This window comes from Asterias amurensis, chromosome 1 (genome assembly GCF_032118995.1).
Source record: "Asterias amurensis chromosome 1, ASM3211899v1".
In the NCBI taxonomy this organism is placed as follows: domain Eukaryota; kingdom Metazoa; phylum Echinodermata; class Asteroidea; order Forcipulatida; family Asteriidae; genus Asterias; species Asterias amurensis.
Genome location: NC_092648.1, coordinates 12,152,214 through 12,429,540, shown reverse-complemented (window position 1 = coordinate 12,429,540; position 277,327 = coordinate 12,152,214). Strand labels below are relative to the sequence as shown.

The 277,327-nt window shown below is 39.0% G+C and overlaps 16 protein-coding genes across 23 annotated transcripts; 10 read left to right on the top strand and 6 right to left on the bottom strand.

Moving 5' to 3' along the window:
* The first annotated feature begins 96,423 nt into the window (after nucleotides 1–96,423).
* LOC139940918 (short-chain dehydrogenase/reductase family 9C member 7-like) lies at nucleotides 96,424–99,530 on the top strand. The gene is made up of 4 exons (XM_071937317.1): nucleotides 96,424–96,745; nucleotides 97,261–97,519; nucleotides 98,437–98,603; nucleotides 99,251–99,530. The coding sequence occupies exons 1-4, from the start codon at nucleotides 96,424–96,426 to the stop codon at nucleotides 99,508–99,510; spliced, it is 1,008 nt and encodes a 335-aa protein (XP_071793418.1). The 3' UTR covers nucleotides 99,511–99,530.
* A 2,050-nt stretch (nucleotides 99,531–101,580) lies between these two features.
* Nucleotides 101,581–102,551, top strand: LOC139943957 (uncharacterized). The gene has a single exon (XM_071940872.1). It carries the CDS (start codon nucleotides 101,581–101,583, stop codon nucleotides 102,391–102,393), a length of 813 nt encoding a protein of 270 aa, XP_071796973.1. The 3' UTR covers nucleotides 102,394–102,551.
* Nucleotides 102,552–107,842: 5,291 nt separating this feature from the next.
* On the top strand, nucleotides 107,843–117,499 carry LOC139945891 (uncharacterized). Of its 2 annotated transcripts, none has more exons than XM_071943405.1 (3): nucleotides 107,843–108,278; nucleotides 112,957–113,076; nucleotides 115,168–117,492. In XM_071943405.1, the coding sequence occupies exons 1-3, from the start codon at nucleotides 108,151–108,153 to the stop codon at nucleotides 115,424–115,426; spliced, it is 507 nt and encodes a 168-aa protein (XP_071799506.1). In that variant the 5' UTR covers nucleotides 107,843–108,150; the 3' UTR covers nucleotides 115,427–117,492. The 2 variants fall into 2 exon arrangements, with proteins under 2 accessions (XP_071799506.1, XP_071799500.1); XM_071943399.1 differs by lacking the exon at nucleotides 107,843–108,278 and adding an exon at nucleotides 111,338–111,642 and having other exon boundaries at nucleotides 115,168–117,499.
* Nucleotides 117,500–117,525: 26 nt separating this feature from the next.
* On the bottom strand, nucleotides 117,526–142,263 carry LOC139945853 (N-alpha-acetyltransferase 80-like). Of its 2 annotated transcripts, XM_071943348.1 has the most exons (6): nucleotides 142,031–142,263; nucleotides 139,670–139,780; nucleotides 120,489–120,595; nucleotides 119,208–119,356; nucleotides 118,411–118,589; nucleotides 117,526–117,856 (listed from the first exon to the last, which is right to left on the bottom strand). In XM_071943348.1, the coding sequence occupies exons 2-6, from the start codon at nucleotides 139,676–139,678 to the stop codon at nucleotides 117,527–117,529; spliced, it is 774 nt and encodes a 257-aa protein (XP_071799449.1). In that variant the 5' UTR covers nucleotides 139,679–139,780; nucleotides 142,031–142,263; the 3' UTR covers nucleotide 117,526. The 2 variants fall into 2 exon arrangements, with proteins under 2 accessions (XP_071799449.1, XP_071799458.1); XM_071943357.1 differs by lacking the exons at nucleotides 139,670–139,780; nucleotides 142,031–142,263 and adding an exon at nucleotides 120,691–120,851.
* Nucleotides 121,123–125,209, top strand: LOC139945834 (damage-control phosphatase ARMT1-like). The gene is made up of 5 exons (XM_071943310.1): nucleotides 121,123–121,215; nucleotides 121,951–122,056; nucleotides 122,914–123,155; nucleotides 123,794–123,935; nucleotides 124,434–125,209. The coding sequence occupies exons 1-5, from the start codon at nucleotides 121,151–121,153 to the stop codon at nucleotides 125,205–125,207; spliced, it is 1,329 nt and encodes a 442-aa protein (XP_071799411.1). The 5' UTR covers nucleotides 121,123–121,150; the 3' UTR covers nucleotides 125,208–125,209.
* LOC139945839 (putative glutathione-specific gamma-glutamylcyclotransferase 2) lies at nucleotides 125,328–129,248 on the bottom strand. The gene is made up of 3 exons (XM_071943323.1): nucleotides 129,032–129,248; nucleotides 128,352–128,387; nucleotides 125,328–127,481 (listed from the first exon to the last, which is right to left on the bottom strand). The coding sequence occupies exons 1-3, from the start codon at nucleotides 129,164–129,166 to the stop codon at nucleotides 127,083–127,085; spliced, it is 570 nt and encodes a 189-aa protein (XP_071799424.1). The 5' UTR covers nucleotides 129,167–129,248; the 3' UTR covers nucleotides 125,328–127,082.
* Nucleotides 133,622–135,781, top strand: LOC139939610 (uncharacterized). Its single transcript, XM_071935646.1, has 2 exons — nucleotides 133,622–133,861; nucleotides 134,378–135,781. Exons 1-2 carry the CDS (start codon nucleotides 133,627–133,629, stop codon nucleotides 134,479–134,481), a joined length of 339 nt encoding a protein of 112 aa, XP_071791747.1. The 5' UTR covers nucleotides 133,622–133,626; the 3' UTR covers nucleotides 134,482–135,781.
* On the top strand, nucleotides 137,407–141,089 carry LOC139945906 (uncharacterized). Of its 2 annotated transcripts, none has more exons than XM_071943426.1 (4): nucleotides 137,407–137,598; nucleotides 138,383–138,566; nucleotides 138,771–138,893; nucleotides 140,435–141,089. In XM_071943426.1, exons 2-4 carry the CDS (start codon nucleotides 138,528–138,530, stop codon nucleotides 140,624–140,626), a joined length of 354 nt encoding a protein of 117 aa, XP_071799527.1. In that variant the 5' UTR covers nucleotides 137,407–137,598; nucleotides 138,383–138,527; the 3' UTR covers nucleotides 140,627–141,089. The 2 variants fall into 2 exon arrangements, with proteins under 2 accessions (XP_071799527.1, XP_071799519.1); XM_071943418.1 differs by having other exon boundaries at nucleotides 140,432–141,089.
* On the top strand, nucleotides 141,268–143,481 carry LOC139945868 (uncharacterized). The gene is made up of 2 exons (XM_071943369.1): nucleotides 141,268–141,698; nucleotides 142,434–143,481. Exons 1-2 carry the CDS (start codon nucleotides 141,600–141,602, stop codon nucleotides 142,917–142,919), a joined length of 585 nt encoding a protein of 194 aa, XP_071799470.1. The 5' UTR covers nucleotides 141,268–141,599; the 3' UTR covers nucleotides 142,920–143,481.
* Nucleotides 143,482–143,930: 449 nt separating this feature from the next.
* On the bottom strand, nucleotides 143,931–151,685 carry LOC139945845 (N-acetylgalactosaminyltransferase 7-like). Its single transcript, XM_071943336.1, has 11 exons — nucleotides 151,009–151,685; nucleotides 150,128–150,408; nucleotides 149,523–149,689; nucleotides 148,772–148,985; nucleotides 148,187–148,363; nucleotides 147,664–147,781; nucleotides 146,916–147,038; nucleotides 146,302–146,526; nucleotides 145,705–145,812; nucleotides 145,251–145,376; nucleotides 143,931–144,389 (listed from the first exon to the last, which is right to left on the bottom strand). The coding sequence occupies exons 1-11, from the start codon at nucleotides 151,210–151,212 to the stop codon at nucleotides 144,243–144,245; spliced, it is 1,890 nt and encodes a 629-aa protein (XP_071799437.1). The 5' UTR covers nucleotides 151,213–151,685; the 3' UTR covers nucleotides 143,931–144,242.
* A 502-nt stretch (nucleotides 151,686–152,187) lies between these two features.
* LOC139939522 (probable N-acetylgalactosaminyltransferase 7) lies at nucleotides 152,188–165,254 on the bottom strand. The gene is made up of 10 exons (XM_071935519.1): nucleotides 164,887–165,254; nucleotides 161,022–161,332; nucleotides 160,421–160,587; nucleotides 159,331–159,544; nucleotides 158,081–158,257; nucleotides 157,316–157,433; nucleotides 156,582–156,701; nucleotides 155,316–155,534; nucleotides 154,346–154,591; nucleotides 152,188–153,710 (listed from the first exon to the last, which is right to left on the bottom strand). The coding sequence occupies exons 1-10, from the start codon at nucleotides 165,010–165,012 to the stop codon at nucleotides 153,576–153,578; spliced, it is 1,833 nt and encodes a 610-aa protein (XP_071791620.1). The 5' UTR covers nucleotides 165,013–165,254; the 3' UTR covers nucleotides 152,188–153,575.
* Nucleotides 165,255–168,768: 3,514 nt separating this feature from the next.
* LOC139945876 (embryonic protein UVS.2-like) lies at nucleotides 168,769–180,760 on the bottom strand. 2 transcript variants are annotated; one of them, XM_071943381.1, is made up of 5 exons: nucleotides 180,485–180,760; nucleotides 175,071–175,313; nucleotides 174,533–174,627; nucleotides 170,632–170,747; nucleotides 168,769–169,934 (listed from the first exon to the last, which is right to left on the bottom strand). In XM_071943381.1, the coding sequence occupies exons 2-5, from the start codon at nucleotides 175,306–175,308 to the stop codon at nucleotides 169,802–169,804; spliced, it is 582 nt and encodes a 193-aa protein (XP_071799482.1). In that variant the 5' UTR covers nucleotides 175,309–175,313; nucleotides 180,485–180,760; the 3' UTR covers nucleotides 168,769–169,801. The 2 variants fall into 2 exon arrangements, with proteins under 2 accessions (XP_071799482.1, XP_071799490.1); XM_071943389.1 differs by having other exon boundaries at nucleotides 180,643–180,751.
* Nucleotides 176,552–186,788, top strand: LOC139943738 (protein SpAN-like). The gene is made up of 12 exons (XM_071940515.1): nucleotides 176,552–176,629; nucleotides 177,562–177,784; nucleotides 178,349–178,469; nucleotides 178,791–178,860; nucleotides 179,126–179,326; nucleotides 179,965–180,091; nucleotides 181,224–181,459; nucleotides 182,587–182,705; nucleotides 183,155–183,279; nucleotides 184,510–184,607; nucleotides 185,540–185,649; nucleotides 186,653–186,788. The coding sequence occupies exons 1-12, from the start codon at nucleotides 176,552–176,554 to the stop codon at nucleotides 186,786–186,788; spliced, it is 1,644 nt and encodes a 547-aa protein (XP_071796616.1).
* A 1,438-nt stretch (nucleotides 186,789–188,226) lies between these two features.
* Nucleotides 188,227–242,580, top strand: LOC139945802 (uncharacterized). Of its 4 annotated transcripts, none has more exons than XM_071943244.1 (11): nucleotides 188,227–188,394; nucleotides 195,717–195,762; nucleotides 199,298–199,607; nucleotides 208,590–208,664; nucleotides 210,521–210,595; nucleotides 221,396–221,536; nucleotides 222,657–222,870; nucleotides 223,497–223,700; nucleotides 225,528–225,575; nucleotides 227,532–227,933; nucleotides 234,079–242,580. In XM_071943244.1, the coding sequence occupies exons 2-11, from the start codon at nucleotides 195,749–195,751 to the stop codon at nucleotides 234,714–234,716; spliced, it is 2,121 nt and encodes a 706-aa protein (XP_071799345.1). In that variant the 5' UTR covers nucleotides 188,227–188,394; nucleotides 195,717–195,748; the 3' UTR covers nucleotides 234,717–242,580. The 4 variants fall into 4 exon arrangements, with proteins under 4 accessions (XP_071799345.1, XP_071799373.1, XP_071799363.1 ...); XM_071943252.1 differs by lacking the exon at nucleotides 188,227–188,394 and adding an exon at nucleotides 191,183–191,235; XM_071943272.1 differs by lacking the exon at nucleotides 195,717–195,762.
* A 423-nt stretch (nucleotides 242,581–243,003) lies between these two features.
* On the bottom strand, nucleotides 243,004–251,075 carry LOC139945819 (kelch domain-containing protein 3-like). Its single transcript, XM_071943286.1, has 9 exons — nucleotides 250,979–251,075; nucleotides 249,842–250,078; nucleotides 249,310–249,483; nucleotides 248,788–248,903; nucleotides 248,476–248,550; nucleotides 247,805–248,018; nucleotides 246,748–246,943; nucleotides 246,166–246,245; nucleotides 243,004–245,521 (listed from the first exon to the last, which is right to left on the bottom strand). Exons 2-9 carry the CDS (start codon nucleotides 249,993–249,995, stop codon nucleotides 245,376–245,378), a joined length of 1,155 nt encoding a protein of 384 aa, XP_071799387.1. The 5' UTR covers nucleotides 249,996–250,078; nucleotides 250,979–251,075; the 3' UTR covers nucleotides 243,004–245,375.
* A 192-nt stretch (nucleotides 251,076–251,267) lies between these two features.
* LOC139945775 (uncharacterized) lies at nucleotides 251,268–276,457 on the top strand. Its single transcript, XM_071943196.1, has 20 exons — nucleotides 251,268–251,454; nucleotides 252,660–252,877; nucleotides 253,592–253,706; nucleotides 255,767–256,026; nucleotides 257,985–258,075; nucleotides 258,305–258,468; nucleotides 259,047–259,309; nucleotides 262,325–262,397; nucleotides 262,992–263,137; nucleotides 264,376–264,516; nucleotides 264,959–265,133; nucleotides 266,574–266,690; nucleotides 267,020–267,112; nucleotides 267,988–268,177; nucleotides 268,833–268,955; nucleotides 269,582–269,891; nucleotides 270,468–271,278; nucleotides 273,872–273,940; nucleotides 274,741–275,064; nucleotides 276,065–276,457. The coding sequence occupies exons 2-20, from the start codon at nucleotides 252,692–252,694 to the stop codon at nucleotides 276,248–276,250; spliced, it is 3,837 nt and encodes a 1,278-aa protein (XP_071799297.1). The 5' UTR covers nucleotides 251,268–251,454; nucleotides 252,660–252,691; the 3' UTR covers nucleotides 276,251–276,457.
* Nucleotides 276,458–277,327: the final 870 nt, after the last annotated feature.

The following is a 277,327-nucleotide window of genomic DNA, read 5'->3' as shown; positions in this document are numbered from 1 at the left end:
TGCTCCGAAACGAACTCAACAAGCCTCCCTACGGGATTTTTGTGCACAGAGAAAATCAATAGAACAACGGGTCAATTTTACCCAAAATCATTGCTCAATTTGAACAAGTTTAGCACCATTGGATGGACAATTTCAAGGGCTTTCCTCTCGTACAGAAATTAGCGCTATGGGGATTTTCAAAGCGACGCTAGACGCCAGGGAGTAGACGCGACACACCCCATAAACTTGAGACATTTACTGCATGATATACACGGCATGTGGTGATTATTGGAGAAAACAAATACTATGCGTTGAAAAAAAGCCCGGACTTATAAAAACTTTCAGCTATGCTTTTGAATAATTCTGGAACTAAAAACGATAGAGAGACGCAGTTTGTTTCTGCGTCATCCTGACATGTCCCTAAATTCAAATTTCAAAGTCTTAGAGCGGCTTCCAGACTTCTTGATACCGAAAATTAAAAGTAGGCGGCCGTGCTCCGAAACGAATTCAACAAGCCTCCCTACGGGATTTTTGTGCACAGAGAAAATCAAAAGTACAACGGGTCAATTTTACCCAAAATCATTGCTCAATTTGAACAAGTTTAGCACCATTGGATGGACAATTTCAAGGGCTTTCCTCTCGTACAAAAATTAGCGCTATGGGGATTTTCAAAGCGACGCTAGAGGCCAGGGAGTAGACACGACACACCCCATAAACTTGGGACATTTAATGCATGATATACACGGCATGTGGTGATTATTGGAGAAAACAAATACTATGCGTTGAAAAAAAGCCTGGACTTATAAAAACTTTCAGCTATGCTTTTGAATAATTCTGGAACTAAAAACGATAGAGAGACGCAGTTTGTATCTGCGTCATCCTGACATGTCCCTTAATTCAAATTTCAAAGTTTTAGAGCGGCTTCCAGACTGCTTGATACCGAAAATTAAAAGTAGGCGGCTATGCTCCGAAACGATCTCAACAAGCCTCCCTACGGGATTTTTGTGCACAGAGAAAATCAATAGAACAACGGGTCAATTTTACCCAAAATCATTGCTCAATTTGAACAAGTTTAGCACCATTGGATGGACAATTTCAAGGGCTTTCCTCTCGTACAAAAATTAGCGCTATGGGGATTTTCAAAGCGACGCTAGACGCCAGGGAGTAGACACGACACACCCCATAAACTTGGGACATTTAATGCATGATATACACGGCATGTGGTGATTATTGGAGAAAACAAATACTATGCGTTGAAAAAAAGCCCGGACTTATAAAAACTTTCAGCTATGCTTTTGAATAATTCTGGAACTAAAAACGATAGAGAGACGCAGTTTGTATCTGCGTCATCCTGACATGTCCCTAAATTCAAATTTCAAAGTCTTAGAGCGGCTTCCAGACTTCTTGATACCGAAAATTAAAAGTAGGCGGCCGTGCTCCGAAACGAATTCAACAAGCCTCCCTACGGGATTTTTGTGCACAGAGAAAATCAAAAGTACAACGGGTCACTTTGACCCCAAATCATTGCTCAATCTAAACAAGTTTAGCACCATTGGATGAACAATTTCAAGGGCTTTCCTCTCGTACTAAAATTAGCGCTATGGGGATTTTCAAAGCGACGCTAGACGCCAGGGAGTAGACGCGACACACCCCATAAACTTGGGACATTTAATGCATGATATACACGGCATAGGTGATTATTGGAGAAAACAAATACTATGCGTTGAAAAAAAGCCCGGACTTATAAAAACTTTCAGCTATGCTTTTGAATAATTCTGGAACTAAAAACGATAGAGAGACGCAGTTTGTATCTGCGTCATCCTGACATGTCCCTAAATTCAAATTTCAAAGTCTTAGAGCGGCTTCCAGACTGCTTGATACCGAAAATTAAAAGTAGGCGGCTATGCTCCGAAACGATCTCAACAAGCCTCCCTACGGGATTTTTGTGCACAGAGAAAATCAATAGAACAACGGGTCAATTTTACCCAAAATCATTGCTCAATTTGAACAAGTTTAGCACCATTGGATGGACAATTTCAAGGGCTTTCCTCTCGTACAAAAATTAGCGCTATGGGGATTTTCAAAGCGACGCTAGACGCCAGGGAGTAGACACGACACACCCCATAAACTTGGGACATTTAATGCATGATATACACGGCATGTGGTGATTATTGGAGAAAACAAATACTATGCGTTGAAAAAAAGCCCGGACTTATAAAAACTTTCAGCTATGCTTTTGAATAATTCTGGAACTAAAAACGATAGAGAGACGCAGTTTGTATCTGCGTCATCCTGACATGTCCCTAAATTCAAATTTCAAAGTCTTAGAGCGGCTTCCAGACTTCTTGATACCGAAAATTAAAAGTAGGCGGCCGTGCTCCGAAACGAATTCAACAAGCCTCCCTACAGGATTTTTGTGCACAGAGAAAATCAAAAGTACAACGGGTCACTTTGACCCCAAATCATTGCTCAATCTAAACAAGTTTAGCACCATTGGATGAACAATTTCAAGGGCTTTCCTCTCGTACTAAAATTAGCGCTATGGGGATTTTCAAAGCGACGCTAGACGCCAGGGAGTAGACGCGACACACCCCATAAACTTGGGACATTTAATGCATGATATACACGGCATAGGTGATTATTGGAGAAAACAAATACTATGCGTTGAAAAAAAGCCCGGACTTATAAAAACTTTCAGCTATGCTTTTGAATAATTCTGGAACTAAAAACGATAGAGAGACGCAGTTTGTATCTGCGTCATCCTGACATGTCCCTAAATTCAAATTTCAAAGTCTTAGAGCGGCTTCCAGACTGCTTGATACCGAAAATTAAAAGTAGGCGGCTATGCTCCGAAACGATCTCAACAAGCCTCCCTACGGGATTTTTGTGCACAGAGAAAATCAATAGAACAACGGGTCAATTTTACCCAAAATCATTGCTCAATTTGAACAAGTTTAGCACCATTGGATGGACAATTTCAAGGGCTTTCCTCTTGTACAAAAATTAGCGCTATGGGGATTTTCAAAGCGACGCTAGAGGCCAGGGAGTAGACACGACACACCCCATAAACTTGGGACATTTAATGCATGATATACACGGCATGTGGTGATTATTGGAGAAAACAAATACTATGCGTTGAAAAAAAGCCCGGACTTATAAAAACTTTCAGCTATGCTTTTGAATAATTCTGGAACTAAAAACGATAGAGAGACGCAGTTTGTATCTGCGTCGTCCTGACATGTCCCTTAATTCAAATTTCAAAGTTTTAGAGCGGCTTCCAGACTGCTTGATACCGAAAATTAAAAGTAGGCGGCTATGCTCCGAAACGATCTCAACAAGCCTCCATACGGGATTTTTGTGCACAGAGAAAATCAATAGAACAACGGGTCAATTTTACCCAAAATCATTGCTCAATTTGAACAAGTTTAGCACCATTGGATGGACAATTTCAAGGGCTTTCCTCTTGTACAAAAATTAGCGCTATGGGGATTTTCAAAGCGACGCTAGAGGCCAGGGAGTAGACACGACACACCCCATAAACTTGGGACATTTAATGCATGATATACACGGCATGTGGTGATTATTGGAGAAAACAAATACTAGGCGTTGAAAAAAAGCCCGGACTTATAAAAACTTTCAGCTATGCTTTTGAATAATTCTGGAACTAAAAAGGATAGAGAGACGCAGTTTGTATCTGTGTCATCCTGACATGTCCCTTAATTCAAATTTCAAAGTTTTAGAGCGGCTTCCAGACTGCTTGATACCGAAAATTAAAAGTAGGCGGCTATGCTCCGAAACGATCTCAACAAGCCTCCATACGGGATTTTTGTGCACAGAGAAAATCAATAGAACAACGGGTCAATTTTACCCAAAATCATTGCTCAATTTGAACAAGTTTAGCACCATTGGATGGACAATTTCAAGGGCTTTCCTCTCGTACAAAAATTAGCGCTATGGGGATTTTCAAAGCGACGCTAGACGCCAGGGAGTAGACACGACACACCCCATAAACTTGGGACATTTAATGCATGATATACACGGCATGTGGTGATTATTGGAGAAAACAAATACTAGGCGTTGAAAAAAAGCCCGGACTTATAAAAACTTTCAGCTATGCTTTTGAATAATTCTGGAACTAAAAAGGATAGAGAGACGCAGTTTGTATCTGTGTCATCCTGACATGTCCCTTAATTCAAATTTCAAAGTTTTAGAGCGGCTTCCAGACTTCTTGATACCGAAAATTAAAAGTAGGCGGCTATGCTCCGAAACGAATTCAACAAGCCTCCCTACGGGATTTTTGTGCACAGAGAAAATCAAAAGTACAACGGGTCACTTTGACCCCAAATCATTGCTCAATCTAGACAAGTTTAGCACCATTGGATGGACACTTTCAAGGGCTTTCCTCTCGTACAAAAATTAGCGCTATGGGGATTTTCAAAGCGACGCTAGAGGTCAGGGAGTACAACGGGTCACTTTGACCCCAAATCATTGCTCAATTTGAACAAGTTTAGCACCATTGGATGGACAATTTCAAGGGCTTTCCTCTCGTACAAAAATTAGCGCTATGGGGATTTTCAAAGCGACGCTAGACGCCAGGGAGTAGACGCGACACACCCCATAAACTTGAGACATTTACTGCATGATATACACGGCATGTGGTGATTATTGGAGAAAACAAATACTATGCGTTGAAAAAAAGCCCGGACTTATAAAAACTTTCAGCTATGCTTTTGAATAATTCTGGAACTAAAAACGATAGAGAGACGCAGTTTGTTTCTGCGTCATCCTGACATGTCCCTAAATTCAAATTTCAAAGTCTTAGAGCGGCTTCCAGACTGCTTGATACCGAAAATTAAAAGTAGGCGGCTATGCTCCGAAACGATCTCAACAAGCCTCCCTACGGGATTTTTGTGCACAGAGAAAATCAATAGAACAACGGGTCAATTTTACCCAAAATCATTGCTCAATTTGAACAAGTTTAGCACCATTGGATGGACAATTTCAAGGGCTTTCCTCTTGTACAAAAATTAGCGCTATGGGGATTTTCAAAGCGACGCTAGAGGCCAGGGAGTAGACACGACACACCCCATAAACTTGGGACATTTAATGCATGATATACACGGCATGTGGTGATTATTGGAGAAAACAAATACTATGCGTTGAAAAAAAGCCCGGACTTATAAAAACTTTCAGCTATGCTTTTGAATAATTCTGGAACTAAAAACGATAGAGAGACGCAGTTTGTATCTGCGTCGTCCTGACATGTCCCTTAATTCAAATTTCAAAGTTTTAGAGCGGCTTCCAGACTGCTTGATACCGAAAATTAAAAGTAGGCGGCTATGCTCCGAAACGATCTCAACAAGCCTCCATACGGGATTTTTGTGCACAGAGAAAATCAATAGAACAACGGGTCAATTTTACCCAAAATCATTGCTCAATTTGAACAAGTTTAGCACCATTGGATGGACAATTTCAAGGGCTTTCCTCTTGTACAAAAATTAGCGCTATGGGGATTTTCAAAGCGACGCTAGAGGCCAGGGAGTAGACACGACACACCCCATAAACTTGGGACATTTAATGCATGATATACACGGCATGTGGTGATTATTGGAGAAAACAAATACTAGGCGTTGAAAAAAAGCCCGGACTTATAAAAACTTTCAGCTATGCTTTTGAATAATTCTGGAACTAAAAAGGATAGAGAGACGCAGTTTGTATCTGTGTCATCCTGACATGTCCCTTAATTCAAATTTCAAAGTTTTAGAGCGGCTTCCAGACTGCTTGATACCGAAAATTAAAAGTAGGCGGCTATGCTCCGAAACGATCTCAACAAGCCTCCATACGGGATTTTTGTGCACAGAGAAAATCAATAGAACAACGGGTCAATTTTACCCAAAATCATTGCTCAATTTGAACAAGTTTAGCACCATTGGATGGACAATTTCAAGGGCTTTCCTCTCGTACAAAAATTAGCGCTATGGGGATTTTCAAAGCGACGCTAGACGCCAGGGAGTAGACACGACACACCCCATAAACTTGGGACATTTAATGCATGATATACACGGCATGTGGTGATTATTGGAGAAAACAAATACTAGGCGTTGAAAAAAAGCCCGGACTTATAAAAACTTTCAGCTATGCTTTTGAATAATTCTGGAACTAAAAAGGATAGAGAGACGCAGTTTGTATCTGTGTCATCCTGACATGTCCCTTAATTCAAATTTCAAAGTTTTAGAGCGGCTTCCAGACTTCTTGATACCGAAAATTAAAAGTAGGCGGCTATGCTCCGAAACGAATTCAACAAGCCTCCCTACGGGATTTTTGTGCACAGAGAAAATCAAAAGTACAACGGGTCACTTTGACCCCAAATCATTGCTCAATCTAGACAAGTTTAGCACCATTGGATGGACACTTTCAAGGGCTTTCCTCTCGTACAAAAATTAGCGCTATGGGGATTTTCAAAGCGACGCTAGAGGTCAGGGAGTACAACGGGTCACTTTGACCCCAAATCATTGCTCAATTTGAACAAGTTTAGCACCATTGGATGGACAATTTCAAGGGCTTTCCTCTCGTACAAAAATTAGCGCTATGGGGATTTTCAAAGCGACGCTAGACGCCAGGGAGTAGACGCGACACACCCCATAAACTTGAGACATTTACTGCATGATATACACGGCATGTGGTGATTATTGGAGAAAACAAATACTATGCGTTGAAAAAAAGCCCGGACTTATAAAAACTTTCAGCTATGCTTTTGAATAATTCTGGAACTAAAAACGATAGAGAGACGCAGTTTGTTTCTGCGTCATCCTGACATGTCCCTAAATTCAAATTTCAAAGTCTTAGAGCGGCTTCCAGACTTCTTGATACCGAAAATTAAAAGTAGGCGGCTATGCTCCGAAACGAATTCAACAAGCCTCCCTACGGGATTTTTGTGCACAGAGAAAATCAAAAGTACAACGGGTCACTTTGACCCCAAATCATTGCTCAATCTAAACAAGTTTAGCACCATTGGATGAACAATTTCAAGGGCGTTCCTCTCGTACAAAAATTAGCGCTATGGGGATTTTCAAAGCGACGCTAGACGCCAGGGAGTAGACGCGACACACCCCATAAACTTGGGACATTTAATGCATGATATACACGGCATAGGTGATTATTGGAGAAAACAAATACTATGCGTTGAAAAAAAGCCCGGACTTATAAAAACTTTCAGATATGCTTTTGAATAATTCTGGAACTAAAAACGATAGAGAGACGCAGTTTGTATCTGCGTCATCCTGACATGTCCCTTAATTCAAATTTCAAAGTTTTAGAGCGGCTTCCAGACTGCTTGATACCGAAAATTAAAAGTAGGCGGCTATGCTCCGAAACGATCTCAACAAGCCTCCCTACGGGATTTTTGTGCACAGAGAAAATCAATAGAACAACGGGTCAATTTTACCCAAAATCATTGCTCAATTTGAACAAGTTTAGCACCATTGGATGGACAATTTCAAGGGCTTTCCTCTCGTACAAAAATTAGCACTATGGGGATTTTCAAAGCGACGCTAGAGGCCAGGGAGTAGACACGACACACCCCATAAACTTGGGACATTTAATGCATGATATACACGGCATGTGGTGATTATTGGAGAAAACAAATACTATGCGTTGAAAAAAAGCCCGGACTTATAAAAACTTTCAGCTATGCTTTTGAATAATTCTGGAACTAAAAACGATAGAGAGACGCAGTTTGTATCTGCGTCATCCTGACATGTCCCTTAATTCAAATTTCAAAGTTTTAGAGCGTCTTCCAGACTTCTTGATACCGAAAATTAAAAGTAGGCGGCTATGCTCCGAAACGAACTCAACAAGCCTCCCTACGGGATTTTTGTGCACAGAGAAAATCAATAGAACAACGGGTCAATTTTACCCCAAATCATTGCTCAATTTGAACAAGTTTAGCACCATTGGATGGACAATTTCAAGGGCTTTCCTCTCGTACAAAAATTAGCGCTATGGGGATTTTCAAAGCGACGCTAGAGGCCAGGGAGTAGACACGACACACCCCATAAACTTGGGACATTTAATGCATGATATACACGGCATGTGGTGATTATTGGAGAAAACAAATACTATGCGTTGAAAAAAAGCCCGGACTTATAAAAACTTTCAGCTATGCTTTTGAATAATTCTGGAACTAAAAACGATAGAGAGACGCAGTTTGTTTCTGCGTCATCCTGACATGTCCCTAAATTCAAATTTCAAAGTCTTAGAGCGGCTTCCAGACTTCTTGATACCGAAAATTAAAAGTAGGCGGCTATGCTCCGAAACGAATTCAACAAGCCTCCCTACGGGATTTTTGTGCACAGAGAAAATCAATAGAACAACGGGTCAATTTTACCCAAAATCATTGCTCAATTTGAACAAGTTTAGCACCATTGGATGGACAATTTCAAGGGCTTTCCTCTCGTACAAAAATTAGCGCTATGGGGATTTTCAAAGCGACGCTAGACGCCAGGGAGTAGACGCGACACACCCCATAAACTTGAGACATTTACTACATGATATACACGGCATGTGGTGATTATTGGAGAAAACAAATACTATGCGAAGAAAAAAAGCCCGGACTTATAAAAACTTTCAGCTATGCTTTTGAATAATTCTGGAACTAAAAACGATAGAGAGACGCAGTTTGTTTCTGCGTCATCCTGACATGTCCCTAAATTCAAATTTCAAAGTCTTAGAGCGGCTTCCAGACTTCTTGATACCGAAAATTAAAAGTAGGCGGCTATGCTCCGAAACGAATTCAACAAGCCTCCCTACGGGATTTTTGTGCACAGAGAAAATCAATAGAACAACGGGTCAATTTTACCCAAAATCATTGCTCAATTTGAACAAGTTTAGCACCATTGGATGGACAATTTCAAGGGCTTTCCTCTCGTACAAAAATTAGCGCTATGGGGATTTTCAAAGCGACGCTAGACGCCAGGGAGTAGACGCGACACACCCCATAAACTTGAGACATTTACTACATGATATACACGGCATGTGGTGATTATTGGAGAAAACAAATACTATGCGAAGAAAAAAAGCCCGGACTTATAAAAACTTTCAGCTATGCTTTTGAATAATTCTGGAACTAAAAACGATAGAGAGACGCAGTTTGTATCTGCGTCATCCTGACATGTCCCTTAATTCAAATTTCAAAGTTTTAGAGCGGCTTCCAGACTTCTTGATACCGAAAATTAAAAGTAGGCGGGAATGCTCCGAAACGAACTCAACAAGCCTCCCTACGGGATTTTTGTGCACAGAGAAAATCAATAGAACAACGGGTCAATTTTACCCAAAATCATTGCTCAATTTGAACAAGTTTAGCACCATTGGATGGACAATTTCAAGGGCTTTCCTCTCGTACAAAAATTAGCGCTATGGGGATTTTCAAAGCGACGCTAGAGGCCGGGGAGTAGACACGACACACCCCATAAACTTGGGACATTTACTGCATGATATACACGGCATGTGGTGATTATTGGAGAAAACAAATACTATGCGTTGAAAAAAAGCCCGGACTTATAAGAACTTTCAGCTATGCTTTTGAATAATTCTGGAACTAAAAAGGATAGAGAGACGCAGTTTGTATCTGTGTCATCCTGACATGTCCCTTAATTCAAATTTCAAAGTTTTAGAGCGGCTTCCAGACTTCTTGATACCGAAAATTAAAAGTAGGCGGCTATGCTCCGAAACGAATTCAACAAGCCTCCCTACGGGATTTTTGTGCACAGAGAAAATCAAAAGTACAACGGGTCACTTTGACCCCAAATCATTGCTCAATCTAGACAAGTTTAGCACCATTGGATGGACACTTTCAAGGGCTTTCCTCTCGTACAAAAATTAGCGCTATGGGGATTTTCAAAGCGACGCTAGAGGTCAGGGAGTACAACGGGTCACTTTGACCCCAAATCATTGCTCAATTTGAACAAGTTTAGCACCATTGGATGGACAATTTCAAGGGCTTTCCTCTCGTACAAAAATTAGCGCTATGGGGATTTTCAAAGCGACGCTAGACGCCAGGGAGTAGACGCGACACACCCCATAAACTTGAGACATTTACTGCATGATATACACGGCATGTGGTGATTATTGGAGAAAACAACTACTATGCGTTGAAAAAAAGCCCGGACTTATAAAAACTTTCAGCTATGCTTTTGAATAATTCTGGAACTAAAAACGATAGAGAGACGCAGTTTGTTTCTGCGTCATCCTGACATGTCCCTAAATTCAAATTTCAAAGTCTTAGAGCGGCTTCCAGACTTCTTGATACCGAAAATTAAAAGTAGGCGGCTATGCTCCGAAACGAGTTCAACAAGCCTCCCTACGGGATTTTTGTGCACAGAGAAAATCAATAGAACAACGGGTCAATTTTACCCAAAATCATTGCTCAATTTGAACAAGTTTAGCACCATTGGATGGACAATTTCAAGGGCTTTCCTCTCGTACAAAAATTAGCGCTATGGGGATTTTCAAAGCGACGCTAGACGCCAGGGAGTAGACGCGACACACCCCATAAACTTGAGACATTTAATGCATGATATACACGGCATGTGGTGATTATTGGAGAAAACAAATACTATGCGAAGAAAAAAAGCCCGGACTTATAAAAACTTTCAGCTATGCTTTTGAATAATTCTGGAACTAAAAACGATAGAGAGACGCAGTTTGTATCTGCGTCATCCTGACATGTCCCTTAATTCAAATTTCAAAGTTTTAGAGCGGCTTCCAGACTTCTTGATACCGAAAATTAAAAGTAGGCGGCTATGCTCCGAAACGAACTCAACAAGCCTCCCTACGGGATTTTTGTGCACAGAGAAAATCAATAGAACAACGGGTCAATTTTACCCAAAATGATTGCTCAATTTGAACAAGTTTAGCACCATTGGATGGACAATTTCAAGGGCTTTCCTCTCGTACAAAAATTAGCGCTATGGGGATTTTCAAAGCGACGCTAGAGGCCAGGGAGTAGACACGACACACCCCATAAACTTGGGACATTTAATGCATGATATACACGGCATGTGGTGATTATTGGAGAAAACAAATACTATGCGTTGAAAAAAAGCCCGGACTTATAAAAACTTTCAGCTATGCTTTTGAATAATTCTGGAACTAAAAACGATAGAGAAACGCAGTTTGTATCTGCGTCATCCTGACATGTCCCTTAATTCAAATTTCAAAGTTTTAGAGCGTCTTCCAGACTTCTTGATACCGAAAATTAAAAGTAGGCGGCTATGCTCCGAAACGAACTCAACAAGCCTCCCTACGGGATTTTTGTGCACAGAGAAAATCAATAGAACAACGGGTCAATTTTACCCCAAATCATTGCTCAATCTAAACAAGTTTAGCACCATTGGATGGACAATTTCAAGGGCTTTCCTCTCGTACAAAAATTAGCGCTATGGGGATTTTCAAAGCGACGCTAGACGCCAGGGAGTAGACGCGACACACCCCATAAACTTGAGACATTTACTACATGATATACACGGCATGTGGTGATTATTGGAGAAAACAAATACTATGCGAAGAAAAAAAGCCCGGACTTATAAAAACTTTCAGCTATGCTTTTGAATAATTCTGGAACTAAAAACGATAGAGAGACGCAGTTTGTATCTGCGTCATCCTGACATGTCCCTTAATTCAAATTTCAAAGTTTTAGAGCGGCTTCCAGACTTCTTGATACCGAAAATTAAAAGTAGGCGGCTATGCTCCGAAACGAACTCAACAAGCCTCCCTACGGGATTTTTGTGCACAGAGAAAATCAATAGAACAACGGGTCAATTTTACCCAAAATGATTGCTCAATTTGAACAAGTTTAGCACCATTGGATGGACAATTTCAAGGGCTTTCCTCTCGTACAAAAATTAGCGCTATGGGGATTTTCAAAGCGACGCTAGAGGCCAGGGAGTAGACACGACACACCCCATAAACTTGGGACATTTAATGCATGATATACACGGCATGTGGTGATTATTGGAGAAAACAAATACTATGCGTTGAAAAAAAGCCCGGACTTATAAAAACTTTCAGCTATGCTTTTGAATAATTCTGGAACTAAAAACGATAGAGAAACGCAGTTTGTATCTGCGTCATCCTGACATGTCCCTTAATTCAAATTTCAAAGTTTTAGAGCGTCTTCCAGACTTCTTGATACCGAAAATTAAAAGTAGGCGGCTATGCTCCGAAACGAACTCAACAAGCCTCCCTACGGGATTTTTGTGCACAGAGAAAATCAATAGAACAACGGGTCAATTTTACCCCAAATCATTGCTCAATCTAAACAAGTTTAGCACCATTGGATGGACAATTTCAAGGGCTTTCCTCTCGTACAAAAATTAGCGCTATGGGGATTTTCAAAGCGACGCTAGACGCCAGGGAGTAGACGCGACACACCCCATAAACTTGAGACATTTACTACATGATATACACGGCATGTGGTGATTATTGGAGAAAACAAATACTATGCGAAGAAAAAAAGCCCGGACTTATAAAAACTTTCAGCTATGCTTTTGAATAATTCTGGAACTAAAAACGATAGAGAGACGCAGTTTGTATCTGCGTCATCCTGACATGTCCCTTAATTCAAATTTCAAAGTTTTAGAGCGGCTTCCAGACTTCTTGATACCGAAAATTAAAAGTAGGCGACTATGCTCCGAAACGAACTCAACAAGCCTCCCTACGGGATTTTTGTGCACAGAGAAAATCAATAGAACAACGGGTCAATTTTACCCAAAATCATTGCTCAATTTGAACAAGTTTAGCACCATTGGATGGACAATTTCAAGGGCTTTCCTCTCGTACAAAAATTAGCGCTATGGGGATTTTCAAAGCGACGCTAGAGGCCAGGGAGTAGACACGACACACCCCATAAACTTGGGACATTTACTGCATGATATACACGGCATGTGGTGATTATTGGAGAAAACAAATACTATGCGTTGAAAAAAAGCCCGGACTTATAAAAACTTTCAGCTATGCTTTTGAATAATTCTGGAACTAAAAACGATAGAGAGACGCAGTTTGTATCTGCGTCATCCTGACATGTCCCTTAATTCAAATTTCAAAGTTTTAGAGCGTCTTCCAGACTTCTTGATACCGAAAATTAAAAGTAGGCGGCTATGCTCCGAAACGAACTCAACAAGCCTCCCTACGGGATTTTTGTGCACAGAGAAAATCAATAGAACAACGGGTCAATTTTACCCAAAATCATTGCTCAATTTGAACAAGTTTAGCACCATTGGATGGACAATTTCAAGGGCTTTCCTCTCGTACAAAAATTAGCGCTATGGGGATTTTCAAAGCGACGCTAGAGGCCGGGGAGTAGACACGACACACCCCATAAACTTGGGACATTTACTGCATGATATACACGGCATGTGGTGATTATTGGAGAAAACAAATACTATGCGTTGAAAAAAAGCCCGGACTTATAAAAACTTTCAGCTATGCTTTTGAATAATTCTGGAACTAAAAACGATAGAGAGACGCAGTTTGTATCTGCGTCATCCTGACATGTCCCTTAATTCAAATTTCAAAGTTTTAGAGCGTCTTCCAGACTTCTTGATACCGAAAATTAAAAGTAGGCGGCTATGCTCCGAAACGAACTCAACAAGCCTCCCTACGGGATTTTTGTGCACAGAGAAAATCAATAGAACAACGGGTCAATTTTACCCAAAATCATTGCTCAATTTGAACAAGTTTAGCACCATTGGATGGACAATTTCAAGGGCTTTCCTCTCGTACAAAAATTAGCGCTATGGGTATTTTCAAAGCGACGCTAGACGCCAGGGAGTAGACGCGACACACCCCATAAACTTGAGACATTTACTGCATGATATACACGGCATGTGGTGATTATTGGAGAAAACAACTACTATGCGTTGAAAAAAAGCCCGGACTTATAAAAACTTTCAGCTATGCTTTTGAATAATTCTGGAACTAAAAACGATAGAGAGACGCAGTTTGTTTCTGCGTCATCCTGACATGTCCCTAAATTCAAATTTCAAAGTCTTAGAGCGGCTTCCAGACTTCTTGATACCGAAAATTAAAAGTAGGCGGCTATGCTCCGAAACGAGTTCAACAAGCCTCCCTACGGGATTTTTGTGCACAGAGAAAATCAATAGAACAACGGGTCAATTTTACCCAAAATCATTGCTCAATTTGAACAAGTTTAGCACCATTGGATGGACAATTTCAAGGGCTTTCCTCTCGTACAAAAATTAGCGCTATGGGGATTTTCAAAGCGACGCTAGACGCCAGGGAGTAGACGCGACACACCCCATAAACTTGAGACATTTACTGCATGATATACACGGCATGTGGTGATTATTGGAGAAAACAAATACTATGCGAAGAAAAAAAGCCCGGACTTATAAAAACTTTCAGCTATGCTTTTGAATAATTCTGGAACTAAAAACGATAGAGAGACGCAGTTTGTATCTGCGTCATCCTGACATGTCCCTTAATTCAAATTTCAAAGTTTTAGAGCGGCTTCCAGACTTCTTGATACCGAAAATTAAAAGTAGGCGGCTATGCTCCGAAACGAACTCAACAAGCCTCCCTACGGGATTTTTGTGCACAGAGAAAATCAATAGAACAACGGGTCAATTTTACCCAAAATGATTGCTCAATTTGAACAAGTTTAGCACCATTGGATGGACAATTTCAAGGGCTTTCCTCTCGTACAAAAATTAGCGCTATGGGGATTTTCAAAGCGACGCTAGAGGCCAGGGAGTAGACACGACACACCCCATAAACTTGGGACATTTACTGCATGATATACACGGCATGTGGTGATTATTGGAGAAAACAAATACTATGCGTTGAAAAAAAGCCCGGACTTATAAAAACTTTCAGCTATGCTTTTGAATAATTCTGGAACTAAAAACGATAGAGAGACGCAGTTTGTATCTGCGTCATCCTGACATGTCCCTTAATTCAAATTTCAAAGTTTTAGAGCGTCTTCCAGACTTCTTGATACCGAAAATTAAAAGTAGGCGGCTATGCTCCGAAACGAACTCAACAAGCCTCCCTACGGGATTTTTGTGCACAGAGAAAATCAATAGAACAACGGGTCAATTTTACCCCAAATCATTGCTCAATCTAAACAAGTTTAGCACCATTGGATGGACAATTTCAAGGGCTTTCCTCTCAAACAAAAATTAGCGCTATGGGGATTTTCAAAGCGACGCTAGACGCCAGGGAGTAGACGCGACACACCCCATAAACTTGGGACATTTAATGCATGATATACACGGCATAGGTGATTATTGGAGAAAACAAATACTATGCGTTGAAAAAAAGCCCGGACTTATAAAAACTTTCAGATATGCTTTTGAATAATTCTGGACCTAAAAACGATAGAGAGACGCAGTTTGTATCTGCGTCATCCTGACATGTCCCTAAATTCAAATTTCAAAGTTTTAGAGCGGCTTCCAGACTGCTTGATACCGAAAATTAAAAGTAGGCGGCTATGCTCCGAAACGATCTCAACAAGCCTCCCTACGGGATTTTTGTGCACAGAGAAAATCAAAAGTACAACGGGTCACTTTGACCCCAAATCATTGCTCAATCTAAACAAGTTTAGCACCATTGCATGAACAATTTCAAGGGCTTTCCTCTCGTACAAAAATTAGCGCTATGGGGATTTTCAAAGCGACGCTAGACGCCAGGGAGTAGACACGACACACCCCATAAACTTGGGACATTTACTGCATGATATACACGGCATGTGGTGATTATTGGAGAAAATAAATACTATGCGTTGAAAAAAAGCCCGGACTTATAAAAACTTTCAGCTATGCTTTTGAATAATTCTGGAACTAAAAACGATAGAGAGACGCAGTTTGTATCTGCGTCATCCTGACATGTCCCTTAATTCAAATTTCAAAGTTTTAGAGCGGCTTCCAGACTTCTTGATACCGAAAATTAAAAGTAGGCGGCTATGCTCCGAAACGAATTCAACAAGCCTCCCTACGGGATTTTTGTGCACAGAGAAAGACAATAGAACAACGGGTCAATTTTACCCAAAATCATTGCTCAATTTGAACAAGTTTAGCACCATTGGATGGACAATTTCAAGGGCTTTCCTCTCGTACAAAAATTAGCGCTATGGGGATTTTCAAAGCGACGCTAGACGCCAGGGAGTAGACGCGACACACCCCATAAACTTGAGACATTTACTGCATGATATACACGGCATGTGGTGATTATTGGAGAAAACAAATACTATGCGTTGAAAAAAAGCCCGGACTTATAAAAACTTTCAGCTATGCTTTTGAATAATTCTGGAACTAAAAACGATAGAGAGACGCAGTTTGTTTCTGCGTTATCCTGACATGTCCCTAAATTCAAATTTCAAAGTCTTAGAGCGGCTTCCAGACTTCTTGATACCGAAAATTAAAAGTAGGCGGCTGTGCTCCGAAACGAATTCAACAAGCCTCCCTACGGGATTTTTGTTCACAGAGAAAATCAAAAGTACAACGGGTCACTTTGACCCCAAATCATTGCTCAATCTAAACAAGTTTAGCACCATTGGATGCACAATTTCAAGGGCTTTCCTCTCGTACAAAAATTAGCGCTAAGGGGATTTTCAAAGCGACGCTAGACGCCAGGGAGTAGACGCGACACACCCCATAAACTTGGGACATTTAATGCACGATATACACGGCATAGGTGATTATTGGAGAAAACAAATACTATGCGTTGAAAAAAAGCCCGGACTTATAAAAACTTTCAGATATGCTTTTGAATAATTCTGGAACTAAAAACGATAGAGAGACGCAGTTTGTATCTGCGTCATCCTGACATGTCCCTTAATTCAAATTTCAAAGTTTTAGAGCGGCTTCCAGACTGCTTGATACCGAAAATTAAAAGTAGGCGGCTATGCTCCGAAACGATCTCAACAAGCCTCCCTACGGGATTTTTGTGCACAGAGAAAATCAATAGAACAACGGGTCAATTTTACCCAAAATCATTGCTCAATTTGAACAAGTTTAGCACCATTGGATGGACAATTTCAAGGGCTTTCCTATCGTACAAAAATTAGCGCTATGGGGATTTTCAAAGCGACGCTAGACGCCAGGGAGTAGACACGACACACCCCATAAACTTGGAACATTTACTGCATGATATACACGGCATGTGGTGATTATTGGAGAAAACAAATACTATGCGTTGAAAAAAAGCCCGGACTTATAAAAACTTTCAGCTATGCTTTTGAATAATTCTGGAACTAAAAACGATAGAGAGACGCAGTTTGTATCTGCGTCATCCTGACATGTCCCTTAATTCAAATTTCAAAGTTTTAGAGCGTCTTCCAGACTTCTTGATACCGAAAATTAAAAGTAGGCGGCTATGCTCCGAAACGAACTCAACAAGCCTCCCTACGGGATTTTTGTGCACAGAGAAAATCAATAGAACAACGGGTCACTTTGACCCCAAATCATTGCTCAATCTAAACAAGTTTAGCACCATTGGATGAACAATTTCAAGGGCTTTCCTCTCGTACAAAAATTAGCGCTATGGGGATTTTCAAAGCGACGCTAGAGGCCAGGGAGTAGACACGACACACCCCATAAACTTGGGACATTTAATGCATGATATACACGGCATGTGGTGATTATTGGAGAAAACAAATACTATGCGTTGAAAAAAAGCCCGGACTTATAAAAACTTTCAGCTATGCTTTTGAATAATTCTGGAACTAAAAACGATAGAGAGACGCAGTTTGTATCTGCGTCATCCTGACATGTCCCTTAATTCAAATTTCAAAGTTTTAGAGCGTCTTCCAGACTTCTTGATACCGAAAATTAAAAGTAGGCGGCTATGCTCCGAAACGAACTCAACAAGCCTCCCTACGGGATTTTTGTGCACAGAGAAAATCAATAGAACGACGGGTCAATTTTACCCCAAATCATTGCTCAATCTAAACAAGTTTAGCACCATTGGATGGACAATTTCAAGGGCTTTCCTCTCGTACAGAAATTAGCGCTATGGGGATTTTCAAAGCGACGGTAGACGCCAGGGAGTAGACGCGACACACCCCATAAACTTGAGACATTTACTGCATGATATACACGGCATGTGGTGATTATTGGAGAAAACAAATACTATGCGTTGAAAAAAAGCCCGGACTTATAAAAACTTTCAGCTATGCTTTTGAATAATTCTGGAACTAAAAACGATAGAGAGACGCAGTTTGTTTCTGCGTCATCCTGACATGTCCCTAAATTCAAATTTCAAAGTCTTAGAGCGGCTTCCAGACTTCTTGATACCGAAAATTAAAAGTAGGCGGCTATGCTCCGAAACGAATTCAACAAGCCTCCCTACGGGATTTTTGTGCACAGAGAAAATCAAAAGTACAACGGGTCACTTTGACCCCAAATCATTGCTCAATCTAAACAAGTTTAGCGCCATTGGATGAACAATTTCAAGGGCTTTCCTCTCGTACAAAAATTAGCGCTATGGGGATTTTCAAAGCGACGCTAGACGCCAGGGAGTAGACGCGACACACCCCATAAACTTGGGACATTTAATGCATGATATACACGGCATAGGTGATTATTGGAGAAAACAAATACTATGCGTTGAAAAAAAGCCCGGACTTATAAAAACTTTCAGCTATGCTTTTGAATAATTCTGGAACTAAAAACGATAGAGAGACGCAGTTTGTATCTGTGTCATCCTGACATGTCCCTTAATTCAAATTTCAAAGTTTTAGAGCGTCTTCCAGACTTCTTGATACCGAAAATTAAAAGTAGGCGGCTATGCTCCGAAACGAACTCAACAAGCCTCCCTACGGGATTTTTGTGCACAGAGAAAATCAAAAGTACAACGGGTCACTTTGACCCCAAATCATTGCTCAATCTAAACAAGTTTAGCACCATTGCATGAACAATTTCAAGGGCTTTCCTCTCGTACAAAAATTAGCGCTATGGGGATTATCAAAGCGACGCTAGACGCCAGGGAGTAGACACGACACACCCCATAAACTTGGGACATTTAATGCATGATATACACGGCATGTGGTGATTATTGGAGAAAACAAATACTATGCGTTGAAAAAAAGCCCGGACTTATAAAAACTTTCAGCTATGCTTTTGAATAATTCTGGAACTAAAAACGATAGAGAGACGCAGTTTGTATCTGCGTCATCCTGACATGTCCCTTAATTCAAATTTCAAAGTTTTAGAGCGTCTTCCAGACTTCTTGATACCGAAAATTAAAAGTAGGCGGCTATGCTCCGAAACGAACTCAACAAGCCTCCCTACGGGATTTTTGTGCACAGAGAAAATCAATAGAACAACGGGTCAATTTTACCCAAAATCATTGCTCAATTTGAACAAGTTTAGCACCATTGGATGGACAATTTCAAGGGCTTTCCTCTCGTACAAAAATTAGCGCTATGGGGATTTTCAAAGCGACGCTAGAGGCCAGGGAGTAGACACGACACACCCCATAAACTTGGGACATTTACTGCATGATATACACGGCATGTGGTGATTATTGGAGAAAACAAATACTATGCGTTGAAAAAAAGCCCGGACTTATAAAAACTTTCAGCTATGCTTTTGAATAATTCTGGAACTAAAAACGATAGAGAGACGCAGTTTGTATCTGCGTCATCCTGACATGTCCCTTAATTCAAATTTCAAAGTTTTAGAGCGTCTTCCAGACTTCTTGATACCGAAAATTAAAAGTAGGCGGCTATGCTCCGAAACGAACTCAACAAGCCTCCCTACGGGATTTTTGTGCACAGAGAAAATCAATAGAACAACGGGTCAATTTTACCCCAAATCATTGCTCAATCTAAACAAGTTTAGCACCATTGGATGGACAATTTCAAGGGCTTTCCTCTCGTACAGAAATTAGCGCTATGGGGATTTTCAAAGCGACGCTAGACGCCAGGGAGTAGACGCGACACACCCCATAAACTTGAGACATTTACTGCATGATATACACGGCATGTGGTGATTATTGGAGAAAACAAATACTATGCGTTGAAAAAAAGCCCGGACTTATAAAAACTTTCAGCTATGCTTTTGAATAATTCTGGAACTAAAAACGATAGAGAGACGCAGTTTGTTTCTGCGTCATCCTGACATGTCCCTAAATTCAAATTTCAAAGTCTTAGAGCGGCTTCCAGACTTCTTGATACCGAAAATTAAAAGTAGGCGGCTATGCTCCGAAACGAATTCAACAAGTCTCCCTACGGGATTTTTGTGCACAGAGAAAATCAAAAGTACAACGGGTCACTTTGACCCCAAATCATTGCTCAATCTAAACAAGTTTAGCGCCATTGGATGAACAATTTCAAGGGCTTTCCTCTCGTACAAAAATTAGCGCTATGGGGATTTTCAAAGCGACGCTAGACGCCAGGGAGTAGACGCGACACACCCCATAAACTTGGGACATTTAATGCATGATATACACGGCATAGGTGATTATTGGAGAAAACAAATACTATGCGTTGAAAAAAAGCCCGGACTTATAAAAACTTTCAGATATGCTTTTGAATAATTCTGGAACTAAAAACGATAGAGAGACGCAGTTTGTATCTGCGTCATCCTGACATGTCCCTAAATTCAAATTTCAAAGTTTTAGAGCGGCTTCCAGACTTCTTGATACCGAAAATTAAAAGTAGGCGGCTATGCTCCGAAACGAACTCAACAAGCCTCCCTACGGGATTTTTGTGCACAGAGAAAATCAATAGAACAACGGGTCACTTTGACCCAAAATCATTGCTCAATTTGAACAAGTTTAGCACCATTGGATGGACAATTTCAAGGGCTTTCCTCTCGTACAAAAATTAGCGCTATGAGGATTTTCAAAGCGACGCTAGAGGCCAGGGAGTAGACACGACACACCCCATAAACTTGGGACATTTAATGCATGATATACACGGCATGTGGTGATTATTGGAGAAAACAAATACTATGCGTTGAAAAAAAGCCCGGACTTATAAAAACTTTCAGCTATGCTTTTGAATAATTCTGGAACTAAAAACGATAGAGAGACGCAGTTTGTATCTGCGTCATCCTGACATGTCCCTTAATTCAAATTTCAAAGTTTTAGAGCGTCTTCCAGACTTCTTGATATCGAAAATTAAAAGTAGGCGGCTATGCTCCGAAACGAACTCAACAAGCCTCCCTACGGGATTTTTGTGCACAGAGAAAATCAATAGAACAACGGGTCAATTTTACCCCAAATCATTGCTCAATCTAAACAAGTTTAGCACCATTGGATGGACAATTTCAAGGGCTTTCCTCTCGTACAAAAATTAGCGCTATGGGGATTTTCAAAGCGACGCTAGACGCCAGGGAGTAGACGCGACACACCCCATAAACTTGAGACATTTACTGCATGATATACACGGCATGTGGTGATTATTGGAGAAAACAAATACTATGCGTTGAAAAAAAGCCCGGACTTATAAAAACTTTCAGCTATGCTTTTGAATAATTCTGGAACTAAAAACGATAGAGAGACGCAGTTTGTTTCTGCGTCATCCTGACATGTCCCTAAATTCAAATTTCAAAGTCTTAGAGCGGCTTCCAGACTTCTTGATACCGAAAATTAAAAGTAGGCGGCTATGCTCCGAAACGAATTCAACAAGCCTCCCTACGGGATTTTTGTGCACAGAGAAAATCAATAGAACAACGGGTCAATTTTACCCAAAATCATTGCTCAATTTGAACAAGTTTAGCACCATTGGATGGACAATTTCAATGGCTTTCCTCTCGTACAAAAATTAGCGCTATGGGGATTTTCAAAGCGACGCTAGACGCCAGGGAGTAGACGCGACACACCCCATAAACTTGAGACATTTACTGCATGATATACACGGCATGTGGTGATTATTGGAGAAAACAAATACTATGCGTTGAAAAAAAGCCCGGACTTATAAAAACTTTCAGCTATGCTTTTGAATAATTCTGGAACTAAAAACGATAGAGAGACGCAGTTTGTTTCTGCGTCATCCTGACATGTCCCTAAATTCAAATTTCAAAGTCTTAGAGCGGCTTCCAGACTTCTTGATACCGAAAATTAAAAGTAGGCGGCTGTGCTCCGAAACGAATTCAACAAGCCTCCCTACGGGATTTTTGTGCACAGAGAAAATCAAAAGTACAACGGGTCACTTTGACCCCAAATCATTGCTCAATCTAAACAAGTTTAGCACCATTGGATGGACAATTTCAAGGGCTTTCCTCTCGTACAAAAATTAGCGCTATGGGGATTTTCAAAGCGACGCTAGACGCCAGGGAGTAGACGCGACACACCCCATAAACTTGGGACATTTAATGCACGATATACACGGCATAGGTGATTATTGGAGAAAACAAATACTATGCGTTGAAAAAAAGCCCGGACTTATAAAAACTTTCAGATATGCTTTTGAATAATTCTGGAACTAAAAACGATAGAGAGACGCAGTTTGTATCTGTGTCATCCTGATATGTCCCTAAATTCAAATTTCAAAGTTTTAGAGCGTCTTCCAGACTTCTTGATACCGAAAATTAAAAGTAGGCGGCTATGCTCCGAAACGAACTCAACAAGCCTCCCTACGGGATTTTTGTGCACAGAGAAAATCAATAGAACAACGGGTCAATTTTACCCAAAATCATTGCTCAATTTGAACAAGTTTAGCACCATTGGATGGACAATTTCAAGGGCTTTCCTCTCGTACAAAAATTAGCGCTATGGGGATTTTCAAAGCGACGCTAGAGGCCAGGGAGTAGACACGACACACCCCATAAACTTGGAACATTTACTGCATGATATACACGGCATGTGGTGATTATTGGAGAAAACAAATACTATGCGTTGAAAAAAAGCCCGGACTTATAAAAACTTTCAGCTATGCTTTTGAATAATTCTGGAACTAAAAACGATAGAGAGACGCAGTTTGTATCTGCGTCATCCTGACATGTCCCTAAATTCAAATTTCAAAGTTTTAGAGCGGCTTCCAGACTGCTTGATACCGAAAATTAAAAGTAGGCGGCTATGCTCCGAAACGATCTCAACAAGCCTCCCTACGGGATTTTTGTGCACAGAGAAAATCAATAGAACAACGGGTCAATTTTACCCAAAATCATTGCTCAATTTGAACAAGTTTAGCACCATTGGATGGACAATTTCAAGGGCTTTCCTCTCGTACAAAAATTAGCGCTATGGGGATTTTCAAAGCGACGCTAGACGCCAGGGAGTAGACACGACACACCCCATAAACTTGGAACATTTACTGCATGATATACACGGCATGTGGTGATTATTGGAGAAAACAAATACTATGCGTTGAAAAAAAGCCCGGACTTATAAAAACTTTCAGCTATGCTTTTGAATAATTCTGGAACTAAAAACGATAGAGAGACGCAGTTTGTATCTGCGTCATCCTGACATGTCCCTTAATTCAAATTTCAAAGTTTTAGAGCGTCTTCCAGACTTCTTGATACCGAAAATTAAAAGTAGGCGGCTATGCTCCGAAACGAACTCAACAAGCCTCCCTACGGGATTTTTGTGCACAGAGAAAATCAATAGAACAACGGGTCAATTTTACCCAAAATCATTGCTCAATTTGAACAAGTTTAGCACCATTGGATGGACAATTTCAAGGGCTTTCCTCTCGTACAAAAATTAGCGCTATGGGGATTTTCAAAGCGACGCTAGACGCCAGGGAGTAGACGCGACACACCCCATAAACTTGAGACATTTACTGCATGATATACACGGCATGTGGTGATTATTGGAGAAAACAAATACTATGCGTTGAAAAAAAGCCCGGACTTATAAAAACTTTCAGCTATGCTTTTGAATAATTCTGGAACTAAAAACGATAGAGAGACGCAGTTTGTTTCTGCGTCATCCTGACATGTCCCTAAATTCAAATTTCAAAGTCTTAGAGCGGCTTCCAGACTTCTTGATACCGAAAATTAAAAGTAGGCGGCTATGCTCCGAAACGAATTCAACAAGCCTCCCTACGGAATTTTTGTGCACAGAGAAAATCAATAGAACAACGGGTCAATTTTACCCAAAATCATTGCTCAATTTGAACAAGTTTAGCACCATTGGATGGACAATTTCAAGGGCTTTCCTCTCGTACAAAAATTAGCGCTATGGGGATTTTCAAAGCGACGCTAGACGCCAGGGAGTAGACGCGACACACCCCATAAACTTGAGACATTTACTGCATGATATACACGGCATGTGGTGATTATTGGAGAAAACAAATACTATGCGAAGAAAAAAAGCCCGGACTTATAAAAACTTTCAGCTATGATTTTGAATAATTCTGGAACTAAAAACGATAGAGAGACGCAGTTTGTATCTGCGTCATCCTGACATGTCCCTTAATTCAAATTTCAAAGTTTTAGAGCGGCTTCCAGACTTCTTGATACCGAAAATTAAAAGTAGGCGGCTATGCTCCGAAACGAACTCAACAAGCCTCCCTACGGAATTTTTGTGCACAGAGAAAATCAATAGAACAACGGGTCAATTTTACCCAAAATCATTGCTCAATTTGAACAAGTTTAGCACCATTGGATGGACAATTTCAAGGGCTTTCCTCTCGTACAAAAATTAGCGCTATGGGGATTTTCAAAGCGACGCTAGAGGCCAGGGAGTAGACACGACACACCCCATAAACTTGGGACATTTAATGCATGATATACACGGCATGTGGTGATTATTGGAGAAAACAAATACTATGCGTTGAAAAAAAGCCCGGACTTATAAAAACTTTCAGCTATGCTTTTGAATAATTCTGGAACTAAAAAGGATAGAGAGACGCAGTTTGTATCTGTGTCATCCTGACATGTCCCTTAATTCAAATTTCAAAGTTTTAGAGCGTCTTCCAGACTTCTTGATACCGAAAATTAAAAGTAGGCGGCTATGCTCCGAAACGAACTCAACAAGCCTCCCTACGGGATTTTTGTGCACAGAGAAAATCAATAGAACAACGGGTCAATTTTACCCAAAATCATTGCTCAATTTGAACAAGTTTAGCACCATTGGATGGACAATTTCAAGGGCTTTCCTCTCGTACAAAAATTAGCGCTATGGGGATTTTCAAAGCGACGCTAGACGCCAGGGAGTAGACACGACACACCCCATAAACTTGGGACATTTAATGCATGATATACACGGCATGTGGTGATTATTGGAGAAAACAAATACTATGCGTTGAAAAAAAGCCCGGACTTATAAAAACTTTCAGCTATGCTTTTGAATAATTCTGGAACTAAAAAGGATAGAGAGACGCAGTTTGTATCTGTGTCATCCTGACATGTCCCTTAATTCAAATTTCAAAGTTTTAGAGCGGCTTCCAGACTTCTTGATACCGAAAATTAAAAGTAGGCGGCTATGCTCCGAAACGAACTCAACAAGCCTCCCTACGGGATTTTTGTGCACAGAGAAAATCAAAAGTACAACGGGTCACTTTGACCCCAAATCATTGCTCAATCTAAACAAGTTTAACACCATTGGATGAACAATTTCAAGGGCTTTCCTCTCGTACAAAAATTAGCGCTATGGGGATTTTCAAAGCGACGCTAGACGCCAGGGAGTAGACGCGACACACCCCATAAACTTGGGACATTTAATGCATGATATACACGGCATAGGTGATTATTGGAGAAAACAAATACTATGCGTTGAAAAAAAGCCCGGACTTATAAAAACTTTCAGATATGCTTTTGAATAATTCTGGAACTAAAAACGATAGAGAGACGCAGTTTGTATCTGCGTCATCCTGACATGTCCCTAAATTCAAATTTCAAAGTTTTAGAGCGGCTTCCAGACTGCTTGATACCGAAAATTAAAAGTAGGCGGCTATGCTCCGAAACGATCTCAACAAGCCTCCCTACGGGATTTTTGTGCACAGAGAAAATCAATAGAACAACGGGTCAATTTTACCCAAAATCATTGCTCAATTTTAACAAGTTTAGCACCATTGGATGGACAATTTCAAGGGCTTTCCTCTCGTACAAAAATTAGCGCTATGGGGATTTTCAAAGCGACGCTAGAGGCCAGGGAGTAGACACGACACACCCCATAAACTTGGAACATTTACTGCATGATATACACGGCATGTGGTGATTATTGGAGAAAACAAATACTATGCGTTGAAAAAAAGCCCGGACTTATAAAAACTTTCAGCTATGCTTTTGAATAATTCTGGAACTAAAAAGGATAGAGAGACGCAGTTTGTATCTGTGTCATCCTGACATGTCCCTTATTCAAATTTCAAAGTTTTAGAGCGTCTTCCAGACTTCTTGATACCGAAAATTAAAAGTAGGCGGCTATGCTCCGAAACGAACTCAACAAGCCTCCCTACGGGATTTTTGTGCACAGAGAAAATCAATAGAACAACGGGTCAATTTTACCCAAAATCATTGCTCAATTTGAACAAGTTTAGCACCATTGGATGGACAATTTCAAGGGCTTTCCTCTCGTACAAAAATTAGCGCTATGGGGATTTTCAAAGCGACGCTAGAGGCCAGGGAGTAGACACGACACACCCCATAAACTTGGGACATTTAATGCATGATATACACGGCATGTGGTGATTATTGGAGAAAACAAATACTATGCGTTGAAAAAAAGCCCGGACTTATAAAAACTTTCAGCTATGCTTTTGAATAATTCTGGAACTAAAAACGATAGAGAGACGCAGTTTGTTTCTGCGTCATCCTGACATGTCCCTAAATTCAAATTTCAAAGTCTTAGAGCGGCTTCCAGACTTCTTGATACCGAAAATTAAAAGTAGGCGGCTATGCTCCGAAACGAATTCAACAAGCCTCCCTACGGGATTTTTGTGCACAGAGAAAATCAATAGAACAACGGGTCAATTTTACCCAAAATCATTGCTCAATTTGAACAAGTTTAGCACCATTGGATGGACAATTTCAATGGCTTTCCTCTCGTACAAAAATTAGCGCTATGGGGATTTTCAAAGCGACGCTAGACGTCAGGGAGTAGACGCGACACACCCCATAAACTTGAGACATTTACTGCATGATATACACGGCATGTGGTGATTATTGGAGAAAACAAATACTATGCGTTGAAAAAAAGCCCGGACTTATAAAAACTTTCAGCTATGCTTTTGAATAATTCTGGAACTAAAAACGATAGAGAGACGCAGTTTGTTTCTGCGTCATCCTGACATGTCCCTAAATTCAAATTTCAAAGTCTTAGAGCGGCTTCCAGACTTCTTGATACCGAAAATTAAAAGTAGGCGGCTGTGCTCCGAAACGAATTCAACAAGTCTCCCTACGGGATTTTTGTGCACAGAGAAAATCAAAAGTACAACGGGTCACTTTGACCCCAAATCATTGCTCAATCTAAACAAGTTTAGCACCATTGGATGAACAATTTCAAGGGCTTTCCTCTCGTACAAAAATTAGCGCTATGGGGATTTTCAAAGCGACGCTAGACGCCAGGGAGTAGACGCGACACACCCCATAAACTTGGGACATTTAATGCATGATATACACGGCATAGGTGATTATTGGAGAAAACAAATACTATGCGTTGAAAAAAAGCCCGGACTTATAAAAACTTTCAGATATGCTTTTGAATAATTCTGGAACTAAAAACGATAGAGAGACGCAGTTTGTATCTGCGTCATCCTGACATGTCCCTAAATTCAAATTTCAAAGTTTTAGAGCGGCTTCCAGAATTCTTGATACCGAAAATTAAAAGTAGGCGGCTATGCTCCGAAACGAACTCAACAAGCCTCCCTACGGGATTTTTGTGCACAGAGAAAATCAATAGAACAACGGGTCAATTTTACCCAAAATCATTGCTCAATTTGAACAAGTTTAGCACCATTGGATGGACAATTTCAAGGGCTTTCCTCTCGTACAAAAATTAGCGCTATGGGGATTTTCAAAGCGACGCTAGACGCCAGGGAGTAGACGCGACACACCCCATAAACTTGAGACATTTAATGCATGATATACACGGCATGTGGTGATTATTGGAGAAAACAAATACTATGCGTTGAAAAAAAGCCCGGACTTATAAAAACTTTCAGCTATGCTTTTGAATAATTCTGGAACTAAAAACGATAGAGAGACGCAGTTTGTATCTGCGTCATCCTGACATGTCCCTTAATTCAAATTTCAAAGTTTTAGAGCGTCTTCCAGACTTCTTGATATCGAAAATTAAAAGTAGGCGGCTATGCTCCGAAACGAACTCAACAAGCCTCCCTACGGGATTTTTGTGCACAGAGAAAATCAATAGAACAACGGGTCAATTTTACCCCAAATCATTGCTCAATCTAAACAAGTTTAGCACCATTGGATGGACAATTTCAAGGGCTTTCCTCTCGTACAGAAATTAGCGCTATGGGGATTTTCAAAGCGACGCTAGACGCCAGGGAGTAGACGCGACACACCCCATAAACTTGGGACATTTAATGCATGATATACACGGCATAGGTGATTATTGGAGAAAACAAATACTATGCGTTGAAAAAAAGCCCGGACTTATAAAAACTTTCAGATATGCTTTTGAATAATTCTGGAACTAAAAACGATAGAGAGACGCAGTTTGTTTCTGCGTCATCCTGACATGTCCCTAAATTCAAATTTCAAAGTTTTAGAGCGGCTTCCAGACTGCTTGATACCGGAAATTAAAAGTAGGCGGCTATGCTCCGAAACGAATTCAACAAGCCTCCCTACGGGATTTTTGTGCACAGAGAAAATCAATAGAACAACGGGTCAATTTTACCCAAAATCATTGCTCAATTTGAACAAGTTTAGCACCATTGGATGGACAATTTCAAGGGCTTTCCTCTCGTACAAAAATTAGCGCTATGGGGATTTTCAAAGCGACGCTAGACGCCAGGGAGTAGACGCGACACACCCCATAAACTTGAGACATTTACTGCATGATATACACGGCATGTGGTGATTATTGGAGAAAACAAATACTATGCGAAGAAAAAAAGCCCGGACTTATAAAAACTTTCAGCTATGATTTTGAATAATTCTGGAACTAAAAACGATAGAGAGACGCAGTTTGTATCTGCGTCATCCTGACATGTCCCTTAAATCAAATTTCAAAGTTTTAGAGCGGCTTCCAGACTGCTTGATACCGAAAATTAAAAGTAGGCGGCTATGCTCCGAAACGAACTCAACAAGCCTCCCTACGGAATTTTTGTGCACAGAGAAAATCAATAGAACAACGGGTCAATTTTACCCAAAATCATTGCTCAATTTGAACAAGTTTAGCACCAGTGGATGGACAATTTCAAGGGCTTTCCTCTCGTACAAAAATTAGCGCTATGGGGATTTTCAAAGCGACGCTAGACGCCAGGGAGGAGACGCGACACACCCCATAAACTTGGGACATTTAATGCATGATATACACGGCATGTGGTGATTATTGGAGAAAACAAATACTATGCGTTGAAAAAAAGCCCGGACTTATAAAAACTTTCAGCTATGCTTTTGAATAATTCTGGAACTAAAAAGGATAGAGAGACGCAGTTTGTATCTGTGTCATCCTGACATGTCCCTTAATTCAAATTTCAAAGTTTTAGAGCGTCTTCCAGACTTCTTGATACCGAAAATTAAAAGTAGGCGGCTATGCTCCGAAACGAACTCAACAAGCCTCCCTACGGGATTTTTGTGCACAGAGAAAATCAATAGAACAACGGGTCAATTTTACCCAAAATCATTGCTCAATTTGAACAAGTTTAGCACCATTGGATGGACAATTTCAAGGGCTTTCCTCTCGTACAAAAATTAGCGCTATGGGGATTTTCAAAGCGACGCTAGACGCCAGGGAGTAGACGCGACACACCCCATAAACTTGAGACATTTACTGCATGATATACACGGCATGTGGTGATTATTGGAGAAAACAAATACTATGCGAAGAAAAAAAGCCCGGACTTATAAAAACTTTCAGCTATGATTTTGAATAATTCTGGAACTAAAAACGATAGAGAGACGCAGTTTGTATCTGCGTCATCCTGACATGTCCCTTAAATCAAATTTCAAAGTTTTAGAGCGGCTTCCAGACTGCTTGATACCGAAAATTAAAAGTAGGCGGCTATGCTCCGAAACGAACTCAACAAGCCTCCCTACGGAATTTTTGTGCACAGAGAAAATCAATAGAACAACGGGTCAATTTTACCCAAAATCATTGCTCAATTTGAACAAGTTTAGCACCAGTGGATGGACAATTTCAAGGGCTTTCCTCTCGTACAAAAATTAGCGCTATGGGGATTTTCAAAGCGACGCTAGACGCCAGGGAGGAGACACGACACACCCCATAAACTTGGGACATTTAATGCATGATATACACGGCATGTGGTGATTATTGGAGAAAACAAATACTATGCGTTGAAAAAAAGCCCGGACTTATAAAAACTTTCAGCTATGCTTTTGAATAATTCTGGAACTAAAAAGGATAGAGAGACGCAGTTTGTATCTGTGTCATCCTGACATGTCCCTTAATTCAAATTTCAAAGTTTTAGAGCGTCTTCCAGACTTCTTGATACCGAAAATTAAAAGTAGGCGGCTATGCTCCGAAACGAACTCAACAAGCCTCCCTACGGGATTTTTGTGCACAGAGAAAATCAATAGAACAACGGGTCAATTTTACCCAAAATCATTGCTCAATTTGAACAAGTTTAGCACCATTGGATGGACAATTTCAAGGGCTTTCCTCTCGTACAAAAATTAGCGCTATGGGGATTTTCAAAGCGACGCTAGAGGCCAGGGAGTAGACACGACACACCCCATAAACTTGGGACATTTAATGCATGATATACACGGCATGTGGTGATTATTGGAGAAAACAAATACTATGCGTTGAAAAAAAGCCCGGACTTATAAAAACTTTCAGCTATGCTTTTGAATAATTCTGGAACTAAAAACGATAGAGAGACGCAGTTTGTATCTGCGTCATCCTGACATGTCCCTTAATTCAAATTTCAAAGTTTTAGAGCGGCTTCCAGACTGCTTGATACCGAAAATTAAAAGTAGGCGGCTATGCTCCGAAACGAACTCAACAAGCCTCCCTACGGGATTTTTGTGCACAGAGAAAATCAATAGAACAACGGGTCAATTTTACCCCAAATCATTGCTCAATCTAAACAAGTTTAGCACCATTGGATGGACAATTTCAAGGGCTTTCCTCTCGTACAAAAATTAGCGCTATGGGGATTTTCAAAGCGACGCTAGACGCCAGGGAGTAGACACGACACACCCCATAAACTTGGAACATTTACTGCATGATATACACGGCATGTGGTGATTATTGGAGAAAACAAATACTATGCGTTGAAAAAAAGCCCGGACTTATAAAAACTTTCAGCTATGCTTTTGAATAATTCTGGAACTAAAAACGATAGAGAGACGCAGTTTGTATCTGCGTCATCCTGACATGTCCCTTAATTCAAATTTCAAAGTTTTAGAGCGTCTTCCAGACTTCTTGATACCGAAAATTAAAAGTAGGCGGCTGTGCTCCGAAACGAATTCAACAAGCCTCCCTACGGGATTTTTGTGCACAGAGAAAATCAAAAGTACAACGGGTCACTTTGACCCCAAATCATTGCTCAATCTAAACAAGTTTAGCACCATTGGATGGACAATTTCAAGGGCTTTCCTCTCGTACAAAAATTAGCGCTATGGGGATTTTCAAAGCGACGCTAGACGCCAGGGAGTAGACACGACACACCCCATAAACTTGGAACATTTACTGCATGATATACACGGCATGTGGTGATTATTGGAGAAAACAAATACTATGCGTTGAAAAAAAGCCCGGACTTATAAAAACTTTCAGCTATGCTTTTGAATAATTCTGGAACTAAAAACGATAGAGAGACGCAGTTTGTATCTGCGTCATCCTGACATGTCCCTTAATTCAAATTTCAAAGTTTTAGAGCGTCTTCCAGACTTCTTGATACCGAAAATTAAAAGTAGGCGGCTGTGCTCCGAAACGAATTCAACAAGCCTCCCTACGGGATTTTTGTGCACAGAGAAAATCAAAAGTACAACGGGTCACTTTGACCCCAAATCATTGCTCAATCTAAACAAGTTTAGCACCATTGGATGGACAATTTCAAGGGCTTTCCTCTCGTACAAAAATTAGCGCTATGGGGATTTTCAAAGCGACGCTAGACGCCAGGGAGTAGACGCGACACACCCCATAAACTTGGGACATTTAATGCATGATATACACGGCATAGGTGATTATTGGAGAAAACAAATACTATGCGTTGAAAAAAAGCCCGGACTTATAAAAACTTTCAGATATGCTTTTGAATAATTCTGGAACTAAAAACGATAGAGAGACGCAGTTTGTATCTGCGTCATCCTGACATGTCCCTAAATTCAAATTTCAAAGTTTTAGAGCGGCTTCCAGACTGCTTGATACCGAAAATTAAAAGTAGGCGGCTATGCTCCGAAACGATCTCAACAAGCCTCCCTACGGGATTTTTGTGCACAGAGAAAATCAATAGAACAACGGGTCAATTTTACCCAAAATCATTGCTCAATTTGAACAAGTTTAGCACCATTGGATGGACAATTTCAAGGGCTTTCCTCTCGTACAAAAATTAGCGCTATGGGGATTTTCAAAGCGACGCTAGACGCCAGGGAGTAGACACGACACACCCCATAAACTTGGAACATTTACTGCATGATATACACGGCATGTGGTGATTATTGGAGAAAACAAATACTATGCGTTGAAAAAAAGCCCGGACTTATAAAAACTTTCAGCTATGCTTTTGAATAATTCTGGAACTAAAAACGATAGAGAGACGCAGTTTGTATCTGCGTCATCCTGACATGTCCCTTAATTCAAATTTCAAAGTTTTAGAGCGTCTTCCAGACTTCTTGATACCGAAAATTAAAAGTAGGCGGCTATGCTCCGAAACGAACTCAACAAGCCTCCCTACGGGATTTTTGTGCACAGAGAAAATCAATAGAACAACGGGTCAATTTTACCCAAAATCATTGCTCAATTTGAACAAGTTTAGCACCATTGGATGGACAATTTCAAGGGCTTTCCTCTCGTACAGAAATTAGCGCTATGGGGATTTTCAAAGCGACGCTAGACGCCAGGGAGTAGACGCGACACACCCCATAAACTTGAGACATTTACTGCATGATATACACGGCATGTGGTGATTATTGGAGAAAACAAATACTATGCGTTGAAAAAAAGCCCGGACTTATAAAAACTTTCAGCTATGCTTTTGAATAATTCTGGAACTAAAAACGATAGAGAGACGCAGTTTGTTTCTGCGTCATCCTGACATGTCCCTAAATTCAAATTTCAAAGTCTTAGAGCGGCTTCCAGACTTCTTGATACCGAAAATTAAAAGTAGGCGGCTATGCTCCGAAACGAATTCAACAAGCCTCCCTACGGGATTTTTGTGCACAGAGAAAATCAATAGAACAACGGGTCAATTTTACCCAAAATCATTGCTCAATTTGAACAAGTTTAGCACCATTGGATGGACAATTTCAAGGGCTTTCCTCTCGTACTAAAATTAGCGCTATGGGGATTTTCAAAGCGACGCTAGACGCCAGGGAGTAGACGCGACACACCCCATAAACTTGAGACATTTACTGCATGATATACACGGCATGTGGTGATTATTGGAGAAAACAAATACTATGCGAAGAAAAAAAGCCCGGACTTATAAAAACTTTCAGCTATGATTTTGAATAATTCTGGAACTAAAAACGATAGAGAGACGCAGTTTGTATCTGCGTCATCCTGACATGTCCCTTAATTCAAATTTCAAAGTTTTAGAGCGGCTTCCAGACTTCTTGATACCGAAAATTAAAAGTAGGCGGCTATGCTCCGAAACGAACTCAACAAGCCTCCCTACGGAATTTTTGTGCACAGAGAAAATCAATAGAACAACGGGTCAATTTTACCCAAAATCATTGCTCAATTTGAACAAGTTTAGCACCATTGGATGGACAATTTCAAGGGCTTTCCTCTCGTACAAAAATTAGCGCTATGGGGATTTTCAAAGCGACGCTAGACGCCAGGGAGTAGACACGACACACCCCATAAACTTGGGACATTTAATGCATGATATACACGGCATGTGGTGATTATTGGAGAAAACAAATACTATGCGTTGAAAAAAAGCCCGGACTTATAAAAACTTTCAGCTATGCTTTTGAATAATTCTGGAACTAAAAAGGATAGAGAGACGCAGTTTGTATCTGTGTCATCCTGACATGTCCCTTAATTCAAATTTCAAAGTTTTAGAGCGTCTTCCAGACTTCTTGATACCGAAAATTAAAAGTGGGCGGCTATGCTCCGAAACGAACTCAACAAGCCTCCCTACGGGATTTTTGTGCACAGAGAAAATCAAAAGTACAACGGGTCACTTTGACCCCAAATCATTGCTCAATCTAAACAAGTTTAGCACCATTGGATGAACAATTTCAAGGGCTTTCCTCTCGTACAAAAATTAGCGCTATGGGGATTTTCAAAGCGACGCTAGACGCCAGGGAGTAGACGCGACACACCCCATAAACTTGGGACATTTAATGCATGCTATACACGGCATAGGTGATTATTGGAGAAAACAAATACTATGCGTTGAAAAAAAGCCCGGACTTATAAAAACTTTCAGATATGCTTTTGAATAATTCTGGAACTAAAAACGATAGAGAGACGCAGTTTGTATCTGCGTCATCCTGACATGTCCCTAAATTCAAATTTCAAAGTTTTAGAGCGGCTTCCAGACTGCTTGATACCGAAAATTAAAAGTAGGCGGCTATGCTCCGAAACGATCTCAACAAGCCTCCCTACGGGATTTTTGTGCACAGAGAAAATCAATAGAACAACGGGTCAATTTTACCCAAAATCATTGCTCAATTTGAACAAGTTTAGCACCATTGGATGGACAATTTCAAGGGCTTTCCTCTCGTACAAAAATTAGCGCTATGGGGATTTTCAAAGCGACGCTAGACGCCAGGGAGTAGACGCGACACACCCCATAAACTTGAGACATTTACTGCATGATATACACGGCATGTGGTGATTATTGGAGAAAACAAATACTATGCGTTGAAAAAAAGCCCGGACTTATAAAAACTTTCAGCTATGCTTTTGAATAATTCTGGAACTAAAAACGATAGAGAGACGCAGTTTGTTTCTGCGTCATCCTGACATGTCCCTGAATTCAAATTTCAAAGTCTTAGAGCGGCTTCCAGACTTCTTGATACCGAAAATTAAAAGTAGGCGGCTATGCTCCGAAACGAATTCAACAAGCCTCCCTACGGGATTTTTGTGCACAGAGAAAATCAATAGAACAACGGGTCAATTTTACCCAAAATCATTGCTCAATTTGAACAAGTTTAGCACCATTGGATGGACAATTTCAAGGGCTTTCCTCTCGTACAAAAATTAGCGCTATGGGGATTTTCAAAGCGACGCTAGACGCCAGGGAGTAGACGCGACACACCCCATAAACTTGAGACATTTACTGCATGATATACACGGCATGTGGTGATTATTGGAGAAAACAAATACTATGCGAAGAAAAAAAGCCCGGACTTATAAAAACTTTCAGCTATGCTTTTGAATAATTCTGGAACTAAAAACGATAGAGAGACGCAGTTTGTATCTGCGTCATCCTGACATGTCCCTTAATTCAAATTTCAAAGTTTTAGAGCGGCTTCCAGACTTCTTGATACCGAAAATTAAAAGTAGGCGGCTATGCTCCGAAACGAACTCAACAAGCCTCCCTACGGGATTTTTGTGCACAGAGAAAATCAATAGAACAACGGGTCAATTTTACCCAAAATCATTGCTCAATTTGAACAAGTTTAGCACCATTGGATGGACAATTTCAAGGGCTTTCCTCTCGTACAAAAATTAGCGCTATGGGGATTTTCAAAGCGACGCTAGAGGCCAGGGAGTAGACACGACACACCCCATAAACTTGGGACATTTAATGCATGATATACACGGCATGTGGTGATTATTGGAGAAAACAAATACTATGCGTTGAAAAAAAGCCCGGACTTATAAAAACTTTCAGCTATGCTTTTGAATAATTCTGGAACTAAAAAGGATAGAGAGACGCAGTTTGTATCTGTGTCATCCTGACATGTCCCTTAATTCAAATTTCAAAGTTTTAGAGCGTCTTCCAGACTTCTTGATACCGAAAATTAAAAGTAGGCGGCTATGCTCCGAAACGAACTCAACAAGCCTCCCTACGGGATTTTTGTGCACAGAGAAAATCAATAGAACAACGGGTCAATTTTACCCAAAATCATTGCTCAATTTGAACAAGTTTAGCACCATTGGATGGACAATTTCAAGGGCTTTCCTCTCGTACAAAAATTAGCGCTATGGGGATTTTCAAAGCGACGCTAGAGGCCAGGGAGTAGACACGACACACCCCATAAACTTGGGACATTTACTGCATGATATACACGGCATGTGGTGATTATTGGAGAAAACAAATACTATGCGTTGAAAAAAAGCCCGGACTTATAAAAACTTTCAGCTATGCTTTTGAATAATTCTGGAACTAAAAACGATAGAGAGACGCAGTTTGTTTCTGCGTCATCCTGACATGTCCCTAAATTCAAATTTCAAAGTCTTAGAGCGGCTTCCAGACTTCTTGATACCGAAAATTAAAAGTAGGCGGCTATGCTCCGAAACGAATTCAACAAGCCTCCCTACGGGATTTTTGTGCACAGAGAAAATCAATAGAACAACGGGTCAATTTTACCCAAAATCATTGCTCAATTTGAACAAGTTTAGCACCATTGGATGGACAATTTCAAGGGCTTTCCTCTCGTACAAAAATTAGCGCTATGGGGATTTTCAAAGCGACGCTAGACGCCAGGGAGTAGACGCGACACACCCCATAAACTTGAGACATTTACTGCATGATATACACGGCATGTGGTGATTATTGGAGAAAACAAATACTATGCGTTGAAAAAAAGCCCGGACTTATAAAAACTTTCAGCTATGCTTTTGAATAATTCTGGAACTAAAAACGATAGAGAGACGCAGTTTGTTTCTGCGTCATCCTGACATGTCCCTACATCCAAATTTCAAAGTCTTAGAGCGGCTTCCAGACTTCTTGATACCGAAAATTAAAAGTAGGCGGCTGTGCTCCGAAACGAATTCAACAAGCCTCCCTACGGGATTTTTGTGCACAGAGAAAATCAAAAGTACAACGGGTCACTTTGACCCCAAATCATTGCTCAATCTAAACAAGTTTAGCACCATTGGATGAACATTTTCAAGGGCTTTCCTCTCGTACAAAAATTAGCGCTATGGGGATTTTCAAAGCGACGCTAGAGGCCAGGGAGTAGACGCGACACACCCCATAAACTTGGGACATTTAATGCATGATATACACGGCATAGGTGATTATTGGAGAAAACAAATACTATGCGTTGAAAAAAAGCCCGGACTTATAAAAACTTTCAGATATGCTTTTGAATAATTCTGGAACTAAAAACGATAGAGAGACGCAGTTTGTTTCTGCGTCATCCTGACATGTCCCTAAATTCAAATTTCAAAGTTTTAGAGCGGCTTCCAGACTGCTTGATACCGAAAATTAAAAGTAGGCGGCTATGCTCCGAAACGATCTCAACAAGCCTCCCTACGGGATTTTTGTGCACAGAGAAAATCAAAAGTACAACGGGTCACTTTGACCCCAAATCATTGCTCAATCTAAACAAGTTTAGCACCATTGGATGAACAATTTCAAGGGCTTTCCTCTCGTACAAAAATTAGCGCTATGGGGATTTTCAAAGCGACGCTAGACGCCAGGGAGTAGACACGACACACCCCATAAACTTGGGACATTTAATGCATGATATACACGGCATGTGGTGATTATTGGAGAAAACAAATACTATGCGTTGAAAAAAAGCCCGGACTTATAAAAACTTTCAGCTATGCTTTTGAATAATTCTGGAACTAAAAACGATAGAGAGACGCAGTTTGTATCTGTGTCATCCTGACATGTCCCTTAATTCAAATTTCAAAGTTTTAGAGCGTCTTCCAGACTTCTTGATACCGAAAATTAAAAGTAGGCGGCTATGCTCCGAAACGAACTCAACAAGCCTCCCTACGGGATTTTTGTGCACAGAGAAAATCAATAGAACAACGGGTCAATTTTACCCAAAATCATTGCTCAATTTGAACAAGTTTAGCACCATTGGATGGACAATTTCAAGGGCTTTCCTCTCGTACAAAAATTAGCGCTATGGGGATTTTCAAAGCGACGCTAGAGGCCAGGGAGTAGACACGACACACCCCATAAACTTGGGACATTTAATGCATGATATACACGGCATGTGGTGATTATTGGAGAAAACAAATACTATGCGTTGAAAAAAAGCCCGGACTTATAAAAACTTTCAGCTATGCTTTTGAATAATTATGGAACTAAAAAGGATAGAGAGACGCAGTTTGTATCTGTGTCATCCTGACATGTCCCTTAATTCAAATTTCAAAGTTTTAGAGCGTCTTCCAGACTTCTTGATACCGAAAATTAAAAGTAGGCGGCTATGCTCCGAAACGAACTCAACAAGCCTCCCTACGGGATTTTTGTGCACAGAGAAAATCAATAGAACAACGGGTCAATTTTACCCAAAATCATTGCTCAATTTGAACAAGTTTAGCACCATTGGATGGACAATTTCAAGGGCTTTCCTCTCGTACAAAAATTAGCGCTATGGGGATTTTCAAAGCGACGCTAGACGCCAGGGAGTAGACACGACACACCCCATAAACTTGGGACATTTAATGCATGATATACACGGCATGTGGTGATTATTGGAGAAAACAAATACTATGCGTTGAAAAAAAGCCCGGACTTATAAAAACTTTCAGCTATGCTTTTGAATAATTCTGGAACTAAAAACGATAGAGAGACGCAGTTTGTTTCTGCGTCATCCTGACATGTCCCTAAATTCAAATTTCAAAGTCTTAGAGCGGCTTCCAGACTTCTTGATACCGAAAATTAAAAGTAGGCGGCTATGCTCCGAAACGAATTCAACAAGCCTCCCTACGGGATTTTTGTGCACAGAGAAAATCAATAGAACAACGGGTCAATTTTACCCAAAATCATTGCTCAATTTGAACAAGTTTAGCACCATTGGATGGACAATTTCAAGGGCTTTCCTCTCGTACAAAAATTAGCGCTATGGGGATTTTCAAAGCGACGCTAGACGCCAGGGAGTAGACGCGACACACCCCATAAACTTGAGACATTTACTGCATGATATACACGGCATGTGGTGATTATTGGAGAAAACAAATACTATGCGTTGAAAAAAAGCCCGGACTTATAAAAACTTTCAGCTATGCTTTTGAATAATTCTGGAACTAAAAACGATAGAGAGACGCAGTTTGTTTCTGCGTCATCCTGACATGTCCCTAAATTCAAATTTCAAAGTCTTAGAGCGGCTTCCAGACTTCTTGATACCGAAAATTAAAAGTAGGCGGCTGTGCTCCGAAACGAATTCAACAAGCCTCCCTACGGGATTTTTGTGCACAGAGAAAATCAAAAGTACAACGGGTCACTTTGACACCAAATCATTGCTCAATCTAAACAAGTTTAGCACCATTGGATGAACAATTTCAAGGGCTTTCCTCTCGTACAAAAATTAGCGCTATGGGGATTTTCAAAGCGACGCTAGACGCCAGGGAGTAGACGCGACACACCCCATAAACTTGGGACATTTAATGCATGATATACACGGCATAGGTGATTGATGGAGAAAACAAATACTATGCGTTGAAAAAAAGCCCGGACTTATAAAAACTTTCAGATATGCTTTTGAATAATTCTGGAACTAAAAACGATAGAGAGACGCAGTTTGTATCTGCGTCATCCTGACATGTCCCTAAATTCAAATTTCAAAGTTTTAGAGCGGCTTCCAGACTGCTTGATACCGAAAATTAAAAGTAGGCGGCTATGCTCCGAAACGATCTCAACAAGCCTCCCTACGGGATTTTTGTGCACAGAGAAAATCAATAGAACAACGGGTCAATTTTACCCAAAATCATTGCTCAATTTGAACAAGTTTAGCACCATTGGATGGACAATTTCAAGGGCTTTCCTCTCGTACAAAAATTAGCGCTATGGGGATTTTCAAAGCGACGCTAGAGGCCAGGGAGTAGACACGACACACCCCATAAACTTGGGACATTTAATGCATGATATACACGGCATGTGGTGATTATTGGAGAAAACAAATACTATGCGTTGAAAAAAAGCCCGGACTTATAAAAACTTTCAGCTATGCTTTTGAATAATTCTGGAACTAAAAAGGATAGAGAGACGCAGTTTGTATCTGTGTCATCCTGACATGTCCCTTAATTCAAATTTCAAAGTTTTAGAGCGTCTTCCAGACTTCTTGATACCGAAAATTAAAAGTAGGCGGCTATGCTCCGAAACGAACTCAACAAGCCTCCCTACGGGATTTTTGTGCACAGAGAAAATCAATAGAACAACGGGTCAATTTTACCCCAAATCATTGCTCAATCTAAACAAGTTTAGCACCATTGGATGGACAATTTCAAGGGCTTTCCTCTCGTACAAAAATTAGCGCTATGGGGATTTTCAAAGCGACGCTAGACGCCAGGGAGTAGACACGACACACCCCATAAACTTGGGACATTTAATGCATGATATACACGGCATGTGGTGATTATTGGAGAAAACAAATACTATGCGTTGAAAAAAAGCCCGGACTTATAAAAACTTTCAGCTATGCTTTTGAATAATTCTGGAACTAAAAACGATAGAGAGACGCAGTTTGTATCTGCGTCATCCTGACATGTCCCTTAATTCAAATTTCAAAGTTTTAGAGCGTCTTCCAGACTTCTTGATACCGAAAATTAAAAGTAGGCGGCTATGCTCCGAAACGAACTCAACAAGTCTCCCTACGGGATTTTTGTGCACAGAGAAAATCAATAGAACAACGGGTCAATTTTACCCCAAATCATTGCTCAATCTAAACAAGTTTAGCACCATTGGATGGACAATTTCAAGGGCTTTCCTCTCGTACAGAAATTAGCGCTATGGGGATTTTCAAAGCGACGCTAGACGCCAGGGAGTAGACGCGACACACCCCATAAACTTGAGACATTTACTGCATGATATACACGGCATGTGGTGATTATTGGAGAAAACAAATACTATGCGTTGAAAAAAAGCCCGGACTTATAAAAACTTTCAGCTATGCTTTTGAATAATTCTGGAACTAAAAACGATAGAGAGACGCAGTTTGTTTCTGCGTCATCCTGACATGTCCCTTAATTCAAATTTCAAAGTTTTAGAGCGTCTTCCAGACTTCTTGATACCGAAAGTTAAAAGTAGGCGGCTATGCTTCGAAACGAACTCAACAAGCCTCCCTACGGGATTTTTGTGCACAGAGAAAATCAAAAGTACAACGGGTCACTTTGACCCCAAATCATTGCTCAATCTAAACAAGTTTAGCACCATTGGATGAACATTTTCAAGGGCTTCCCTTAATTCAAATTTCAAAGTTTTAGAGCGGCTTCCAGACTTCTTGATACCGAAAATTAAAAGTAGGCGGCTATGCTCCGAAACGAACTCAACAAGCCTCCCTACGGGATTTTTGTGCACAGAGAAAATCAATAGAACAACGGGTCAATTTTACCCAAAATCATTGCTCAATTTGAACAAGTTTAGCACCATTGGATGGACAATTTCAAGGGCTTTCCTCTCGTACAAAAATTAGCGCTATGGGGATTTTCAAAGCGACGCTAGAGGCCAGGGAGTAGACACGACACACCCCATAAACTTGGGACATTTAATGCATGATATACACGGCATGTGGTGATTATTGGAGAAAACAAATACTATGCGTTGAAAAAAAGCCCGGACTTATAAAAACTTTCAGCTATGCTTTTGAATAATTCTGGAACTAAAAAGGATAGAGAGACGCAGTTTGTATCTGTGTCATCCTGACATGTCCCTTAATTCAAATTTCAAAGTTTTAGAGCGTCTTCCAGACTTCTTGATACCGAAAATTAAAAGTAGGCGGCTATGCTCCGAAACGAACTCAACAAGCCTCCCTACGGGATTTTTGTGCACAGAGAAAATCAATAGAACAACGGGTCAATTTTACCCAAAATCATTGCTCAATTTGAACAAGTTTAGCACCATTGGATGGACAATTTCAAGGGCTTTCCTCTCGTACAAAAATTAGCGCTATGGGGATTTTCAAAGCGACGCTAGACGCCAGGGAGTAGACGCGACACACCCCATAAACTTGAGACATTTACTGCATGATATACACGGCATGTGGTGATTATTGGAGAAAACAAATACTATGCGAAGAAAAAAAGCCCGGACTTATAAAAACTTTCAGCTATGCTTTTGAATAATTCTGGAACTAAAAACGATAGAGAGACGCAGTTTGTATCTGCGTCATCCTGACATGTCCCTTAATTCAAATTTCAAAGTTTTAGAGCGGCTTCCAGACTTCTTGATACCGAAAATTAAAAGTAGGCGGCTATGCTCCGAAACGAACTCAACAAGCCTCCCTACGGGATTTTTGTGCACAGAGAAAATCAATAGAACAACGGGTCAATTTTACCCAAAATCATTGCTCAATTTGAACAAGTTTAGCACCATTGGATGGACAATTTCAAGGGCTTTCCTCTCGTACAAAAATTAGCGCTATGGGGATTTTCAAAGCGACGCTAGAGGCCAGGGAGTAGACACGACACACCCCATAAACTTGGGACATTTAATGCATGATATACACGGCATGTGGTGATTATTGGAGAAAACAAATACTATGCGTTGAAAAAAAGCCCGGACTTATAAAAACTTTCAGCTATGCTTTTGAATAATTCTGGAACTAAAAAGGATAGAGAGACGCAGTTTGTATCTGTGTCATCCTGACATGTCCCTTAATTCAAATTTCAAAGTTTTAGAGCGTCTTCCAGACTTCTTGATACCGAAAATTAAAAGTAGGCGGCTATGCTCCGAAACGAACTCAACAAGCCTCCCTACGGGATTTTTGTGCACAGAGAAAATCAATAGAACAACGGGTCAATTTTACCCCAAATCATTGCTCAATCTAAACAAGTTTAGCACCATTGGATGGACAATTTCAAGGGCTTTCCTCTCGTACAAAAATTAGCGCTATGGGGATTTTCAAAGCGACGCTAGACGCCAGGGAGTAGACACGACACACCCCATAAACTTGGGACATTTAATGCATGATATACACGGCATGTGGTGATTATTGGAGAAAACAAATACTATGCGTTGAAAAAAAGCCCGGACTTATAAAAACTTTCAGCTATGCTTTTGAATAATTCTGGAACTAAAAACGATAGAGAGACGCAGTTTGTATCTGCGTCATCCTGACATGTCCCTTAATTCAAATTTCAAAGTTTTAGAGCGTCTTCCAGACTTCTTGATACCGAAAATTAAAAGTAGGCGGCTATGCTCCGAAACGAACTCAACAAGCCTCCCTACGGGATTTTTGTGCACAGAGAAAATCAATAGAACAACGGGTCAATTTTACCCCAAATCATTGCTCAATCTAAACAAGTTTAGCACCATTGGATGGACAATTTCAAGGGCTTTCCTGTCGTACAGAAATTAGCGCTATGGGGATTTTCAAAGCGACGCTAGACGCCAGGGAGTAGACGCGACACACCCCATAAACTTGAGACATTTACTGCATGATATACACGGCAGGTGGTGATTATTGGAGAAAACAAATACTATGCGTTGAAAAAAAGCCCGGACTTATAAAAACTTTCAGCTATGCTTTTGAATAATTCTGGAACTAAAAACGATAGAGAGACGCAGTTTGTATCTGCGTCATCCTGACATGTCCCTTAATTCAAATTTCAAAGTTTTAGAGCGGCTTCCAGACTTCTTGATACCGAAAATTAAAAGTAGGCGGCTATGCTCCGAAACGAACTCAACAAGCCTCCCTACGGGATTTTTGTGCACAGAGAAAATCAATAGAACAACGGGTCAATTTTACCCCAAATCATTGCTCAATCTAAACAAGTTTAGCACCATTGGATGGACAATTTCAAGGGCTTTCCTCTCGTACAAAAATTAGCGCTATGGGGATTTTCAAAGCGACGCTAGACGCCAGGGAGTAGACACGACACACCCCATAAACTTGGGACATTTAATGCATGATATACACGGCATGTGGTGATTATTGGAGAAAACAAATACTATGCGTTGAAAAAAAAGCCCGGACTTATAAAAACTTTCAGCTATGCTTTTGAATAATTCTGGAACTAAAATCGATAGAGAGACGCAGTTTGTATCTGCGTCATCCTGACATGTCCCTTAATTCAAATTTCAAAGTTTTAGAGCGTCTTCCAGACTTCTTGATACCGAAAATTAAAAGTAGGCGGCTATGCTCCGAAACGAACTCAACAAGCCTCCCTACGGGATTTTTGTGCACAGAGAAAATCAATAGAACAACGGGTCAATTTTACCCCAAATCATTGCTCAATCTAAACAAGTTTAGCACCATTGGATGGACAATTTCAAGGGCTTTCCTCTCGTACAGAAATTAGCGCTATGGGGATTTTCAAAGCGACGCTAGACGCCAGGGAGTAGACGCGACACACCCCATAAACTTGAGACATTTACTGCATGATATACACGGCATGTGGTGATTATTGGAGAAAACAAATACTATGCGTTGAAAAAAAGCCCGGACTTATAAAAACTTTCAGCTATGCTTTTGAATAATTCTGGAACTAAAAACGATAGAGAGACGCAATTTGTTTCTGCGTCATCCTGACATGTCCCTTAATTCAAATTTCAAAGTTTTAGAGCGTCTTCCAGACTTCTTGATACCGAAAGTTAAAAGTAGGCGGCTATGCTCCGAAACGAACTCAACAAGCCTCCCTACGGGATTTTTGTGCACAGAGAAAATCAAAAGTACAACGGGTCACTTTGACCCCAAATCATTGCTCAATCTAAACAAGTTTAGCACCATTGGATGAACATTTTCAAGGGCTTCCCTTAATTCAAATTTCAAAGTTTTAGAGCGGCTTCCAGACTTCTTGATACCGAAAATTAAAAGTAGGCGGCTATGCTCCGAAACGAACTCAACAAGCCTCCCTACGGGATTTTTGTGCACAGAGAAAATCAATAGAACAACGGGTCAATTTTACCCAAAATCATTGCTCAATTTGAACAAGTTTAGCACCATTGGATGGACAATTTCAAGGGCTTTCCTCTCGTACAAAAATTAGCGCTATGGGGATTTTCAAAGCGACGCTAGAGGCCAGGGAGTAGACACGACACACCCCATAAACTTGGGACATTTAATGCATGATATACACGGCATGTGGTGATTATTGGAGAAAACAAATACTATGCGTTGAAAAAAAGCCCGGACTTATAAAAACTTTCAGCTATGCTTTTGAATAATTCTGGAACTAAAAAGGATAGAGAGACGCAGTTTGTATCTGTGTCATCCTGACATGTCCCTTAATTCAAATTTCAAAGTTTTAGAGCGTCTTCCAGACTTCTTGATACCGAAAATTAAAAGTAGGCGGCTATGCTCCGAAACGAACTCAACAAGCCTCCCTACGGGATTTTTGTGCACAGAGAAAATCAATAGAACAACGGGTCAATTTTACCCAAAATCATTGCTCAATTTGAACAAGTTTAGCACCATTGGATGGACAATTTCAAGGGCTTTCCTCTCGTACAAAAATTAGCGCTATGGGGATTTTCAAAGCGACGCTAGAGGCCAGGGAGTAGACACGACACACCCCATAAACTTGGGACATTTAATGCATGATATACACGGCATGTGGTGATTATTGGAGAAAACAAATACTATGCGTTGAAAAAAAGCCCGGACTTATAAAAACTTTCAGCTATGCTTTTGAATAATTCTGGAACTAAAAACGATAGAGAGACGCAGTTTGTATCTGCGTCATCCTGACATGTCCCTTAATTCAAATTTCAAAGTTTTAGAGCGTCTTCCAGACTTCTTGATACCGAAAATTAAAAGTAGGCGGCTATGCTCCGAAACGAACTCAACAAGCCTCCCTACGGGATTTTTGTGCACAGAGAAAATCAATAGAACAACGGGTCAATTTTACCCAAAATCATTGCTCAATTTGAACAAGTTTAGCACCATTGGATGGACAATTTCAAGGGCTTTCCTCTCGTACAAAAATTAGCGCTATGAGGATTTTCAAAGCGACGCTAGAGGCCAGGGAGTAGACGCGACACACCCCATAAACTTGGGACATTTAATGCATGATATACACGGCATAGGTGATTATTGGAGAAAACAAATACTATGCGTTGAAAAAAAGCCCGGACTTATAAAAACTTTCAGATATGCTTTTGAATAATTCTGGAACTAAAAACGATAGAGAGACGCAGTTTGTTTCTGCGTCATCCTGACAGGTCCCTAAATTCAAATTTCAAAGTTTTAGAGCGGCTTCCAGACTGCTTGATACCGAAAATTAAAAGTAGGCGGCTATGCTCCGAAACGATCTCAACAAGCCTCCCTACGGGATTTTTGTGCACAGAGAAAATCAAAAGTACAACGGGTCACTTTGACCCCAAATCATTGCTCAATCTAAACAAGTTTAGCACCATTGGATGAACAATTTCATGGGCTTTCCTCTCGTACAAAAATTAGCGCTATGGGGATTTTCAGAGCGACGCTAGACGCCAGGGAGTAGACACGACACACCCCATAAACTTGGGACATTTAATGCATGATATACACGGCATGTGGTGATTATTGGAGAAAACAAATACTATGCGTTGAAAAAAAGCCCGGACTTATAAAAACTTTCAGCTATGCTTTTGAATAATTCTGGAACTAAAAAGGATAGAGAGACGCAGTTTGTATCTGTGTCATCCTGACATGTCCCTTAATTCAAATTTCAAAGTTTTAGAGCGTCTTCCAGACTTCTTGATACCGAAAATTAAAAGTAGGCGGCTATGCTCCGAAACGAACTCAACAAGCCTCCCTACGGGATTTTTGTGCACAGAGAAAATCAATAGAACAACGGGTCAATTTTACCCAAAATCATTGCTCAATTTGAACAAGTTTAGCACCATTGGATGGACAATTTCAAGGGCTTTCCTCTCGTAAAAAAATTAGCGCTATGGGGATTTTCAAAGCGACGCTAGAGGCCAGGGAGTAGACACGACACACCCCATAAACTTGGGACATTTAATTCATGATATACACGGCATGTGGTGATTATTGGAGAAAACAAATACTATGCGTTGAAAAAAAGCCCGGACTTATAAAAACTTTCAGCTATGCTTTTGAATAATTCTGGAACTAAAAACGATAGAGAGACGCAGTTTGTATCTGCGTCATCCTGATATGTCCCTTAATTCAAATTTCAAAGTTTTAGAGCGTCTTCCAGACTTCTTGATACCGAAAATTAAAAGTAGGCGGCTATGCTCCGAAACGAACTCAACAAGCCTCCCTACGGGATTTTTGTGCACAGAGAAAATCAAAAGTACAACGGGTCACTTTGACCCCAAATCATTGCTCAATCTAAACAAGTTTAGCACCATTGGATGAACAATTTCAAGGGCTTTCCTCTCGTACAAAAATTAGCGCTATGGGGTTTTTCAAAGCGACGCTAGACGCCAGGGAGTAGACACGACACACCCCATAAACTTGGGACATTTAATGCATGATATACACGGCATGTGGTGATTATTGGAGAAAACAAATACTATGCGTTGAAAAAAAGCCCGGACTTATAAAAACTTTCAGCTATGCTTTTGAATAATTCTGGAACTAAAAACGATAGAGAGACGCAGTTTGTATCTGTGTCATCCTGACATGTCCGTTAATTCAAATTTCAAAGTTTTAGAGCGTCTTCCAGACTTCTTGATACCGAAAATTAAAAGTAGGCGGCTATGCTCCGAAACGATCTCAACAAGCCTCCCTACGGGATTTTTGTGCACAGAGAAAATCAAAAGTACAACGGGTCACTTTGACCCCAAATCATTGCTCAATCTAAACAAGTTTAGCACCATTGGATGGACAATTTCAAGGGCTTTCCTCTCGTACAAAAATTAGCGCTATGGGGATTTTCAAAGCGACGCTAGACGCCAGGGAGTAGACACGACACACCCCATAAACTTGGGACATTTAATGCATGATATACACGGCATGTGGTGATTATTGGAGAAAACAAATACTATGCGTTGAAAAAAAGCCCGGACTTATAAAAACTTTCAGCTATGCTTTTGAATAATTCTGGAACTAAAAAGGATAGAGAGACGCAGTTTGTATCTGTGTCATCCTGACATGTCCCTTAATTCAAATTTCAAAGTTTTAGAGCGTCTTCCAGACTTCTTGATACCGAAAATTAAAAGTAGGCGGCTATGCTCCGAAACGAACTCAACAAGCCTCCCTACGGGATTTTTGTGCACAGAGAAAATCAATAGAACAACGGGTCAATTTTACCCAAAATCATTGCTCAATTTGAACAAGTTTAGCACCATTGGATGGACAATTTCAAGGGCTTTCCTCTCGTACAAAAATTAGCGCTATGGGGATTTTCAAAGCGACGCTAGACGCCAGGGAGTAGACGCGACACACCCCATAAACTTGGGACATTTAATGCATGATATACACGGCATAGGTGATTATTGGAGAAAACAAATACTATGCGTTGAAAAAAAGCCCGGACTTATAAAAACTTTCAGATATGCTTTTGAATAATTCTGGAACTAAAAACGATAGAGAGACGCAGTTTGTATCTGCGTCATCCTGACATGTCCCTAAATTCAAATTTCAAAGTTTTAGAGCGGCTTCCAGACTGCTTGATACCGAAAATTAAAAGTAGGCGGCTATGCTCCGAAACGAACTCAACAAGCCTCCCTACGGGATTTTTGTGCACAGAGAAAATCAATAGAACAACGGGTCAATTTTACCCAAAATCATTGCTCAATTTGAACAAGTTTAGCACCATTGGATGGACAATTTCAAGGGCTTTCCTCTCGTACAAAAATTAGCGCTATGGGGATTTTCAAAGCGACGCTAGACGCCAGGGAGTAGACGCGACACACCCCATAAACTTGGGACATTTAATGCATGATATACACGGCATAGGTGATTATTGGAGAAAACAAATACTATGCGTTGAAAAAAAGCCCGGACTTATAAAAACTTTCAGATATGCTTTTGAATAATTCTGGAACTAAAAACGATAGAGAGACGCAGTTTGTATCTGCGTCATCCTGACATGTCCCTAAATTCAAATTTCAAAGTTTTAGAGCGGCTTCCAGACTGCTTGATACCGAAAATTAAAAGTAGGCGGCTATGCTCCGAAACGAACTCAACAAGCCTCCCTACGGGATTTTTGTGCACAGAGAAAATCAATAGAACAACGGGTCAATTTTACCCAAAATCATTGCTCAATTTGAACAAGTTTAGCACCATTGGATGGACAATTTCAAGGGCTTTCCTCTCGTACAAAAATTAGCGCTATGGGGATTTTCAAAGCGACGCTAGAGGCCTGGGAGTAGACACGACACACCCCATAAACTTGGGACATTTAATGCATGATATACACGGCATGTGGTGATTATTGGAGAAAACAAATACTATGCGTTGAAAAAAAGCCCGGACTTATAAAAACTTTCAGCTATGCTTTTGAATAATTCTGGAACTAAAAACGATAGAGAGACGCAGTTTGTTTCTGCGTCATCCTGACATGTCCCTAAATTCAAATTTCAAAGTCTTAGAGCGGCTTCCAGACTTCTTGATACCGAAAATTAAAAGTAGGCGGCTGTGCTCCGAAACGAATTCAACAAGCCTCCCTACGGGATTTTTGTGCACAGAGAAAATCAAAAGTACAACGGGTCACTTTGACCCCAAATCATTGCTCAATCTAAACAAGTTTAGCACCATTAGATGGACAATTTCAAGGGCTTTCCTCTCGTACAAAAATTAGCGCTATGGGGATTTTCAAAGCGACGCTAGAGGCCAGGGAGTAGACACGACACACCCCATAAACTTGGGACATTTAATGCATGATATACACGGCATGTGGTGATTATTGGAGAAAACAAATACTATGCGTTGAAAAAAAGCCCGGACTTATAAAAACTTTCAGCTATGCTTTTGAATAATTCTGGAACTAAAAACGATAGAGAGACGCAGTTTGTATCTGCGTCATCCTGACATGTCCCTTAATTCAAATTTCAAAGTTTTAGAGCGTCTTCCAGACTTCTTGATACCGAAAATTAAAAGTAGGCGGCTGTGCTCCGAAACGATCTCAACAAGCCTCCCTACGGGATTTTTGTGCACAGAGAAAATCAAAAGTACAACGGGTCACTTTGACCCCAAATCATTGCTCAATCTAAACAAGTTTAGCACCATTGCATGAACAATTTCAAGGGCTTTCCTCTCGTACAAAAATTAGCGCTATGGGGATTTTCAAAGCGACGCTAGACGCCAGGGAGTAGACGCGACACACCCCATAAACTTGGGACATTTAATGCATGATATACACGGCATGTGGTGATTATTGGAGAAAACAAATACTATGCGTTGAAAAAAAGCCCGGACTTATAAAAACTTTCAGCTATGCTTTTGAATAATTCTGGAACTAAAAACGATAGAGAGACGCAGTTTGTATCTGCGTCATCCTGATATGTCCCTTAATTCAAATTTCAAAGTTTTAGAGCGTCTTCCAGACTTCTTGATACCGAAAATTAAAAGTAGGCGGCTATGCTCCGAAACGAACTCAACAAGCCTCCCTACGGGATTTTTGTGCACAGAGAAAATCAATAGAACAACGGGTCAATTTTACCCAAAATCATTGCTCAATTTGAACAAGTTTAGCACCATTGGATGGACAATTTCAAGGGCTTTCCTCTCGTACAAAAATTAGCGCTATGAGGATTTTCAAAGCGACGCTAGAGGCCAGGGAGTAGACGCGACACACCCCATAAACTTGGGACATTTAATGCATGATATACACGGCATAGGTGATTATTGGAGAAAACAAATACTATGCGTTGAAAAAAAGCCCGGACTTATAAAAACTTTCAGATATGCTTTTGAATAATTCTGGAACTAAAAACGATAGAGAGACGCAGTTTGTTTCTGCGTCATCCTGACAGGTCCCTAAATTCAAATTTCAAAGTTTTAGAGCGGCTTCCAGACTGCTTGATACCGAAAATTAAAAGTAGGCGGCTATGCTCCGAAACGATCTCAACAAGCCTCCCTACGGGATTTTTGTGCACAGAGAAAATCAAAAGTACAACGGGTCACTTTGACCCCAAATCATTGCTCAATCTAAACAAGTTTAGCACCATTGGATGAACAATTTCATGGGCTTTCCTCTCGTACAAAAATTAGCGCTATGGGGATTTTCAGAGCGACGCTAGACGCCAGGGAGTAGACACGACACACCCCATAAACTTGGGACATTTAATGCATGATATACACGGCATGTGGTGATTATTGGAGAAAACAAATACTATGCGTTGAAAAAAAGCCCGGACTTATAAAAACTTTCAGCTATGCTTTTGAATAATTCTGGAACTAAAAAGGATAGAGAGACGCAGTTTGTATCTGTGTCATCCTGACATGTCCCTTAATTCAAATTTCAAAGTTTTAGAGCGTCTTCCAGACTTCTTGATACCGAAAATTAAAAGTAGGCGGCTATGCTCCGAAACGAACTCAACAAGCCTCCCTACGGGATTTTTGTGCACAGAGAAAATCAATAGAACAACGGGTCAATTTTACCCAAAATCATTGCTCAATTTGAACAAGTTTAGCACCATTGGATGGACAATTTCAAGGGCTTTCCTCTCGTAAAAAAATTAGCGCTATGGGGATTTTCAAAGCGACGCTAGAGGCCAGGGAGTAGACACGACACACCCCATAAACTTGGGACATTTAATTCATGATATACACGGCATGTGGTGATTATTGGAGAAAACAAATACTATGCGTTGAAAAAAAGCCCGGACTTATAAAAACTTTCAGCTATGCTTTTGAATAATTCTGGAACTAAAAACGATAGAGAGACGCAGTTTGTATCTGCGTCATCCTGATATGTCCCTTAATTCAAATTTCAAAGTTTTAGAGCGTCTTCCAGACTTCTTGATACCGAAAATTAAAAGTAGGCGGCTATGCTCCGAAACGAACTCAACAAGCCTCCCTACGGGATTTTTGTGCACAGAGAAAATCAAAAGTACAACGGGTCACTTTGACCCCAAATCATTGCTCAATCTAAACAAGTTTAGCACCATTGGATGAACAATTTCAAGGGCTTTCCTCTCGTACAAAAATTAGCGCTATGGGGATTTTCAAAGCGACGCTAGACGCCAGGGAGTAGACACGACACACCCCATAAACTTGGGACATTTAATGCATGATATACACGGCATGTGGTGATTATTGGAGAAAACAAATACTATGCGTTGAAAAAAAGCCCGGACTTATAAAAACTTTCAGCTATGCTTTTGAATAATTCTGGAACTAAAAACGATAGAGAGACGCAGTTTGTATCTGCGTCATCCTGACATGTCCGTTAATTCAAATTTCAAAGTTTTAGAGCGTCTTCCAGACTTCTTGATACCGAAAATTAAAAGTAGGCGGCTATGCTCCGAAACGATCTCAACAAGCCTCCCTACGGGATTTTTGTGCACAGAGAAAATCAAAAGTACAACGGGTCACTTTGACCCCAAATCATTGCTCAATCTAAACAAGTTTAGCACCATTGGATGGACAATTTCAAGGGCTTTCCTCTCGTACAAAAATTAGCGCTATGGGGATTTTCAAAGCGACGCTAGACGCCAGGGAGTAGACACGACACACCCCATAAACTTGGGACATTTAATGCATGATATACACGGCATGTGGTGATTATTGGAGAAAACAAATACTATGCGTTGAAAAAAAGCCCGGACTTATAAAAACTTTCAGCTATGCTTTTGAATAATTCTGGAACTAAAAAGGATAGAGAGACGCAGTTTGTATCTGTGTCATCCTGACATGTCCCTTAATTCAAATTTCAAAGTTTTAGAGCGTCTTCCAGACTTCTTGATACCGAAAATTAAAAGTAGGCGGCTATGCTCCGAAACGAACTCAACAAGCCTCCCTACGGGATTTTTGTGCACAGAGAAAATCAATAGAACAACGGGTCAATTTTACCCAAAATCATTGCTCAATTTGAACAAGTTTAGCACCATTGGATGGACAATTTCAAGGGCTTTCCTCTCGTACAAAAATTAGCGCTATGGGGATTTTCAAAGCGACGCTAGACGCCAGGGAGTAGACGCGACACACCCCATAAACTTGGGACATTTAATGCATGATATACACGGCATAGGTGATTATTGGAGAAAACAAATACTATGCGTTGAAAAAAAGCCCGGACTTATAAAAACTTTCAGATATGCTTTTGAATAATTCTGGAACTAAAAACGATAGAGAGACGCAGTTTGTATCTGCGTCATCCTGACATGTCCCTAAATTCAAATTTCAAAGTTTTAGAGCGGCTTCCAGACTGCTTGATACCGAAAATTAAAAGTAGGCGGCTATGCTCCGAAACGAACTCAACAAGCCTCCCTACGGGATTTTTGTGCACAGAGAAAATCAATAGAACAACGGGTCAATTTTACCCAAAATCATTGCTCAATTTGAACAAGTTTAGCACCATTGGATGGACAATTTCAAGGGCTTTCCTCTCGTACAAAAATTAGCGCTATGGGGATTTTCAAAGCGACGCTAGAGGCCTGGGAGTAGACACGACACACCCCATAAACTTGGGACATTTAATGCATGATATACACGGCATGTGGTGATTATTGGAGAAAACAAATACTATGCGTTGAAAAAAAGCCCGGACTTATAAAAACTTTCAGCTATGCTTTTGAATAATTCTGGAACTAAAAACGATAGAGAGACGCAGTTTGTTTCTGCGTCATCCTGACATGTCCCTAAATTCAAATTTCAAAGTCTTAGAGCGGCTTCCAGACTTCTTGATACCGAAAATTAAAAGTAGGCGGCTGTGCTCCGAAACGAATTCAACAAGCCTCCCTACGGGATTTTTGTGCACAGAGAAAATCAAAAGTACAACGGGTCACTTTGACCCCAAATCATTGCTCAATCTAAACAAGTTTAGCACCATTAGATGGACAATTTCAAGGGCTTTCCTCTCGTACAAAAATTAGCGCTATGGGGATTTTCAAAGCGACGCTAGAGGCCAGGGAGTAGACACGACACACCCCATAAACTTGGGACATTTAATGCATGATATACACGGCATGTGGTGATTATTGGAGAAAACAAATACTATGCGTTGAAAAAAAGCCCGGACTTATAAAAACTTTCAGCTATGCTTTTGAATAATTCTGGAACTAAAAACGATAGAGAGACGCAGTTTGTATCTGCGTCATCCTGACATGTCCCTTAATTCAAATTTCAAAGTTTTAGAGCGTCTTCCAGACTTCTTGATACCGAAAATTAAAAGTAGGCGGCTATGCTCCGAAACGATCTCAACAAGCCTCCCTACGGGATTTTTGTGCACAGAGAAAATCAAAAGTACAACGGGTCACTTTGACCCCAAATCATTGCTCAATCTAAACAAGTTTAGCACCATTGCATGAACAATTTCAAGGGCTTTCCTCTCGTACAAAAATTAGCGCTATGGGGATTTTCAAAGCGACGCTAGACGCCAGGGAGTAGACGCGACACACCCCATAAACTTGGGACATTTAATGCATGATATACACGGCATGTGGTGATTATTGGAGAAAACAAATACTATGCGAAGAAAAAAAGCCCGGACTTATAAAAACTTTCAGCTATGCTTTTGAATAATTTTGGAACTAAAAACGATAGAGAGACGCAGTTTGTATCTGCGTCATCCTGACATGTCCCTTAATTCAAATTTCAAAGTTTTAGAGCGGCTTCCAGACTTCTTGATACCGAAAATTAAAAGTAGGCGGCTATGCTCCGAAACGAACTCAACAAGCCTCCCTACGGGATTTTTGTGCACAGAGAAAATCAATAGAACAACGGGTCAATTTTACCCAAAATCATTGCTCAATTTGAACAAGTTTAGCACCATTGGATGGACAATTTCAAGGGCTTTCCTCTCGTACAAAAATTAGCGCTATGGGGATTTTCAAAGCGACGCTAGACGCCAGGGAGTAGACGCGACACACCCCATAAACTTGAGACATTTACTGCATGATATACACGGCATGTGGTGATTATTGGAGAAAACAAATACTATGCGTTGAAAAAAAGCCCGGACTTATAAAAACTTTCAGCTATGCTTTTGAATAATTCTGGAACTAAAAACGATAGAGAGACGCAGTTTGTATCTGCGTCATCCTGACATGTCCCTTAATTCAAATTTCAAAGTTTTAGAGCGTCTTCCAGACTTCTTGATACCGAAAATTAAAAGTAGGCGGCTATGCTCCGAAACGATCTCAACAAGCCTCCCTACGGGATTTTTGTGCACAGAGAAAATCAAAAGTACAACGGGTCACTTTGACCCCAAATCATTGCTCAATCTAAACAAGTTTAGCACCATTGCATGAACAATTTCAAGGGCTTTCCTCTCGTACAAAAATTAGCGCTATGGGGATTTTCAAAGCGACGCTAGACGCCAGGGAGTAGACGCGACACACCCCATAAACTTGGGACATTTAATGCATGATATACACGGCATGTGGTGATTATTGGAGAAAACAAATACTATGCGAAGAAAAAAAGCCCGGACTTATAAAAACTTTCAGCTATGCTTTTGAATAATTTTGGAACTAAAAACGATAGAGAGACGCAGTTTGTATCTGCGTCATCCTGACATGTCCCTTAATTCAAATTTCAAAGTTTTAGAGCGGCTTCCAGACTTCTTGATACCGAAAATTAAAAGTAGGCGGCTATGCTCCGAAACGAACTCAACAAGCCTCCCTACGGGATTTTTGTGCACAGAGAAAATCAATAGAACAACGGGTCAATTTTACCCAAAATCATTGCTCAATTTGAACAAGTTTAGCACCATTGGATGGACAATTTCAAGGGCTTTCCTCTCGTACAAAAATTAGCGCTATGGGGATTTTCAAAGCGACGCTAGACGCCAGGGAGTAGACGCGACACACCCCATAAACTTGAGACATTTACTGCATGATATACACGGCATGTGGTGATTATTGGAGAAAACAAATACTATGCGTTGAAAAAAAGCCCGGACTTATAAAAACTTTCAGCTATGCTTTTGAATAATTCTGGAACTAAAAACGATAGAGAGACGCAGTTTGTTTCTGCGTCATCCTGACATGTCCCTAAATTCAAATTTCAAAGTTTTAGAGCGTCTTCCAGACTTCTTGATACCGAAAATTAAAAGTAGGCGGCTATGCTCCGAAACGAACTCAACAAGCCTCCCTACGGGATTTTTGTGCACAGAGAAAATCAAAAGTACAACGGGTCACTTTGACCCCAAATCATTGCTTAATCTAAACAAGTTTAGCACCATTGGATGGACAATTTCAAGGGCTTTCCTCTCGTACAAAAATTAGCGCTATGGGGATTTTCAAAGCGACGCTAGACGCCAGGGAGTAGACACGACACACCCCATAAACTTGGGACATTTAATGCATGATATACACGGCATGTGGTGATTATTGGAGAAAACAAATACTATGCGTTGAAAAAAAGCCCGGACTTATAAAAACTTTCAGCTATGCTTTTGAATAATTCTGGAACTAAAAACGATAGAGAGACGCAGTTTGTATCTGCGTCATCCTGACATGTCCGTTAATTCAAATTTCAAAGTTTTAGAGCGTCTTCCAGACTTCTTGATACCGAAAATTAAAAGTAGGCGGCTAAGCTCCGAAACGAACTCAACAAGCCTCCCTACGGGATTTTTGTGCACAGAGAAAATCAATAGAACAACGGGTCAATTTTACCCAAAATCATTGCTCAATTTGAACAAGTTTAGCACCATTGGATGGACAATTTCAAGGGCTTTCCTCTCGTACAAAAATTAGCGCTATGGGGATTTTCAAAGCGACGCTAGAGGCCAGGGAGTAGACACGACACACCCCATAAACTTGGGACATTTAATGCATGATATACACGGCATGTGGTGATTATTGGAGAAAACAAATACTATGCGTTGAAAAAAAGCCCGGACTTATAAAAACTTTCAGCTATGCTTTTGAATAATTCTGGAACTAAAAAGGATAGAGAGACGCAGTTTGTATCTGTGTCATCCTGACATGTCCCTTAATTCAAATTTCAAAGTTTTAGAGCGTCTTCCAGACTTCTTGATACCGAAAATTAAAAGTAGGCGGCTATGCTCCGAAACGAACTCAACAAGCCTCCCTACGGGATTTTTGTGCACAGAGAAAATCAATAGAACAACGGGTAAATTTTACCCAAAATCATTGCTCAATTTGAACAAGTTTAGCACCATTGGATGGACAATTTCAAGGGCTTTCCTCTCGTACAAAAATTAGCGCTATGGGGATTTTCAAAGCGACGCTAGAGGCCAGGGAGTAGACACGACACACCCCATAAACTTGGGACATTTAATGCATGATATACACGGCATGTGGTGATTATTGGAGAAAACAAATACTATGCGTTGAAAAAAAGCCCGGACTTATAAAAACTTTCAGCTATGCTTTTGAATAATTCTGGAACTAAAAACGATAGAGAGACGCAGTTTGTATCTGCGTCATCCTGATATGTCCCTTAATTCAAATTTTAAAGTTTTAGAGCGTCTTCCAGACTTCTTGATACCGAAAGTTAAAAGTAGGCGGCTATGCTCCGAAACGAACTGAACAAGCCTCCCTACGGGATTTTTGTGCACAGAGAAAATCAAAAGTACAACGGGTCACTTTGACCCCAAATCATTGCTCAATCTAAACAAGTTTAGCACCATTGGATGGACAATTTCAAGGGCTTTCCTCTCGTAAAACAATTAGCGCTATGGGGATTTTCAAAGCGACGCTAGAGGCCAGGGAGTAGACACGACACACCCCATAAACTTGGGACATTTAATGCATGATATACACGGCATGTGGTGATTATTGGAGAAAACAAATACTATGCGTTGAAAAAAAGCCCGGACTTATAAAAACTTTCAGCTATGCTTTTGAATAATTCTGGAACTAAAAACGATAGAGAGACGCAGTTTGTATCTGCGTCATCCTGACATGTCCCTTAATTCAAATTTCAAAGTTTTAGAGCGTCTTCCAGACTTCTTGATACCGAAAATTAAAAGTAGGCGGCTATGCTCCGAAACGAACTCAACAAGCCTCCCTACGGGATTTTTGTGCACAGAGAAAATCAATAGAACAACGGGTCAATTTTACCCAAAATCATTGCTCAATTTGAACAAGTTTAGCACCATTGGATGGACAATTTCAAGGGCTTTCCTCTCGTACAAAAATTAGCGCTATGGGGATTTTCAAAGCGACGCTAGACGCCAGGGAGTAGACGCGACACACCCCATAAACTTGGGACATTTAATGCATGATATACACGGCATAGGTGATTATTGGAGAAAACAAATACTATGCGTTGAAAAAAAGCCCGGACTTATAAAAACTTTCAGATATGCTTTTGAATAATTCTGGAACTAAAAACGATAGAGAGACGCAGTTTGTATCTGTGTCATCCTGACATGTCCCTTAATTCAAATTTCAAAGTTTTAGAGCGTCTTCCAGACTTCTTGATACCGAAAATTAAAAGTAGGCGGCTATGCTCCGAAACGAACTCAACAAGCCTCCCTACGGGATTTTTGTGCACAGAGAAAATCAATAGAACAACGGGTCAATTTTACCCAAAATCATTGCTCAATTTGAACAAGTTTAGCACCATTGGATGGACAATTTCAAGGGCTTTCCTCTCGTACAACAATTAGCGCTATGGGGATTTTCAAAGCGACGCTACACGCCAGGGAGTAGACGCGACACACCCCATAAACTTGAGACATTTACTGCATGATATACACGGCATGTGGTGATTATTGGAGAAAACAAATGCTATGCGTTGAAAAAAAGCCCGGACTTATAAAAACTTTCAGATATGCTTTTGAATAATTCTGGAACTAAAAACGATAGAGAGACGCAGTTTGTTTCTGCGTCATCCTGACATGTCCCTAAATTCAAATTTCAAAGTTTTAGAGCGGCTTCCAGACTGCTTGATACCGAAAATTAAAAGTAGGCGGCTATGCTCCGAAACGATCTCAACAAGCCTCCCTACGGGATTTTTGTGCACAGAGAAAATCAAAAGTACAACGGGTCACTTTGACCCCAAATCATTGCTCAATCTAAACAAGTTTAGCACCATTGGATGAACAATTTCATGGGCTTTCCTCTCGTACAAAAATTAGCGCTATGGGGATTTTCAAAGCGACGCTAGAGGCCAGGGAGTAGACACGACACACCCCATAAACTTGGGACATTTAATGCATGATATACACGGCATGTGGTGATTATTGGAGAAAACAAATACTATGCGTTGAAAAAAAGCCCGGACTTATAAAAACTTTCAGCTATGCTTTTGAATAATTCTGGAACTAAAAAGGATAGAGAGACGCAGTTTGTATCTGTGTCATCCTGACATGTCCCTTAATTCAAATTTCAAAGTTTTAGAGCGTCTTCCAGACTTCTTGATACCGAAAATTAAAAGTAGGCGGCTATGCTCCGAAACGAACTCAACAAGCCTCCCTACGGGATTTTTGTGCACAGAGAAAATCAATAGAACAACGGGTAAATTTTACCCAAAATCATTGCTCAATTTGAACAAGTTTAGCACCATTGGATGGACAATTTCAAGGGCTTTCCTCTCGTAAAAAAATTAGCGCTATGGGGATTTTCAAAGCGACGCTAGAGGCCAGGGAGTAGACACGACACACCCCATAAACTTGGGACATTTAATGCATGATATACACGGCATGTGGTGATTATTGGAGAAAACAAATACTATGCGTTGAAAAAAAGCCCGGACTTATAAAAACTTTCAGCTATGCTTTTGAATAATTCTGGAACTAAAAACGATAGAGAGACGCAGTTTGTATCTGCGTCATCCTGATATGTCCCTTAATTCAAATTTTAAAGTTTTAGAGCGTCTTCCAGACTTCTTGATACCGAAAGTTAAAAGTAGGCGGCTATGCTCCGAAACGAACTGAACAAGCCTCCCTACGGGATTTTTGTGCACAGAGAAAATCAAAAGTACAACGGGTCACTTTGACCCCAAATCATTGCTCAATCTAAACAAGTTTAGCACCATTGGATGAACAATTTCAAGGGCTTTCCTCTCGTACAAAAATTAGCGCTATGGGGATTTTCAAAGCGACGCTAGACGCCAGGGAGTAGACGCGACACACCCCATAAACTTGGGACATTTAATGCATGATATACACGGCATGTGGTGATTATTGGAAAAAACAAATACTATGCGTTGAAAAAAAGCCCGGACTTATAAAAACTTTCAGCTATGCTTTTGAATAATTCTGGAACTAAAAACGATAGAGAGACGCAGTTTGTATCTGCGTCATCCTGACATGTCCGTTAATTCAAATTTCAAAGTTTTAGAGCGTCTTCCAGACTTCTTGATACCGAAAATTAAAAGTAGGCGGCTATGCTCCGAAACGATCTCAACAAGCCTCCCTACGGGATTTTTGTGCACAGAGAAAATCAAAAGTACAACGGGTCACTTTGACCCCAAATCATTGCTCAATCTAAACAAGTTTAGCACCATTGGATGAACAATTTCAAGGGCTTTCCTCTCGTACAAAAATTAGCGCTATGGGGATTTTCAAAGCGACGCTAGACGCCAGGGAGTAGACACGACACACCCCATAAACTTGGGACATTTAATGCATGATATACACGGCATGTGGTGATTATTGGAGAAAACAAATACTATGCGTTGAAAAAAAGCCCGGACTTATAAAAACTTTCAGCTATGCTTTTGAATAATTCTGGAACTAAAAACGATAGAGAGACGCAGTTTGTATCTGCGTCATCCTGACATGTCCCTTAATTCAAATTTCAAATTTTTAGAGCGTCTTCCAGACTTCTTGATACCGAAAATTAAAAGTAGGCGGCTATGCTCCGAAACGAACTCAACAAGCCTCCCTACGGGATTTTTGTGCACAGAGAAAATCAATAGAACAACGGGTCAATTTTACCCAAAATCATTGCTCAATTTGAACAAGTTTAGCACCATTGGATGGACAATTTCAAGGGCTTTCCTCTCGTACAAAAATTAGCGCTATGGGGATTTTCAAAGCGACGCTAGACGCCAGGGAGTAGACGCGACACACCCCATAAACTTGAGACGTTTACTGCATGATATACACGGCATGTGGTGATTATTGGAGAAAACAAATACTATGCGTTGAAAAAAGCCCGGACTTATAAAAACTTTCAGCTATGCTTTTGAATAATTCTGGAACTAAAAAAGATAGAGAGACGCAGTTTGTTTCTGCGTCATCCTGACATGTCCCTAAATTCAAATTTCAAAGTCTTAGAGCGGCTTCCAGACTTCTTGATACCGAAAATTAAAAGTAGGCGGCTGTGCTCCGAAACGAATTCAACAAGCCTCCCTACGGGATATTTGTGCACAGAGAAAATCAAAAGTACAACGGGTCACTTTGACCCCAAATCATTGCTCAATCTAAACAAGTTTAGCACCATTGGATGAACAATTTCAAGGGCTTTCCTCTCGTACAAAAATTAGCGCTATGGGGATTTTCAAAGCGACGCTAGAGGCCAGGGAGTAGACGCGACACACCCCATAAACTTGGGACATTTAATGCATGATATACACGGCATAGGTGATTATTGGAGAAAACAAATACTATGCGTTGAAAAAAAGCCCGGACTTATAAAAACTTTCAGCTATGCTTTTGAATAATTCTGGAACTAAAAACGATAGAGAGACGCAGTTTGTTTCTGCGTCATCCTGACATGTCCCTAAATTCAAATTTCAAAGTCTTAGAGCGGCTTCCAGACTTCTTGATACCGAAAATTAAAAGTAGGCGGCTGTGCTCCGAAACGAATTCAACAAGCCTCCCTACGGGATATTTGTGCACAGAGAAAATCAAAAGTACAACGGGTCACTTTGACCCCAAATCATTGCTCAATCTAAACAAGTTTAGCACCATTGGATGGACAATTTCAAGGGCTTTCCTCTCGTACAAAAATTAGCGCTATGGGGATTTTCAAAGCGACGCTAGACGCCAGGGAGTAGACACGACACACCCCATAAACTTGGGACATTTAATGCATGATATACACGGCATGTGGTGATTATTGGAGAAAACAAATACTATGCGTTGAAAAAAAGCCCGGACTTATAAAAACTTTCAGCTATGCTTTTGAATAATTCTGGAACTAAAAACGATAGAGAGACGCAGTTTGTTTCTGCGTCATCCTGACATGTCCCTAAATTCAAATTTCAAAGTTTTAGAGCGGCTTCCAGACTGCTTGATACCGAAAATTAAAATTAGGCGGCTATGCTCCGAAACGATCTCAACAAGCCTCCCTACGGGATTTTTGTGCACAGAGAAAATCAAAAGTACAACGGGTCACTTTGACCCCAAATCATTGCTCAATTTGAACAAGTTTAGCACCATTGGATGGACAATTTCAAGGGCTTTCCTCTCGTACAAAAATTAGCGCTATGGGGATTTTCGAAGCGACGCTAGAGGCCAGGGAGTAGACACGACACACCCCATAAACTTGGGACATTTAATGCATGATATACACGGCATGTGGTGATTATTGGAGAAAACAAATACTATGCGTTGAAAAAAAGCCCGGACTTATAAAAACTTTCAGCTATGCTTTTGAATAATTCTGGAACTAAAAACGATAGAGAGACGCAGTTTGTATCTGCGTCATCCTGATATGTCCCTTAATTCAAATTTCAAAGTTTTAGAGCGTCTTCCAGACTTCTTGATACCGAAAATTAAAAGTAGGCGGCTATGCTCCGAAACGAACTCAACAAGCCTCCCTACGGGATTTTTGTGCACAGAGAAAATCAAAAGTACAACGGGTCACTTTGACCCCAAATCATTGCTCAATCTAAACAAGTTTAGCACCATTGGATGGACAATTTCAAGGGCTTTCCTCTCGTACAAACATTAGCGCTATGGGGATTTTCAAAGCGACGCTAGACGCCAGGGAGTAGACACGACACACCCCATAAACTTGGGACATTTAATGCATGATATACACGGCATGTGGTGATTATTGGAGAAAACAAATACTATGCGTTGAAAAAAAGCCCGGACTTATAAAAACTTTCAGCTATGCTTTTGAATAATTCTGGAACTAAAAACGATAGAGAGACGCAGTTTGTATCTGCGTCATCCTGACATGTCCGTTAATTCAAATTTCAAAGTTTTAGAGCGTCTTCCAGACTTCTTGATACCGAAAATTAAAAGTAGGCGGCTATGCTCCGAAACGAACTCAACAAGCCTCCCTACGGGATTTTTGTGCACAGAGAAAATCAATAGAACAACGGGTCAATTTTACCCAAAATCATTGCTCAATTTGAACAAGTTTAGCACCATTGGATGGACAATTTCAAGGGCTTTCCTCTCGTACAAAAATTAGCGCTATGGGGATTTTCAAAGCGACGCTAGAGGCCAGGGAGTAGACACGACACACCCCATAAACTTGGGACATTTAATGCATGATATACACGGCATGTGGTGATTATTGGAGAAAACAAATACTATGCGTTGAAAAAAAGCCCGGACTTATAAAAACTTTCAGCTATGCTTTTGAATAATTCTGGAACTAAAAACGATAGAGAGACGCAGTTTGTATCTGCGTCATCCTGACATGTCCCTTAATTCAAATTTCAAAGTTTTAGAGCGTCTTCCAGACTTCTTGATACCGAAAATTAAAAGTAGGCGGCTATGCTCCGAAACGAACTCAACAAGCCTCCCTACGGGATTTTTGTGCACAGAGAAAATCAATAGAACAACGGGTCAATTTTACCCAAAATCATTGCTCAATTTAAACAAGTTTAGCACCATTGGATGGACAATTTCAAGGGCTTTCCTCTCGTACAAAAATTAGCGCTATGGGGATTTTCAAAGCGACGCTAGACGCCAGGGAGTAGACGCGACACACCCCATAAACTTGAGACATTTACTGCATGATATACACGGCATGTGGTGATTATTGGAGAAAACAAATACTATGCGTTGAAAAAAAGCCCGGACTTATAAAAACTTTCAGCTATGCTTTTGAATAATTCTGGAACTAAAAACGATAGAGAGACGCAGTTTGTTTCTGCGTCATCCTGACATGTCCCTAAATTCAAATTTCAAAGTCTTAGAGCGGCTTCCAGACTTCTTGATACCGAAAATTAAAAGTAGGCGGCTGTGCTCCGAAACGAATTCAACAAGCCTCCCTACGGGATATTTGTGAACAGAGAAAATCAAAAGTACAACGGGTCACTTTGACCCCAAATCATTGCTCAATCTAAACAAGTTTAGCACCATTGGATGGACACTTTCAAGGGCTTTCCTCTCGTACAAAAATTAGCGCTATGGGGATTTTCAAAGCGACGCTAGAGGCCAGGGAGCAGACGCGACACACCCCATAAACTTGGGACATATAATGCATGATATACACGGCATAGGTGATTATTGGAGAAAACAAATACTATGCGTTGAAAAAAAGCCCGGACTTATAAAAACTTTCAGATATGCTTTTGAATAATTCTGGAACTAAAAACGATAGAGACACGCAGTTTGTATCTGCGTCATCCTGACATGTCCCTAAATTCAAATTTCAAAGTTTTAGAGCGGCTTCCAGACTGCTTGATACCGAAAATTAAAAGTAGGCGGCTATGCTCCGAAACGAACTCAACAAGCCTCCCTACGGGATTTTTGTGCACAGAGAAAATCAAAAGTACAACGGGTCACTTTGACCCCAAATCATTGCTCAATCTAAACAAGTTTAGCACCATTGGATGGACAATTTCAAGGGCTTTCCTCTCGTACAAAAATTAGCGCTATGGGGATTTTCAAAGCGACGCTAGACGCCAGGGAGTAGACACGACACACCCCATAAACTTGGGACATTTAATGCATGATATACACGGCATGTGGTGATTATTGGAGAAAACAAATACTATGCGTTGAAAAAAAGCCCGGACTTATAAAAACTTTCAGCTATGCTTTTGAATAATTCTGGAACTAAAAACGATAGAGAGACGCAGTTTGTATCTGCGTCATCCTAACATGTCCCTAAATTCAAATTTCAAAGTTTTAGAGCGTTTTTCAGACTTCTTGATACCGAAAATTAAAAGTAGGCGGCTATGCTCCGAAACGAACTCAACAAGCCTCCCTACGGGATTTTTGTGCACAGAGAAAATCAAAAGTACAACGGGTCACTTGACCCCAAATCATTGCTCAATCTAAACAAGTTTAGCACCATTGGATGAACAATTTCAAGGGCTTTCCTCTCGTACAAAAATTAGCGCTATGGGGATTTTCAAAGCGACGCTAGACGCCAGGGAGTAGACGCTACACACCCCATAAACTTGAGATATTTACTGCATGATATACACGGCATGTGGTGATTATTGGAGAAAACAAATACTATGCGTTGAAAAAAGCATTGCTCAATTTGAACAAGTTTAGCACCATTGGATGGACAATTTCAAGGGCTTTCCTCTCGTACAAAAATTAGCGCTATGGGGATTTTCAAAGCGACGCTAGACGCCAGGGAGTAGACGCGACACACCCCATAAACTTGAGACATTTACTGCATGATATACACGGCATGTGGTGATTATTGGAGAAAACAAATACTATGCGTTGAAAAAAAGCCCGGACTTATAAAAACTTTCAGCTATGCTTTTGAATAATTCTGGAACTAAAAACGATAGAGAGACGCAGTTTGTTTCTGCGTCATCCTGACATGTCCCTAAATTCAAATTTCAAAGTCTTAGAGCGGCTTCCAGACTTCTTGATACCGAAAATTAAAAGTAGGCGGCTGTGCTCCGAAACGAATTCAACAAGCCTCCCTACGGGATATTTGTGAACAGAGAAAATCAAAAGTACAACGGGTCACTTTGACCCCAAATCATTGCTCAATCTAAACAAGTTTAGCACCATTGGATGAACAATTTCAAGGGCTTTCCTCTCGTACAAAAATTAGCGCTATGGGGATTTTCAAAGCGACGCTAGACGCCAGGGAGTAGACACGACACACCCCATAAACTTGGGACATTTAATGCATGATATACACGGCATGTGGTGATTATTGGAGAAAACAAATACTATGCGTTGAAAAAAAGCCCGGACTTATAAAAACTTTCAGCTATGCTTTTGAATAATTCTGGAACTAAAAACGATAGAGAGACGCAGTTTGTATCTGCGTCATCCTGATATGTCCCTTAATTCAAATTTCAAAGTTTTAGAGCGTCTTCCAGACTTCTTGATACCGAAAATTAAAAGTAGGCGGCTATGCTCCGAAACGAACTCAACAAGCCTCCCTACGGGATTTTTGTGCACAGAGAAAATCAAAAGTACAACGGGTCACTTTGACCCCAAATCATTGCTCAATCTAAACAAGTTTAGCACCATTGGATGGACAATTTCAAGGGCTTTCCTCTCGTACAAACATTAGCGCTATGGGGATTTTCAAAGCGACGCTAGACGCCAGGGAGTAGACACGACACACCCCATAAACTTGGGACATTTAATGCATGATATACACGGCATGTGGTGATTATTGGAGAAAACAAATACTATGCGTTGAAAAAAAGCCCGGACTTATAAAAACTTTCAGCTATGCTTTTGAATAATTCTGGAACTAAAAACGATAGAGAGACGCAGTTTGTATCTGCGTCATCCTGACATGTCCGTTAATTCAAATTTCAAAGTTTTAGAGCGTCTTCCAGACTTCTTGATACCGAAAATTAAAAGTAGGCGGCTATGCTCCGAAACGAACTCAACAAGCCTCCCTACGGGATTTTTGTGCACAGAGAAAATCAATAGAACAACGGGTCAATTTTACCCAAAATCATTGCTCAATTTGAACAAGTTTAGCACCATTGGATGGACAATTTCAAGGGCTTTCCTCTCATACAAAAATTAGCGCTATGGGGATTTTCAAAGCGACGCTAGAGGCCAGGGAGTAGACACGACACACCCCATAAACTTGGGACATTTAATGCATGATATACACGGCATGTGGTGATTATTGGAGAAAACAAATACTATGCGTTGAAAAAAAGCCCGGACTTATAAAAACTTTCAGCTATGCTTTTGAATAATTCTGGAACTAAAAACGATTGAGAGACGCAGTTTGTATCTGCGTCATCCTGACATGTCCCTTAATTCAAATTTCAAAGTTTTAGAGCGTCTTCCAGACTTCTTGATACCGAAAATTAAAAGTAGGCGGCTATGCTCCGAAACGAACTCAACAAGCCTCCCTACGGGATTTTTGTGCACAGAGAAAATCAATAGAACAACGGGTCAATTTTACCCAAAATCATTGCTCAATTTAAACAAGTTTAGCACCATTGGATGGACAATTTCAAGGGCTTTCCTCTCGTACAAAAATTAGCGCTATGGGGATTTTCAAAGCGACGCTAGACGCCAGGGAGTAGACGCGACACACCCCATAAACTTGAGACATTTACTGCATGATATACACGGCATGTGGTGATTATTGGAGAAAACAAATACTATGCGTTGAAAAAAAGCCCGGACTTATAAAAACTTTCAGCTATGCTTTTGAATAATTCTGGAACTAAAAACGATAGAGAGACGCAGTTTGTTTCTGCGTCATCCTGACATGTCCCTAAATTCAAATTTCAAAGTCTTAGAGCGGCTTCCAGACTTCTTGATACCGAAAATTAAAAGTAGGCGGCTGTGCTCCGAAACGAATTCAACAAGCCTCCCTACGGGATATTTGTGAACAGAGAAAATCAAAAGTACAACGGGTCACTTTGACCCCAAATCATTGCTCAATCTAAACAAGTTTAGCACCATTGGATGGACACTTTCAAGGGCTTTCCTCTCGTACAAAAATTAGCGCTATGGGGATTTTCAAAGCGACGCTAGAGGCCAGGGAGTAGACGCGACACACCCCATAAACTTGGGACATATAATGCATGATATACACGGCATAGGTGATTATTGGAGAAAACAAATACTATGCGTTGAAAAAAAGCCCGGACTTATAAAAACTTTCAGATATGCTTTTGAATAATTCTGGAACTAAAAACGATAGAGAGACGCAGTTTGTATCTGCGTCATCCTGACATGTCCCTAAATTCAAATTTCAAAGTTTTAGAGCGGCTTCCAGACTGCTTGATACCGAAAATTAAAAGTAGGCGGCTATGCTCCGAAACGAACTCAACAAGCCTCCCTACGGGATTTTTGTGCACAGAGAAAATCAAAAGTACAACGGGTCACTTGACCCCAAATCATTGCTCAATCTAAACAAGTTTAGCACCATTGGATGAACAATTTCAAGGGCTTTCCTCTCGTACAAAAATTAGCGCTATGGGGATTTTCAAAGCGACGCTAGACGCCAGGGAGTAGACGCTACACACCCCATAAACTTGAGATATTTACTGCATGATATACACGGCATGTGGTGATTATTGGAGAAAACAAATACTATGCGTTGAAAAAAAGCATTGCTCAATTTGAACAAGTTTAGCACCATTGGATGGACAATTTCAAGGGCTTTCCTCTCGTACAAAAATTAGCGCTATGGGGATTTTCAAAGCGACGCTAGACGCCAGGGAGTAGACGCGACACACCCCATAAACTTGAGACATTTACTGCATGATATACACGGCATGTGGTGATTATTGGAGAAAACAAATACTATGCGTTGAAAAAAAGCCCGGACTTATAAAAACTTTCAGCTATGCTTTTGAATAATTCTGGAACTAAAAACGATAGAGAGACGCAGTTTGTTTCTGCGTCATCCTGACATGTCCCTAAATTCAAATTTCAAAGTCTTAGAGCGGCTTCCAGACTTCTTGATACCGAAAATTAAAAGTAGGCGGCTGTGCTCCGAAACGAATTCAACAAGCCTCCCTACGGGATATTTGTGAACAGAGAAAATCAAAAGTACAACGGGTCACTTTGACCCCAAATCATTGCTCAATCTAAACAAGTTTAGCACCATTGGATGAACAATTTCAAGGGCTTTCCTCTCGTACAAAAATTAGCGCTATGGGGATTTTCAAAGCGACGCTAGACGCCAGGGAGTAGACGCTACACACCCCATAAACTTGAGATATTTACTGCATGATATACACGGCATGTGGTGATTATTGGAGAAAACAATTACTATGCGTTGAAAAAAAGCCCGGACTTATAAAAACTTTCAGCTATGCTTTTGAATAATTCTGGAACTAAAAACGATAGAGAGACGCAGTTTGTATCTGCGTCATCCTGACATGTCCCTTAATTCAAATTTCAAAGTTTTAGAGCGTTTTTCAGACTTCTTGATACCGAAAATTAAAAGTAGGCGGCTATGCTCCGAAACGAACTCAACAAGCCTCCCTACGGGATTTTTGTGCACAGAGAAAATCAAAAGTACAACGGGTCAATTTTACCCAAAATCATTGCTCAATTTGAACAAGTTTAGCACCATTGGATGGACAATTTCAAGGGCTTTCCTCTCGTACAAAAATTAGCGCTATGGGGATTTTCAAAGCGACGCTAGACGCCAGGGAGTAGACGCGACACACCCCATAAACTTGGGACATTTAATGCATGATATACACGGCATAGGTGATTATTGGAGAAAACAAATACTATGCGTTGAAAAAAAGCCCGGACTTATAAAAACTTTCAGATATGCTTTTGAATAATTCTGGAACTAAAAACGATAGAGAGACGCAGTTTGTATCTGCGTCATCCTGACATGTCCCTAAATTCAAATTTCAAAGTTTTAGAGCGGCTTCCAGACTGCTTGATACCGAAAATTAAAAGTAGGCGGCTGTGCTTCGAAACGAATTCAACAAGCCTCCCTACGGGATTTTTGTGCACAGAGAAAATCAAAAGTACAACGGGTCACTTTGACCCCAAATCATTGCTCAATCTAGACAAGTTTAGCACCATTGGATGGACAATTTCAAGGGCTTTCCTCTCGTACAAAAATTAGCGCTATGGGGATTTTCAAAGCGACGCTAGACGCCAGGGAGTAGACACGACACACCCCATAAACTTGGGACATTTAATGCATGATATACACGGCATGTGGTGATTATTGGAGAAAACAAATACTATGCGTTGAAAAAAAGCCCGGACTTATAAAAACTTTCAGCTATGCTTTTGAATAATTCTGGAACTAAAAAGGATAGAGAGACGCAGTTTGTATCTGTGTCATCCTGACATGTCCCTTAATTCAAATTTCAAAGTTTTAGAGCGGCTTCAAGACTTCTTGATACCGAAAATTAAAAGTAGGCGGCTGTGCTTCGAAACGAATTCAACAAGCCTCCCTACGGGATTTTTGTGCACAGAGAAAATCAAAAGTACAACGGGTCACTTTGACCCCAAATCATTGCTCAATCTAGACAAGTTTAGCACCATTGGATGGACAATTTCAAGGGCTTTCCTCTCGTACAAAAATTAGCGCTATGGGGATTTTCAAAGCGACGCTAGAGGCCAGGGAGTAGACGCGACACACCCCATAAACTTGAGACATTTACTGCATGATATACACGGCATGTGGTAATTATTGGAGAAAACAAATACTATGCGTTGAAAAAAAGCCCGGACTTATAAAAACTTTCAGCTATGCTTTTGAATAATTCTGGAACTAAAAACGATAGAGAGACGCAGTTTGTTTCTGCGTCATCCTGACATGTCCCTAAATTCAAATTTCAAAGTTTTAGAGCAGCTTCCAGACTTCTTGATACCGAAAATTAAAAGTAGGCGGCTATGCTCCGAAACGATCTCAACAAGCCCCCCTACGGGATTTTTGTGCACAGAGAAAATCAAAAGTACAACGGGTCACTTTGACCCCAAATCATTGCTCAATCTAAACAAGTTTAGCACCATTGGATGAACAATTTCAAGGGCTTTCCTCTCGTACAAAAATTAGCGCTATGGGGATTTTCCAAAGCGACGCTAGACGCCAGGGAGTAGACACGACACACCCCATAAACTTGGGACATTTAATGCATGATATACACGGCATGTGGTGATTATTGGAGAAAACAAATACTATGCGTTGAAAAAAAGCCCGGACTTATAAAAACTTTCAGCTATGCTTTTGAATAATTCTGGAACTAAAAAGGATAGAGAGACGCAGTTTGTATCTGTGTCATCCTGACATGTCCCTTAATTCAAATTTCAAAGTTTTAGAGCGGCTTCAAGACTTCTTGATACCGAAAATTAAAAGTAGGCGGCTGTGCTTCGAAACGAATTCAACAAGCCTCCCTACGGGATTTTTGTGCCCAGAGAAAATCAAAAGTACAACGGGTCACTTTGACCCCAAATCATTGCTCAATCTAGACAAGTTTAGCACCATTGGATGGACAATTTCAAGGGCTTTCCTCTCGTACAAAAATTAGCGCTATGGGGATTTTCAAAGCGACGCTAGAGGCCAGGGAGTAGACGCGACACACCCCATAAACTTGAGACATTTACTGCATGATATACACGGCATGTGGTAATTATTGGAGAAAACAAATACTATGCGTTGAAAAAAAGCCCGGACTTATAAAAACTTTCAGCTATGCTTTTGAATAATTCTGGAACTAAAAACGATAGAGAGACGCAGTTTGTTTCTGCGTCATCCTGACATGTCCCTAAATTCAAATTTCAAAGTTTTAGAGCAGCTTCCAGACTTCTTGATACCGAAAATTAAAAGTAGGCGGCTATGCTCCGAAACGATCTCAACAAGCCCCCCTACGGGATTTTTGTGCACAGAGAAAATCAAAAGTACAACGGGTCACTTTGACCCCAAATCATTGCTCAATCTAAACAAGTTTAGCACCATTGGATGAACAATTTCAAGGGCTTTCCTCTCGTACAAAAATTAGCGCTATGGGGATTTTCAAAGCGACGCTAGACGCCAGGGAGTAGACACGACACACCCCATAAACTTGGGACATTTAATGCATGATATACACGGCATGTGGTGATTATTGGAGAAAACAAATACTATGCGTTGAAAAAAAGCCCGGACTTATAAAAACTTTCAGCTATGCTTTTGAATAATTCTGGAACTAAAAAGGATAGAGAGACGCAGTTTGTATCTGTGTCATCCTGACATGTCCCTTAATTCAAATTTCAAAGTTTTAGAGCGGCTTCAAGACTTCTTGATACCGAAAATTAAAAGTAGGCGGCTGTGCTTCGAAACGAATTCAACAAGCCTCCCTACGGGATTTTTGTGCACAGAGAAAATCAAAAGTACAACGGGTCACTTTGACCCAAAATCATTGCTCAATTTAAACAAGTTTAGCACCATTGGATGGAAAATTTCAAGGGCTTTCCTCTCGTACAAAAATTAGCGCTATGGGGATTTTCAAAGCGACGCTAGAGGCCAGGGAGTAGACGCTACACACCCCATAAACTTGAGACATTTACTGCATGATATACACGGCATGTGGTGATTATTGGAGAAAACAAATACTATGCGTTGAAAAAAAGCCCGGACTTATAAAAACTTTCAGCTATGCTTTTGAATAATTCTGGAACTAAAAAGGATAGAGAGACGCAGTTTGTATCTGTGTCATCCTGACATGTCCCTTAATTCAAATTTCAAAGTTTTAGAGCGGCTTCCAGACTTCTTGATACCGAAAATTAAAAGTAGGCGGCTGTGCTCCGAAACGAATTCAACAAGCCTCCCTACGGGATTTTTGTGCACAGAGAAAATCAAAAGTACAACGGGTCACTTTGACCCCAAATCATTGCTCAATCTAAACAAGTTTGGCACCATTGGATGGACACTTTCAAGGGCTTTCCTCTCGTACAAAAATTAGCGCTATGGGGATTTTCAAAGCGACGCTAGAGGCCAGGGAGTAGACGCGACACACCCCATAAACTTGGGACATTTAATGCATGATATACACGGCGTAGGTGATTATTGGAGAAAACAAATACTATGCGTTGAAAAAAAGCCCGGACTTATAAAAACTTTCAGCTATGCTTTTGAATAATTCTGGCACTAAAAAGGATAGAGAGACGCAGTTTGTATCTGTGTCATCCTGACATGTCCCTTAATTCAAATTTCAAAGTTTTAGAGCGGCTTCCAGACTTCTTGATACCGAAAATTAAAAGTAGGCGGCTATGCTCCGAAACGAACTCAACAAGCCTCCCTACGGGATTTTTGTGCACAGAGAAAATCAATAGAACAACGGGTCAAGTTTACCCAAAATCATTGCTCAATTTAAACAAGTTTAGCACCATTGGATGGAAAATTTCAAGGGCTTTCCTCTCGTACAAAAATTAGCGCTATGGGGATTTTCAAAGCGACGCTAGAGGCCAGGGAGTAGACACGACACACCCCATAAACTTGGGACCTTTAATGCATGATATACACGGCATGTGGTGATTATTGGAGAAAACAAATACTATGCGTTGAAAAAAAGCCCGGACTTATAAAAACTTTCAGCTATGCTTTTGAATAATTCTGGAACTAAAAAGGATAGAGAGACGCAGTTTGTATCTGTGTCATCCTGACATGTCCCTTAATTCAAATTTCAAAGTTTTAGAGCGGCTTCCAGACTTCTTGATACCGAAAATTAAAAGTAGGCGGCTGTGCTCCGAAACGAATTCAACAAGCCTCCCTACGGGATTTTTGTGCCCAGAGAAAATCAAAAGTACAACGGGTCACTTTGACCCCAAATCATTGCTCAATCTAGACAAGTTTAGCACCATTGGATGGACACTTTCAAGGGCTTTCCTCTCGTACAAAAATTACCGCTATGGGGATTTTCAAAGCGACGCTAGAGGCCAGGGAGTAGACGCGACACACCCCATAAACTTGGGACATTTAATGCATGATATACACGGCATGTGGTGATTATTGGAGAAAACAAATACTATGCGTTGAAAAAAAGCCCGGACTTATAAAAACTTTCAGCTATGCTTTTGAATAATTCTGGAACTAAAAACGATAGAGAGACGCAGTTTGTATCTGCGTCATCCTGACATGTCCCTTAATTCAAATTTCAAAGTTTTAGAGCGTTTTTCAGACTTCTTGATACCGAAAATTAAAAGTAGGCGGCTATGCTCCGAAACGAACTCAACAAGCCTCCCTACGGGATTTTTGTGCACAGAGAAAATCAATAGAACAACGGGTCAATTTTACCCAAAATCATTGCTCAATTTGAACAAGTTTAGCACCATTGGATGGAAAATTTCAAGGGCTTTCCTCTCGTACAAAAATTAGCGCTATGGGGATTTTCAAAGCGACGCTAGAGGCCAGGGAGTAGACGCGACACACCCCATAAACTTGAGACATTTACTGCATGATATACACGGCATGTGGTAATTATTGGAGAAAACAAATACTATGCGTTGAAAAAAAGCCCGGACTTATAAAAACTTTCAGCTATGCTTTTGAATAATTCTGGAACTAAAAACGATAGAGAGACGCAGTTTGTTTCTGCGTCATCCTGACATGTCCCTAAATTCAAATTTCAAAGTTTTAGAGCGGCTTCCAGACTTCTTGATACCGAAAATTAAAAGTAGGCGGCTATGCTCCGAAACGATCTCAACAAGCCTCCCTACGGGATTTTTGTGCACAGAGAAAATCAAAAGTACAACGGGTCACTTTGACCCCAAATCATTGCTCAATCTAAACAAGTTTAGCACCATTGGATGAACAATTTCAAGGGCTTTCCTCTCGTACAAAAATTAGCGCTATGGGGATTTTCAAAGCGACGCTAGACGCCAGGGAGTAGACACGACACACCCCATAAACTTGGGACATTTAATGCATGATATACACGGCATGTGGTGATTATTGGAGAAAACAAATACTATGCGTTGAAAAAAAGCCCGGACTTATAAAAACTTTCAGCTATGCTTTTGAATAATTCTGGAACTAAAAACGATAGAGAGACGCAGTTTGTACCTGCGTCATCCTGGCATTTCTCTAAATTCAAATTTCAAAGTTTTAGAGCGGCTTCCAGACTTCTTGATACCGAAAATTAAAACTAGGCGGCTATGCTCCGAAACGAACTCAACAAGCCTCCCCACGGGATTTTTGTGAGAAAATCAAAAGAGAAAATCAAAAGTACAACGGGTCAATTTGACCCCAAATCAATGCCCAATCTAAACAAGTTTAGCACCATTGGATGGACAATTTCAAGGGCTTTCCTCTCGTACAAAAATTAGTGCTATGGAGATTCTCAAAGCGACGCTAGAGGCCAGGGAGTAGTACCACCCCAAAGTTGTATGCATGGGCTATACAGAAAAAGCAGACGAATTGTTTTGTTGAATGGTTTTAAAATAAATCTGAGCCGAACTCTTCAATAACTTTGAAATTAAACATGCTAGAGACACGGAGTCATTGTACCCGACTCTACCTGGCATATCCCTGTATCCGAATTGTAAAAGTTTCAGGGCGGCTTGGACAATTTCTTGGTAGCGGAAAACAACAAGTAAGGGGGAATCAGAACTGTGTTCAACAGTCTCCCAAAAGGGATTTCTGTGCACAGAGCTGTCTAATAAAAGTTCACAGATTTGTTAAGGTCATTTCGACTCCAGACTAATGCCCAATCTCTACAAGGTTACCGCGTCATCGGTTAGCCATACGTACACCCGATTTATTCCGGGACGAATTTTGGCATTTTCCTTTGTACATATGCTAAGTTACTGGTTGAAATGGAGTGATAACAATGCTGTACATTCTCTGTGATCAAACACAAGGGCTTGGCCACAAAACCTCGGTATTTCTCATGCTTCAAAGGAACTGTGCCATCTATATAGCCAAAGGAATGTGAAACGTTAAGTGTTTAACTCTAACTGGTACAATAGGTTGCATAATGGCTATAGAACTAGTTCTGGCCAAAGGAATAAGCTCAGGACATACCGTATCTTCAAACCCAGTTTGAGTTTGAGTTATATTTACGTTGTGTTAATTATAATATCGCCATTATTTGGCCCAATTCAGATGCTCTTCACACAAGCTACTTATTGAACTATAAGAACTATAAGGAGGTTTATTGGGTTAGAGTCAAGCCAAAGAATTGGCAAAAAGTTTCCGTATGGCGCCACCACTTATTAGTTTGATATGAAATGATATAGTATCTAATTTACCTCACTGAGATCCTTTTTTGTAAAAATGAGTGAAAAGGTGGTTGCGCCATATGGAAAGTTATCCAAAAAATTTGCCGTCATTGTCACCTTGATGTTGAAAAAGAAATCCATTTTGTGCCTTAAATTGCCCATTAAACTACGACCTTATGAATATTATGTTGGTTTATGTTATTGATAAAACAAAGACTTTTAAATTCTTTGTAGGGAAGGTAGATGTAAGTTTTTTTATGGACACTCCTGATGAAGCTATAATTCATTGCGTTGCAAAGTATGTCTTTTTATTTACCGTTTAAAAAAATCAAACTGTGTGAACAAGGCTTTACCAATGTATGTTTTTTGTTATTAGTTAAAGGAACACGTTGCCTTGGATCAGTCGAGTTGGTCTTATAACATATGACTAGAAATATATTTTAAAAGTAGAACATAATGATCCACACAAGTATCACTCTAAGTAACCACTCATTGCGTGGTTTTCCTTTTATAACTTGTCGACAAACACGGCCGGCCATTTTTGGGAGTCAAAATGTTTTGCTTCCATAAATGGCCGACCGTGTTAGTTCGTCAAGTAATAGAAAAACCATGCAATTTTGTGACAAATGTGTGTGGATCATTGTATTCTACTTTTAAAACATCTTTCTAAACCATTGTCTAACCATTTCTAAATTATTGTTATTTTTTATTACAATGTTACCCTCCCCGTTTCGGAATGAAATAAAATACATTTAAAACAGTTAACTTAGAGTATAGACAGGCGGGGGTACGGCTTACAACAGCTTACCACTTGCTGAGTTAGACACGTCCTGCCGTGTTCAGACGCTATCACTCGGCGCTCAAAATGGCGGCAAACTTCAATATTTCAGCTCTCCTTCAGACGCATTTCCTGATGGTATATCCATGCGTGTTCTGCATCAGTCCATAGACAAGTTTTGGTGATCATTGCTACCTTCTTGTGACGGATGCTAAGACCTTTGATGAAGCTGAACAGTATACCGTTACAGTTTGTCCCGCCTTGCGGGGTTGCTCAGAAACGATTTCAACAACCTCCACTATGAGAGTTTTTTGCACAGAGCTGTCGGAGAGAAAAACAAAATGTACAACGGGTAATTTCGATCCCAGTTTCATGCTCAATCTTCAAAATTTTACCACCACAGGATTGCCATGTTCATGGGCTTTCCTCTCGTACAAAACTTAATGCTCTGACGATTTTTAAGGCGGGCCAGATACGACGGCGCGAGCAGGCACCCATTAGAAATTGACGTACACTGTGCGTGTATACAACGTATACAAAGACACGGCGCAGTCAGGATTCCAACCAACAATAAGGGGGTCATTCAAAAAATAGGCCCGGACAATTAAAAACTTTCAGCAACACTCTGGAATAACTCTGGAACAAAAAATGCTAGGGAGATGCAGTTTGTACCTTAGTCATCCTGGCATGTTCCTGCGTCCATTTTTTAAAGGTTAAGGGCGACTTGCACACTTCTTGATAGAAAAAAGCTCAAGTAGGCGGGGTTGCTCAGAAACGATTTCAACAACCTCCACTATGGGAGTTTTGTGCAAAGAGCTGTCGGAGAGAAAAACAACATGTACAACGGGTAATTTCGATCCCAGTATCATGCTCAATCTTCAAAATTTTACCACCACAGGATTGCCATGATTGACACTGTGCGTGTCTACAATGTTTACAAACACACGGCGCAGTCTGGAATCCAACCAAAAATAATAGTCATTCAAAAATAGGCCCGGACAATTAAAAACTTTCAGCAACGCTCTGTAATAACTCTGGAACAAAAATGTTAGGGAGATGCAGTTTGTACCTTAGTCATCCTAGCATGTCCCTGCATCAATTTTTTAAAGGCTTATGGCAACTTGCACACTTCTTGTACTTCTTCAGTGTAAACAATGTGTTTTGAATATTTAGCAATTTGCATAATGTGCTATGGGAGATTTTTTGGTGGGTGGCACCCTTAACTTTTCGGTGTGTTTTATTAATTTTTACATGCAAATGTGCAGTTATACACTTTGAACAACAGTCAAGATAGTGTATACAATTTTTACCCGGCGGAAGTGCATTTTTACGTCAAAAACAAAACGGCCGCCGTTTTTCCCGTGAAACCGTACACAAATCTCTCATTGACATAACTACAAAGAACAAGCCGACTGCCAAAATTTTGCTAATAAAGTTAGGTTGGTACTTTTTTACACTTAAAGTATTTCAAAATTCAATATGGCCGCCATTTTGCATAAAAATAGGGGAGGAAAATGTGGGCAAATTTTCAGGCAAATTAACTTGGTGAGAAACTAAACTAGGAATTTTGGTTAAAAATCACGATCCAGCTGTTTACAATGATATTCATTCAAAAATTGGCCCGAAAAATAAATATTTCAGCCATGCTCTGAAATAATTATAAGTGAACCCGCCTTCGTATTAGAGAGAACAAGTCTGACCTAGTTAATTGATGTAAACACTGTTTAAAACAATTACCAGATACATACCAGTTATACCAGTATGCGTGATAAATAATAACAACAATAAATACATATAAAAATAAATATTATAGAGAAAATTAATTTTGTTTTTGACCCATACACCGATGTGTGTTAGCACTGTAAACTCAGGATACTTTCCCGAGTCCCGTGAACAAAAATATTCCGTGAACAAAATATCATGTTCCTCGGGTGGGATTCGAACCCGGGACCCCATAAGTTCAAGAGCAGGTGTATTGTCAACTAGGCTACCGACGTTGCCCGATAACTAGAGGAAGTTTGAGTCCTAATGTTTTGGCAGCGGGTAAGACAAAATGAACAATAAAGAAATTGAAGAATGCAAATTTAATCTGGTGGAAAAATATAAAAGGTTACGCTCCGGAAGTGTCAGGCATTCAGGCGCCGGTTCAGTTAATGGCACACACTGGCCCCTCCCCTTTGCCATATAGAACCCTTCAGGATTTGCATCCGACCCAGAGCACATCCCCCCTGCCTCGAACCCTAGCCACCACGCGGGCCCTGTCCCTTTAGGGGAGAAAACAAGGCAGATCCCAATCACACTGTCCCATCAGGGGCAGCAAAAAGCCTTGAATCTATATTAGAGACAGACGGTATTCGAACCCGGACCGGGTGATCCGAATTGCTGAAACAGTCCCAGCACCTTACGCACTGCGCTACAGTGTTGGTGCTTAAAAACTGGTGTTTTCATGGTCATAATCAATAGACCGATTGCGCTCCGTGCCTCACGTGACATAGTGGGTGAAATGTAAACAAACACGGCGTACTGCATATAAACGTGCTATAAGAAGACACGATTACTGTTGCAATTTCTGGCTCAATAAAGACTCAATTCGAAGAATATTCTGGATTTTGTCATTATTTGAGACCTTACGGATGGCTGAACAATGCCAGTAACAGGTAAAACAAACAGTCGCCCAACTAGGAAATTCCACGAGAATGTGAACACGATGTCATGTGTTTATGCACGGAAAGTGTGGTTTCATTGCCCTCGTTGTAATGATTTTGCTGCTAATATTGTAAATACAAATCTCCTGAAGAAGCTGCAAATTCATTTATTTTCACCCTCAAGTTATTTTAAATTGGAAGGGGTAGCTAGAGTCGGACGCCTTAAAAGTTGCGGTCTCGGCCATTGGTCCAGCCCGACTTCACGCCGTGTACGGCACAAAATCCACGGCGCGTGAGCTCGCTCTAACCTCAGTAATTTACGTAATCTATCAATACTCTCAAAAGAACCCGTTTTGTAGAAGAATACTTGAAATATCAAACAGCAAAAGTGATTTAAATCAACAGCACAACATTCAACTTAATAATAGGGCTTCGTTTTTAGTCGAAAATACAGCCGATTATGGCCCATCGGCGCGCGTTTCCCCATATTTTTCCTGTGCAGCTTTGTTTTTCTATAACAAAGTGAAAATAATATGATAAAAAAAATCACAAAAACAAAACGCCTGGCAGAAATGTAAAAACAGTTTGACTACATATATTTAAAGGGTCTATACTTTTTGTAGACCAAAAAAACACAACGTCCACATATTTACATTAAACTGACACAGTAAAGAGAATGATAGTAGAAAGTTCCCTGAAGTTATTACCTCCTGAAGTGTTGTAGTTTTTGACAAATGAGTAATACAATGTCATGAAAATAATTTTCAGTGATCATGAGACGAAAATTATTTTAGCATGTAAAAACGTAATTCCATGACATTGTTTTACTCACTCAAAAACTACAGCACCTCAGCAACTATTACATTATCTTCAAACGGTGAAAGTTTAATGTAAATCTGTGGACACTGTGTTTTGTGTACAAAAAGTACCCAAACCCTTAAAAACCAGAAAACTTTAGCAAGACATTAAAATGGTTTTAGGTGTTTAAAAGCTTGGTGAGGTATGGCAAGGGGCTATTTTGATATCTGTTGGTTTTACAGCTAAACAAAGCAAACTTGGCTGTTTGGCGCAATTGCATGGACGAGTTGTTTTCAGACGCAGTGAACCACCTAGAGAATTTCACAGAATCTCACATAATTGTGTGCTATGTGTAATCATTGATGAAGACATCTTAACTCGCACAACAAGTTTAAAATGCGACAATTGCCATGCCCTCACGTACAAAAACATAATGCCGTATTGCACTTGACCCCTTCAGCATCTGTGCGCCCCTACCCAGCATCTGCGCCCGTCCCAGCATCTATGAGTGAGACCAGGAAGCTTGAACCCAGCAAACTGTGTCCCTGGTGTGCCAAAGTAAGGGCTTGCTCTGTGTCCAAATGAACAGAGGAAACTTACCAAAGACAAAAAAATTGATCCAGTTGAATATTGAAATAAGGACTTCACTTCATTCGGCCATCACAATCCTGTCCACTTGGGTTGCCTTTCTGACCGTAATGTTGTCTTTGTTTCCTCGTGTACAGGTTTTACGAAGAATACCATCAAAAGTCAACCCACGGGCTGGTCCAGGGAAGTTGCACACAAACTAGTGTCGGCACTGACGGCTTTGTCTTAAATAACTGGGAAGCTGACCGTAATACATACAGTGACTTCGAGAGCATTCACCCACCTGAAGTACGGTTTAAGATGACCAAGTATTGTAGTAAATTATTTTCGCCATTCTTTGTATGACGAACCAAGAATGTTCTTTTGTTAAGGTTGGCATACTGCACAGCCATTTGGTGTTTGAGATGTATGTATACCCAACCCCCCCCCCCCCCGACACCCTCCTCATGTGTCTCCATTGTGTTCTGGAATTTCATGAAAGAACTCCTTCGAGGATTTTTTTAGAGGTTTGGTATTTTGTGTACAAATGGGAAATAGTGTGTATTAGAATCATAGGGTCACCATCTGTCACATACCAGCAGTGTTCAGCGTTTGGTTTCTTGCCAAAGTGGTGGCAATTCAATGGCATACGCCAGCACAAAATTGTCATGAGTGGTGGACTACCAGTGAAAGCAATCGCAAGCCCCCCTTTCTTCTTATTGTGTTTTCATTATGTTCTGTGTCTGTCGATAATTAATTATTTCCATGAGTTTACAGGTTGTGAATAGATCTGTAAAAGAGTAGATAGTATGTTAACTTATGAGGTCATTATGGGCACACCTCCTGCCAAATTTCGGCCAGTGCAAAGTGGCGGCATTTCGTGTCAAACGCCACCACCAAATCATGAAACAGTTATGGTCGACTCATTGTAAAAGCAATAGCAATTACCCCCACCCCTTCAATGCAGAGCCAAACGTTGATCGAAACATGTGTTACCCCCCCCCCCATATTTTGTCTTCGCTGTGTTTGGTGGAACTTAGAAATTAATTCTTTCGGGGATTTTAGAAGGGGGTTGGGTAAATTTGTACATGAGAAAAATAGTGTGTTAAAGATTTTGAACATTGTGGACACACCCCAAGGCACACCCCACCACTTAGGCATGTCGGGCAAAACTCAACTTGGTTTCGGTTGCTTGCCACAGTGGAAGCAATTCGTGAAACGCCGACAATTTTTTTTAACATTTTTTTAAGTGTTGAATCATCACAGGCGCGGTTCTAATGGGGGAGGGGGGCTATAGGCCCGCCCCAAAAAGTTTAAGGTTAAGGGGAATACGGGTAAAAAAAAAAAAATATCAAATTCCAGCTGTTTTAAATATCTAGCAAAATTCAATAAGGCCGCCATTTTAAGTCCTAAATACGTTTTTCCTTGAAGGTTGTGTTTAAGTCGGTTTCAATGCGCAAATGTATAGTACACACGGAATGGGATACTTTCGTAGCTGAACTGTTGATGTAAAGTTTCACGCATAAATATTACCTATAGCAATTAGGTAAATGTTATGGAAAACACTCGAATATTGTCATTACCTGGATGCATGTCCCAACATTTGATGTATTCACTTTTGAATGTTTTTTTTAATGAAGACGGGAATAAAACCCAGACAGGGGAAATGAAATTCAATCTATCGCTATTGCGGGTTGCTCAGAAACGATTTCAACAACCTCCACTCTGATACCGAAAATTAAAAGTAGGCTGCTGTGCTCCGAAACGAACTCAACAAGCCTCCCTACGGGATTTTTGTGCACAGAGAAAATCAAAAGTACAACGGGTCAAATTGACCCACAGTCATTCCTCAATCTAAACAAGTTTACCACCATTGGATGGACAATTTCAAGGGCTTTCCTCTCGTACAAAAATTAGTGCTATGGGGATTCTCAAAACGACGCTAGAAGCCAGTGAGTAGACCCAACACACCCCATAACATTGGGACATTTAATGCATGATATACACGGCATGTGGTGATTATTGGAGAAAACAAATATAGGCGTTAAAAAAAGCCCGGACTTATAAAAACTTTCAGCTATGCTTTTGAATCATTCAGGAACTAAAAACGCTTGAGAGACGCAGTTTGTACCTGCGTCATCGTGACATGTCCCTTAATTCAAATTTCAAAGTTTTAGAGCGGCTTCCAGACTTCTTGATACCGAAAATTAAAAGTAGGCGGCTATGCTCCGAAACGAACTCAACAAGCCTCCCTACGGGATTTTTGTGCACAGAGAACATCAAAAGTACAACGGGTCAATTTGACCCACAATCATTGCTCAATCTAAACAAGTTTATCACCATTGGATGGACGATTTCAAGGGCTTTCCTCTCGTACAAAAATTAGTGCTATGGGGATTTTCAAAGCGACGCTAGAGGCCAGGGAGTAGACCCGACACACCCCATAAATTAGGGACATTTAATGCATGATAAACACGGCATGTGGTGATTATTGGAGAAAACAAATGTATGCGTTGAAAAAAAAGCCCGGACTTATAAAAACTTTCAGCTATGCTTTTGAATCATTCTGGAACGTAAAACGATAGAGAGACGCAGTTTGTACCTGCGTCATCCTGGCATGTCCCTAATTTCAAACTTCAAAGTTTTAGAGCGGCTTCCAGACTTCTTGATACCGAAAATTACAAGTAGACGGCTATGCTCCGAAACGAACTCAACAAGCCTCCCTACGGGATTTTTGTGCACAGAGAAAATCAAAAGTACAACGGGTCAATTTGACCCCAAATCATTGCTCAATCTAAACAAGTTTAGCACCACATTATTCTGTTCAACCAAAACATATTTAATTTTTATCCTGACCAAATTTACCTTAAAATTTTCCCCCAAAATTAAAATATTAAAATGTAAAATGTACAAACCTTTAACTTTCAGCCAGATTTGGGCTGAATCGGTCTTATAATCTTCTAGTTATGTCAATGGGATTTTTGTTATATGGTTCCAGGGAAAAAAACGGCGGCCATTTTCCAGTTTGACCCAAATATGTTTTAAAGCTTTTTTGGCACTGTGGAGCTTAGACTATAAATAAATAAATAAATAAATTTATTTTGTTTTTTACCCATACACCGATGTGTGTTAGCACTGTATACTCAGTACTTTCCCGAGTCCTGTTAAAAAAAAATCACACGCATGTTACTCGGGTGGGATTCGAACCCAGGACCCTTGCAATTCTAGAGCAGTGTCTTACCAACTAGACTACCGAGGTTGCCCGGGAGCTTAAGGCAGTTCGAATCCTATGTTTTGGCAGCGGGTACCGCGATATATAAGAGAAGTTTGAACACAAACAAATAAACAAATCAAGCCATTTATTAACAACAATGTAAATTTAATCTGGTGGAAAATCATAAAAGGTTACGCTCCGGAAGTGTCAGGCATTCAGGCGCCGGTTCAGTTAATGGCACACACTGGCCCCTCCCCATTGCCATATAGAACCCTTCAGGACTTGCATCCGACCCAGAGCACATCCCCCCTGCCTCGAATCCTAGCCACCGCGCGGGCCCTGTCCCTTTAGAGGAGAAAACAAGGCAGATCCCAATCACACTGTCCCATCAGGGGCAGCAAAAAGCCTTGAATCTATATTAGAGACAGACGGTATTCGAACCCGGACCGGATGATCTGAGTTACTGAGACAGTCCCAGCACCTTTAACCCACTGCGCTAATGTGTTGGTGCTTAAAAACTGGTGTTTTCATGGTCATAATCAATAGACCGATTGCGCCCCGTGCCTCACGTGACCAATAGTGGGTAAAATGTAAACAAACACGGCGTACTGCATATAAACGTGCGTTAAGAAGACATGGTTACTGTTATAAGGTGATTAAGCTGCGGTTGCTTTGTGTTTCTGTTTACTATTTACTCTCAATTTTTTGTTACATAAACCCTCAATTCTCGAAATCACTTGAGAGTATTCCTGAGTTTGTTAGATGAGACCTTACCCGTGGCTGAACAATGCCAGTAATGGGTAAAACCAACAGTCCACCAACTAGGAAATTCCACGAGAATGTTTACAGGATGTCATGTGTTTGCGCACGGAAAGTGTGGTTTTACAATGCCCTCAATGTGATGATTTTGTTGCCATATTAAAAAATAAAACTCCTGAAGAAGCTGCAAATTCGATTTAATTTCACCCTCAAATTATTTGATTAGAAGGGGTATAGCTGTTAGCTAGAGTGCTGTCTCCCTTGGCCCAGCCCGACTTCACTCCGTGCACACAGCGTAAAATCCACGGCGCGTGAGCTCGCTCAAACCTCATTTACGTAGTCTAACACTACTCTCAAAATAAACCTTTTTTTGAAGTACAATACTTAAAATATCAAACAGCAAAATGGGATTTAAATCAATATAACCACTTTCAACTTTAGAAAAAGGGCTTCGTTTTTAGTACAAGTTTTCTCATGTCTTTTTCTTTGTAGCTGTGATTTTCAATACCCACTATATAGGTCACTTGAACACATGTGAACATTGATAGCGCAATCGGTCTATTCCACATATTGAGGTGAAGCGCCCAAGTAAATGGGGAGAAAACGTTAAAAGGCACTGGACGCTATTGGTAATTACTCAAAATATTTGTTAGCACAAAAACTTACTTGGTAACGAATAATGGGGAGCTGTTGATAGTTTAACAAAATGAACAAAAAACAACGAAAAACAAACAAACAAACAAACACCCCAACAAACATTAAAAAAACACACAAATACGATTGCTTATTTATTTGTAAAGTTTTTTTTAAAGGTATATTGCTTTTTATGTAGGAGATCCATGGAGGTGGGGAATTGAAGAACAAAATCCGTCAAATTCTGTAGTTTTGAATGAAATAACGCCGCATCAATTTGTTGGGTCACATTTATGAGAAAACATAGAAACACATAACTGTTGACCTATTTACGTTTTGCCAGGAATCGAATGTGTTCGTTATTAAGTAAGGCTTGGTTTTGTATAGAAGGTTATGAAGGTTAATTATTGTATGGCGTCATGCGCGCTTAATTTGAACGATACAATAATAGGTGCTGCTTTTCATATCACAATAGCGTTCAATAAATTCCGTAATGATATCAAGGCTGTGATTTTACGTTTCAATATTTCAGACGAAAATATCTCTCTGGGGGTTGGTAATGGTATACACTTCAGATTATTGCCAATTATAGGTCTTTGGTTTAATGGGGCGTACTTTTTAAACCTGAAATATTTTTTTATATTTTTTATTAAATGCGCAAGTATTTTAAAAATGGTTTTCAAGAGATTAGGGGAACCCACCCCGCTCCTAAAAGGGAGCCTTCATTTGCATAAACGTGACGTCATGTCGGTAACCCGAGCCGCCGGGCCCCCTGGCTGTGTGCATATAGAGACGTGTGAACTGTTGGCCTGATACCTAGGCGCGTGTAGTTGGGGACCAGACTCTTTTTGCCGACGATATGTTTGAATTCCCGACGTGACATCGATGGTAGGGGGGCGGTAACAATCCACAAAAGGGGGGGCATGACTTATTCGCTATTTACGCAAGTCAGATATGTCGGGTATAAACAAAACACATTTATTGATGTTCAATACATATATCAAAATATAATTCGGGAGCAGTTTGACACTGTCAGCTTGGGTGAACTTTTTAAGGAAAATAATAGCCCTACACATGACTTATTCCAAACCAAGCATTCACCGCCTCAAGGTGATAAAATAATGATGGGGTCTGTTAACAACCCATCAAATTCCACTTTCATTCAACCTTATCAAGGCATTTTTGAGGGGGAGTAGTAGTTCCACCAAATATTTTCATTTATATGAGTCAATTGGATTGATATAAAACTGATGAAAAAGAATAACAATACCTACCAACTTTTTATAAACCACTAAAAAACACTATTCACTCTATTATAAAGCCACTCCTTAAACTTACAGAGTTTGCAGAGCCTTGTGTGGTTTTTGTAATTTCTGTTGCGTCTCTAAAACAGTTAGCAGATTTTCGGAAGGTGCATACTGGGCCCACTTTGCAGAGTGTCAGAAATTCTAATGGCATTTTCCGCTACACTCTTCGTAGACCCATCCCCTAAGTTTGTATGCTTCAACTCGGACAAATCAACTACTCAAAATAAAATGTATATTTCTATATAATAATGAAGGAATGGTTTCCAACACAATGTGTTGAGTTTTTTTATTGATGAGAAACTAGACTCCAGATACTTCATTAGCAGCCTACAGAAAAGTTTTCAAAACCTATTTATATGACTCTTAATCTTGTTGTATATTTGTCTTGTTTTTGCTATTTTTCTTTCTGAGTAAAGCACTGCAATATATTTTTTTTAAGAGCACTTTATTATAAATGCTTTTGTATCAGAAACACAGTTTAGAGTAAACTTTAATGAACAAAATAAATGGGGAAAATCACATCCGGATAGTTTTACATGAACAGGTGCGGTTAGACATGTTGATCATGGATCAAGATGGTGTATCAAATTTTGACCCGGAGAAAGTGCATTTTTTGTCAAAAAACTAAATGGCCGCTGTTTTTACCTGGATGCATGTTCCAACATTTGTTGTGGTTCAATTTTGAATGTTTTTTGTTAATGAAGACGGGAATAAAACTCAGATTGAGATTGTGCTAGTCTGTCGGACTAGCGCACGGCGCCGTGTGCTAGTCTTCGGACTAGCGCATGGCAAACCGACGCACTATCACACGGCCGTCGTCTAGCAAAACTAAGACATGTCATGTGACGCGCTCTAAACCAATGAGCAGGCAGAAGACTTGTAAGGGGTGTTATAATGTGTACTATCTGTCACATACCAGCAGTGCTCAGCGTTTGTTTTCTTGCCAAAGTGCCGGCAATTCAATGGCATACGCCGACACAAAATTGTGTGGTTGACTCCCTGTAAAAGCAATCGCAATTACCCCCTTTCTTCTTATTGTGTTTTCATTATGTTCAGTGTATGTCGAAAATTAATTTTGTTCATGATTGTACAGCATGTGAATAGATTTGTACAGAGCAGATAGTGTGTTAACTTATGAGATCATTATGGGCACACCTCCTGCCCTGCTACATTTCGGCCAGTGCCAAGTGGCGGCATTTCGTGTCAAACGCCACCGCCAAATCATGAATGGTCGACTCATTGTAAAAGCAATAGCAATTACCCCCACCCTCTCTACTGCAGAGCCATTTGTTGATCGAAATATGTAACACACCCCCCCCCCATATTTTGTCTTCTCTGTGTTTCTTTGGAGCTTAGGAACTCATTCTTTCGGGATTTTAGAAGGGGATTGGGTAATTCTGTACATGAGCAAAATAGTGTGTTACAGATTTTGAACATTTTGCGCATACCCTCTTCATGTCGGGCAAAGCTCAGCTTGCTTTCGGTTGCTCTCCACAGTGGAAGCAACTCGTGACAAACGCCGACAAAGATTGTAAGAAAATGCTGAATCACGATAGGCGCGGTTCTAAGGGGGGTGGCTATAGGGGGAGGGCTATAGGGCCCCTCCCCCCCAATAAATTGCAAAGGAAAAACAGATGAAGAGGATACATGCTGGGAAATACTGAATCTTCATTAGAAATTAAAAGGAAAAAAATCGCACTGTCTTCTCACCATGCTTGTCACGTACGACAATATTTGCCTCGTAGACTACACGTATGGTAATTAAATGTTTTACGTCGGACAATAATATGTGGGGTGTAATTATATGATAAAGTCAGTCACCAGACAAATTGGCTACGACAAGAAAACAAATTTGGACATCTTTCTTAAGAAGAAACATGAGGCAACAGAGAGTGATGACGAGCCATCTTCATCAAAATATGCAGATGTTGATGATGCAGAAGAAGAGGTGAGATTAAGGATTATCATTGACTAGATGCTGTCAGAAATGCAAAGGCGTGTTGTTCAGAACAACGATGTTATCCATGCCTGCATTGCATGCGACTCAGCTAACCCAGAATCAGATCACTTTCTTCGTCTTGCCGACATGGAACCTATGCACAATTTCCAAACATTATCATATACCCCAATAACCTGGAGCATCAGGTAGCTGTGGCACATCAAATATTTCTAAAAGATGCACCGGGTTCAATGGAGGAATGGAATGGTTGTTTAAATTGAAATCACCATTCCCTGACCTCCTCCGCTTTCAACTGGTCTGTACCATCCCCGTTTAACACCGACCGACCCATCAATGTGGCCTCGCCGTAGAGCGCGACATGACACATGCACTACTCCAACATCCCAACGATTTTGGGAGCCATTCAACATTTCCAATGTTTTAAAGTTTCGAGTCAGTGGGTGGGTGGGTCAAAAGCCTCTTTTTCCAAAAATTAATAATCGACCGTCACTAAAAAAAGGCCGCCGGTGTATCGATTTTGACGCGAAAGTGCAATTTTGGCGTAAGTGCAATTATGGGGCAAAACAAAAATGGCCGCCGGTTTTGCCCCTGAAACCATAAACAGTCCATTTGACATAAATACAAATCTAAGAGACTGATTCAGCCCAAATTTTGCCACAAACTAAGGTTTGTACATTTTACATTTTAAATATTTCAAAACTCAATACGGATGCCAACTTGCATAAAAAAATGGGGGGGGGGGAAACAAATGGAGTTAAGGTGAATTTGGTCATAAACAAAATGGCCCCCGAAACAAAATTGCTGAATAAACTTTATTGAACCGAGTATATGGTGAAAATTCATATGTGAATATTCTGCGGTTTAGACATGTTGATCATGAATCAGGATGGTGTAAAAAATTTTGACCCGCCGAAATGGCTTTTTTGGCTGAACAACAAAATGGCCGCCGTTTTCCCCTAAAACCATTACAAAAAAACTCCCATTGACATAAGGACAAGATTTAGAGACCGATTCAACCCAAATTTGGCTGAGAGTGAAAATATTAGGTTTGTTTATTCAACATTTAAAATATATTCCACAATTCAAAATGGCCGCCAATTTGCATAAAAAAGAGGGGGAAAAATTGTGGGCAAATCTTGGAAACAGAAATAAGAATAAACTTGGTGGTTTCATTTGCTAAATTAGAATGCTGCAGATTTAGACAAGAACAACAAATTTGGATGTAGGAACGGACAAAATTGCAACTTGTTGAGGGTTGAGGGATGCTGGGTTCAGGTGGTTCTAGTTCAGTTCTAGAAAAAAATAAGATATTTGGTTAATTTTGAGTAATTTAAGAGTGGATTTTAAAGGCAGTGGACACTATTGGTAATTACTCAAAATAATTAGTAGCATAAAACCTTTCTTGGTGACCAGTAACGGGGAGAGGTTGATGGTATAAAACATTGTGAGAAACGGCTCCCTCTGATGTGCCATAGTTTTCGAGAACGTGAGGTCTCGAAATCAACCATCTGAACTACCACAACTTCGTGTGGAAAGGGTGTTTTTTTCTTTCATTATTATCTCGCAACTTCGATGACCGATTTAGCTCAAATTTTCACAGGTTAGTTATTTCATGCATATGTTGAGATACACCAACTGTGAAGGCTAGTCTTTGACAATAACACACATAGTGTCCACTGCCTTTAAATGATACAACTTTAAATTAAATATTGATTCTTAGGTCTTAGGGTTCTGTCTTTTTTGGTAAAAATATAGCATTTCTTGTTGAAAGGACAATTTTCGCATCTTAGCGATGACGCAATTGTTGTTCTAAGGTCCCATGTTGCAGGTTAAGGTATGTGTCAACTCTTTCATTTGAGTACGGGTATAGCCAACTGGTTCAATCCTCGAATGTTTTCAATTTACTTCCGATAACTAACACCAATACACACTCAGGCATTACACAACAGCTACAACAGCTCATAACTTCATATTGCTGTCCCTATTGGGGAGGCTGTTGAGATCGGTTCGGCACATACACGCCTACTTGTCCTTTTCGCGATCAAGAAGCGTGGAAGTTGCCCTAAAACATTGAAATTATGATACAGGGACATGCCAGTATGACTCAGCTAATCTCTTTATAAATTTTAGTTCCAGAGTTATTGAAGAGTTTGGCTGAAAAAATATTAATTTTCCCAGTGAATATTTTTTATTTATTTCTATTCGTCACCGTGTCGTGTGTGTTTGTTAGACCATATGTTTCCCTTGTATTATGGAGCCCCTTTCGAGTGGCGTGTAAACACACACATTACTGATTTTACCTGATGTTCAAACAATTTGCAGCGTTTCACTTAAAAAATAAATAATTTGTTTAATGAAGTCGGGAACAAAACCAAATTCAAACTGTCTCTCTCTCACTACAATTATAGATGTGGTTTTTTTTACGCGTGAAGTCTCGAAATCAATTCAAATACTTTTTTACTGAGAAGTTACTTATTTAAAATAAAAAACCTCAGTTTTACTTCAGAGGGAGCCGTTTTTCGTCGTTACAACTATTTCAGTTTTTGTGCTAACAACTATTTTGAGTAATTACCAACAGCGTCCAGTGCCTTTAAACGTTGTCTCCCCATTTTCTTGGGCTCGCCACCTCACTATGTTGTAGAGACCGATTGCGCTATCAATGTTCACATGTGTTCAATTGACCTATAGTGGGTTGGAAAATCACAGCTACAAAATAAAGACATGGGAAAACTTGTTCTAAAAAGGAAGCCCCTTTTCTGAATGTTGTTATATTTATTTAAATCCCATTTTGCTGTTTGATATTTTAAATATTGTACTACAAAAAAGTTTCTTCTGTATAGGACTACGTAAATGAGGTTTGAGCGAGCTCACGCGCCGTGGATTTTACGCTGTGTGACAGCTATACCCCTTCTAATCAAATAATTTGAGGGTGAAAATCAATCAAATTTGCAGCTTCTTCAGGAGATTTTTATTGATAATATTGGCAACAATATCATTACAACAAGGGCATTGTAAAACCACACTTTCCGTGCACAAACACATGATATCCTGTAAACATTCTCGTGGAATTTCTAAGCTGGTGGACTGTTGGTTTTACCCATTACTGGCATTGTTCAGCCACGGGTAAGGTCTCATCTTACAAACTCAGGAATACTCTCAAGTGATTTCGAGAATTGAGGGTTTATTTAACAAAAAATTGAGAGTAAATAGTTAACAGAAACACAAAGCAACCGCAGCTGAATCACCTTATAACAGTAACCATGTCTTCTTAACGCACGTTTATATGCAGTACGACGTGTTTGTTTACATTTTACCCACTATTGGTCACGTGAGGCACGGAGCGCAATCGGTCTATTGATTATGACCATGAAAACACCAGTTCTAAGCACCAACCCGATCACAAAAACACAAAGCAACCGCAGCTTAATCATCTTATAACAGTAACCATGTCTTCTTAACGCATGCAGTACAACGTTTTGTTTACATTTTACCCACTATTGGTCACGTGAGGCACGGGCGCAATCGGTCTATTGATTATGACCATGAAAACACCAGTTTTTAAGCACCAACACATTAGCGCAGTGCGTTAAGGGTGCTGGGACTGTCTCAGTAACTCGGATCATCCGGTCCGGGTTCGAATACCGTCTGTCTCTAATATAGATTCAAGGCTTTTTGCTGCCCCTGATGGGACAGTGTGATTGGGATCTGCCTTGCTTTCTCCCCTAAAGGGACAGGGCCCGCGTGGTGGCTAGGGTTCGAGGCAGGGGGGGATGTGCTCTGGGTCGGATGCAAGTCCAGAAGGGTTCTATATGGCAATGGGGAGGGGCCAGTGTGTGCCATTAACTGAACCGGCGCCTGAATGCCTGACACTTCCGGAGCGTAACCTTTTATGATTTACCACAGATTAAATTTACATTATTAAATGGCTTTATTTGTTTACTTGTGTTCAAACATCTCTTATATATCGCGGTACTGCGTCCAGCTATACTGGGCAACCTCGGTAGTTTAGTTGGTAAGACTTTGCTCTAGCATTACAAGTGTCCTGGGTTCGAATCCAACCCGAGTATTATGCATGTGATTTTTTTTTCACAGGTCTCGCGAAAGCACTGAGTATACAGTGCTAACACACATTGGTGTATGGGTTGAAAACAAAATCAATTTTCTCTTTGTATTTATTTATTTATTCATAGTCTAGGCTCCACAGTGTCAAAAAATGCTTTAAGAATTGTTACCTTACACTATTTGCTCCCCTCAATATTTGTACATGAAAATGTGCGGTAAGACGTGCCGATCATGAATCAGGGTGGTGTATAAACATTTTGACCCGGCAAAATGCATTTTGGGGTCAACAAACAAAATGGCCGTCGAAACTAAATTGCTGGATAAACTTTGTTGAACAGAGTTCTAAACATGAGGTCTCGAAATCAAATTCGTGGAAAATGACTTCTGTCTCGAAAACTACGTCACTTCAGAGGGAGCTGTTTCTCACAATGTTTCATACTATCAACCTCTCCCCATTACTCATTACCAAGTAAGGTTTTATGCTAATAATTATTTTGAGTAATTACCAATAGTGTCCACTGCCTTAAAGAATAACAGTGTTAACCCTCTCGTTTTTACGAAATTGTTGTCTGCCCATGAGCAACGTTTATAAAAGCGCACATGGTCACGTTGTAATGACTTGCTTGTTTCGGTGTTTAGAGAGCAGATGATGAAGATTGTGTCTTTCTTTATTACCATAGAACCATGGATTTAATAATAATCACTAATAGGCCACGATAGCAACGCAGACCATCAGGTCATCTGTCGAATATAAAGACTTCCCATATGATTGAGGGTAGATTTGGCACTTTAATAAAGTCTAGGTCAGTTGTACCAAAAGAATTTTATAATTACGGTAAACGCAGTGGTAGTAACGTCACTACAAATCACGTCTGTGTCATATTATTTCCCATCGATTCGGACGGTACACGGGTAGACAGCGGGTGCAGAGTAATTAAATCAGATCGTCGGTTTATAGCAACTCTAAGAACCCACAGTGTCAGTAATGAGTTCCATCTTTTTGTCATACCTCGGTGATGATCAATAAATGATCCATAAACGCCATTGTAACCTTATGGTGATTATCAACAATAACAATCCATCAGTAACAAGTTTTCAAAGTCATCGGCGGACATCGACAAATTGTCAGTCAGTGGTCTCGAAGATGCTGGGGGGTGATATAATATATATTTTGTACTGACCTTGTAGAAAAAGCATATTGTGTATTAGTGACCGTGATTAAAGGCAGTGGACAATATTGGTAATTACTCAAAATAATTATTAACATAAAACTTTACTTGGTAATGATTAATGGGGAGAATTTCAATGGGGAGAGGTTGATGGTATAAAACATTGTGAGAAACTGCTCCCTCTGAAGTGACATAGTTTTCGAGAGAGAAGTATTTCTCCACGAATTTGATTTCGAGACCTGAAGTTTAGAACTCGAGGTCTCGAAATCAACCATCTAAAAGCACACAGCTTCGTGTGACAAGTTTTTTTTTCATTATTATCTCTAAACTTCGACGACCGATTGAGCTCAAATTTGCACAGGTTTGTTATTTCATGTATATGTTGAGATACACCAAGTGACAAGACTGGTCTTTGACAATTACCAACAGCGTCCACTGTCTTTAAACAATTACAGATATCTGCCTAAAACAATGATTGAAAATGATTTAAAATGAGAGTTTTTCTCCACTCTTGAAGCCTTCATCGTCGAAATCAGAAGCCGCTTGCTCTACATCCACGATCACAACATACCCTCATTGGGTCAACGACACACTGAGAATCTTATCTTGTTTACACTGTAAATCTACTTTTAGCATAAGATAATTTTGTGTCCTTTGTTAGAAAAATGTACCTTTTTACCTTTCAAGGCAGAAGGTCACTCTATAAATATAATATTGTACCTCAGAAAAGGTACAGGGTCCATGATCTGGGTTGATCCAAAACCACTAGCACTGCGTAACACATTAACATCATACACCTGATGATACCCGTGTACAGAAGCAGCCTTAATATCGCACACAAAATATTGTGTATTTGGTGAGTTGTATTCACTTAATGTGATTTATTGTAGCCTACTTTAATTGAATTATATTTATTTATTGTCCACGCTAAAGCTTGACATCCACTGGCCAAATACATAACTATACACAATCAACATCTAAAACTATATAAATTACAAAATAGGAGAAGTTAGAAATACAAAGCAACAAAAGATCCGCACACTTAAAAAAAATGCACCAGTCAAAACAACGCCAACCGGTCACATGGGACATCAAGACAATTAAAGTCAGCACACCCTCTCTTACTGATTTAAAGGCAACGTACACCTTGTTTGTTTGTTAACCAGGTCGATTGTTTTACTCATAAATGTAGTTGCACACAGTCATATTAACCTGTGAAAATATTGCTTCAAAAGGTGATCGTTTTTTTTGGAGATATCGCCTCAAACTCCATAGCGAGTATCTCCACGCAGGAAGAATAATTCCTATTTAATACACATTCTGAGAAGCGTTACGCGGTACCGCTTCATATTCATATTTTTAGTGATAAAAAAGTGCTTTCCTTGTACATAACCTTAGAACTACTTCGAAGTGAAATAATTCTCAAAATGCATTATACTATCCACTTCATTGAACTGATTTTAAATGCAGATTTTTGCTCCAGAACCCCAACCTAAAAAAAAAAAAATCAAATTTAATAAGGTTTAGGAGGAAATACAGTCTTAATCACATGAAGAAGTCGCTTCTTTGGTCATTGTCATGGTTTCAACGTTGGTCACCTTTTGTGTCGGTAAATAACCTCGTATAACAATTAGTAACACGGGGCCCAACTAATGCTAATAGGCAGGGGGAGAGTAATGATCGATTCACTGTCCGAATCCAATAGGGTGCTGTTCGCGTAGAAAAGTTGATTAGTTCCAAGTTCAATTTGCATTCATCACTCCGAATTAATCATCTTCCAATTAATACTCCCACATAGCTGCTGAAATTTCCCCTGCAATCTCACTGTCAATGTGAACGTTCCACGAACTCGACTGGTTTATCAGTATAATTGCCCAGCTTGCAGAAGCTGAATTTTGCCCATTTCTGTACCATCATCACCATATGCCATGGAACCCGGGAACAGCTATAGCTGTTGATTATTCTAGTCATTTTTATTGCACAAACATTCTGGTAGCATCTCTGAATATGGTACTACCAAACAGAAATGTTGTTTTGATTTAGGAATGTAGTAGTAACAAGGAAACATAAGAACCATTGGACAAGCGCATTCATGAACTAACGTTGGCCTTTTGGGTTGAGAAAGAGCATGGTCAAAAGCTGAGGCCCCTTTTGACATTTTGGATCTGCATACGCCCATCTCCTTTTATTCTTTGTATAACTTCTTTCTCCACAATACTATGATAACCTTTTAAAGGCATGCTAGAGGGCGCACTTCCGATACCCGTTGACATGTGGCTGATCATCGTAGCCTCTGCAGCAGTCGTTGCCGCTGTCCTAGTGCTGGTAATCATCGAATATACCCACATTGATATCAGAGGGAAATATGTCTGCATCACGGGATGCGACACTGGGTTTGGGAATCTCCTCGCACGTAGTCTGGACAAACACAGAGGCTGTCACGTGATTGCAGCCTGTCTGACAGAGGAAGGCATGACCAAACTGAAGAGTGTGACGTCATCGAGGCTCACCGCAATACAACTCAATGTCAATAGCAGCGAGAGTATCCGAAGAGCACGTGACAAAATACAAGATATTATACCGACTGGTGAAGGTACGAGGTTCGCATTACACAATCTCTTAACCATTGAGGTCAATGGCATAATTAAAAGTGAGGTACACCTTAAAACAAAATCGACATTGGTATACCATTTTAGGGTTAACTCATCACAACATTTCGAATAGATCATTATTACAAGTTATCCTTTCTAATGTTACTCGGATCGATCGCTACTAAATGAGGTCAGCCACTAATTTATAGCTATAGCACTATAACAATGAGGTTCACCACCTAATGTATCAAGTGAGGTCAAACACCTCACTGCAATAATAAATGAGGCTCATCATGACCTCTCACACTGCATTGTTGAATAAGGGTCAGCTCATCACACACTGCTAACAATTTAAGTGAGGTCGTTTAACTGAACTACTGAAAACAAATCAACTTAACATTTTGCAGTTGTCAATGTATGAGTAAATCAAGGTTCATATTGTAGCTTTAGCTAATCAAACAAAATTCGGCAAATTGTTTAGTTAATCATTATGACAACTGGTCATGTCCGGTTTCAGGGTTATGGGGTTTAGTCAACAACGCTGGAATTATCTGCCCTATGGGACCCTTCCATTGGTTGACCAGAGATGATCTCACAAATGTACTCAACGTGAATCTTCTGGGAGCCATTGAGATGACCAACATGCTTTATCCACTACTACGGACAGCCAAGGGGAGAGTGGTCAACGTGTCCAGTGCAGTCGCCCTCTTCCCAACTGCGGGGACAATCTATTCCGTGTCGAAAGCTGGAATTGAGGCCTTCTCGGACAATATAAGGTTAAACTCAACCATTACCGTTAATTATTTAAAGACAGTGGACACTATTGGTAATTGTCAAAGACCAGTCTTCTCACATGGTGTATATCAACATATGCATAAAATAACAAAACTGTGAAAATTTGAGCTCGACTGGTCGTCGGAGTTGCGCGATAAATATGAAAGAAAAAACACCCTTGTCACACGAAGTTGTGTGCTTTTAGATGTTTGATTTCGAGACCTCAAATTCTAAACTTGAGGTCTCGAAATCAAATTCGTGGAACATTACTTCTTTCTCGAAAACTATGTCACTTCAGAGGGAGCCGTTTCTCACAATCAACCTCTCCCCATTACTCGTTACCAATTGAGGTTTTATGCCGATAATTATTTTGAGTAATTACCAATAGTGTCCACTGCCTTTAAACATGAACAATTATATCACTGGATGTGGGAAGCTACATTAATTTTCATCTTAGTTCAAGTAACCTGTATGGTTGAACTTGCCATCGGTTGATCACTGGTCATTGAGCGAAACAGTTGGTTTACAGCCCAGAAAACGCACCCTATGTTGTCACGTGGTAGTTGGGTGCCATTTTCTTCCAATATAGCACAACCCCCAATGTGCAGTCTAGTTCAGCGCCTTGAGCACAAACGATGGACTGTTGTTTGTTTAGTTTTGTTTTATACCAAAAACGGCTTATTGCAAGTTAATAATAATAATGTTGACTTATGCGTACATCTCCGGAAAACCGGTCAAATAGGCTCATACAAGATCAAAAATAGACCTGTAGCAGATACATTAATTTAAGGTGTCGATTATTCGAAGAATGTTTGGGATCGGTTACAGTTTTATACACTTCCATATAAAAACATCAAGGCCTAAAGAAAATCATCAGTGTAAAAAAAAAATATTTCAAGAATGATTTTTCTTTTTCTAGATGTTCAATGAAGGCATCGGGTGTATCAGTCCATATTATAGAACCCGGTGCATTCAAGGGTACTTTTTCTGATGTTGATGCAATGAAGAGGAGGATGGATACAGTCTGGGAGAGACTCCCTCAAGCAGAGAAAGATGATATCGGTGGTGACATTACACTTGAAGCTAGTAAGTACCAACCCCCCCCCCCCCATCTCATCAAAATCACAAGGCATAACAAAAAATACATTACCCATGTAAGGTAATGTCACATACATTTGTAAATGCATTTGTTTTTAATACAAAAAGGGTTTTGTAAAGAAATGCATTCATAAACAGCTAGGCCGGAGATGCCGTCCCTCAAAACGCGCATCCCTACAAATTACATTTGGGCTTTTCTGACCGCCATTTTTGTTTTTTGAAGTGCCTTTTACTCACTGCGGGATGGGGGTGAGGGCAGCCTTGCTTCCATGGGCAGCGCGCCGTATCGATACTTCTCGCCACCTCTCGTCTATATGATCGTTATGATCGAACAAGGTATGCTTAGAAAAATGGCACGGCGAGATCGATTACCCCTGGGAACGAGGTTTGGGTGAGGGGGCTGATGTTGGTGTGGCGCGGACGCGTTTGTGCACAAGTTAATGGCGTTTGCAAACCAAAAGTGTTTGTTATACCAGAGATGTAATCCTATCTCCATGGTTATACCTGGGTGATAATTGTGCATTGTTATTGGTTGAGATCCAAGGAATATGAGCATTGTATCCCAGGTGTGCCGCATGCCTGAATATAATTACCATATTTTAGGGAGAAGCTAATTACTTCCGTTTTCTTTTCAGTGAAACTTCTCATTTCCGACGCCTTACGCATGTCGTCGCCACACTTGACTACAGTAACTAACGCCATGGAACACGCCCTTAGTGCTCGGTTTCCATGGAGACGCTATCTGCCCGGATTAGACGCAAAGTTCTTCTACAAGCCAATATCTTTACTTCCTGCCTTCATAGCAGACAACGTCTATAATTTAATGTTTACAAGAATGATAGACAATAAGAAGAAACTTGTAATGAAAGAACGCGAGAAACACAAAACAACGTAATTTTGTTACGATTGCTGACTGTAATCAGCTATTTGGATTACAGTTACGATTGCTGACTGTACAGACCTCTATTATTGTGACTGTGTGGTCATCTTGATTTTACTCGATTCCAACTTATAGTAACCAAACTGAGGCTAGACGAAATGATAGTCTGGTGCCACGCGCAATGAATGTAAGCATTCATTACTGTTATTTGAATTAGGGAACATGACCAAGATGGTGACAACATGATAAAGGTCTATACAAAACCATTACCTGGTCCATCGATGCCACTATAGTCCTTCTTCCCGTGTTCTAAATAGATTTTGATTTAATAATCTTGAAGCCTTCAGCATCCATTAATCAAACAAACTTGTCCAGGCTATAAGCTATACTTTCCAGACAGAAACACCTGATGATGTACCCAATGGAGAAGTTTTTTTCAGAATGCTCAGCAGAATGTTCAGTCACATGATTTGATTATCGTGAATTGTGAATTGAAATAGTGTTTGATGAAACTTTCGGTGGGCAACTTTTTTTTATAATGGCCTCAACATTCTGACATATTTTTGTACAATGTATAAGTGCCTTAAATACCAAACTTTGTGCATTTACGAGTGCAAATAAACAGAGTAGAGCCTTACGTGTTTCTAAGTTTTGATCAAGGGAGAGGAGGCTCTTTTGTTGGCAAATAAAACCAAAAGTTTTGTATCTAGGGACTCTCTACATCGCGCACAGAGAGGTACAAGATTTATCACGATTTTAGGGACACCTTGAAAACAGGACCTCCTACGACACGTTTGGTAATCATTCTTAAATTCATGAATGTATACAAAATCTTATTAGAGACATTGGGCCCACTCTGTGAAAAACAGTTTGCCATGCAAAATGCAACGTATTTTTTACGCGGAAGTGTTGGCTAAATTGACCGCATGAAAATCTCTGTAAAACAGAAAAACTCCGGGAGTGACGATGGACACCTAGCTTCACCGTGTCTGTTTAAATCAAACGGTTTCAAACGGTTTAATGTTGTGTAAGACACATCTATAAAAAAAAAAAAAATAAAAATAAAATAAAAAATTAAAAAATGATAACATCCCCTAGTTCATACTAGACCCAACCCGACCGCAAACACAATGGGAAAATAAATCCCAAAATTAAAAATTAATAAAATAAATCCTGTATAATTTTATGTAGTCCATTCTTAAATCATTTCCAATTTAATACGAACATAATGAGTAATGACGTCATACAAACAATCACTCGATGCGAGCGAGCACTTTAAAAAGAAGCGTTGCCATGGCTAAACCAGCAATACCAGAAAACCCAAGGACTTTTTTCTCTTCGCTAATTCAAAAAAAAGTTAACCCCCTTAAAACATAATTGGATGGACTATAAACACAAAGAGTGCCCATCGGTAAATTTTTTGCAGTTTCAAGGCGGAGTGTACCCTTTGATTTTGGAACTTTTCGATTGTAAATAATGTTATGTATAGATATGCTTAATAAAAACTAACACCTGAACATTTTCAGTTTAAAAAGTGATCGCGTTTTTGAAAACCCGGAACGAAAAATGTCAACAAAAAAAAACCTCTCTTATAGGAAACTACACAATCTGAAAAGCGTTACGCGGTTACAACGCTAAATTTGACTTCATTGGCAATCCCTCCCCGTCCAGGTTCCAAGTCCACTTGTACAAACAGGAGTACGGTCTGGAAAACATTGAGCGAGGAATAGAAAAACAAGTCACCATAAAACGACTGTCTTTTCCCTTTTTTCCACATTACCAGTAATATGGGGGTGAGCACTATATAAGAACAAAAGTCTTGGTTCGCGTCAAATGTGAACAGTTGCTATGGTAATCCCCGGTTGCTACACACAGACCGAATAACAACACTTCGACAAAAGGATCTTCTATTTTTGGTTGGGAAAATGGACGAACCCAAAGGCAAATCAACTTCAAGTACCACGTAAAACGCACTACTGTCATTCGTGGTGACTGGTGTTCAATGCAAGTAGTCAAGTACCAACAATTTCAGCAAAATCAACTTTCACAACGCTCCCATCTTTGAAGATGTCATGGCTTGGAATGATGGGGCTTCTTGGGTCACTGATTCTAGTAGTGTCCGAGAATTGCTCCCCCACCGCCGGATGTTGCCCCCCTATGTGGCAACCATGGGGTAACTCGTGTTATCGTCTCACCCCTGAAGGAGCACCATGGAAGTCGTCCCGATCAACCTGTTGGGATATGGGAGGCAAGATGCTCGCCCCACGCTCGATCCAAGAAAATGATCTCCTTGTACGCATGAGACCACATCAGCCTGATGATCGCGGAACGGAACATTTGTGGGTGGCTTGCAATGATATTGAGCAAGAAGGGAACTGGAAGTGTGAGGAACGTGGTGATGGTGAGACGAATGGTGCAGAATACTTCAACATGTATAGGGGAGAGCCGAACGGGGGCACAACTGAGAACTGTCTCGCCATGCGGTACTTGGAAAAGGAAGGCATAGTGAGTGATGGTGGAATGTGGCATGATGTAGCCTGTTCTGACCCTATGAAACATTACAAAGCTGTCTGCGTTCTTCGTCCCAAACAACCCCGTACCTACTGTTCCTCGATCGGCAGCGACCAGCGTCTTAACACCGCATGTCTTGTAGATCACGTCATTGCAGAAGTTATCACTAAGAGCACGATGGAGTGTGCCTTGGCCTGCAGCAAGGAACCGAGATGTCGCTCCTTCAACATCAAACAGACCGAGAAGGCGGACAAGAAGCTGTGTCAATTGAACAACGCAACCCGCTCAGAAGACCCCGCAAAGTTCAAGTCAACTGACTCGTTCTGTATCTACTCAGATTTGGCGACTCTGTATGATTTCAATGAGGATTTTCACAGAGAACTGTAATCGCAACTGCGATGGCACTTATGGAGGGAGTCGGCCTGCATTACATGAGCTGTATGGTGTTTGCTTCATAAATTTGTTAAACACTTTAAACTGACTTTCAAACTATTTGTGTTAACTCTTTTGTAACATACAACAAACAAACAAATTGTTTGAGGCAATGAGACCAACAATCGATCACCTAGTTACCCTGACTTGGTAAGTTTTAAAATGTAATAATTATTGTGTTTTTACGAGCACCATTGTTTATTTTTATTTATAAGCAACGAAAAGCTAGCTCGAAGCAATGCTTGGCTGTACTTGCTATATGAAAATTAGGTAGGCATTTGCCCCCTCGAGTGTACAAAACACAATGATCCCCATCACAACATGCAACAATATCGTACGATTAGTTGTTAGAAGAACCAAAGAGGAAATGTAGAAGAGCAAATTTTACTACTATATTTATATAATTCGTGTCTTTATTCGGTACAAAAAGACATGTATATCAAAGCCTAGGACATTATAATCACAATCACAGAATTCAATTAACTATGAATGGCAATGTATATACAAACAAAAAACCAACGAAAAAAAAACAACAGAAACAAACGTACCAACACCCCCAACAAACATCAAACAAACAAATATGATTGCCTATTACTTACTTATTTGTTAATTTTTTTTTAATGTATATTGCTTTTTATATGAGATCTATGGAGGTGGGGAATAGAACAAGAAATTCGGTCAAATTCTGTAGAACATAGAAATACATAACTGTTATATACGTCTATATCATTTTGCCATGAATATAATGTGTTTGATCGGTATTATAGGTGGTGCTTCTTTTCATACCACAATAGCGTTCAATAAAGTCCGTAATGATATCAAGGCTGTGATTTTTAAGTTTTTTTTTAAATGTATATTGCTTTTTATATGAGATCTATGGAGGTGGGGAATAGAACAAGAAACTCGGTCAAATTCTGTAGAACATAGAAATACATAACTGTTATATACGTCTATATCATTTTGCCATGAATCTAATGGGTTTGATCGGTATTATAGGTGGTGCTTCTTTTCATATCACAATAGCGTTCAATAAAGTCCGTAATGATATCAAGGCTGTGATTTTTCTTTTTAAGTATTTCAGACGAAAATATCTCTCTGGGGGTTGATAATGGTAACCTTCAGATTATTGCCAATTATAGGTCTTACTGCTAATTTTAGGGCAAATAGTCGACCAGGTTACACGTCGCGTTGTTCTATTTTGTACCCGATATAAACAGTCATTCGTTTTCACTTAATGCGAAAGCAATAATTGTTCTTTTGTGCCACATGTAATAACAAATAAAAAACACAGCATTAGTTTTTCAAATGATCACTTTTTTTTTCGAGAAAACATAGAATAACATGACTTTTGGCCTATGTTTTGTCAGGGATCTATTGACACTGAAGGATTATAATGGCATCCGGTCTACTTCATTTGGTTGTGGCATTCAAAATAAGCATGAACGGTGATCTTAAGGGGCCTTCTATAACCATTTTTCCTTGTGAAATATTTCCCTAGTGAAGGAAGCCATATTTGAGAAAAAACTCTAAAAACCTATCTTTAAATTAACCCCAAAACAAAACAAAACGATCAGCTGATTTCGGTTGTTACATCCAAAATTACAACCTAATATGTATAAATGCTGCAAGGTGGGCATGTATTTTTCAATATTACTCCTGACTCACAAAACTGATTTAGCCACAGAAAATGGTTTAATGACACACAGCGTGAACAGTGTGTGCGACTATTTTGTCAGCTCTAAACAATTCTCTAAAATAGGCCTCCCTTTAGTTTGACTACGTGAATTTGCTGTTTCAACACAATCAGTTCTTTGTGTTATTATTACGAGTGTTAATAAACGAATAGCGAATGTGTATCAATTCTGCAAGTTTGTTGTTTGTTGTGTCTTTTTTGTTAGTTCGTTTGTTTCTTTGCTTGTTTTTATTTTTATCAATTTAAAAACAAAAAGTAGTAAATGGCCTGACGTTTCAACCCTAGCACTGAGAGTCTTTCTCGAAGGCTAAACAAACAAGACAGATAACTATAGTGTGCAATATAAGCAGCTAAGTGGAAATAGGCCTACACGAATGAGGGGGGGGGGGGGGGCGGGGGGCGTTGGTCTGACCCATTTCCGGGTTAGGATAACCCAAAAATATTTAGACTCGGATTCTGCGTCAGTTTGACCCATTTCTTTGTCATTTTGACTTGGATACCCGGTCAAACTGACCCAGAATTGGGCCACGCCCCACGAGACTCAAATACAGGTCAATAACATGACCCGTACTCTGAGCGCATATCTTTATTATCTTTGGGAAATATTCAGTTAGATGAATCAAAACTAGTTTACTTACGAATGACCAGTCGTGGAGGGGGGGGGGGGGCATACACATTTCAGCAAAGGCCAGTGGTTCGGTTAAAACATATGAAACAATTCCTCTAATTTATCTAACGTTCGCAGGTAAATTTTCAATGGTTACCTGGCAGAGAGTTTACAGACTCAATTTCATGGCTCTGCTTCCAACGAGTTCTGCGCTTTGCGATCAACATTATTCGTTTACAGGGTAAGCGCAGAATGTACGCGCTATATAGCTAGCTGATATACTAGCTGTGTAGCTGTGTGGTCGAAGGGTGTCTAGTTTTTCATTGTGATGGACTGTGTTTTTTTTCCGCGAGTTGTATTTTGATAAGAGAATGCAGTTTGCTGACAGTTACCATCCAACCAAACTGTTGATGTTTGCGCTTCTTTTGATGTTTTTCGAAGCCAGTTTGATCAATATCGTGGGTTGTCATATATTATTTCTAACCATGGCGATGCCTATTTTAGAAAAATTTAATTAAAACCTTCATCTGTTGAGGCCTGCATACATGTAACCTCGAAAGGCGAGTTGAATTATTATTATGTTGGTATCTCAGTTTCCTTTTTCCCCCTTAAAATAAAATAAGTCAACTTCAAGCTCGAGTTATGTATCGTTTTTCCTCGACGTTATTGTATTAACTCATAGGAAACGATATAAGTCATCTGTGAAGTTTAAAGGCAGTGGACACTATTGGTAATTCTCAAAGACTAGCCTTTATAGTTGGTGTATCTCAACATATACATAAAATAACAAAGCTGTGAAAATTTGAGCTCAATCGGTTATCGAACTTGCGAGATATGAATGAAAGAAAAACACCCTTGTCACACGAAGGTGTATGCGTATAGATGGTTGATTTCGAGACCTCAAGTTCTAAATCTGAGGTCTCGAAATCAAATTCGTGGAAAATAACTTCTTTCTCGGAAAGTATGGCAATTCAGAGGGTGCCGTTTCTCACAATGTTTTATACCATCAATCTCTCCCTATTACTTGTCACAAAGAAAGGTTTTATGCTAATAATTATTTTGAGTAATTACCAATAGTGTCCACTGCCTTTAAGCTGATAACATTGTCTACTTGTTTTAGAAAACAGCAAATGTCAAGATCACACGAAAATCAAATCCATCCACGTTAATAGCGATGTGGCGGCGAGTACACAACGTGTCTATGACCGTATCATTCGCGAACGGACATCAGCCTACGAATATCTCAGAAACGATTCATGCATGAACCGTTTCTCATAATTCAAATGTTTTGTGGTAAACATTTTCAAAACAATTATACTTAAAAGAGAACCAACACTCAATAATTATACTACACAATACGTCAATGATTATACACCGCTAAAATTGAGGTCGAAGATGGATAATTTAGAATAATAACCACACATGCTTTAACTGGCTGATATTTCTGAAACATAAACTATAATTGCTTGATATTAAGCAAATTCATTCAATAAAAGTTTATCGGCGGGCGTTTTTTTTCTTCTTCGTTAGACTGAGTCTGTCACAGTGATGGATTGACTGTGTTTTCCCTGCTATGGGTTGTGTTTTGAGAAAAGAGAAAGCAATTTGCTGACAGTTAACCGAAACAATGGTGGCATATACATGTACACCGCTACACAAAAACAGGAAGCACATATGGCACATCACTGCGATCAATAGGGAGACAAAAAAAGGGTGGGGGTAGGGACTGGTTTGACCGCAAAGAAGATGGAGACACCAAGTACAATATGAAGGTTGGGAAGAGGGAGAAGGTAACTAATTAGTGAATGAGGCAGGCTAAAAGGAAGGGTATCATCTGTATGGGGAAAAGGAGAAGGCAAAGACAAGGGGTTATTAATCATTTCGTTCTTGGATGTTCAGACCATGATGTTGAATGGTCTGAAGGTGCCTTATCCACAGTTTCTTTCTATTCAGACGAACAGTCTCTCTAAAAAAAAAATAATGTATCTTGCATAGACACTTCTCAGATGCATTGGAGATTGCCTTTTTCATTTGGATTCTATGAAATCTTTAACATAACCACTGACGCCACTGTACGCCATTATTAGTCATTTCGTTCTTGGATGTTCTGACAATAGGGTTGAATGGTCTGAAGGCGCCTTATCCACAGTTTCTCCCTACTCAAACGAACAGTCTCTCTAAAAAATTAATGTATCTTGCATAGATACTTCTCAGATGCATTGGAAATTGCCTTTTTTATTTGGATTCTCTGAAATCTTTAACATAACCACTGACGCCACTGTACGCCATTATTAGTCATTTCGTTCTTGGATGTTCTGACAATAGGCATGAATGGTCTGAAGGCGCCTTATCCACAGTTTCTCCCTACTCAAACGAATAGTCTCTCTAAAAAATTAATGTATCTTGCATAGATACTTCTCAGATGCATTGGAGATTGCCTTTTTATTTGGATTCTCTGAAATATTTAACATAACCACTGACGTCATTGTACAGCAAGCCCCATGAGAAACAAATTCAGGCTTTCACGAAAAGTAAAGCAATCTTCTCAGATGGGAAAGAGTAACAAATTCACAACAGAAATAAACCCTTTTCAGATATAAATCGACGTACAATATCGTCACATGTGTTGGATCGCGAAGGAGGGGAGGCGGGCATCTCAAAAAGCCTTCTGGAATTCTATCTAAAGGAAATCTTGAATCGATCATATTATCTACCTTAACCCTTTACCAAGAGAAATGTTGCATGTCTGAGGAAGAAACATTAGACCACATCAGTCAAGACAAAGAAATGTGTTCAAGAAACATAGAACATCTGCTGCTAAAACAATGCAGCCAACTCGACCTACAATCTTACCCTGTAACTGCACTGATTGGTGGTAATGACTTTGAAAGTCAGATATACCGTATGTCTGAAAATATGAAGGGGTTTAAATGTCAGAGGTTGTATTCTGTACTTATGGGAAGGCGAGAAACATTCCAGAACATTACACTTTACAAAACAACGACCCACGATAAATACTTCTCTCATATCAATTGGATGACTCGCTTGGCAACGAGCCTATCCGCATCATATCATACAGACAGAATTCTAGCATTACGACACACCAACACAAATCTATCAGACTGTCATAAACAGATAAACTTGAAGAATGTTATCATTTCGCCTCAACTGCGCGGGATAACTTGACGAGAAAAGCACACACTGCTGGTTGTCTGACTTGGTGGAGACTTTGGGTGTACAGTCCGGTGGTAAAAGGCCTACTAGATGACCCAACCCCACTGTATTTCAATAACAATGTCATGCCGATTGCACAGTGAGTGCTAAACGATCTTACCAGTTATCAACTCGGCTAGTCTTGACGACAGTTTTATATTAGTCATCTTTGGAGTACGGAGGGATTTTTTTCTTTAAGATGATGGAAGTGATGCAGCCATCAACTCCTGAGATTTACATTGAGCAGGAGGATAATGAAGGAGATGGCGGCCATCGTATGGAGGTAGATGAAGGCGAATATGAAGAAGTTGGCAGAGCTTTAATCAGGTAATCATAGAATATTATTGTTAATATTGTTAATTTTTGTTTATTCAATTTCTATTCTATTGAAACTCACATTTATTTTCAAACTTCATGATTTTTTTAAAAATAATATTGAATAACAAAACAAAAAGTCAAAAATAAAAAAAATAGGGGCCTATCCACAAATCCAGATGGTCTCAAGGCATCCTCTAGAACCGAAGCTTGTGGTTAGATGCCTGATGTACATTCAAACAGACAAGAAACAATACGGGCAGATAGGTTGAACAAAGACAGATTAATAATGTAAAAAAAGTATGAACTATTTAATTCCGAAACTTACTTAATGTTTTTATGAACTGAGGGGCAACATATTCAGAACTTTTAAAGTTTGGATTGATATTTCGTACATAGAAACGTCAATATTCCACTCGACGGTTAACAATCAATGTTAATCAAGTTGTGAAATGTTATGATAACGTGTAAGAAGAAGTAAACATTTGAAACATCTGGACAAGTCAATTCAATGTTGTTTGAATATTTAACAGATAAGCGTTTGAAAAGTACATTCTCAACTTACATTTCCCCCAATGAAAGTGTGTTACCTTCACTAAATGAATTAAATACTTTTAGATTGACTGGTTTCTGTAATAAATATCAAGAAACCCTTTTATAGGACTGGATACAACAACTTATTAATGTTACTCATCTCTTTTATTTAAGGTACAAATGCATTTATTTGAAGAAGAAACAAAATGGCGTTAATGGTCGGTGTCTACCGTGTAGAAAAATTACTGTTAAAAAACGGCAATAGCGTTGCCATGACAATAACAATGAATGTGACAAGAGAGTTCATTAACTGACAAGGAAAGTGTCGTTAAATGAAGGTTGGGGCAATGTTTATGAACTAATTGGTAGCTATGAACCATTTTGCATTAGTTTCGTTTATTTAGGTCATTATTTCATTTACACATGAAGCCATTTCTACAGTTGGTATATGAAATCGAACATTATAAATAAACACTGTGAAATGCCTTGAATGAATTCCAAGACGTTAAGACACGTATCACTGGTTAGTTATTACAACAATGTGACGAATGCGCAGAGAGCAATAGAACAACCCTGTGTGCTCTCATGCTAGGGCCGTGCACCCTGCACGAGTAATGCCATAACTGGCACAGCCGTAGGGGATCACATTCCCACATTAATATTAACATCGTCAACGGCTTGGTATCTCTAAGTTAAGTTGGTATTAAGGATTGTATAAATAAAACAATAAGACTTTTTTTTCTGTCAGTAAGATATTAAATGGCAATCGACAACAAGGTATGCATATGAATGAGGGCATAAATTGAATTGGTAAAATATTGCCATTGGTATAGGCCTACAGGTATACACTCATAAGGTATTCGAAACCATGCCATAGAGCTATATAATAAGCTTTTATATAGCTTTATGAACCATGCACATGACCCCCCAAAATAAAGCAGTCGAATGCTGGTCTCCCTATAAACACATACGCACATTCCCTACAAAGACTAATGTTGTCTACATTAAATGTCGCCCTGGTATCCCCTAATTGTTAATAGTTATAATTCACTCTGTGATCTGAACGGTTAACGATTTCAGAATGTTTTATTAATTTTTCTTATTGAGAGAGGGGCAGCACGGGCGGGCGGGTATTCTTGGGGGCGGCACGGGCAGGCGGGTGTTCTGGGGGGGGGGGGGCTTCTGCCCCACCCTTCTGGTTACGCCACTAGGTAGGACAATTCATCTTCAACTCAAAGTGCATTAATGTTCAGACTGATCCCGGGCTGTCATGCAAAGATGTCGTTCAGATTAATGCCACATTTGCTATTAGCAATGACCAACGTAGTCAACTAGGTAGTATCAATCAAAAGTAACAGATGCGATTTATTATTACAATTCGTGACTATGGAAATGTTTTATCTGGTAGTCTTATATTCACATAAGACATCAACTTGTCGCGGGATGATTATTTCACCGAAACCCCCCGCCGTCCCCTTTTTATTACTAGTTATGACTGTGATGTTGTCGTGGACAAGTGCCGAGCAAAACATATGACTGTCTGGCATTATGAAAGTATTGCCAAGGTACGCCGAGATTTATGTTCATCTAGAAAAAATGGTAGGAGGGACGGGTGGGGACAATGGGGAAACTAAGCTGATCCTCTGTCTTAATCCACAAAAATAAAGACAGGCTCTAATATCATTGGCAACAATAATCTCATTTGATAAATGTTCTGTGACGTAAGCTTTCAATATAGCTGTGTTCATGGTCGTCAAGGTATTGCACTTTCGATCGTCTGCATGCAACGTATGCACAATGTTGTGTACATCATTGATGTGTTTTAGCTGCGACTGTCCCGTGTGAAATGTATACAAGGTCAAAGGTACATTTGGCAACATCCGGTAAAACTGGTATCTGGCATTATTCATGAGCCTCGAAGTGTGACGTCGGATGCTCAGTAGGCTAGGGGCAGTAAAGAGGAAGGGGAAGTGTCAAGGTCGTCAATTCGAAATGAATAAGTTTCCGTTTTCCTTCCTAAAAAGAGTACATTTAAAACACAAACACTCAGTTTAAAACACGTCAGACTCCAGTATCCGAACTTCACAATTCCAAAGAGTGTACGAGACTTTGAAGCAATTAGCGTTCTCATCGCTCATACTGTGCTCGTAAGCAGCCCCAATGAATCAGTGGTAGATGTCTTTAATCATTCACCACCGTGGATGTAAAGTGAACTTGAGTAACTGTCCACAACCTCCGCTGACCCCGTATAGTACCTCAATAAAGACAGCAGCCAATTACATGACATCAAAGGTGAGTGCTTTAATCAAACTGGCCGGACGAAACCCTCTGGAATCTGTTTAACATCTCAAGAAAGCCCACATGTAAAGTGTTTTTATCGGAGGGAGGGTGAGGCTGATCTTACAGACGCATGGAGACAGTTTGATTATTTTAGTAAGATCCATGGGAGGCAGCATTAGTATCAGACTGTACTTGAACAGCATGATACGGATAGCCAAGGCGTCTTATTGATGGGGTTTTACATCTTTTCTGACGCCATAGGCAGTCTTGAGACGTATGGATGCAAGAGTGCTGGAAGTTTAGCTGTTAAGACCAAAGTAGTCACTATGTGAAGTTTCTTTTTGGAGTTGCTGGTATAATTGGAATTAAAACGGAGAAAGTTTTTTGAGAAGAAGATGGCCAGTAATGCTTTGGGTCGTCGGTTTACCATGGATTTTAATTATTTGGATATGGTGTGGCCGACTGGAACGAAGATAACAGTACGGGCTGGTGATTGTCAGCCTGTCACTGTGCTGAATTCACAATCTCGACTCTTGGCTCATGAAAAGAGAGACAAAATTGGGTGAGTGCTTCTATGCAAAATTCGGAGATGGGTTTCATCTTCATCCGCCTTTATAATTATTCTGGAGGCCTTGTTTCTTTGCAGTCGAAATTGTATTCAAACATTCGGTTCATTATATGGTCAAAAATAACTCATCAATATTGATAAAGATGTCAATTTGTGTAACACTATAGTCCGCATATGGGCAGCAGACGGTCCCCATTCTCAATTTCTCAAAAAAACAAAAACATGATCTTTCGCATTGAGTTATGACATTCGAAGCAGATAAAAATTTACCTCATGCCTCATGTTTGAAGTACACAGTGTTGTTCCCTTGTTTCTTTATATAAACTTAACTTAACTTAAATGCATTTATAAAGCGCTGTATCACTGTTTCAAAGCTATATGTTGGGGTGAAATACAGCAAAGTGTTACAAACTATACAGACAATATTCAAACTAATTCCACAGCCGTAAACGTCCAGACGGTCCAGGAGGGGCTTCACAATGCACCAAAAGAAGGGAGTGGAAGGAAAGATAAGGTGGCAACATAAAGAATGCACCAAACCTCACCATCTCTATCTTGTGCGGATATTATGGCATATTATTATTACCACAGTGCCACCACGGTCACCAGATGCTTTACACAAGGACGCGTTATAAGAAACCCGTTCATGAATCTCCCAAGAGTTAACGATGAAACCCCAAGTGTTTTCTCTTCATCTAATGATGTCAATGACCTCAGGGGTTTGCCCTCATTATAACAGACGGGATGTTCTGCAAATATCACACGAGTGTTAACGGACAAGTCACTGGCCTAATTCCCAATGGTTCATGTTATCATGTCAGACGAAGACAGACAATAATTACTCATATTCAAGTGATGAACACGATATTGCACAAGACACCAACGAGATGATGTGTTGATATTGAGCTCCTGGTATCATTTGAAGACTTTGGTTTGCAGAGAAACGGATGCAAAACGATTATTTCAATCCAAACAGTAATAACGAAGAAAAACAAGTTTAATAGTACAACAAGTTGTTCAACTCGAAATGGAACAGTGGTATACGACATAAATTCTTTGAATAACTTTAATACATCTTGTGGCCTCGACAATCTACCTGGATGGTTGCAAGCTTAACCACAGTTGCTTCTCTGAACACATGTGTATAAAATGGAAAATACCAGGAGAGCAGAACAAATATTTTGAAAGAAATGTTTTGGTTCTGTTGACCAGGGATAATAAAGTGTTATACAGCGCCCTCATGGGATGGCTGCTATAAAAGTACCTAATACCCGATGTTAAAAACTAACATTCTATGATTTCTTTCAGTGGTTTGAACCCCGTGGATTCGGTGATCTTAACGGCTGACAGAGGCTACCTCCTATGGACCAATCCAAGAGGATCCATTGAGGTCAAATTCAAATACGGTCGCTCGGGGGAAGATTTCAAGTAAGAGCACAATGGGGCACACTATACGAGTATCGGTTAATTACAAAATAGGCCACAGTTATTTTATGTTTAATATTTTGTTGATAGGCTAGTTGTCACTATCAGGCGATAATCCGCACATCTCTTTAATTTTAAACTTGTTAGAGACACTTTCAAGGAAGGCACTATGTAAATGCATATAAGACTGAAAAATTTTGTTCTGAGTTTTCTTCCGATTTCAAAGTTGGACTTTTGTGGTAATTGGAATATATCTAAATTTTAAATTATTCAAAGAAATATGTTATATTTTTATAACAAATATTATTTTGTTCTATTCTTATGCAAGTCACGTGCGTGAGAGTTTACACACGACTGTGTCATCATTTAGTTTTAATGGTATGCAGTGGTGGTCTACAGACCACCTATTGTGAACGCGTCTTGAGCTATTCCATCCTACTGCTTAGGAATATCCCATGACTACGAATAATATTATGAGGTTATTACAGGACAAGCTCAATTTATAAACTTGACATTGCAGAACTTCACAGATACACAGCGTCAAGAATTTACATGGAAAGAAGTTTTTTCATACGTGGAAAAAGGGGTTAAGTGCATGCATGGCAATTATGGGAGATTTTTGGGACGCTTGGTGGCAGCAGACTTACCAGGTAAAATTCATTGTTTTTGGTAATGTACGCATGCTCAGAACTACGTAAACAATGGAAATTTACATGGTAAGTCTGCTACAACCTAGCGGTCCAAAGTCTCCCATTTGTTACTTGATATTTAAAACTCGTGTCTCTATTCTATCGCACCTGTAACACGACAGGTTTCCGGTTTTAGGCAGTTTGTAGTATAACTGCTAATATTTAGCACACATAAAGGAATACAATCACGAGGCACTATTCTTCTCAACTTTCCTCATCATATCAGCCTCGTCAAGGGAAATTTCATTAATTCAGGTGATCCCATTTAATGGAAAACAATTACGGGAAAAAACGGTCATATTTTGTAAGGGATTTCTTACACGTTAGGACCATGTCCCACGAGGCAGTTTACAGGCACCCGGTTCCAGGCAATCTCCAAGAAAAAGGATTCTCATATGATTTTTCACATATCTTTCTTGGGGATGGTAAGACACCGTTTGTAAAATGACTCGTGTGCTACTAAAGTAATCCCGTATACGCACTGAAGTTGGTTGCCTCCAAGTTGCCTGTAAAAGTTGCCTCGTGTGACAGTGCCCTTAGACCGTGATTTATGTCGATTGAGGCAATCAAATAAAGCGATGGTAAATATTGTGGCCTTCAATTGCTATTCGACTTCTACATCTTTCGGGCGGACTTTTTCTCTGGAGGATTGATAACGATTTTAACTGTATAACCAGTGAGTTTTCAGGAAGAAGCATAACATTGTTTCTACTCATCAATATTTTGTACTTTGTCTGGAAGTACATTTTTACTGCATAACCCCAAACGAAGGACCAAGCCTTGTGTCTCACGCAATGGCTTCGCGAAATGTCGCAAAGCTATACATATATAAATGTTCACGTGCTCCATATGCAAACATAACAAATACATTCGACATATTTGCTGAAAGGATTATTGTTTCGTAGGATGGCAGTGAAATTCTATTTTTCAATATGAAAATACAAGTGAAATTCCATCATGGTAATAATATGGTAAAATTGAATGAGGTGATATTAAACATGATTTGCATTTGAGATCGTATATAAAACAGTCATTTGAAAAGGAGTGTACACCATTGTAAATGATACAAACATTTGCATATAAACTTCATTGATATAATTGCATATTGACTTCATTGATGACCTTTGCATGACTTCATTTCTTGAAAAATGCCATGAAAACAACCATCCTGAGAGCTTATTGTTCTGAAAGAAGTTACTCTTATAAAATGCAAAATAAAACAGTATACGATATCGAGTTTAATTGTAGAATTATGCATTGTAAATGTTTCATTTCTAAAGGTTTGTAGATGTTTTTTAGCATCAATCGATTAACAAAATATGCCTCTTTTGATCATCCTGTTCAGCAGCAGTTGGACTTGTGCTAATGAATTATTCATTTTTCTTTCTCACTTCTAACCAATCAGCTGCTTCATCGACCCCCAGCACCAGGGCATCATGATCTATGAAATGCGTGGTAACTACCAGAAGGAGTTAGTTGTTGACGGTCGTCAACCAATCTCTAAAAATACCAACCCACATCATATCAAATCAATGGGTGTACGTCGTGGCGAGAACAACTTTGAATTCCGCTCAAAGAAAAGCGAAGTGCGGCTTGTGTTGGAGACTGTGCGAGACATGCCAGCGCTCCAGGCGTTCAAGTTCAACTATGTGCTAACATTGTAACAGAGCCCCACTCTGCAGAATTCCAGATATTTATTATCAATTAATTTCACTACTGCTTAAAATTATTAATTTAAAAATTTTTAAACAAGCTAAGCTTATCAGTGACTTTAATATAAGTATTTAATTATCATTACATTTAATAATATTAAAGGTGTAATATCCAGCTGGTTATGTCGCTTTGTGCCTTCCGTGGTTAGAGCATCAACTTCTAACCTTTGACATTATGATCACATGACTGCCATCATGATGATGTTGTTTTAGCGACCTCGCCTGCTCATATAAGAAGCACACTTGGTCTTCGCGGAGCAGTAAAAAGCCGATTCGTTCGTTTAATTATATATGGGCATGTTTACTAAATAAGTTTTCGCTACAAACAATGTTTTTGGAAAAAGACTCTTTATTATTCGTTGCACAACAAACGGGCAAGAGGGCATAGTCTACCAAAACAAAATGTGTATAGACATTATAATAAACAGATAATTCATATAAAAAGAGGTGCTAAAAAACATTTGATAATAAAAAAATTTAAATCAATAATATGTAATTAAACAAAACATTATTTCAAGACGCAAACTGTCATGACTGAACGAATTCAAAAATAAAAGCAGACGAGGAGATGAAGTAGATGTACAACCCTAATGCCCAAGGGAAATACCCAAATAATATATTTAGCTATTTAGCAGCTACAGGAACAACTGCATACTGTAATCAATTATTCATGTAAAGACTAAGCCACTTTTTAAATATATTTAAAAAGGGATAAGAGATATATCCCTTGTTGGTTGTTGTTTGGGTGAATCTCAAGTGTTTGAATGAAACGATGCCAAATTGTTCTTTGAAAATAAACTTTTAAAGTGTCACTTCACATTTTCGCAACCTTTATTAACTTACTACTATAACTACTAAGGATGTATGTAATATGAATAATACTTTCTGCACAATTATTTCATTCGAACCACGCCCAGTTTTTCACTTGAGAAGTGTTTGAATTAAATATCTGGACAATGCAAATGCACAACAAACCAAGGTGACTAGTTGAGTATTGCATACTTCACTTTTAGATGTTAATTCTTCAGATTGATTTATATTAAATATATTTATTATAACGATGTATAAAGAGTTATTTAGTAGATAGATACATGCAATTTGCTAGAGCAATACAAGTGTCCAAGTATCTAATCATGTAGAATGTAGACTGCATTTGCACAATAAACAAACACACCGGCTTACATTTGAAGCTCTGATAATTAGCTCATTCTTGCCGCACAGAGATAAAACATTAAAACAGTTGCATTTTTTTGTGTAAACAAAACCAAAGTAGTTACCTGATTTTTGTTAGGAAAACATTTTTATTCAATTATAATAAATGCCTTCAATTACAACATATACTGCTAAAATACCAGAACTACACTACAGGTATTCATCGAATTTGTAAAATAAACCATAATTTGTTTATCAATCTTCAAAGTAGTTCAAATAATTTCAACATTCTATCATTGATGTGAAGTGTCCATGTATCTTTTTCAAACACAACAAACAATTTTATAGAATACCTTCTCAAAATTTTCTCTAATGAAAAAAGGGAGTAGAAGCCTACTTTAACAAACTTAATGATAACTTACTTTTTGCCATAGCATACATTTTGTGTGTGAAATGGTTAAATTGAAGTCTCCTGATTGTTCGAGTATAATACTATGTTCTGGTTAAAATAATTCTATTCTGTAAAGTATGAAAGTTTACATATTATGTAGTTGACCATGTTCTGCCTTTTCCCTACACACCAACATTTTATTACTACTTTTCAATATTTTGTTTTCTTTTTCTAAGAAAGAAAAAAAAAACAGCAAAACAAAAAGTATCTAACTTGTAGGCTGAATTATTTGTTCTTACTGTTTTCAAGTAACGTCCTACACTACTGAGAATTGTTCTCATACTCCTCTCTCTATTTCATTTTACATTGAGTCAGTAAATGCAGTCAGACACAATCAGCTTCTCAGGATATTTGTTAACACAACTTAAACCCAAAGCAGCTTCCAAAAAAAAGCTCATACACAAATGAATATTACAATGGTGTACACTACAATTCTAAAACACCTAGTGTTAAGATACATCCTTTTTCATCCAATATATTGGACTCAATGTTGTGAAAGTGTTGAGTTTTAATGGAGGAGGAGGAGGTGGGGGAGGAACACTTACTAAAGTGTGGGATAAATTAGAAACACTTTGTACTTTATTATCCCGTTGAACATCCACACGGTTATCTGAGGTTGCCTCCCTTCCTTCCAAACATCCACCATCTGGCTCAGAGAGCCTAACATCACTCACCCTAGGTTCTTGGGAGACGCTGGTGCAGCTGTTTGATGAACAATGAGTCTGGTTCTCACAGGGCGGGCTGGGTGTAGTAGGTGAACAATCACAAGTCTCTAACATCTGTGCAACATGACAAAATCAGAAGAACATTGAGACGGCATAACAAATCTTAAATGAATCGACACACAAATTTCCCCAATGGTTTACGTGATCAGGAATGTGTCACTTCAAAGGAGTTATTCAGTATTACTAAACAATTCTTGCCTACAACCCTGTTTTCAGGGTGGTTCATGTACATGTGTTATCATTGGTTTTGGGGAAAGTCTGTAACATGCACTTTGTGTCATTTAGCCGTCACAAAGCGAGTCATAAATCAAACAAGTGAAATAAAAATGTAAGGGTATTCAAATACTTTGAGAAAAACTTTAGAGTGTTGCAGTAACCTTGCAGGTGACATTTGGTTAGTGTAGCTTTCTCAACGATGAGAGCCATTCAAAAGGAAACTTTTCATTATGGTGACTGTTCTTGTTCAAGCTTTAAATTCATAGTGAAAAATTAATATTTTGAAAACAATCTGATAATGTTGTAAAATTTTTCACTATTGCTTGTCACTCCTCAAACTTTTCATGAATGAATGCTTATAAAGTTGTCTTTGGACAAGAATAATTGTTCACCTGAGCATTTAGGGTATTGACCGGTGAGCAGAACTCATATCCAAGATGAGAGTAGAAGCCCTGCTTGTCTTTAGTGTTAAGAAACATAGTGGTATAGCCTTGACTCTTAGCATGTGTTTCAGCCATCGCCATGACCTGTCGTCCGATACCTTTACCTCTCAGATGTTCTGGGACAACGACTGATAAAAGAAAGAGAAATTAGCAAAAGTGATTTATACATATAGAATATAGGACTAGAAAAATTGAATGCAAAATTTAACATCGACTTTGAGGAGTTTCCCTTATATGCAACAGCCAGTAAAAGTTAATCAATGCAAGCATCATTTTGCCCCCCCCCCCCCCACCCCCCCCCCCTACCCCTCAACTAAATAAATTAATGGCAGTGCATTACGGCCAATTATTTGTTGTCTAGAGTACCAGCACTGCTGGATGAGGGATGAGGGATGAGGGATAGTTCTTTGCCAAAATGCCTTGGAATGATGACATTGTACTGGCCTAAAGGCCTTGCCACATGATGCAACTTAAAGGCAACCAGTTCCAGGCAATCTCCAAAAAGGAAATTCATTCAGATTTCAGTTTTTTTCATTATTTTCCCGCTGGGAATAATGAGTTACAACTAGAAGATTGTCTCTTGTGCTACCAAAGTGTTCCTTTTGCATATATAGTGCACTTGGTTGCCTCCAAGTTGCCTGAAAAAATTGCCCCGTGTGACAATGCCTTTATAGATTACATTTAAAGACAATTGCATCTTCAACAGTGTACTGCATTTTCATTGTCAATGTAATTTTCCTTCTTACCGGATTCAATGAGGACACTGCTTGGCATGCTGATGACTCTGGCCAATCTGCAGTAACCAATTACAGCTGGACTTGAGCTTCCCTGTTCATTAGCCACCATCACAAGTGAGTACGGAAGTTCATCGCGTGACTTATCCAATGAGTGAAGTCTAAACAATAAAAAAAAGTATAATAGATGTTAAATTTGCATCGGGGATAGAGAATCTTAACTTTTGGTTTCAACCTACCCGCTGCCAAAACATAGGATTCAAACTGCCTCTAGCTACCGGGCAATCTCGGTAGTCTAGTTGGTAAGACACTGCTCTAGAATTGCAAGGGTCGTGGGTTCGAATCCAACCCGAGTAAATATGCCTGTGATTGTGATATTTTTTTCAAAGGACTTGGGAAAGTACTGAGTATACAGTGCTAACACACATCGGTGTATGGGTAAAAACCAAAAGTTAATAAAAACAGTATTATAAACAATTAATTCATCATGTCAATCATGCAGGCCTGATACTTCTGAATCAAAATTATGCAGTCGACAAAGCATCCTCATGGAAACAAACATCACAACAACTTTTTGTAGAGAAACCAATGAAGAATCTTCATTTATAGCTAGACGTGGGAAGAAAACCCCTCGGGAGGGTAAAACCCGCGCAGTCAGGTACCGTAGGTATGAAAAACCCAATCCTTATAAGCAAGGCCCCGATCCCAGCTCAAGCTGGGGTCCACAAAGGTGAAAGGCATGGAGAGAAACCACTAAGCCAACCTGACTGACCTCAACGTTGTTGTTGTATTAGCAAGGTAGTTTTCCTTTGTAAGGGGCACCTTCATAAGGTAAGGAAATTTAAAGGCAACTAGGCAACTGCTTCCACTGTCCATTAGGTATCAGGCCTGCTTTCTGGAGTAACTATAGAATACGCGGCCATAATTCACTCCACACAGCTACCTCTATATATAGTCCCCATTGAAAAAGAAACCAGAAAACAGGGCCATAGTGGAGTGGACCTGCTTTCTATGTACCTGCTTCCTCTATAATATTTCCACGAAAAATGTGTCTCAACATTCTTACGAGTGTACACATTTATAAGCAGAGATTCTATGCATTACTTACAGCAATACTTGGCTGGAGCACTGGACATGGTGAATAATACGTCCAATACATTTATTTTCAGAATAAGTGGAAGTGATGTACATTTGTACACTGACAAAACTTATTAATTGAAATTCAACATCAGTAGGGTGGGTTTTATTATTCTCCCATGCTCTAAATCTAATCTTATTTCAAGTATATATTACCTTGCTGCTTTACTGCGAGGCCATTGAGCGTTAAGTAAGTCCGCACAAGCATCAATTAAATCTGGTCTTCTGTGCAACGGTTCCATACGAATGCTTGAGATGTCCATCTGCAAAGAACAGAAGAAAAAAACTCTTCACATTTTCTATATGCAATTTTATTAAAAAAGAAATGCTCTTGCTTCTGACACTGCAGCCAGCCTACCTCAAAGATGTTCCTTGCTCCCTTCTTGCACACGGTTCCACATTTACGAACCACTTATTCAAGCTTATGATAATGTTACAGCGACTTGGAAATATTGAGAGGAGAAAAACTACAAGGACCTGATTTTGACACGTTCTGCAAAAGTGACAATTTAGCAGACGACCGACTGCATGCTGCAAGTCACGTGTTTGTGTTGACAAAAATTATTAAGAAAATAGTCAACATCATATTATTGCGTTGATGTTCCGTCGAATACGTCTAGGTACTGTACATAATGTGCAGGAATCTCGATTATTTGAAATTGTATTCTTCGCGGACTCAAGTATCGATACCATTGTAAATTTACGACATTACTCCCAATGCTTTCTCAAGAATCGATACTTTACCAGTATGTATACGAGTTTACGTAGTGTCGACAATAAAACACAATGACTTGACCAAGAATTAACTGATCATCAACATGACGGCGACAAGCAGTGATGAGAATGATGGACTTCCACCGAGATTATCAGCTCGTTTCGAAGGGTACAGTTGCATTTCAATTATCAATATACGTTGGAGGTTTTGTTGGTATTACTTTTTCTCTTTTGTCGATCGAGTGACTGGATTTTTAACTCATTCTAGTACGTTTGTAAACAAAGAGTAAATTCACATTCTCATCTCGCTCAAGTCAAGTCTTCAGTAAAAACTTCGGGGATGGGCGGGCCCAATTCCAAACAACAACAACAATCTAGTGCTTTAGTCAGCTCAGTTGAGTTAAACCATAACTAGTAAAATGACTTGGAATTAGATGACATGTTTTCAGTAGTACACTTATTATAAAGCAACCTACTGTCAACCGCTGACTTATTTAGTAACATTTTTTTTAAGCCACGACGACGATGATCATTATGTAAATGTTTGATGCCCCGGGGCCCATGCCCCCCCCCCCCCCCACCCCCTCCCCCATTGCTGGGTCTCCCCGGCCCTACTACAGTAACATATCGAGGTCGCTGGATACAATTCGCTTGTTGCAACACTCAGTACATTTTTTTTTTTAAGATCTCGATTAGACCAACCGGGGACCTGTACCTTCTCTATTTTAAGTTTTTTTACTTTGAGAATCGGACCTAGGGCGACAGATCTGTCAAAGTCTTTAATTTCAATTGGAGGCCAACAGCTGTCAAATCAAAAAGGGGAGTACAGCATCCCAGTGCTAGTTACTGGGTCTTTAGCTCTCCACCAGTAATGATAACAATTCTGTCTTATTGTTTTTCGCAGGTCGTTTGCATATCTCACAATCAAAGATCGCCTCCCTGTCATCACCACCAAAGTGGTAAACACTGTGTACACCTACCGCATTGAGGCTGCACAACTACACGGGCAGGTAAGAAAGACCCCAGACAGAACTCCTACAAGGTTTGTTCCGCTATCATCTCCACGTGGAGGAGATAGCGTGACGAAACCTCACCATTGACTATGTTGTAGTTCTAGGATACTTCTAGAAACTATATAGTTTGGTTCTGAAATATTGTACCAAATCCAAAGGCCAATGGAGGTTTGTGGTTGTGTTTTGTCCCAACTACAGTTAGGACCAGTCTGAACTTGAGTGTAACAATTGGACAGCCCAAACTAAAGCTTGAATGGCATGATAGTGATAACGACATACATGTACATGTTGTGATAAGACTGAAAAAAATTACCCTCTATTCTTGAGTGATTTGCGATCCTCTTAAAGCCATTGGACCCTTTCGGTACAGAAAAAAAAAAAAGTTCACAGATTTACAAATAATTAACAGGGTTTACAGAAGGTAATGGTGAAAGACTTCTCTTGAAATATTAGTCCATGAAATGCTTTACTTTTTGAGAAAACGGTAAAACAATATACATTCACGTTAACGAGAATTACGGATTTGTTATAAACACATGTCATGACACGGCGAAACGCGCGAAAACAGGAGTGGGTTTTCCCGTTATTTTCTCCCGACTCCGATGTCCGATTGAGCCTAAATTTCCACAGGATTGTTATTTTATATATAAGTTGTGATACACGAAGTGTGGGACTTGGACAATACTGTTTACCGAAAGTGTATAATGGCTTTAAGTCTCTTTCGTCTGACAACGGGGCTCATGTGAATATTGAAGAAATTCTCATTGCAAAACTTGAGAAGAATAAATTGTTTCTTGTTCATGTACAATTGTGGAGGTAACGCTTTTCTTTCATTACTCTTTAATGTTTCTCAGGATGGAGCCACAGATTGCAAAGACATCGTCGCTAAACTCTCCAAATTCCGCAACGAGTTACAGACAGACAAGGCCATTCTCCCTCTGCAACCAGATGGAGAGGACGACATTGAGATCTGGGAGCGATGTCTGGAGGAGGAGACTAAGGCCAATGGGGGTACCCCTGCAAGCTGGTTCACATCTCCCTGGTTGTATGTGGAGTGTTACATGTATCGAAGGATTGTGAATATAATAAGACAGAGGTACGACTTAATTTTGATCTTTTGAAAATCAGTTAAAGCATTTAACTGTGCCGTGCCAATAGATGGTGTGCAAATTGGACCGTTAAAACTGGGGTCGATTTCACAAAGAGTTAGGACTAATCCTAACTTAGGACTAGTCATAGGAGAAAAACGTATGGCTAGTCCCAAGTTAGGACGAGATAAGACTTGTCTTCACTCTTTGTGAAATCCACCCCTGAGCAGCTTTATTTTTGTGACCTTGACTTCATCTGACTTAATATTAGTTATTATTATTATTATTAGTTCAACTCCAATATGTATCCAACTTGAATAAATGGACGACAATGAAGCTTCAAATTTTTCTGAAAGATTATTTTTCGAAATAAGATAGGAGAAATTGTTGTAGATGGTGTACAAAGCTCACAGAGAATTAGCCCACTCGCACAACTAACCAGTTTGAGAAATAACGTCGACATGTTGTTCTGAACTTTTTTGCAATTTTGACCATTTGTTACAAATCTTGAGAACAAAGCAAGGTGCAATATTTGTTTTTTACACCAGACTTTTTACTCCCGGAAACCGAACACCTAGAGTTTGTTATAAAACAAACTCTGAATTTCTAGGGTTTTTTTTAACTTTGTTTTCTTAACTCCTTACAGCAATCACTTGAGGAAGTTTGATCCGTTCAGCGAGCAGAAAAAAGCAGCATTAAAGCAGTCACAGGAGGCCTTGGTCATTCTTGCAGAGTACCAAAAAATGACACATGGGAAGGGCATTGATTGTTTTAAAGAATTCATGGAGGTAAGGGAAGAAGAAGAGGTTGGGGAAAGAAAGTTCTGACAGAAATTATCAGAAGTAAACCAATCTGCACCCATCAAATATTATTTACTCCCTTAGAATTGTTTGATTTTACCAAATTAAAAAACATTGTGTGTCAATGATGTCACTTAGTATTAGCTTGTGGGGACAGTGTGTTGTGACTGTAGACATCAAGGTCGTGTCTCTCATGTTCGGGGCCACATGCCTTTTACTGGAAGATTCTTCTCAGTCTACCTCCATGATGGACCCAACCTCTGGAATAAACTTCCAACTCACATCAGGGCAACAACATCCTTCAACATGTTCAAGTCACTTCTGAAAGCCCACTTGTTTCAGGAGGCCTGTCATCAATAACTTATTTATTTCTTCTGTGCCTCAGCGCCTTTTTGAGCAAACCTTTGATTTGTGCTCTTTAAAAAATGATTATGATTGATTGATTAATTAGTCTGTTCATGTTTTGTTTCCATCTCTTTCTTCTAGATTTCTCTTTGGGGAAATAAGTGTGACCTCTCCATCTCAGCCGGTGTAGAAAACTCACAGAAAATTAGCCCACTCGCACAACTTGCAAATTTAAGAAACAAAATATTAGTCAATGACAGCGATAAGCTTTGGCGTGTCTTGCAAAACTCACGGGAGAGCAAAGCTGAGAATGAGGCAGTGAGGATGGACATCGTGTTAGACAATGCTGGCTTTGAGTTGTTTACTGATCTGTGTTTAGCAGAGTACATCTTGAGAACCAACTTGGCTGACGTTATTGTTATGCATTACAAAGCGATGCCATGGTTTGTCTCGGATGTAGGACAGGATGACTTTTCACACACACTAAACTACCTTGAACATCAAGAGAATGACAGCCTGAAAAAACTTGGCCGGTGTTGGTCGCAGAGAATCAACACAAAATCATGGGTTTTACAGGGTCATCCATTTTGGACAACTCCGCATGATTTCAGCGCAATGCAGTCAGTCGCTCCAGACTTGTACTCTGAACTTGCCAAATCGGATCTGATTCTCCTGAAGGGAGATTTAAACTACAGGAAGCTGGTTGGAGATCGGCAATGGGAACCAACAATCCCCTATGTGGAGGCATTATGTGGATTTCACCCGGCACCTCATTGTGCCCTACGGACATGTAAGGCTGATGTTATAGTAGGGCTTGATGATGGCGTTGCTGAGCAAACTGCAGCTGAGGATAGGGACTGGCTCATTGACGGAAAGTTTGCTGTTATACAATTTTCTGGAATGATCCGTACTTAAACTGTTAAACAATATTAAAATGTTAAAGTTTCACAAAAATAAAACACATTATACAGTTGTGAGAATATGAGTGCTTTTCAAGTGTTGTATTGCACTTTCTTATTTTGAAGGCGCCTATTACAATAAATATTCCATAATTTTTTTTAAGTTCACCAATATGGTACAGAATTATACAGTTGTTGATACTTTTCAAGTGTTTTCAATTATATCACAAAAGCTAAAAATCTAAAGTTTCCTCTTGGTCACTTACTATAAAATGCCGTTTTCCAATATATTTAACGAATATTAAAATTAAACTGGTGTATACATGTAAGTACATGTAAGTGGAATTTAATTGTAGAGTAAATGTTTTTTGGGTGTGCAATATTGTATTCAGTGTACACATTTAAAATCTTAAACAGATTTCTTAGGTAAAGGGAAGGTATACATTTGGTAACCACTCCTAAAATGAATGGCAATAAAAACTTCAATACTTGGTTAGAAGTACAGCATTTTAAGAAACATTTCACTTCAAAGTATTAAATTGGGTTAAGGAAAAATTCATCGGTTGTTATCTCCCAAAATTTGTTTCTCAGGATTTGTATGTTTTCTAACTTAGGATTATTCTTTCTGGTAGGCCATACATGTAACTGCGATATCTCAAAAACGTGACCACCTTTTGACAAAATAAAATGTTCACAGATTTGTTTTATTGCATCTACATTTATGTTTGATAAAAACCATAAAAAAAACCCAAAGGTACACAATGTATACTTTCCCTTAAAGCAATGTATCAGACTATTATATCCTTTGACTTTCAGCATCATTTTATTCAACTTAGCCTCTAGTGACTTTGGCTAAAACTATGGCCGTTTCTCAATTTCAATATTGAGGAATCTAACTTTCTCAGTGTGCCGGCCATAGCCAAAGCCGCTAATTCTGACACGGCCCAAGATAAATGCGAGAAACACAAATGGCTGCATCCTTTATAAGCTGTCGTTGCACTTTTCATTTTATAGATACAACATTTTGCTATTAAAACATTAAAAAGAATGGAATGTTTGTTAAAATTGTTTTCAGGTATCCATTCAAATGAAGCACTTTACATTTTACGTACAAGTGTCAACAACATTGTATTAAGTTGTCATAACTGGTGTGGCAGGTACAGTAGTAGGCCCTACAGATTTCTGCATTTTTGACAACAGGCCATACGAAGTATTAAAACGGTGGGTTAAAATAGATAAAAATTGGTTGAGGTTTAAAGGGTCTGATGTCCTTTTTCCCAACACAAAGTCCACAGATTTACATTAAACTTACACAGTTTGAAGATTATGATAGTAGAAAGCTTCCCTTGAAATTTTACCTACTGAGATGCTGTAGTTTTTGAGAAATGAGTAAAACAAATAATTTTAGTCTCAGTTTTAGCATGTAAAACCGTATTAACCAGTTATGCTATGATTATGGTATAATATGAGAACTGGTTAATGGGATTTTACATGCTAAAATAATTTTTGTCTTCCTGAGACGGAAATTATTTTGTGACTTGTTTTACTCATTTCTCAAAAACTACAGAACCTCAGTTAGTAATATTATTTGAGAGGTATTTGAAGGGAAGCTTTCCACTATCATTATCTTCAAACCCTGTAAGTTTAATGTAAATCTGTGGACATTTTGAAAAAGTACCCAGAATCCTTTAACAAATCATGTTAGACGAAAATGTTCTTTTGCAGGATTTGCAATTGTGTAAACTTTATAATCAGTGACTGTTCAGATTAAAAAACAAATCAGCATTTCCCCTATAATCTACCTATCTTGTACTTTGTTTATAAACAAATTTATAATTTTTTTTCATTTCGTGAAATAAATATGGTTCCTTTATAAGTGCATTGGTCTACTCTATATATTGTATATTTCAACGTCCTCCTGGTCCTTTTTCTCATTTATCTTCCGCACCAATCTCTCCAATTCAAATAAATGTTGATCTGAAGCTTCAGGTAATAAAGTCCTCACAGCTTCAGCCAAATTCAGTAGATATTCTGTATTCGCTCCGCTCTCCCCAATGGAAGAGCATATCTGCAGGGCTATATCCTCCATGGAAGCTGGACCGAGGAAGTTCTGGTTGTCAGGAGTTGCTATGTAAATCATAACCTCAAAGGGCTCATAGGTGCTGGTATCACGGGGTTGAAAGGTCACAGAGGTAAGTGAGTAGCCGCCTCTTTCTCGGAAGTCTAAGTACTCACGCACCTGAGGCACGTCTTCCTCTGCTATTTCATATGCTATGCCCCATACTCGCTCCTATAGGGTACAAAATAAAAGTTTTATTAGATCGGGAAAGAACGATATAGCATTGATTAAAACAATGCAATGGTTTAACGTATTTGATTAGAAATGTCACAAATAAGGTTTTCTGGTAATATATTATTTGAACTTCATAAACCCCAGGTTTTTATGCCCTGCGGTGGCTAAGCAATATCTCAGGTACTTTTCATATCAACTCCAAACTTGGTGTATGGATTGTTTTTTTTTAGTGGATTGGTCTTGGGATTAAATCTCCTTTCAAAAATGTAATGCAGAAAGAGTAGAAATTGTGGGGGCGGGGAGTTGTAGTGTGTGTGAGTGTTTTCACCCATTGGTTTTTCCCACCTACATGGCACAGTATCTGCCGCACAACATTGCACAACACTGGCTAAGATTATTTGTGGGAAAAAAACACTCTGTTCGACATACACTCTGTTTTTTCTTGTTTTGATCACAATCTCAACATGCAGCACCCACAGTGAGGTCAAAGGAAGACCTGGTTGTGAGTTGTGGTACATAGAGTTGTATTCAGTGTTGAAGCTAGACTAGGTTTAGTGGTCGGCTCTAAATCCACCAAGGACAAGGTCAACACACTTATTCATGTTTGGATATTGTACCCTCTTCATTGCTGAAGTGCAATCTGGTGGAAATCTGTTGTGGACAGCACATTGTTTTTTGCTCAGAGTGCTGGGTGAAATGTTTTAGTTCTGGGAGACCCGCCTGGCACCGCCCACCATGGCTACAACGTTGGTTATGTTTGGCTCTTCAACTCTATGGTGAGGATACACACACACTATTTATTTGACCTTGGCAAAAGCGGTCTGGACTCTAGGTACATGTATGCAGGGGTTAGGTTCTATTGTTTACCTGAGAGTCTGGCAGCAGCGTAACTACACGTCCAGGCTGAAAAGAAACACACACAAAACATTGTGAGCTAAACTTGAAAATTTACTAATAAAAATAGGGAGGTGTTGTGTGTTTGAATTACAACATAGAAATTGTTCAGTAGCTGAGGTGACAATGAGGGCCAAAGACAAATAGCCATTATGTTGTGTAACCTTCATTATTTTAACTTGAATTGAATGGCAGGTACATTTGATATGTAATTCAAAACTAAATGACCATAAAACTAAGTTTGTTATTGAGACTTTAAAAGTAGATTCAATCCGAGAAACGTTTAATTAACGCATGATTCATGAACAATTTCTCGGATTGTTCATACAATTATTATTATACCGTCTAATAAAATCTCTAAAAACTAAATTGCATACTGCTACGGCTATTTCTACATCCATGGCATGGGTAGACGTGTAGAACCATGATGAGGTTCGTTCCGCTATCAGGAGACGATAGATAGAGGAACAAACCTCATCATAGTTCTAGTAGGAGTAGGGTAGACGTAGGTTGTACCTCAATGGGTTGTTGGCATGGTAGGGTGGTGCTGTATAAAAATGACGAGTCATCCTCATTTCTCTACCGAGTGCGAAATTGGTCACGGATCCGTATTGGATGAGATTATTAAACGGCAAAGAAACGAGTGAGCTTACCTTCATTGGGTTTCCCCTGTGATCTGGGCTTCCTTGCCAAAATCGTCTTGCATATCCATCGATGTATCCTGCTACTTTTCGTTGGTAAGGAAAGTTCACTTTCCATATTAATGATCCGTAACCGAAAGCCCACATAACCGTGTCCTTTTCTTTTAAGAACTTTCGTTTTTACGTTTTCTGAGGTAGGTGTTGTTGTTTGGTGTAGTTTGTTTGTTTTTAAATAGCGCCACCAATAAACCAGAATTATTTTGAAGCGCCCTCTTGCATCCATCCAAAACAAATGCTTTTCGTCTATTACATAAGTTGCATTGAATTCCCTGCCCTTCATGCACTGTACGAAATTTTCTTCCTCCAGGACGTAAATTGTGTTGAAAATACACAGAAAATCACTGCCGGGAGAATGTAACAAAATTGAAGTTTTTGTTTTATGCTGTAAATTGGATTTGCCGAGGTAAGTGTTAAACTAATATTAATTTGTAAATTCGATTACTGACCCACTCACCGACTGGGTTAACAATCTGTACTGACTGAATGCGTGTTTTCCCTAAATGACAATGCCGTCTTATATAACACGCCTATTTTTTTTTTTTGGGGGGGGGGGTTCTATAAACTCGTCTAAAAATCTATGTGATTTAAATTACGTTGATGTGATGTTTCCATTATTAATATTAGGAACTTTTGGCTTACTATACAATTCACAGATTCAATTTTACTGTAGTGGATTGCGTTTCAGTTGCAGCATGGACCTCTATGGTTGCAGCTGCTATTTATTGACGAATTTATATAAAAGAAAGTTATTGTCATTTTTGTTTGAAATTGTTGTAATTTTTTACAGGTGTACACACCGTGGTTTATCATGTCCGGCAAGGTTACAAGAATGTTATTAAGTCTAGGTCTTATTGGAGCCTCTGGTGCAGTTGGTTGGGGACTTCTCAAACTTGTCTCGCCAAGTCCTGAAGTTCTACTGAAGGTAATTTACACATTTCCCAAAGAATGGAGGTAGAACTACCTTCATCCTATTTTTTGCCAAAATATTCTGCTAACTGACCACAGAGACCGAGACTCTTGATTTGCTCACCTCCAACCCCTACATGTAAATAAAAGTAGGTAATGGCCAATTTCAAAACAGGGCGTCCACAAGACACCGAGATACCCCTGCTGCATTTTGGGGGAAAAGTATGTCCAACTTTGCTGGCAAATTAAACAATGGTTGTCCGAATTGATACTATTACCCCTCTGTCACACACAGAGATACTTTTCTAGTTGAACACATGTACTGTGTTTATAAGTTTGTTCACATTAAAAACTTTGTTTTTAGGTAAATTTAATGAACACTTAAAAGTATTGTATGAGTACGTTAGCAAGCATCATTCACTGTCATATATTTCTGTGTTTTACACTCCATTGACTTGTCAACAGCAACTTCCAGAAAACAACCCATCAGTAATGAAGGAGTCTAAACAGAAAACCCAGGAGTGGATGGATGCATTGAAAGCTGCTGCAGACGACCCCAACCCAATCTATAAGTCATTTGGGGCCAAGAAAGACTGAAGATGTTCTCATCAACTGCTGAACCCGAAGCCGAGTGTAGAAGAAAAACCAACCCTATCTATATGTAAGGCAGTTGTGCCTAATGGAAGAAAATGAAGATGCATTCATTAACTCTAAAACTCTATTGGATTCGAACTGCCTCTAGCTTCCGGCCATTCTTGGTGGTCTAAGTTGGATGCTGCTCTAGAATTGTAAAGGTCGTCGGGGGTTCAGATCCCACTCGAGTGATATGCATGCGAGGTTTTTTTACGGAGCTCGGGAAAGTGCTGAATATACAGTGCTTACACACATCGGTGTTTATGTGTAAACCAAAGTTAATATAACTTTAAACTGTTCAACCTTTTGATGACATCGTCAGACAAAGCTTAATGTTGGCAAGGAGTGTCTTGAGACACATTTTGTGAGTTTTGGTGCAGTGTTAATGCAGTTTCATTATACATGCACAGTGGAAGAATGCGTTGAAAACTGCTATAAAGAGGGATGTTCTTTCTTTCACTGTACATGTATATATTGACTTAAAAAATTACCACAAAAAAACCACTTTCATGTTTACATATGTGTTTTGATTGAGGTTATTTATTATTAAATATTCAACTTTATCACATATCACAATCTTGTTTACCTGAAATAAAAACCTGTACTGAATAATGTATCAGACTCGGATGGGATTTGTTGCTATTATTCCAATGAGGTAACATACACAAACATTTTGAACAAAATTAATTTTAAAGATTAAATTTTAAAGATTGCTGTGAAACTAGTTTTAATAATATGGTAGTTTTTATCAATACACAAGGACAAGAACTTTCACAAGTTAAACAAATTATTTTAGTAAATGGATAGTTTGGATAATTTCTGATATAACAAAGGAATGTAAATAAGAAGGAACAATAAAGAATGAGGAGAGAATAGTGAAAGTTAATGTTTCTTTTGTGTGTTTTTAGGTAGCTGAATGTGAATTCCCCCTTCCCCCCACTTTTATTCCTTTATTAGAAGTAGATTGGGCAATCAAAAAAATCATAAGACTGCACTTGTTAAAACAGCCAAGCCCCTACATGTACTAAACGCCATTGTCAATTTCCAAAGATATCACTTAATTTTTTTGATTTTTGGGGTTGAACAAAGAATTGACTAGAAAGGGATTCCAACCAACGACCTCCGGATTAACGTGCCGGCGCTCTTCCAACTGAGCTAACTAGCCCTATATTGGCGGTGTCCCTATTTTGTCAATATTAATTTTTTTGTTACAATTTATTTGATTGGTCACACCTTTTAAGCAGTGCTTGCCATTACTGATTTTGCTTAATATAGTAGCTAGTGTGGGAGTTCAATGACTGGACCGACCAATCGGCAATCAATCAACTATAAACCTTTGTAAGAATGGAGGCCTGGTACTTTAGGGAGGCAACATATGACATTATTGACTGCAAAATGTACAGTTAACCCTCCGCAAAGCAATACCCAGTGACTTAACCTAGTAATAAGATACAAAAATAATGTATAACTTGACTGCCAACAATACAGGCCAATAATTTGTAATGCTGATACGTTCAATAGATCTATTTCATATTCCTCCCTTCTTATCCTCTAAACATGTGTAGGCACTAGGCACGTTATGTGCTCTGTTCAGTTCGTCTAGCAAGCACCTGGCTGTTAAACTCGTGCATGAATTCTGACGACAGCTCTTGGAGTCGAGTTAAAAACAGTGTTCTTTCCCCTTCGCTCCATTCCTGAAACCAATCCGTGAAGAGTTTGAGCTGGCACTGGAATATACTCGGTGCCTTGTCGTTTACTTTCAGAGTCTGCATTGCATCAAATAGGGTTGTAACATCTGGCGGCACTGCCTTATTTACAAGGTCCGATAAGAAGTCCTTTCTTTGGTAGTGGCTCCACGTTGAGAACCAGTGAAGGACGGTTTTCAGCTCCTGCTGGAATACGCTGGCAGCCATTTCTTCTCTAGTTGGTGGTACTGCAGCTGCCATAGTCACATCATGTCCTTGTGTCATAAACTTGAAATGTTGATGGCTCTGTTATAAATACAAAAAGAAGAAATAGTAACATTGCATTGAGTGTTCCTAGAAAGGAGCTGATCAATTGTTTCATCAAGATCAAGCAGTGTATGGTGAGAAGTCAGTTTATTAAATAATGGTTGTCATTTAATCTCAAATTCTGCAGTCACTTGTCTTTTTTTGTTTAATGAAAAATTTTGTTTAATGAAAAAGAGGTTTTACAGTATGGAGACACTCTATAAAAATAATACAATTAATTTCCAAAAGAAGATTTCAAAAAGCCTGTGAGTGTGAGTGTGCTCTTTAAATATATATATGTTTGGAAATTAATAATTATTTAAGCAGGCTTCCCTCTTTACTATTAATTTTTAAGGAGAAATTGTGTAGCAACTTTTCTTGCACCATCAATTCATATCAAGATATTTATTGAATTGATTTACACAGTGTAACGAACACTTAGTGGATCATCATCAAGTAAAATCATCTGCATATTATATTGAACTAGTCTTATTGCACAGCTCTTTTATATTAATGTTTCTTTTTGAAAATAAGACTGATGACAATCATACACGGTCTTTAAAAAAAGAATATCACTATCACTTTCCTTTCAGTGCTCAGTTCAAGCATGGAGCTATTAACCTTTTTATAGCTCCATGGTGGTGCAAGCATGGAGAGTTATTATAGAGGCATTGGCAATTGCTAAGGGCAAAAATGGCAAAAGAAAAGACCGCATGATGAGTTTGATTACGAAACCTTCACAAAACACAACAATACTTACATTTTCATCTTGATTGCATCACGTATCCGTCCAGATCATTATACACCATTCAGACAGAGACAATGGGTACTAATGATGATCAAAACAACAGCGCTCCTTGCGCCATGCACAACACCTGACTCATTTTTTAGACTGTTATTTTCAAATAAGTGGCCTTGCAACCTCGTTTTCAATTAACGAGTGAAACGCCCGCGACGACGTGTAGATCGATAGCACGTAAAATTACCCCCTGAGAACGTCAACGTATTTCGATAAAGATGGCGGCGCCCATGGTAACATCGACGGTCTCTCTTCGCACTGGTGAAAAGCACAGCTTCAGCAACCAAATTGAACTCACAAATGGTCAGATTACGAACGAGAAATTGAGAGAATCAGTGCAGGGAATCCAGAAGGAGTTAAATGATTTTCTTACCTCACAAGTTGATATTGAGAAAGGCTCAGCAGTCAACCGAAAAACCAACGCTGGAGATGCATCGCAGGATGACGATTTAGGTATTATTTTATACAAAAGAGGGCGCTATGATATTCAATTCAATTCAATTTTTTATTGTCACACATATAAATACATATACAGTGAAATTCACTTCGGCTTGCGAGTCTAAAAATATGATAGTTTGTCTTCCTGTCATTAACACTGTGCGTAGAAACTAGTACTTCTTGAACCATAGTTCCGAGCAAGGATATGCTTGATACATCTTGTACATATTGTGTTACTCGTCAAAGCCTGGTTTCAGCAAATTTGGCCAAGGAAGTAGGACCCCCATATTGTCAGAATTGCCCAGTAGTAACATTAAATTGAGTTTCCTAAATTAGCATGGCTGTCGGTGCTTAAAAAGTAAACAATGCAATACATGCATTTCATTACTGAGTCTGTGGTAAGCCAAACAATTCTAACCAAAAGAAATACCATCCCAAGTTTCTTCCATTCAATAAGCAGGATGTCAATTGGTCACGAAAATTTGCTGGTCTGTGAAAATTATTTGTATATGAATGTTTTTTTCTCCATAGATGAAAGTGACGATGACGGTGATGACATTGACGATGAATATCAAGAACCTTCCGCTAAAGAGCAACCAACTGAAGAACCACCTGACAAGAAACCTAAAAAGTAGACCTTCCATGAAGATTTTTGTAAAAGCATCATGTTCTCTAGCCCTGTTATGGTAGGACGTCAGTCAGTGCCTGCAACGGAGGAGTCCAACCTGGGCTACAGGTTCTCTATTGTACAAGGCATAATGAGAGCTGCACAGTATGAAGTTGGCCCAGAAGCTGCTGAGTAATGCGGAAAACAGCTGTGGAAGAGCACTGGGAATATATTTTCATTTATAAGTGAATGAACTTCAGCAGATGTACTACCATGTAGCATCTCCATCATTGTGGTCCGAATTAAGAAGTTGATGAACCATTACTGTACAGATGACCTTCCAGTTGTGTACCAACTGGTGCTTTGGGTACAAATAATGTTATTTAGGTTGCCTTCTAAACCGATTGTAATGTGTTATATTCTAGATATTTGTGCCCTCTCTTGTACTTTGTTATTTTCCCAGTCGTGTGAAAATAAATCTGTAGCGTATCACTCAGGCTATATGCAAATGTTTTCGGTCTTTTTTAAGGTCCTGGGGGAGGGGGGGGGGGGTAAACAGTATACAGTGCAAGGGTAAAAAAGCAAATATTGGTCCTACGTTTAAAATTGTACTAGTTCTAGTGAGACATCAGAGTCACATGTACCCCAGTTGGAACTAATGGGGTACGTTGGAACTAATGGGGTACGTGTGGCCCCTTTGTCTCATGGTTGAACATTTCCACATAATTAAACTGATAAGGAATTCCTCACTGGTTAAATTAAGTAAAATGGAGCTGGTAGGTTTAGTTTAATATGGAGTACAACAATGTCTGCAGTTAAACAACAATAACAAATTATACCAAAACAAATAAAGAATAACTACTAAAAAAGTAAAAACCATTGTGCAAATAAGTTTTTACTTTCACGAGGTGACTGTTTAATAGCGAAATATTAATATTGCCACAGTATTCTTGTAGCAAGTGTTATTTTCAGTGCGCGTTTTTTGCTAAAGTCAATAAGTCCCGTTTGTATGATTTGGCCTGTAGTTGACACACCTGCTCCGAGCAAGTGCCATACTTGTACAGGATTATGTCAACATTTAACGAAATATATAATTACTTTTTACTTAGACGCTTTATATTTCAACACACTGCAAACATTGGGGGTGTTAAATTGGTTCTCTTGGTATCTATGTGACAATTTATGTGTTAATTTCACCAACGATATAGTAATGGGGATAAAATAACACCATGTTGGTGTCGTCACATATATATACCAGGAAGAATAACACTACCTTTTTTTGCAGTGCATGTTTGCACAGCTTTTATACTTATGTACCCCATTTGTCAAAGGGGTGTAATAATGAAATAAAAAAATAAAAAATATATTGTTTCTGTTTCTTTTCTTTCGTGTTGCTCTTATTGTTTGTTTTGCTTAAATGTTGTTGTTGTTGTTGTTGTTGTTGTTGTTGTGAGAAAGGGAATTCGGCCAGAGTTTTTGAGTCGACCATGTTTTAAATGTATCGATATTGCACCCAGACCCTTTGCTTGCAGGGCCCAATTTTATCAAGCCTGTAAGCACACAAATTTGCTTAGCATGAAATTTCTTCCTTAATAAAAACAGGATTACCAACTAAATTTTCACCTGATTTTCAGGATAAGCAAACAACAGCTGAATGCCAGTAACAAGCAATATGCAACAAACTAAAATTTGGTTGGTAATATTGTTTTTATCGAGGAAGAAATTTAGTGCTATGCAAATTGTTGTGCTTACAGGCTTTATGAAAATTGGGCCCAGCACCTTTCTGAAGTTAACTTTGATATAAACGAAACAAGGATAGACACAAAAATCTAACACAGGTAGTCTTACCAAACAGTATAATTAATTGCCTTTGATCCAGCCTAAAGAAAGGTGCTATAATGATCTTTATGTGTCTTAAAAGTGCCTGTTTGTGTTTGGTAATGACTCTGACGATTAATGACAATAAAAACTTACTCCTACAGCAGCTTTGGATAGTTATGTTATTCTAGAAGCATTTCACTTTGAAGTACTATGGTTATCCCTCAAAATTCGAATACAAGAAGCGTTACAGCGCTAACGCTTCTCAGATTGTGTATTCTTATTATAGAAATGAATCTTCCTGCGTGGATCGACATTCACACATTAAAATGAAATTTTCACAGAATTTGATTGTAGCCTATACAACTATACATTTATGTAGGAGTTAAAACAACGGTAAAAGGTTACAAACACTTTGCCTAGGAACACGGTTGCCTTGGATCGGTCGAGTTGGTCTTTGAAAGCGTTTGTAACCGTTTGTTATAAAATGCATATGAGTAGAAAGATGTTGTAAAAGTAGAATACAATGATCCACACAAACATGCCACGAAATTGCACGGTTTTCCCTTTAGATCGTCGACTAACACGGTCGGCTATTTATGGGAGTCAAATCAAATGTTTGACTCGGACCATAATGACCGACCGTGTTAGTTCTCAAAGTAAAAGGAAAACCGCGCAATTTCGAGGCAAATTTATGTGGATCATTGTATTCTACTTTTAAAACATCTTTATAACCATATGCATTTTATAACAAACGGTTACAAATGCTTTTTATAAACAACTCGTCCGATCCAACGCAACGTGTTCCTTTAATCAATCCGCCATCCCTTAGCAATTCCTCCCTCGGTGGGAATAGCCGCAGATGTTCCGCTGAAAGCAATTGAGCACAAGTCAAAGGTTGATGGTTTTTTTTTTTTATACAACAGTCTTTAAAGATTATAAACCCGGTTAGAAATCAGCCGGATACAGCGAGGGAATTTTTATTAATTATTAATTAATCATCCATTGATTTTTAACACTAATTCTCCAGCGAAATGCTAATCATTGGCTTACAGTATCAATATGCATTGTGCTTGCAGTTTGTAGTGAAGACATTTTTTTTAAAGTGTTATTAATTCTCTATACGTCATCCATACCCGTAACATTGCTCCATAGTCTATAAAGAAAATATTACTGCCGTGAAGCATACATGTACAATGTCTTGAAAAACCAGTGGATACACACTCCAAGCCCAAGAAAGCTATAGCCTGTCAGATAGAATGAGGTAAATTATAGAGACACATAAAAACGGCTGTCTGCAAGACGGTTTGACGTGAAGTCGACAATGGTAAGTTGAAAGGAATCATTTCAATGATTAACAAAAGTGCTAATTGGTGACGGTTGATTAAAGGCAGTGGACACTATTGGTAATTACTCAAAATAATTATTAGCACAAAACCTTTCTTGGTAACGAGTAATGGGGAGACGTTGATGGTATAAAACATTGTGAGAAACGGCTCCCTCTGAAGTGCCATAGTTTTCGTGAAAGAAGTAACTTTCCACGAATTTGATTTCAAGACCCCAAGTTTAGAACTTCAGGTCTCGAAATCAACCATCTAAACACACACAGCTTCGTGTGACACGGGTGTTTTTTCTTTCATTATTATCTCGCAAGTTCGATGACCGACTGAGCTCAAATTTTCACAGGTTGGTTATTTTATGCATATGTTGAGATAAACCAACTGTGAAGGCTAGTCTTTGACAATTACCAATAGTGTCCACTGCCTTTAAAGGGTCTTGTCAGTGCTCGCATGGAATTTTGCATTTTTTATTTTTGTTCTTCTTCTTCTTGTTCTCCTTCTTCTTCGTTTCGTTATATATGCATAGGCTAGCTTATGGAATTGCGGAAACAAAATGTTTCAAACATCTCAGCTTTCTTGAAAATTGTCATTGATACCAGGCATGTAGTGGAGTTGCAAAGATGTGCCACCGATTCATAAAAGATATGGGATATGCCATTGAAGTAATAGCTGTCTGGGATTTTGTTCATGCGAGCTGTTTACAATAAAATAAACTCGTGGGTGCATGGCTGATTTGTTTACTAGAACCTGATCATATGTTTCTTGTACAAGGCCGTCAACATCAATACTTCTTATATGTACTCAAGTCGACGGTGATGTAGGAAATGCACGTCAGATGCGAAGATTTCAAGAAAACGAATGCTTCATATAGACATTATGCTTCATAGACATTGATGTATTTAGACACACATCAGACATGGAGGAGTGTTTCTACATCCAAGATCAAACTAAGCAGGTAAAGTCATTGCATCTTGGTCATGGGAGGTGGTTGGTCATTGTTTCAATCGCTTGTGGTTTATCAAATCTCTAATATAGGAGCACCGCTAAGATGCAGTAATTGTACCTTTGAGGAATGCTGAATTCAAGCACAGATTTGACAGGGGTGCCGATGATAAAGTTTGGTGTAAAAAATGTTTCCCACCCCCCATGTTTTACACAGGATTCGGACGCACAAGAGTGCGATGAAGCTGTGTTTGAAAACGCAAGTCAGTTGTTTTCTGGGGACGCTGTCGCACAGAGAGAGATTAGAGAAGGTGTCATGGCCCTTCAAGATCGACTAAGGGTAAGTTAGTTATATTTGTCGTCTTGTATGTGTTAACTGCGCTCCAAAAACACTTTAAAGGCACTGGATACTATTGGTATTTACTCAAAATAATTTTTAGCATAAAACTTACTTGGTAACGAGCAATGGTTCTTGTGGTTGATTTAGCCGAGTAGCGCATATTAATGTTGCACAAGGCTGTATACTCCCCACCAGGGAGCTGAGATGGTTTAAGGAGTGGTTTAAGGCCCAGTGACCAGGGGTAATAATGTGAAGCGCTTTGGGACGCCCTCCGGGTGTGAAAAGCGCTATATAAAAACGGGTTGTTATTATTATTATTATGAAACTGTCGTGGCAGTATAAAACAGTGGGAAACGGCTTTTTCTGAAGTAACGTAGTTTTTGAGATAGAGGTAATTTCTCACCCAATTGGTATTAAAAGACTTCAGGCCTGAAGCCTTTTATTGGGCATCTGACAGCACCCACATGATGTGTTTTTTCTTTCATTATTCTCTCGCAACTTTGATGACCAATTGAGCCAAAATGTTCACATTATTTGTTTATTTTTGTATACGATGTGATACACCAAGTGAGAATACTGGTCTTTGACGACAATGTGTCCAGTGTGCCTTTAACAATGACATCACATTATGAACCAACGTAATAGAATGATAAATAATTAAAAGAAACCGATAAGCAAGTTAGTAAAAAAAAAACTTATCAACACGGTGTGGTCTTATCCATCTAATGAAATAGATCATGAAGGCTGCTATGACCTAGAAATGAATGTCAACTTACCGCCCACATATTCCCATCGGGGGTTCTGATCCGGTTTGATTTAAACTCTTGTATCCGGGCGAGTCAGCATCGACTCCCAGTTCTGTCTTGGTATTTATTTAAGCAACATACCTAAAGGACACAGTATTGAAACAATGGGTTAACATTCCGCGTAATTTCTGTATAATGACATTATATTCCATTATATTCTATGTTCTAATCTCAACTATTATATAATTGCATGTGGAATTTTTTTTTTCTTCTCAGAACTCGGGAAAGCACTGAGTATAAGTGCTAACACACATTGGTTTAAGGGTAAAATCAAAATTAATATTCTTCACCCCCGATGCAAATTTAACATCTTAATCTATATTGGTAAGGCTCCTGAACAGTTTGTTTCTTGTGGAACTTTACGTATAGGACTATACATAGAAAATCAAATTGAGGAAACGCTCAAAATTTAATTGTTGTAAACAAATACATATGTTTAATGATCTTATCACTTATCCTCAGGGATCAACTCCTTTGTGTTTTGTGGAACACCCATTAGTAGTACGGACGCGTATAAAAGGCTGCCACATGTATCAAATCTATCTTATTATGTACGTACGTACACGTAAACTTATCGTGTACGTACATGATAAGTTTTGAAGTTATCGTGTACGTATACACGATATATAAGAGAGATTTTGTGTTATTCATGGGGCGGCAATAAAATGCGCTTCCGTAAGTTAAGGCCAAATTTTGCGATGTTGGGTTTTTTTTTTTTCATTATTTTTCCAGCAGCTTGAGATGAAGCTAAGTGACTGTGCTGAACTTTACGAGAAGCGACGTGAGAGACTAGTACTAAAGCACAGAGACGCCCGGACAGCTCATGTATGCAACCGTGTCTTGATTTGCTCCTGTCTTATGGTCTTAATATCATACATCATAAGATGCCTGCAGACTCCACATGAACTTTGTTTCCAAGAACATTGACTAAGAAGGACTCCAGAGGGAGCCCTGTCTAAACTACAAGTAAACTTTCTTTGGTTAAAGGTATATGCCAATGCTTTACTTTTCATAACATACACCAAACAACAAATCTATGACATGTTTTACCATGTCTTCGAGAGTTGAAGCCATACCGCTCAAAGAGCATGACATACAGCGGTTTTGTTTTTGTGTATACATGTATATGCCCATACGCGCTTATCTTTGAGACACTGGCAATTGAAATAAAAACAGAGGGGGTGGACTCATTTTCTTGTGCACAGTCCTACGTAAAGGCCTATACGGACATTATTTCTTATTACCATAACGGTACTTGTGCATCAAGTTTATTAAAAAGTAAGCTTTAGGATTGCAAATCGGAATTGTTTTTGTTTTAGTCAATACCATGCATGTGTTATACCTTAAAAGGTTGATAATTTTTGGCATATTATATTGAGTTGTAGAGATCTTGAAGGTAACGTTAAAAAAACAGGATTTTGATAATCTAGAAATTCAGTATGAAAATATTAATGCACATTATATCAGAGGAATTCTTTTTACAAAACAACTTAAACATTTGAAGAGAATTTTTCTTTTTTTATTATAATCTGGTATATTTGGTTCAATGATAATAAAGCAGAGTTCAACCAGGCCAGCTTATCAGTGAAGTTTGCATAGTATTTGACACCGGGGACCCCTGGTATAAACACGGCAGCTATAAATACACCAACGTCACGCTATAGAATTTTGAATAGCGGCTGTATTGGATGACTGTAATAATGCACTGTTGGATTACAGAATTGAGACACGTTCTCGGTTGACTGTATATTATAACTCTACCATGGGAAATAACCATTTACAACTGTACTGCACACGGTGCGTCTCAGCATATCCGGGCCAACCAGTGATAATTATTGTTTAATGAGGCCGGTAGATATATAGTGGTACTGCTTTTCCAGATCAAATACTGCAGCCGAACATGACAGAACACTCCCAACTTGGTAAATCGACTTGTTGCGATGAGAAGCGAGTGTTGCGGAGATCTCATAGCAACATTGAGATTGCTGATATCAACAAGGTAAAACAAGTGACGATATATAGGCCTATTTATTTTGTATTCTTATGGGATGACAATTATGTATTGAAGTATGATGATGCTTTTATGTGTCGTACGCATTATTTGCAGGTAACTGTTTTATTTTGTGAGGACTGTTTGATTCAACATAGTTACAGTGAGGTCCCAGTGATGAAAAATGCTTTGGACGACTGCCTATGTACTTTGTACGAACCGTTATAAATCGTGTATATACACACAATTTGTATATTATTATGACAACTCGTTTGTTTGTTTTTATACCAAAAGTGAATTGCATATATCACAAGGGGGAGTTAAGGGCACGACTTACTCACTTTTGTCACCCAAACAAAAAACATTGTAACAGTCCGCTAACACTACCCTTACAATGAGCAGTTCGAGGCCTACATGTCACAGGAAAATCGGTCCGCCGTAGAATCTGTCCCCCGAAGGGAAAATTACGTGACGTGGGTGGATTTCACAAAGAGTTAGGACTAGTCTTATCTCGATTCAGGACCAGTTACTCGTCCTAACTTAGGACTATCCATGCAATTTGTATATCTCCTAAGCTAGTCCTAACTCTTTGTGAAATTGACCCCAAACGATGGCGCTATCAGAAGTAGTTTGTAAATAGTTACCCGTATTTGGAGGGGGGGGGGCGGGCACACCATAATCTCCGGGATGGGGGGGGTGAATCTCCTGCCAAACCTACATAGATTTCATTTTACTCTTCTATAGGTTCGTCGACGTCGGCGTAGGTCGTCCGACATCCAGCGAGAGTTCGTTCTCATTAGAGAAGAACGACAGCTGGCTCTAGAACGAGACGCCCTCAAGGACACCCTGCTACAACTCACGGCAAAAGTTCAAAAACTTAAAGTTCAACTTGGGCGTCAGCAGCAACGCCCCCAACGCTCCGAATTGGAGATCCCAGTTAAAGGGAGCACCCTTGAGTGTGACGACTGGAACGAGCTAATGGAATTTCTGTCCCATTTTTTCCTAGTGAGTCTGACAGTATTAATCCTTGTTTGGTTCACAGTCTGTTTGAGCAGATTAGCCGCCATTTTTATATTGCCGGAGCTTCATCTAGAATGTGGGATCTTTCCGGTGACGACAGAGGGCGCCTTAGATGTAAACCAGTGGAGAACAACATTGTCATGGCAACTAATCACTGGACAGCATCCCTGCCAGCCTGCCTATTTGCAATGTGATGACCTCACTAGTTGAACATCTCCATCATGGTATGGTTGCATGGTTTACCAGAAATAACCACAATAGAATGAGAGAACGGGCATTTCAAGTTTCCCTTATTTAGTTGATGGTGGATTGTTGTTAGCTACTCTAGCGTCTTTTAAGGAGTTGCAAGCAATTTGTTGTGATTCAATTTGAACTGGAGCATGGAAACAGTGCGGAGAACGAACGCAGCCACGGTCTTTTGGTAGTACAAAGAAACGGTGGTTGCTTCTTTCCAAATTGACATAAACACACCCATCCACAAAATCAGGTTTGCCGAGCCAGAATATGCCGAAAAATGGCGTTAAATTGTCATGGTCATAAATACGATACAGTATGAAAAGAGATTATGCACGACTAGGTTATGTAACTAAACCTTACTCGACAGTACAATGTTCAGTGTACAACTGATCTGCAGAAACATTTAGGGCAAAGGGATATTTGTTTCCCCTTTTTAAAAATCTATTCATATTTTGTTTATTTTAATTTGCCCTTTCCCCTCCAATCAACTCTGTTGGACTTGTCCACACACATCTGACAATAGTAAAGCTTTGTACATTCTGGAAACCAACACTCATGCATCACAGCCTGACTTCGTTTTCACTTTTTATTCAATTATCAAAAATCGAGGTTTCACGGTAAAGCCATGGTGAAACTCAATGAGAATAACGTACTTGACATGTATGTACACTCAGAAATAACAACAAACAAATTACTAATTGCTACAACAAAAGGATAGTTTTAAAAGGCTAAAAAAATACTTAAACAATGTAATTTTTAAAAGCTGTGTTGTTAAATATTTACATTACAAATATAAAATCGGTTAAAAATTAACCTTACTTCGTAACATCGTAAAAATCAGTACCCCTAGAAAACCATTCCATACGCAAACTTCGCTGCACTTTCCACGTTTCTGATTTCGAATCACAACAAGTTTATGATTTGTCAAACAATTAAAGCAATGAACGAGTACAAATGTTTTATTTCGAATTACTGACGGGCCACTTGTGAAAAATAATTGGTGGTATCGTTCAGAGCATAACTTATGTGGCAATTGTCAACATGGACCAATTACATAAACATGATAGGAAATAAAGGTGGTCAGAACGAAAATTGCAGCCATCCAAACTAGACCACTAGATCACTAATAGCTTAGACAAACAAGAGTTGAAACATCTCAACCAATCAGATCACCAGTAGCTCAAAAACTGAGACACATTAACCAATCAGATCACCAGTAGCTCAAAGATTGAAACACCACAACCAATCAGATCCCCAATAGCTCGATTTAACATAAAATGAAGAGACCTTAACCAATCAGACCACCAGTGTATCCAAAAGGAACGGATCATCGAATGTCCAGAGCTGAGGATCATAATTCCTCCTGCATGAGGATATTTGTATCTTGAGACCAGCTCGTTCAAGACACTTGCGTTGACTTCGTCGCATGAGGGTGCTCTTCTCCTATGAGAAATAGACAGGTACAATTACTTAGAGTTCGAAATTGTGTGGTGATCTGGCTTCATTTCCCCCTTTAAGTTATGAAAGTCTAGCCCCAAATTGGTGTCAACCTTCTTGTTTTACCCCCCCCCCCCTTCCCTCTCTAATCTACAAACTGTAAATTGTAACATTTATTTGCGTGCCATTCCACATCTACCTGTATTTTTTGTACAAATAGTTCTTTAAAGCCATTGGACCCTTTCGGTACAGAAAAAAAAAAAAAGTTCACAGATTTACAAATAATTTACAGGGTTTACAGAAGGTAATGGTGAAAGACTTCTCTTGAAATATTAGTCCATGAAATGCTTTACTTTTTGAGAAAACGGTAAAACAATATAAATTCTCGTTAACGAGAATTACGGATTTGTTATAAACACATGTCATGACACGGCGAAACGCGCGAAAACAGGAGTGGGTTTTCCCGTTATTTTCTCCCGACTCCGATGTCCGATTGAGCCTAAATTTCCACAGGATTGTTATTTTATATATAAGTTGTGATACACGAAGTGTGGGACTTGGACAATACTGTTTACCGAAAGTGTATAATGGCTTTAAATGGTATACCACATTTCTGGAAAGTACATTTATTGCCGTCCTCAACTTTTAATAAAACATACCCGGGACTGTGTGTGTATTTTGAATGTGTTCGTTTTGATTTCCGCAATTGGGCAGTCTAACTTTCTCGCCCTTTACAGAAATGCAGACTCGGTCAGTACCGTTTAAGAACTGGTTGTTTTTCTTCTCAGTAACAACCAATCGTTTAATTTATCTGTAATAACTATTTTTTGTGTTAAGCCAATTAGTGAGATTAATGCCATTAATTACCTGATTATGCTGCCAATCTGTGATGACATTTGGACTATTACAGGCTGTGATAATTACAGTTTGTGCCCTCTGTCCAAGGCAGAGATCGTTGACTCGTATATCACCAGCAGTGGTCAGGCGAAAGAACTAGGACAGCAAAAAGATTGTTTAAAAACAGCTATTAAATTTATCATTGTGACGTCCGTACACGAGCATAACTGCATTTACTTCATGTTATGAGGTCCACTTATGATAGTTATGGTACATGTATATTGTCAAACTATCAAACAATTGGCATGCACAGTTTAACATCATTAAAAACACAAAAGGTGGATAATAAATTTAATAGCAGTCGATTGAAAAATAGATAATCCCAAGGGGGAAAAAGTACATGAAGTAGAACCAGCATTTAAAGTAAATTGAAAGCTATATTGTAGAGTCTGGCTTTATTTCTTTACTGCGTATTATATTATACCTGGTTCCCACCCATGCCGTGACATTTGTACATGGTTAACTCCACTCCTTCGTTGACTGGTACCTTGTTTTTAGTATCTAAACAAAACTCAGTGTCAAGTCCACGAATCTGGAAAAGGAAATGAAAAATGCAAGTGCGGTAATGGAAGGAGGAATACATGTATATCCAATATCATTTAAGTACAATGGAGTTTAAATCATCACCTCCCCCAAAAGAAAAAGGAAGATAGGATCTAGATTGAATCAAAGTGCTCCGTATGTAATGATCTCATCACGCTGTGCACTTATAAAGCCATTAAAGACACGTACAAGTAAGAAGTGTCTGTGTTAAAATGGTAATTGGAAGTGGAAAACAACAAGTTTCACTCAACAGATTGTTGCAAAAGTGAGATTGTATATTCCCACTTTTGTATCTGGACTCAGATGAATTAGTTTGTCTAAATGTTCACAGGATTAACGTGTTTTTAAGTTGAGTCGCATAAAGTACTATAACACATTTCACTGTAAAAATTTGGTAGTTTTTTTTCAAAATTTACTTTTCTCAACATCCGGGTACACAAGACCAAAATGTATATACATGTAGACCTATATCTCTTACCTCGCCAGTCACGACGAGTTTAGGTGGCAGTGGGTAGTTACTGGTCAAATCATACGCCACTTCATTCAGGTACCACCCAAAACTCTGACATTTCTTCTCGCGACGGAGTAGAACCTGCCTGCTGACGTCACCGAGATTGAAGGAGGGCGCCCTCATGTAGGGCCTGCTGGCATACAGGTAGTCCTTGTACTCGTCCATCCACACCTCGGCAACCCTAGCAATGTTCTGTTAAAACACAATTGACACTATGAGTCAGTATACATACAAGCCCTTTCACATTTTAAGCAGCATGTCAAAATATTAGCTTTAAGGTATCTTACAAAAACATCTTAATACAGCAGTTTTTTTCTTTTCTTCGAACAGGCCCGTGGCCAAGTCTCACACGGGCATTTATATTTATCACACACATTCGTGTGATGTGGTTTTATATTCACTACTTTGGAAACCGAGAACAAAACAGAAAAGGAAGAATGTATCCAACAAAATTAGTCTCCAAAAAAAAAATGCACAAAACTAAAATTATGTGTGGTAATTTGCGATTGTGATAGATTGCCCAATGCCCTCAACAATCTCAACATGAGATGCGGTACAAGATGAAGTGACGTTTGTTTTACCTTGTCCCTGTAGTTGCTAAAAGTATCTCTTGGGAAGGAATATGGTGGGACACCATTTACTCTGTAGACGTGACCAACTCGGGAACAAGGAACCCAAAATAGCTTCCCTCCACACATCCATGTCTGAAAATAAGTCGAAGCCATTATTACACTTTTTAAGCAATGAGACTTTGCAAATGTTTGTTTACAGTGCATCATAAGTTGCTCCTTTAATATTGCCTATTATTCATTGGTACTTATCAAGTTCTGGGCCAATTTCATAGAGCTGCTTAAGCCAAAAATTGCTTGCTTATTTTACACATGTTACTGGCAAAAATGTCGTGCCATACACATTGCCTGTGACTAGTATGTAGCTGTTGTTTACATAACAATTGAGTAGAGTCTTAGCCGTTAATCTGATTTTACTTCGCAAAGATTTTTTGCTTGAGCAAAATTTGGGGCTTGAGGAAAGGGGCTTCTATGAAATTGGCCCCTGTGGGTTTAGTTATCAGGACGTGGGTTCGAATCCCCATCATGACGCTTATGTTCTTACGCAAAACACCTTTACAGGTCAGTATGTGTTTGAAAAAAGACCTTCTGAGTGCCACAGCAGCCCTAAAGAGAGTTTAGAAATATTACATGAATATTATTGGCCCAATGACGAAGGCACTCGCCGAATGAAAAACGCATGGGTAAGTTATTGTATGTAATGTGCGCTTTGTAAGAAATAATTATGAATCTTATATTTTATCACAACCGCAATTCTTACCTTCAGAGACAGCTCGAAGTTTTCTCCTCCGTACATCTTCAGCCCGAGGTCGAAGCCTCCGAGCTCAAGAAAGTAAGATTTGTACATTGCAAATACCGTCCCTGAAAATGCAGGAGACCTGATGGAAGAAAGATAACAGTTCAAAATCAAACGCTATGCTGGATGTTTAGTATATAGTCGACTCTCGTCAAAACAAGGTCACATGGACTCGCCTAATGACCTCTATAACAGGAACACCGTTATAAGAGGACGGTAAAACAAAGAACAAAGCGAAAATGAGATTATTAACTTAAGTACTTAGAATTAAACACTGTATTCTCAGTACTTTCCTGAGTTTTTGAGGGGGGAAATCGACAGGCTAATTACTCGATGCGATTCAAACCCACGACGTTTGCGTCGCTTTGTAGAACAAACTGTTGTTGGCATTCTCCAAAGTAATTCAAGAAAATTTAGTCCAATATATTTTGTTTTTCTTTCAAAGAAATATAACCCTCTGTGAGAGTTCATCTGGTTTTATATTTACCTGTAAGGTTCTGTTTTATACCGACGAGCTTTCATCTCTCTATCTGGTAAAGTTTGGACCCGTTTATAATCCATATTCCAATCGAACATCCCACGGGCCAGCCTTCCACTACCTTGTGGGTATAGTCGATAATCCATGTTATCAATTATATCGATTATTGGTACAGCTATTGATGTCCTGTAGTGGGATAAAGTTAAATATAATTTGATTAAATCCAACTCTTGTTATGTAATTACTACACGTATACGGTCATTCATCTAGCATATCAATTTTTTGTTTTGGCCCGGCAGCTTTTTTTAATTGTTATAGTTGCATGCTGTTATCAAACGAGAAGGCTGTGTGATGCGTCCGATCCTGGCCAAATATTGGAAGAGTAGATGATGGCTTCGAGAGAAGAACAATTTTGTCAAAATAAACTATAAAAAATCTTTTGCAAAAAGATACATTTCCTCCTACAGTCACTGGAAAACAACATCCAACTGGTTCGTGTATAATGTATTCCTCTTAACCGTGTATCTGTAATTTCCAATGGGACTTTTCCTATATTTTAGCAACTTAGAGTGTTCCTACAGCTAACAAACTCACCGATTTGTAGCCAAGACAGAGAGCAGTGGAGCCAGCCAGTTTGTTCCGACCTCGCAGTGAGCGTCCATAGATACGATGACCGGGGCTGAGGCTCGAGTGAACCCATACATCCTTGCCCCGATCACACCCTCTCGTTTACGGGTACGGACCAATTTGACTATTCCTGCTAGCTTCACAGTTTTCATGTAGTCATCTAACTGCTTACGGAGATGCTCTGCAAATAAATAAGTCAAAGGTCATAGTTCATCATTGTCTTTTGTTTTCAAAGAAAACAAATCATTTAGCTCCTCTAGCTTTTAAGAAAAGACCCCCCCCCCCACGGTTTATGTTTTTTCATAAAACTTGTGTGCGATTGTTCAAAATGTGAATACTAGTGCAATATTCCTGCCAAAATTGTACCCTCATCAGGATATTAAAAAACTGACCGTTGTTCTGCGACAGTGTAGGTTTAAATAACTCGGGGTGAGTGATACTTTTACAGTGAGTCGCCAGCTGATGTGCAGTAAGTCAACTAACCACGCATTCAATATGGCAAATGCTGACACATTTGGTTAACATTTTTCTGCTAAGCACAATTTGTCAGATTGTGCTTTTGACATTGTAATTTGTGGCAAGCATACTGTGGTTGTGCATAAGTCGCCCTATAAAATTGGATTTAGATTGAATAAGACATTTGCTTCTCAATTAATCCATTCATCAGACCCAATGAGTTCCCTCCAATATATCACAGTTTCCCATCACCCAAACTTACTTCTCGTACTGTAGTCATCCACTAGTAGGATTTCCTTAAGGAGGTATGGTGGACTTCTGTTGATGACACTGTGTACAGTACGTAAGAGTGTGGACCACCCTTCATCATGGAAAGCTATTACCACTGAGACCTGGGGTAGATCTTCAAGATAGTGCCAATGCTTACACCTGATATACGAGGGAAAATGTGAAGGGAAAATGTGATCAGAATGAACAATAGTCGGATGGAATCATTCATGATATAATGTCAATATGAGAATGTAACAGAACACAGTAAGGTAACGAAATAGAGCATACAAGCATACATTTTTTTAAAGCAAAGAATAAATTAATAGCTAGGAATAAAATTTGTTCAAGACAGGATTGAGAGCATGAGGCTTGTTAGAGACAGCCGAGGCTTGTAGAGAACAGTCTATATTCAGACAAACAGACAAATCATCAATTATATGTTGAGCAAAATGTATTTGAAAGAGCATTTCAGAGGGCCGTACAAGGGTGTTTGAAATAACCGACTTACAGGTAGGGCCATGTAGACTGGTAGATACTCAGTGACTTTTCCATGTTTACATTTGTCGTATGAGAAGGACAGATTACTGTAATACTCACTGCGGGTCTCTGAGATCAGGTAACGATCTATCTAGTGAGATCTTATCACTGCCGTACATATTCATAGCGTACTCCCGTACGCTGTTCTCCACAGCAGCCTTCTCCCAGTCTTCGAAGGTGACGGACATCCCCATCTCGCCCACGCCGTGTCTTGACGGCTCCCTCGGGGGCTCGAAGTTACCCGTGATGTCCCGGTAGATGGCACCGTAGACGGTACCCGTAGACTTGGGTTTGGAACCCCCACCAAATTTAAAAGATTGGAGAAAACTGAAGATTCCTCTCTATAGTTTAGGTAAATTGAAAAGATGAAATAGTGTTAGCTGATGCCAAATGCACACAAACCAAAATGACCTGGTGTGGTTTTCAATTCAATTCAATGTGACGATGGGTGCACATTACAAAATTAATATAGTGCTATAGCATGAAGGAATAATCTAATTTATTCCTCCATGGTTAAAGCAAATAATAAATACATGTGTACAAGAGATGAGGGAGAGCTGGGGTTGTTAGCTAAACTGTTTGTGTGTATTGTGTGGATCGATAATATTTTTAGACACGCAAAACCAAAACTAATTTCACTGTACTAATATTTGTTTTTTTTACAAGTGACAATAAAACATTATTCTATTATATTATTCTTTTGCATGGATAGATGTCATGTACTATTCATGGTTAATTTGAAAGATTGGATTTTGTTTATAAAGGAAGTTGTCTTCATTTGGTAAATTTGATCTATATCTTCTCAAAAAAAACAAACCTAAAACATGAAAGCCAGCCATGTTACAACCTATATTCCCAGCGCAGTGGTAATGTTAGGCCTATATACGGAAAGCTATCCGTAAATAATAACACGACAGTTGGCACTAGGTAGAACTACTTACCTCTGACCTCCTTTGTATTTCTGTCTGGCCATCATACGACTCAGATATCTTCCCATGTAACAAGAATAGACACACACCGCATACTATGGCCAATAGTACCGTCTTCTTACGGCCACAGGAGCCGTACATGCACCGTATCCTCATCGTTGTGACCTGCCGTCTCAGTGACTGAATACACCCCGTACTGTCACGACTGCTGCCCATACCTTGGAGTCTCTAAGTCAATCTTGAAGGAAATCCTCCCTACGAAAGTTAAGCGTTCCTCGTTATTTTCCTTATGGACACAGCTTTGAAAGAGCCATCTTTGTAAGGTTTTCACAGTCAACCGAGCATTCTCAACTGGATCCTATTATTAACAATGAAGTTATCCACGTTGAATGGCGTGGTTTGGGGGGCTCCAGGCGTGACTCCAACGCTCACAGAGACACTACAACCACGACCCTAAGGAGATAACGCTGTGTAACTGAAGACCAATGTGACCTAGAAACTGGCAATGATATCTAATGTGATAAGACTAAGATGACATTTCCTACATAGCTGTCTCGGCCTTTATTTCAAGCTAATGCAGTGATTTATTTAATGTATGTAACGTGAAAAATCGATCATTAAATCAGTCTTGTGTGTACACTGCCCAAGAAGGCTGGCTGTATGTGTGTGTGCACACTGAGCGGTGACGTAACATTTTCCTTTGTTGACAACACACTAAGTACTCGAGTCAGCGTCACTGCACCATGGTAACAGACTGTGGAGCCAAAACTTGACGGTCCAATTAAACCCCCTTGAAATTTCTAGTTATTAAAAATATTTGAATATTTGAATTCTAATCGAAGACTCCTCAAAAAAGGTGACCCCACTTTGACCTTTCCTTCCGGCCCAAACAGGAAGTTCATATGTAAATAATGCAATTTCATGAACCATCTGCGTGCACCGTCTGTCTGTTTTTAAGCACACTTAAAGTCAAAATAAAGGGCCTCTCAAAGATAAAGAGCTTGATATCTCAAAATCAGCCTGACTTTAAAATTCTGAAGTGATTAATCAAGTCAAACAACACGGAACAGCTTTGTACTAGTTCACAAACACTCAATGTTGAGTTGTTATTATTAGTAAATATACCACATTTTTCTAAAATTATAAGTATTTTTGTTAATAATTAACGAAATATACGTAAACGTGATTAACTTTACTGATAAATTTGTAAAACTTTTTTATTTTTATAAATTGCTTTCGTAAATTCAGGCAAGATGTTTATAAAAGTGTACATACAAACATAGATAATAACAACAATATTTTAGAGAGAAACATTCACTTATTTATGCTATTTATTCGTATGTGTGCCTTTGTGCCCCCCCCCCATGTTTGAATGTTCGTGGACCGTTCCCCCTCTCATCCTCTTCTTAATTCAGATAGTGAACAAAGGTCAATTCGATAGTAAACAAATAATGAACCCCATTAACACCTAAACTGCTCTTGCTTGAATGTGTGTATCGTTGGATATAACAACATTTTCACTGCAAATCAAAAAGGAAAACTACACAAACAAAGGAGAATTAATTAAAATAACTTAAGCCTCATATGTTCAGATAAATAAAAGGAAAGACAAATAAAACTGTGGAAACTGAAACTACGAAAGCGTGTAATGAACACTTACAGAATTAATTCAAATTTGCTCGCCATCGTGGTTGAATATTATCCACATTGCGTATAAACTGCATCTAATTATTATAATTTGATGTTTTCTGGATGTTGGCGAGCACTGTGCTTATTCTGACGTTCGGTGGTAAAAAAATAAATCAAACCCACTTGTTATTAATGTTTGTTCTAAAGGAAAACCATTGAAGCAACAACTTATATAAATATAAGTGGGCATTTTTTTTGGTCAAAAAATAAATCAAACCCATTAGTTATTAATGTTTATTCTAAAGGAAAACCATTGAAGCAACAACCAATTAGTATATGTGGGCATTTTTGTTTTCAACTAAGGCTAATGGTGGACACAGTTTGGCATATGTGTATAATGTATTTGTACTGCCGGTGAAAAAAATACAAAAGAACGAAAACATTAAATTATAAAAACAGTTGAGGCAAACATGATTTTTTTTTAGATTTCATCAGACTTTTTTGGGTATAACACCATGTATAATACCCAATATCGTTGTACAAGGTAGACATTCACTGTAGAAACCTATGTGAATGTCCAATATCCAATATCAAAAAAGCAACATCGTTATTTGCTGTACAAACAATCCAATATCCAATATCGATGTACATTGTACAAGGTAGACATTCACTGTATAGAACTCTATAGATGTGAATACCCGATATCCAATATCGATGTACAAGGTAGAAATTCACTGTACAAACCTACGGAAAAGTCCAATATCCAATATCGATGTACAAGGTAGAAATTCACTGTATAGAACTCTATAGATGTGAATATCCAATATATCAAACGAACTTAAATGTCATTACTAAACAACCATATATTTCAGTCTTTCTATGTGATGTCGAAGCAGTATGGTTATACGTTTGCCTTCCCAATCAGTTCGTCCAATGGTGATAGGCTTGCTTCAAGCCACTTTATTGGCGGTAAACTTTTGCCGTTTGCTGTTTGGGTCACACTCTTTGAGAATAACGTCATTTGTCTTGCTTGTATCAACGTCTATACACAAATTGGTCTTTTTCAAACGAATCAAACCACTTTCCTGAAAGTGTAAATGGAAAATAATGATGGTTTTAGACTTACAAAATCCTCGATGAAATGCAAGTCACTGATTTTACCGAAGAGCGACCTGTGAGAGCTCTATGTACGACACTGTTAATTTAGCCAACGATCATTAATCATGCGTTGAACATCAACAACTGAAATCCCTGCTCTATTCCTTCTATAAACAGCAACATTCTTTTGTGTTTAATCAATGTTAACTTTGTCCTTTTATTTTCTCACAATAGCTGTTTTGGGGTTTCGTAAGTGTTGAATAGGCCCTATTGTCTTATTTACAAATATCCAAATGTGTCCACATTGAAGCGTGTTTAAGTTTGTTGATGTCTTGACATACATGTAATTTGGTCTGGTAACACATAGTAAAGTTCAAAATGAGTTCAGGTGTTAACTGGCAAGCTAATAATGCCTCTTGAAATGTGTTTCAGACCTGTATGTGCTTTGTTTTTGAAAGGGCATTTTCTCCTTGATAAAAGGCACCCGTGATGAATTTTTTTAATTTCTACTGGAACATTTAAAGGGCACCAAGGCATTGACCAGGAGGCATGGAGGAGGCAATCGCCTTCGTTGCTTTCGTGAAGTAGCAGGCCTGGCATTTCTGTGTTTGTTTCAACTTACCTCGCTAAAAGACCAGTAGTCCACGTCCCCAACGAGTCGGTGACTTTCCCTGCAGCGGCTCATTTTAACGTAGGTATTGGATGCCGACGGCATGAGGCAATACTCGTCGTACTGAATCCTACCAGTTGTACTTAAGCGGAATTCTTGGTTGCCGCCAAAACCGTGGCAGCCACTCACACCAATCCGTAGATTGGGGAGTTTTTGGCCCATTGAGTCCAAGCACAATGATGTTCCCGTTAAGCGAAACTGATGGGAAAATGTTTTAGAGTATTATGACCAATGGTTACATAGATCTTGAAGGACTTGCATTCGAGTAAAAGAAAACGGGAAAATGTCAAGAGTATGAACACGTTAATGATCAGAGGACTTGTATTTTACTAAAAAAGGAAATGACTCTCTAAGATTAATGATTTACAAAAATAAATATTGCCTGTTTAACCAACAACAAAAACTGTTTTGTCTAGATTTAAAGAAACTGGACACTACTGGTAATTGTCAAAGACCAGTCTTCTCACTTGGTGTATCTCAACATATGCATAAAATAACAAACCAGTAAAAGTTTGAGCTCATGGTCGTCGGAGTTGCGCGATAATGATGAAAGAAAAACACCCTTGTCACATGAAGTTGTGTGCTTTTAGATGCTTGATTTTGAGACCTCAAATTATAAATTTGAGGTCTCATAATCAAATTCGTGAGCAATTACTTCTTACTCGAAAACTACGTTACTTCAAAGGGAGCCGTTTCTCACAATGTTTTATACTACCAGTGAGAAATTACCTCTTTCTCAAAATGAACCTCAGAACACGGAGCAATAAACTTATTGCTCCATGTTCAGAGGGAGCCGTTTCTCACAATGTTTCACCCTCAATATTTAACAATTACTTTGAGTAATTACCAATAGTGTCCAGTGCCTTTGAACTGTAAATTGTAGTCAATACCAATTTATTTAACTCAAATTTACGGTACTCACCTCACCCCAAAACCGATTTGGTGGCGGTGTAGGAAATAATTCAAGGGAATCAAATGCTACATTCTCCATGAACCAACGGAATGATCTGGGACAGTTTTTCTTCCTAAATTCCACCTGTTTGGAGATATCCCCGCATGATTTCCCTCGTAATCTAGGCTTGAATGTATAGAAATGCTCTTTATATTCATCCATCCAAACTTCAGCCACTCGCATGTAATTCTGCAAGATAAACACACACATTTATTAACATAAAAAAAAAACAGTTTATAGGCAGTGGACACTATTGGCAATTATTTAAAAAAATTATTAGCATAAAACCTTACTTGGAGACGAGTCATGGGGAGAGGTTGATAGTATAAAACATTGTGAGAAACGGATCCCTCTGAAGTGACATAGTTTTCGAGAAAGAAGTAATTTTCCACGAATTTGATTTCGAGACCTTAGATTTAGAAACCAACCATCTTAAACTTCGTGTGACAAGGGTGTGTTTTCTTTCACTCTTATCTCGCAACTTCGAAGGCCAATTGGAGCTCAAACTTTCACGGGTTAGTTATTTTATGCATATGTTGAGATACACCAAGTGAGAAGACTGGTCTTTGAAAATTACTAATAGTGTCCACTGGCTTTTATTGCCTGACGTTTCGCCCCTATAGCAGAGTCTAGAAAGAATCTGTTGGGTTGAAACCTCAAGCCATTAACTATTTTTTCCTCGCATTTTTATACCATACGTCCTTTTGGTTGGGAAGCAAGTTTGTTCACGATAATAAAATAGAGCTGGCTGCAGCTGTTTTATCAAATTAATTCGCTACGAGATTAATTGTCATTTTGTGTGCGAGGTTTCCCCTCATAAAGCACGAACAGTAGTCTGCACGATCAATGGAATGGAACAGTCAATGGAACTCGGCAAACTCCCACAGTGGAATATAAACACCAAGCTTTCAACAGCCGATCTGTCTCATACAAACATTAGTTTAACGTATGAGTTGCACAAATCACGAAATTGTGATTCAGTAACTAGCTAAACGACAATATTAATCAGAGTCATTGAAAATCAGCGGTTAGCTTCGGTAGGAAGTTGAACCAACATCTTTTTTTCCCTGTACAACAGTTGTCTGTACATAAAAATTGCCACAGTCTTATTGTTTTGGGGGACATTTTTTATAAATCGATTCAAAAAAGGGAGTTCATAAAAAATCAAAAACAGGATTTTTTTTTTTAGGATGGGGAATTTTGATGTACAGAAAACAAAATTGCTGGCGGACTCACCCTATCTACGATGCTGACATCACCGTCAATGGACGGATACTTATAAGGAATACCGTGGCGATATATGTGACCCACTCTGGAGCACGGTACGAACTTTAATCGACCACCACACATCCATATCTAGAATGAGAAGTTCACAAAGCAAAGTCTGTATTAAACCACAATAAAGTTGGACCCAAGGCATATTAAACAACCGGTTGGAGTCCGAAAAACTTATAGCCTTTTTTAGATTTAAAAGAGAAAGAAGTTCTCGAAAGTTTAAAATAGTGAGACTGCCAACATAGGGTTGGATAGCTCAGTTGGTTTAGAGCGCAATATAATCCTGAGGTCGTTGGTTCAAATCACGGTTTAGTCAATGTTTCTTCGTTTAACCCCAAGTCATTTAAAATGTACACAAAACAGTCAGTTTTCCCTTTAGTTATCATTTGAGACCTGAAACAAAGGTCGCATCCCCTTAAGGTGATCCCCTGACTGCACGGTTGAAGCGTAAACTTGAGTCCCTGGCTACACGGCAGTTACACGGAAGTTAACGGTTGTATGGCTTCTGACTCCCCCTACACAAATCTTGATTAATATTAGTGACCACCAACATGGGGCTAGGTTGTAGAGCGCGGGCGAGTTTACCGGAAGGTCTTTGGTTCAAATCTCGCTCAAAAATGTTTCAAAATTTACCCAGTCAGTTTCCCTTTATTATTTGAAGTTAATCTACTAGACAATTATTGTTGTTTACATACTTTGAAAGATATTTCGAATTGTTCTCCGCCCCAGATGAAGAGTCCTGGATCATAACCGCCCAGTTCTATGAAGTAGGACCGGTCCATAGCGAACAAACCACCAGCCATTGCAGGAGAACTAATAGAAATATAACATATTCAGCACGATCATAATTAGTGTTTTCGATTTTTAACTTTTCATTGGGGGGGGGGAACCCCCAAGACACTGATTAACCAGACAACAATACTCGATACAATAATTGTTACCATAACAACTTAATTGGTCACGGTAACGAGTAATGGGCAACTGTTAGTATATCAAACTGATAGTATCAAACATTGTGGGAAACGAATCCCTATGAAGTAACGTATATTTTTGAAAAAGAGGTTATTTCTTACTCAAATATTAAAAGACTTCAGGCCCTAGGTCCTTTTCGGCATCTGAAACCATACACATATGTGCAACAAGTGTGTTTTGTCTTCATTATTCATTTGCAACTTTTGTGACAGGTTGGGTCTAAATTTGCACAGCTTTGTTCGTTTATGCCCTCGTTGGGATACACCAAAAGAGAGTACTGGTGTTTGCAAATCACAAAACGTGGCCAGTGCCTCTCAAATAACCCATACGATGTGAAAAGAAAAGAACACGTAACCATGACAGTAAAGTTGGTTTGATATTGGATATTGGACATTCCCATGGGTACATACGGCGAATATTGATGTTGCTTTATCGATATAGGACAGTCCCATATTGGATTTAAACACTGGACAGTAGGAATAACTTACTCGTAAGCCTGACTTTTGTACTTCATGCCAATACGATCCATGGTGTTACCCCACGTTACTGCAATCCGCTTATACCAGAATCCCCAGTCGAATGCCCCACGCGATAGATCACCTTGCGGATGATAGGATAGATCTTCAGCAGTGATTGCGTCGACTGTTGGACAAACTACGGTAGTCCTACAGGGGGGGGGGGATAAAAACCAAAGGGTGGCATGTTGTGAAAACTTGTAATTCCATACTTGTTTAGAGGCAGTGGACACTATTGGTAATTACTGAAAACAGTTATTAGCATGAAACCTTACTTGGTAACGAGTCATGGGGAGAGGTTGATAGTATAAAACATTGTGAGAAATGGCTCCCTCTGAAGAAACGCAGTTTTCGAGAAAGAAGTAATTTTCCACGAAATTGATTTCGAGATCAAGCGTATGAAAGCCCACAACTTCGTGTGACAAGGGTGTTTTTTTTCTGTCATTATTATCTCGCAACTTCGACGACCAATTGAGCTATGATTTTCACATGTTTGTCATGTTATGCATGTAATGAGAGATACACCAAGTGATAATGTCTTTGACAAATACCAATAGTGTCCAGTCTCTTTAAAGCTATATGTGTGTGTTTGCAAATGCAGTTTTGTTAACCCTTATGGGCGTGTCAGCCTCCCCCTTATCATGACGCTACAGCGCGCGCTGTGGCGTACCCATCCAAGATGTTTTAATGTGTATTTTCCAATTACATGAAATGACTTTACATTCCCACACCTGTATATTTCAGACCAATATTTGTATGTTTTTGTCTTCCTCTCTGGTTTAATAAGTAAACTTTACAAAGAGCAAACGAAATTATTGTTTTAAAAGTTTATCTCGCTTTCTTTTAATTTAGATGAGTTTCACGTCGTCTTTAGCCATGCAAGCCAACGCAGTTTGTAGCATTGGGGGTTGGTTTGTTGAACATTACAAACACTATGCCATAAGTCTTCTGCAAAAAAAAACCAGACGGCTCCACTTACCAGAGGGTTAGATCTTCTGTTTTCGACATAGGATATTTATATGCTAATTGTAAGTGTAAATAGTGTTCTGCCCCCAAAAAAATCATCTCTGAGACCTGACCCCATATTAGGAATGTGGAATGACCCAGTTAGGGACGGCAATACATTTGACTCCCCAGGTTAATGCACTCTGTAGAAATGGATTAATTAGTCATTAAAGGATTGATTAATTGGTACTCCATTTTCATGGATCGTGTTTAATTACCTGTCGTGTGCGATCTCGGCTAACAGGGGCACCAACCAATTGACGCTACACTCACAATGAGCATCCAGGAATACGACCACTTCTCCTCTAGCTACCATTGCACCGTTTGTTCGAGTTCTGGCCAGGCCCTCTCGTTTGGTATTGCGGACGATTTTGACTTTACCAAGAAACCTTTCTTGTTTGATGTAATCCTCGAGTCTTTTCCCAAGATGTGCTGAAAAAGCAATTTAAACCAACTCAAATAACTACAATAGGGCAACTCCACCAGTAGTGTGTTATATAGTGATTATGGGGCACAACATGTTAAGTACAACAAATAAACTCGTTTAGTGAACATGCAGCTATAAATATTATGTATACCAGATGTTAGCATAAAATTATTTCAATTCTAAATATTGCCACGCAGTACCTCGTTCACTTCATGAGTTTAGTACCAACAAAAAAAAACAAGCTAATTCAAGCCACTGAGAATGAGATCATGGGCACGACGAAGTGCTGAGGCTAAATTACAGGGATGTCCACTTAAAAATGTTGATTGTGTGATTGTGTGCGTGACCCGTTTGTTATATGATGGGTAGGTGCCATTTTCCCAATTGCCACAAACTATTCTCTTTGGGTTGTGTCTTAGCTACACTCGTACAGCCGAAGCTGTAGCTTTATGATTTTTAGATGTTCTATCTCCAATTTGTTTCAAGCTACATCAATCCAGTTTTCTCATTAATGGTGTATCTCAACATATGCATATATAACAAACCTGTGAAAATTTGAGCTCAATTGGTCGCCGGAGTTGCGAGATAACTATGAAATAAAAAAATAAAAACCTTGTCACACGCAATTGTGTGCTTTGAGATGCTTGATTTCGAAACCTCAAATTCTAAACTTGAGGTCTTGAAATCAAATTCGTGGAAAATTACTTCTTTCTCGAAAACTACGTCACTTCAGAGGAAGCCGTTTCTCACAATGTTTTATATACTATCAACCTCTCCCCATTACTCGTTACCAAGTGAGGTTTCATGCTGATAATTATTTTGAGTAATTACCAATAGTGTCCACTGCCTTTAATAACACCGAAATGAATGAATAGACTTGCCTTTGTCACTCATATCATCTACCATGATAACTTCAGCTAGCAGGTCTGGCGGTGAGGTGTTCATAACACTGTGAACCGTTCGCAAGAGTGTGGAGAACCCCTCGTTGGAGAAGGCGATTACTACACTTGCATTGGGTAGTTTTTCCGGATAGTGCCAATATTTGCATCTTTCACAAAAAACAAAATCACATAACTTTAAACCATTTATTAAGACGGCTTGTGAAAACCTGAACTTGAAAATGAGATTTTTTTCGCTACAGTTATTTGGTATTTTTGTGCTGCATTTTCAAGGATGCATCAACAGTCTTGGGGCTAAATTAATGATCAAAATGTTTTGTAGTAAAGCAAGTTACACTCTTTCTTATTGGACATTCATTTAGGTTTATACAGTAAAGGTCTCCCTTAATCATCGATATTGGAAAGTTTTGTACGGTGAAATCTACCTTTTACATCAATATTGGATATTGGACTTTATGGCTACATTGTACATCGATATTGGATATTGGACATTCCCATATGTTTGTATGTCAAACTAACTTTACAATCACAATCACGTTTTTAAACGTGATTGTCTTAAAAGACAATCCTACAGTAAACCTACTGTTTATCTCTGATGTCGGGTGCGGCTCGGTCTAGTGATATCTGGTCACTTAGTGCCACGTTGAACCCGTATTCTTTTATACTCTGTGAATACTCGTTTCTCTTTTCTTCTGCCCATTTGACCGGAACTCCGGACTCCCCTAGCCCGGTGCGAAACGGAGGGGGTACACGACTCTCGTAGTTCCCCAGTATACCCTGGCGAAACTCCGGTGGACTGACCGAGAGTTTGATGGACTCCTGCTGCCTGCGTGGAGGAAGTTTTTCATGTTTCTGTTCATGATTCTGCTTATCATCATGGCGTTCAAAGGGCCCCTTTTTGATACAAAAGAAACTATATTTTAATTGAACAATACAATATGCAATTGTTACTGTCAATACTCGCACAGATACAATGTAGGCCTACTCAACGAAATTCGTCTTTAAAATGTTTTTTTTTTGTAAGTGAAAATTTATTACGAAAGTCACCTGAACTTTCAATAAAAATTGCCCAACAAATAAAGACCAGTAAAAAAACCCTATAATATTGCCTAATACAAACTCACACTCATGGTCTTCCCTCATTGAAACTTGGACAACTTCTAAAACAACACTGACTCCATGTGAACAGGTTGAATGACATTCGTCGTTTGTTTACAGTTTATAAAAAAAAACTAAAAATGAATAATTGTTAGGTTTATTTGATAATACGAAAAGCTAATGTAAGCCGAGAACGCCACCTTAGAAGATTCACATAAATATATAATTGTTCACATTATATTCTCTTCAACCAACAACCTTTGCATCTGTGTTGTGTGCTAGGCAAAAATTACATGGGTTTTGTTTGACCACAATGGCAAATCGATATTGTCCGTCATTTTGTTTGAAAGTAGGCATACACGTGTTTTATTACAGAGCATTCCACACGACCAACCTCTGCGATCACATCAAATGATTTCAGGTGTGTTCAAAATTGCGGATGCGGAATACATCTAAACAACAAAAAAATGGAACCGCCCACGATAAATCGATTTGTTATTATCCTTTCTTGAAAACACAGCACAGTAAAAAATAAAACAACAGTGCCACTTTAAAAGGCTGCATAGTAATGAGCTTGAAGCTTACATTTTGATCTAGGCACAAGGGTATTTTGAGTGTAGGCTGATTGTGAAACTTGTGGTCTCACATCTCTGCACATAGAAATTTGTACTTTTACCAAATTATCATTTTATGGTAAACATTCTTCTGCACTGACCATGGATGCCGACCATAATCATCAAATTATAGGCCGTTATAACGATGCATACGACTGAGTTATAGAGTATGAGTTTGTTTTAATTTAATGCTGACATGAAGCATTGCTCGTATAATGGTAATAAATAAGCACTCTAATTTTGTAATTAAGCGCTTCCAACATTATTACCCCTGGTCACTGAGCCATTAAATTCATCCCTTAAACCATCTCAGCTCCCTGGGGTGTACAGCCTGTGAAACAAAATACGTATACTAAGCTAAACCAATCACAAGAACCATCTCTGCCCTCACAAGTACCAATAACCAAAGGGTGGAGATTGGTAATTGCCAAAGACCAGGCTTATCACTTGTTGTATCTCAACATAATATGCATAAAATAACAAGCCTATGAAAATTTGAGCTAAATTGGTCATCGTCGAAGTTGCAAGAATAATGAAAGAAAAAACACCATTGTCACACGAAGTTGTGTACTTTTAGATGCTTGATTTCGAGACCTCAAATTCTAAATAAATGAGGTCTCGAAATCAAATTCGTGGAAAATTACGTCTTTCTTAAAAAACTACGTTACTTCAGAGGGAGCCGTTTCTCACAATGCTTTATACTACCAACAGCTCTCCATTACTCATTACCAAGTAAGGTTTAATGCTAATAATTATTTTGAGTAGTTATACCAATAGCGTCCACTGCCTTTAAGTGTGTTGCTCGGGGACTCGAACCCATACTGTGCTGAACTAAAACACCAGCGCTTGTGTTTGGGTGCTCTTATCCGCTCGGCCACGACACCCCATGTTTGTCACACAGAGTCGCGACCCGACCTATATACTATCAGTGTGAATGTTTTAGCAAATGAATTTTCCATAAGAATGTTATCTCTCTCTCTCTCTACACATACTGTAGTATAATACGGAAGTGTAAGACCGCCGGGGCTAGGGTTTAACGAGCCTATTCAATGCATGTTTCAAAATTACTTAATGAACCGATTTAGGTATAGCTTACTAATAGATTTAAGATTGCAGTATAGACCCCATGTGTATTTTTTCAAATAATTTCCAAAAAGGTAATACAAGTTCAGTCGCCCCCTAAAAATACTGTGGCTGGCGTTTTACTATTAATTATTTAAGCGAGTCATAATTTGTTTTAACAAAAATAAATGCGTTTCACATCGCGATTAGCCTGTTAGAAAATTCACACGAACAAAGTGTGGAAATAACAAAACCTAATATGGTGACTGAAAATAAATGTGATTATTATATAAACTTAATATTTTCGACCTTCCCAAACATCTGTTCTGAGTCCCATTAATGCAATTATCATCTGCCTAATAGCTTTTTAATGTATCGAATTTGCAATTCTTGTCAGCTGCATTAACGTTACATTTAATATTTCGAGTGTTTGGCAAATTCTCATGCAGCAATTTCATGCAGCAACTTCTGGGCTTGATATTTCACTTTGTTACGCATTTTAATGAGTACATTTATTTATTTATTTTCCTGTACTGAATATTTTTGTAAGCGCTGTGATTTAGTTTTCTAAGTAGAGCGTATTTTAAATGCCGTTTATTCTTACAGAGTGGCTGGAAATCTTATACACTTGTGACCATGGTTTTACACTTACACTACGCACTTAGTTAATAAATATTGGTGAAGAGAAAGGTGTTTCCGATGTAAAAATTGAACTCTGTTTTTTAGTTTGGTTGTTTATTTTTAAGGTCCTCAATATCGATTGTCTTACATAACATAACTGCACCCAAAATCTTCGTTTAAAGGCACTGAACACTTGGTGTTCACTCCAAATAATTGTTAGCATATAAACTTACTTGTAAGTGATCAATGGAGAGCTGTTGATAGTATCAAACACTGATGTGAGAAACAGCTCCCTCTGAAGTAACGTGGTAGTTTTTGAGAAAGGGGTAATTTCTCACTCAAATATTAAAGGACTTCGGGCCTGAATGCGTCTGAAAGCACACACATGTATGCAACAAGGGTGTTTTTGCTTTCATTATTCTCTTGCAATTTTGATTACCAATTGAGTCAAAATATTTCCCATGTTTGTTATTGTATGCATATGTTAGGACGCAACAAGTTAGAATATTGGTCTTCGATAATTACCAAACGTGTCCAGTGCTTTTAACTATAATACCACGGTAGGTTTACAACATTAGGTGATGAGCATAGACTAAGCTATAATACAACGAAGGGGAATAAACCTTCTGGTATCGGATTCGCCTTTCTATTGGTGTAAAACAAATCTACGTTTAGGTATTCATAATATTTATAATAATAATACAAAAATACTTAAGCTCTAGTACACACTACGATGTTTTTAAATTCTTATTAAATATTTTTTATTTACTATTGGTTGTATAATTATCTGCTGTTTATTTTTGCTTTGTGTACTATATTATGTTAAATCTAAAATTATTTTTATTGTGTACCCCAGATGTGGAACAACAGATCTACGGATCATAGTATGTATTTACTTTTGTTGTCCCTTGCCCATATCGGGGTATATTGTCCTGTATTTTGTTATGTAGGCTTTGGCAAATAAAACAATAAAATAATAATAATAATAATAACATTAGGCCATAGTTATATTAATGCCTATATTTTCATGAGAGAGAAAACAATAATATTTACCTTGAGGTTCGAAGAAGACTCGTACTTGTCCGTGCTCATCAGTATAACAAGAGCGACGATGAATATACAGCCAATTGCAAGGACTACTTTGTATGTCCTACACCTCAGAGAACGCCTGCACCCCATCGCTTCCTATATATGATTACTAGCATCAGCAACGGAAAGAAAATCTCTTCCGGTATCGGTAGTGGTGATCACCAACAAAAGAGTGAGCGAATACTGGTAGCTGGTGTGATACTACATGCTCTAAACTTGTTGCCTGCAAATCACGCACGGGCGCTGGTCCATCTAATTGTCGTCAAATTACACACAAAACCTTTTTATCATGGCAAAAAAATCGATACTTCCATAAAGCGTTCATTAGTATGGTTGCCACGCTGCCACAAAATATTGCTTGAAAAGATACTGTTCTGTATTTTGGCCTTCATTGTTGTCACTTTGGTACAATTTTCCACGGTACAGTGGTTTTCTACTGCGGCCCAGAATTGACGTGGCACATTTTGTTTTCCCTTGCACTTGGAAGTTAAACATAATAGCTGATTGTTAAGAGATTGCATAGTTCTACATAATTTATACGCAAAATGATGGATATTATGGATGCACAAAATATGAAATAACATGAACACAAACCCTCATATCGGTTTGGTGCTACCCATAATTTAAAAACCGTGCCATATTTCATGTTTGGTTGGATGGCCGGGCTTGCTTAAGATAAGCCCGTATCCGAAATCATGGCTTATGCAATGACTTTGGCTGGGTCGCTCGCTGAAACGTTATTCCTGCAGCAAACTTATCAAAGCCGTAGCCGAAGTCGCTTGAATCGCGCACGGCCTTATTATTCTCTGCTGCTTACTATTAAATCGTGAGTAATTTCCAAAAGAATTGTATGGAACGACAGTGAAAAATAATGTCACAGTGGATGATGATTATGATGATGGTAGATTTGGATTCTCCAGAAAAAAACTGTCATGTCAGGGCCATCGTAGCCATTCCTAGCTAACCCATAAACCTTATACTACATTGAAGGTCAATATAGTTCATACAATGCACTTGCACGGTGCATAATGAAATTGAGAGGTTTTTTTCTGCAATCGTTGGTAGTCTGCATTTAGACTGATGTCGTTTGCAGTGCATTGTTTGCTGTATTACAACCTGTGCAGTGAACTGTAGTTATACATCTGACATGGTGTGTAAACTCCTAGATTTGTGTAGCGCCCTCTCACTAACCTTTCCCAAATGAACTTACGTATTTAACAGTATTTACAGTTTTTGTTGGAAAAATTAAAAAGTGGCTGTCGACAAACATTTGGATTTGACAAAGTGCAGGTCAGCCGAACGATTTATTCAGTCTGATGTCAACCACTAAGTTATGAATTCAAGGGGAGTTTCCGGCCACTTTTCAACCATCACGTCTCCTCTCGTACTCCTGAACTATGCATGATATAGAGAGACACAATTTGTATCCCGACTGTGCGGCACCTAAATGTAGCCCGAGCCCTACTCTAGGTACATGTTTGGGGCTACATTTAGGGCTGTGCTTTACAAATTCATGCATTCTAGGCCACTTTGTGCCATTTTCAGACCAGAAATGACCAGCGAGATAGAGGATACTCCGATTGCTCATCTGAACATGTTCAACGGGACCGTACAGTTTCGTGGCAGAGGTGAACTTGCAGGCCGTTCCAATTCATACACGAAATTATTTTACTCCAACTTAAGTCAATCTCCGGCTTTCTTCGGGATCAAGAAATACGATGTCAAACAGTCTTCGGAGACTAATAGGGGCGATAAACTGACAGGGCGCTTTCTTTGGAACAGATTCAAACAAAGCTCATGTACTTGAAGTTAAGATAAAGCAAAGATTACAGTGGCCGTGTGTTCTTGACAAATGGACAAACTTGAAGCATTTTATACTTCGACAAAAAAAGGAGCAAAATACACCCCATTTAATGTTGATCAATCTTTCACCTTTGGTGCAAAATGACGACCGTAAAGCCCGGTTCATGCATATTTGCTGCGAATGTTTCGTGTGAGCGATTGTTCTTGCGTCACAATTGGAAAGGGATGGCGTACCGAATATTGCGTCACCAAAATTTGCTTCGCATTCGCACTCGCAGGAAATATAGTATGAACCAGGCTTTTAAGACGGTATTGAATGCTATGATCAATATTATGATATATTGATTTGACTGTTTTGTTTTGATCTGATCTTGATGTCATTTTTATGCAGTTGATGTCAATAGTCAAGAGGCAATACAGGAGACAAACATGAACGCCACAGCAGGACGAGGAGACCACTATCATACATTATACATCCCTGAACTCAGAGGTACACGTTTATCAATAAAAGATTCACGATGGCTCTTTCGGTTACTGCTTCACCAGAAAGTGCGTTTTTGGTATCGTTAACAGATGTTCGGCATTTACTTTAGAACTAACTAAAATGGCGTCTATTCTATCCTTCCTATTTTTACCAGGAATTATTTAGGGTTGTACTACGAGAATAAACACAGACAGATAAAACAGATGTTCTAGATTTCGGTGCCGCGTAGCGTGTGCCATTTTTCGGCATTTACTTTAGATATAACTTAAAGGCAGTGGACACTATTGGTTATTACTCAAAATAATTATTAGCATAAAACATTACTTGGTGTCGAGTAATGGGGAGAGGTTGATGGTATAAAACATTGTGAGAAACGGCTCCCTCTGAAGTGACGTAGTTTTCAAGAAAGTAATTTTCTGCAAATTTGATTTCGAGACCTCAAGTTTAGAATTTGAGGTCTCGAAATCAAGCATCTGAAAACACACAACTTCGTGTGACAAGGGTGTTTTTTTCTTTCATAGTTATCTCGCAACTCCGACGACCAATCGAGCTCAAATTTTCACAGATTTGTTATTTTATGCATATGTTGATATACACCAAGTGAGAAACTGGTCTTTGACAATTTACCATTAGTGTCCACTGTCTTTAACAGATGTTCTAGATTTCGGTGCCGCATAGTGTATGCCATTTTTCGGTATTCACTTTAGATCTAACTAAAACTGCGTCTATTCTATTCTTCCTATTTTTACCAGGAATTATTTAGGGTTGTACGACGAGAATAAGCGCAGACAGATAAAACAGATGGTATAGATTTCGGTGCCGCATAGTGTATGCCATTTTTCGGTATTCACTTTAGATCTAACTAAAACTGCGTCTATTCTATCCTTCCTATTTTTACCAGGAATTGTTTAGGGTTGTACTACGAGAATAAGCGCAGACAGATAAAACAGATGTTCTAGATTTCGGTGCCGCGTAGCGTGTGCCATTTTTCGGCATTTACTTTAGATATAACTAAAATGGCGTCTATTCTTTCCTTCCTGTTTTTATCAGGAATTATTGAGGGATTGTACTATACAATAATAAGCGCAGACAGATAAAATTCACACACAGCTCTGAGACAATTGGTTTGGCAAGGCCATGTGTAAAAACTGTGAACGGCTGACGCATTTAGTTTGTGCGCGTCATCCGTTTGCACTGTGTTTAGATTGTGTTTTGGCAACGCCTTAACATGTCAAATTCCATGAATAGGCTGATACTTTACTTATGTTTGCAGAATTTTTTTTATAACCGTTCGCCTTAACATGGTTGACATGAACGATTTGCCGTACTCATGAGCAGTGGTCAAGGAGTCAATTCGACATGATTCACAGACCACTCTGTTGAACGGCAGTGCTCAGACGGACCTTCACCCTGGCTTGCTACAACTTACCAAAAGGCACATGACTCAAGATCAATTTATGTTAAATATTCAAGAGTAAACAATGCAACAATTAACAATAGTTTCAAAGGTTTAATCTGACCAAACAAAAAAACTAAATTTTTACATTAAATGTGTGCGTTACATTAAACAATGTTATTAGCATCGTGGCATTGTCTCGGGATTGCTTACAGTAATTATGTATTTTGTTTTATTATTCATAAGTCAACTGTACGATCCATCCCCTATCTTCACACCCTGTACCTCTAACAGTCTATATATGTTTTGGGGTTAAGCAAAGACAAATTGACTCGAGGAGGATTTAAACCAACGACCTCAGGAACAATCTTCCGATGGCCGTAGGTCTAAACCCCACTCCAATAATTTGTTCTGCGTTCAACCCCAACTCATTTATAATGACATTATAAATAAGAATTAAGTGCTGATTTCATTTAGGTAATACATTCAATAAATATTACCCCCACCACCATCTGTGTCATAATACCAAGCATGTATTGCTTATGATGACCATCTATTTCACATTACAATCCCAAACTACCTTCTTTTAAAGTCTAAGTTTAGATGTGTTCATGTAAAGGGAAAAACACATGGTTTTTAAGGGATTTTTTTAAACGCTTGTGTACTTCCAGTTGTTAACTTTTGCTTATCGATACAGTGGCCTCACCAATATTTCAACTCACCCCCAAAATGCGAGTTTCCATTTCATCTCTACTTTCTCGTTCATTATCCTTTTTGTTTTCGTCCCGTCCATTCTTTCGCATTTTAAAAATAATATCGCACTATACCTTGGTGAGTTATACTATTACTATGATAAACCCTAAAGGCTTGACACTAAAACTGGTTTTGATTTTGTTTCGTTTAATGTTACATATCAAGGAGATTTTATGTAAAACTGCGATCAGTAGTAAACTCCGGTACATTTCCCCCTTACTCGACGTCGTCTTGAGGGCGCCCTTTTAAACGTACAGAGAACCCTATAAAATGTTGTTGTTTTTTTGCCAGAAGATAATAATACTGCAATAATATAGAAAGGTTTGCGGTAACACCATGTAATGATAAGCTCTAATTGAGTTGGGGTGGTTCTGAAAAGAATCGTAGGTTTTAACTCGACGTTTCGATCAGGGTGCTCCGATCGTCTTTGGGAGAATTTTGTTTTACTGCAGGTATACGGATGAGTAGGAAGCCGAGAATCCACTTGTCTGGATAGACTCATCCGACTGAAGCCAAACCGTCATCTGGTTGCCAGAAGATACGAAAGACCCCACAACGGACCCCGATCCACACATCCTAAAGAGACACGCGGGCATGGTTATACCGTCACTAATCACACCTGACCAAACGAGTCGTTACTAACTAAGAGTGTAACGAAGCCATGCAATGTTTGTTTTTTCTACGTTTAATTTTTCAAGACAGCATGCACGAAGTAACACCTAATCTTTAGTCATCACCCCCACCGAAACGATATCGAGAGAAAGGAATACTCTCATTTTTTTTCTCTCGAGGAAATACATTTAAAAAAAATTAAAAAGGAGAAAACTAGTCTATATTATAATTTCGAAGGAACATTTCTATCCCAAGGGAACGAAATAAAGGGCATTTAAAAGAAAAATGAACATAGGAAATGTCGACTACTTTGAGTGAACGAGATAACATTGTGAGCACGAATAATTCATAATGATGATGATGATGATGATGATGATGATGATGATGATGATGATGATGATGAACTATTATGAAGGGTTCAGAAAAATGAATCCGAGGGAAGAAAATTACTTCTACGATCCCTACTATTTTTGATTATGTCCACATCATTTTCTGCATAACTGTGTCAGGATTACTATAGGTAAGCCAGTCATTGGTTAATATTGTGACTGCCGGAAAACTATGAGTATTAAATATATATTTTTGTATTTTTTTTTTTTTTTTACATTAACAAATAAATTGTGCAATGAATGTTAGACTTGAAACTGTCTGAGTGACTCACCCTGCTGGTACATATTCATTGGCCACCTTGATAGAAAGTCTGTCCCATTCACACGTGCTCCCATCTTCGATATCAAGGGTGTCAATGCTCAACTCCACGTGCTGTCCCGCTGGTGCCTGTGTTGGACAGATCAGAGTGGACCAACCATAAGGAGCAAAACCAAATAAGTATCCAATATGCTTGTTTAGCGTTATGTTCTTGGTCAATTTTGAATCTTAATTAATTTAACAAATACAAAATAAACAAAATCACAAACACACATTCCCTTTTCTGGAGACATCTTGTGTTCTTTCCCTTGTCCCTGTTAGTCCAAGCTCCAGACCCCAAAAATTGAGAACAACCTACACAAATTGCTCCCCTCAATATTTTTACATGAAAATGTGCATTAAGACAAGCTGATCATGAATAAGGGTGGTGTATAAAATTTTGACCCGGCGAAAGTGCATTTTTGGGTCAAAAACAAAACGGCAGCCGTTTTTCCCCTGAAACCATACAAAACAACTCACATTGACATAACTAGAAAATTATGAGACCGATTCAGCCCAAATTTAGCTGAAAGTTATAGGTTTGTACATTTTACACTTTAAATGTCGATTCATGATCAGCGCGTCTTACCGCGCATTTTCATGTGCAAATATTGAGGGGAGCAAATAGTGTAAGGTAAAACTATTTTAAAGCGTTTTTGGCACTGTAGAGCTTAGATTATAAATAAATAAATAAATATAAAAAGAACATTAATTTAGTTTTTTACCCATACACCGATGTGTGTTAGTACTGTATACTCAGTACTTTCCCGAGTCCTGTGAAAAAAAAAGTCACATGCATGTTACTCGGGTGGGATTCGAACCCAGGACCCTTGTAATTCTAGAGCAAAGTCTTACCAACTAGACTAACGAGGTTGCCCGGTAGCTAGAGGCAGTTCGAATGCTATGTTTTGGCAGCGGGAACCGCGATATAAAGCCATTTATTAAAACAATGTAAATTTAATCTGGTGGAAAATCATAAAAGGTTACGCTCCGGAAGTGTCAGGCATTCAGGCGCCGGTTCAGTTAATGGCACACACTGGCCCCTCCCCATTGCCATATAGAACCCTTCTGGACTTGCATCCGACCCAGAGCACATCCCCCCCTGCCTCGAACCCTAGCCACCACGCGGGCCCTGTCCCTTTAGGGGAGAAAGCAAGGCAGATCCCAATCACACTGTCCCATCAGGGGCAGCAAAAAGCCTTGAATCTATATTAGAGACAGACGGTATTCGAACCCGGACCGGATCATCCGAGTTACTGAGACAGTCCCAGCACCCTTAACGCACTGCGCTAATGTGTTGGTGCTTAAAAACTGGTGTTTTCATGGTCATAATCAATAGACCGATTGCACTCCGTGCCTCACGTGACCTATAGTGGGTAAAATGTAAACAAACACGGCGTACTGCATATAAACGTGCGTTAAGAAGACATGGTTACTGTTATAAGGTGATTAAGCTGCGGTTGCTTTGTGTTTTTGTGCTAGGGTTGGTGCTTAGAACTGGTGTTTTCATGGTCATAATCAATAGACAGATTGCGCTCCGTTTCAATTCTCGAAATCTCTCAATTCTCGAAATCACTTGAGAGTATTCCTGAGTTTGTTAGATGAGACCTTACCCGTGGCTGAACAATGCCAGTAATGGGTAAAACCAACAGTCACCAACTAGGAAATTCCACGAAAATGTCCACAGGATGTCATGTGTTTGTGCACTGAAAGTGTGGTTTACAATGCCCTCGTTGTAATGATATTGTTGCCAATATTTTCAATACAAATCTCCTGAAGAAGCTGCAAATTTTATTTATTTTCACCCTTAAATTATTTGATTACAAGGGGTATAGCTGTCACACAGCGTAAAATCCACGGCGAGTGAGCTCGCTCAAACCTCATTTATAGTCTAACAAAAGAAACCTTTTTTTGTAGTACAATACTTAAACTATCAAACAGCAAAATGTGATTTAAAATATTCCCCCAAATTGTCTGTTTCCAATTTTGTTATGCAAAATGGCGGCCATATTGAAAATGTAAAATTTACAAACCTATAACCTTCAGCCAGATTTGGGCTGAATCAGTCTCTTAATCTTCTAGTTATGTCAGATGGGAGTTTTATTTCAGGGGGAAACGGCGGCCATTTTGTTTTTTTGACCCCAAAAAACACACTTTTGCCGGGTCAAAATGTTTTACACCACCGTGATTCATGATGATCAGTGCGTCTTACCGCACATTTTCAGGAAAAAATGTTTTAAAGCATTTTTGGCACTGTGGAGCCTAGACTATGTACTTATGATTTTTCCATAGCCTTTGTACACAAAAACCCCTTGTTGAGCACCCCGGTCGTTATAAACACATCAACAAAAGTAAGTCCCCCCCCCCCAATTGATCTCCATTATACTGACTGGATAGGACATCGCGTCTAAACGCAGGCCGCGCGCGTATTTTTTAAAACGGGTGAAGACCGTTCGTCACACGAAGTGCGCGCTGTACACTTTTAAACGGAGTTGCTGCAAGCAGAGAGAAGTGGAAGTCGTGCGCGGCTGTCAATCACTGGAGGAGGGAAAACTGAGTCGGCAAAGGGATTGTCTTTCCATAAGTAGGTAGGCCTTTGCATTTTTTTAGCGATTCATATTATTATTATTATATCTAACGTTACAAATATAAGCCGGAAATTTAAACTATCTTTCATAAAATAATTATTATAGGCCAAGTATTTGTTATTTTTACCGAGCAATACTATTTTTGTTTTCGCTCCGTTACAGATGGTTGTCTGGAATCGACGAGGACGGGAAGCCCGGATTTCAACAGATGTTTGTCATAGCATCAATAGTTAAAAGGTTCGGGAAAGCGACAAGTATATGCGAATTATGTACAGACGATACAAGTTCGTTGAGAGGATCAGTCATCTCGGAAATAGCCGACTTCATTATTTGTGACCAAAATAAAAATATTTATTTCTGGCGGAACAATAAAACGGTTATGGAAGTTTTGCTGTTGGGATTGTTTTTCAATTAACATGATGAATAGAAGCTTCACAATAAAAAGTTTAAATTTGTTAATGGAGTCAACTCTCACTTATCACATTGTATTTTGTTTTAATCTTTCTTGTTCTTTTCCCTCGATTTTAGCGAGTATGTAGTTCTCACTCTAGTGCCTACTCGAATTGTTTATTGTAGGAGCGACTCTTGTTTTGTCTTTGTATGGTTTATTGCCATTTTCTCAATGAACTGAAAGAATAAAAAAAAACATGTACCTGAATCCCAATACAGTTTCTCGGCCGAGTGTTTGTTTAGAAATTTAAATATCATTATCATAATACTAATAGGGCATTTGATAGAAACAAATGTAAAGTTAGTTTGCTTTATTGCATTTCACTCAGAAACTTTTTCATACTTCAAACTATCGATCGTCATGTTTTCCCCACATTTCTATTTTCAATTTACAACTTCAACTGACAAACTCAAACCCGACCAAGTGCACATTAATTTACCCGTTTGAAGGAATTGCGCCGCCATTGTTGGGCCGCGTGTTTATGCATGCAGCATAGCGCAATGTCCTATCCAGTCAGTATAATGGAGATCAATGGTCCCCCCTAAATAATTCGCCATAACATCGTAAGGTAGTGTAGTGGAGTGGAGTGTTTTAGATGGTTGATTTCGAGACCTCAAATTCTAAACTTGAGGTCTCGAAATCAAATTTGTGGGAAAATACTTCTTTCTCGAAAACTATACCACTTCAGAGAAAGCCGTTTCTCACAATGTTTTATACCATCAACCTCTCCCCATTACTCATTACCAAGTAAAGTTTTATGCTAATATTTATTTTGAGTAATTACCAATAGTGTACACTGCCTTAAACTGTACATTTAACATAGTACGAAGACTTACAGTTATGGTCCAGAGGCAGTCAGCATCCGGCGGATAATCACCTGGATATGCCGGCGAGGTGAGCGTTCCAGACCCGCTCAACGATCCCCCACAAACTGATAAAATACAATATTATACAATCATGTTTTAACTACAAGTAATCAAGTATACAAAGGCCGGTTTTAAGCTAATGAAAACAGGATTTTATTCACTGGTAGACGGTACCGATAACGTGACGTCACGATCACTTTATCAGGTGTTGAATTATATTAAATTTTGTTTTGTGTCGATTGTCGAAATATTTGGTTCGTAGGTTATCAATCTTTGTATGGTTTTTAATTAATCTAGGTTTATCTTTTTATTTATTTATTTTTATTTTTTTTTTTTCACTCTTTCACTTTTCTTTGTTGCAATACACTCAGTTTGTCCAAGGAATAAATGTGAACAACAATAGGAACCAAATATGAACCTTATATCAGCAATAACCATTCCATTTTTCTTGTTTTTCTCTACTCGATTTATGAATAAAATGGAACGTAAATGACAAGGGAATTCTCACCTGCTCTCGCGACTTCTCGTAAGTCTTCATCCTGCTCCCGGACTATGAATGGTCTGGACTTTCCCTTTTCCACCACCTCCTTTAAGTGTTTGAGAGCCTCATCCTCTGTCATCTGGGTCGTGCGTTGTTTCTCTGGCCCGTTGATGCTTCTTGTGGCCAATTCATCCCCATGGACTGATTGGCAGGTCACAGCAAATGCTACTAGAACGACAGTAAGGGCCACCGCTGCACACGCCATTGTATCTGCAAGACATAAACAATTTGGTGCAAGTTTAATTTTTCGATCAACAAAATTTGACTAAGCTTTCACTATATAGTTGTAGTTTATATAAGCATGAGATGCACTTATCTCATGTCGTCGAGAACTCCTTTCCAATCAAACAAGGAGTGATACAAATGAGTAACACGATTGGTTAATAGACTTCGAAGAAGATTTTTTTTTTTTAAATGTTCATTATGGAGACAATGTTATGGGTAATTGGTGCAGGTCTCCCACCACCCTATTAACAACAAAAAATGAACAATTCCCCAGGACTTCTGAGGGTCAACTACTTTACGGGATAATTGAGTTACAAGACAATGGCCATGAAGTAAATATAGTTAAAATTCAATGACAATAAATACAAGTTATTGAACAATGTTTTAATGGTTATTGGTGCAGCCTCCCACTAAGGACACTAAAAGAACGAATCCCGTGGACTGTTGAGGGTCAATGGCCCTAAAGAACAATCCAATAATTAAGATACACAATGACCATTAATTAAAACTTTGATAAGTTAATTGTAGTGCTGAGGTATTCTAAATTGTGTTGACAAATCCAACTAAATTTCGTTGATTTCAAACTGTGAACCGCCTACTGGTTCGGGACGGAAGAAGTATAAGTTTAACTAAAAACGCTTGTAGTCGATGAGGCGGATGAAAGGGCTCATTGCCAGCGACAACAATTTATTAATTTACATGACATTTTTCTAATTTAAATTGGTCGATTAGTTTGGAAAATGATTCTACATTACTACTACAATAAATTTAAAATTAGTTTTTGGCACCCTACTGATAAAGGATCCAGTAACCTTGTAATTTAAATTGCTTGCGCATTATTGTATCCCTTTAGTCGATTCGTTAAAAAAATAAAGATAAGATATTGCATTAAAAAACAAGTATTTTTTTCAAGTGTACTTAAACTACCGCTGAGACAATTGCTAGTTCTTAATGGCAAAACATCTTTTCAATTTAAGAAGGGTTCATTTAGACGATACTTACTCTTAAAATTGTCAAGTGTGAAATTGAATAAAGTTTGTCATTTAGAAACAAGATCTAATCATTCAGTAGGTGTGTATATAAGAACCGAATCAGAGACACACAGCATTTTCATCGCTGTATTTGAGAGACTTCAAATCAGCAGCTCTAAAAAAAATTAATCTCGACGGTTAAACTATTTGCTCACCAACAAGAGAAAGACGGAGTATTCAACCTTTGGTAAAATGAAGGTTCCATTTCTCATTTTACTATGTGTGCTCGCTTCGTCAGACTGGGTTTCTAGTTACTTCACTCCGGAAAAGGTAAAATAGTTCAGAACTAATGTAGGGCCTACTCACTTGTTGATTGCTTCTCATGAATCTTAGTTTTGTTTAGATGTTTAAAGGTTGTGGACGCTATTGGTAATTGTTAAAGACCAGTCTTCTCACTTGGTGTATCTCAACATATGCATAAAACAACAAAACTGTGAAAATTTGAGCTCAATTGGTGCGTTTAGATGGTTGATTTCGAGGCCTCTAAACTTGAGGTCTCGAAATCAAATTCGAGGAAAATTACTTCTCTCTCGAGAACGTTGTCACTTCAGAGGGAGCCGTTTCTCACAATGTTTAACACCATCAACTTCTCCCCATTACTCGTCACTTTCATGTATTAGGCCTTTTGGTTTCATTCAAATACTTATTTGCTTCTTAAATTTTACCATTTAAAACATTTCTCTTCGGGTTGAGATAAATTCCCTAAATGAAAGGTTGTCACCATTATAAACATGCATGACATGGGGCATTAATATTTGTTCACATTTCCCTCGTCGTGGGTTGTTAATTGTACTGAAAATCTTTATTAATGATTATGTTTTTAGGCGGAACACAACCAGTGCATCGTAACCATGTCTTCATATGCCCTGCATAGTGATGAAAAGAGTAAACTAAGACGGTCGAAGCAATCATACATGTAGTTACATGAGTTTCTTTAGTAAGCAGACGACAAAGGGGGAGGGGTAGACCTTTATCACGATGCAGCTGTCTTATATTTCTCCCATTTATATCAATGTTATCAAACCGAGGCTGGAAGAACAAACTAGTCTGGTTACTAATTGCAGAGTGATTGTTAGCATTCATTATTGTTATTCGATACCAATGACCAAGATGGAGGCAGCATGATAAAGGTCTATAGCAGTTAAAAAAATTAGTTTTATAAATTTAATTGCCAAGTTCCATGTTGTATTTTTTTCCAAAAGCGAGGTGATGGAGATGGGCAGGGTAAAGTGAAGCAACTACCAGAGGAGAATCCTAGTAGTGACACGTACCAGTCTGATATGAAGGTTGCACCTGCGCAAAAGAGAGAGATCGATGCTCAAATTGAAGACAATAAGACGGGACGGAAAAGGAGAAAAGCCTTGGCTGATTTGTCTACCCGATGGCCCGGAGGTGTTGTCCCTTACATCATTGATCTTGACTCAGGTAAAAAAGACGTTGCTATATTATTACAAACTATAATCGGCATTAGTACATGCTTTTGTTGTGTTTTTTGTTTACTAATTTATTTGTATGTTGGGGTGAGTGATTTTTGTATTTCATTTTTTACATACCAACATTTGTGTATGTGATTACACATAAAGCTCCTCTGTTTGGTAAGCCAATATTGTAGCCTACGCCTGACGTGCAATTTAGGTCCAGCATAGGAATAACCACCAGGAAATTAAGTTAACCCATTAAGACGCTTTTTGTTCATGAACACTGCTACCCGGCTGATTCCGGCCGTTAATTTAACTACCTTGTAAGTATAACATAATCAGCTCACCGAGGAGTATTATGGGAGCACATCCAATCACTAAAACCATCACCCCTGCCTCTCACCCATTCTTCCCATGAGTGTCATGGCTGGGATTCGAGCCAACACCTAGATGACATTCATTTCGTATATAGCTTGATGAATGCATACTCCAAACACTCAATAGTTTATTGATGCACCATTTTGTTTGATATATTGATATGTATTTTTGTTTATTTATTTTTTACTCCTAGTTGATAATTTAAAGGTTATTGCGAGTGCATTTGACCTTTGGGAGGCCGAGACATGCATCAAGTTCGAGGCTTACGACGCAAGCAAACATGACGTCCACCTGGTGTTCAGGAAACTAGACGGGTATACAAATAAGTATTTTGTTTATTGTTGTGTTTTGGAAAAACTTAGAAACTAACTCGCAGCGATCTGATAATTTCACAGAAGCTTCAGAAACAAACAAAAACGATTACTGTGTACTGGTTAATAATTGGGCTTTGAATGTTTTGGCTTTAGCGTGAAGTCACTTATAAAGGATCAAATTGCCGGGTTAAAAAAAAACGTGGAACGGGCCTAAAAGGCACCCCCCCCCCCCTCATAAAACCTTATAACATTTCTGTGAACACATTATCTATAGAAAGGAAGAAGGTGAAACTCAAATAAAGTACTAAACTTCTTTTTCAGCTGTTGGAGTTGGGTCGGAATGCAGAGAACAGCAGAGCAGGAGATCTCAATTGGTTCAGGATGTGAATACGTGAGGACATATTTTTTATAATGTTTTTGAACATTTTTGTATATTGTTTTTTTGGAAAAGTCCTTACTTTGTATCTATTTCTTCGGGTTATGCGCGGTGGATAATTAGCGCGACTTGAATTTCTAATAATTGCCATGAATATTAATGAAAACAAGTACCTAATCCAGATTAAATGGCAAAATAACCCCAAATAATAAACACCCACAAGCATTGTACTATCAGTCATTGTTTTCTCATGTTAAATTCTACTTATTTGATTTTACAGATTGGTACCATCGCTCATGAGATCGGACACGCCATAGGATTTCACCATGAGCAGTCCAGGCCAGACCGAGACGAGTACATTAGCGTCGTGTATGCAAATGTGCAGGACAACAGGGCGTCCAACTTTGACAAGTACGAGACTTCAATCAGCAACTACGGTGTACCATATGACACAAAATCAATCATGCAGTATGACAAAAACGTAAGTGTAGTTTTTTTACTCATAATGTATGTACATGTATGTATGGGTCATTGATGTAATAATTATGCTTAAAGAATCCGTTCACGAGTCTTTTGTTCCCAACCGGCGTCAAATAATTTGTTTAAAAGACTGCCAGTTTTCATTACACTGCAGCGTATAAAGCGTGGGGGCTTTCCAAGCTAGGCCTTCACGATTAGTTTCCTGAGCAAATCTGTAAGGGAAATATCTCCGCCTGAAACAATGTTAGCCCCCATGTTTGAGGAAAAATAGTTGTTTAAGACTCCCAAAGACACAATTGCCGCAATCAAACGTGAACGTGGACAACTTGACCGACTAAGACACGACCACCACAAATTTAATCAAATTTTCTCAGGGTTGTGCCTCTTGACAGACACCATTTCGAACAGAAGGCTTTTCAGATGAAATCACACGAACTGAAGGTGGGTCTAGGCCCATTGCCGCATAATATTTGAGAGGCAACACTATAGGTCCTAACATTAATTTTACTGAGCCTTGTTAACCCGAGTTTACCAGTTATTTACAAAAACGTCTTCCACTTTTAGAGTCAACTGATTTAATGATGAATCTAGCATGTTGAGGATTTGCATTTTCTTTTCTATTTTTTTTTTGTTGCACAGTACTTTTCCAAAACTGGCTTGCCAACCATGACCACCAAGAAAGTCTTGGACCAGTTTGATCTCGGGCAACGGCAATATTTGTCATTTTATGATTCTCTCCTGGCAAATCGTATGTACGAATGCGAATGTAAGTATGTGTTCTTTGGTTTAACAAGGGGCCCTTATAGAAGAATTATGTATACGACTCATAAAACGTTTGGTAATAATTTTTACAAAATTAATATTTGTGCAACATTTGTTGAACGGCCTACAGCAGCCCCCATAAGCATTAGAATCATAGGGATATAAGTTTTATTAAAAACAAAAATTTAATCTGAGGAACATTAAGGCCTAGGCCTACTGCTGCAGGAACAATAACCTTTTTTTTTCAACCTCCCCGAATTTTTAAAAAAGCGTGACATCTAAAAAGCAATACCAGATTTTGAGATGAAATTTCACAGGTTAGTCTTACAAAGGCTATATCAACATAGAAACAGGATACAAAAAGTTAACTGTTCAAGAAAAGTAAGCCTATACTTACCCTTTTTAAACGCCCACACAGAGAACAGGGACGGCCATACCACTCATATAAAAAAACAGCACCATGCAGCACTCATTTCGTCCAACAGTCACACGAAAAAGTGAGCGAAAAGTCTCTAAAATTCCCAGCTCGCAATGTCAAGAACATTCTAAACTCACCTTTCGGTTGAACTTTGTCATGTCCTAGCCATTTTACTTCAATGCTTAAGTTTTATTAACTCAGAAGTGTTTATTTCAAAGTTGCAGCAACAAAATGACACACAATAATTACACGGACAACGTGAAAGTTCACTTTTACAACATGGCGCTTCGTGGTCACGTGGTCTCTTTGTTTTTTGAGAGCGCGCCCTCTTGTGTGTTTGACGTTTAAGTCGGCGTCGCGGTAGAACAGGCTTCATCAAAAGGCCTATACCGAATTGCAAACATATGAATGTAAAACACAAGGAATTCTTCTTGCTTTTTCTAACTGTTCACTTACTCTATAAAAAAAAACTCTTGAGTAGACAGGAAGTTGAAAACATCAACACGATTTGTTATCAACATACACCCCACTCAAACTGGTTCTGATTCTGCAAAATTTATTCAATAAATGAGAAAAGAAAACAGAAAAATGTTGTGCGTTGTCACAAGTAGAAAGAATACTTGCAATACTCAATCATTGAGGTAGGAAACCTCCATGACTCAAGCAAGTATTTAAAACTGTACATTAAGAACCGTTTTGAACCTTCTTTTTTCCTCAGCTGATTGTAATGCTGCCCTTACCTGTGAGAATGGTGGCTATGAGATAGAGTTAGTTGGAGTCTGCAAATGCGTATGTCCCCCTGGCTACGCTGGTGTTAGATGTGAAGAGGACGATACCGCTGCGTTAGAAAACCCCAGATGTAGGACTACACTAACTGAAACAACAGGATTGATTCAATCTCCCAATTATCCTTTTAACTACGATAATAACGAGAAGTGTGCATGGTTGATCCAGGTAAGCGTTATACAGGGTGCTTTCGTTTAGCTCCCCTGGGTCAACCCCGGTGTGTAGCGGGTTTCTTTTAAGGACAAATGTTGGTAATAATCTACACGCGTTTGTCCTGTGGAAAAAACGTTACACACCGGGGTCGACCTGGGATGGGAAGACTGTGCTAAACGCCGGGATTTACTCCTAGTATTTCTAGGCTTTTGGGCTTCTGGCGATGTTCTGGGCTTTAACATGCACATTGGACCGACGGATGCATTTCCTATCTAAAAATAAAGCACAAGTAGCACGACAGGGACTCGAACCCACACTCTGCTGACCAGAACACCACCTGAGCGCGAGCCAGCTGCCTTATTCACAAGTCAGCCGTCTTTCACTAAAGGTTGCTGAGCACACCAAAGTATGCTTACCACAGTATGGTTCCAGCCAAAATACAATTTCACATGCACCGTTGTGACTGGTATCCTGCTTTAACAAAATTAAGCAGACAATATTATTGTTAGTTATATTTTCTGCTTAAGAAGCGCCAGAAAAGTGGGCCCTGGGGTGGATTTCACAAAGAGTTAGGACTAGTCTTATCTCGAGTTAGGACCATTTACTCGTCCTAACTTAGGACTATCCATGCAATTTGTACATCTCCAAGGACCAGTCCTAAGTTAGGACTAGTCCTAACTCTTTGTGAAATCGAATACTGGTGATACAAACGTTTTAGCATGCATATGGCAGTAAATTAATAAAGTTTATCTAAAAGTGCGCAACTAATTCGTCTCAATACGGACGGAGCTGCGCATCACTGTTTGTTTGTTTGTTTTTTATTTCCAAATATCACAATAAATAACCATGAAATATACAAGAACAAAAACAACGAGTGATAAGAGGAGGGCACCAGGAAAAAGTCTGGGCTTGTACAGAGCCTGGACCCTTTATAATGTAAATTAATACGTTTTTAGTTTATAACCTTTTCGTTTTGAATGTTGAAAATTAACACAAAAACAGAGTTGTTTTGTCAGACCATTCGCTATTATTATGCATGTCTTTGAGTTAAAGCCGCACCATCACATTCAACAGGTGTACTCACTATGAGCTGCGAAATGGTGTTATTAAATCTTCTCTTTTATTTTGTTTCTCGATTCCAGGGTGGTGAAGGAACGACCATAACTTTAACCATTGATGTTCTCGACGTGGAAGACGCTTCCCATTGTATCTACGATTCACTTTATGTGTATGATGATAGTATGTTCTACACCACCAAAAAGTAAGAACATCATGCATGGCTCAAAATGAATGAAACAGTTATAATTATCAATATATAAAATAACGTTAACTTCAGCTCATCTGATGAATTTTGTTCTTCTAAAAAGTACACACGGGCAATAACATTATTTTTGATATCATGTTATTTCTAAGAAAATTTGTTCGTTCAAAAAAAAAAATTAAACAATTTGGAGGAAACTGAAGAATGGCACTGACTTTACTTTAAAATATTGGTATTGTACAACTATTATTAATTTACTTGTCAAATTTAGCAATTTAGAACACAATGGTCGTGTTGTCATTTTAGCCTTTGAGAAAGACTCTGGGTAGAAACGTCAGGCCATTAACTGTTTTTTCCTTCTTTTTTCCATTTATTATATCGGTCCTTTTGGTTGGTAAGTTGTTTGCAACAGCTAATTATATTAACCTGTTTTATTTTCTGCTTTCTAGGTTGTGTGGCTCAACACCCCCTGCATCTCCAATAACATCCAAGTCCAATCAGATGATGCTCTATCTGCATACAGACGAATCTGAAGCCAGGAAAGGGTTTAGTGCCAGCTACGTCATCAATCCATGTGCGCATTAATTGAAGCCTTTTTCTTAGTGCGATAATGGGTTCTTTTTATGTTTTTTTTTTTCCTTCTTTTCTTTTTGGTAAAGGTATTGTACAGGATTGGTATAAGACAAAATACACAAAATTGTTTAATTTTAAGCCGAAAGGTGATTACTGATTAGGCCTACTAGAACCTCTGGAAATGAATTGATATTTTGAGAAAACAATAATCTGATACCTGAAAAATGCAGCTTATTAATTGATTAAGGACAAATTGTTTACATGCATGCAACTTATTGTGCATTGATTTTTTTTCTTGTTTTTTCTCCGGACTCACGTCAGGTGTTGCTTGATATGTTGTGGTTGATCACCGAAAAACATGAACACTGTCAGCGCCTATTAATCAGCTCTACCAAACCTGTATAATACCTACAACTTCTTTATTAATCACCATCTTATTTTCTTAAAGACACTAGACTCTATTGGTAACCGCACAGACCAGTCTTCTCACTTGGTGTATCTCAACATATTTTTATGCATAAAATAATAAACCTGTGAACATTTGAGCTCGATTGGTCGTCGGATTTGCGAGATAATGAAAGAAAGAAAAAACACCCTTGTCACACAAAGTTGTGTGCTTTCAGATGCTTGATTTCGGGACCTCAAATTCTAAGCTTGAGGTCTCAAAATCAAATTTGTGGAAAATTACTTCTTTCTCGAAAACTACGTCAGTTCAAAGAGCCGTTTCTCACAATGTTTTATACTTTCAACCTCTCCCCTTTACTCGTTACCAAGTAAGGTTTTATGCTAACAATTATTTCGAGTAATTACCAATAGTCTCCACTGGCTTTAATCCTTAAGTTAGTCTTTTCCTTGAAAGAGTATTCCCATCAACCTCTATAGAGTCAATGATCCTGGATCTGCCAATGCATAGACGCAAACTCAGCGCAAAAGTTGCATGAATTGTATGAATATTCAGCCTCGTATTAGCATGATCTTTATTTGGGGTTTCTGGTACTTTTAGTGACGGCTTGACATGACAACAGAAAATGAGTTTTGAAATAGTTTAGTGATCTTACCGAAGAAAACAATAACAATGTTAATCATGAAACTTTTAAGTTAGTTACTTGAAACACAAGGAATGTTTCCTCGTCGTCGGTCGATCATCTTCGTTTATAATTTTCTTCTTGGGAAACTAGTGATGATAATTTTCATTCAGCCATAAATCCTCTGCTCCTTCATTAACATGCAGGTGAAGGAGTATGCGGCGGAACAATGAGTGGGGATTCTGGTTGCCTTGCACCGCCCAGCAGTGGTGCTGATGGTAATGACTGTACCTGGACAATCCAGGTATGGCCCACCATTCAAATAAACTCAATTCAACTTCAATTCAATTATTTTTTTATTTGTCTTACCTCGGTTCGCACATAAGATTTATATCACAAGTTCACATATTATTTAAACGAGACAGTAAAATGAATTTCATATAAGGGCCTAAACCTCATGTTTACATTACATAGACAGGGCCTTTGTTTATGTTATTGAAGGGGCACAAACAATTGCCATTTCAATCAAGGGCAATTTAAATTTGAATGTGTGGTACATTGACAAGGGCACCACAGCAAAAGCACAGGGCACCATAGAATTTGCTGTGGGTGCCATGGATTATTTCGATGTCTGTATTATAGGCATTTATCTTAAGGGCACTTCCCCTGCTGCATTATTATTACACTGTAGCCTACTATTTAATCAAAAGGGAAAGTTCCCCAGATCAAGTATTAGTTTGTGCTCAGTGCCTCACCTGCAGTGGGACAAAACCATTGTTTACCTTGGTTGAAAAAAAACATCACCCCCTTCATAGCTATGTGGATGGGTGCGTTCGTTTAGCTTCCCTGGGTCTACCCCGCGGTGCTCACTCGGGGGAGCCCCTGACAAGAGCTAAACGAACGACCACTCACGGCTCTCGTAGTGACGTCGTTTACCTGGGGCCAGCCCCCAAAGTGACCCACTCTACAAGCAGGGCATGATCTGGGGGCTGACCTGGGTGAGCGCCTGGAATGACGTCATGGATATTCGAACGCACCGGGGCAGACCGGGGATGACCCAGGGAAGCTAAACGAACGCACCAAATAATATAACACTGACTCTTACCGCAACCAATCTTATACCAAACCCTATTCATGTCAGTTTGTTGGGAATGTCATTTCGTCTCCTATAAGTGTGTCTAACTCATTTTAACCCATTTCTTATGCATGCTTTTTTTTCGTTCACTGCAACATCAGGTTGGTGAAGGGTTTCACGTTGCATTGGATATCTTTGAATTAGACCTAAATTGCAACAGCGAGTCCCTTGCAGTTGCCCTATCAGAAGGTGTACTTGTCCGACCGGCCATGTAAGTACAGGCATAGGCAGATCCAGGGTGTGGTTGACTTACTGGGATGATTTCTATTTCTGCGTCTATTATTTACAAATTTTTGTTATACCATTTTGAATACCACCTAAAGTATACATTTTTTTTTACTTCGATTGTTTTAATCCTAGGGCCTATGTAAATGTAGATGTACATGGTAATTTTCAACGTCTAAGCATAATATGGTTGTGTTTTTGAGATAATATAGGCGAAAATCGAGACCGAATATTATTATGTCCACGCAGAAAGAAAAATTCCTTTTAGAAATACACAATCTGAGAAGCGTTACGCGGTAACGACTTTCAGATTCAAATTGTTGGGCACTCTGGTTTTTTTGTTACATTAACTTCAAAGTGAAATATTGATCAAAACGCTTCATACTATCAAAAGATGCTAAAGCTTCTAATCAAAGGTTTTTATTTCCATCAAATTTAAGTGTGATACCAAACCGTAGGCTATACCTTACCTTTAAGCTTTGTGGACCCTGGAAAGAAACAAACAACGGGCTATTATGACTCAGGGCTGTATGCTTTGTTCTTGAAAGGGCAAGGGCACCAAGGCATTTTCTTCTTGGCATAGGGCACCCTATGATGAAATTGCAAATTTGTACTGGAGCACGTTCAAGGGCACCAAGGCAATGACCAGGGGACACGGAGGCAATCGCCTTCGTTGCCTCCGTGAAGTATCAGTCCTGATGACTACACAATGTTACAACAAGTGTATTCCTTTGTGGATGCGTTTAATGATAATAAAAACAAGAATTTCCTTTTTCCATTACAATAAAAAAAGGAAGCAATCATGTTTGCATTACACGAAATATTCACATTACTTTGTGAGTTTTCGGCAAGACCATCAGAAAACAAAGGAAAACTTACAAACAAGCAGATATGTTTTTTTTCCTCTAAGAGAAGTTTAATCATTGGTCGCCATAGTATCAACCTTCTGCATAAAGATTATTACAATATTTCTCTCTTTTTCTATGAAGGATTTGTGGTACAACCCCACCTGAAGGACCCATCATTTCCCTTGGCAACCGAATGACTGTGAGACTGACTACAAACAGCTCTGGAGGACGTAGTAAATTTACCGCTGCGTATCGAGCTGTTTCGACCGCTGTGTAGTAGATAGAAATACTTGGAGTTGTATATACCCATCCGCGTTGTGGGAAACTTCAGAGAACTAAATTTATAATTGATTGACTTTGGTAGTGACTTGGGCAGTCTGTCGATTTAATATAGATTTGATTATTTGATCAGCATAGATATAGGTATAGTTGTGTGAATTCACTGAAAACAAATCAATGCAAATTCGTAGTTTAATATAAATGGTAGCCAACGGACCTCAATGCAATAAGCCCTATCTGTTTGTTGTACGATTCATTCCAGTATAGTTATTTCATTGGTGAGCACAAAAAGAAACCTCAACTGAGGGAAACAGTACAATTTCTAGAATAATATTATGGCATTGACCCTTATACGAATTGTCAACAGGATGGTACAATCGGTAGTATGCCCTAGTAATAATACCTATTATGGCAACATGTCAATTCCTGATTAAAAGGTCGCAGGGTCTATCCCTATCTTTCTGAATTGCATGAAGTCATTATTATCAGAACAACGTTTTTCTGAGCAGTCAAACAATGAATAAAACATGAATAACAAATAAAACACAATATAAGAAAACAGGATGTGTGTTGGCCAATGTTTGTTTATAGAGTGCTGTAATTTTGTGTCGTAATTAATAAATCTCTAAATTACTAAACAAATATAGATACAGAGAGTGATGATAAACATACAGTAGCCTACATTTATACTTAAGTTATTTTTTTAATGTAAAAGTTTATCCGGATGGCTAGTTAAAACGATACCCCCTCCCTCCCTCCCCACCACCAAGTGCCACGCCAACCATGGGCCCATTTTATGCTAACTTGGAGCAAGAAATTGCTCCACTAGCGAAATGACCATTTGCATCTTGGGCTAGTCGGCTGGTTGGCTTATCAAAGGTAATAATGGTTCATGACTCAAAAGGGAGTCCCCTTAATAACCCGTTATATATGATAACAAAGGTTTTATTTATTATTTTAGGGCTGTCTCTGTTTAAACAAAAAACATGATTGCATTATAACGGCATGAGTAAAAACCTTGAATCACCGTTCGATCAATGACGTGTCCCGTTTACACTTTGTACTCTCAGAAGATAATTTGCATATAATACAAACCAATGTGCGGCTAGCTGCGTGCGTTTAACCTTCACGGCCGGTCAGTCCTTGCTCTGTGGTCAAAGCCGCTTACTTTAATTAAAGAAAACTCGCTTCCTTGACTCGTGAGTCTCAATATGACGTCAAATTGACATCGGTTATTTATCTAAAGACAATTTCTTTATGTTTTCTAGTGATAACAACTAGAAGGAACGAGAGACTAAAACCGAAAACGACCCAGTGTCGGTAGTTTAAAAAAAATAAATAAAGGACGTCATTCATTCTTCCATGGTTGGTGGTTTTTCGCCGTAGGTGGCGTGCTTCAAAACGCTATTTTTCATCTTCATATATAACTGTCGGCGTTCAGAACACACGTTTGATGGAGAGAATTTGTCAATAAATACCAGTGAAATTAGTCAGTTTTTGATCGACACTGTGGGCTACAAGTCTGTTCGTCCGATTTATTGAGACGTTCTGTGGATATTTATCAAGGATATTTAAGTCGTTGTTGGGGAATTGTCATCGGAGGGGTGAGTTTTGGTGTTACCTTTTTGAGGGCGATCGTTTGAAAAAGAATTTGGAATAGATCGGACCGTGTGTTTAGGTTACTGATGGGGGGTGGGCTTGTGTACATGTAACAACGCCGTGTCCTTACAGTGAGTGTACTGGCTGCTTTGGTGAGCCAGGTTTGAAAGGTTTTGGGGTTATTGTATGATGTAGTTTCAAAGATGTGACTTGTGAACAAGTAACAATTAAGTAAATTGTAAAGAAGGTTCTTTTTACTATTGTTGTTGACCATTTCTTGGTTGGTTTATGAAAAACTGAGCTGAGGAGAAGTAGAGAAAACTGTGACTATGATATGAATGATGTAGTGACTAGTGTACAAAATCCAATTCAAAACTTGTTGTCCTTCATACTTACAATTACATGCCTACAGGTTTGGATCTTGCTTTTTATTAGGCTCTATCAAAAAAAGTTTTCAATTTGTTCTCTCAAATTGAGCGTTGTGCTGGTCCACAAAGTCCACTCTACAAAAAATTCTTCGCCATATTCTGCCGGTAACAAATAAATAGACTGCTTTGGTTTTGATCACTGGACACTGGTCTTCCGTGTGCAATGCTGGTTTCTGAACCCTGATAACCAGCGGTACATGGTTTTACACATGCACCATTGGTTATTGTGAACTAGTACGCAATTCGCGTGGCGTAATCAGATAATAGTAACACTAATAATAATAAGACTTGTAATGCGCACGTATATGACGTATCCACCCTGCTAGGTGTTCAAGGCGCATTAAAAGAACACCCATGATTCGAACCCCTGTACATTTGGGTGTAGAGTCCGGAGCCCTTCCATTGGGCTGGTGAAATGCTGGTCATGATAACCGTTGGTTTTATTGTGTCTGTAAAAGGCAAGGATTTTTTGAAAAATGTTTAGAGTTTTTAAAAGATTTTTTGAAGTTTTTTTTTATGCAGAGTGGATTTTCTGGACCAGCGCATCACTCAATGAATGAGAGAACAAAGAACACATAGGATAGAGCCCAATTTTCCAATTCTAAGATCGGATTTTAGAAAAAAAAAACATGTGAATGTTCAGGTTTCAAGTTTGGACATGTCACGTCGAGATGAGGTTCAGTGAGATGATAGCGGAAGGAACCTCCACGAGTATTTCTACTGATCAACTATATTTTTTCGAAATGTTGACAATTGTGGTCGTGCTACACCTGCGCCTAAGGCAAACTAGCCCTACCTTGTTGGGATGTAGTGTTATGCCCACCATAGTCTTATCACAGTCACCATTACAGCCTCCACTATCACAATACAAAACGCAAAGTTTTCAAAGTTTTAAGCCTACAAGGGTACAAGCAAGTCGCACCACCATTTTGATTGCAAATAATCCTCCACAAATTGCTTAACTTTACCACTGTTCCATACTTTTGTGGAATTAATAATGATTCATTGATTGGGATTACCAAATGATTAATTCGTCATGGTATAATGACAATTTGAAAATAATGAATATAAAAAAAAAATCATAAAAATTGCATTCAGATACTTCATGCTTGGTGCCACCATCTTTGTAATGAAAGTCAGGGTGCCGGCAGGCGGCAAAATCATGATAAATGCAATGACTGAGTGAGCTGGGCTACCCATTTTCTTCAATGATAGCCAATGTTTGTTATTTCGGTATTCATTGTGGCAGCATTCTACTGTATTTAAATTCTTTTTGTTAGAACAAAGGCAGTTATTTATAAAACTAGGGTCCTTACCTACGGTACATTACAAAAAGTTAAACAATTGTGCTTGTTAAAATTATGTTTTTAAACATTTGAAATACATAACAGAGAAAAGATGGTCCCCAAATTTTCACATTTAAAAATGATTGCAAGTATCTAGTGTGACTAGTGCACAAAAATCTTAGTATTTTTCAGAAAATCCTTGCCTTTTACAGACACAATAAAACCAAGTGTTATTTATTGACCTACATTCTATGCATTGCACAACGTTAAAACAAATTATTTGTATTAAAACTGCCATACACAACCACAATGTAAATACTTTTTAGTGTACTTGTCCACACTCTCTACTAGTCTGAGTACAGTATGATTGCATAGTGCTGTCAATTAAAATTTAATGCACAGTGCTGCCTGGTGGATATGCATTGAACAAAACGTACTGATGCAGACAATTGCAGTACAAGTACTAGACATTCATAGTGTATAGCCATACAGTATGTTTTCATAATGAAATGTCAACATGGTGAAAATGCTTGCAGTGGCTGTCCTACATGTTGTATGATCTTAGAGTATTGTGCATACATTCTTCGTCACATTATTTTTACAACACGTTTCAATGGAAATATGTATTACACACACTCTATTTGGGTGGAGTCATTTTATTCTATTGATCTTATCATTGTTCAAATTGGCATGGACCATGGTGTGATATGGTCTAAATCTACCCACTCATGTCTACTGCCTTGTAATACTGTCACTTATTCACAGTGTGTGACTCATGTACATTGGCATACTTTAGTGAAGTGTCACCATGAAGAGGGGTTTTTCCTGTTGATGTTCAAAATGAAAACAAGTTTAGAGCAGCGTGAATCATATTATAAGCTTCATGATGGTGTTATAGTATGATGTAGTTTCCATACCTGTACCCTTTGTCATCTTATCTGTCAACAGTAAGGATAAAAATACCTACTCGGGTGCCCACCAGCCAAAGTCCAGTGATTTCAGCAATTTGCTAGTCACCTCAAAACTGAAAGTTTCATGCTTTGGTCCAGCTGTATTCTAAATGAGCTGTGTTTTAAGATCGGACTAAATTTGCTGGGCTTTAATTTCAAGACAATCTACAATAAGAAGACAGGTATTGTAGCTCTACACTTTAACTACTGTACTACAAATGTAAATTTACATGGGCAACTTTTTTTTAAAAGGAAAATGCACATTTCTACTGGACTACATGTACTTCAAGGGGCACCAAGGCAATGAACAGGGGCATGGGGGCGATCAGGCCTACTTGGGGCATTACAAAAACACAGTAGTATACATCTATAAGGCCTTCTTTTTTATGGAGAGGTTTAGGTTTTTAAAAGTTGGAAGTTGGAAAAACACTCCACTCACTCTAAAAGACTTGTTCTGTTGTGTTTTACTGGCCCAAATGTTAAAATGGATTGACTCTGGCCAGTGGTCCAGTGGGTTATCTGAGACCTATTGTATTGTGCCATGCTTTCCATAGTTTCAATTTTGTTTCCTTTCTCGATCGGCGGGTGGAAGAATGAAGCCCAAACCAAAATAGACGCGTCTGATCACTTAAATCATTGCCAGAAGCCAGATTATAATTGAAACTGACAATGAGTAGTATACATGTTGTAAGATTTGCATCATAATAATTGTAATTATCACCAAGCATACTGGTCTAAACCTTTTTTTGACTTAAACTTTTACATGTATGACTCATCAGTGTTTCAAGGTTGTTTTCAAGGGCTCTAGAGACAAGAATAGAAAGTAACTTTAATTTAAGTGTCAAGAACTTGCCCTAAGGTCACAGCTCTTCCTGAGCAGACCAAACAAACCAGACAATTCCTGGAAGTAGACGAAGGTCAAAGCTGAAGAATGACACTCGATGATTGAACACAATGTGTTACACACAGTGGTTGTATTGTTTTTATTGACAGTAAGTGTTTTTACTGGATGTGAAGTTTCACACCTATCATGGACCAATGCAACAAAAGTTCATGGATCCAGTCATTGCATGTTGGTATAAAATGTGTTGCCAATTACACTTCTCAGGCCTGAATCATACATGAACAAAAACAATATGAATGGCCCCTTTACAATGATTTTTTTCCCAGCTAGGCAGTGTTGGAGAAATTAGAATGAAAAATTAAGTGGTTTATTACTACAAGTGTAGTTGATCTTAAATGAGGAGTTGCATTCCCGTGATCCGCTGGCTGTCGCTTCCGAAGGTTGTATCAGAAACTAGGGTGTTATCCCTAGCTACTTGAGAGCTAATGGTTGTATGGCTTCTGACTGGCACCCAGTACAGAGATTTAACAAAATAAGAAGTCCGCCAACATATTAGTCATATAGGGCTTTATTGCTCCATTGGTAGAGTGCTTGCACGTTATTTGGGAGGTTGTTGGTTCAAGTCCCACTCTAGTCACATTTCCTTTGATCGATCCCAAGTTACATCAAATTTACCCAGTCAGTTTCCCTTGATGTTTATCATTGATAATATTAAAATTAAATTTAGAAAATAAAACAATGTTACATATGTACGTTCTTAGTTTCGATCAGTACTCAGCAGCCAAATACTATAGTCTTTGTCACACAGACAAAATACTGTCATCCCCTGTTTTTGTAGTATGCCACACACAAAAGCGAAAACATCACATTAACATTCATAAAAATACAATGAATACCTTGCAATATTATTCGATAAGATAGGCTACTGAACACATAACATACAGTGTGTATCTGGGGACTTAATGGTTAATGTCATTGAGTTTGTTACGTGATGCCTTTGGGTTTCCCTGCGGTTGAAGTGTTCAGTAGTTTACAGATGTGCACCACAAACCAAGTATTTCATTACATATTAACAGCTCCTTATATTACATTTTCACATGAACAATGTGGGTGCAATTACAAGAATTGATGTCATTGTCAAGCAAGGTTTTTATAGCTATAGTTTGCACAGTTTATTTAGTGTCAACAATTGACTGCATTCAGCTCTCATCTGGTGGAACACTCGCAAAAGGAACGTGCGAGTGCAATCGCTCTCTTCCATTATCTACAATCACACTGGGCCGTATTCATAAAAAATAGCAATTGCTTTTTCTAGGCTTTTGCTTGTCTCTTTATACATGTATACTATAAAGATGTAAGCAAAAGCCTAGAAAAAGCAATTGCTATGTTTATGAATACGGCCAACTCTTCTGCACTCATTCACTACAGTTAGGAAAATAAATGGGTTTCCAAAAACAATTTTAAAAAACAAACATTTTTTTATATTCATATCAGGACATGATTTATGGATCAGTGTGGTGTTTAGAAAATTGTGTTTATTCATTAAAAAGCATTGACAAACTGTGTGAGGTAAGTTTGGCTTTTGAGAATGCAAAGAGCTCTCCTCAGGCTTAATCAAGCAGTTTCTTCTACTCTCCATCTTCTAAAAGGACTGTACCCATGCATCGTAGTTACGATGTCTAGTTCTTCCATCATAATGTCAAGTACTGTTTCTGTATAAAAAGATGTTACAGCACACAATTTTACAAGCAGGTTTGATAACTAGGGGGCCATTCAGAAAATCATTATAAAAAAGTTTAGATCTTTTCTCGAAATTGCTTTGCAGGAAAATTGTTAAATGCACTTATTGTCTGCATTAAAGCATGCTCTCTACGAAATTTGGGCATTCATTTTTGTGAATATTCTTGGCATAAATAGTGGGTCGATGCAAATAGGCACAGCAGTACAGTTTGGTTGTGTAAAACGTATTTGTACATTGAGATAACCATGCTGTACGACACTAAGTACTGTACAACCATGGAGGCTTCCTCCATACTACGACCCATACAGTAAAAGACTACAACCATGGAGGTAGACTAACTCTTCCTCCATACTCCAACCCTAAACCCCACAGGGCATCTGTGGTTACATTCTTCATCATGAATGTCAACAAAGATTAAATGTGTCTCTATTATCACAAACTTACCAGACTGGGGGTTACCTCAGAATGTGCATTAAGGTGAATGAGATTAGGGTACATTATATGGACAGAGTCAACACAAATGTTTCATGGGTAGTTGGATATACGTATAAAAGCAATGGCATGACTGGACACATTTGGTAATTGTCAAAGACCAGTATTCTCACTTGGTATCCAAACATAGTCCATAGAATAACAAATCTGTGAACATTTGAGCTCAATTGGTCATCGAAGTTGCAAGAAAATAAAATGAAAGAAAAAAACGTGCCCAAATTGATGTGCTTTTAGATGCCTGAGAAAGGCGTCAGGCCTGAAGTCTTTCTCAGATTAAAATATGTATTTTACATGGGGTATTACCTCTTTCTAAAAAACTATGTTACATAATGTACTTCAGAGCTAATAAACTATGTTACATGTACTTCAGAGTATAGAGTCGTTTCTCACAATAGTTTATACTACATCATGTACATCAACAGCTCTTCGTTGCATATTACCAAGTACATAAATTGTATGCTATTTTTGAGTAACTACACAGTGTTCAAATCCTATTCTTGTCTGTTTTTTCTTTGTTCACCCCCAAATTGAGTTACAATTTACCCAGTTTCCTTTGTGGTGTATTCCCTTTGCCTTTTCATAATCAATTGTGATATAAACAGCCACAGGAAAGAATAAGTTTCATCAATTTTGGTCGTCCCTTGAAGAAGAATTCAGAGAAGGAAATTGAATTCCACTTTTACAAACCTGGGTTCCATTTTGTTATAAATATCTGTATTTTTCCGGTGCTTGCTTCGTGTAGATTGTATTCCCCATAGTTTTGTTTGCAGTTTCATATTATAATGTAAAACTGCAGATTGTGAATTGGCTTTCCTCGGTGGGGTGGTTTCGGAGAACACTGTAAATCAAATGGAGTAATTACAATCGATACTGTATTTAATATTCAGCAAGCTTTAGGCGACACTTAACGCCGCTATGTATTACACACATCACTAGTTAGTATTCAAACTTCCTCCATGGTTGTGGTGCCACCCTCTAGGGGACCCACTGGTGTTTACTGTCAGAGCAGTTCCATAATGTTAGAGGATGAAAATTGAAAGTTATAAAATAGAAACTTAATGCAATTTGTTTGGTTTGTAAAATGACTGCCATTTACATAATGCGTTAATAGAGGAGTTGTACTACAGTTTTGCGTAAGTAGTTTATATTAGATGCTTAGCAAGTATTTTGATCAATAGAACAGATTTAGTGCTGTCAAAATGTCACCCCATTTTTGCGTCGCCACTGGAACACCCCTTTTTAGAAAAGTGGTGACAGCTTATTCTTACTCAAGACAAGCCCACGCTCTGACTGCTCTGGAATGTGTGTTATTTTGTATGGGGGAACCTACCAGTCAGATTCAGTGAACCAAATAACCAGATGAGGGTTTGTAAATATGCGTATTGAACAAGCAATACGTTTCTAAATAAACACACACAAATCCAATGTGTACATGTACTGTAAGCATATTTTCTCGCAATTGATCACAGTTTAAATCATTAGAAGGTGTGCTCTACACAGGTTTTGTGCTGCAATTATTCCTTTGTTTTATGAGTGTTTACTGAACTTTGTTGGCTGATTTTTGATTGGCTTGCCCAACTCCACAGGAGAGTAGTCAAGGACCAGAGCTGCTACCATTATGGGTCGACTCAAGTAAGTAAACCTTCTGCCTGGGCCTTGCTTGCATTGGAGAATGACAGGTTGAACAAGTATTATTTAACAATCAGGTCTGAGTTTCCACATTAACTTGACACAATTCAAACTAACTTTTGTAACATTTCATGACCACTGCATGACTGCTGTTGGTGGTACTTTAATAATGTATGTTTACATTCGACTAATAAATTCATTTAAGGTTCAAGATGTACACTGACAGTTCACTTTACTGATTATTAACATCATACTACAGTAACACACAATTACTATGGGTGCTTTCGATTAGCTTCCCTGTGTCGACCCCGACATTCTGACAAGAGGTAATCGAACGATCACACTCGCCCTCTCGTGGTGACGTCATGCACCTCGGGCCAGCCCCAAGTGACCCACTCCACAAGCAGGGCACTGGGGGCTGGCCCGGGTGAGCCCCTGGAATGACTCCAAAGCTGTTCGAACTCACTGGGGGCAGACCGGGGTTCGACCCAGAGAAGCTAATCGAACGCACCCTACATTACTCTTAAGCTGCCAAGTTTGTCATCTACACGTACGTACATGTAATGGCAACTGACACAACTATTACTAAGCTAGAGACTACCATTCAAAACCTTTGGCCGTGTCACTTTGCACTGCACATTAATACAGTATAGTACATGTGTAAACTGTACCAAAGAGAAGAATAACAACCACAGGAAATATAAACTCTGATGGATTGGAGGTCTACAATATTGTTAACTGCTTCTTGTCAATGATTGGAGTAACTGTTTCCTGCACAAGGTGTGAAACCATGTTTATTATCATAACACTTTTGAAGGCAACTTTCATTCTCACTATTTACTATAAACCCTTGACTTATCCACATGTAAGCATCTAAATTTAACATCATATTTTGTTAAAGAAATTAATCATGGGCAAGGGAGAAATTCTAGGGTTGGGGAAGAACAGTTTCTTCGCTCAGCCACTCATCACATAATCTTTCATACTGTTCTTGCCATCTGTATCCATTTAAAAATGATACAGTGTCCAAAGATTGCCAACATTTTGCTGGTCATAGAACAAGAGCGTATATGAAGGGTTCTCTGCAGGATTTTTCAAACTGTGGGCATTCTGGACCCAAATATATACATGTAGTAGGGATGTTTGACCGAAACCTGCTGACAAGGTCTTCGGACTGGTCTCCCCACTGTGCAACCTGGAGCGGTTTTCTCTTGATTTTTTTTTTTTAAAGAAAGAAAATGTGTACACTTAGGGCTTTATGTATGATACAAATCGGCCTGCCTGGGTCACCTTGGTGAGAGGTGAGCGCTTTACGCACAAGCCAACCATGCCAACCCATTGAAGGTTGTATGATGGGATGGGGACTGGGATACTGTATCTGATTCGGAGTGTATTTTAAAATGTTTGTATTTTACGAATTTGAACTACTCTGAAGTGTAATACACAGTATTTTGTATAATGTAGTGTAAGCAGCTCAATGATGAACTTGTCCTCAGTCCCATTTGTCGCTTGTGTAACGACGAACACCAGGCCTGTATGTTTCGTTAATATTGAAAGGGCAAGGGCACCAAGGCATTTTCTCTTTGGTAAAACGCACCCTACAAGGAATTTGCAAATTACTACTGGAACATTTCAAAGGGAACCACAGGCAACAACCAGGGGGTATTGAGGCAATCGGCTTCCTTGCCTTTATGAAGTATCAGGCCTGCAGCAACCCCCCCCCCCTCCCATGTTACCATGCTGCCAGTGCTCTACCAATTTTAATATATGGCCATTGATATCCAATGAATGTGCTTCCAATTAATATTACACTCGGACTCACCATGGTATACTGTGTTCATGCTGTGTACATTGGCGTTGTCTTTCTTGGTATTCCGTGAAGATGAAAAGGATACCCCACTTGAAGGTTGTCTGCTTAATGGCAATTTATACATTGTTTGCTTCTAGTGCTTAGTGACCGCGTTTGAACTTTGTGTGTGTGTAGGAGGTTACTGACAGCTTTTTTGGTGAATTTATAACCATGTACTAATTACTGAATACATGTATCTTTAGTACTGCGTTCAAACTGACTACTTATTGTATATAATTAAGTCCGGATTATGTTACCTACATTGTAGTTACATGTACCATCTGTCTTTGGGGGTCCAGGCTTCAGCCAAACACCTCTTGTTTTATTCTTAAGACACTTTAAATGATTGAACTTTTCAATAATAGATCATTCCAAGGTGGTTACCACCAATATTACCATACAAACTAACAGTATTACAATAAGTAGCACTCACCGTGTTTGTCACATTTTGACTCTCGATTCTGCATGCATGCCTTTCAGTTTTCAGTTCACTTCTTCAAACCTTGTCTCAAACTCAAATCATTTTATTAACCGACTAAAAACTAGCTTTTATTCTTCAAACCTCTTGTAGGCATGTTCACGTGGATTCATTTACTTGAATGACATTTAACTTGATAATGCACCACCATGTTCATGTAATATAATGAACTACTACAGTCCATCATTGCATTTAAAAAATTAACCAGTTAACGCAGGGAGACATATATCCCACTCTAATTTTTATTGTGCCAGAAATCAGATGACAAATACACCCCCTGTTGTAGAAACTCGGATGACTGGAACATTTATACATTTATTACACGGTTGCAGGTACATGTATGTAGTGCAATCACTGTCCAATGTTTTGTTTCTCCAGCACAAAGAGAGACAGAGGTTACTGGAATTCTTGCTCAAAATCTACCTTTTCCCAGAGGTTGTTGTCTAAAGCCTGATAGACCTTATGCATTGACGTCATCCATTCACCATCTTAGAGGAAAAACGCACAGATTTGTACGCGCGGTGCACAGTACTGGCCAATGAACAACCTCATTTTTACCTCTAGGTGAGGGCGCCCTACTGAAATGACGTCATGTGCATTTAAGGTCTATTCCAAACGTATGTCCTTTCCTTGTATAAACAAGGATTACGTGAGATCGATATAGGCTGCCACCATTGTTCACATTGTATTTGGCTCAATGGGAGGTAAGTCCGACTGATCTGAGTTTCCAGCAATACCATGGCGGGCTGTCAGAGAATGCAGATGGCCAGGCTTTTGCAATTCACGGTGAATGCAGCTCATGTTTTCTCGAAAGAGATAAACAGATCTCAGTGCTTTGTACTGTATACAAATTTATTTGCTACGACATTCTCAAAAAGTAAATTACTCTGCCAGTTCCAAAGTATCAATTCTGTCTGTGGGCACGGACAAATTTCAGAATCTCTGGCGCTAAGGGATGAAAAAGTATATAGTTAACCTTTGAGGAAGGTTTTTAAGGTTGACTTTTAAATAATTTGAAAGGCAATAAAACGTGTTTTATGTGAATCTCATGAAAAGTGAGTGCGTTGCGTTGACTCTGTTAAAGATCAAGGTCATGTGTCCTGCAAGAATGAGACGAGGGGAATCAAATTGTACTCGAAGCTCACGTTCCAACTGGAAAAAAAAAACCAGCAACTAATGTTACTAACTCAATTTATTTTTAAAACCTGCAGGAATTTTTTCTTTGGTTCGTCTCACGGACACCATAAATACAGCAAGAATCCACCACAGCAGACTGCAACAGATTCACCATCGACTAGTGCCGAGGCTGAGCCTTCATCCTCATCTCAATCTCAATCTCCCGCGACTACGAGTCCCCCTACTAAACACAACAGTCGTCTCCGTCGCTCCCTCAGTATGAAGAAACTAAGGAGTAGTTTCCGTCGGAAGGACCACGCCCATGTTCCGGCAGCCAGTAAACCTCACCAATGGCAGCAAGATGAGAAGTCGGTCAGGGCGGGGTCGTGTAACTTTGCCGTCAAGGTTTGTCTGATTCACTGGTATTTTATGTTTTTAAGGCAGATTGAGTTTGTATTGCTTTGCTTTTGGTTTGCATTTGTGTGGAACGTGCTCAGTGCTGTGTGCTTCTCACTTGACATTCTTTCTTCCAAGTAAAAATACAAAACACTTTCAAATGCATTGAGTTTTTCATGAAGACAATTCTTGCGTACATAAAATAACAAAATGAGATACGCAACGGTCATTCTTGTATACTGTACATGTACCCTCACATTTTAAAATGAATTCATGTGTATCTCAAAACGCTACCACCTCTTGAAATGAAATGTTAATAAGTTAGATTTATTGTACATGTACGTTGTATGTCTACATGTATATAGGATTAAAACAATCGAACAGTTCCAAAAACCACTTTGCCTTTAGGAGTCGCTTAAAGACACTCAACACTATTGGTTATTGTCAAAGACTAGTCTTCACAGTTGGTGTATCTCAACATATGCATAAAATAACAAACCTGTGAAAATTTAAGCTCAATCAGTCGTCGAAGTCGCGAGGTAATAATGAAAGAAAAGAAAACCACCCTTGTCACACGAAGTTGTATGCTTTCAGATGCTTGATTTCGAGACCTCAAATTCTAAATCTGAGGTCTCAAAATCAAATTTGTGGAAAATTACTTGTTTCTCGAAAACTACATTACTTCACAGGGAGCCGTTTCTCACAATGTTTTATACTATCAACCTCTCCCCATTACTCGTAATCAAGTAAGGTTTAATGATAATAATTATTTTTAGTAGTTACCAACAGTGTCCACTGCCTTTAATACATGAAATCATAGCCCTAGACAGTTCACTCTTGAACTGTTCAAGCATAGTTCAAGCAAGCTCACATGTAGAGCAGTTGGAACAACAGCAAACAGACCCCCTGCGTTCAGCTCAATTTATTGTCTAAACTCTTGACCTTATCGGGTCAAGAGGCTGTACAGTCAGTGCACATGCTGTTATCAGGCACTATATATTCTTCCTGATTTGGGATTATTTTGCCCTCTGAAAACTTAGAAAACCTGTGATTATATAGCATGAAAAGTCTGTTAAAACCTATACAATGTGTACGGGATTTGAGGCATTGCATGACAAGGTATCAATGTATAAGATTTGGTTTGCTGTAGCACCAGGTGTAGTATACTTGCTGGGTAGATTATGTTCTTTTGAGAACTTGTCTTGCTATAAATATTCTATTACCGCGGAGTAGAAGTCTCTGGATTTGGGAGACTGTATACAAGTAGGCATTGGCTGCATTGTACAGGGCCCAATTTCATAGAGCTGCTAAGCACAAAAATTTGCTTAGCAGGAAATTTCTTCCTTGGTAAAAACAGGTTTACCAACCAAATTTACTTTTGTTGCACATTGCTTGTTACTGGTGTTCAGCTGTTGTTTGCTTAAATCCTAGAGAAAGAACATGGACATTTGGCTGGTAATCCTATTTTTTATCAAGGAAGAAATTTCATGCTAAGCAAATTTTTGTGCTTAGCAGCTCTATGAAATTGGGCCCAGGTCAGTCCTTCTACACAAAAGTGTTTCTACTCTTTTTCCCAAGGACAAAATATCATGTCTGTGTTATGTACAGTACATGTAGATCCAACAATCAATGGGGAGTTATCCATTGGGATTGGATCAATAAAATGATGAAAAGTCTGTTTTAAAAGTTGTAACATGGAGACCTATTCGTATGTCCGACTGTGTACACTTGAAGATTGACAAGCATTGTAGGCATAGACTGAAGAAGTGTCTTAAATCGGCACTTCTTCATCAGCTGCGCCATGCATCTGGAAGTCTCTACCACTTATTAGATTGATATTAGATCTTGTATTTTTCCACAACCTTTAAATCCCTTCTCAAAACTTAGGCCTATCTTATGTCACAGGTTTTCAAGGACTAATTTTGTTGTTTGTTTTGTTTGTTTTAATTGTTTTTGCTGCGCCTTGAACACCCTGCAGTTTGGATACGTGTGTATTACAAGTCTTATTATTATTATTACTTGTGTACAATCGACTTTCCTTATAATCTAACAAGGTCACTGGGACTTGCCAAATTACCTCTTCACAACAGGAACGAAGCAAAGAAACAAAAGGTAGAAATGAGATTCAGGACTTAAGAATGTACTATTTATAAGCAGAACCTCGTATCTGTGCTCTCTATAACGAGAGTCAACTGTATGTATTGCAGCATCATGTAGATAATCAAGTCCACTGGTTGTGCAGGAGTGCTGTATTGCACTCTGTCCATGATCATTTGATGCCACCTGCAGTCATTGATAACATACATATAATTACAATCTGCCTTAGTTTTGGATTGGTCTAGAGAGGGCTAATGGCAAACTGTGTGACCTACATGTACACTACACAAATCTTTATGTACACGTAAGCCTTGACTTTCACCTGTTATCTGCTGATGGTACACTGACTACAATCAATGCAATGTCTGAATGCGCAGAATGTCTAAATATTAATTATAATAATAAGACTTGTAATGCGCACGTATCCACCCTGCTGGGTGTTCAAGGCGCAGAAATTAAAATTTGAAGTCTTTTTTATTAACGAAGGTTCAAATACACATCACTCTGAAATGGTTGACTTTGAACTGTACGTGTAAACAGAAATGTACAAATGTAAACCCATCGTGTACATTGTACTGTAGGCGTACATTTACAACCACTCCCAACTAAAGCCTGAATTTATACACAAATCGGTAAATCCTTAAAAAATGGGTTTGATCTTTTTCTTTCTCTGTTTGAACTCATGTACATGTTCACGCGTACATATATTCGTGCGTAGATGCTTTCTCCAAAAAAACTTGCTTTGATCTTTTTCTGTCTCTATTTGAACTCATTCATTTTACATTTTTTGATTCAACTCATACATTGTACTATTTTACATTGGTGCATGGAAGTGACAATCTTTCTCCTGTTGACTTTCTTCACCAATCCTTCTACAAGATGTAGACAGCTTTTGACAGCTTCTACATAATGTACAGAGTCCCAGACTGACATCATATGGAGTCCATCAGCTGTACTCCTTCAATGATGGATTCACTAGATGCTATCACTGGGTCCTTCATAACACAGGGGCTCTAATGGTTTCATGTGTGTTTACTTAGGTTAAGGTTTCACTCTCTGTGACTAAAACTCTTAAAGGGTTTCCATACCTTTTTTGTAGATCAAGTTTTTGACCGTGGCATGAATCCCTACACACTGCGAATGAAGATGTTTGTAATGTATGTAGTTTACCTGTAGCAGTTTAAAGGAACACGTTGCCTTGGATCGGATGAGTTGATCTATAAAAAGCGTTTGTAACCGTTTTTTTAAAATAAAATGCATATGGTTGGAAAGATGTTTTAAAAGTAGAATACAATGATTGTGTGGTTTTCCTTTTACTGTGCGAACTAACACGGTCGGCCATTTATGGGAGTCAAAAATTTGACTCCCATAAATGGCCGACCGAGTTAGTCGACGAGGTAAAAGGAAAACCGTGCAATTTCGAGGCACGTTTGTGTGGATCGTTGTATTCTACTTTTACAACAGCTTTCTATCCCATATGCATTTTATAACAAACGGTTACAAACGCTTTTCAAAGACCAACTCGACCGATCCAAGGCAACGTGTTCCTTTAAGCTTCAAGTTTTTGAGAGAAAAAAAAAAGTGAAAATCACAGAGCAATGTTTTCAGGAGAGTTGCATAAAATATACCCTAAAATAGTTCTCGTATTGTGACACAAAATTATTTTTGTGATGTTGTTTTACTCATTACTTAACAACTACAGCAACTTAGCAAGTAATATTTTAAGGGATGCTTTGTACTATAAATCTTCAAACCGTGTAAGTCTAATGTTAACCTGTGGACGTTGTGATTTGTGTCATACAAAAAGTACCCAAACCCTTTAAGAAAACTACATGTACAGGGTAGCAATATTGAACCGATCTATCCGGCCCTTATACCTATATACTTACAAGACAAGCAAGTACTGGTTCAGTATTTGCAGTGAAGTCAGAGTCATTGTACGATTATACACAGTACATGTACACTCTGCAGACTACTGATACCAAAGGATCAATGTATAATTGATTGTACTTGATCAGGTAATAGACAAGAAGTACACAAGAGGCTGTGTACTTAATATAAACACATTAGAGGAACACTTCATTGCATAAAACATTGCAACCTTATACATTGACAGACACTGTTAAAGGCGCTGGATTGGTAAATACTCAAAATAATTATCACCACAAAACCTTACTTGGTAACGAGTAATGGGGAGCTGTTGAGAGTTTCAAACAGTGTGAGAAACGGCTCCCTCTAAAGTAACGTAGTTTTTTGAGAAAGAAGTAATTTTCCACGAATTTGATTTTGAGGCCTCAAAATTAGATTTTGAGGTCTCGAAATCAAGCATCTGAAAGCACACAACTTCGTGTGACAAGGGTGTTTTTTCTTTCATTATTATCTTTCAACTTCGACGACCATTTGGGCTCAAATTTTCACAGGTTTGTTATTTTTTGCATATGTTGAGGTACACCAAGTGAGAGGACTGGTCTTTGGCAATTTCCAATGTTTTATACCATCAACCTCTCCCCATTACTCGTCACCAAGAAAGGTTTTATGCTAATAATTATTTTGAGTAATTACCAATAGTGTCCACTGCCTTTAAGGCGTACTCTGAACATCAATCATGACTTTTTCAGAGTGAGCGAGTGAATAAAAAAAACAATTTGATGATAGAAAACAGTTTGTACACACATCAACAGAACATGATCAGTCAAAATCTTTGAGGATTGACAATTCAATTTATTATTGTACACTGCATTGAATCCTAGAGCAAGGGCCATTGAATCCATCAGCAGATTGACATCAAATGTATTTGTTGCGACTGAAAGAGATATGGACTATCCAATTAAAGGGTCCGGGTACTTTTTGTACGACACAAAACACAATGTCTACAGATTTAGATTAAACTTACACAGTTTGAAGATAATGATGGTACATGTACAAAGCTTCCTTTGAAATAATATTGCTTGCTTATTACTTTTCAGAGTCACGAAAATAATTTTCGTCTCAGGAGGCGAAAATTATTTTAGAATTTACAATGTATTACCAACAGTGGTATTTTTGCCACTTTGCTAAAAACATTGCTCTGTGATTTTTTTTTTTTCTTCAAACAAATTGACGACTAATGAAGCTGAAACTTCTGTAAATCAAATTACATTAGTCATCTTTATTCACAGTGCGTAGGGATTCATGTGACGGCCAAACACTTGATCTACAAAAGGTATCAAAACCCTTTAAAAATGCTAGACACTGTTGGTCATTGTCAAAGACTTGTCTTCTCACTTGGTGTACCTCAACATATGCACAAAATAACCAACCTGTGAAAATTTGAACTCAATTGGTCGTCGAAGTTGCGAGATAATAAGATGAAAACACACCCTTGTCACACAAAGTTGTGTGCTTTCATATGCTTGATTGCGGGACCTCAAATTCTCAAGTCTGTGAGGTCTCAAAATCAAATTCCCGGAAAATTACTTCTTTCTCGAAAACTACGTCACTTCAGAGGGAGGCGTTTCTCACAAAGTTTTATACTATCAACCTCTCCACATTACTCGTTACCAAGTATTAAGGTTTTATGGTAACAATTGTTTTGAGTAATTACCAGTAGTGTCCACTGCCTTTAAGTAAAAATACTATACACGTACAGGTGTAGTGCATAGTATGATACAGAGAATCCTACAGCCATTACGCGGTACACATGTACGAGTACGACTGAATATATCTGGAGGGTGTTGGCACGTTGTACGAGGCTATTAAATCAATGTTGCATATATATCTCCCTTCATGCTCTTATTGAATTTCCGCCGTCCTGAGGCATTCTGCCTTGTACAAATTAATCAGTTTGCCCTTCTTGATTCAACTTCAGCTCCTAGCATTATGATGATGGTGTGGCAGTCCTGTTATATCACATTAAGCGTAGTCCTCTATACACAATACCAATGTGGCATACGTAGCACCAAATGCTCGCAGGTTTGTGTTGCTGACACACAAGTGTCACAACTGGGACTGGAAAACGCACAATGCTGATCGGTAACACCAGAGCTTGAGTTCGGTGCTCTTATCCACTCAGCAAGTGTTTCTGCACATTACTAGTAAAGCAAGTGTAGTCGAACTCCCAAAAAGTTAATTAAATTTAATTGTGTGTACAAGTACATTGTACATCACGTAAATATGTACGTAGTTATGAGGGTCTGGAGGTATATTTCACAAGAGCTACGAATGATCTTAAGTGCCGATTAATCTCACTTGCTAAGCAAAGTGTGATGTCACAACACAACTTACAATGGAATACATGCTGACAACTCATGGATGAATCTTGGCTCTGTGTGAAATCCAGCCCTGAATACATTTTACACACATATATGTACATCACTATTTCTGGAAGTAGACTCATCTGCAAGTGTCGAGAGACATTTTCCAAAACCAGAGACTTGTTTCTAAATAAGTCTAGACATTTTCCAAAACCCGAGACTTGTTTCTAAATAAGTCTAGAAAACTAATTTGTTAAGCCTTAATTAAGGTCTGGTACATTTTTTAGTACTCACGGGAAGAGCACTTCAGGAGAAGTGTACTCATGTATCAAGACAAAGGCCAACATTTTTATGTTTTTTATTCAGTTCCTTGAGTGGCACAGCGCAAGGTTTCCTTGAAGTGTTTTGTACATGTACACATCTAGGCCAGCACAGGAAGCTTTTAAGAGAATGTTCAATTCTCAACCAGTGCGCCTTTAGCCTGGGCATGTGTAACCATGGAGGTGTTACCATGGTTGTTGAACACAATCACTTAACATTCTTCCATAATGTACTTTTAACAAGCACACATGTGGGTCATGTGTACTGGTGCATGCTTCCTAGTGGTACTCCACTACATGTACATACTGTTTACATAACCTGTCATGCCTGCACATAAAACGGGCATGTTCCATACAGGAGTTTTTTATAAATTGGATTATTCCTATGCAACACCAAAGATGATAAAGCGCCGAAGGTGCATTAAAGGGAACTCGAGCTGAAATAGGGTATAAAACGTTCACTGGATGTTTATTTTATCAATAAACTCGTTTGAGGCAACATTGGATGATGACCTGTACTACATGTATCAATGAAAACAAAAGGTTTGTTTGCTGAAATGTCATCTTTGTGTATTTCATGCTTCAACCAAAGAAAACAATAATAGTGGCTTCTAATATAGCGCTCAGGTCCGTCACGCAGTGACGTTCATGGCGCTTCAACATTATTACCCCTGGTCACTGGGCCTTAAGTCTTTCCTTAAACCATAGCTCCCTGGGGAGTATACAGCCTGTGCCGCCAAATATGTAGTGCACTATTAAGCTTATCAATCCAATAACCAACTCTGCCCTCACAGGTACCCATTTACCCCTCCTGGGTGGAGAGAAGCTTATTGTTAAGTATCTTGCTCAGGGACACAAGTGTCACGACCGGGATTCGAACCCACACTCTTCTGAACAGAAACACCAGAGCTTGAGTTCGGTGATCTTATCCGCTCGGCCACGACACCCCAGATAGAGCTCCATTTTCTCATACAGTACATGTTAAGTGCTTTCTCTAGGGCTTTGGTAACTGTTTCCAAAAGCTCCTTGGAATCTATAACCCCAGAGGTTACCAAACGGTAGAAATGCCATCATTTCAACACACCTTTGCATTTGAATCCAAGTTTCAGACTTTTTTGTTGCTAATAAATCTCACCCCTGTCTATATAATCTTTGGTTATACCATAGAGCTAGGACAACACTAGGTGACACTCTGAAAATTATTGTCAACCCACGCATGCTGGACGATGTGTGTACATTCACTGTATAGAGCATGTACAGTGTAATGTACACACGTACGTAGTTTATAACACTGGCAGACATAAGGAATCATCCAATTCACCTCTCTCAGGACACGACAGCATAATTAGAGGTAGATGGTCCATGGTAAAAGTCTCATGTGTTATTACATACTACGTACCAGCTAATTTAATGAAAACATGCAGACTCAGTGCTCTGCCAGTTCAAGGCTTTGTCAATTTTTAGTGTACGTAATAATAGTAGACCTAGAATTTCAACGGAGGACTCGTCAGCCATTTGTATTCATTGCCCTGTCTATTCAGGGCCTATTGCTCAATGGGCCTCTGCCTAAGAAAATGTTCCCAAAACAGACTTTTCATTGTTAAATGGTACCAGGGGTGGATTTCACAAAGGTAGTCTTAACTTAGGACTACAGTTCTAGGCAATGCTAAGAGATAGGACCAGTCCTAAGTTAGGATGAGTTACTGGTCCTAATTTAGGACTGGTCCTATCCTTAGCATTGCCTAGGACTAGTCGTAAGTTAGGACTACCTTTGTGAAATCCACCCCAGTACTCTTTTCTTTGGAATAGTGACACCATTTCTTCTATGGAATGTTTGTAAGTTGTTGGTCATGCATTTACATGAAGTGTATAGAATTTCAGAACTGGGACTCAATGTTTTGTACATTAGGTACATGTGTATGTACAAGTACACAGTACCGATACTTAATAATTAATAACATTAACCATATTTATAAAGCGTTTTTTTCCAAAGGATACAAAGCGCTAGGGACAAAATAACCATTTTTGTAGATCATTGCTTTATATAGTACATTTAGCTGAAAATGGATAGAACTGCATGATGAATTTTGACTGCATACATTATCTGGGTACCTGTTTAGTAATAATATTAATTGTACGCAGTCAGTCCTAATATAGCGCTTTAAATATCACACTTTATTTTCAGTCATAAAAACAAATAGTTGCGGGTATTGGCTTATCCTTTTAAATTCCTCCCAAAGATTAAAAGTATGCAAATCTATGTGAATGATGGAATGATTACTATGGCTGCAGTATGAAATTTAAATGCAATTCAATAATTTACCCTTTTGATATCTTTGCAGTATCTGGGCTCCATTGAAGTGACTGAATCTAGAGGGATGCACATTTGTGAAGACGCAGCCAAACAACTTAGAGCGGTGAGTAACGATTTGAATAAAACACAAATTCTGAAGCGTTAGTAAAGCCTGGTTCATACTTCCTGCGACTGGGAATGCGATACAAATTTTGACGTCACAAATTTGCAACGAATAATTCACAACAGTTGAAACAGGCTCAACTCCTGCGAAACATTCGCTGCGAAAACAGCCGTGTGACGCCAAAATTCGCTTCGCGTTCACAATGTGCAGGAAGTATGAATCGGGCTGAACGGCTACAATAAAACACATTGAATTATTCTGAAGGAATCTGTTTTATTTCTACATGCTTAAGGCTAGCACGCCTTCTTTTCTCACTCTCGGACTCGAGAGAGACAGGCAAGGCTTGGCTTCCTACGCATGAGTGATTTCCAGCCTGGCGCGCCGTCTTGAGTAAAACGCAGGCAGGGGCTTTTAGAACTCAAATGATTAATGCACTCATGTGAAAGTCTAGACAAATGTCATTGAAATTTTGGCTATTTCTGTCCGGTTGGGTACTTAGTATTACCCTTTAGTTGTCTGTATCCTAGACTTATGTAAGAATAAAATTGTGTAGTGGGTACTGCAGCGTCATGTTATCAGGAATGTAATGAGAAATGGACTCAAGTTGCATTACATTAAACCGTACTTACGTTATTACCTAATGGTTCGCTTCATCTTATTGCACAGAGTGTGAAACCCGATTCATACTTCCTGCGAATGCGAATGCGAATGCGTCGAAATTGTGACATCACAGCTCTGTTGTTGCTGCGAATGTTTTTTTGGGAGTTCAGCTCATCTCAGCTCTTACAAATTGTTGGGAATTTGTGACCTCACAATTCGCATCACATTTGCGTTCACAGAAGTATGAACTGGGCTTACGGCTAGTACATTTCTCCTGAATACACTTTGTTAAATACTTGGTTTAGAGTACGTGTACTCTTAGGATGTTCCGAGTGTCACATTTGATTTTGACGCCATGTATCTTTGTGATGCATCCAGAATTAATTTTAGCACAGTGTTCGTAAGTGTAAGTGCTTCTCTGACCAATGATGCACAAAACTGTATTCATTGCTAGTTGTGTAGGGACATGAGTTAAAGAGTGGATAGCTAATGGTTGTTGTCACGTCAAGTGATCGCTAGAGAAAGACTAGTTCAGCTGGGAGGTCTATGTGATTAACTTTGCTTCGCTTGGGTGCAGTTAGTGTTTAGCCTTGATAGACCATTAGCCAAATGCATTACATTCAGTTGACCTTGCTCCATGGTTAACTATTAAAATGGGATGAACTGCAGCTACTACATGAACTTGTAGGAAACTTGTTATGTCAAGGGCATTCTGAAAAATTAATGTTAAAATTTTTACTAATTTTGTGTGTATTTCCTACCATGGGTTGACAGTGTTAACTCATGTACATGTACACATGCTGACGTGTGCTTAGCTATAACTTTTAAGATTGTGGGTTCAAATCCCACCCTAGTGATTTGCCTGTAGAATTTTCACAGAACTCGGGAAAATAATGAGTATAAACTACAGCTGTCTGTAACATTTTTGTTGCCCAACCCTATATGATGTTGCCAAGGTACATACTGTGTAAAAAGTACTGTACATTTATACTCTACATGCTTTTGAGTCCTGGCTGGTATAGGAAAACCTCCACAGGCACCCCAGATGGTGTTCAAGCCAACAGCCCTGTGTAGTCTAGAGCAGATGTCTTGACCACTAGACCACCAAGCTCATTTGGTGATGAGTAGGGCTTCATTAATTATTGCGCATATGTAGGGCAAACTTAATCACTCATGTTTTGTTCTGTATCCTGGTACAATAATTACATTCGTTAAATTTATTGGACTCTTGTTTGTTTGTCTTTTCGTTCCATTAGAGCGCAAAGAAGAAGGTCCGAGCTATATTATGGGTGTCGTCGGACGGACTGAGAGTGGTTGATGAAGACAATAAGGTAAGGATGGCATTTGTAAACCAGTGCTTCATTGTCAGATTGTGAGATGGAAAAAGCCTCTGAAGTTTTTGCAATCTGAAACCTCAGAATGTCAGAAGAAGTCTGTAAAGTACTGTGTAGAGATGGCATTGGAGAACGAGGGAGGGATATCTCAGACAGCCACACTCATAAAGATTTGACAACCCCATCTACATTTTACATAAGGTTAAAGACATTGGACACTATTGGTAACTTGTCCAAGACCAGTCTTCTCACTTGGTGTAGCTCAACATATGCATTTAAAATAACAAACCTGTGAAAATTTGAGCTCAATCAGTTGTGAGATAAAAAACACCCTTGTCACACGAAGTTGTGTGATTTCGATACCTCAAATTCTAAATCTGAGGTCTCATAATCAAATTCGTGGAAAATTACTTCTTTCTCGAAAACTACGCTACTTCAGAGGGAGCCGTTTCTCACAATGTTTCATACTATCAACAGCTCCCTATTACTTGTTACCAATTAAGGTTTTATGCTAATAATTATTTTGAGTAATTACCAATTGTGTCCACTGCCTTTAAGGGGAAACCCTCTTACTGTATCTAGAGTAAGAGGGTTTACCCTTAACCATGTCAGAGACTAGCCATCGGGACCAGTTAGCCAGTCATTTCACTTGTCGCTAAGCCTTTTCAGATGGCCATATTTCCTATTCAATAGGGATGCTTTTCATCGCTGAACATGCCAGCCGGACAACTTGGGTAGACTGGTACTGAGGTGTTTAAAAACGGGCACTGAAAGAGTTAAAATGACTCCTGTGTGGCTTGTGGCATGATGTTTGATAGAGTATGTGGTCTCAGTAAATGATGGCATTTACAATGTAGTACATGTATGTAGGACAAACTGGAAACTGCAAGAAGATCTGCGATGCATGTGGATCCCTTGGGTGCTCAATTGATGTGAACTAGAGTTGACCGCACTTTATATCTCCCTTTAGGTTGTAACTCAATAGTCTGTATTCACTTACCGTACATGTCTTGACATCAAATTTGAATCAGACCTATCACACTAAAGCTATGACTGTGTACAAATGTGTAGGCAGTACAAAATGTACGGCATAGTCAAAATGGAAATCTGCACAAAATCATTTAAATTAGAAGGAATGGTCTCAATGTTCAATCCAGTATTTTATGTTTCTGTGTACTATAATAAAAAATAGTGGCTTCTTAAACTGTCACTTAGTGTCGCCCATGGCGCTTCAGCATTTATTATATTCCCCCTGCAAGGTACATATGACGAGCTTCACTTTGAAGTATGAGACCTATTCCTTTATATATGTACATAGTGTAGCACCTTGTAATGGTTTACAAGGTGCCGTGGCGCAATTTTCAGCCAATCAAACTACGAACATGGGGTCGAACCTCTTCTCTGTACGACAGTGCACTGGGTTCTTCTACGTGCATTACACAACACACAAGACCTAAGGCTTTAAGTCACATCCTAAGGACGCAGCAATACAGGGTTAAGTGCTCAAGGACACTTGAAGTGTCATGACCGGGACTGGAACCCACACTCTGCTGATTGGAAACACCAGAGCTTGAGTCCGGTGCTCTTATCGGCTCTGCCACGTTCCACAATATTACAAGGTAAAGATCATGCTGTACCAACATGTACATATGCATTTATATAAAATACATCAGACAATGCAACTCATGCATCTTACATCCTGATCCCTAAGGCAATTTGCCTCAGCTGGAATCTTACTGAGTCACTTAGGAACTACTAGATGGCATAATACAACTATAGTACATGTGGTATTATTGTCAGTCAACCTTACCATACCGGCTTCTTTGACGGTTATTTCAAGTAATAATCCATCCAGTGACAAGCGCGTCAAAACCCGACAGAGCCATGAATTTGTCTTGAAAGTGAATTTGCTGTCAGGCTTGCCTCAGGCCATGCAATTTTACTCATTGCCGGGTCTTTTTAATATATTATTATACAATGTATATTGCTTCTAAAGCCCTGTCCATTACAGTATGTAACATGAACATTGTACTTTGTAGCAGACCATGTATTTTCTAGCTCCGGTATATAAAGAGATTCAGAGTGTAATAGTCAGAAGCATGCTGTCCAATGCTATTAGGAAGTAATAGATTGGTTTATTAAATTGAATCCATTACGGAGAGGAACGGAGGAGTGAGAGAGAAGGAGAGGAAAGGGAAAGACAGAGAAGAGTTAAAACCTAATGTGTGCTGTCTTGTGACTGCTGGCATTTACCGTATAAACAGTCTCCTGACACACTGCAAACTGCAGACAGTTGCAGACAAATGTTGACGTGGAGGTAGAACGCCATGTCGTGGCTGAACAGTTTTGTGCGCTGTTTTGAAATTTTGATGATTAGAGGATGCAGATTTGACTCTATGCTTTGTGGTTGTGACCTTGAGCTAGATACTTTAATATTTAACTGCTTTGCCCCTCAGATGGGAAGTCAGGGTACTACATGTATATCACTTGGCCTGTATGCTTCATTTTTGAAAGGGCAAAAGCACCAAGGCATTTTCTCCTTGGTAAAGGGCACCTTATGAGGAAATTGTAAATTTCTTCTGGAGTATTTCAAGGGCACCAAGCCAATGACCAGGGGGGCATGGAGGCAATCGCCTTTGTTGCCTCAAGTATCAGGCATGCATCAGTCATACTACGTGTATAAAAAGTGCATGTAGAGAGAACCCATGTATCTCGATACGTGAAATTTACGGGAAATTCAAGGCCTGGTTTTACCCCTGTAAATATTTTATTTCTTTACTGTGTCACCATGGCGTATCCTGTGTCACAAGCTTGTTAATATTACACCTTCAGTCTTGGCATATCTGAAGAACATGTGGTGGCGATCACCAATTGCTGATCAGATGGTATGGGCGTAGAGTAATGCAATGCGGCTATGAGCAGCTTCATTGCATCGCATCGCATCGCATCGTACATAATTATCAATTATTGCTACATGGTTGAGCACACACCTTTTCAATCATCATAAAACAAATATGCTGGTCATCCCTCGCTCCTGAAAGTAATAACCAAAGTGTATATGGAAGCATTGTAAACTGAATGTCCTTGTATTAGTTTGACACTTTGTGTACAAAATGGTAGTAAAATTGAATGATGAATTAACACATCTCTACAGGGCAAAATTTCATGGGTTTGCATGGGCTTCGGGTAAGGTTCCAGGCTCCGTCTGCTGATGTTCTTCAAAAATGCTGGCCGACATGTGTTTCCACTGCGTACACAGCGCGCGGAGCCCAAAGGCCTATTCATAATCGCTGCGACTTTTACAAAAACAATTACGCACTGCGCTTTGTTTACGCACTGCAGACTTTAAAAAACGAGTCTGCGCGATAAGTACGCAGTGCATACGCAGCGAGTATAAACTGGCCTTTAGTTAGTCTGAGCTGGAAGCCCAAGCCAAGGTTTGAGAAAGGCCCCAGGTGTATGGCGCGATACTTACTAAAAGTGGAAAATATAGCAGTATTGACTCAAGTGACTTTCGTTACGGCTATGGCTACAGTGGCATCACAATGCTGAGCCATAGCCACTGCTGAAACCAATTTCATTCTGATACGGAAGTCTTTTGAATTGGTTTAGAGAGTAGTACAGCACAGTACATCATGCAGGCATTGTCACATTAACATAAAGCCGCATATGAAACTAAATAATTGTATGCTAACATGTGTTTTTAAATTTTATTATAATTTGTTGCACATTGTGTGAAAGCAACATGGTATGGCATGATAGAAAATATTAATTTGCATAATATGATAACTTGATGACACCATATAGGCCTACATACAATGTTCGTAAGGGTCCCTATGAGGCAGGGTGCACTTTCTTATAGTTCCTGTCGGACATCTTGCTGTATGCAGCGTCGAGCATGTCTAGAGAGTTGCCACAGGGGAAAACATCTATGATTGCCAATTACAAAGCAGCAGGCACAACAAAACTGTGCACACGGTTTGAGGTACATGTAGCATTTTACTTTAAAACCAAGAACCACTGTGGAATGACTTTGCAACATTTGAATTTCAAAAACTTGAATTTGAAAATAATAATTTGAATGTAATTCGGATCTACGTATTAGCGTATTGAACACGCCCTTTTTCTCAGGTTAACTTGCATTTATGCAATGTAAAAAATAACATGATGTGCATGTGTTCCGATGAACATGTTCGTATATATTGCAATGTCATAATGCCTACTACAAGCTCCTATTGACCCATTTCACCCGACGTCATCATCAGAAAAATCTTGAATGCGCCATACTGGTGGGCAATTTCACTGTGCGTTTTCATATATAACTCTATGCCGTGCGTTATGCAGTGAAGTGTGCATTTTAGGCGACGCGACGTGAGCGTGGCATCAGTTGCCGCATGTGACGCGCGTGCAAGGGGTCAATTGAATGACTTTGCGAAATTGTAAATATTTGAATGTACTTCAGACACATATAGCAATTGAACACGCCCCTTCTATACTTTTTTAATACATAGTACAAAGTACAATGACTGTGTATACATACACTGTATATGTTCCAATTTATGGTATGCATAGCAATGTCATATTGCCTTTACTTTAAGCTAACATCGCTTGCAGTACCAGTATTCCCTCCAAAATGGTTTTGTTTTGGATGGGAAAACGAGACTAATAAATTGTGCGTATATCGTACAAATTCAACCACATTAATAGTATTGATTTGCCTGTATTGCATTGCACAGTCTCTTGTTCTAACGACCAGTCAGTTTTGATCATGTATTCAATATTGGACATCTGGATGGGATGACTGAATCGTGATTCCTTGCAGCAAAGCCTAAACCATGGAAAGCAAATCCCCGCCTCCCGGTAAAATGTCACGTTGAATCTAGGGTATTACAGACTAAATACCCCCATTCAACAATATATGCACAAATTCTGTAATATTATTTCGTATGTGCGTCTTATGGATTTTTCATTGTGGGAATTTTGTTTCCCACTTCGATTTTCAAAGAAAGCTTTCTGATAGCGAAAGTAAATAAAGCTACTATGGATTTAAGTGATGGACAATACACGTCTTTTGTCGTGGAATTCCGCATTCAGTTGAATCTTGTTTTGATTAGCATGGCTGGCTGATGACGCAAATTATCAATGAGGTTTTTTTTTCCTCGCACGTACTTTGAGCGTGCTATGTGTACATCACAGACTACTGCCTGCTGTAGATAGAGCTGGGGGTATTTTCAACAGTAAAACAATTAGCCAATGCAGTTTTTTCTGTCAGAATGAGTAATTAATATGATTGGGGTGTGGTTGCTCTTCGCAATACATTACGTGAACATTGATCTCAGTCCTGCTTTGTACTTTCAATAATAGGAAGGGTGTGGCACCTCGTTAATTGCATGATGTACAATGTAGGAAGACACCCCTACCTGTAATACCTTGATAGGGGTGTGGCAGCTATTTTTGTGCATTCGTCATCGCTCAGGACTATAGGTCGTCAGTGCAGTTTGTATTTATTTCATCAACTTGCTAATTGCATATTTTTGAGCTCCTGGCAAATGGAGGTTATTGGTCAAGAGTAGTCTCCAAAATGGCAAAAAGAAACATTTGGTTTCAAAGAAAATACATTGAACTCTGGATTTTGATTATTTTTTTGTCAAACTTATACACGTTTTTCACTTATAAACCTTTATTACGTGTATAAAATTTCAATGAATGGTATTTGTAGCACTGACTGAGCCGATTACACGTGGTATCTTAAGGCAATTGCTTTATCAATATGGTTGCAGGCAAAGACAATGTTCCATAAGTGTGAAATTTGCATCAGGGCTAAAGAATATTGTGTGAATGTCTTTTCAAAATTGTAATCACAGCATCATCATGAACTTCTGCTCTCTAGGTACATGTACTAGATTCTGTAAGCGAATACTTTCCCTGTGATAAAACTCATACCGTCTTTACATACCGGTACATGTTTTATTTAATTTAGTGACATGTGTAAGCTAAGCTTACACTACAATGGGGATTCTCCAGTTTAATCGAAAAATAGAGCCGACCGCCCGATGAAGGACAGTGCCAATTACACACATTGACACACACCTTCAGAGCATGACCATCGTGAAAGAGAGGGAAAACAAACCAATAATTGCAGGCCATAAGTCTTACACAGGGTCGTCCATTAGCAGTGTTCAACAAAACATTGAAGTTCCCATGGTAACCTGGCAACCAGTTGGATGAGAACAGCATAAGGGGAGACTTCGTCATCGTAGGATTGGATCCTTGAGGCTTGAGGCTGGGATGATTTATCTCATTGGCTGTTTACATTGAATGATAAATAATGTACCTTGGGTAATTGTGCAATTGAATCTTGAAGACGGACTGCGGGATTGATAATTTATTGAAGTGAAAAAGAAAAAAAACAAATTTTTTCCTTAATTGTACAATAATACGAGCACTTCAGAGAATCAATGTATATCTGGTTTGCGGTAACACCATGTGTGTGTCGACTTGCCAGGTAGAGTTGTTCTTAGAGAACTGTCTTGCTTTTTTGTACTGCCGCGGAGTAGATAATCGGAGGTTCGGGAGACTTCTTAGTTCTGAAAAGAACTGTCCTGCTTCAGAAAATCAGACAGTCACACAATTTTATTTTTGGCATGTGCTATAAGGGTCGTTGTGGACTGCTGTGTATGGTGTGGCTTGTTCAGTACATCTTGTTTACCACCCTAACACATGCCTGAGTCACTGATATTAAACTGTGAGCTTAGTCTAGGGTTCAATTTGTCGTATCTTAATTTTAAATTGTAATGCTACTCGGATATTATAAGTGCATAGTGGGCTTAAGGGATTGCTAGGTCCAGAGTAGAAATGAGAGAATGGCAAATGCATTTAACCAGAATCCAATTCTGAAGGAAGTATGTGTAGGGGTACTTGATTTTAAATCCATGCTGATGAAAATAAGTTGATAGTAGTGTAGAATACAAGCTAAGCCAGGTAATTTATGAATTTATGAAGAATATTCTTAAGAGACGATGTCCGCACAGGAAGTCAACTTAAGTATATGTGAATACCAACTGCCAATTCAAATAAATTTACTGCGATACATTTACATGTTCAGAGCATAGAGTAAGGACAGAGATGTTCAGTGGCATAACCAGAGGGTGGGAGCCCCCCCCCCCCACAGACGCCCCAGACGCCCCCCCCCCCCCAGACAAAAAAAAAGTATTTTCTCCCATTTTCCCCAACCCCTATATGTCTTGCATTAGAATCCAACCAATTGAAGGTTTCTTCTTTGCACTGAACAGAGTAAAGAGACGTCTATGGATTGATTGATTTCTCTACACAAGTAGTTGGGTTTTTTTCTCTGGGCATCAACTGTAAATTTAAAAGTAAACAGAACTAGGCCTGACTGCAAGCGCTGCGCACCAGAGCAGTTTGCACTATATAGTCACCATACTCTGCTTGCATGGGCAGCGCCAGACTTCTGCTTTTTCTCATTGAAGAATGTTAAACAGTAATGTGAGTGATCACATGCACTGGCAAAAATTCTTGACTAACTATGTACATATACTCTTGATTTTTGTACCATACATGTTTACCTTATGTCAGGCCTGTATGCTTCATTTTTGAAAGGGCAGGGCATCATGGAACTTTCTTCTTGGTAAAGGACACCCTATGAGGATATAGGGCATTTCTAGCGCAACAAGGCAATGACAAGGGGGCATGTAGGCAATCGCCTTTGTTGCCTCCGTGAAGTGTCTTACACTCTCTCAAAGGTGCTCAGAACTCAATGGTGACCTTTTCATCGCGAGACTTGCACATCTACTGGGTTTCATTGGGTCACCATTACACACGCACATGAGTACAGATTCAACACATACCGGTACTTTTTATGGCTGTTCAATGGCTTAAGTTTTACAGTGTACACGTATCCAAGTTCTTTCTACCAAAAAATTTGAAATAAAAAAATCGGCATTGAGCTGGATTTAATAATGTTACAACAGCCTGAGCAAGTCCCCTAACTGGCGCTTGATTTGCTGCCTCTTGTACGCTAAATGGAAGGCCAAGCAGCTGGTCATCCGGGAAGCAAAGGAATGCCTGAAGGTGAATTAGAAGCGTTGGGGGGAAGCGATGAGGGGGAGATGAGCATTCTCCTTCCTCCCACCAGTCCTACTAGTGGCCAGCCTGAGAGAGAGATCTGTGTTTAGTTATTATAATTGAGGCTTGTGAACAAGTGTCTGTTATGGCTGGATATTGATCAGGTTTGCTATGGAATTGTAATCAGCCGGGGCCGTAGGGGAGGAAGTTGAAGAAGGGTTGGTAGGACACTCAAGCTGTTTTACATATAACACAAAAATTGAACAAAACAACCTCCAGCATAGCAGGTTGTGCTAAAGATTCTGGCAGTATTCGTTTGCAATAATGCATACATTGGCTTATATAAATGGATTTTATTTGATCTGTGTGTTGATTTTTTTAACTGCAAAGGTCACAAATTTTTAAGTTTGAAAAGGCCTATAAATCTTACATGTTTGTTGGTTTGTAATAACTCAAAAATTCTACAAAACAACCTCCAGCATAGCAGGTTGTGCTAAAGGTTCTGGCGATATATGCAATAAACGTACATTGGCTTTTATTTGACACATGTGTTGAATTTTTTTACCGGAAAGGTCACAAAATTTAAAGGTTGAAAAGGCACTGACAATGAGAAATTTCTACTGGATCGTCGTTAAAGGGCACCTCATTGAAAGCAAGGTCGAGGAGCACCAATTGTAGTTTCTATGAAGGTTTATTTAAATACACTGTATGTGTAGTGTGTACTAAGGGCATCACCTTTTTTAGCACACTGCCGTATTATTTACATGTAGTGCAATACAGAACTCACAATTTCCTTTCCTTAAACACGCATGTTTGTTGATTGATCAATACAGAAATGTACCGGCAAATTTTCTGATGGCTCTTTGTTTTTGATGACCTTTACGCTGAACCATATACATGAAGGCCAACTTGTAGGCCTACATGTACACTGCTAAGGAGGACTTCAATTTGTTGTCCCAGGTGGTACAATACATTACATTGTAACGTTCATTGTTCATTCTGCCTGTCCTGATATTTGCTTTAGTGTTTAATAACACTGCAATTAAAAAAGCAGAAAGTGCGCAGTTTTGTTTCTTTTGGGGGTTAATTATATAAGGTCTTTGGATTGATCAAGTGCATGTTCCACATGCACTTTTAGTTTCAGTGTACGGTATAGTCCCAGTACAACATGGAAACTAAAATATACTCCACTGAGGTCCTTTTTGAAACCACAGCTTAAAGCTCTGTTTTAAAGGGACACGTTGCCTTGGATCGGTCGAGTTGGTCTTTGAAAAGCGCCCTGTAACCGTTTGTTGTAACATCGATATGGTTAGAAAGATATTGTAAAAGTAGAATACAATGATCTACACAAATATGCCTTGAAATTGCGTGGTTTTCGTTTAACTCGTCAACAAACACGGTCGGCCATTTATGGGAGTCAAAACTTCCATAAATGCAGACCGTGTTAGTTCGCGACGTAAAATGAAAACCGTGCAATTTTGAGTGATACTTAGGTGTGGATCATTATATTCTACTTTTAAAATATCTTTCTAACCATATGCATTTCATAACAAACTGTTTCAAACGCTTTTCATAGACCAACTCGTCCGATCCAAGGCAACGTGTTCCTTTAAAGACACTGGACACTCTTGGTAATTGTCAAAGACCAGTCTTCTCACTTGGTGTATCTCAGCAAAGGCATAAAAAACCAAACCTGTGAAAATTTGAGCTCAATTGGGTCGTCGGAGTTGCGAGATAACTATGAAAGAAAAAAACACCCTTGTCACACGAAGTTGTGTGCTTTCAGATGCTTGATTTCGAGACCTCAAATTATAAATCTGAGGTCTTGAAATCAAATTCGTGGAAAATTACTTCTTTCTTGAAAACTACGTCACTTCAGAGGGAGCTGTTTCTCACAATGTTTTATTCTATCAACCTCTCCCCATTACTCGTAATCAATTATTTTGAGTAATTACCAATAGCAATAGTGTCCACTGCCTTTAAAAGGAAATGTTAAAACCACAGCTTGAAACTCTGAAAGGACACAATTTTCAAAATGACTGACGGAGCCTAAGCTGGAACTTAAGCTGATGTCATGGTTTTGAAACAGGCTGAACAAATACTTGAAGGTGATTTACATGTATGAAGTAAAGACCTGGGACTTTTTTTCAAACCTTGGCTTAGGGCCTTGTCACACGAGGCAACTTTTACAGGCAACTTCAAGAGGCAACAAACTGCAGTGCATGCTACGGGATCACTTTGGAAGCACATGAATCCGTTTTCAAACAGCTTGTTACGATCCCCAAGAAAAATATGTGAACATTCAAATGTGAACACCTTTTCTTCATGAATATTGCCTGGAAATGGCTGTCTGTCATTTACCTTGTGTGACATGGGCCTTTGGATTCGGTTCCAGGCTCCAGTTCATGTTGAAACACCATGCAAGGGGTGCGTTTTCGCGACTTTAACCATGGAGCTTACCTGTAACCAATAACTGTTTCAGTCATACGCCAGTGATTAACCGATGGCAAGTTCAATCAAAACAGTTATTGATTATGACCGGGAAAATGCACCCCTGATGTCACTGCTCCAAAATTGATGATAGAGCCACAGCCAAGGGTTTGGAAAAGGCCCCTAGAATAGTATGTGAATATTTATTGCCACGGACCCCGATGATTCACTTGCAAACTGAAAAGTAATGTTCCTGTTTTTTGTTTTCAATTTTGATTACAGGGGTTGATTGTGGACCAAACTATTGAGAAGGTTTCTTTCTGTGCGCCGGATAGACACAACGATAAAGGCTTCTCCTATATCTGCCGAGATGGAACGACCAGACGATGGCTGTGTCATTGTTTTCATTCTTTACGTGAGCCTGTGAGTGCTTTGCAAGAATATGTTATATCGCTGCATTGGTGTATTTCTCATGCATTATACATGAACGCAAACTGTAAATGTATACATACTAAGCTTGGGCGATATCGATTTATTTTATTCACGATATATCGCCGACAATATATCGCGATATTCGATATAATCGCGATTAATGAAATTTGACATCATCAGTCTTAAAACTCCAAGTGAAAGTTGTAGAAGAGACAGTCCTAGTATAAGAGAGGTGTTCTAATGACCTATTCTTCTGGTTTTACTCCAAACCTATGGGGTATCAGCTAGCAAATACATCGTGATATTTAATCGATATATCAATATATCGCAATTATCGCGATATATCGTGATATATCGCGATAATTGCGATATATATCGCGATATTCGATAATATCGTGATATCGCCCAAGCTTAATACATACATGTAAATGTCATGTACTTGTAAACATTTTATTCAAGAACAATTGCTTGTAATTTCAAATGCCTAGAGTTTCTTGTCAACTATTTCCACTACTAGACAGGCTTTACTGAGGGTGTATATGTACGTGCACTGTAAGACTCATAGCACTCCACACTAATGAGGTCAATTTTGCTCAAAATACCCGTATGTCAGACATGCATTCTACCACCTAGCTCTCACGCGATCACCACATCGGCGCGTCAGACCGCAGTAATACGGTCAGCACACAAGAGTAAACATAAAGCTTTGACGTGTGCACTCTTTGTCCAATAGTGAATTCGGACAAGTTGTCTGAGATTAAGGTACTCGGCTCCTTTTGTTAGCATTAGTGCGGATTTTTATTGAACGCAAGGGTACAATGGTTGCATTTATCTGTAGTTATTACAGTAGGATGCTCCTACATGTAATGTAGCAGTCTAGCCACGCTACACATCTTTGCAAATTTTCACGATAAACTTAATTATCCAGTCAGTAGAATCTATTTTAGGAAATCATTATCAGAATTGAGTTCCCTTCCTCACAGCAATTTGACTGTAGTTACTTTATTAGAAGTAAAAGCCTAGAAGACTCGAGAGCGGACTCTTGCGACACGCATCGTAGACCCTGATGTTGTGGGCTAATCAAGCAAACCTAATTGTTTTAATTCCGTAGGGGGAGCGACTCAGTCATGCCGTGGGATGTGCCTTTGCCGCCTGCCTGGAGCGTAAGCAACAGAGAGACAAACTGTGCGGCGTCAAGGTGGAGTTTGACGTAAACAAGACGAGCTTCACGCGGCAGGGATCATTCCGTCAGGCTACGATGACGGAGCAAATGGAAGCAGCAGCAGCGGAAGAAGCGGAGGTCGAAGGGGAGAAAGAGAATCAAGGTGGGTCCCCTGGCCGGATCACTCTCGGAGATTATGGTTTTACACGAGGGATTAGTAATGAGGAAGATTACTGTGAGATCAAGAGTTGGGGATTACTGAATGATAAGTGAGAGAAAAATGCTTGAGTTTGTTGTGGAACGGGAGTTAGGGATAACTGGAAGAAGAGGGATTGATTTCTAAGTGGAGGTTACTGAGGAATCAGGAGTTGGGGATTAATGAAGGACCTGAAAGATGTGGATGGTCACTAAGGGAGGTTACTGTGATATCAGGAGATGGGGATTGATCAAGAATAACTGAGAGAAAAGTGACCTGTAACTAAGGGGAGTTACAATGGGATCAGGACTTGGGAATTAGTATTATAAACTGAGAGATAAAGTTACTGCAAAATGGTGTGGGATCAGTGAGGGACAGCTGAGAGATAAACTTACTGATTATTGAGCGCTACAATTGGTTAGGGCACGGCGTAAGTTTGGTGAGTTAACTATTTTATGGGGAAAATGAACTCGGAGTAAGAGAAGGTGGTTCCACTAGCTGTTTCTTGCATGCCATTACTTGTTAGATAATTGTGAACACTGAAATAAATTTATTTTATTGGTCCCCCAAAATGCTTTTTTTTTTTTCTCCAGAGTTTCCAGTTGAGAAGCCTGCTTTACCATACGCCATGCCACGGCGGCATGCCACTGATGCCATGTTAGCGCGCCAGGGATCCTTCCGCGGGTTTCCAGGTCTACATACACAGTCTCCGTTCAAGCGGCAACTCTCGCTGCGCCTGAATGACTTACCGTCTACACTACAAAGACAACAACAGGTCCTGCAGACACACACAGAGAGTAAGTATATATGAGAGGGAAACGGCTAGTTGGGGGAGGGTCCTGTAAATATTTACATGGTCATAAAACGTCTAGTGGATAAGCTGTATTTTATTGTAGGTTTTCTCTTTTAAATAAAATAAAGCCATAGAAAACTGAAAACACTGTAAAAAGTGCTTGGCCCTTTCCTCTTCTGTTGTTATAGACCTTGTTAATATGACATCCTTTCAGTAGGATATTAATTTTGGTTTTTACCCATTCACCGATGTGTGTTAGCACTGTATACTCAGTACTTTCCCGAGTCCTGTGAAAACAAATATATCACAGGCATGTTACTCGGGTGGGATTCGAACCCACGACCCTTGCAATTCTAGAGCAGTGTCTTACCAACTAGACTACCAAGGTTGCCCGGCAGCTAGAGGCAGTTCGAATCCTGTGTTTTGGCAGCGGGTACCGCAACGATATAATAGATGTTAAATTTGCATCGGGGATAAAGAATATTAATTTTGGTTTTTACCCATTCACCGATGTGTGTTAGCACTGTACTAAGTATACAGTGCTAACACACGTCGGTGAATGGGTAAAAACCAAAATTAATATTCTTTATCCCCGATGCAAATTTAACATCTATTATTTCAGTAGGATGCTGTCGTCAGAGGTCAAAAGGAGGTTGTTCATTGGGCAATCCTGTACGCTGAGTGTAAAAACCAACAATTGTGTAAACACCTGCAAATGAGGACTTAAATGTACCATTGCCCCTCTTTTGTTTGTGCTTCAACTTTTTGGCAGTGTATAAAAGGGAGGGACTGGACTGGGTACAACATGTTGGTCCTGCTGGCACTTATGACTATTACAAACACAGTTAGTGTAAGAGAGGGTCGCATTAAGACGATAATATCAGTTGGGTAACATTGGCCTAAAAAAGAAACAAATACTGGCTTGTACAGTATTAAGCTTATTCAATTGCTGACAATACGGTAATGGAATAATGTGTACACATGTATGTGGAGATAGATTTTCCGAGACCTGTACATATCTTTCTGTTTTGAAGGTGATATACTATTTTCTTGTTGAATAAGTATTACCAGTGTGCATATAGGAAATGTTTTACGTGTCGTTCATTGCGATAGTTCCCACATGCCCTTCGGCAGTGTTCAGTTAGTGTTTGTCTTTTGCCTATGATGAACAAGGCTGCATTCTAAGTAGAGTGTTTATGAGTAGTGTCAGCCCACCCTTAAAGGTAATGGACACCTTTGGTTATTACTCAAAAAAATTGTTAGCATAAAAGCTTACTTGGCAGTGGAAAGCTGTTGATAGTATAAAACATTTTGAGAACGAGCAATGGAGAGCTGTTGATAGTTAGTATAAAGCATTGTGAGAAACGGCTCCCTCTGAAGTACCATAGTTTTTGAGAAAGAAGTAATTTCTCACTAAAATAGTTGAATTGAATTCTAGACCTCAGTTGAGGTCTCGAATTCAAGCATCTGAAAGCACCAACTTGTGCGGCAAGGGTGTTTTTCCTTACATTATTCGCTCGCAACTTTGAAGGCCAATTGAGTCCAAATTTTCACAGATTTTTTGTTTTATGCATATGTTGGGATACACCAAGTAAGAATATTGGGATGGATTTCACAAAGAGTTAAGACTAGTCTTATCTTGAGATAGGACGAGTTACTCATCCTAATTTAGGACTAGCCATACATTTTAATATCTCCTAGGACAAGTCCTAAGTTAGGACTAGTCCTAAATCTTTGTGAAATCGACCCCAGGTCTTTGACAATGAACAAAGGTGTCCAGTGCCTTTAAGCATATCAAACATGACATGTTCTCATTTTGTGCCTCCCGAAGTTCCTTTTGAAGAGGAAGTAATTGAAAGTCAGCAGAATACATCAAAAGGTTTGTATAACATCACCGGAAATAATGTCTCCCCCTCAACCTGCTTGCTGCCTGTTACCTATCCATAGTGTGTATAGTGTGCATGTCTTATGTCACAGTGTTAATAACAGTAATAATAAAAACAGGCATTTTTAGAGCGCTCTTAGACAGGGTCCAACAGCGCTTTATTAGAAACTGTACAATAAGCAAATAAATAATGGCACTAATAATGGGAAAACTGTTCGTCTGTTTGTCCTTAGTAATCAACCATTGAACAGGGAAGTTTTGAGATGTCCTACACGCTCAGTATTGCGCGCGTAGGTCTGAGCATGGGCACTATTGTGAAAAAGGGCCGTCTGAAAGTCTCACATTGGAAGTGCCCTTTGCAAAAAAGAAAATGGCCTTGCCCTTTCAACATGTTCAAAGCTTGAAGTGACTCAGCTGAACGAATTTGATGAGGGAGACGGTTCCAAAAGTGTTAATGAATGACTAGTATTGAAGGAGTTGTAGCTTGTGTAACTGCATGGTTCAGAGTTTCGGTGTTGTGATAACTATTTGCATGAGAAAGGTGTAGTTTACATGTAGTTGAATGCATGGCACACTGGTATGATGTTTATTACTTAAAGCAAATGCATGCATTTAGGTGGCTCATGCCTACAACAGGTCTGGAATTACACGCAGGCCATGCAGGCCATGCCCTCCGTTGCCCCTGGTTTTGGCCTTGGTGCCCCTTCAAAAGTTTTCCATTGACTATAAGATTTTTCCAATAGGAGACTTTTGAGACACTGGCGGCAGCAGGCATAACGGTCCTTTTTTAGCGGCTCTGAGGATGTGCACGCATGCTCAGTATTGCGCGCCTAGGTCTAAGCATGGACACTATTGTGAAAATGGACTGTCTGAAAGTCTCACATTGGAAGTGCCCTTTGCAAAAAAGAAAATGGCCTTGCCCTTTCAACATGTTCAAAGATGTTCAAAAGATTTTAATGTGCATACTGAGAAAGTGATTTTCATGCTGGGCATGATGAATAAAGATTTGAGTTTGAAAACTTGAAAATCCAGGCCTGCTACAATTTTCGCTTTTATGAGTTTCTATACACTTTTCACTCGTCTGTTGAACACTGTAACACTTCTCATTTATTCGTGGAAATAGATTAATTGAAATGCCGTTAGCAAGCAACACACACTGCGCTATACATGTATTTGGCTCACACTGTAACAATTAACGAATTAGGAATACATGCAGTATTGGCATTCTCTTCCTGCTATTAATTAACTGAAACAGATTGGCTTGAAGTACTGCTTCTATGTAGCTTCTGAAACTGATAAGCAAAGCTTACTGCCATTTATTGTTTCCCATCAACCTTTTTTTAATGTTAAAGGTGATATCGCATCCCATTTTATTCTGAGCAAGTCTTTGAAATTGAGGTTGTTGGTTCAAAATTCGCTCCTGTCAATTTGTCTTTGTTCAGCCCCAAATCATTCTAAAAGTGGTGATCCCCTGGCTGCCTGTTCCCAGGTTGTATTGTAAACTTGGGTGTGATCCCTGGCTTCGTGGCAGTTCAACGGTTGTATGACTTCTCGTGAAGAGAAGGGGTTTGTCCCGTTGTTCCGGATTTGATCGGCAGCATATTGCGCCACAGCATGGTTTTTTAAAAGAATAGGTCTCTTACCCAAATTGTAGCTCTGCATATCTTGTAGGAAAAAATACTGAGCGCTTTGATATGCCCACTGGGTGTTAAAGCGCTTTATCTTAAAGTATTTTTAGGCGCTAATCCTTCAAGTAGATTTGCAGAATGGAGTGGTGATATAAGCCTATATTGCACTGCTAATATCATTACCACTCTTGCTTGTGTGATAATTTATAACATTAGAACTTGGTATTATTCTTATTATTATATGCTAAAATGGTTAGTGGCCATTGAGAGTATAATGAAGATGGCGGTATTTATTGTCTTTATTTTTTTTATTACCCAACAGCTTCCCCTGCAAGTCCGAATCCGCCACATTCATTCCAGCAGCAGCAGCAACAGCAGCAGCTTCCTCCATCTCAACAACAACAGCAGCAGCAACAACCATTCCGTACTCAACAGCAAGCTGTGCAGCCAGCTCAGCCTATCAGCATATCCGCAGCCTGCCAGGAGCTATCAGAAGGTTTGTTTGAGTTGTCTAGCAAGGAGTCGTATGCCCGGTCAGCAGCAGCAGCAGCAGCTCAGCAACCGCATACCATCATGCCGCCGGCGGCAGTACCAATGGCCGCCGCTGTACCACAACCAGTTCAAGCGTCGCAGCACCATGTGCCTCATCACTCCATGCAGACCCATCAGCCGATGGCTACACATCAACCAATGGTCACTCAGCAACCAATGGCTTCTCAACAAGGTGTGTATCAGTGCAACTCTATAATTTTACAAATTTCAAACCCCTCCTGAGTAATATACCCGGTGATTTTTTTTTACAGAACTCGGGAGAATACCGAGTAAACAGTGCTAACCCACATCATTGTATATGGTTAAAACCAAAATGAATATTCTTTATCCCTGTTGCAATTTTAACATTCATTAATTATCTTTATATTTTAGGTTTTTCAGGTTTTTATTCACAATAACATTAGTTCACTATTTGCGAAGTTCCAAATTTCTTTTATATTTCACATGGTTCCATTATACTAGGGCCACTGAAAGCTCTTTAAAAATTCATCCTCTTTTTCCCCCTCTTTTTTGATACAAATTTTATACTTTCCTAGTGAAGAGAAATAGGGCAGTTGAAAGGCAGTGGACACTGTTGGTAATTACTCAAAATAATTATTAGCATAAAAACTTACTTGGTAATGAGTAAAGGGAGCTGTTGATAGTACAAAACACTGTGACAAATGGCTCCCTCTGAAGTAACGTAGTTTTTCGAGAAAGAAGTAATTTTCCACGAATTTGATTTTGAGACCTCAGATTTAGATTTTGAGGTCTCGAAATCAAGCATTTGAAAGCACTCAACTTTGTGTGACAAGGGTGTTTTTCTTTCACTATTATCTCGCAGCTTCGGCGACCGATTGAGCTCAAATTTTGAGAGGTTCGTTATATTGTGCATATATGTTGAGATACACCAAGTGAGAAGACTGATCTTTGACAATTACCAATAGTGTCAAGTGTCGTTAAATGTAACATATTTTAAAGAGACTTGTATCAGCATGTTGCCTTGAAATTTGTCATATCTTTAATGCAGCATTGTATGCTGGTAGCCCGTAAATAACATTTTATTATGGCGGCAAACACTCCATGTTTATTCTTTATCATTGAAAGTCAACCATCTACACATAACTTTCTTTGCACTGTCAATCATGCATGCACATTTAAATAACATTTGCTTAATTCCAGGCAGTTTAATATATTTAATCCCTGTCAAAGAAGAAAACAATCCTGGGGGTCAGTGTCCTTACTACAATTACATAAACAAAAATCTGATTTATTTTTTTATAATAAATCATTTTTAAATCATATGTTTATGCTAAACCGATAATTTGTTTATTCTTAATCAAAGTGGTTTTTTTTTTTACCCAAAGTCAGAGACTAAATTAAAAATTTGTTACAAAACTCACCCTGTGTGAGTTATGACCCTATAACTATTAGACATAGTTAATAAAATAAATAAGTCCATTTAATATAGCTTAGGGACTGTTCATGGAAAAAATCATTAGAAATTCTTTTATTATTAAAGCAAAATCCCAAGATGGAATATCAGTACTTCCAATAGTCTTTCAAACACATAAGAGAGAATGGCTCTGTAACAGTATCACAGATGTCTAAAGAACTGACATTGTCTTTCACGCAATTCATTTGCCGTCTCTGTCATCATAGTCATAATCAATGCCAGCATGCCGTTGAATCAAATTACATCTTTTTTTCGCAGTAGACAATGATTTCCATATGGATCTATAATTGAATTACATGGTTTTTCATGTGGATATATTATTATACAAACACAACCTTTGTTACGATGTCTGGGTATGTCTAAACCCTTGCTATACTGAGCTACCCTCTAAACCTCTCCATCCCAGGCCAATGGATCTATAAAATTGTCTTCAATTTGTTTGGTGCTGAAATGCTTCCCTTGTAGACCAACGTAGTGAGGAGGTTACATTGGCATTTTGGCATTCAATCCTTAACATTGTCACCTGAGCAGGTGAATTTAATTTGATGCTATTTATCAGTGTCCTTCATTGATCTCCTTCAAGGAAGGATTTTTCTCCGACGACTCTCTGTCGTCGTTAGTTTGGACGGAACACACAGATATAAACTTCCAATGGTACACAAGATCTGCGTTGAGGGAGTCGTTGGAAATGCATTGCAGATGGGCCCAAATGTCACTGTGATTAGTTGTTATTAAAGGGAAGGTACACGTTTGGTAACAACTCAAAACAAATATTAACTTAAAAACTGACATGGTAACGAGCATTGGAGAGCTGTTGATAGTATAAAACATTGTGAGAAACGACTCCCTCTGAGGTAATGTAGTTTTTGAGAGAGAGGTAATTTTCTACTAAAATATTAAAAGACTTTGAGCTAGAAGTCTTTTATTCCTATCTGACATCTGAAAGCACACAAATTCGTTCAACAAGGGTGTTTTTTCTTTCATTATTATCTCGCAACTTTGATGACCGATTGAGCCCAAATTTTCACAGGTTTGTTATTTTATGCTTATAATAGGCATACACCAAGTGAGAACACTGGCCTTTGACAATTACCAAAGGTGTACAGTGACTTTAACAATATTGGTATCCATTTGTGCACTGAACCTCTGATACTCTTTGTTCTTACATGTACATCACATGCAATTTGGCTGGTGCCGCGATTTGTAAATTTGTTTTTAATGAACCATTTATGAATGGATGAATGAATGAATCTCATAGAAATTGCATTGAATACATACAGCTCCTCATTACTAAATTTCAAGATTTTTGTCGGTGTGTGTTCCTACATGTATAATCTTTTTTTTTGCTACAGTGTTTAAGCACACATAATAAAGTCATACAATCATATTATCCTTCCATCATGCAACTCATCAAGTCTTACATAATAAAATCACAGTTTTGTCGGTGTGTGTTCTTACATGTTTAATATTTTTTTCTACAGTGTTTAAGCACACATAATAAAGTCATACAATCTTATTATCCTTCCATCATGCAACTCTTCAAGTCTTACATAATAAAATCACAAATGTTTGAATTTGACACATTAAAGAAATTGAAGAAATCTCATCCACTTGGCTTAAAAGGGAGGGTACACCTTTGATAATTACTCCAAAAATGTAATGACCATAAAAAAAAACGAATTGGGAAGAGGTACTGTGCAGCTATTGATAAGTATAACATTTTGAGAAACGATTCCCTTCTAAGCAATCTGATTTTAGAGAAAGGGATTAATTAGATTGCCAATCTGAGACAGAAACCTTTCTTGGTGTGTTCCATTTAAGGATAATTCTTCCTGCGTGGGCATAACTGCTCCAGATTTTCTGGCGATATGAAACAAAAACGCTTTTGAAATTACTTTTTTTCCAGGTTAATTGTATTGTATCTAAATTATTGAATGAAATCAATCCAGCGATTTCACACAACAAAAGGTATACTTTGCTTTTAAAAGGAACTTGGCGTTACAGTGAAAGCTTCATATTTTTTTTGTAATGTCTTATCTAAAAATGGAAAACCTGTGACATTAACGACTAGCTCAAGCTTCATATAGACAGTGGGCAAAACATCTGTGTCTGTGGGTGGGACAACAAAACAAGTTTTGTAATCTGCTTTTACAACCAAGTATGTTTCATAAATGTCAACCTTTTTCTACAAGTATGATGCATTGTTAGTTAAAGACAGATAAAATCCAGCTCTCAACTGATGATGTGTTTGGGGAGACTATTGATGTAGAATTAATGTGCTGTGGCCTAACCTGCTGTGCAGTACCCATGGGGACTTCATATACCATCCATAATTTATGATGCTTTTAATGGAGCGAGAAAGTAACTGAGTCCATAGCAATGATAGACTTGCTATTACCTATTCACAGATGGGTAATGTTGGGGAATGTTGGCCTTTTGCAAACTTTTCAAAGAAACAGTGACACTGAAAGTCATAGGAGAGTTTTACTTAAAACAACATTTGAAGACTCTTTATGTACATTAACATGTATGTATGTGAAGTACGTGTGTGTATTTGACATCAGTCTTAATTAAAGACATTGGACACTATTAGTTATTGTCAATGACCAGTCTTTTTACCGACACTTGGTGTATCTCAAAATATGCATAAAATAGCAAACCTGTGAAAATTTGAGCTCAATCGATCATCGAAGTTGCAAGATAATAATGAAAGAAAAAGCACCCTTGTCACACAAAGTTTGTGCTTCAGATGCTTGATTTTGAGACCTCAAATTCTAAATCTGAGGTCTCGAAAGCAAATTCGTGGAAAATTATTTCTTTCTCAAAACTATGTTTCTTCAGAGTTTTTCACAATGTTTTATACTATCGACATCTATCCATTAATTGTTACTAAGTAAGTTTTTATGCTAACAATTATTTTGAGAAAATACCAAGAGTGTCCACTGCCTTTAATAACAATAATTGCGTAGACTTACTTGTTTATATGTAGTGCCAAAGTCTGCAAAAATGACTCTCAAGGCTCTACACAGAGATACAATTTAAAACGTCCAAAACACAACTTATAAAAATACAAATAATTTGTAATAATATTTCTTTGGACAACATTTCACAAGTACTTGTACACTATTTGTTTCAGTAAATGTGTCTATAAAAAGACTATATAAAACAGAATTCCTGTTTTGTTTTGCAAATGGAAACAGTACTTGTGTGTTTACTTTGTAAACAAATAGAAATGCCAATTCTGGCCAGGACTTGCACGATGACTACTTTGTGTGAATGGAAGTAGATAAAATCTTGCAGGCGCCAAGGCCATTTTGGTTTAAACCGCTTGGGGCCACTATGTATGGTCTCTAAGGTTTAAGGGCACTGTACACCTTTGTTAATTGTCGAAGACCAGTGTTCTCACTTGGTGTATCCCGTTATAAAATAATAAGCTTGTGAAAATTTGGGCTCAATTGATCATCGAAGTTGCAAGAAAACGATGAAATCAAAAACGCCCTTGTTGGATGAATTTGTGTTCTTTCAGGTACAAGTCTCATTATTATTATTCTTTTAATATTTTAGTGAGAAATTACCTCTTTCTCAAAAACTACGTTACTTCATAGGGAGTCGTTCCCCACAATGTTTTATACTATCAACAGCTCTCCAATGCTTGTTACCAAGTCAGTTTTTAAGTTAATATTTGTTTTGAGTAATTACTAAACGTGTACCTTCCCTTTAACAATGGTCTTTCAACACATGCATGTCATTGTCATAACCCATGATATTACTCATTAGCAAGGCAGTGTTTTTAATGAGATTGTCTACTTTGAGAACAGTTTAAATAACACCTCGTACACATACACCCACACGCACATGTATGTTGAAGATACCCTTATAATTAATTCTATCTACTTCACATATAAAGGAGAAGAAAAAAACATGTCTGTTACTTTTATTGCATATCAAACCATCCATAAGATAAAATTATTTGTTTGGAAATTTATATAAATCCCAAGTCTAAAGATCACCCCGTAAGAAACCCTTTGTTTAAAATGGTCTCACTAAAAGTATTGTTAATAAAAAGTAAACAGACTTGAAATGAAATGACATGTACAGACCCAACGCTTCAATTTCGACAGCACTATTATGACAGCGTTCGTCTCTGTCTACCCATAGAGGTAGATGTCTACCTGCTCACACAAAAAAACTGCACCTGGAGCCATAAATTTATAGATTAAAGTCGGAACATGTTTGTCTTTTCAGTTTGTCCACAGACTGCACACTCAATCTGATAACATCTCTGTATGCAATTACTCTCCGTATGTTCCTTTTCAAGATCAACAGAGTCGAAGCCTTCGGGCGAGTTATCGAGGAAATCATTTCCTCACATCTCGGACCAAATGACGAGGACTGATAGAATATTTCCAGGATGTTTTGAGATGGAGTTGATATAGCTTACTTAATGGGATTGAGGATTTGAGTTTATGCGTTTGGATGTGAAGTCACCTGTGGTCATGACATTGCTTTAATAATACGTAATCCTGCCTGTGTGGTAGGCTGCCATGCAGGCTAAATTTAGAGGGTGACCATATTCTCCTTAATGAACATTTTCATGTATGACTACCACCTCTGTAAAATTATGAAAGGTATCTAAAATGAATGTTTCTTATTCATTTCATAGGGTGTCTGGGTGTCTTTTGGACACCCAGTTTAAAATTTGGACACCCAGTTGTATCCTTTCATTTACATGAAAATGTATTCTAAGTTTGCAATTTGGACACCCGGTTTTATTAATTTCCATCAAATTTGAAGACCCTTTACCAAAATCCTGGCTAAAACCCTGATTTAATTAAAATTTTTTAATTACCATTTCTAAATTTGTGTTTTGTTTTTATTTTAGTGCTGACCCAACCGATGCATCCTTCAGTGAGTCCAATCAGGCAGACCAATCCATGGGCACCACCACCACAACCTCAACCCCCAGCCCGGTCAGGTCAACAAGCCGGCCTGAACCCCTGGGATCCAGCCCCGGCACCACAAGCAACCGGCCCTAATGGTATATCACAGGCAGAGAAATGGCTGACCCAGACATCAAACACAGTGGTTACAAAGCCCTTCCCGTCGCCCCAAGGGTCTATACTTGGCCCAGGTGGAGAAACAACCGTGCAGAATATGCAGATGCAGAACGGCTTCAACAACCTCACTCACCAACAGATGGAGATACAGAACATGACGTACCAAGCGCAGCCCGTGGCCGGCAGGGCGCCAGCAGCTAATTATAACAACAGTGCCACAGCGCCTATTTATATATCGCATCCGCAGCAGCCTGCAGGAGTTGCAGCAGGCAACATGGGAATAAGCGGAGCCTGGACTTCCGATCTGTCCAGAACTTTGCCTGATTCGACTACCCAAGGGAACACCAATGGGTATTCCAGCTCCTTCGAGGCCAAGTGGGAAGCGTTGCCAAGTAACCAAAGCACAGTAGTAGCCAACAATCCCTTTGTCAATGTGACCAAGGCATTTGAGATAGATCTATGAGAGAGCTTTGGGGTTGCTGGTTTTTTTTTTCTCGTCCTGTTAGACTCCAGAGTTTTGAAATCGTTTACTGCCTCAGATCCAAGTGATATTTTTAAAGAGCTCCTCTACATGTAGACAGCTTAAGTGTATTCCCATTTTTTTTTTCCGATAGCTTAATTACCCTGAATGTTGAACATTTCAGGGTTTTTTGTGGTGGGATGCTATATTTGTGAAAGTATCACACAAACTTATTTAAAAAACTGTTGCATTTAATGTTGTGTTAATTGTTCCTTGATGTGGTTTTTATATTTCGACAACTGACCAATCAGATGCAGGTCAGTCAGAGCCAGCCCAGCACCAGGGAAATCTACAGAGGTTTTTTTCTATTCAGCTGTGAAATCTATAAGCCATTTTGAGGTATGGTTGACACAGCACTATGATACTATCATGACTATTAGGTTTGGGTAAATTTGTCTGTGGATACTCAAACGAGTGCCATACTATAGCGTCCTTTATACCTCAAAAAAGGCTAGTTGAAGTCTTTGTACCAATATTATCCCGATGTGCATGCACTTTGGCCTCAAAACCTAGAAGCAAATAGACCGATACATTATGCTCTGGCTCGTAACACAGTCACACCTGAGAGTGTGCTAATGTCTGACGTATGTGAAAATCAAATTAGAATGGCTGCCACCATTTCAATTTCTGTATGTGGCGTGATGCTTTGGCTGGGTTGTGGAGGATAGGTGCACCATCCATGTCAAGCATCATTGATAGACAGTTTCTTAAAGGGAGGGTAAACCTTTGGTAATTACTCCAAAGTTTATTGACCAGAATAACTTACTTGGTTAGATGCAATGCAGCTGTTTTTGAGAACCAATTCCCTTCTAATGATTGTGGTTTAAAGACACTGGACACTATTGGTAATTGTCAAAGACCAGTTTTCTGACTTGGTGTATCTCAACATTATGCATAAAATAACAAACCTGTGAAAATTTGAACTCAATTGTCGTCGAAGTTGCGAGATAATAATGAAAGAAAAAACACCCTTGTCACATGAAGTTGTGTGCTTTCAGATGCTTGATTTCAAGACCTCAAATTCTAATTCTGAGGTCTCAACATGAAATTCGTGGAAAATTACTTCTTTCTCGAAAACTAACTTCAGAGGGAGCCGTTTCTCACAATGTTTTGCCCTTCCCATTACTCGTTACCAAGAAAGGTTTTATGCTAATACTTATTTTGAGTAATTACCAATAGTGTCCACTGCCTTTAAGAGAAAGTGGTTCAAGGAAATGTTAATCTGAGAAACCTTTCATGCTTGAAATGTTTCTCAGATTGTGTGTTTCAATTACGGATTATCCTTCCTGCTTGGACCTAACCTCTCCAGATTTTTAGCGACATCCCAAAAACACCTTTTGAAAGGAAATTTTCACAGATAAGTTTTATTGTATATATTTACATTTATATAGGATCAAAACAATGGCATGGCTACAAAAACCAAAGGTGTACTTTGTGTTGTAAGGCTGGACTTAATGGATCGGTCTTCAACTTCATTAAAGTGAATAAGTTCTTGACCAAAAATGATTGTGAAACATTACAAAGCTTTTTTACCTTCTTCGTTGTCCTTGCTGATTCCATAAATAATCGGAAAACAACTTCAGCCTGACTTTAAAATTAGAGAGGAGTCATCATGCAGAGATCACCAAATGTGTAGATAAATAAACAATTGAAATATAAAAGTAGCATACTGTATATTTTAGGTATGTTGGTGATTGGGCGTAACAAGTATTATTTTTTTTATTAACCTACAGAAATACAACAATCAGTACGCTCACAGTTGACTTTGAGACCATAAGTTTCTGTCTGTGATTATTAAATAAAATTTCCAAAAAAAAGTGTGAGTTTTGAAGAACTGCACTGACTCATTTCACAGAGCAGTTTCTTTTTATACATAATGTATTATCAGATTCCTATTATAAAGTGTTGTTATTACATGTATAGCAAGTGTGATGGGTCTTTTTTTTTTACAGGTACTGAATGTAGTTATATATTTTGTGTTTTGAATAATGTGAATAAGCTATGTTTGGGTTAATTGTGTGATTACTCTCTTAACATTGACCACAGGAATCAGAAACCTGATTTGGGCAGGATGTGGAAATTAAACAAGCCACTGTTTTTTGGAGGTTATCCGAGGTTCAACCTTGAGACACCTTGAGTTAACGCTTGTTTAATTCTGCAATTTTCCCTTGTCTGAATGCTTTTGTGACTTTACGTAATGGAATTTCTCAACCCTCCCCATCTTGGTCCATCTCTTCCATCATGTTTATTTCTCGGGTTGGGAGGGAATTTTTGCTTGTACACATGCATACTCATGGCTTCTAGGCATTCTTTGCTATACACAGCTAGTGCTGATATTTCGCGCTTTCATCGTCAACGGAGAATGGTAATCGTAAGTTCAGACTTCTGTGGTATCAGAACCATTAACTTGTGCCCAGGTGAGCTTGCACAGACCCATAGGACGCCTAAATGCACACTGCACAGTATATCACACATGGAAACAGACTCCCAAAATTGGCCATCAAAGACTTATTGCGATGATGAAGACAGGTTGGGTCAATAGATGAGCGTCCAACATGCCTCAATCCTGAAGATGGTTTCAAAGGACTCTGGGGGGGGGGGGAGATCTTGGAAAATCTCAACATACGCAGTCACAAATTTATTCAGGAACTCAGATTTTTAAATTTCTGTCCTCTCTGTAATTTGAGTCACCCTAAATAGCTCTAATTAAAAAGCCATGTCAAATATCTGACGGGTGTCCGTTTTAGTTCAGCAACTTCGGCGCTAATTGTTTGTGTTGGATTATTCATGAATGGAACTGTAAATACAAAAGTTATATTTTAACATTGAACTATACATTGACACAATAAGTACTAGTATGAATAGATGTATGTTAGACTATATGTATTTATGTTGGGTTGGTAAACTGAAGTAATATCTACATTACCGGTAAGCTCACCCTGGACCAGTTTTTTGCCAGTTCTTGACAGACTTGCTAAAGTAGAATTTGTTTCTATGCAGACAACTTTCAATTATCAGCCAAGTGATGTCAACATGTACATTGCTAAGGTGGAGTAGTATTTGCTTTGCTTCTTGGCATTTTAAAATTTGACCCAAACTTGGGGGGGGGGGTTGATGAAGGGTTTGATTTTGGAAAGGAACTTGAAGTCTTTTTTGGCAATGCTGAGTACTCTACTTGAAAGTACAGTTATGAATATATTATTTCATGCTTTTAACATTCTTTATGGAGATTTATCTGGTCGACAGAAAAAGGAAACATGTACATGTACTGTTGTATGAGGAAGTTCAGAAATATATTTTTTCTAATGCAAGGACATGTACCAATACTAGGAACATTTCTTTTCAGCAGTCGACATTGTTTCAAGTGTCACTTGTGAATGGTTTTATTCTGTACTCTAGTTGAAGCCATTTTGGATTCTTAACTGACTATTAGTTGACAGCAAATGCTTTGTTTAACGATCCAAGTGTCATTGTCTGTTTATTATCAGCCATTTGTTTTTCATGCTTAAGCCGATACCATACTATCTGCTTAGAAAAGTTATGGAACAATGTATGGGAGTGAAACAAGGGCCCAATTTCATAGAGCTGCTTAAGCTGGAAAATATAGCTCAGCGAAACTAAGTAGGAAACCAGTTACAGTTAGTACATGTGAAATGGTATTTTTAGCCGGTAACCTCATTCTGGTTAGCATAATTCTTTTGTGTTTAGAATTTTTTTTATGCATAAGCAGTTCTATGAATTTGAGTCCATGTTTTGAGATATCCACTACTGCATTATACATGCAATCACATTAATTACCCTCTGCACTTGACATACGATACTCCATTTTATGTGAATCTACTTTTGCGTAAAGTCATGGCTTGGTTTTAATCAGACCGTGTCGAATGATCAGTTGTTAATCAGAACCGACTTGTTGTCAATTTCCCTTCATACAAATGTCATTCAAAACCGCAAATAATGGTCTTTTGATTGCCGACTCAGTCTGGCAATGGTTAGTAATCGGTATGGGAACGGACTCCCTCAGTGCATATTAATAAACCTAATGGCTTACAGCAGTGCATACTTTACATCAGACCACATGATCTTCTATATATTCAACGCACCTTTTGTATTCATTTATTTTAATGGTTTTGACTTTTAGATTAGCAATTTGTAGCAAAGACGTTTATTGGTATGCATGATATTAGGATTTATCTTGGATACCCTAGTTGACAGTGCCAACAAAATGCCCCTTATGTTCCGTCTTACCAGTGTATCATGTATTCTTTTAATGGGTGCGTTCGTTTAGCTTCCCTGGGTCGACCCCGGTCTGCCCCGGTACGTTAGAATAGCTTTGACGGGGCTCACCTGGGTCAGCCCCCAGTGCCCTGCTTGTGGAGTGGGTCACTTAGGGGTGACCTGAGGTACATGATGTCACCACGAGAGGGCGAGTGTGATCGTTCAATTAGGTATTGTCAGGGGCTTACCCAGGTGAGCACTGCGGGGTAGACCCAGGGAAGCTAAACGAATGCACCCAATGTTGTAATTGGGGCATACATGTACCTTTTATAAGCTCTGCCCAGTCATACATTAGCCAATCACAACCACATAGCTTGAATCAAACAACGGCACCACAGCAGTTGCCGTAGTGCCCTGTGCTTTTGCTGTGGTGCCCTTTGTAAAGTTCCAATACAAATTAACCCTTTCCTCATTGTTGTGCCCCTTACCAGAGGAAAACTACTGTGCCCCTTCAAGAACGAAGTTTAAGGCCTGCAACCACAAACACTTTAAAATGCGAGACAGTCCCCTGTTGGCAAAGACAATTTGAATTGAACATGAGTTTGAACCTGTGACCTACAGATTAATGTGCCAGTACTCCATCAACTGACCTATCTAGCCCTGTGTGTTCACCCTAAAATTGAATTGAATTTACCCAGTTAGTTTTTCCCTGTGGCTCAATGCTTGATAAAATCCTCATGTGATGAAACTGCAGCCATTTTGGTTGCTATGTCATTCATTCAAAGAAAAAAAATCAAACACTTTCGATCTTTAGGTGTGCTCTGTGGTCATATTATGAGTTGATGTGGCTGGCAGCCAAAGGCACCCTTGCATGCCTGCTTCTCGAACACGTTGTAGCCGCGTCCTTCGCAATTCAGATTTTAGCTGTGAGTAAGGATGATTAGCCCCCCAAATTGTTAATTATTATTATAATTCTGTGTGCATGCATGCTTTACAGAGCAGGACACTTTTGTTGTATGTGAATTATAACCAACGTGGGGGCCATTCATTGATACACAGTTAATACTGTGGGCAGAGCTTATTGGATTCATCCACTTATTATGTTGAGAAACTCATTATACGTGTACCTGCACAGATCATTGATTAGATTCTGAGAGAACAGGGAGTCCGTATCTAGACCAGGCATGATACTCTTCATACAGTACTAAAGTCTGTTTTACGATTTGTTGCCCTTGGGGGAAAACTCTGAAAAATTGTGATTAAATAGTCTGAAATGTCTTTTAGAGCCTACACCATATGTACGTGTTCATCAGTCCTTGTGCTCAAAAAAGTATTCTAACTTTTTTCCAAGAACCAAATACATTGTACCATGCCTGATCTAGACCTTCATAGACCTTTATCATGGTGCGGCCATTTTTTTCTCCCATTCAAATCAATGTAACCAAACTGAGGCTGGAAGGAAAATTAGTCTGGTTCCATTTTGTACAATGAATATTAGCATCCATTACTGTTGTTGGATACAGGGAACATGACCAAGATTGTGGCAGCATGATAAAGTACTATTGAGTAAACAACTTAACACCCAACATAATTTGATTGTCTTACATGTATGTGCTACCATTCCAATATCAATAAGTTAATTTGGTGGTGTGTGTTGTTTATTTATGTTCATTATTTACAGCGCATCCGGTATAAAGCAAACAAAGTCTGATTAAAACATAGAATGAATGTACGCTTATTTAGGATTGTAAAAATTGGCAGTTGGTGCAAGTTTCATATATGACAACATTTTACCCTTATTAAAAAGAACATGTTTTAAATGTATGTAATGTTATTAAATATTGTACAAAGTATGTTATGAAGATCTGTAATTACTGATCACCATTGATGCCTATTGAAAGTTGTACTTAATTGTGACTAACCCGTTGTACTGCAACATGAGTATTGTACTACTGTAAAAGGTAGGCAAGTGGTTCTTGTATACAAATCATGTTTAAGAAGACAAATTAGTTTAAAATATCACACATGTTTTGAAGTTTAGCCCCTTTGTCTTTTGTCAAACCTATAATTCCCAGTACCACTTCACTTAACATTCCTGTGACACTAGTTGATACAATTGACTATGTACTGCAGTGTTTCTCAAGTTAAGTTTTTAAAAGTCAATTTGACCCTGCAAGGATTTAGTCCAGCTGGCAAGTCCATTTTTCGGCAGTGTATATTATTTATGATTGGTGGGGTTTCTTTTTAATTGGTAGTGTTATTCTTAAAGTCTAGTCATTTGGGATTGGTTAGTAAATGGGGAGACATACTAGTTTCTTTTCTTCTTGAGATGAAAGTACTGGGGTTGATGTCACAAAGAGTTAAGACTAGTCTCATCTTGAGTTAGGATGAGTAACCCGCTCAAACTTAGGATTAGCCTAAGGTTTTAATATCTCCTAGGACTAGTCCCAACTCTTTGTGAAATTGACCCCTTGGCCTATAAACTTGTGGTACTTTAAACAACAGATTCTGAAAATGGCCCTAGTTAGAGATAGAACCATGAGCCTTCAGGTTGGAACTTGTTTGAGGATTTGTAGACTCTGTACATCACTATAGCCCTTTTCATACTACTCTATTCCCCCAGGGGCAACCCCAGGGAGTCGCGGCTAGCCCTTTCACACTTGGACCCCTTTACCCCTGATCTACCCTGGCAAATGATCATACCTTCGGGGAATAGCCACCCCTGCTCTGGGGTAGAGTTAAAACTTCAGCCGTCGATTTCACAAAACTCTTCCTAACTTAAGACTAATCTTAGGACTTAGGACGAGTCCCAACCCTGCACTGTAGCATGCAGACCTCAAGATTGATAGGAAGTTAGGAAGAGTTACTCGTCCTAACTCGAGATAAGACGAGTCCTAACTCTTTGTGAAATCGACGGCAATGGGTAATCTTGAAACGTGCAACCGGAACCCTGTGAAATAAGGAGCTAGGTGGGGACAGTGTGAAAGTGCACTGGGATAAACAAATTTCTGGGGCCTCTCCAAGACTGTTTTCTACGGAATAAGAGATACAGTGTGAAAAGGCATATACATGACGTCACAAAGTTGGATTGTGTTTAACTCCTGCGCAAAATTCTCTGAGGAAACGGCAAAAGCAAATTACACAATGTACATGATTCCTTTGAATTCTGAATGTTGTTGTTGATTTTTACTCGGAAGTTAAATAAAGGTGGATGAGACTTTGTATACAAATCACTTTACAATATTTAATGTAGTGACGATCATCGATGATCACAGATATTAGATTATTTTTAACCATGTAGACTGCCAGTAGTTATCGTAGTGGATGTTAACATTGCACGTCAAACCTTGATTTCTTTAAATCCCTTTGAGGGAAGGTTTTTATTTTTATTTCCCCCCCAAGTACTATCACTCCCAGCATCAGTATTTGTACAGTTAGTACAACACACACAAATTAGGGTTTTAATTGTACTTTATCCGATATAAATAATCTTATAATTTGTACTCAAATGATAATTTTGGATTTAAGATTAATCTTGTAAAAAGGATAAAGCTTGTGAATGAATACATTTTCATGTGAGAGAAAAGATTTTTGTCCGAGTGGGTTTGCTTTTTTTGTGTACTTTATAATTTACGAGTCTTTTTGTATTAGGAATCAGCTGAACATACATGTATATATACAGGGAACCATTCATATGACAGAATACATAGCATTTTGGCTGGTAACCTGTTATTGTGAGCAAGAATTATCTTGAAGATCACTTGCAACTATTTGAATCCATGGTAAGGGGCCAAATGGCGTAGAATGATTATGACATCTCACAGGTATTCCATACAGTGAGCCAAGTTTGATTTGAAACTTGTTTTATGCACATGTCTCACATGCGATTTTCGTGTAAAACTACATTTTTTTTAAAGGGACCGCAGGCTGTACGGATTTAATGAGTTCTTCATGCTGCAGGTTTTATACTTGTTTCTAAAAACCCTGATGCAAACGAAAACATACAGACTGGTTTAAAGAACAGATTCATGTTTTATTAATTCGCAAAAAAAGGGTTAGTGAGCTAAGCTTTAAACAATTTCAATGATAACATTTATTTTAATTATATTAGATTCAAAATTAAGGTTTCTGAAATTTATGGGATTTCCAATGTATATTGTTGCATCATTTGAAACCAAGTGTTACCCTTTGATAAGAATCTGGGCCCAATTTCATGGCTCTGCTTACCGCCGAATTCTGCGCTAATGATCACGATTCCCCGTTTAAGTGCAAGCGCCGAATTTCTGCGCTAGCCTTGTAAGCGTAGAATGCCTAATAAAGTGGAGTACACACGCGCAGAAGCCAAAAGTCGCCGCTAGCCCATGAAACACGCTTGCCGTAAGCACAGAATTCTCTGCTTCCGTAAGCGCCGATTCTGTGCTTACGGTGAGCAGAGCCATGAAATTGGGCCCTGATGAATTTGTATAAATTAGTTATGAGTTGCCCAACCGAAACCGACTAGTAAACCAAACGATCATGAGAAGCAGTGATGCAATTTATTGGATTGCTTGTTAGTTTAATTAGCATTATGAGGTAGATATAGAAAACCAATACATTTTCTAACGTCGAAGAAAATAGCCGCTTTTGGAACAGAGTGTTTTGCGCAAGATACAACAGGATGCACATTCTAGATGAGGCATCTTGCACTGATTCGGTGATATAGTATATATGCATTGATGAGCAATGATGCTGCTTTTGCCACTAACATCTTTCATAGGATAGCTTTTACATAATAATAATAATAATAATAATAAAATAATAATAATAATAATAATAATAAAAATCATATCAGCGTCTTATATAGCACACATATTCCAACAAGGTACTCAAGGCGCTTAGTATTATACATTTATACAGAAAGAGGGGTTATTGAAGTTATAATATAATAGTCAGGCTGGGTTATATAGCATGTTATAACACACCTCTTGCTTGTTCTGTATTCTGGTTGGCGGAAACACAGTCACTTGGGGGTGAACTGACTATAGTCTAGTGACCGCGCGTGCATGTTTTGTGGGAATAGTGCCCGCCGGGCAGTAGCCTTTGAAAATAGTGCCTGGTTACAGCCCCCTCTCTTGACTTAAACCGTGAACAGCAACTACAAAACTTCCTTTCTTTTCCCGATTTCTGTTCTTATTTCACATTTAAGACCGAGGTGTGTTATAAAACACATGTTGACTGGATTAATTTGGTAACTAGTGTACGTCTATTCCCCCTCAGGCCTGTGAGTGACCAGAAGAGGGGCCTATTTCCCTCTTCTGGTCACTCAAAGTCCCTCTGGGGAATAGACGTACACTAGTTGCCTCATTGGCAGTCAATATGTGTATAATATAGATTATCATGAAGCAGCCATCTTGAATTTCTCCCATTTATATCATTGTAACCAAACTGAGGCTGGACGAACAAAATAGTCTGGTTTCTAAGGAATGTGACCAAGATGGAGGCAGCATGATTAACAGAATAGACCTTCTATTATGCACTACTGGGATGGAGATTCTGAATGAAAACTTGGTAAAAATAATTTACTTATAAGCATAACCAACTACATAAATGGTACAATTTCATCTCTGTGGGCCCTGGTTCAAATCCCACCTTTTGACGGACGGATGCCTACTACTACTACTATATACATTGTCACCGTTGTCAAGTGGTTAGACTGCAGGACTTCCAACCACAAGGTTGTGGGTTTGAATCCCCAAGCTAACCGCTGATTTCACAATGACTAGAATAATAAATATTGTCGTCTAGTTACTGAATCACAATTTCTTGATTTGTGTAGTTCATAATCATAGACGTACTAAACCAATGTTTTTATGAGAGAGATTGGTTGTTGCCAGCTTGGTGTTTTTACCCCCTTGTGGGAGTTTGCCGAGTTCCCTTGATGGGAAGTTCATCTAAACATATAACGCACGTACATATCTACCAACAAGGCACTCAAAGCGCTGAGTTTATAATAATAATAATAACAACATTTGTATAGCGCTTTACACGGGCATTTCAAAGCGCTTTAACTTTGTCTAAAAAGATGTGTTTTTAACTGAGTCTTGAATGAGCTGATTGAGGATGAGTCACGGATGTGAAGAGGGAGCTTGTTCAAACTCAATACAAACTCAATACATTTCTTCATCATCTCCTATTCATTCTGTGATTGGTGCTTACAACGCGGTTGGATGTGTCAATAAATAATTAAAAATCTCTCGTTCAATCATGATCTGAGTCTTTTTACACGATCGCTGAAAAAAGCATCCCGGTTGGATTTTCAGTTCACATTGTTTTGGGACTTGATGAGAACATGCAGTGTACTACAGCAAACTGATGATCTTTGGCTTGAACAACTCTGTGTCCTTGTTAACCTTGAGGCATCTCTAGAGGTTGACTTATATCATTGTTTGTTGTCATGGCTTTCAGTTCCCATCTGATTCCTATGGGTAAGAATGAAGTGTCAAGCCTGTTCTGGATCACAGCTACTTTACACAGCGTCTTCAATGACGGAGCTGGGGAAGGACAAGAAGAAAAGTGGTGGATATTACAGGCTGTTTGTCAAGGAAAGTTTTCAATGGAGGGTTGTAGGATTTGAGATATTGCATGGTGGAAGAATAAGTTGGTGATGTTTACGGTGACACTATGTGTAAATACCTTTTGGGAAGTGTTGGTTCTGAAAGAACCGGTGGTTGACAACTCAATGTTTCGATTAGTATGCTCTGAGAGTTATGGACTGTTCTGCTGGATGCTGCTAAAGAACTGACATGTTGTAAAGTAACTGGTAGTTGGGCTCAGCTTGTTGGTGATGGCTTGGTCTTTCAGCAAATGGCCATGACCGGGCAGGTTTTGAAAAAAGGCAGTGACAGGACGTGTTTCAATGGGTGCGTTCATTTAGCTTCCCTGGGTCGACCCCGGTACGTTCGAATAGCTTTGAGAGGACGAGTAGCCACGAGAATAGCCACGAGAGGGCGAGTGTGATTGTTTGATTAGCTCTTGTCAGGGGCTCACCCAAGTGTGCACTGCGGGGTCGACCCAGGGAAGCTTATCGAACGCACCCAATATAGAGGCAGTGCAGGTCTCGCTTGTAAAAGCAGTGACACGCTTATAGATGCATTGTCTACTTGTGTATATAACGAGATGATTCTGTTATACTCACCAAAGTCGAGTATGTGGAGGTCAGCCAGGTCCATGAGATTCTCATCATCAGAGCCACCATGTACCACTCTATCCTTGGGACTAGGAAGATAATATAAGCACATGGTAAGGTTTGGTGATGGAATACGCACTAATACCAGTCTTAGTACATTTAACTTGCCACTGTTTGACACATCCAAAATGGGCAGTTTGCTAATTATTAAAAATCAAAATAATTTTTTTGACACTTGGTATATATAAAGATGGTAATTGATGAATAAGGATATGCTTCATTGGCCACGTCACTATGGAAATGAGAATATTTTGAGAATATTTATAACAGGGGTCATTACACTCTGTTACCACAAACAAAGTTTCTAGCAACAAGTGTCTAATAAATAGGCATGCAGTGCTTATGAATATGTTAGGTCACAAGAAAAGACTACCACAAACATCTTTCAATTGTCATCATTAACATCTTTCGGCTGCGGAGCAGGCCACTTCAAGTTTCCTCCAACTATGTTGGCAAGTGTTGCGATCTGGCCTCGGTCACATGGATTAACCTCAGTTTGTTCTGTGCTTTCACTGATCCCTTCAACCTTACCTTGTTCCTCCAAACATGATGACCTGGTCTCCAACAACAATGCAGCATTGTCTCCGTCTTTTCCTTGGTGTTTGCCCGTAGGTTTTGACCTTTGACCACTCATAGTTGACCAAGTCCAGCTTGTAAAGGTCGTTGAAGTGTGTTTTGGTTAAGTCATTGTAGCCACCAAACATATACATAAATCCTCCATACATGACTGTGGATTAAAATGTCTATCTATTAGTTACAAACTTTCTTGAAAAATGGCTGCTCCTAACTTCGTCCTTTCCGCATTCTGACATCAGCAAGGAGTAGAAAACTGGTCAAAACATTGAACATGAACTAACTCGCTCCTTTCATTCAGTACAATGTACTTATGTGCTTAGAGGCGTTTTTTGCGCTTCACAAATGTCTTTTTATTATGATTATTATTACCTAGCTCTCTAAAAATCAGTTATGCTACGAAAAGAATAAAAGTATATCTATCTCCAAAATGCAAAGCTTAAAATTATATATTCTAAACAACAACTTCTTATCTATTGTTTTTAATATGGGCCGGTCATTCTGAAGAGATTTGGTGCCTTTGAGACCTATATTCCTTATACTCTGCCTTTAATTCAAATGTAATCCCATATACCAAGCAGGAAAATACTGAATGTTGTGGCACCTTGAGCGCCAGCGAGGGAAATATATGAGCGCTTTATAAAGAAGCCTTTATTATTAATAAAACCCTTGCATAGGTGACAATAGCTTAGGCCAAACAATAGACCATATTGAATAATCCTTTTGGTGCTATAAAGGCATACACCAATGAATCATGTAGCACACAGAGTTCCCGGTTTGATTTCTATGGCACACGTACGTACGCACACCCACACGCTCACAGACACCATGTTGTAGGGCAGGTTTTTGAATGGTGACGCCATATTCAATAGGTTCTATAGAAACGTGCATGCGTACGGGCCATGTACAACTCTCAGCCAATGACAGGTTTTCTTTGACCACCAGTGAGGGCACTCTTTGAGCTTGTGAGAGCACATGCAATAGTTCTATTAAACGACAGAATCAGTATTCTTACCAGCAGAGTGGCTTCTCCTTCCGATGGGCACATCGCCAGTAGTTGCAGGTGCATTCCACACCTTGGTCTGGATGTTGAACACCTGTAGCTTATTACAGTAGAATTCTTGATTGGTGTAGCACTGGCCAGACTTGTCGGATCTACCTCCAAAGACAATCATCTGATGCTTGTTGGCTGCCGCTGTGTGGAAGTCACGCCAGTGAGGTATTTCACCCTGCAATAGATCGAAGGTACTTTTGTTCAAGGGATAAAACATCACCAGGTTTCGGGGCAGTCATGTTGGCTCAGAGGTTTCAGTTCCTGTATTTCACCTCTGTGGACCCCTGTTCCAGGCCGGACCAGCGCCTTGCATGTGGATTGGGGTTTTCGGTCCCTGCCTGCCTGCGTTGGTTTCCATACATAGGGGTTTTCCTCCCACGCCTAAAACTTGAATTTCTTCATTCTCTTCTTTACAAAAAGTTTGTGTGATTAGGATGCTTAGCCGACTATATATATTCAGATTTAAAAATGTATTCCCATCATCTTGTGTTCAACAAAAACACTTTTACCACTGATTTGAAAACAATGCAAAACTTCACCATTCAGTCCTGGCTGAGGCCATTTCAATGATAAGCGGAAAAACAATAGCCATGCTGAATGGTGCTTTATATTTTGTATCTGGTATAATTTACCTTTGCATTGATGTACCTCCATTCCATCTCCTTTAGGTTCAAGCTGAACACAGTATTTGAATAGCACTGTATCCTCTGCATAAAATATAATGAGACAATCGTTATGTTGAAGTTAACAATGATAGAACAATGCCACCTGTTTCTATGACTGTAGGAAAAGTTAAAAGATTTGTACAGGAAAACATTTCAAATCTATATAAAAGGTTGAAAGCATAAAAATATTAGGCAGAAACAATTTCAATACAGAAAACATTATCAAGTACACACTGTAGCTTGCCAATGAGAGCCATTGATTAAAAACATATTTCTTACCCCATCTGTAAAGCCACCAAATATGTACATCTCGTCTTCAATGAGGCAAGCTGAGTGGCCATCTCTACCGAACGGAGCATCACCTGTTGTGTTTGGTTTGGACCACTTCAGGGTATCTACATTGTGAAAACAAGACAGAATGAAGCCAGAATACACATTTGCATTACTGCAAACTAATGATTCTAAGGAAACGAAGGATTCCTCATAAGTGAACTTAATCACTGTAGCTCACAAGCCTGAGGAAACCTGTAAACAAGGGTGCTTGCAATGTGAACCAGAAACACAGGGGTTAACCCCTACTCATCCATGATAAGTGTGGTCGGATTTTGTACATGCACTAACCAACGTCAAAACAACTATCGTATTCTTGCTTAAGGACACAATTATTCATGACTCGAACCCAAACTCACACTCTGCTGATCAGAAACACCAGAGCTTGAGTCAATTGCTGTTAACCGCTTAGCCAATAAGGATTCATTTTGGTTTCCTACATAGTTAGTAATCCGACTAAGTTGTACTTACTTGTATCATAACAGAAGACTTCCCTACAGGCACCGTAGTTGTCATTCCGCCCTCCCCACAAGTACACCAGTTCATTGTAGTTAACCACTGAGTGACCATAGCGAAGATAGGGTACCAGCTTCTTAGTAAACTCCTCATCACTAGCATTTGGCAACTTAGTCCACCTCAGTTGAACTGTAAATTAAAAAATACTTATCATAAATATAGAATCAATTAAAAGCCAACAGTTTTACAGTCAATAAAACAATTGATTTTAACAGCAATAATATCAGTGACTAGCCTACTTTGTTGGGCTGTTACAGCTCTCTTTTAATATTGGTCTATTGAAGTTAAAATAGAGCCAGAACAGCCAAGCAAAGTGGGCTATAAATCAAAGACTAGACCACAATCCAAGATTCCAGTGCCTTTGGAAGGATCCAGAGGGCTCTCCACAATAATTGAACACCAAACCAAAACCTCTGCTGATTTCACACACAAAAATGACTAGAGTTTTTGTCGACAGTCTTTTTTAAGAATAGGAATATGTGTTCACCTGTGTTCAAGACGTAGACATCAATGGGTACGAGTGAACTATAGTTGCCACCGGTGCAGTATCCACCAAACAGAAAGATATGACCTCCAACTAGCGCTGCAGCATGATTGACCCTTCGAGGTCCGCCGTCAAGGTGGACTGTCCAGTGTGGCATTGCTCTTTGTCTTTTTACATCCAGTTACAAAACTCTGCACTTCGCGTCAGAAGATAAAACACTCATTACGCTGAGCTTGTTAACTGCAAACAAAATAGTAAATTACATTTATTCATGTAGATCAACTTTTCAAACAACTTTTTTTAAAATGACAATCTTACCAGAGGAAGTATGCCTACAAATGCTGCAGGTTAATGTGAAAATACCTGAGTCTTAGACCCAGTAACTGGGGCGCTGGGAAAAGTTTCCTTATGGCACCATCACTTTTTCATTTGATATGAAATAATATAATATCAAATTTACCTCAATGAGATATCCTTTTTTGTAAAAATGACTGAAAAAGTGGTGGCGCCATACTGAAAGTTATCTGGGCGCGGTACTCCTTTTTTTCAAAATATAAATATGTCATTATCGGTCGTACTATGCCCGATTATGAAAATAACAAACCTGTCATTATCGTTCGTACTACGACCGATAATGACAAATTAAAAAAAAAAAGGAGTACAGCACCCCAGTTGCTGGCTGGGACCCATCTACCTGAGTATGTGAAACACTAGCCCCACTTGTGTGGCCAAGGATAGCTGAATTGGCCACACAAGTGGGGCTAAGTGAAACACATACAACATTTAAACACAAGCATGAGGAAGGTAATGAAACAGGTCAGAGAAAGCATGTTGTATGTGTATGTTGTAGATTGACATACTTCAAACATGGAGGTCTACCTCCATGCTTTAAATGCCCAACCCAAGAACAAGAAATTAACTAGAACACAAACTACATAACAATAACATGTATCGAGTCTATGTTGTATGCCGGATGGCATGACGCATGGGGAAATTCGTTTGTTATTGTGAATAATCAGAAAAATCAACCCTACAACTACTACAAGTACAATTGAATTGAATTGCAAATGCTTTCAAATCAACATACATTCGAAATTATGTTAGGAAACTTCAATAGCTTATTTCTTTTAATATACTTACATTTACAAGCAAAAACGTCGAAGATAGTTTAGTTGGTTTACCGGTAAGTTGCGCACGTCTGGTGAACATTGCACCCATCGACCAAAATGTAAACAAGGTTACCGTTAAAATATGCAACACCGCCCTCTGTTGTTCTGTTATGATTTTGTTGACCGTGCAGGTGTTTGGTCACGTGACAGCCTGTGATTGATTGCCTTTTCGTGGACGTCGCTGGTCCCTTAGTTCTTTGCGCTTACAACTAATATAGGTGCCGTTTACCAGTGCGGGTATTATTGCGATGCAACGGGGACGCTATTCACTGCTCCAATGCTCGGCACGAAGGTCATCGAGGTGGAGGGAATACAATCATCATACTGAGTGTTTATATGAGTCATTTTTAAAACACGGAACATTCCAAGGCATTTCCAGATTTGGTGTATTTCACAGGATGATCAGGTTGATCTGGATGTTAAGATTAAGTTGTTAAAATTTACCAGGTGAGGTTTTCATTCAATTGTTTTGAAGCTTGAGCTTGACAGAGTAAGTTATAACGTGTGCATAAATATTATATTTGGAGACGGACAACTCGTCCGTCGGACAACTCGTCCGTTCGGACAACTCGACGGTTCAGACAACTCGATGGTTCGGACAACTTGATGGATAATTTATTCAACTATCAGGCAACTCGACTTGGGGTCAAGACAAGTCGACGAATGGCTGCCCATGACAGGGGCGGGAGGGGTAAATACTAAAATAGCGGCCTTGCGGGGGAGGGGGGGGGGGGGGGTACTGACCTGTGTAAACTTGGCACATGGGGGACAATTTTCACCCCGGGCTTTAATATCCGGGCAAATGGATAATTAATACGCTTTTTTATTTTTGGAAAAGTTTCCGTATGGCGCCACCACTTTTTCATTCGAAATAGAATAGTATAGTATCTAATTTACCTGATTGATATATCCCTTTTTTGTAAAAATGAGTGAAAAAGTGGTGGCGCCATACGGAAAGTTATCCTTATTTTTTACCACGACCCGCGCATTTTCATTATATTTGTATTTTTATAAACATGTTTGATTTTTTTGAAGTTGTTATTGTTGTCGGTCACACTTGAAACCGACAACTCACAACCCCTCATGACAACTCATGACAACAATTTTTAAATGCACTATATTAGATTATTTGAACATAAGTCAACCGTTAAATCACTTTCAAACTGTTGAAAGAATTGTATTTTTAATTGTAAAAAAAAGTGTTTTTTTATAAATAAGTCTCGCAGGACATAGTCACTAACCAATGTTCCTTCAATGTATGATATCTCTGGGACACCACACTTTCTTGTGATAAACAATGATAAATTATAGAATCGCACGAGTTATACACAGGAAAATTCGTGTAAACATGACAGTAACGGAGGTCGGCCGCTCAACCATCGACTTGTCTTAGCCATCCGTCGAGTTGTCTCAAAGTCGAGTTGTCTGAACCATCGTGTTGTCCAAACCGTTGAGTTGTCTTAACTGTCGAGTTGTCTGAATGGACAAGTTGTCCGACGAATGAGTTGTCTGACATTCATATATTTCTATCAGTGATCAGTATCACTATCAGGAGAAAAAACATCTTTGTGCAAGGGAACAAAAAATATAGGCCTCAAATTTCTCCTTCTTTGTATACTATTGATAATGTTGTTGTTATTTGATCTTTACAGCTCAGTCATCTGTGTAGAACCATAGTTGTACAATGGATGACTCCGGGGACCAAGACATGTACGTGTCGCAGTTGAAGGAGGTATTCGACAGCTGCGATGCTGGTGGTCTTGGTATGCTTAATAGAGAGGAACTACAGGATTTATGTACAAAGCTACAATTAGATGAGCAGGCAGATGACTTATTGCAGCATCTTGTGGGAAATAGTACACAGAAACTGGTAAGTTTTAATACATTGCATGTAATACTCTATAATTTCTTCTAAGACTCTAAGAGTGGTATTTTTCAAATTATCCAATATGAGAATATATAGTTGATCTAGACTGGGGAAATAAAGGATTTTTATTGGCCAAATGACCTGCAGCCGATTTCACGAAATGCTAGGACGAGTAACCCATCTTAACTTAGGATGGGTTCAATGCGACATGACGTCTTTGGGTACGGAACTTAACTCAGACTAAGTCCTAAAAATAATAATAATAATAATAATAACCGTATTTATAACGCGCCTTTTGCCAAAGGATACAAAGCGCCAGGTATTATTACTGCAAGGAGTGGGGCAAATTTTGAGATATAAGACCTAATCCTTAAGCACCATGTAATGGTTGACAAGGTGCTGTGGCGCAATATGCTGCCAATCCAGCCAGGAACACCGGGGCGAACCCCTTCTCTTTTCGAAGAGTGCACTGGGTTCTTTTACATGCGTTTACACAACACATGGGACCAATGGCTTTACGTCCCATCCGAAGGACGAAGCAATGGTTATGATTACTCCTAAGTTAGGAAGAGTTTGGTGAAATCGATGGCAGGGCAATAAGCCTACGTGTAATTCCAGGCCTGGTACTGAGCAATGGTGGTCATTTAACGGTGATTAATCTTTACCATGTTGTGAATGGGTGCGTGATTTTTAAGCTTTTGAATGACTTGATTTCAGGTTGACTTTGATACCTTCAAGGAGGGATTTGTTATGGTGTTGTCAAGTGCCGTTGATCTCGATGGTATGGACCATATAGAAGAAGACAACATCAGCATTGGGAGTATCAATGAAGGTATGTACCTTTACCACGCTGTCACCATCTTGGTCATGCTCCCTGTGTCCGTAACAGAAATGAATGCTAACATTCAATACGCAAACATGGCACCAGACTATAATTTCGTCCAGCCTCAGTTTGGTTACAATGAGTTGGAATGGAGTAAAATTAAGATGGCCACACCGTGATAAAGGTCTATTATATTTTAAGACCATTACACTATTTCTTCTCCATGGTAAAATGGGGCCAGTCAGAAGGGTCAAATGCTTCAAAAAAAAATGCAGTTGTAGGTTGGTGGAAGCGTGAGTGGGTGGGTGGGTCAAAAGAAATAATTGGAAATCAAAATTCAGTTTGATTTAAAACAATTCATAATATAACATTCCAAATGAATAAGAAGAAGTCAAACTACCCAGCTGGCTAAGCTGGCAAGTTTGTCGACATTCCTGACTAAACTACAAAGTTGTTTGTTTAAAGTCAGGAAAAGCCATTGAAAACAACTGATGTTGGAGACCTTTGACCTAAAAAATATCTGGTTCAGTTGAGGCATTACTTAGGCCTTCCTGCATGGATTATATTTCAAAGCCATTCTTGTGCGTGATCTGTATCAAACTTTCTATCTGACTGCTTCTCTGTTACATTAGTGTACAATGCATACAATTGTGTGTGTTGTATTTGGCCTTTGAAAAATCTCAGACTACAATGGAAACTTGAGGCCATTACCACTCTGTGTTTTAATCTGAAAAGCATGTATGTTGGTTTTTTTGTGTGTGTGCATTTGATACTTAAAATAAACAGGTCTGTTAAAGGCAGTGGACACTATTGGTAATTGTCAAAGACTAGTCTTCACAGTTGGTGTATCTCAACACATGTATAAAATAACAAACCTGTGAAAATTTGAGCTCATTCGGTCATCGAAGTTGCGAGATAATAATGAAAGAAAAAACACCCTTGTCACACGAAGTTCTGTGCGTTTAGATGGTTGATTTCGAGACCTCAAGTTCTAAATCTGAGGTCTCGAAATCAAATTCGCGGAAAATTACTTCTTTCTCGAAAACTATGATACTTCAGAGGGAGCCGTTTTGCACAATGTTTCATACCATCAACCTCTCCCCATTACTCGTCACCAAGAAAGGTTTTATGCTAATAATTATTTTGAGTAATTACCAATAGTGTCCACTGCCTTTAACACTTGCTAAGCATGTCTACCTACACATGATGTTTGGCTTACCCATGCAACATTATTGACTTGTGTTTGTACGCCAGACTACTTACCTACTGTAGGTCATGTGTACCAACAATCATAATCTTCCTTGTTCTTGAAATGTGGAGTATCTTTATGTGTTACACTTGTTTACAACCAAAAGTTTGTTTTATTCCAAAGTTCCTTACAAAGAATAAAGATCAAGAATGTCATTATACAGATAAGCCGTTGAAACTAATAATAACTGAAATAATTTATTACCAATCGCTACATTTCTATCATAAAAGGGAAGGTACACGTTTGGTAATTACTCAAAACAAATATTAACTTAAAAACTTGGTAACGATCATTGGGGAGCTGTTGATAGTATAAAACATTGTTAGAAAGGGCTCCCTACGAAGTAGCATAGATATTGAGAAAGAGGTGATTTCTCACTAAAATAATAAAACAAATTCTAGCTAGAAGTCTTTTATTCCTATCTGAAAGCACACAAATTCGTCCAACAAGGGTGTTTTTTCTTTCATCATTTTCTCGCAACTTCGATGACCAATTGAGCTCAAATTTTCACAGGCTTGTTCTTATATGCTTATTTTGGGATACACCAAGTGAGAAGACTGGTCTTTGACAATTACCAATAATGTCCACTGCCTTTAAGGCAGAGATACAATCCTATGAGTTACATGTAAAAGAAAGATTGCACACATATGAAATTATTTGGGGTTAAGATTCAAAGAAAACTAAGCAAACATCTTCATCAATCCCACCAATCTTTAAAAAATGCCTCTCCAACTATTTATGGAATATTTGTCTGTATGTGCAAAATGTTTTGTCAATGTACTCAAGGGTAAACCGTTTCCATTTTCTCTCTTTCATGCAGTATCTTTAGCTGAAGAAGTAGAGGTTTCGCCCAAATATGTAAAAGCTGGAAAGAAATATGGCCGCCGATCTCGGCCCGATTTTGACTTGAGTTACACAGCTGATTTCTCAGACATTGAAACCGATTTAAGTAGTCATTTCACTGGGATTGATTCACCACGACTGAACAGGACAGAGAAGGAAACCAGTCTGTCTGGAGGGAGGAGTAAAGGGCGGGGGAAATCAAGCAAGTCTTTATCCTTTGCTGACGATATTAGCGAGGTGAGTTGGTCTGTATTGTTTGAAGCTTTGCATGTTGGCTCTGAAAAGAGCTGGTGTGATCTTGACATTTCGATACTCTGCACGTCTTCAGGAGAATGCTTGACTACTGAGTTTGTTTGGACAATCTATGCCAATTTCATAGAGCTGCTTAAAGGAACACGTTGCCTTGGATCGGTCGAGTTGGTGTTTGAAAAGCGTTTTGTAACCGTTTGTTATAAAATGCATATGGTTAGAAAGATGTTGTAAAAGTAGAATAAAATTATCTACACAAATATGCCTCGAAATTGCGTGGTTTTCTTTTTACCTAGTCCAATAACACGGTCGGCCATTTATGGGAGTCAAAATTTTGACTCCCATAAATGGTTGACCACGTTAGTTCGTGACGTAAAATGAAAACCATGTAATTTTGAGTGATACTTGTGTGGGTCATTATATTCTACTTTTAAAATATCTTTCGAACCATATGCATTTGATAACAAACGGTTTCAAACACTTTTTATACACCAACTCGTCCGATCCAAGGCAACGTGTTCCTTTAAGCAGACGATTTTGCCTAATAATTTCCTGCTTAGCAGAAATTAGCAGGACACCAGTCATAAATTGTACATCTGAGATGGTATATTTGCAGATTACCTTAATCTGGTAAGCATTATTGCTGTGTGCTTGTTGTGTTTGAGTAGCTCTATGAAATTGGGCCCTGCCGTCGATTTCACAAAACTCTTCCTAACTTAAGACTAATCTTAGGACTTAGGACGAGTCCCAACCCTGTACTGTAGCATGCAGACCTTAAGATTAATCCTAAGTTAAGACGAGATACTTGTCCTAACTCGAGATAAGACGAGTCCTAACTCTTTGTGAAATCGACGGCTGGTGTTAAAGGCCAGTCCTTTCGTAAACTCCAGAAATTAATTACCTTAAAAACTTCAGAGGCACTGCAGCTGTTGACTATGTATAACATTTTGAGAAACGGTTCCCTTTTAATATTGTGGTTTTTGAGAGAGGGATTCAACAAAATTTGAATCTGAGATTCGTTTCATGTTTGAAGTGTTTTTCGGATTGTGTATTCCATTTATGAATTAATTCTATTACACAGACAGGTTCATTACCATATGTTTTTGAGAATCTTCAAAAAAGGTTGACCTGGCATTCTCAAATTCCTAAAGCTTGTTATAGACGATGTGACCTGTGACATCACATGTTTACAAAAGAGCCACAGCTCAAGGGAAGAAAACATAAAATCTTAAATTTTATGGAGATTGCACTGTCCAATTTTTATCAACTTTTGATATAATGAAAGGGGGCACATCTCGAAACTTGTCCAGCTTTAACTTTCTTAACTCTTGGTTTTATGTGGAAATAATGACGCTAAATGTCAACTTTCCAATAGGACCAGTGCAGTATTTTGCCTGCCAGAATATCGAAAGAATGCACAAGGTCACACTCATTGTAAACAAAGTTCACATGGTCTATATTATGAAGTGTTTTGCATGACCATAGTTTATGTGTACTTTGGGTAACTGGTTGTTTGTGCTGTCATCTGCTCTCTGGTGTTGCTAGCGCCTACTGTGTGTTTATTCATCCAGGGGTGGCATACCGACCAGTTGTGTTTACTTATTCTTCTGATTTGGTCAGTTTAGAATTTTTGTTGCTAGGGACCAAGTATTTTCCAAATAGCGAAAATGAGAAAACAATTTTAAAAAACAATATTTTTCTCTGAAATCAAATCTTTTAACATTTATTCATACAAAACAAAATTCAATATAATAATTTGTTATAAAAACAGTGTAAATTTTGTAATAACACTTTATGGTTTGGACAAAGTTGGTCCCGGACATTCAAATATGCGCAAGAGTAGCTCAGTCTAATGATAAACTCATCTGTATGTTAATCACCAGAAGGCATCAATACACATGGTTTACAACTGAATAATATTGTCCATATTTGTTTTTTGCTTGCAGAGTTTAGATGTTGAGTTTGAGGCTGATAGTGTTTTGTCAGCAAGCAGGAGAGACATACCTGTGATTGTGCATGAGACATTTGAAGCTGAAGGTAAGTTGAATCTAGGAATATTAGTTTCGAAATTGTCGATTTGTTTGATTTACAAGATGAGTGTGGTCATATTGGATTTTTACTGAATAAGTCATGAAAGGCAGTGGACACTATTGGTAATTACTCAAAATAATTATTGGCATAAAACCTTACTTGGTATTGAGTAGTGGGGAGAGGTTGATAGGAGAAAACATTGTTTTAAGTTTAACTATTTCCCTTTGCATCTTAGGTCAGATGAATGCATCCATGAGTTTGATGGAAGCTGCACCTACCGAAGCTGAACAGGTCCAAGCTATATGGAATGAGGTGGGAGTCGGTAGTGATGGCTACTTAGACATCAATGACCTGTCGACAGTCTGTCAACATATTGGTATGGAAGACATGGATGAAGAGGTACGATGGTGTTGTCTCAATTTGTCTAAGGCCCTCTCATGAGAAATATTTCTTGCGTCAGTTTGGGAGTCAGCTTCTCTACAATTCTGATTCATACATCTAAGCCTGATTCATACTTTTCAAAAGCTTCGATCAGAGCGAATTTGAAGTCATCAGCTCTGTTTTTTCTGTGCATGTTTCACATGAGTTCAGCACAGGTGAAGTCTTCTGAATTGTTTGTTACGAATTTGTGATGTCTAACTTTGCATCACATTTGCAGGAAATATGAAACAGGCTTTACTCATGTGCAGTAGAGCCTCTGCATTTTTAGGCGACGCATGCACAATTAGACACTGACCATATCTTAATGTATGTTTACTCCCAATACGGCAGACCATAAGACATAAGAAAAGTTATTACCCTAAAAAAAAAGAGAAAATACATGCTCACACAAGCTTATCAACACAACAAAGAACAAAAAATCAAGAAAGGCAGATACGAATATTACTCAAGAAACAATAATCAAGAAGTGGATTTCTGATTTCGCATAACGTTCTACGCCGCCTTAGTTCTGACTAAGAATATCGTTTGATTTTCAGGAATTGAAGAATCTGTTTAACAAGCTTGATGTCGACGGGGACGACAGAGTCGGTTTCCAGGAATTCTTAGAGGGTTTATTTCGTCATGAAGGCCCTCGCCCACCCACCACTCCTCTACCAAGTACATTGTCAACGGCTCAGAAAGCCAAGCTTCGTATGTCGATGATGGGCAGTGCAATGGATGACCCATTCTATAGAACTGCTACACCATCTATGATCGGTGGCACTCAGCTGTTAACAATGCTGGACAGAGATCTTACAGGGTGAGTACTAAGAGTTGTTCCGATAGTTTTGTTTTCTGCTGAAGACGTTCAGAGCATACTGATCGAAATTTTGAGTTGTAACCACCAGTCCTTTACAGAACCAACACTACTCTTAAGAGGTATTATTTAAGCTTGGCAATATCACGATATTATCGAATATCGCGATACTAATTTGGAAACGATTTCGATATTGGATCGATTTAGTTTAAATCGAAATATCGATATATCGCGATCGATCGCGATATCGATTAAGTATCGCAATATCGCGATGTATTTCCAAGCTGAGACATCTTGCACCCTATAGGTTTGGAGTAAAACCAGAAGAATAGGTCATTAGAACACCTTTCTTATGCTATGATGCTATGACTGTCACTTCTACAACTTTCACTGGGAATTTGAAGACTGATGATGTCAAATTTAATTAATTGCGATTATATCGAATATCGCGATATATTGTCGGCGATATATCGTGAATAAAATAAATCAATATCGCCCAAGCTTAGTATTATTATTATTAGTTATTTGGCATAAAAACACATACAAAATACAAACATAATTAAAACAAAACAAAAGCCAGGGACATATGCCTGGAGTTAAAAAAGTTTACCAAAAAACTGTAGCCCGAAGGCCTTCAGTTCAAATATCCATGGCCATATTAAAAATCTATAATTATTTACAATAAATCTATAAAGACATTAAGAAAATTAGACAACAATGGAAAGATGCTTAAAATATTCACATGGTGTTACTGCAAATCTCTCTTAGTTACTCCTTCCACCTTGCAAAGTTTTAAATACTTCTGGTCAATTTAGTGTTTTTCATTTTAATAGTACTTGGTAATTGTGAAGGACTGTAACGCGGTAGTCAATAGAGGGAGGTAGCACTGCTCTGTGGTTTGAGTATCTGCTGGGAACCCATCCATGGCAAAACTTGTAAAACAACAATTGCGTTTTGTCATAAAAGCTGGATGAAAGTATAAAAAGGTGTAAAAAGATGCTATGTTCACATCCATGTATGCTTTTAGTATGCTTTTGAAACTTTGAACGGGCAAAAGCTCCCTCAAATTACCCAAAATTACTTTATATATAAACAAACAAAAATCGGGGTTTGGCGGGGCCGCCCTGGAAATGAAACATGCAACCTGTTCAAATACATTCCTTAACACTAAACTTAGAAGTCATTATTAATTAAACCTATATTCATAAATACCTCAGATAGTTTCGCTATTCCTATTGGTGAAGAGCGCGTCACATGGGTGTGTATAAACCTTTGTTTTTGACTGGTAAAAAGTGTTAATTCATGGGCGTGACACGCGACCTTGCACCTGTTCTTATAGGACAGTTTCTTCATTCCTGTTGGTCGAGAGCAGCGGCTGAAACAGTTGTCATCATGCGATACGCGCACAGCATTCCCTTATAAGGAGTTGTTTACCCAAGGGAGGCGGAGGGCTTTACCATTTCATAGCTGGAGGGGTGTTGTATTGAAAGAAATCATTTAACAATCATAATTTTTGCATTTATTTTTATTTTTGACCAAAATGTGATGATGTTTTTGACCGAAAAAGTACTTATGAATGGGAATCAAAGTGTGTTGAATCGGTTTTCAAATAGTGGTTTAAACCCGCCGAGGCCTGGTTCGTTATAATTTACCTCGACTTCGTCTTGGTAAAATTATCAAGAACCAGGCCTCGTTGGGATTAAACCACTAGTTGAAAACCTCTTCACCACACATTGATTCCCTTAGTAAATGAAAAACATTGTCTCTTTGACTTCTTTTGTTGCATTACAATCTTGTATGATGCACTATACACAATGTAAGATGAATGAAGTCACTTTCATGCGCCAAATCTGTAACCTACATGTAAAGTAACATCAACATACCTAATTTGTTTACTTTTATTAAATAGGCTAAAGCAAATTAAAAATAAAGTTAAGAGTTATCCCTTGGCTTTCAGATGAGCCAAGTGTTAGTATAACGTCAGGTTGCTAATTAGTGATTTTCGCTGTAGGTTTTACAAGTGTGCATGTATCATTGACAGATATTATACACTCTACTCCTACTATTATTTGCATCACAATAGAAATTACTATCACTTGTATGACATGTGTTTGTTTCCAATTGACTGCTTCACAAAAGCACATGTGCATACACTTATCAGTGCAACAGCTGTTGCTTTGAAAATCGGGTGGTTCAATAACTACACAAATAGACCAACCTATTGCATGACAAACTCTAAAGCCATTACTACAATACATACAACAGTTTTCCCATAATGTGACAGCGATTTATCAAAAGATAGAAGATGTTCAAAAAATATTTTGAGGAGTTCCTGCCGTTTCAGCGGAAAAATCCTGCGGTGGGTGGGACATTAAATCCGGATGGACAGGAGAAACAGGAAGATGGGTAGGCATATAGGCTGGTCACACAGTGTTGTTGTTTATCATGAAATGTGTACACGTACACATATGTACAGTAGTATCCTATGAATATATGTAAATTTGTTTTGTATTTTTAGTAGACATTTTTCCTCAGACAGTTTTCTTTATAGATACGTGTCCTAAGATCTGATTGGTCTGAAATTTCATTTAAGTTGTGTAATGTAATTGACCTTGCAAACCACACATTTATTATATTGAAATTGTGACTACTCAACATAACTTGACAGTTATTTACACATTAGTAATGTATATTTTTTTCCAGGTATTTCATGATGTGTTATGTTAAAATTTGTTGTTATCGCTTAACATATATCAATATATACTATAAATATGTACATGTTTTTTGATGTTTTGATGTTTCCATTTTGTAATGTGTCAAATTATCATCTTGTTACATTTTGTATTCTCTGTATATTTTCCTCGTAAATCGACCCCATGGTTGCCATGGGAAATATTTTGTTATAAGAATATTAATGAATGAATGAATATACAATCATTTCATTACAATCTGGCCCAATGAGAGTGGTACAAATATAAATGGAATAATCATTGTTATTATTATTATTATTATTTAAAGGTATGCCAACCCTGATGACATTGCTGAGCAGTTGGCAGCACAAGGCATACAAAACCCCATGGAAGTTTTAGAGGTACACAGTATATATTTTTAAATGTTATAAGTTGTGAATTGTTTTATCCTAGTCATATTCATAACTCATTCAGGAGGCCTTGAAATATATTTTTGACAGTGGACTGCTGTTAAGGGAGAATGATGCTTTTTATTTTGCTCTTATTGACATCTTGAAAGATACAAGTCTCGACACTCATGGGGTGACAGTCTTTTTCTTCAGCTGCGCAACGCATCTAGAACTCTCTACCACTTAATCCTAGATCTTGTCTTTGTACTACAAAATTCAAATCTCTTCTCAAAACTTATCTTATGTCACAGGTTTTCAAGGACTAATTTTGTTGTGTCTGTTTTTCTTTGTGTTTTTTTGTTTTTGGTTTTTTTTGGTTTTACTGCGCCTTGAACCAGCAGAGTGGATATGTGCGCACTACAAGTCTTATTATTGTTATTATTATTAAATTAAATATTTCACCAGCCCACTGGTCCACCCCCCAAAAAATTGATAAACACAGTTTTTTTAACGAGTGTTTGCGCCCAAGGCTTAGACTTAAATTGGTTGTCGATCAGTATTAAGAAAACTATTTAATGGTAATTTCCCTGCTCCATTGGTTTTTAGAATCTTGAAATAAACACTGAGACGGGGAAGGTGAACTTGCAGGATTTGTCAGCAGCTTTGGAGCATGTGTTGATGACTACAGGTGATAGCAATGGAGTATACCAGGCTGCATTGACAACGTATCAATCAGAACTAAAACACCTCAAGTAAGTCTCTTCCACTATCTTTCTTTGCTCTATTGATGTGTTAATAATAACTAACTAGGCGCTTAGTTATATACAAACTTTCAGAAAGATAGGTTATTGCAGTGATGAATTCTGAGACCCAATTATTTAGCACCTTATAAGGGTTTAAAATAAGCTACGGCGCATTAAGCAGCCACAGCCAGGAACACCGGGGCGAACCTCTTCTCTTTTCCATAAGTGCACTGGTTTCTTATACATGTGTTACACAACATATATCGGCTTTACGTCCCATCTGAAGACGAAGCAATGGTTCAGTGTCTTGCTTAAGGACACAAGTGTCACGACTGGGGATTCAAACCTACACTCTGCTGATCAGAAACACCAGATTTTGAATTCGGTGCTCTTAACCGCTCGGCCACGACACTTAGTATAGTGCGTTAGGGTCATGCCACAGGAGGCAATATAATAATAATAATATACAGGCAACCAGTTTCAGGCAATTTCCAAGAAGAGAATCCATTTACTTTTGAAGGTTCACATATTATTCAAAGTTTGACAAAATGCTCCTGTGCTACCAGAGTAGTCCTGTAGCAGGCACTGCAGTTGGTTGCCGGTAAATTTGCCTCGTGTGACAAGGCCCTGGATGGCCTTCAAGGCTAAGCGCATTGTTCAATCATTGTTCTTTATAGATGATGTGACCTATGTTTACATTCAAACTGCCCTCTTTTAACAAAACACTGTATACGTCATGTATACGTCATGGTAATATTGCATACACTTTCTAGCTGGCTGCCAAAACACAAAGGTTTTGCCCGGCGGGATGCGCGCGAATCATGTTTTTGTTTGCAAGTGACGTCAGAGGTCACATCGTCTATACAATGAAAATGGCACAGACTTTGACCTTTTGACTGGCACAAAAATTCTTCTTGGAACTTGGTCATGTAGTCGAAACGTTGAGACCAATTCAGAACTGACTCCGCGGCAGTACAGTTAATTACAATCATATAAGCTAAAGTAGTAGTCCAGTCTATTTTCTATACCATCCACCTTGGTTATAGTTTAAAAGTAGGGCAGTTCTTTTCAGAACTGAGAGAAGTCTCCCAAACCTCCGATTATCTACTCCGCGGCAGTAGAATAAAGCAGGACAGTTCTCTAAGAACAAACTCTACCTGGCAAGTAGGGACACTCATGGTGTTACCACAAACCAAATATACATTAATCCACATTATTATTATCCATTTACCATTTGTATCTTACAGAACCCAGTTGGATGCACTGACCGATGAGAGAGATAAACTCAAGGGTGATATTTACGAGGCAAACCAACGGAATGCCTTACTGGTTAAGGAAGTGGATGAGTCTCATGCAAATATTCTGAAGACCAACGAAGCCAAGCTGCAGTAAGAAAACACTTCAATTAAACATATGTGTTATAAATCTTAGCTATTGGATTCAATATAGGCTTTTTATTTCACTCATGGATGAGGTTTTGAAATATTTTTCAAAAATATCCTCAGTTTTAAAGACACTGGACACTATTGGTAGTTATCAAAGACTAGTCTTGACAATTGGTGTAACTCAACATATGCTTAAAATAACAAACCTGTGAATATTTTAGTTCAATCGATCGTCACAGGTTTGTTATTTTGTGCATATGTTGAGATACACCAAGTGAGATAAGACATGGTCTTTGACAATTACCAATAGTGTCCAGTTGTTAAACACAATCTTTTTTTTGTGAATCTGCTTAAGTCTGCTTATATCTATTACAAACATACGTATTAAGCGCTCTAAAAATATTATTGTTATTGTTAATGAGATTTCTGATTTTGTCTCACCCAGAGCTGCCGAGAAAAAACATCAGGAGAAAGTAAATGCGATGCAGTCTGAGCTTGAGAAAGAAAGGATTCAGATGGCTTCACAGGCAACGAAACAAAGTCAACGATTAGAAGACCAGATTAATCAAATGAAATCAGGTGATGCTGGGCTTAGAGAAAGACTCCTGGAAACACAACAAGTAAGTCAGGTTTCCTTGTGGTTTTTGGACTAATCTTTGTCTAATGTCATTTGAAAAAAATAAACGGTAATTAAAGGGAAGGTACATGTTGGTAACGAGCATTGGAGAGCTGTTGATAGTATAAAACATTGTGAGAAACGGCTCCCTCTGAAGTAGCATAGATTTTGAGAGAGAGGTAATTTCTCACTAAAATAATAAAAGACTTCGAGCCAGAAGTATTTTATTCTTATCTGAAAGCACACAAATTCGTCCAACAAGTGTTTTTTCTGTGATCATTTTCTCACAACTTTGATTGAATTTTAGCTCAAATTTTCATTGGCTCGTTATTTTATGCTTATGTTGGGATACACCAAGTGAGAAGACTGGTCTTTGACAAACATACCAAACATGGTCTTTACCAAACATGTACCTGCCCTTTAAGTATACTATCTTGTAATCTTTCAGGTTTGTCTGACACTGTCCAGTCTTTGGAAAGCGAGAATGTTTTATCTGCTGTTTATTTATCTCTTTCCTTTTGTATTTTATGTATATTTTTGTAAAGTCAAGTTTCCTTATGGTGTTGACTTATGGATTTGTTTGTTGTCTGTTTGCATTTGGAAAACAGTTGGACAGTAACTAAGTTTATTTGTTGGTAATTTTTCAGGTGTGCCATATTCATGTCTTTAGAATGCATATACCATATTGTGTAATCTGCCGTCTATATTTTTATGTCTCTTTCCTTTTGTATTGTATGTATATTTTTGTAATGTAATTGTCGTTTTTTTACCCGTTTAAATTGTAGATGAAATTAAATGAAATGAAATAGACTGGATCACTCAGGTGTAGTCTGTTTATTCACAATTTATTTCATTATGGGTGGGGAAATTCTGTAGTAAAAGCCCGAGTCACACTGCAGCGATAACGAAAACGACAATGATCATAACACAAAGAGAACGCATTTTATTGGTTGAATTTCTCCACACAGAATATGCACACGCTCATTCAACCAATAGAATGTGCTCTCTTTGAGTCAGGATCGTTATCATTTTCGTTATCGCTGCAGTGTGATTGGCCTTGAGTCATGCCACAATAACCACAATTATTAGACCTTGATTCTAAAATTTGTTTGTTGACTTGATTTGTTGAAATTTGTAATTACAATCATTGAAGTCCTTCAAATTATTCCAACAAACAGAATTCTAATGCGTGTGGTTACCATGGAAGTACATGTAGGTGCAGAAGTTACTGAATAAATGAATTTATGCTAAATACTTTCAGATAAAACTTGTTATAAATGTGGAAGTATATACTATCAAGATGAAGCAGTCCATTGTTTCATGTTATTAGACCATGATCCCTTGTCGACTCTGTGGTAATTTTAATTGCTTTGGTTTTTCTTTAATTGACTTTAAAACGCTAACAAGCTGACAATCAATAATGTTGGAATTGTTTATTCTGTAGGAGATAACAAGATTAGAGAAAGAGTTGGGTGAGGCTGCGGAGAAGTTAAATGACGACCAGAAAACCATACAGAAACAGCAACGAGATCTTGATGGCTTCCAAGAACTTGAGGAGAGGGTAAGATTCCAGTCTCGTAAAAAATGCTTTCCGTTTTGAAACCAGATTTCATGTCACAAGATGAATTGAGTCTTGAACCTGCAGCCGATTTAAAAAAAAAGCTTTTTAAAAAAACTACTTTTAATTACTAAGCAAGGTGTGAGGTCACTTTTAACATAAGTCTCGCATCTTAAATTGATATTTGTAAAAATGTTACATTCAGAATTGACTCAAGACATTTACAGTGAACAAGATGTATGCTGCCTTATTGTGAAAAAACCTGGCAAAGGAATTGATACCAGCTAAATGATCTTGTTAGATGATCTTTAACCTATATCTTTGCTCCACAGTTGGCAGAATTAGAGTCCAACAGAGAAACCGTCTCAAAGCAACAAGAGGAGTTCTTCGAAGCAAGCCTCAAAGAATACCAAGAACATGTCAGAGTAAGTTGTTTTTGTCTTTTTTATTTCATTTTTTTATGAGAGATCATAAGGCCAGACAGCCATTTAACGGTGAGGGCTACAGTTGACTGATCTGGGCTGTCGACCCAAATCAATTGGCACCAGGGGCGCGTTGTCCCTACTCCTTGGGCTGAAGCACTGAAACAGGGATAACCCCTTCACAGTCTATAAGAATGAAGGCATGGTATCATCCACAAGGAGCCTAGCTGGTAGAGCAGAATGCAGCACCTTCTCAACTTTTTGTACGAAGCATTTGTGGTTAAGTGCCTTGCTCAAGGGCACAGGTGTCATGACCTGGATGACACTTTGATGTTGAGAACACCTTATTTTAAGGAAAAAACACAAATCACATATTGTTTTTTAAAGGCAGTGGACACTTTGTGTAATTATTCAAAATAATTGTTATCATAAAACCTTTCTTGATTACGAGTAATGGAAAGAGGTGATAGTACAAAACATTGTGAGAAATGGGGCTCCCTCTGAAAATAATATAGCTTTCGAGAAAGAAGTAATTTTCCACAAATTTGATTTCGAGACCTCAGATTTAGAATTTGAGGTCTCAAAATCAAGCATCTGAAAGCACACAACTTCGTGTGACAAGGGTGTTTTTTCTTTCATTATTATCTCGCAACTTTGATGACCGATTGAGCTCAACATTTCACAGGTTAGTTATTTTATGCATAAATGTTGCGATACACCAAGTGAAGAAGACTGGTCTTTGACAACTACCAATAGTGTCTAGTGTCTTTAAGTGCCTTGCTTAAGGGCACAGGTGTCATGACCTGGATGACACTTTGATGTTGAAAACACCTTATTTTAAGGAAAAAGACAAGTGAAATGGTTGTTTTTTAACTCAGGTACTCCAAGATCAACTGGATGAGATGACCCAAGAGAATGAGCTGCTGAAACATCAGTCATCGGAAAGGAAGATCAGAAGAAGGGGGAGTAAGGCGTACGGATCCAATAAACCAAACCGGGTTGGATCTGTGCTGTCTGACTACACCAAACCTCATGTCGTCAAAAAGTCAAGTGGAAACTCATCATCAGGTTAGTAATTAGTTTCTTTCATAAATAGCTACAACAAAAGTGATTCATACAACCAATCTGGCACTTGTCTCATAAAGATTAACACGCATAGACCAGTTTTGATTTGACGAAACCTTACTAGCCCATCAATAGAAGAGAGAGACTAGTCAATCCCAAAAGGTGGCCTGCCAAGCGAAAGTCGGCAGACCTTAGCTTATTGCTTTACCAAAATCTGGTAAAACTATGTTGAAACAATGGAAATGAACGTGAATGTATCTACAGCAAACAAGATGGACCAATGAGCAACCTTAGATTTATACTGGTCCCCTGTCCTTATCTGCAGGGATAACTGTATAAAAACAGGTATTGGTTTTATATGTATGCACATGTATGTCAGATTTAACTGTGAATCTCCAGAAAAGGCCATGTGAAGTGATGCAAGGTTAAAGGTGATCATGGACTTGGGCTTAACGGCAGATCTTTGGAGCAAATCACAAGCCTCAATGTGTGATGTCAGATATTCAGGCTGCAGTTGTTGATCTCTAAAGAGAGGCTCCCTATACATAACATATTATACACAAAATGGATACAAGGCAAAATCATCCTTTTTCCACCATGCAAGAATGCCACTCTTTCACTTTTATTCATCATGTTTGTTTATTACATGAATTTTTAGAGAACGAGTCAGAATTGGAAGAGTTAGATCCCAAGTCTAAGCGTCGACTGCCATTAGCAGTCAGGTCTGGAGGAGATGGCAATAGTAATGAAGAAGAAGACATCAAGAAAGCTGAGGCAGAAAGTAAGTCATTTCAGAGTTTTCACCAAACCAGTAATTCCTTACTAACCTTAATAGCATCTACGTAGTACTGTAGGTCTTCCTGTTCCCATCAGAACCGCTGAGATTGTTTTGTCCTTCAAAATGTCTCTTAACATGTACCTGTTCTACATCCTGTAACTGGTTTTCCCCATTACGTTGTAGATTCCTTATAGCACATTGTATCCTTTAGTTGTTTGATACTATATTGTTTTTTAAACTGTTTTATTGTGTATTTGTATACTGTTGTTCTTTAAAGACCAGCTGGAGAGGAGAGCCTCAAGACGGGGGGATTTGTTTCTTTCAGCCAATCCTCCCCGCCCCAGCTGGTTCTCTCTCCTTCATCTGTATTTTACTTTTTCTTGCTGTATCTTTTTATGTGCATTATTGTACTCTTTATCTGCCGGAGAATTAACTAAAAACGAAATATACAAATCCAGTAATTATTATTACTATTATTATTATTATTATTATTAGCATAGTGAAGTAATACCTTCTACCTTGCAAAAATAACCCACAAGATTTCAGAGGGAAGTTTCGTTGCAATTTTGGATATTAACCAATACAAACATCACATTAGATTAACATGCTGTACACTTTTTTTATGACAGAGGCCAAGTTGGAAGCGGAGATCGAAACCTTGAAGGAAGAACACACCAAAGAGCTGACTGATTCAAAGACTAACTACGAACGCGAGTGCAAAGACATTGAGTTCCGCTACAAGATGGAAATCACTGAACTCGAGGACAACTTTGATCAGCAGAAGGATGAGATGAAAGAGGAGTTTGTTAAAGAACAGCAGCAACTGATTGAGGAGATAGAGAGACGGTTTGGAGACGAGAAGCTCGAGATGGCAGAGCACTTTGCGACAGAGAAACAGGAGTTGGAGGAGTTCTTCTCCAAAGAGAAAAGGGATCTCAGGTTTGTGCAAGGTCTACAGCGTATTTTCAAATGAAACGTTTGTTTTAATTGTGGTTCATGAAGTGTTTTCTGCAATCAATCAATCAATCGTAATTATGTATATGGTGACATTTGGTTGGCGTTTTTAAAGTCTGTATTATAGGTGAATGTCTGATGTTGTAAGGGAGACTGTTCCCCATCCTAGGATCGCTACAAAAATGTATGGTCGCCTCAAAATGCTTCTAGGAATAAGTCATGTAGATTTGTCAGAAAAGGAGTGACTAATTTGTCAGAAAAGGAGTGACTAATTCAGCATTTGCATTGTATTAGTTTCCAAACGAAAAGACTTTCTGTCACACTTGAAACATCTTTGTCAAAGTTCATTTGTGTATCAGTGATTAGGTGTTGACTGTCATTATGCAAAGTAGGATACCAGTCACAAATTTTCCAGCCACAAGTTGGCAGGTAAACTTACTAACCATAATTTGTTATGCTTAGCTGCTTTTTGTGCTGGAATTGTGCGAACATTACCCATCTTGCAAACTATTAAACTTTCTCTACCGATGATAACTAATATTTTTACTCCTTTGTGATCAGGGATCAGCTGGAGGCAGAATACAACCAGGAGATGGACAACAGGATTGCTGACGTCAAACAGAGACTGCTGGATGAGAAGGCACACATAGAGAAAGAACTCTCAGAAGAAAAGTCAAATCTGAGTGAAGACATTATTCGAGAGAGAACAGCGGGCGAGTTGAGACTTAAGAAAATGCAGAGGGATCTGGAGATGAAATTTTTGGAAGAGAAAGGAGAGATGCAAGCTCTGTGGGAGCGTGAGAGGGCTGAGCTTGAGAGAGCGTACCAAGAAAAAGTCCACGAGTTAGAGTCTCTTTTTGTTGACGGGGAGGTTGGGCTTAAAGGACAGTTAAGGAGAGACTTTGATGAGCTCCTCAGCAACCACAGAGCAGAGATAGAGCGGAACTTCTACCAAGAGAAAATGTCAATGATAGAAAACTTTGAACAGGAGAAGGAAGAGTTAGTGGAGAGACTTGAACTGGAGAAGGCGGAGTTGGTGAAAGCGAGCAAAGGCGACAAGTCTTCAGTCTTGGAAAAGAGTAAACAGGAGAAATCTGAGATGGTGAAGAAACATAAGAAAGAGAAACTGGAGCTTGTTGAGACACACAAGAAGAAGGTAGTAGACCTTGAGGATCGGCGAGAGCAGGAGAAGGCCCAGCTTGAGGAAAAGATTCAGAGAGAACGACAAAAATTTAAGCAGGAGAGAGAAAAGTTAGAGACTAGATTCAAAGAAGAAGTGAATGAGCTGGAGACGTCTTTAGCTGTCAACAAAGAAGAGTTGGAGAAGTCAATCCAAGAGGATGTTGAAGACAAAGTGCGAATAGATATGAGGGTAAGATACCAGGATTCCTCTTTTAAAATCATGCCTTGCAGATGCACAGTATTAACCCTTGCTTACCATAGGCAACTTTAGTCGACTGCACTCATCAGTGTTAAACCTTTCCAATACCATAGGCGACTTTAGTCCCTACTCATACCCCCTCTGCCATCTGCCTTACCATTGACGAGTTTCGTCGACCAAGTTTGCACCCCAAAAAACACACTCAAGCCTGAGCACAAAGGCCATTTTTACTAAAGCTGTATTTTTGTCCATGTTTACCCTCCATACCTAACCAAACCATTATTCGAAAGGGAAAGATTTGGTCTTTCCAAAGATGGTATTAAATAACATACATATAAGGTGGAGTTGAAAGATTCAAAGTTCCTAACACCTATGGAAACCCATATTGTTTGTCCAAAAAGAAGTAGAGATTACAGATCAAACTAAAAAGGAAAGAAATGACTTTGACATTTTAACTTGATTGCATCACATACGCTGAATATTAAAATAAAATTACCTATTCATCCATCATCACCTCCCCAAACTCACCCATTCCCCTTTCCCACTTTCTTCCTTCCTCATCTCACTACATAACCCAGTGTTGTCCAGAAGTGCCAGCTGCCTTTGATTTTGCTGCCGGCTCCTTTTTTTTAAACTTTTCTTCCAGTTTTGTTTTGCCTCCTCCAATTTTCCTCAAGGTAAATGGCTGTCACTGGCTACTTATATTTTGTTCCCCTGCTACTTCAAAAACTGTGGTCAACCCTGTCACCATTACATATTTTTGCTGTTTTTTCTGTGTGCTTTTAAATACTTTTAACCCATTACTAACAATCACTTTCATATCACCCATAACGCACTTCCTTCTAGTCTACCATTCGTGAATGTGATCAACTGAAACGATCGGTCAGTAAGCTAGATGATCAACTCAGTCAGGCCAATGAGAAGCTGGAAGGTCATCATATGAGCTCTCAAATACACGAGGTCAGGCTCCAGACTCTTACCATGATTTCATAATTTCAGTCATATTCGGTTTTGCACTGCAGGCTTGGAATAGACCCTTCCCATGAAATATGTTAACTGCCCATTGCGCGTGCGCACTAACATTTTGGTTGGCAAAATGAGGGAACATCGCGCTGTTTTGTACACGTCTAAAGGCTGCTAGACGCAGACACCATTGTGCGTCTGCTTAGTGCACAACTCTATAGCGTTTGCCAACAAATAGGGTCAGGACGCATGCGTGAACGTAATTAGCATATTTTATGGGAAGGGTCCATTACACGCAAGCCATGAGAGGCCCTGACCTCCAATGCCCCTTTTATTTACCTTGGTGCCCCTTCAAAAGTTTCCCACTGACTTCAGATTTTCCAATGGAAGCGCCCTTTGCAAAATGAAAATGGCCTTGCCCTCTCAAAGAGGAAATTCCAGGCCTGCATTGCATTTATTATTAGGTGATGTTAGCGGTAACGCCATGTGCACAAATCTCTTTGAGTAGTGTGGTTCTGAGAAGAACTGGTGGTTGGCAAATAGGAACCAACACTACTCAAAAGAGATTTTCACATTGTGTTACCACAAACCTCACCTAATTCTACTTTAAAGGAACACGTTGCCTTGGATCGGTCGAGTTGGTCTTTGAAAAGCGTTTGTAACCGTTTTTTATAAAATGCATATGGTTAGAAAGATGTTGTAAAAGTAGAATACAATGATCCACACAAACATGCCTCGAAATTGCACGGTTTTCCTTTTACCTCGTCGACTAACACGTCGGCCATTTATGGGGGTCAAAATTTTGACTCCCATAAATGGCCGACCATGTTAGTTCGCACAGTAACAGGAAAACCACGCAATTTCAAGGCAAACTTGTGTGGATCATTGTATTCTACTTTTATAACATCTTTCCAACCATATGCATTTTGTAAAAAACGGTTACAAATGCTTTTGTTTTGACCAACTCGTCCGATCCAAGGCAACGTGTTCCTTTAACCATGCGAAGTTTCAAATCCCACTTGCATTTATTAACACTATTCATTAACAATCATTGTTCACGCTGAAGGCATAATATTATGTCAACTTCTTTTAAAGGCACAGGAGACTATTGGTTATTACTCATAATAATTGTTAGCATAAAATCTTACTTGATAACGAGCAATGGAGAACTGTTGATAGTATAAAACATTGTGAGAATTGGCTTCCTCTGAAGTAACGTAGTTTTTGAGAAAGAAGTGATTTCTCTCGCTGAGGTTCTCGAATTCAAGCATCTGAAAGCAAACAGATTGTGCGACAAGGGTGTTTTTTCTTCCTTTGTTCTCTCGCAACTTTGACTACCTATTGAGTTCAATTTTTCACAGGTTTGTTATTTTGTGCTTATGTTGAGATACACCAAGTGAGAAGACTGGTCTTTGACAATTACCATAGGTGTCCAGTGGCTTTTATAATAATGGTCATTTGTGATACGCAATATCTGTCAACTTGACACTCCTTTTCTTTAAAACATATGGTTTCTGAAATGATGCATTTTATAACCATAGTAAAGTTAAAACAGATACAATGCAATGATCTTTTGTTCTTTGCAAAAGTAACAATTTCCCCTCTTTCTCTCCACTCTTAGGCACAACTGATGTTAGTTACAGATGAGAAGGAGAAGTTATCTACGGATCTGACTGATATTAAAAAACAAGTGAGTATAAACAATGCCTTAGTCAAGTTGAGTACATGTACAATCAACATGTACCTTTAAACATTGCCTGACATCGTTAAGTGGCTGTCTTTGGTTCTTTGTTCACTGTTGCTGAGACGTAGAACAAGGAGCCATTCCAACAGCTTTATTCCACATACTGCATCTCTTTGGAACTCCTTGTCTGGTGCATGCCTTCCATTCTACAATCTGTTTTAAAGGCAGTGGACACTATTGGTAATTACTCAAAATAATTATTAGCATAAAACCTTACTTGGTAACGAGTAATGGGGAGATTTTGGTAGTATAAAAAATTGTGATAAATGGCTCCCTCTGAAGTGACGTAGCTTTCGAGAAAGAAGTATTTTTGCACGAATTTGATTTCGAGACCTCACATTTGGAATTTGAGGTCATGAAATCAAGCATCTGAAAGCACACAACTTCCTGTGACAAGGGTGTTTTTTCTTTCATTGTTATCTCACAACTTCGACGACCAATTGAGTTCAAATTTTCACAGGTTTGTTATTTTGTGCATATGTTGAGATACACCAAGTGAGAAGACTGGTATTTGACAATTACTAATAGTGTTCACTGTCTTTAAGAGGAATATCAGTTTTTACCTTCAGCTTCCCTGAGTTATTTTTCACATTTAATTGTTTTCCTCTTGTAGACCCTTACCAGAAGTGGCTTCTAGCCTTGTTTGGGGCAACTTACATAAACATTAATGAAAGTTGTTCTTTGTTTTGTTCAATGTTGCCTCATGATAACAAATAAAATTCTCTTTTCAATCACATCATTCACAGCTTCTTGAGGCCCAGATGCAAGTCTCCATCCAAGAAACGCAACACATGAGAGAATTGCAACGGGTCAAAGACAAACAGTCCGATGTCTCAATGAAGGAATTACAACGTCTTCGCGAGGATCTTATCCGTAAAGACACTCAAAAGAAGGAGACAGAGAAGATGTTAGACGAGAGGAATCAAGAGATTGGGAGGATTGTTAGAAGCAGCAAAGAGGAATGGAAAGATGAGGTTAAGAGACTGACGGAGATTAAGGCTGAGCAGGAGAGGAAACTGAAAAAGATGAGAGCGACGTTGGATGAGTACGTCAATAAACTGAAAGACCAGGTGAGAAATTCTTGTTTCTATTTATTTTGAAATAATCCACATGGTTTTGATGATAGATGTGCCACATAGCCTGCAGTATGATAGGTCGTTGGATGAACACAGAAATGCATTCACATTGACAATACAAATAATAAACAGATACGTGTAGCTCTGTGCACAGTTGTTGTACAATACACAACATATTCAGATAATTTGGTTTATTGCTGTTCAACTTACTGTAAAATATGGAGAGTTAACTAAGATGTAAAGCTGTGTAATGTAGTTTGAAGCATGTTATGTCTCAATGTATGCATTGCTCATTGCCTTTACATCTCCTAGTATTACTGATATGAAAATAAGATATTGAAAGGTTTGCGGTAACACCATGTAATGACTACCTCTAATGAGTTGGGGTGGTTCTGAAAAGAACCGTTGGTTTCAACTCGACGTTTCGATCAGTATGCTCTGATTGTCTTCTGGAGAAAGCTGAAGACAGCTTTCTCCAGAAGACAGCTTTCTCCAGAAGACGATCAGAGCATACTGATCGAAACGTCGAGTTGAAACCATTGGTTCTTTTTAAAACCATCCCAACTCATTAGAGATAGTCATTACATGGTGTTACCGCAAACCTTTCTATATCGTATTTCCCCCATGCAAAGTTTCAAATCCTACTGATATGAAAATAGTTCATACCCGTTCTGTGTTTCTACAAAAATCGTTTGCTTGTCAAGTTTTGCACATGTGTTTTCCACCAATTTTAAACTGATGTGTTGTTCGTGAAAGGTGTAAATGCCTTACTTGTGTACCTTCGTTCACTCGTACCAATGTACCAATATGAAAAACAAAATTTTCTCTTTTATTTATTCTCTTCCATTCTTTAACGTTTTTTCAAACATAAATAACTTTAAGATAAAAAAGTTAACAAAGCCAACAGAGTGACCGAAGCCATAATGATCATTGAGCTTTCATAAAAATGACTTACCAACACTTTCCTTGTCTGTTTTGTTTTTTGTTTATTTAGCTGACAAGGTCAACTCGTAGTGACATTATGGTGAAGGAATTGTACATGGAGAACTGCAAGCTACACACTGCTCTACAAATCACAGAAGAACGCCAGAAGAATGCAGAAAGAACCTGCCATAACCTGACAGAGAAGAACCAAGTTTACCTCAGACTTATCCGGAAAGTATCCCCTGCTGTTATTTAATCATTAGAATGATTGAGTTTTATTAGGATGTCAGCTTGGTTTGATAGTAGAGCTTGTTGCGTGTCATGGCGAAGGAGTCTTTAGTGCATTAGACTCGAGTTCTGATGGCTGGTTCATCAGAGTGTGGGATCAAATCCGGGTCATGACACTTGTGTCCTTGGGAAAAAAACTTGCTGTTACAGGGCCCAATTTCATAGAGCTGCTAAGCACACAAATTTGCTTAGCATGAAGTGTCCTCCTTGATAAAAACAGGATGACCAACCAAATTTCCATTTGTTGCATCATTCTTGTTGCTGGTATTCAGCTGTAGTTTCCTTATACCGAAAATCACGTGGAAATTTGGTTGGTAATCCTGTTTTTATCAAGTAAAAAATTTCATGCTAAGCAAATTGGTTTGCTTAGCAGCTCTATGAAATTGGGCCCTGGTCATAACCCAAGAGTCAATGGGTACCTGTGAGAGGAGAGATTGTCGCTGCGATTGATCAACAACCAGCGGCCGATTTCACAAAATGCTTGGATTAATCCTATCTCGAGTTAGGACGAGTAACTCGTCCTAACTTAGGATGGGTTCAATGCGTCCTTACATCTTTGGATACGGAATTTAACCCGTCCTAAGTCCTAAGATTAATCCTAAGTTAGGAAGAGTTTGGTGAAATTGATGGCTGGGATCCCATTTGGTGTCAGTGCAACATCTCCTTAGAAGCCAAGATGGATTCAGGAATGCTTAAAGGCCCGGTCCCACTGCAGCGATAACGAGAACAATAACAGCGCAGAGAGAAGGCATTCTATTGGTTGAATTGCTCTGCACAGAATACACCCATGCTTATATTCAACCAATCGAGGGCGTGTATTGATAACGTTTTCGTTCTCATTATCATCACCGAGGCCTGTGTGACCGGGCCTTAAGGCTGGGTGATAAGAGGTACCCTTACAGGCCCTGAACTTTGCTCTTGAAGGGGCACAGCATTTTTCCTCGGTTAGGGGCACCAAGTCAATGCTGTGGGTGCCATGGGTTAATTCGATGCCTGCCCTTACATGAGTAACAGCTTAAAGCATTTTCTACTTGGTGTAAAAGTG

Coding starts and splice junctions, on each gene's coding strand:
- LOC139945876 (XM_071943381.1), bottom strand. CDS start 175,308: ATGGCGTGTGCAGCGGTGGCCCTTACTGTCGTTCTAGTAGCATTTGCT. Junction 174,628..175,070: donor ACGAGAAGTCGCGAGAGCAG/GTGAGAATTCCC, acceptor GTATTTTATCAG/TTTGTGGGGGATCGTTGAGC. Junction 170,748..174,532: donor ACTGCCTCTGGACCATAACT/GTAAGTCTTCGT, acceptor TGTCCAACACAG/GCACCAGCGGGACAGCACGT.
- LOC139945802 (XM_071943244.1), top strand. Junction 210,596..221,395: donor TGGTTGATGAAGACAATAAG/GTAAGGATGGCA, acceptor TTTTGATTACAG/GGGTTGATTGTGGACCAAAC. Junction 225,576..227,531: donor TCAGCAGAATACATCAAAAG/GTTTGTATAACA, acceptor ATTACCCAACAG/CTTCCCCTGCAAGTCCGAAT.
- LOC139943957 (XM_071940872.1), top strand. CDS start 101,581: ATGGGGCTTCTTGGGTCACTGATTCTAGTAGTGTCCGAGAATTGCTCC.
- LOC139945834 (XM_071943310.1), top strand. CDS start 121,151: ATGACGGCGACAAGCAGTGATGAGAATGATGGACTTCCACCGAGATTA. Junction 121,216..121,950: donor TTATCAGCTCGTTTCGAAGG/GTACAGTTGCAT, acceptor TGTTTTTCGCAG/GTCGTTTGCATATCTCACAA. Junction 123,936..124,433: donor GTTTTAAAGAATTCATGGAG/GTAAGGGAAGAA, acceptor TCTTTCTTCTAG/ATTTCTCTTTGGGGAAATAA.
- LOC139939522 (XM_071935519.1), bottom strand. CDS start 165,012: ATGGGGTGCAGGCGTTCTCTGAGGTGTAGGACATACAAAGTAGTCCTT. Junction 158,258..159,330: donor GCCGAGATCGCACACGACAG/GTAATTAAACAC, acceptor CCCCCCCTGTAG/GACTACCGTAGTTTGTCCAA. Junction 155,535..156,581: donor ATGTCAGCATCGTAGATAGG/GTGAGTCCGCCA, acceptor TTTATCTTGCAG/AATTACATGCGAGTGGCTGA.
- LOC139940918 (XM_071937317.1), top strand. CDS start 96,424: ATGTGGCTGATCATCGTAGCCTCTGCAGCAGTCGTTGCCGCTGTCCTA. Junction 96,746..97,260: donor TATTATACCGACTGGTGAAG/GTACGAGGTTCG, acceptor GTCCGGTTTCAG/GGTTATGGGGTTTAGTCAAC. Junction 97,520..98,436: donor GCCTTCTCGGACAATATAAG/GTTAAACTCAAC, acceptor TTCTTTTTCTAG/ATGTTCAATGAAGGCATCGG.
- LOC139943738 (XM_071940515.1), top strand. CDS start 176,552: ATGAAGGTTCCATTTCTCATTTTACTATGTGTGCTCGCTTCGTCAGAC. Junction 177,785..178,348: donor CATCATTGATCTTGACTCAG/GTAAAAAAGACG, acceptor TTTTACTCCTAG/TTGATAATTTAAAGGTTATT. Junction 185,650..186,652: donor GTACTTGTCCGACCGGCCAT/GTAAGTACAGGC, acceptor TTTTCTATGAAG/GATTTGTGGTACAACCCCAC.
- LOC139945906 (XM_071943418.1), top strand. CDS start 138,528: ATGGAGGAGTGTTTCTACATCCAAGATCAAACTAAGCAG. Junction 138,567..138,770: donor TCCAAGATCAAACTAAGCAG/GTAAAGTCATTG, acceptor TGTTTTACACAG/GATTCGGACGCACAAGAGTG. Junction 138,894..140,431: donor CCCTTCAAGATCGACTAAGG/GTAAGTTAGTTA, acceptor TTATTTTTCCAG/CAGCTTGAGATGAAGCTAAG.
- LOC139945839 (XM_071943323.1), bottom strand. CDS start 129,166: ATGTGGGCTTTCGGTTACGGATCATTAATATGGAAAGTGAACTTTCCT. Junction 128,388..129,031: donor ACAGGGGAAACCCAATGAAG/GTAAGCTCACTC, acceptor GTTTCTTTTCAG/CCTGGACGTGTAGTTACGCT. Junction 127,482..128,351: donor CGCTGCTGCCAGACTCTCAG/GTAAACAATAGA, acceptor TGTACCCTATAG/GAGCGAGTATGGGGCATAGC.
- LOC139945891 (XM_071943399.1), top strand. CDS start 111,476: ATGGCCAGTAATGCTTTGGGTCGTCGGTTTACCATGGATTTTAATTAT. Junction 111,643..112,956: donor GAAAAGAGAGACAAAATTGG/GTGAGTGCTTCT, acceptor GATTTCTTTCAG/TGGTTTGAACCCCGTGGATT. Junction 113,077..115,167: donor CGCTCGGGGGAAGATTTCAA/GTAAGAGCACAA, acceptor CTAACCAATCAG/CTGCTTCATCGACCCCCAGC.
- LOC139939610 (XM_071935646.1), top strand. CDS start 133,627: ATGGCGGCGCCCATGGTAACATCGACGGTCTCTCTTCGCACTGGTGAA. Junction 133,862..134,377: donor ATCGCAGGATGACGATTTAG/GTATTATTTTAT, acceptor TTTTCTCCATAG/ATGAAAGTGACGATGACGGT.
- LOC139945868 (XM_071943369.1), top strand. CDS start 141,600: ATGACAGAACACTCCCAACTTGGTAAATCGACTTGTTGCGATGAGAAG. Junction 141,699..142,433: donor AGATTGCTGATATCAACAAG/GTAAAACAAGTG, acceptor ACTCTTCTATAG/GTTCGTCGACGTCGGCGTAG.
- LOC139945853 (XM_071943348.1), bottom strand. Junction 119,357..120,488: donor CCTCGCAGTAAAGCAGCAAG/GTAATATATACT, acceptor TTTATTGTTTAG/ACTTCACTCATTGGATAAGT. Junction 118,590..119,207: donor CAGTGTCCTCATTGAATCCG/GTAAGAAGGAAA, acceptor TTCTTTTATCAG/TCGTTGTCCCAGAACATCTG.
- LOC139945819 (XM_071943286.1), bottom strand. CDS start 249,995: ATGCCACACTGGACAGTCCACCTTGACGGCGGACCTCGAAGGGTCAAT. Junction 246,944..247,804: donor AAGGAGAAGCCACTCTGCTG/GTAAGAATACTG, acceptor TTTAATCCACAG/TCATGTATGGAGGATTTATG. Junction 245,522..246,165: donor CCTCCACATACTCGACTTTG/GTGAGTATAACA, acceptor GTCCTTCCCCAG/CTCCGTCATTGAAGACGCTG.
- LOC139945845 (XM_071943336.1), bottom strand. CDS start 151,212: ATGGGCAGCAGTCGTGACAGTACGGGGTGTATTCAGTCACTGAGACGG. Junction 148,986..149,522: donor GGATGACTACAGTACGAGAA/GTAAGTTTGGGT, acceptor ATTTATTTGCAG/AGCATCTCCGTAAGCAGTTA. Junction 145,813..146,301: donor AACTCGTCGTGACTGGCGAG/GTAAGAGATATA, acceptor TTCCTTTTCCAG/ATTCGTGGACTTGACACTGA.
- LOC139945775 (XM_071943196.1), top strand. CDS start 252,692: ATGGATGACTCCGGGGACCAAGACATGTACGTGTCGCAGTTGAAGGAG. Junction 258,076..258,304: donor TGAGACATTTGAAGCTGAAG/GTAAGTTGAATC, acceptor TTTGCATCTTAG/GTCAGATGAATGCATCCATG. Junction 267,113..267,987: donor AATACCAAGAACATGTCAGA/GTAAGTTGTTTT, acceptor TTTTTAACTCAG/GTACTCCAAGATCAACTGGA.